Source organism: Lutra lutra, chromosome 14 (genome assembly GCF_902655055.1).
Source record: "Lutra lutra chromosome 14, mLutLut1.2, whole genome shotgun sequence".
Lineage (NCBI taxonomy): Eukaryota > Metazoa > Chordata > Mammalia > Carnivora > Mustelidae > Lutra > Lutra lutra.
In genome coordinates this window covers 81,429,369-81,673,161 of record NC_062291.1, presented here as the reverse complement: position 1 = coordinate 81,673,161, position 243,793 = coordinate 81,429,369, and the positions used below count along the sequence as shown (strand labels likewise).

Below are 243,793 nucleotides of genomic sequence, written 5' to 3'. Positions count from 1 at the left end.
CTTCTCCCTTCTGGGCCGCGGGAAAAGGGTCGTCATCCGCAGCAGGTCACAGGGCATCCTGGTGTGGCCTGCCCCCCCCCACAGGGCTCTGAGCGTGTCTGTTTAGGAAGGATCCCCCCCTTTCACAGTTATGGCAGCTGAGGCTTGTGGATGGTGACCCCCGTGCTAGGGCTGAATGGACCTCGGTCCTGAAGAACATTTCGTCTCCAGACGGAGGATACCAGTGTGCAGGCTTACCAAGAAAGTCACAGCCACCCGGCCACCCCCACGGAAGGACTGTAGGAGGAACTAGAAAGGAGAGGACTTGGGGTCAGACCTTGGTCTGAGTCTCAGCTCTGCCCTCACCAGCCTGTGGGCTGGTCCTCTGTCCACACCGCCAGTTCCTTCTCTGTAAAATGGGGAGAGTGTGGATGTCCCCTTCACTGAAGCTGGGGTGGCACATTTTCCTGCCAGACACAGCAGACGTCTGCCCCCCCCCACCCCGAGCTGTCCCTCGGACACCCTCCCCGTCCCCCTCCTGGGCAGCAGCCGGCCCATGGACCGAGAACAGCAGCGTCCTGCCTCCAGAGGGGACACTGCCCTGGCCACAAGCCCCAGCCAGGACAGCAGGCGAGGGCACCCCGTGAAAGAAGAAAACCAAGGACCTGCCAGACAAACTGGCCGGAACGTGGCAAGCCTGTCTCCTTGACGCTGCCCTCCAAGCCCTGGTGCGCTTCGCCCACCGCGGGCCCGCCGGTCCCCCAACAAGCTGTAATTAGCGGACTCGTCCAGGAGCAGACGATCTGCATACTTCCCAGCTAACAGGCCCCACGCCCCTCCTCCCTCGCCACCACGGACACCAGCCCCGCCAGTGGCCTCCCTTGATGAAAAGACTTGGCCACTGGTTCCTCTTAATCCTGATTTAATGGCGGCCAGCCGGCCTGGGGACAGCACAGCCCCCGCGGGCCTGAGGCTCCCGTGCCAGGGCGACTCAGAGCTCGGGGTCCAGCCTTTCATCTCCTGCCTCCACAGAGTGGAAACCCTGTTACGGACCCACGACTTCTTTCACGTGCGGTCGTTGCCCAAGACTCATCAGGGACTTCTGGATTGATTTGAGGAGGAACAGCCAGCAAGTGCTCTGTTCAGCTGATTCTGAAACCTGAAACCCGGCTCTGAGTGAATTCTGGAAGCCTGTGGCTCACCACCACCCTCCGCAGGGCGGCCTGTGAGAGCTGGCCAACATGCGCCCTGCTCTGCTTGTCCCCCATGGGGCCGCCTGCTGTCCCTTCTGGGCCTCTGTCCTCCTGGAGGGGATGGGGCGGCGCGGGTGTCTGGGGCCCTGGGCCTCTGCTGCTCGGGCTGAAGCGTGCGGCAGCACCAGGCCAGGGCCGGGCCCCCCGGGTGTCAAACTGAGTCAGAGACAGAGTTGGGTCAGGACAGTTTATTTAACCAGTAGCTGCCCCGGCAGATGCTGGGCAAGACACATTCACGTCTACCGAGTTAGGGCCCTGGACCACCCTCTGGGCCCACAGCCTTGACCCACGAGGTTATAGTTCTTGATTGTAGGATGGCGGTCTTCAGGGTCCCCGCGGAGCTGCCCAGCCTCGGGCTCCAAGGTGCCTTTTGGGGTAGGAGGGGGAAGGGGTGCCAAGGGGCCACTCGGACTCCGGGTAGGGGCAAGGAGGCCAGCTGGGGATGCTGGGCCATCCCAGGGAGGCTGCTTCAGCCCCAGGCTGCATGGAAGGTGCAGGAAGCCCCCGCCTTCTCCAGGCCCCTCCGTCAAATGCACAGAACGTGTGACAGAGGGCCAAGGAGTCAAGGTCCCTCAGGCCAGTCAGCTGGGACACTCATAGGACTGGGTGCGGCAAGAGAGCGTTCCCAGAGACAAGGGTTCTCCTTGTTTGGAGACGCCCAGACGGGTCTGTCCCACTGTCTGACTTCACCGGGTGGGGGTGTGGGGGCGGGCAGCAGGCCATCCCCGGAGGAACAGCTCCATGGGAGGTTGGGGGAAGCAAGCCTGGCCTGCACCCTGGGGCCCGGGCCCAGGGGAGGGGTGGCACCAGGGGGGCCGCCCGACGAGGCTCGTCACTTGTCCGTGTGCTGCAGAAGCAGGTCCACGGCCTCTGCCAGGTTGTCCACGTATCCATCAGCCTTCACGTCTGGATGCCGCTCATCACTGGGCCTAGAGAGCAGGACCGCAGGTTAGACTGTCTGTGACCCCTCCGGAGCCTCTTTCTCCCCGCGTCTAACACAGGCCTTCAGGAGGCCTCCAGGTCCTTCCGCACCCGGTTACCGGATGTCCCCCTCCTCCCACTCCCTGTCTCAGCCACCACCCATCAGGGTGCACACACCCCCCTCCTGTTCTCTCCACCGGGTCACCTCTCCGAACCCCTTCCATCCGAAGCCTGCTCAGAGTGGCCACTGGCCCTGCTCCATCCCTACCACCAGCAGAAATGTCCTACTTCTAACAGCAGGGCCCTGATCTTGACCCTGCTCTGAGTGCCTCCCCGTCCAAACCCCAGGGGTACACATGCCAACCAGTCCCTGTCCTCTGAGGTCACTCCCACACCACAGGGGGGGGTGCTCCTGGCAAAGCAGCTCTCTGGCTGGGTGGGATTTGGGGGGCTAGAACTGTCCAAAGCCCCAGATATGTCCTGAAATCTGCCTGGAGGATAGGCACAAGAGAAGTGAGACCACGCCATTGATGCAAATGCCTGTGGGCCCAGGTGGCACCCCAGGGACACCAATGTGGGGGCTCCTGGAGGAGAGGCTGTGGACTGAGTCCTGAGGTAGAGCAGGGGTCCCAGTGGGCATGTGGGTGGGGAACTGTAAGAGGGCTGGAGCCCTGGCCACAGGAGTGATGACCTGGGGTGGGCTCCTAGGGACATCCCAAAAGTCTCTTAACACTTGGGGGAGGGGCTGAGACCTCGTCCCTTGGGCTGCGTGCAGCCTGGCGCTGTGAGCTAAGACTCAGGTCCTGGTGACCTGAAGACCCTCCCGCACTGCTCATGAGCTGGAGTTCATGGGGTGGGGGTACCCCCGTGCAACCTCACACCACTGAGGACCTGCTACTCAGATCACCCCATGGTCTGACCCCAGCTCCCTGGGAAAGCAGGAAATCATGGCTTCCCAGCAGCCAGGCCACCACCTCGGAAGCCCCCACCCTGGTTTGGAAGGAAGTGGTTGACACTGGCTCTGATAACATCCTAAAAGCCAAGTTGTCCCTTTTGAAGGGTTTGTTTTTCACAAAGCTCTTTACCCTACAGTGGCTGTCCTTTCAGGGCAAGGGAACCACCTTTTGTTTTAAAGAGTCAGCCTGGTGGCCTGGAGGCCACCTCCCCAGGGGCGGCTGGGGCCCCAGGGCAGCCCTGGGAGTGGAGAGGGCAGTGCACACAACCCTGACAACTGAGGCCCCAAACCAGGAGCCCTGGAGACAACACAGGTGCTGAGTGCACGGGGACCCTCACCGCCACCACTGGGTCTGCAACTTGAGCAAGAACAACTCTCACGTCCGTGCAGGGTTCTACGGGATCGTTTCACTCTTGCCATCACAGACACAGCTGGCGATGGCGGGAACTTAAGATCCATCATCCCCAGCAGCGCTGAAACACAGACCTGTTGCTGTCGAAAGGTTGTATGTGGCGTGGCCTTTTAGTTCACCAAATTGTGTGCCGGCACCTACTTCGGACCCATCCATTTCACTCCCAGGTATGCACATGACAAAAATGCGTCGATTTGTTCACTAAACACGTGTACTAGAACATTCCACGCAGCTTTATGGTAAGAGCACAAAGGGGGAAACTGCACAAATGTCCATCAGCAGGGGCTGGAGAAACACGGTGGCGAGCGCACGCGGTAGAACGCGGCGATGTTCCTACTCCCAGGAAATGACCCTCTGCGCTGCTGCATGGGGGTCCCGCCAACCTTGCGACAGGCCACAGGAGCCAGGCTCAAGGAACCCCAGCTGGAGGACCCATTTACGCCAAGTTCAGGAGCGGGCACAACCAGTCCCTGTGGTGCAGGGGCCAGAAGACGGGTACTTCTCGGGGGAACGGGATCGGGGTGCTGGCAACGTTCTAGATCTTCACCTGGGTGGCAGTTACAGGGGTGGGGCACACAGGGGAAAACGCATCATGCCGTTTGTTTTTAGGTGCTCTCTATGCATCTACACATAGGGGCATGTGATGAAGTCACACATGATTGACAAGCACAAGGTATCTAAGTCCTGTCACCTTGGCCAGTCTCTGTGGCCCCCAGGCCAAGTCCTGCCTGCAGCCTGCTTTGTACAACCCTCAAGCTGCTGTAAAAAGAATATGCGACGTTTTTGGCCCGCAAAGCCTCGGCCAGCTACACCCCGCGCCTCTACCACACAGCCTTGCAGACCTCCGGTTCCGGCCCCCTGCCACCCACCGGCCTCTCCATTTTCACCCACCCGGGACGGCACTCATGCCTGCCGACTGCCCAGGGCTTCCGCAGACAGCCCTTCCTGCAGGACGCCCTTCCTCCCTGGAAAGCCTGCGCTCCCCACTCGGGCCCTCCTGGTGGGCAGGAGCCTCTGGTGGGCGCTGCTGGCCATGCCGGGCTCTGGAGTGTGCGGCTGCTCCTCCCCCGTACGGGCCGCCCCGCCCCCATCACTCCGCCCCGCCCCGGAGGGGGGTTCTCCTCAGGGCAGCTCTGACCGCAGGGCTCAGCAAGGTGGGCGCGCACGTGGCTGGGAGGGGCCCTCTAAGTCGGAGACGGAGACGGAGTACCCCAACAGGCAGTAAACCTAATCCAGGCGAACTGTCTGCCTCAGTGTCTCCACCTGTGCCTTGATGCTAAGCGTAGATCTCTACTCACCACGTGACCTGACACCTCGGTGCCTTGGTGTCCCTGACTCTCAACAAAGGTAGTAAGAGGACGCACGCGCAGGCTCTGGCGAGGAGCAGGTGCGGGGGCCAGTACCTTTCCCTCAATCGCTGAGAACCTGGATGCCGCAGGGGAGCGCGCTGTGTGCGGGGCTGGGCTGGCAGGGAGAGGGAGTGGCGGCCTGGCCTTGGGCCCTGCCTTGGGCACACATGCTGGTGGGGGGACAGACCTCAGTATATGGGGTCCAGGGAAGTCAAAGAGGGGGCCTGTGTGTGGAACCACGGGCACTGGAGTGGTAGGGTGGGCAGGCTGGGACCAGGACCCCAGGGGACGACCCGAAGGCCCGGAGTCCCGGCAGTCCCCGCACCTGAGAACACAGCTCCAGGTGCCCGCAGGGAGGGGCTGGTGGGAGGCCAGGCACCTGCCCAGGCGTCACTGCTCCCCCGCTGCCGGCCCCCTGGTCTCCCCTCTCGCTCAGCCTGTGCACGGCTATCCCTGGGGCCCGGGGGCTGCTCCAAAGCCCCACTGGCCAGCGAGGTGGGGGCGCCCCGCCCTTCGCCTAGGAGGGGGCTGTTGAGCCGGGGGGACAGCCAGGCGAGCTTCGGGTCGCGCCTGTGCAGGTGTGGAGCCCCCACCCCAGCCCCTGCTCCGGGGCCCACCCCCCGCTCCCACGGCATTCCCAGCTTTCACCCCAAACAGTGAAGTCAGCGTGATGGCTTAAAGGAACCAAACTTCTCAGAGCAAACCCCACCCGGCTCATTGTCCGAGTCCCCGGGTGGCTGGCCCGGGGCTCCCCTCCTCAGACCCCTGCCCCGGGCCCCTGGGCCAGGCACCGTTCAGTGCCATGAGCTCAGCCCCAGGAGGTAGCAAGAGATCTGCCCGTGAAGGAGGCCGCTCTGCACTGAACTGCTCGCCAGCCTCACTCGGCGCGCGGCACCTAGCGAACGGAGGACCCAGCCAATTATGTTTAATTACATATCATTTAAATTCAAGAATCCATTAAAAGAAAGGATTGCATTAGCAGCCGGCCAGTGTTTGCCAACACACAGAGGAAATCATGGATTTTTATGTCTTAATTACGGGATGCTGCCGTGAGCTGTGGCTCGGGAGCCGGGGTACCAGGAGGGGATGGTCCGGGGCCCAGCCCGAAGCCCCGAAGACCCGAAGCAGCCACTCTCGGTCCAACAGCAGACCAGCAGGCAGTGCCCCGGTCCATGCCGGCCAGTGACCCAAGCCCTGCAGGGCCCAGAGACACCGCACCACGGAGGCCAAATCATGAGACCCAGCAAGGATGTGCCCGTGGCAGTGGGAACAGAGCAGAGAGCGCGATGGAGAAAGGGACCGAGAGACCCCCTGGGCCTTGAGCAGGACGTGGAGGGACAGACGGGGCAAGAGCACAGCCAGGCAGGGACGGCAGGATGGGACTGTGGGAGAGACGGACAGAGGGACCCAGACAGATGCACACACACAAAGCAAGAGAGAGGAGGGAGAAGAAACGGAGTCAGAGACAGGCAGAGAGAGAGGGAGGAAAGAGCAAAACAAAGGTGTGGGGGGGAGGGTGGACAGCAACTCGGGAGAAGGCGACAGAGGGATGGAGGGAGAGGCCAGAGAGATGGGCAGACAGGGGCAGAGAAACAGTGAGCTGCACAAAGTTGGGGCAGGGTCAGGAAGGCAGACACACACCAGAGTCTCCCAGGCCAGAGTGGGCAGCCTCGGTGCCTTGCTCTAGGCCACATGTGTCCTGGTCACCCACTTGTTCCTCTGTGACTTTGGGAGGCCCCCATTCCCTGTACCCCATGGGGTCTCTACGGGGTCGCAGCACTGCCCCTCCCCAGGGTCCACTGGTCAGCCCAGCATGAGTGTCTCTTTACCTCACTGACCCTCAGCTTGCTCATCTGTACGGTGGGCACACGGCCGACTCTCAAGGCTGCTCTGAGAACAGAGCATGGTTATAACAGAACCACCTGCACCCACCCCCTCATCCTGCCCTCTGCCCTCCCGGCTCACAGAGAGAGCTCTAAGGGCATTTAGAGGGAGCTGTGGGGCCAGGGAAGCTTCCAGAAAAAGGGACATGAAGTCCGCATACCCCCCCATCACCCTCACCACCCTCCAGAGGTTGGCGTGAAAACACGGGTCCCTGTGGACGTCCCCCTAACTAGGCAGGAGCACGGGGCCTCCGATCCTGGACTGAAGATGGAGGTGGAGGCTGACGCGCCGGGGACTGCCCTGCAGAGGGCCAACGAATTCCTGTCTGCTCTCCTGGGCTCCGGGGGTGGCATTTGGGTGTCTCTGGCTGGGCTCAGATCCGGTGGGCGGGTCAGAGCAGCATCCCCAAACACCCATCTGCTCCCACCTCTGCGTGGGTCAATGCTGGTGGTGACCCCGCTGCCCCATGCCACTGGTTCGTGGGCAGAGGAGACAGTCCATCCCCACGGGATCTCCATCCCCGGGGCCAGCCGGCGTCCAGTGCCCGCTGCTCTTCAGGCCTTCCCCGCCCTCCCACACCTGTCTGCACCGTGTCCAGGGGCGCGCTTCAAACCTCCGACTGCAAACTCCTATTCACCCTTCAAGACCTCACTCACTCGTTCCCACCTCCAGCTCGACCCCACGGGGCCCACTGCTCTTTTCTGAGCACGTGGCACGTCCTCGCACCCGCCCCCCGCAACCCCCCAAGCCATTCTGGCAGGTGCTCTGCTGACCTGGGCTGCCCAGAGGGAGGAGCCCGGATTCCTGCTGGTGCCGGCCCCGCAGGCCGAGCCCAGAGCAGGTGCCCAGGAAGTATCCGCCATCGAGTGAATGGACAAAGGCCCCCACCCGGGCAGGGCGCCGCCTGTCATTAGCTAGTCCTCCCCCACGTGCCTTGTGAGCAGAGGGAAGAAGGGAAGACAGAGGCAGAGAACAAGGCCGATCTGTGCGCCGGCCAGCGTGGCCTCACAGTGACGGTCTTTGTACCAGCTGAGGAGAGATGGCGGCCAGACCCCCCACCTCCATGCCTGCCTGCTTCCCCGGGGCCGCCCGAGGGGCCAGCACCTCCTCCCTGGCTCCAGCGACCGTGGGGACGTGGGCAGCCTCCCCTCGGGGGGCTCTGGAGGGTCAGCGCCACCGTGGCAGGCCCGCCTCCCCACCCTGGTCGGCCTGGGGGCACGACAGAGGGTCCCCAGCCTGGAGGCCACTGCCCACATGAGGAGGGCCATATGTCCTTGTCCCCGATTGTTCTGGAAGAGCCAGGCGCTCGGGGCAGCCCAGCCAAGTGAATTCAGGGAACTGGGCACTCCCTCCAAGAGTGCCGCCAAGCAGGCTGTGCTGACAAAGTCAGAGGAAAGGACAGAGGGTGTCGGCTCACGGGGCCAGAGGTGACAAGCCTGGGCCAAGGGCAATCTTTCCATCTGAGCCCCAGGAGTCCAAGACCTGGGACCAGAGCTTGGCCTCCTGCAAACGCTTCCCACCGCCCACCTGCTGGCCCAGGATGGCGCCTGGCAGAACAGCAGCTGGCTGGGAACCTGGGGGGCCACAGGGTCCCCCTGACCTGGGCTGGCTGCTGGCAGGTGCCACAGGGTCAGTGACCTGGCAGTAGGGTGACCCAGAGGAAAGTCAGCCACAGATCTCAGATGGCTGCTTCTACCCCTCGGTCCCCCAGGCCAGCCCGGGATCTGGGCTCCAGAGGTGGGGTGGATGGGACTTAGGACCCCTCTGGGAAAACTCTGGGACTTGCGCTAAGAGAGAAAACTTCAGAAGCCCCTTTCCCCTCCCCCAGCCGGTGCCTTCATCCGGCTGAGCCCGACTTCACGAGGGGCTCTGACCTGGTCCTTGCTGACAAGGAGGTCACCACGGACACAAAAGCCAGGGTCGCGACAGTCGGGCTGCAGCCTTAGGTCTCTGTCCTCACCCAGCTTGTCCTGGGACAAGACGGCCTGAAGCCCCCGGGCCCTGCCCTGTCCAACCAGCTCACACGGACAGGGGTTTCCTAACTTCCTTGAAAATCACGTGGGGGAAACGCACTGAGAGAAAAACCCAGGCCTGAGAGAGGACTTGCCCCGGGCCCTTCTGAGGCCCACGGCAACCAGGCCAGGAAAGGAAATGGGGACACCACTCTGCTGGCTGGGACCTCTGTGGGGGGAGGTGGCCGCACCCCACGGCTGCCATCCCTGGTGGGCACCTGGGCCTCCCCTCGTCTGCTCGCCCGCAATGGGGAGGGCTGGGGGAGAGACAACAGGTAACCCTCCTTTGCGGTGCCCCCCGTGATGAGCACAGACGTGTGCCCGGGGGCGACGTGCAGGTCTGAGCCCCTTCACGCTGCCTTCCTCCCACCCACTGCCTGGTGCCCTGGGACCAGGCCCCGCAGGGAACTGACAGTGGAGCCAGGGGCCTGACACCAACGGGGGAGGGGGCAGGGGACCGCAGGTTGGCCGTCTCCCCCACCCCCACCTCTGCTTGTCAAGGTAGGGCTGGGTCCCATGCCCACCCACTGGGAGACATACCCTTCCTGCATAGGCACTGTAGACTGTGGTGGGCTGGGGGTGCCCCCCAGAGAGGAGGGAGGTCACACCAGGTCAGGCCCTGTGGTCTCCCGGGAGTCCAACTTCGTCCCGATACGGAAGCGAGCTGGGGCGAGGGCGGGCTAGGCTAACTCAACACCCCTCTTGTTCGGGTCGGGGGCAGCCCAGGGCCCAGAACTCCAGGCTGCGTGACCCAACCTGCAGCTGGGAAGGGCCAGGAGTCTCTCCACACTGAAGGAGGCACCTGCTGGGCCAATCTCAGGGGCTCTGAGCCCTGATGGGTAAACTGAGGCAGGGTAAGGCACTTGCCACAGACCAGAGCTCCCACAGACCAGTAGGCAGGCCCCGGAGTGCAAGCAAAGCTCACCCGACTGGGGGGATGGGTGAGCTACAGATGTCACTCCCCAAGGATGACGGCACAAACGTGCACCAGCCCCGCCTCTGTTGTAGGTGACTTTGAGGACAGTCTCCCATGTCCCCTGCACAAGGATGTGGGCACCATGACTCGGCGTTCTAGAGATGACAATGCGGATATATGAGGCGAAGACCAGCACCCAGTGCCACAAGCAGGAAAGGCAGAGCTGGGCCTCCCACCTCATGTGTCTGGCTTTCTGGAAAACCTGGGCTTATTTTCGAGATTCTTCCCTTACCACGCAGGACATATCCTGCCTCTGGGGGTTACTGATGTACCAGTCGACCTCCGGCCAGACTGAGAGGCGTCTGGGTCAGCTCCTGGTTAGCGGTGGGCCCTGGGAGACATCCGCCAGCTCCAGCAACCGCAGGGGGGACAGCACAGGGGGACAGAGGACTAGGAAACGAAAGAAAAGGTGTAACTCATGCTGTGCGCGGCCTCCCCCACGGCTGAGCACGCCCAGCAGAGCTGAGAAGGCGCTGGAACACCTTCTCCTCCGGGCCTTGTGGTCACCAGCGGGGGCCGGGGGGCGGGTCACCAGTGGGGGCCCGAGCCCAGCTGAGGGAGGGGAGGTCACTGTGGACCGTGGCACCCCGCCTCAGGGCCACTTGTCCACACGGAGGAACTGGGCCTCTTTACGGTCTGTTTAGGCTGGTGGCACCTTGCCGAGCAGAACCCACCCCCAGCACCAGCTGTTTCCTGGGCGGCTGTCACCACCCATCACCAGCAGGCATGGGGGTGGGGGTGAGAGGTGCCCTCACACAGACCAGAGAGGTCCCCAGAACCCCTGGGTGTGGCTGGAGCCCCCACACCAGCCTTTACTCGGTTTCCATCCACAGCGAGGCCAGAGTCACACGCCGGTGGCCTTCAGACATGTCAGGCTGGGCCCAGAGTGTTTGTCAGAAACAGAAGCTGGAAGTCTGGCTTCTTTCGAACATCGGGAGGAACCAGTAACAACGTCCTGGCATTCCACAGGCAGAAACGAGCTGATGCAGCCCCTGAATGGGGTGAGCAGCTTGGAGCCTATCATGCTCCCCACTCTCCAGTGTCCCCCGGCTCTCAGACCAGGCCTTGTTCACTCCACTGCATTTCCTGCCTGCCTCCATGGGTATCTGAATTTGCCGCCCTACCCTAGAGCATTGGCTATCTGGGACTCATTTCCCAAGGAAAAAGTAACCTCCTCCAGGAAGCCTTCCCTGAAGCCTCCTCCCTAGCCCTCACCTCAGGGGCCTGCTCTGTGCTCCACGGCCCCTGTGTTGACGCCACTGGAGCACCCATCCCTCTACTGCAAGTGCCTGGGTACCTGTCAGGTGCCCCTCCAGACTGTGGACTCCCTGAGGTCAGGGGCAATCCCATGGTGGTCTCATACTCCTGGGATAAGGCCTTGGTCCTGCCAGAGAAAGCAGGGGGCCTCCTCCCTGTTGACCATCCAGGGGCTGTGTGTCATGACCGAGGCATCTAGCTCCTTCCGGGTCTGAGCTGTCCTAGAGGTCTAGGCATGAGGGCCAGTCCATCTTGGAACTGAGGGATGAAGGGCAGAAAGTCAGGTGTCTAGGCCCTAGGGCCCGGGGAGCCCTGGCCTGGTCTCCCCTTCCTGGCCCTCCCTAGAGGAAGTCCCCGGCTCACCCCCCAGGCATCTGAGCTCCCCCCAGTCTGGGTGGCAGTGCTGGGCCACAGAGAATTTTCTTCTGGGAAACCACTCACCCCCAACACAGACAGTCAGAAGTACGAAAATGCCACCCCATTGCCCCTGTACAGGACAGGCTAACTCAGCCCCGAGAAGCAGGCTCTCTGTGCCACAGACAAAGCAGGCTCCTGCGCCTGAGGACAGTGTCCCAGGCTGAGCCACAGGTGCAGGTGCTGGCAGCAGAGGCACACGGAAGCCAAGGTCAGCACAGAAGCGGAGGGATGGGTCCAAGGGGCTCTCCCCTCCCCCCACCACCACTGAGACTGATCCACCCTCCCTAACATGGCTCGGGAGATGGCCCTGGCGCCTGCCAACCACCCCCACTTCTCCTCTCCTCTGTAACTCCATGGTTCCCCCAAACTGTCCATGCCTGCTTCCCTGCAAGGCCCAGCTCAAGGGACCCTCCCCTCCCCTTGGTCTCCAGGACCCATCCTGCCCCCTGAAGGGACACCTGTAAGGCCTCTGGGACACAGGCCCAAGGAATCCAGTTGGGACGTTCCAGAACGGAGGCCTGGCACTGTCGTGGTTAGAGTACCTGCAGGCGGGAGCTCTGTCACAGAGCAGCAAGGCACCCCCGGGGCACCCCCGCTGGGCACGAGCAGTAAACCATCCCACAACCCCACGCCTCCCCCAGGTCATCCAAACAGCAAAGCCGGTTTCTCTTGTCTTCCCATATTTTGCTCCCAGAGAACATGGGAGACTGGACCCTAGAGGCCCCTAATGACGACCGCATGGACTCAGGCGGGGACTGGGCAGGGGTGGGGCAGGAGGGCCGGGGCTGCCAGCCAGAGTGTGTGTGGCCCTCCCAGTCCCGGCCCACAGGCTGGCACTGGGCTGGCCATGACCCCCACGTGACCCTGGACAAACACCTCAGCACTCAGAGGTCCTCGTCTGCGGGGTAGGGGGGCTAAGGGGGTCCCCCCCGGGGGCTGCAGTGGAACGTGTGAGACATGCAGCTGGCACAGGGTGTGGCCGATGCGATGTGCGATCCGGGTGGATAAGAGCCCTCGAGGGCCCCCTCTGCCAGGGGTGAGGGGTGGGCAGGGTCCACAGCTGTTCCTGGGAAGCTCATCTTGGTCCCCACGTCTGGAGAGCAGGTGCCATCTTTGGAGAAGGTGGTAGGTCCTTTTAGGGCCAAATATCTCAGGGGCCTCGTGACAGAGCCCAACCAGGCTGCCGGGACTAGTGCGATGTTCCTGCTTGGCAGGGGTTGAGCATGACTGGTGGTGGCCGATGTCCCCTTGCATGTCCTGGGGACAGGTGGCAAGGGGACCCTCTGGACTCCTTTGGCGGGGGGAGGGGGGGCAGCCACAGCAGAGTTGCTGGCCCAGCCCTTGGGGGCCACTTCTCCAAGCCAACAGGATGCACTATTCATAACAGTGACGGCCACGGGGAGCCCTCTCCCTCCGGGGACCTGGCGAGAGGCCTTGCACACTTCAGTGGCCCAAGGTCCAGGTGCTACTGCCCCCTTCTTAGGGCGGGCAAAATGGAGGCTCGGAGAGAGTGAGTGGCCTGCCCGGGGTCAGCGGCCCAGTGCCTGAGCCTGTCTGCCTCCCCGGCGTGGCTGGAAGCTTCTGCCGCACGGTCTAGAGCTCCGGGGGGAACCAGGCGGGCTGCGCTAGCGAGCAGCAGGCAGGGCCCCACCTAGAAGGCTCGCTCCGGCTGGGGGACGGGCCCTCCGGGCGGGGCATCTGGCTTCCCGTAGAGGAACTCCCGACAGCTGTTCAGAGTTTTTGATAAAAACATGTTGAACACCTGGGGTGTGTTTAGTTTAGAACCAGCCGCCCAGCCCCTTGCAATGTGCTCTCCGACGGGGTCAAATCCCCCTAGAGGCCTACGTGCGCTCCCACCCGGGCCCTCGGGAGCACCGGGCAGGGCGCTCCCCCGGCCTCCCGCAGAAAGCCGCCGCCCTCCCTCTCTCTGCCGGAGGCCGGACCGCAGGAGGTCAGGGAGATCCCCTGCTAGCTCGGCGAGCCTGGGCTTGCACACCCGAGCTCTTGGTTCTCGTGAGGTGGCCCAGGAGAGCAGGAGGGCACAGGGCGGTGGTGCCTCCCCATCCTGGGGGCAGAAGGGGTCACGGAATCCCGCCCACTGAAGGCCTGGCGCCATTTCCACCACCACGTACAGACCCAGGTGGCCGGGCCGGGCACCTCACTATCGACGGAGGCTTTGCTGTGGGGGCGGGGGGGGGGGGCTGCCCTGTGGGCACTTCCTCAAGCTGGTCGGGGGGTTGGCACCGATATGCCCCCGGATACATGAAGACAGATGCTCAGGACGGTCTGGAAGTTGCCCAGTGCTCAAGTGGCAGAGCAAGGCTTGCCCCCAAACCCTGTCCCGGTCTGTTGGCCCGGGAGCAGAGTCTCCTAAGTCAGGGTGCCCCTCGCTGGTGCTGATTAGGGTCCAACGTGTGGGGAAGCCCACCTGACCTCAGAGATGCGGTTCCATGAACCCCACGGTCTTCCAGGGACACGTGTGGGACCTCCAGCCCACCAGCCTCCACGTACTCCGTACGTGTTCCTCTCACACAGGGTTAAAATTGGCACTTCATAAGCTGGGTCTACACTGGCCACGGCGCACGCGGAGCGGGGCTCAGCGTCACGAGCCAGTTCGAGCAGTCCACGCCACACACACCCCCAAATGGCCGGAGGGAAGGATGCCGAGGGGGGCAGGACGTGAGCAACAGGAACTCTCCCCCTGTGGCTGGCGGGAGGGGCCCGCAGCGCGCAGCCTCTGGAAAAAACCCGCTTGGCAGATATGTCCTAACTGGAAACCTGTGAATACCACGTGACCCGGCGAGCCCATCCTGGGCACCTGCCACAGGGCCATGAGACTCTGTTACCCGAGGGACGGAGACAGGGAGGTTCCACCAGCTCTGCGCACAATGACCCCAAACTGGGAACCAGCCAGTGTCTGTCCATCAGCAGCAGAACTAGGAAATCTGCGGTGGGCCAGTCGTACAACGAATCCCGCGACAGGCTCCTGCTACACAGAACGTGGATGAAACAGAGCCGGCTTTTCTTTAAGTGTCTCAGCTCAGAAAGGTTTCTCCTAGGACATCGGATGAAGTTGGAGAGATGGTTCAGAAACCGCAATGAAGAAAGGGGGAAATAACTGCACCACAGGCCTGTGACCTGGAGCCAAAAACTACAGCTTTGAGCTCCCCGGCAGCCAGAGCAGAGGGAAGCCCTGTAGGTTAGATGGGAGCAGGCGATGGTTCAGGAGGGACGCCCTTCTTTGCAGCACAGACCAGGAAGATCTTCTCCCGTCCCCAGATACTCAGAGGTCACCCTTCCAAATGAACAGACTCCTGTTACGCAGCTCTAAGGGCGAGAGGAAGGCTTGGGGCCCCGGGCTGGCCTAGCCCGCTCCCCTGACTTCTCAGCACCTGGCGGGTCCCTGAACTGGATTGTTCAGTCCAGGTTTTTCGAAACTAGCTCCCACTTGCTCCCGAGTTACCCCCCAGCTGTCCCTTATTCGGGGAAGTCCCTTCTGCCCTCTGGACTTTGGAGTCTCCGCTCGCAAGACTAGCTGAGCCTCCTGGCCCTCTCACCCTCTCCCCCATTTGTGGATGGGCGGCTGATCTCACGGGCCGACAGCGGACAGGTGGACGCTGACCTGGGGCAGGTGGGATGGGGGCGGCAGGCGTGGGGCAGCAGACAAGCCAGCAGAGGTCCCGGGAACCAAGCAGAGTTTCGAAGCCTGTGTTTGAGGAGACCCATGCTGGGATATTATTGTTCAGTTCCAGTCCTGCACAGAACAGGTCTCTGAAGATGTCCCCGGCTCGGGGGGGCGGTGCCAGTCACTCCTCTCCCTGGCAGCCTACTGTGTGCCCTCTCTCACCCAGCCTGGCCCAGGGCCTGCATGGAGGGAATGGGCTGAGTGGACCCACCTCCACTGCCCGGACCCCAGTGTGTTCAAGAAATCCCTCCAATGGCCACCCCGAGCGCGTCACACGGAGAGGACCGGCTCCGTCATAAAGAGGAAGCCGGCTGCGTTCGATGCGAGTGTAGATGAAACACTGCGGTGCTGGGCACCGAGCACCGGAACGCGCTCCGTCACGTGGTCCTGCGTTCACTGCCTGTCCCCGACTAACCACAGTCAGGAGCCGCGGCACTGCAGCGGGGTGGAGGCAGAAACTGCAGCCCGCTCCCTCACCACCGCTCCCCTCCTGTCTGGAGCTGGGAAAAGACACGCCGTGCCAGGCGGGGAGCAGGGCGCTGTGGGCCTGGCTCCCACCAGCCACCGAGCTCGGAGTGTGAGCTCGTCAGGTGCAGAGGGAGGGAATGATAGCCTCCCGGTCCTCACGAAGGTCGGCGGCGGGCCTCAGTGGCAGGGCCTGGCTGCAGGCCTGCACACGGGCTCTGGACTTGGGTGCCAGGGCCCACATCCCGCCCGAGCAGGTGACCTCCCCCGCTGTGAGGACTGAACATGACGGTGGACAGTGTGCACGAGGCACACGGGAGCGGCGGGCTCTGGGACAGCAGCGGTCGGGCTGACTGGGGGTACTTAGGGCGAGCACTCGGCGGGAGAGGGGCCCGAGGCAGCGGTGCTGACAGCCCTCACAGACAGGAAGCCAGAGAGCAGGAAAAGGACCAGAACATCCCGAGGGGGCATCAAGGAACACTCCGGAGGGGCTGTTCGTTCGTTTCAAACTGACACGCTGACTCATGAGGACTGTCCCCTGCGGGGTGGGGCTCACTGGCAGCGCCCCGGCCTCTGGGACAGCTCCCTATCCTGCACGGGATCCTGCCACAGCCCTGGAGCTCTTCCCTCCATCTGCACACACTGCGCCTGGGCGCGGACCGCTCTCCTTCGCCGCCCTCCTCCCCACGGATGCTAAGCTGACAGGGCTTCTGCTGGGCTCGTCTGCTGTAGACGTGTGGTCTCTAAAAGGAATTCTGTTCTTTAACCCCATTCCTGGACATCTTTCCTGAAGACTTAATTCTAAAGAGGCCTCATACAGACTCGGGCGTATGGACAAGTCTTCAATAAAAGTTTGCTGAATCGAGGGAAAAAAGCACTTTTAGAGACATCTGTGACAATGCTACTTACAACAGAAGAGGAGCCAACCGTGAGGGAGTACTGAAGCCTCGTCCGCTTTATCTGCTCCGTGAAACACGCCAGAGCCGTGAGCTACAGCAGGAGGAAGGGGGAGGCGAAGACCAGGGGTTTCTGCATGCCCGTGCCCACGGATGCAGGAGGGAGCTGGCTGGAAACCTGAGATATACAGCTGTCTGAGCATGGAAGCGTCAGAGACAGAACCTTTTGTTTTTCAGATTCGCCTGGAGTTGCAGTGACGCTATCTCAGCAGTACGTGCAGTAGTACAGACAGTTTCTCCATCCGTCTCGCCGCTGCTTCACCAGAGGTATTAACAAGGCCGGAAAGTCGAGATGATGCTCCAGCCGGGACAGGCACTAGGGGCACAGCGACCCCTCCTGGGCCCGGGGCTCTCCAGCCAGGGGGCAGCAGTCCAGACCAGCCCTGTCCCTGGGGCCAAGCACCTGGCTGGGCACGTCCAATGCCACCTGCTCTGCGCAGCATATCACTTCATTATGGAGCAGGGCCTGCCCAGGTGCGCTAAGGTAATCCTGGGGGAACCCCAAATGCCACCGGCGATCACCCCAGGCTGGTCCTCCCCTGGCCCCTCTGCCCGGCTGCCAGCCATCGGGTGGGTGTGCCTAGGTCCAAACCCAGCCCAGGATGGACAGCACCTCACTCATATCCCCCCGACTTCGTATCTCACCCCCCGCGAGAAGGACATGGGAACAAGGGGTTTGCTTCGGGTCACATGGCCAGCACATGGCAGGGCTGGGACTTGGATCCTGGTTCTGACTCCAGTACCAGCACCTTCTCTGAACCTGCTGGATATAACAACCAGAGGGAAAAGCAATGAGCCCCAAACCCCAAAGCTGGAGGCACTTTAGGGCACAACCCCTCCTTTCTCTGGGGAGGAAATCGAGGCCCAGGAAGGAACAGCTGCTGGCCTGAGACGGCCCAGCCAGACTGCACCCAAGATGAGGAGAAGGACCTTCTAGAGAGTGGAGCCTGGGTCTGGGTACGACGGGGGGACTGGAGCTGGGGTCGGGGCCTCTTCATCAGTTCCTCCCTACTGAGGGGGAAACCGAGGCACAGAAAAGGAGGGCCTGGAGTGACCCAGCAAGGAGGCCAGTGCTCCTCCCCCTATTTACTTAGCACCTTCCGCCCCGGCCAGGTTCCCCGAAAAGTTGACGAACGCCACCTCATTCATCATAGTCCAGACGGCACCTCGTAAATGGTCAAAGCCTCCCAGCGAGGGGCCATTCATTCCGGGCCCGGGGGACGCCAGCCGGCCGGGGCGGCGGGCCCCACAGTGGGCTGATTGTGTGTGCAGGGACCCCGTCCAAGCTGCCCTGGCTCCTGGCAGGCCGCGGTGCGCTGGACGATTCCTAGACGGAATCTTGTTTTCGCCAGCTCCGTCTCTAGGCAGGCAGACGAGCTGCTCCTCCCAAACATTTACTCAACACTTTTTCTTCAGACCCTAGTCCTGCCCCGTGATTTACGGGGAAGCCATAAACCAGCCCCAAACAAGCCTGCCCTGTGGCCTCCAGAAAGCTCTGGAAGCAGCTCCAGCAGGGTCCCATGGGCCATCTGGGCTGTGGGTGGGGATGCCCGCGACCTTCCGCTGCATTTACTCAGTGACCCTCGGGGGGACACTGTCCTCTCTGCAGATGGGGAAACTGAGGCCCAAAGGGAGGAAGTGGGATGCGGGCAGCCATGTAGGTCGGGATTCTGGGCCAGAATTTTCCCCAAGTTCTGGGAACTTGCCCCTAACAGCCTCGCCACCTCAGTTCTCCACTAGAGGCTTTCGGGGCTCGAGCCCGGTTCAGTGTATGGGAAGGGCCCGGGCATGCCAGGATTCCAGAACGGGCAGGGGTCCTGGGGTTGGTGACAGGTGGGAGGAGGGAACCATGACCGGCTTCCTCGGGGTGCTGTGTGGGCTGAAGATCCTGAGGGAAGCAGGGCCCTGCATGCCATCGGTGATGCCATTTCTTCCCGGGCACCAGACGCCAGGAACATGGTCCCTACCAGTCCCTCGGCCCAGGCGCACGCCAGGACCCTACCTTTCCGCACCGTACCAGCTTCACATCACTTAACACCAGGTAAGGCCCATCTGGTTCTCTCCTTGCCCTAGCCCCCAGATGCTTCCTGTTCACTTGTTTTCTATATAAACTTGAGAATTAACTTCTCCGGTGTGTGTGACGAGGTGGGGGAAGGAGAGAGCAGCGCAGGTGGCCAGGCCAGTGTCTTATATTGTCCCAAAACAAAAGTTCTTCGGCAGGTCACACCCGGTTTCCTCCTCACAGCCCTGGAGAGGGGACCAGGACATGCTCTCAGCTCCAGGTCAGGAGGCCTGAGAGCCACAGGAGATGAGGACACTGGTTCTCAAACCCACTGCCCAGTGGGATGACATGGGAGCTCAGAACAACCACCCAGTGTCAAAGCTGTGTGTGGGTGGGGCGCTAGAGCAGGACCCAGGGGGACACTCGTAGCCCTGCAGCAAGGCTCACATTATTAAAGATGAAAGTCTCTAGCCCCTCATCGATGCTCCCACCTTAAGAAACTAGAAAAAGGAGAGAGCAAGATAAACCCAAGGCAAACAGGGGGGAATTCATAAGAGAGCAGAGCAGAGAGCCCTGAACTGAAAACAGAAAAACAACAGAGAATATCATTGAAACAAACAGCCAGCTGGTTCTTGGGAAAGACCGACTAGAAAATACTGACGCCCGAACCCTCCTCTGAAGGTTTTTTTTCCACTTGGTTGGTCCTGGTGTGGCCTGGTGGCTGGGCGGTCTAATCTCCCCAGATGCTTCTAATGGGCAGCCTGGGTGGGAACTTCCCCTCGCTCCCAGTGCAGACCCCTCTCGGGCTGGCCTGCAGGGAGAGAGCCCACAGCAACAGATCCTGCCCCAGTGTTCATGTCTGCAACACCTGACTGTGTGGTCTGGCCAAGTCCTTTCCCCTGTCTGGGCCTCAGTTTCCACACCGGACTTTGTCCTAGAGCGGACACTGCCCACCTGTGCTGCTTTGAGCCCTGGCTTCCCGGAAGAGCCTGGGGGGTGGCAGGGGTGGGGGTCGGGCTGCTAGTGCAGGAGCCCTGCCTCTCCATCTCTTCCCCTAGGATGGCCTGGTCTCCTCCCTCTGGGGCGCAGGGTTTTGTCTTTTCTCCCTGTGAGCTCCCACCCCAAGTGGACACTCAGGACACACTAACATGCTAGGATGCTAAGAGGATGCCCCCTGATGTCAGGCATGGGGGCCGTCCCTCCCATCCTACCTCCTCTCTAATGAACAAGCCTGGACCCCCAAACAGCACCAAAGATAACACCCAGCTCAGCCTCCCCTCCGCTAAGCCCTGCCAACTCCGCTCCCTCCACAGCTGGAGGCTGCTCTGTGTTCCCCGTGCAGACAGCCGTGGAGACAGGATGCCTCAAGTTTCTGGCAGAAACTTCATGAAAGCATGGTGATGGGTGAGATCTTTTCTACCTGGGACAGGAATCCTGCTTACTTCAAAGAGGTGGACAACAGCGTGTGCTACAACCACACTCCCCTCCCTGATGTTATGGGGCACAGCCCATACTAGGAACCCCTTCTTCCCTCCATCTGCATCATATTATGATCTAGCCTTTGTTTTATGCATGAGGAAGTGGGCTCAGAAAGGGGGTCATAACCTCCCTTGGCCCCAGAGCTTGTAAGTGGCAGCACTGGGCTTCGGACCCCCTCTGTCTCCAGGTCCAACATCTCCCTCCCGTCCCTCATCTGTGTACCACTGGGTGCCTCTGCTGGGACGGGCTGACCATGCCACTCCAGGCAGACGGGATAGCCTCAGAACTGGGAGCCAGGAAAAGTTCTCTTGGCTCTGATGGAGCCTTTGGAGCTCAAGACCCCTGACAGTGTGCCCTTCATGCCCTCACACCAGGAAAGACAAGGAGAGGCCAAGTTCAGAGCTGGCACGGCGCTGCCCCTCCCACCTTGGGGAAGAGGTGGGCGAACACACACAGAGACGGGTTATTAATTAAGCCAGGCCTTTGAAACATCACAGCAGAGAGAGGAGTGCCAACAGGGATGTCCAGCTGCAGCAAACCCTGTGTGGAAGGTTCCAGCATCCCCCGTGGGCACCATCATTCTCTGGCAGCCCGTGGCACTTTTCTCTGCACAGACGTCAGCCGGTGCTCACTCCATACCCCAGCCTCAAAGTGCTGCTGTTCCACACTCTCCCACTGCCCTGCCGCGTGCATTTGGAAGCAGAGAGGGAGAATGTGACGTGAACCGAGGAGCTGCTCATGCCATCCTCTGCAGAGAACGACGATGAAAAACCTGTGCAGCCAATCAACTGCACGTCTATTTCTCTAAAGGGGCAGTGGGGGTGGAGAGAGCTTTCCTGAAAGGACTTGGCCTTGAAACATTAACCCAAACAACTGGATTTGGCAGTGGCCGGCTTCCGAGCCCCGCCAGCCGGAAGAACCCGGAGGCCAGGCACGCCGAGGCCGCGTCAGGAAGAATGAACTCATTCAAAGCCAAGCCCGGTGCTGGAGAGTCCGCACATCAAGGGGCTGCAGCCCCAGGGGTCCCGGGGTGGGGGCACCAAGAGCCCGACCTCAGCTCTGCAGCCGGGGCCGGGTCAGCCCACGGGGATGCATGGGCGTCGCCAGAGACGCGGGACGGCCAGCGGGTCTGTCGGGGGCGGACAGGGACGGTCTCGCTCGTGTTGTCAGCCCAGCATCCAAGTGCCCGCGCCTGGGAATCGCGGGGGGCCAGTCCCCGGCAGGCATCGACGTTGCTGGGGGGTGAGCCCTGCGCCATCGCGGCTTCCAGAGCGGGGTTCTCACATCAGCGGGCGCCCGGCTGCCCCCTGCTCGTCAGGCCCTGGACGGAGTGGTCGCGCTGAGCTGGCGGGCGCTGCCCGCGCCTTCTCTGGTTTGCAGTCCTGCCACAGCTGCGTGGGTTGTGAACCAGGCCAAGCCCGTGTCACCTTTTGAAAGTCAAATTTTTATCTTTGCTAATTGGCCTTCGACTTTGGGAGCAGCTTTGAAGCCAGAGTGCATCATATTATGAGTGCACAGCCCAACCCAGCAGCAGGAGCTTTTGTGAAGGAAACAGATAAAGAAGCAGGACCCGGGATGCCCGCCGGCCGCCCATGGGCCCCGGGACGTTCCTCTCTCAGCCCTGAGAGGCTTAGGCAGGAAAAGGCGCCCGCCACACACCACCCAGTCTCCGTTCTGCCCTCCAGGCTGCTTTGAGTAGCCCCTGGTAACCCCAACAGACACCCCTCCTGCACACAATGCCCCAGAGGCTGGTCATAAAGCCTGCAGCCCAGGGTCTACACACGCTCGGTGGAAGCCACGGCTCTTGTAGACTACGGGCCATTTTCTCCCAGATGGTTTAGAGGAGGGACATCATGTGAAAACTTCAGAGTCATCGTCAGCTGCACTGCTGTGGGGGCACCGTGACTTATGGACCCTCCACCATGGTTATGAATAACCCCATTTTGCCAGCAACACAGCTGGTCAAGAAAATGAGCATCTGGTTTTCCCGACCCTTGGCTCTTCCTTCCTCGGCTCCTAGAGCACAATGCAACATGTGGGCCAGCCCCTGTGCTCCCCGGTGCCCCCCGAGGGGACAAGGTAGGCACTGGGCATGTTCTGATCCTTCCCCCTCGGAGGGCAGACTTGCCCCTCGCAAGCTGTCACAGCAGGTCCCGAAGAGCCAAAACCCACAAATATGAATTTTTTTTGCAAACATTTGCAAAAAAAAATTTTTTTTAATTAAAAAGCATACTCTAGAGAGCAATGCTTCAGGTGGGGCAGACCCCACGTTCACCTTGGAGGTGAGGCCCAGGCTGACACGGCCATGCCCACAGCTCCGCACGGACTGAGAAGGCGTGGAGTCCCACACCTCAGCAAATGGCCATTCCATGGGTCGTATCCTCTCAGCCGTTTCCTCTCTGAACACAGAGCACCTGAGAGCCTGGTTTGCTGGGAAAGGGGCAGTAGGCAGCAAGACCTCCTCCTGTGGCTGTCAGGCCAGAGTGGTGGCATTGCCAGTGTGGCCTGGGGTCTGGGATGCCCCTGGTTACGGAGACCTGGAGCCAGCCCCGCCTGGCCGGCCCTCAGCCAGGGCTTCTGTGCCCTTGAGGTGCAGACGGTTGTGAGATCATGGCCAGCCCCCAATGTCCCAGCAAATGGTCCTTGGCTTTTCTTATTCTCAATTCAAGGTGTGTTCCAGCCACCCTGGAGAAGAAAGAGGTAGGGCAAAGGGCACGGGGCCCAGGGGAGGGACCGCAGTGACTGGGAGGAGGCAGGGCATAGCAGGGCTCAGGGGCCGGGACACGCCTGGTCACGTCACTGTCAAGGGCCCCCTGGCCTCAGAGTGGATGGGGGTGGATGGAGAAAGGAGTAAGCCAGATGGGGAGAGAAGCATTCACAGAATGGAGAGCAGACGGTGAAGTCACAGGAGTGGAGGTGAGAAGGAAGGTGACCTTGACCCAAATGACAGGACAGGGATGCTTGGTGAGCCCCTGCCCTGGCATACTGAGTTGGGGGCCAGCCTCATTTGTCCGTGGGGACCCCTCACCTGCACCCAGGGCTCCCCACCTGGCCAGGCTCCCACCACACTCTGGACCCACCTCCCCACCCGAGTCGCAAGTGGCCGGCACAAGGGGAGGGCTGTGGTGAGGGTGGTCTGGGAGCCCTTGCTTAGCCCTTGCTAAGCCTCCAAGGTGCTGGTGGGGGCACTCCCAGGCCCTCTGTGCCCAGAGCAAGGAAGGACCGCTGGAAAAGGCATGCGACACAGGGCTCAATTGCACGACCCTGAGATCACGACCTGAGCTGAAATCCAGTTGGAGACTTAAACGACTGCACCACCCGGCCCCCCGAACCCCCAAACCTGGAGATTTCTGACCTCCTTGGGCTGTTCTCCAGATACCTGGCTTCCCCTCAAGGGACCTGGATGTCCCCTCTAAGTGGATATGACGTGGGCAGTGCAGGGGTCAGAGGCTGGAGAGTGCTCCTGCCGGTGGCATGTCTGATGGGATTGGGACTTCTTTGCTCTTTGCACCTTCTTGTCCCTTCCCTACACCCCACCCGGAAACCGCTTCGCTTCTTGGTTCCCTGCGTAGATCAGACTCCCAAGCCTCTTCCCTCCCAGGGCTGGGCAGGACAACCACAGACAAGCACGGGGGACGAAACCAGCTGATGACGATGTTGCTGACAGAGACCAGTTTTGCCCCAGAAAAAGAGCTGTGGGACCACAGTTTCTTTCTTGGATCAAAAATGCAGTGGGGTGTACACGGCGGTGTGCGGGAGCCAGTGTGCGTGGACTGCGCATCTCCCCCAGCTCCACGCCCTGAGAGCTGGCTTTGGCGGCTCGAAACCAGCCATGCCGGGAGCATTCACGCCACGGAAAGTGACGAGCACTTCCATCAGGGCTTCCCCGGCCTCGCAAACAGCTAGCCGGTACAGTTACAGCACACCACTCGAACTTGATAATCCTCCAAGTTCCTCTTACGTAAAAACGATTCCCTAAGACAGTGATTTATGTGCTCACATATAAATAAGCCCATGTTCAGAGATGCATGCAGGGCAATTTCCAAGATAACGACAATAAAACCTAATTACTGTTGATCCAGTGACGGTCTGCTGAAATGAGCAAACCTTTAATTTATAAAATTTTTTGAGTCATTAAAATCAGTATTAGCAAGGTGGAGGTCCACAGGAGGGCTGTGGCTCTTTCCTGCCTACACTGTGACAACGGCACAGCCACATGCAAAAGAATAAAACTGGACCCTTACATCACACCATGGGCAAACATACACGCAAAACGACCCAAAGACCTGGCCAACAGACACATGAAAAAGTGCTCCACATCACTCGGCATCAGGGAAATACAAATCAAAACCACAGTAAGATACCACCTCACGCCAGCCAGAATGGCTAAAATGAACAAGTCAGGAAATGACAGGTGTTGGCGAGGATGCGGAGAAAGGGGGATCCTCCTACACTGTTGGTGGGAATGCAAGCTGATGCAGCCAGTCTGGAAACAGCATGGAGGTTCCTCAAAAAGTAAAACTAGAGCTACCCTACGACCCAACAATCGCACTACTGGGTATTTACCCTAAAGATATAAACGTAGTGATCCGAAGGGGCACATGCACCCCAATGTTTAGAGCAGCCATGTCCACAATAGCCAAACTGTGGAACAGGCCTAGAAGTCCACCAACAGATGAATGGATAAAGAAGACGTGGTACATATGCACCACGGAGCATTACTCAGCCACCGAAAAAATGACATCTTGCCATTTGCAATGAGGTGGACGGAACCAGAGTGTATTATGCTGAGTGAAATACGTCAATCAGGGAAAGACGATTATCATACGATCTCATTCATGCGTGGAATTTAAGACACAAAACAGAGGATTACAGGGGAAGAAAGGGAAAAATAAAAGGAGACAAAATCAGAGCGGAAGACAAACCATGAGATTCTTAACCACAGGAAACAAACTGAGGGTTGCTGGAGAGGGGTGGGGGAGAGGGAAGGGGGTGACTGGGTGATGGACATTGGGGAGGGTGTGTGTTGTAAGGAGCAGTGGGTATTATATGAAACTGATGAATCAGGACCTGTACCCCTGAAACAAATAATACATTATATGTTAATTTTTTAAAAAGAAAGAAACTTAAAAGCACCAAGGGCTTTTGGCACCAGAAAGACCTGAATTTGAAACTGAACTTTTCCACCTGTGATGTTCTGTGATCATGGTTAGTTAAGTCGATATGTCTAAACCTTGGTTTCCCATTTGTAAAAATGTACTGCCATGGAAATGACTTTTTAGGACCATGTTAAGCAACAAATAAAGTCATCTGTATATGCTTAACAGCCGCTGGAACAAAATATATGCTCAATAAAATACGCTTATCAGTTTAAAAAATGGCCCAAAGATCTGAATGGAAGAGCTAAAAACATCAAATTCTTAGAAAAAAACACAGAGGTAAGTCTTCACGGTCTCAGGTTTGTCAAAGGGAGGGGAACTGCAAACCAAAACCTTGACAATATCACTTCCCCACCCACTGAGACAGCTGGAATCAAGAAGTCTGATAAGTACAAGTGCAGGTGAAGATATGGAGAAATCAGGACATTTATACACTGCTGGTGGGAATGTAAAATGATGTGGCTGCTTTGGAAAATGGTCTGGCAGGTCCTCCAATGATTAAAATTAATTACCATATGACCCACCAATCCCACTCCGAGGTATATACCCAAGTGAAAGAAGCCACTTAAAAAAGACCACTTTTCACATTGTTCCACTCATACGAAATGTCCACAACAGGGAAACATACAGGGATGGAGAGTACGTTAGTGGTTGCTTTGGGCGGGGGAGATGGGGTGGGTAGCTACATGGGGAGGATGGTACACATCATTCTTTTAAAGGTGATGCAAACATTCTAAAATTGACCAACGGTGATGGTGATTGTACATACTAAAAACTCTGGAATTATATGTTTTACATGGGTAAACTACGTGATTCTAGATTCTATCTCAATAAAGCTGTTTACTTTAAAAAAAACACACATTAAAAGGGACTGATAAGAGCAAAGATGGAAAGCTGACACACAACACAGGTGGCATTCCAAGTCAGTGGGGGAAAGGGTGACGACTGAAGCGGGTGTTTGAAGAGCCACTGGTTACCATATAGACAATACAATCAGATCCCTACCTCACGCCATGCGTACCAGTCACATTCAAGTAGAGTCAGAACCTGAATGTGCCAAGCAAAACTTTTAAACTCCTGGAGGAGAATGCCGAAGAGTATCTTTCCAACGATGGGGAGGGGAAGATGTACTGGACAAGACACAAAATGCATATTTCAATTTAAACCTTTCATTCAGTTAGACACCATAAACTAAGTAAGAGTACAAACCACAGGGGCACCTGGGCGGCTCCGTTGGTAAAATGTCTACCTTCAGCCCGGGTTGTGATCTCGGGGTCCTGGGACCGAGCCCCGCACTGGGCTCCCTGCTCGGTGAGGAGTCTGCTTCTCTCTCTCTTTCTGCCCTCCCTCAGCCCACACTCATTCTCACTCTCTCTCTCAAATAAATAAATCTTTCAAAAAAATACAAGCCACAGATGGAGAGTAAATATTTACAACACAAATAACCAACAAAAGAGCAGGAGGAGACTGTATTCAGAATTTTAACAAACTACACTTGACTCTTGAACATGGGGGTTAGGACCCCCACCCCCAGCAGTCAGAAATCCATGCCTAACTTCCGACTCCCCCCAAATAGCCCACTGTTGGCTGGTAAACTTACCAGTAACATAAACCATTGATTAACACATTCTGTATGTGTCATACACATATATACTCTATCTGTGTGATAAAGTAAGCTAGAGAGTAGAAAATATGAGGAAAATCATCAGAGAAAATACATTTACAGTACCATACTATAAAAAAATTCATGCACATAAGTAGACCCACGCAGTTCAAACCTGTGCTGTTCAAGGGTCAACTGTACTTTTCTTTAAAGATTTATTGACTGATTTGAGAGTGGGGGTGGGGGAGAGGGAGAGAGAACCCTGGGCAGACTCCACGTGGAGGGAGGAGCCGAGGCGGGGCTCGATCTCACAACCCCGAGATCATGACTTGAGCCGAAACCAAGATTCAGATGCTTCATCGACTGCGCCACCCAGGCGCCCCGATCACCTGTAATTTTAAAAGTGACGAGTACTCCACAGTAAAGTGTACAAAGGACACGGGTAGATCATCCACAAAGGGAAACCTGAAGAGTCATTAAACATTTGAACGCGAGCTCAACCATGCCGAAAGCACAGGGTGTGCTGCTTATATTAAAGAGATATAAAAAAATAAATAAATAAAAAAAAATAAAGAGATATTATTACACATCCTCCAGATTTGGAAAAGCTTTTGAAAAACTTAACAGTACTGAGAGCTGGCAAGGAGTGGGAAAATCGGGTTCTCTTCCACTGCTGGAGGGGACAGAAACGGCACATGCCCTGTGGGGCGATCAGCAGTATCTGAGCACACAGTGACAACCCGTCCGCTCCGGGCCAGCCGCCCTGCTTCTGAGTCAGGGCGCGCTAACCTCCCCCGATAACAGGAGTCACTGAACTCTGCTGAAAGAAATCAAAGATTCCTGGCTCCAAAGTCAGACTTGCCAGGACAGGCCTAGGGAGACGTACGTTTACTCAGCTCTCCATGGTGATGCTTACTGCCCAGCGAGTGGGGGAAACCATCCCAAGGAAAACCTAGCACATTTGCACAGGAAGCCATGCCAACACCGTTCACTATAGCGTGATTTATAATCACGCAAAAATTGGAAACCATCTACACGTCCATCAGCGGGAGACTGGAGTGCAAACCGTAGGACAGCCGCACATGGAGACTCCGTAACGTAACTCTGGCCGCCTTCCTGGCCAAGCCTGAAAGGCTCCTTCCCAGAGGCTGGCGGAGCCTCTAAATAAAGAGGTTCTATGTGCGACTTTCCCCGTTGCTGCCATGCTGCATGAAGGCAGCTGCGGGAAACTGGAAGGCGTTCAGTGCTGTTACCAGTAGCTGTTTCCATCCAGGGGCGGCAGTGACTCACACTCGCCGGTCCCATGGCGGTGGCAGGGCTGCTCTGAGCAGGAGGTCCTTCTGCGAAAGGCAGGCCAAACCGTGGTGCCGTGAGATGCTTCTAGAAAGAGGGATTCTGGGGGTAGGCTCAGCCAGTCAGGACACGTGTGTACTCAGGATAAGCACTGGGCAGACCCAGCGACAGCCTCGGGAAGGCCTTTGGGAGGATGTGTTTCAGCACTCAGGGCCGTCCGCGAGTTAGGCGAAAGCAGCCAGATTTCCCCAAAGCCCTTTTCCATGGAATCTCCTTTCCTAGAAACCTCTCTGGGCCTCGAAGGGGCCCTCCAAGCAGCCTGGCATGGGTGTGGCCCAAGATAAATGATGCAAAAGGCTCTTTCTCCAACGGTCCAAATCCACAGTGTGCAAGCCAAGAGTGTGTGCCCACTGGAGGCTGGGCGCCGCAGAAGACTCAAGCAGTCTCTGGAAAGCGCAGCAGGGGCAAAAGACGAACGGTCTAACCCACGGAGTCCTGGTGGTATCAGCGTTCCCTCGGCCAGCTTCCGTGGCTGGGCCGGTATGGGGACGTTGGTGGCCATGACAGTATGGTCTCACCTCAGGGGGCTCCCAGCCTGGGGTGGGTGGAGGGAGACGGGGACACAGACAGGCACGAATCACCACGCAGAAATCAGAACAGCTACTCGCAGCATGAAAGGGGCTTTGAGGGAGGCCGAGCTGTCTGCGGAGGAGGGAGGAAGGAAGGAGGTGTGCGCAGGCACACGCACGTGTGGGGTGCGGAGGGCCCTGTCGCCAGGGAGGGAGCGACGCAGCCTCGCTCATGCTGTGGGAGGGGCGGGGGGGGAGGGCAGTGCCAGGCCAGGCCTTGAAGGCCACCTGGCCTTGTCTGAAGAGGGAGGAATGGGGGGGCAGACGCAGGCAAGCTTGCCCACCACCTGCCTCAGGGCCCTGCCTCCCTGGGGGCCCTGGAAGCTGGAGGCAGGCCCTCTGGACAGTGTCAAGAGTGACAGTTTATGAACCTAATTAACTTTTTTCTTTGGATCAATAAAATCGCAGGGTAGGCTCGTTCCAGGGCATGTCTTGCTTCAAAGAAGAGGTGACATGGGGAGTGAGGCTGCGTGGGTGGGCTGAGGATGGGCGTCCCTTGTGCCCAGGAGGCTGGCGTGGGTCCCAGGGACAGCCCAACTCCGGCTGGCTGGAGCCTGGGGAGCCACCCTAGTTCTGGTCCTCAGGGCCCAGAACCTGGCGGCCAGGACCCCCTTGTTCATCTCCTGGTCAAGCACAGATCTGGCGGGGGGGTGCACCTCCCGGGGCCTTATTCTTCCAGCTCTAAAGTGGAAGATAACGGCGCCTACTCCTACTAGTGATCACACGAGTTGGCATCAGGCCTGACTCAGTGGGCTCGGTGGGCACTGGTATGAAACTCCCCATCCTCAGAACGCAAGGAATGGTTCTTGCTCGGAATTCGTTAGCGGCGGCTGCATGGATGGGGCAACGCACCCGGCAGCTCCGGGACCATCAGCCAAGTCACCTTGACACCAGCCCGTGTTCAGCAGCCCATGTAGGCACCGGCCAGGGGGGTGGGAAGGAGGCAGAGGCTGGGGAAGGAGGGAGCGGGGATGGCGGGGTCTCCCCGGGCACATGGACACTGACCACGGGCACCCTGTGGAGGACCCCGCCCTGGAGCTCTCCCTGGTCCTCCTGCCATCCCTTGCTCAGGGATGTGTGTCCTGACGCAGAAGACCCCTGCACCCTGTGTTTCCGGCAGGCCTGGGGGATGGGCCATGGAGGGGAACCCTGGGGGCAGGATACGGAGGGGGTCTGGGCCAACCACCACAGCCCAAGCGTGCCCCCGAATTCCCTCGCTACCTCACACTTCATACTAGCACTCTATGTTCTTCTGGGTTCTTAATGGATTTTTTCTTTAAATGTATTTCTGGGAAAGCTGTATTTTTACTCCTGTCCTGCCAGGTTTTTTTTTTTCTTTTTTAAATAAGTGCGTACTCCATTAGGCAGTAAAATCTCCACATGAAGTCATCCTCGACAGCTAATAATCAAAACCCTGGGTGTTCAGAGAATAAAGCGATTAAGAAAACCAGGCCCGAGTGCTCCAGACCACAGAGCAGCAGCCGGTGTGGCTGAGACCCATGCTTGCCTTCGGCTCGTGTCCCCGTTGTATGAGCCGCTGATGGCCAATGTCACCACAGCACCCAACGGGTGCGAGCCTCTCAGTGGGCCAGCCGGCCACCCAGAGTCCTCGCCGGGCCACACCTTCCCCTGCCCCGGCTGTCCTGCTCAGCCACCTCTCCCGCTCACACACCCACCACGCCACACGGTGGAAGCCAGACTCACTTGTCCACACAAACAAGGCCTTCGGCAGCCAGGGTGCGGAGGGACAGGTCACGGCCCCTGCGCCCTGGGGCAGGTGACACAGAGGGGTCAGGGACGCATGGAGGAGGTGGACATAGGAGCTAGCCACCCCCCACCCCCCATTTTCATCATTTACCCACAGAGGTTGAAACCTTGACCTTGGAAGTCCGGCCTCCAGAACAGTGAGAAAATAAACGTCTGGTGGGTCGGCCCTGGTCGGTGGTGTTGTCTCGGGAGCATCCCCTGCCCCCCGGCCCCGCCGCTGCCGTTCCGCTTTCCGTCTGCACGACTGTGCCCCTCCTGGCTGGCTCACATCGAATACGATGGTGTCTCGTCCTTTTGCATCAGACTGTTTCGCCCGGCACAACGCCCTTCAGGGTCACCGTGTCATAGCCTGTGTCAGAACTTCGTGCTGAATGATCCGCCACCATAAGGACAGACCACACTGTGCCTATACCGTCACCCGCTGATGGACGCGTGGGTCGTCGCCGCCTCTCGGCGACTGGGAGGCAGCGAGCTGCGAACACACGTGTATGAGGACGGGGTCCAGGCCCTGCCTGCGCTTCCTTCCTCAGCACGGCGAGTCTGAAAGCTCCCCGTGAAGCACGGGGAAGGACACACGGGGCCGAGGTGCCCTTCTCAGCGCATCGTCAGGAGCACGTACGTGCCGTTAACCTTGATCGCCAGGCTAAGGTCCAACCCACCAGCTCCTCCACTGTAAACTTCCTAGTTTTCCCTTTGTGACCACTGAGTATCTGGCGTGTTAAGGTCATGCAAATACCCTGTTTCTGCTTACACTTCCAGAAAGTTCTGTTTGGAACCTGCCAGGCTGGGGATGTCTGATGATGGGCGAGGGCAGAGATCAGGAGGCCACCAGAGGCAGAGGTCGGGGAAGCTGGGTTTAAGGCCTGCAGGGTCACCTGGGGGGAGAATGGAAGAGGAGAGCCTCGGTGGGCCTAAGCCAAGCCCTGATGCCTGTGGCATCTGGAGACCAGCAACAGGAGGGGACAGGAGGGAGACCAAAGAAGCCCCGTGAGTGACGTCACACATCGAGGCTGTGAGAAGACACATGGCCTTGGCCGGTGAAACATGGAAACCTATTCCTAGTTCTTCAAGATAACAGACACGGTCCCCACCTCCGCACCCCTGCCCTCACCCTTGTCTCTCCTGCCTTCCCTGCTCTCCCTGCTCCTGTCTCCACACATCCTCCCTCTCATCCTCTGGGGTCCACCTCACATGCTGCACTCCTGGGGCCCTTCCAGGGGCTCAGTGGGACGAGACTGCTCCCCTCCCTTAGCCCAGACTCTTCAGGACTCTGGTTGTGCCCCTGGGACAGCACCGATGCTCGGGTCAGCCCCTGTGAACTTGGAGCTTCAGGAGCAGCTCCCTGCCTCTGACATTCCACAGTCCACATGTCCCCACCCCTCTGCACACAGGACACCCCATGGGTTTAAAGCTGAGCAACCCCCGTCAGTCCTTGGAGCCAGGCTCTCTGTGTGTGAAGTTCTGGGGACTCACACAGGTGTGAGGAAGAGCCCATTGACAGTCACCTGTGCTACGCCAGGCACAACCACAGACACAGCTCCCAAGGCACTGGGCACTGGGGTGGCCCAGACTGAGCCTGGCGGGCTCACGGACAGGTACACACAGTGGCCGCAGGTTAGCCGTGCTGTGCTGTGGGCCTCGGGCCCGTGGGCCTGGAGGCCTTGAGGGTGGCTTTTCATCTCCCAGGCCTCCAACATCAACTCACACCTGTCCCGTCTCAGGGACAAGCAGTCACGGTCTGGGAACGTGGCATCTTCTGCGTTCCAGGTGTGGTGAGCTGCCTTGCTCCATCCTGTCTCTGTGACTAACTGGTGCAAGCCTGGCAGCGGGGACCTTCTCACCTTGGGCCGCTGGGTACTCCCCCGGACCTGACACCTGGCTGGCTCCATCGGTTAGGCGGTTCAGGTCATGACCCTGGCGTCCTGGGATCCAGTCCTATACTAGGCTCCCTCTCCCCTTCCCCCTGCCCATGCTCTCTCTCTAGTTCGCTTTCTCTCAAATAAATAAAATCTAAAATAAATAAATAAATGTTCTCTCTGACCCAACAATTCCACTTTGGGGTGTTTATCTTAAAGAATCAGGGTGCCCAGGTGGCACAGTTAAGCACGTGTCTGACCTGTGGCACTGCATCGGGCCCCACCCTCAGCGTGGGGTCTCCTCGAGCGTCTCTCTCCCTCTCCCTCTGCCCCTCCCCACTCATGCATGCTCGCTCTCTAAAATAAATAAATAATCTTTGAAAAAAAATTAAAAATAAACCATCAAATGAGTATACAAAAAATATGTTTGTGGTAAAATGCACATAAGGTTCAGATACAAGATAAACCAGTATGTGCACCAGTGTCGGTTCTGAGCAGTGATGAGTGGACCCCGGAAACGTAAGGTGTGAACGTAAGGTGGGGGAAGGGCAGACAGGAGCTCTCTGCCGTCTTGGTAACTTTTCTGTAGCTATGAAACTATTCCAAAATAAAAAGTTTATTTTTAAAAATACACACACATATGTTTGCATAGGAATTTTCATTGCAACACTGTCTAAAATAGGGGGAAGTGAGAAACAGCGACGTCTACCAGCCTGGGAGTCGTTAAGCAGATGACAGTGCGACTGTCCCACATGTGCGCAGCTCCAGGACAGGGAGGTGGCCCCTTATAGTCGACACAGACACCAGGGCACACGGGGGGTGGCGGGAAGCAGGTCTACTGAACTTTACACTGAGGGTATGATTCCATTAAGTAAAAAAGTATGTGCTTCTCTACACGTAAAAGAGCCCAGGGGCGCCTGGGTGGCTCAGTCAGTTAAGCCTCTGCCTTCAGCTCTGGTCATGATCCCAGGGTCCTGGGATGGAGCCCTGCGTTGGGCTCCCTGCTCTGCAGGGAGTCTGCTTCTCCCTCTCCCCCTGCTTGTGTTCCCTCTCTCACTGTCTCTCTCTCAATCTGTCAAATAAATAAATAAAATCTTAAAAAAAAAAAAGAGCCCAGGAGGACGGACGTCAAACTGAAGAGAGAGGGTTGTCTCTCGGGAGTGTCATGATGAGGCGACTTCACTTCGCAGGGGCGCATTTCTGCGTTACCAGAACAGTGTTTGTTCCCATCCTTCGCTGCTTTGTGCCGGCGCCCACCAGCTCGCCATGGGATGAGCCCAGAGGCCGCCCACCTGGTCTCCCTGCTCTGCCCTCTCCCCGTCACCTGAGCCAACAAAGCGGCAGAGGGACCCCTTTAAATCCTGGAGTCAGACCACAGCTGAACTCTGCACAAAACCCCAACATGGGCCCCCTCTGTGAATAAAACTGACCCTTCTCCCGCCAGCTGCTGAGGCTTCTGTTCCTCTTTGCTGCCCCAGCCGCCCCGCTCCAGGCCCGTCCTTCCCCAGCAATCTGCACGGCCCCCGCCACCTACTCCAAGGCATTGTTCAAATCTCACGCGACCCCATGTGGTTCTGCCCGCACCCCGTTCACTGTCAGGAGCCCCTCTCGTCTCCCCGCCCACAATACGACCCGCTTCCTTAGCGTCCTGATCTCCCGTCCTCCTCCATGTGGTCCTCGAGCAGGACTGAGGCCGCTCACGTGCCCAGCGCGGCGGGTGCTGGCACCGAGTGGCCACCCCGTGAGCACAGGTTAAAGGAGCGAATGGCTCAACGTAAAAACACCGTAAAACCACTTGCACTTAAGAGTTCTTCGAGCTCACGGAGGAGCTGGCCTCCATCACCAGTGACAAGGTCAACATCTTGGCACGTTATTTGGCAAGTGTCTTGAATGGAAGTGAATAAATTTAGTCTTTTCCTTACATATTTTTGTAAAGATTTTATTTATTATTATTTGAGAGAAAAAGAGAGAGCATGCATGAGCGGGGAGGAGCCGAGGAGTGGGGAGAAGAGGAAGCATCTAAAGGAGACTCCATACTGAGCGAGGAGCCCAATGCGGGGTTCGATCCCACGACCCCAAGATCATGACCCGCGCCGAAACCAAGAGTCAACCACTCAACCGAATGAGCCACCCCAGCGCCCCTACATATATACATATTTTACATAAGTACCACACCCAGCATTGAGCCCAATGCGGGGCTCGAACTCATGACCATGAGATCAAGACCCGAACTGAGACCAGGAGTTGGCTACTTAACCAACTGAGCCGCGCAGGCGCTCCTTTTCTTACACATTTTTACCCAACCTTCACACATGGCTCCTTACTCCTTAAAAAGTTTAACATGAAGTCACCCTATGACCCAGAAATTCCACAACTAGTCACATACCAAGACAATTAAAAATACATGTCCACCAAAAATGTGTACACGAATGTTCACAGCAGCATTTGCACAAGATCCAAAAACGAAACAAGTGTCCGTCAGCGGACGGACAGCTAAGTCAGAGGTAGTCTCGACACAGGAGAGAACGTCGCTACGCCAATGAGGAGGGAGGCACTGACGCACGCTACAACACGGACGAACCCGAACACGGGGCGCTGAGTGAGAAGAGCCAGTCCCAACAAAGGCTGCACGACTTCACTGAGACGAAACATCTGCACCAGGCAAATCCGCAGAGACTGACGGAGACTGGAGGGGATCAGGGCCGGGCTTTGGGGGCCAGAGCAGAAACTGCCAGTGGGTATGGGGTTTCCTTGTAGGGTAACGGAAACGTTCTGGAATTAGACAGTGGCGGTAGTGGCACAACTTTGTGAATATTCTAAAAACTTAAACACCACTGAATTGCACACTTTAAAGGGAATTCCATAGTATGTAAATTATATTTCAATTAAAACATTTTTTAAACCTGGCGGCTCGTAGGGTGAAAGCTCTGACTTGGGACCGATCCCAGCTGGACTGTCCCCTTCATCCCCACGGGCCCAGGGCCAGCTCGCTGCCTGACTCACAATAGGTGCCTCATGACTGTTAGCTGCGGGCAGGGGCCTCCGATGGAACCCAGTGCTCAGGCTGTGTGCCAGGGCCAGGGAGTGGGCCATCCACACAGGGGGTAGACGGCCAGTCCACGGACAGTCGTGATGGCCAGAAGGACTATGAGGGGCTCCTGTGGGGAGCCATGGAGACAGAGGGACACTGTTCCTCCAGTCTGGAGCAGAACTGCGGGGGCAGAGGGTGCCTCCTGGAGGAAGTGACCGCCAACCTGACCTTTGAAGGGTAAGCGCAGATCAGCTCAGGGGAGAGCTGGGTCTGGAACAGACATCATGTGCAGTACTCCTAGGAGCCCCTAAAGAGATTTAAGCTGGGGGTAACTGGCCAGATTTGCCTGTTAGAAATAAATCACAGGGGCACCTGGGAGGCTGAGTTGGTTAAGCGACCAATTCTTGGTTTTGGGCTCAGGTCACGCTCTCAGGGGTCGAACCCCGCATGGTGCCCTGTGCTCAGTGGAAGTTGGGGGGCACCTACTGGCGGGAAATCCGAACAATAGTTACCTGGGGAGGAGAGGGGAGTGCTGACCAAGAAGGGGCGTGAGAGAACCTTCTGGAACATTATACAGATGGATCTGGGTGGTGGCTCATGGGGGTACACGTATGTACAAATTCATCAAGCTGTACATTTCAGAATCATGCACTTTACTGTTCATTATGAACATTTAAAAGAAATAACAGATAAAATCTACTGTCAACGGTTACTACCCAACAACACCGTGCGCCCTGGGTCTTTCCCTTCGTGGCATCCATCACATCTGAGATGATTGGAGGGAGGCCCCTGTCTCCCTTCTAGACCCTGGGCTCCCTGAAGGCCGCGATACCCCCCGCTGGGCTGCCAGGCACATCGAGCCACCCAGCAAATAGCTCTCAGCGAAGGAGTCACATGTGACAAACTGTTCTCAGGCTGCCGTGCCCTCCACACTCCTGTTGGCTCTTTCAGCCTTGCTTTCAGACGGAGCACGGCCAAGCCCAGCGCCGGCCGGACCCGGACAACTGCGGAGAAGCCCCTTGATGGCCGTCCCGCTGGGGCCACGGTGCTGCACGGCCAGTGACCGCACTGAAGGGGCCGAGAGGCCTCACACCCACATCCGCACATCCCCAGACGCCTGACCCAAAGCCGTCGAGAGAAAAGAAGTCCCAATCTTTGCAGGAGCTCAGGCCTCCCAGCTGCCCAGCCCCACAGTCTCACGTCCAGAGGAACCAAGAGCAGCTCCCTGCGGTAGGAGACAGAAGGCAGGACAGACACACTGCTAGTTGCAGGGGTGCTGACCAGAGCTGGAAGAAGAAGCCTCATCCAGGCTGTGTGTGTGGAGGAGGACTCAGAACCCCAAAACAGGCCTGAAGCCCCCCTCACCAGCGGGTCCTGTGCTGGCCCGCCAGGAAGCAGAGGGGACTCTGCTAAGCCCACGGCCTGGTGGTTGGGGGGTGCTGGCACTGGAGTAAAGCATGGTGGTTACCCGCACGGCTCCTTACAGATCAGCGGGTGCCAATCCACTGACCCCGGCTACCCGCTGTCACTTCATTTTCCTGTGCCTCAGCTTCCTGAGGTGAAAGGTCACTACCAGCAGGACGACTGTGTGAAGTTTAAATGAGACTGGTGTCCCCGCCCCCCATCCCCCACCATCATGGGCCTACGATGAAGAACAAGGTCGGTCACCAGACTCCCACTGCCAGGCACACACCCAGGAGAAACACATCTCACGTGTGCCACCCCGGCACATAGGAATGTTCCAGTATGCTCTTCCTAATGGCCCCGCGGGCCCCCATCAGCATCCCAGAGACGTGGCAGAAACAGCACAGCACGGAGCAAGGCAGGACCTGGCCCACAGGAAGCCTGCAGTCCACTGTGGGGACAGAGCCAAAAACACTCGGCCCCCACAGAGGCCGGGACAAAGGGCTGGAGCGTCCAGAGGATGGGGCTGCCAGGTCCACACCCTCGGGGACTCTAAGACCAGGGCAGAAGCCACAGCCCTGAGGTTCTGGAGTCCCAGGGAACTCCCCCTTCTCCCCTCCCCTGCACTCCTCTTTGTGGGATCCCCCCACCCCCAGTAGACAGGGAGCTCTGCAGGCCGGATAAGGGTGTGTGGCCTGGAGAGCTGGTGCCCACAGAAACGGGGTATTGGACCTAGGGAGGTAGCGCGCTGCTTCTGGACAAAGTGGGGCCCCCTGGGGAAATCCAATGGAAACGTTCGGCGGCCGGGATGAAGTCTCCAGGCACAGCTGTCCCGCCCTCAGACCCTTAGCCTCTGTTGTCTAGAGAACCGGCTTGGCCACCCACCCGCCTCTCAGCCTAACAGCCTCACGGAGACCTGGCCAAATTTCTGTTGGGATTTCACTCACTCTGCACAAAAGACCCCAAAAGCCAGAGGTGTGCCAGTAAATCAGCTCCCTGAGGGGCTGGGAGCAAACCCTGGGGTGTGCGCGTCTGCCGACCGCCAGGGTGTCACTACTTGAGCCAAGGCCAATTTTAAGCTGCGAACACGACACCGCGGACCAGAGTGGAGAAGAGATGTGTGAGCTGGCCCCAGCTCGCTCTGTGGACCTGAATTCCGGTTATGCATGTCCCCTGAGCCAGAAGGCCTTGTGTCAACGTTGGGAAACCCAGAGGAAAGTGGGCAGAAACCCTGCAGAGGGGGCCAGCACCCGTGGCCTCCCAGCTTCATAACCCCAGGGGTGAAGTACGCAGGACGCCCCTGGGGACCAGGACAACCCCTTCTGAGAGTGGGTCTCCCTGGGGACCCAGCGATGCTGAGTAGCCTCCTGGTGCCATGAGAGTGCCTGAGCCTGGGGAGGGGATGCGATGCCTCGTCCAGCCTCCAGGATCCGCAGCCCCCGGCTCCGGGAAGTAACTGGAGAAGGTGCCGCCTGCTGGCCCGGCCGGGCTGGGGAACCACTGCGCTCCAGCACCTGTCCCGGGGCCTCTCTACCGAGCGTGGCATGACAAACCCCAACAAACACGGCCCAGCAGTTGTGCCCAGCTCTGCAGGCCCTCCAGGGACGAGGCTGCCCGTGGGGAGCCCACCTCCCCGGACACCCCCCAGGACGGCCGGGGCGTGCACTCTTGGCTTCGGCGCCTTTGTTTTGTTGCCTTTTTGAAGGCATCAAGGCCGGTTTTCTCCCTCACACACAAGCACAGAAAGGCAGCCGTGATCGTCCAGCCCGGCTCAGGGCAGTGGGAACACGATGCACGGCTGGAGCGGGAAGCAGGCAGCCACGTGCCAGGCTCTGGGTGCCAGTGTCTTCAGCTGCCTCCCAGTGACCTCGAGCAAGGCCAAACGCCGCCCAGACCTCCCGCTGCACGCCGGGACGATGGCAGCCGTGCTCCTACCCCCACCTGATGGAACCAGATGGGCCAAGAACCGATCCCGGAAAACCAGCCTGCAACTCTTGGGCAGCGGTGGCCCCGCAGGAAGTGGTCTCACCTCGGCAGGCTTCTGAGCACGGGGTCCTCTCCTGGTGACCACACTGAAGGGCACAGGGTTCCACGGAGGCTCTGGGCTGGAGGCGATCATTTTAAAAATACTGCCCTTCCTAAAAATAGGTGCAAAATCCACAAACACAGCTCGCCGGGTCCTGTTCCCCACAAACCAAACCGTCACCCTACGTATAAACACACGTCAGCAGAGAGAGGCCAGCGAGATCTTGGGGATGGTGGCCTGCGCAACGAGCCGGCAGGCACCTGTGTTCTTCATCAACTTCCAGGAGAGGACGCGCGGGAGGCCAGTCCTGGCTCCTGCAAGGGCTAAAAAGCCAGCGAACCGACAAAACCGTCCTTCTCAGCCAAACAAGATTGCCAAGGGAGGGAAAACGCCGTCCTCACACGTGCCCCTCAGCGGGCCGCGGCTGCTATGGGAAGGGGGGTTCGCCCAGCGAAGGCCTCTAAGAATCTCGGGTGGGCGTCACTGCGGCCCGGTGTGCCCTCGGCAATATCGGGCCAGAGCGTGTGTTAGGATGCGTGGAGCTTCCCACACCACCGGGCGCTTCTCCCACACCAGCGGGCGATCCCCCATGCAACCCAGCCCTGAAGACGCCTCAGATCCTGCAGGTCAAGGGCTCTGTCTTCAGAGATGGCCCCTCCCCCCTTCCAACACCAATCAGTCCGGGCTGTCACTGTGCTTCCCATCTACCGGCCACAACTCAGCGTCCTCTCCTCGGCTCCAGCAGAGCTCAGAGAAACATCTCCTTATGCTTACCACTTTATTCTAAGAGTGTTATAAAGGATACAGGGGAAGGTCCAGGGCAGGGGGTGAAGGGCGGTCCTGCCCTCTCCAGCCCGTCCCTCTCCCGGCCCCTCCACGGCTGCACTGACTTGGAAGCTCCTGGAAGCCCATCCTTCCGGGTTTCGAGGGAGTTTTCACTATGCAGGCATGACTACTGGAATCCTTGGCCTTGGCCACGGTGGTCGATCTCCTTTTTCTCTCCCGCAGGAGGCTGGTGGGTGAGGCGCAAAGAACCAACATGGCTGGTTTGTTATGAATGGGACACATTTACTCTCTTACCACTTAGGGGACTCCAAAGGTTTTAGGAGCTCGCTGTCAGAAACGAAGATGAAGACCAAATCTGTATTTCTCACTATAAATGACGGTATCACAGAGCCCAACACGGGACACACGGGGGTGAGGCCATCACTGCTGAATGGAGACACAAGCTCCTGTGACAATCCTGCCTCGCTCCCGCCTCCTGGCTCATTGCCGGCCGGGAAACCAGGCTGAACAGGTGTGTGTGGCGCAGCTGAGGCCACTGCCCGCCATCTGGGCCTGGGATGCCCCTGTGTCCGAGAAGCGCAGGGCAAAGCCCCAGCAGCAAAGTAGTCAGAGCAAACGTCCCCCTCTGCTCCCTGCAACCCAGAGCCGCCCAGAGCCGCTGTCAGATGACTGTCTGACGGCTCAGCGCTGGCTGTGAGCTCCCTGGGAATGGCTAGCAGAAGAGCTTAACTTTGCTCATGTCGTTTCCGTTTCTAATACGTAACTTCTTCCACCGTAAAAATAAAATAAAGTAAAATAAAATAAAATAAAATAAAATAAAATAAAATAAAAAACAGGCATGCCCAGGTGGCTCCATCCGAAGGCATGACCTGCCTTCGGCTCAGGTCATGATCCCAGGGTCCCTGCCCCATGGGGAGTCTGCTTCTCCCTCTCCCCACTCCCCCTGCTTATGTTCCCTCTCCCCCGTCTCTCTCCCTGTCAAATAAATAAAAAAATAAAATCTTTAAAAAAACCTATACCCACAACACGTTTAGAACTTAGAGACAGAGAAAAAATATTACCCATAATTCCACAGCACAGTACGCTGCCCACCCTCTCCCCCCAGTCACACTGCAGCTGCCCCCTCCTCGTCTGTCTCCCACTGAGGAACCAGACGGACAGACAGACAAATGACAGGTTGATCCAGTCCTCCAACTCAGTCACTTGAGTGTCTGGGAGGGTGTCTTCCAGAGTCTTTCCCCACAAGCACGCTCATTCCAGAATTAGCCTCACTCTTGAACAGTCTGTCATCAGCCCCTGGCACTTCCGATGATATCACAGGCATTTTTCTGGGTTGCCACACAAAAAGGGATCCCCCTCCTTGTTCCATTGCTTTTTCAGTAAACTGTTTATTTTAAAGTCATCGTAGATTCACAGGCAGCTGTGAGGAATCTACCAAGCCCAGATTTACCCAGTTTCCCTCAATGCGAATATCTTGCAAAACAACAGAACATCAAGCCCCATATCCTGACATCCTTGTATTCAAAAGAAAGGTTTCAATCCTTAGTACTAGGACCCCTCATGTGCTCTTTGTACCCTCGTCCCCTCCCCCCCATACCCGCTCCCCAATCCCTGCCAACCAAGAGTCTGTTGTCCATCGCTGTAATTGTATCATTTTCAAACTGATTTTGTCATTTTGAAAATGTTATATACTTGGCGTCAGAGAGTACAAAACCTCTGGGGACAGGCGTAGGGAGATTTTATCTAGTGCATCAACGGCTTCCCTTCTCTGCCAAACAAGGTTCCAGGGAATGGACAGCAGTGAAACTCTTTACCCACCGAAGAACGTCTGAATCGCTTCTGGTTTCAGGCTCGGAGAAAAACTGGCATGAACATTCAGGTGCAGGTTTTCGTGTCACTTATGAGTTTCCACTCTTCTGTGAGCAGTGCCCGAGAGGCCACCGCTGGGTCCTATGATAGCCGAAGAAGCTGCCGAACTCCTTTCCGAGCAGCTGTACCGTTTCTCATCCCCACCAGCGACCCCAGAATTGTCTAGATTCTCAGCATCCTCATCAACCTGTGTTTTTGTGGCTGATATTTTGTTTTTATTTGAGCCCTTCTGATAAGCGTGTAGTGATACCTCATTGTGTGTGGTTTTAATTTGCATCTCCCTAATGACTAACGATGCTGAACATCTTCTTATGTGTTTCTGGTATCTGTGTATCACCTTTGGTGAAACATCTGTTCATTTTCTTCAGCCCGTTTTTTCCTCCTCGGCATAACCTCTGTTTCTATCTTTACGTTCACAGAGCGTTTCCTCTGTCCCCTCAATTGCGAGTTTTTTATTTTGGCTATCATATTTTTCAGTTGTACGATGGCCATTTGGTTCTTATTTGGATCTTCTGTTTCTTTGCTGACGTTCCACGTTATCATTTGTTTCCAGCATTCTTGTAACCGTGGCTTTAAAATCTCTGTGCTCACATCTGTGTCCTCTCAGGGCTGGAGTCTACTGGTTCTTTTCTCATTCAAGTTGAGATTTTCTCGGTTCTTGGCATGATAATGATTTTGCACCGAAACCCGGACATTTGGGATATTGTGGTTCGAGACTCTAGCTCTTATTTAAACCCTCCCTTTTAGTTGGCTTTTTTGGGACACATCTCTGGCAGATGAAGGGGTTTAGAGCTGCTGCCTTACTCCCAGGTAGGACAGAAGTCCAGGTTCCCCACTGTCCTCTGCTGACACTGAGTGGGGGAGGGGCTCTTTGTACTGCTGGTCAAGGGTGGGACTTCCACCCTGGCTGGGAGGAGCAGAAATGCCTCATAATTGCTCCCTGTATGGGAAGGAGGAGGGGACCAGGTGGCCTTATTATCACTGGGTGGGGGACCTCTGGGTGGTCTCCACTAGCAGCCCAGCTGAGGGGCTCCCATTACCGCCTGGCTCCTGGCTCTCTCCTTGGCCTCTCTGATACACAGCCTCATGAGGGTGGACGTTCTGGCCCCTGATTCAGCCCTGGCTGGACAGAGATGGACCACAGTTTGCAGTCGTATCTGGCTGGCATACAGGGTTACTGTCTACGAGTCTGGTGTCTTGCTGTTTCCTGGTCCGTAGACTAGAGAGAGTAGCCTTTCTGGGGCTTTTCTGTCTGTGCCCCCTGATGCTTCCACTGGCTGGCCTCTTCTGCTTCAAGTCTGGGATCTATGACACAAAAGGACAAACCAGGGAGTCACTGCTGGGTCCTTTCTCAGTCCCAAGGTCACCAGCCTGTGTGCCTTCTTCTCTCCACCTTCCAGAGTCTTCTGTTTGTTTTATGCCCAATATCCAGGGTGTTTAGTGGTACTCAGCTGGAGAAATCGGGAAGGGTCCTTCTGCTCCGTCTTACTGAAAGCAGAAGTCTCTCCAAACACTCTTCATGGTTGAGAGTTTCCCTCCTGCAACCAGAGAGGGTCTTGGGTGAAGAAGTAACCCGTGTCCGACAGAAGACCCCTCCAGCTTGCCACACAGTGTTCGCTCTGCAGAAGAAGCTGGAGAGCTCCTGAGGTTCCCGAGGAAGGCACTGGGCTCCAGCCCCCTCCACAGCCAGGCCAGGCCGTGCTCCATCCAGTGCTCCTTCCCGTCACGGCCCCTTCCTCATCTCCAGGCCCGACAGGGAGCGCGCGACCTTTGCTCTGTGAGCATCGACACCAAACACCTGCATGAAGGTCCGCTCTTCGTCTCGGCTAATTCTGCCTTTATTCTCTTGGGAGGAAAATGTGGAGCCGTGGGGTTCCTTGTGCCAGGCCAACGAAAGGGATATATTTAGATTTCCTCCTCCCACAGCTAAGCGTTGACAATCTGGTCTTTCCCCCGTAGCCCGTATCGAAAACGCAGATGAGTCTATTTCAAAAATGATAAGTACATCCTGTAAAACTGTACATAAAACAGAATCTCAATTGTCTTTGAAAAATACTAAAGGGGGAGGAAGGGGGGTGCTGGGAGAAAACACTCCAAAAATGCTAAAGCGAAGTTACTGGGGGCTTCTTCTGGCCGCTTCAGGATTGCTCACAATCCAAATCTTCCATATGAACAAATCACATTTATAAAATTAAAAATCAAAATCTGAAACCAGAATCAACTTTCTCCCCCCGAGAAAGAGCAAACCGGGGCTGCCTGAAGCGATCACAGGCTGCTTGTCTCCTCTGGACCTGAGTTCCCTCAACACTCCGAGCTGCGGTCAAGGCAGGACTGCGACGGCGCCGCACGTGCCACAGCCCAGACCCAGGGCTGGGAAGTGGAACTGCTTCTCCCCGGGAGCCGGGAGCTGCCACCGTGCCCCAGCCCCCAGGCCGTCCAGCGCCGGCGGCGCGTCGGGGGTCAGCACCCCTGTAGGGAGTCACTCCACAGATGCCACCAAGGACGGACCCCAGGGAATCTACTCCGGGGGCCCCGGCGTCAGGGGTGTGCACCCTGCACAGGAGCTCTCAGGCTCCACAGTACACAGCGCCACCAAAGCACCCAAAGGCAGTAAAACCCAGCACTTCCAAGAATCGGCCCCCGGCCCCGTACCACAGCCTCCCCAAGACTCGCCCGAGGAAGCTCCCCGGGACGAAGACAAAGGAACTGCTCACTGTCCAGGTGAGGCAGCTCCATGGCAAGGTGGCCACAGCCCAGGCAGGCTAGGGCCCGCACGGGCACCTTCCCTGGCTGCTACACCCGCGGCCCCGCCACCATACCCCTCTGCGGCCTTGGTGGGTGGCCTCCATTTCAGCATGCCACACGGGTTAGGGCCTCCCTGGAAGGCTCTGGGCCCCGAGGAAGCCAGATGGCCCCACAGGAAGTCGGGGACCAAAGCCGGGCAAGTGCAGGAAAGCGAACGCAGCTAAGAGCCAGCTGATCTGCCTCAAGGGCAGGTGCCCTCAGACCCACCCAGATTCCTCCAGCAGACGGTACGGGCAGAGAGCCCAAGGGCAAGGAAGACTCAGCACTTCCAGAATCCTGGACAGACTCAGCACAACTTCCAAGAGTCGAAACCCGTCTTCGGAAGACATCATCTCGCAGGAAGCCTCGCCCCCATACGTCCCCCGACAGCGTTCTCTCTTCGGTTGCGGGGGGGTGGAAACCTCGCTCTCTGTCCCTCTGCCATCTGGAAACATCCGTTAACTTCCTGTCACAGAGGTGGGGCCACATGGGGACCCTCACGCTCAGTGACAGCTGTGGAGAAACCACGGACGGATGGCCGTTTGGAAGACCAGGCCCAGGCCTGGCCATTGGCTGTGTCTTTATTTGAAACTCCTTTTACTTCCAGTGTTAAGGCCCCACAATTCCAACCGAAAAGGCCAAGAGAAAAATGAATGCCTTGACATTTTTTCCAAACATCCTCTCAAAGAGCGCTTGGCAAGGGAACCTGGTTTTGCTGAGAGCATGAGAATGTCTGTGGCCGCAGAGCCCTCCTCGGACGAGATCTATTTTTGTTTGGTGAGACAGCTGTGTTCTGCTAGGCTCAACACTTGGGACTATAAAGGAAAAACAAAACATGGAAACGGGGACAGAAAGCTATACCAAAATAAGAGTGGGTCTTGAGCTGTTCTGTTACAAGTCTGGTGGGTGGTGGGGGGCGGTGACAGCCTGGCAGGGCTGACCAGGACACGGGCTCAGGCTTTCTGCCTGATCTTTTCCTGCAAGACTTTCCAGGAGATTCTGTGTCTGAACCGAACACAAGTCAAGCACACCTACCCCTGGGTCTTGTTTGGGACTCCCCACAACCAAGAGGGAGACAAACAGAGCAGCTCAGGGCACAGCTTCCAGGGTCACACGACCAAGGGGCTGAGCCCCATCTGCCACCCACTGTGGGTCCTGCATGTGTGACTTATGCCTCCCTCTCTCTGTACCTCACCTGGAAAGCGGGATTACTATCAGGGGCTGTACCGAGTCGGGCAGGTACTTGCCCAGACGGGGTGTAGCACGAGCTACGCGCGAGTGTGCTGGGAGTGTGGGTTGATGGAAGCTCCGCAGGGACAAGGTGGGCCGTCAGCCATGACAGCACATCCACTAGGTAGGACATGGGAAGCCCTTCCAGCTCCTCCCTGACGCGGGGCTCAGGTTCCAGAAGCGTCACCATGACTTCTGCCCCCTGCAAAGGCCACCAAGTGCACTGCCAGGGAGCCACTGGGCCCGTCCCCTGGTGCATGTGTCCCAGCAGGTGCAGGAGAACACGAGGCTATGCAGCTGCTTCCCCCACACAGCTTTGTGCCTCCTGGACCATCACCCAGAGTCATCAGGGGGCCTCTCTGTGACCCTGAAGCACCAGGCAGACAGGACAGAAAGGACAGGGGAAGGAGGAGGACAGGCTCCACTCAATCATCCTTAGGATCAGGGCACAAGGGATGGACGGGGGGGGGGGGCGGCTTGCTTGCCTCTGTGATTCCCTCACCCACTCCTCCACATGCCCTAAGTTCCCCAGGCAGCCTGTGATCCGTGTGTCCTGGCAACATGCCCCAGACCAACTAGGGGGACCCCCAACCCTCTGATCCCTCCAGAGTCCACTCCTGGGCCCTCGCCCCCTGGGGCCAGCCTGGCCTAGCTTCACTGCAGAATAGGAAGGACACTTGGCCCCGTTGATGGCCATGTGGGGTGGTGGTGAGCCCACTGGCTGGGCAACGGCGAAGTCGTACAAGGTTCAAGCCCCACCCCAAGACCGGCACCCCAGGTCCTCCTCTAGGAAATGGACTTTCCAAACGGACAGTGACTTACTCTACGAGATCACTTATCTATGTATTCTCACTTCTCCAATTCCTGGAGATCTGAGCACGAAGCAAACACAAGGAGCTACGCACTGACTCACTTTCCCAACACAAAGGGGCTGGGGCGCGTGCATTCTGAAGGCACGCCCGTGGGCTTCTGAGGCAGAGCACACGCGGGCCCCACAAGCACCATGGCCCTGATCCGCCATGTCATCTGCTGAGCACCAGACCCTGATCCGCCAGCCATGGCTGGCGGGCCTCCTTCCTTTCTTCAGCAGCTCAAAACCAGGTCTGGAGCGCACACCAGGACCCCCTCGGCCCGGACACTGGGGATGGGAAAAGGAAGAAGCCCTGATCTGGAGGTCCAGCTCCTCCTGGGCCGCCACAGAAAGGGGTCTGTCAAGAGAGCTGTGACCAGGACACGGATGAGGCTAGGATCCTTACACACACCGGCCTCCAGCCTCACCTGCTACAAAGCAATCTGGTGACATCTTCTGATATCTTATTAGATTTCAGAACAAAACACAAGCATCTTCTCCAGGGAATAAACGAGCCACAGGCCCTGTGGCCTGTCTTTGGCAAAATACAGATTTCTCATTAAAAGAAAAGCCTTGGTTTTCAAAACATACAATAAAAACGGAAGAGCATATAAATATGCAATTTAGAGAAGGAAAGAGAGTCAGTGACCAAAGAAGATGAGAAAAGCCTTTAGTCTCATTAGTAATCAGAGGCACTACCGTTTTTTCCACTCACAGACATTTTTGAGAGGCTGATGACACTGTTCAGTGGTACGACCTGTCGTTAAGAATGTCAAGGCACAGAGCTCGTGGTCCACACGGATGGGGTGCCGCAGACATGGGGAAGAAGGACTCTGCAGAAGCACCAAAAGCCTGAGAAGTCTGCCCATCTTCTGACCCAGCAATTCCGTGTGTACCCAGAACGGGGGCTCAGGGATGCCCACAGTTTTTTTTTTTAATTTTTTATTTTTTTTAAAGATTTTATTTATTTGACAGACAGAGAGAGATCACAGTAGGCAGAGAGGCATGCAGAGAGAGAGAGGAGGAAGCATGCTCCCTGCTGAGCAGGGAGCCCGATGCGGGGCTCAATCCCAGGACCCTGGGATCATGACTTGAGCCGAAGGCAGAGGCTTAACCCACTGAGCCACCCAGGCACCCCAGACGCCCACAGTTTTATCGTCAACAAGAAAAATCATGAATTATCATATGAAAGTTTTGAGAGAAGAGGCTAACGGTCACAAAAGAAAGATGCTCCTGCCTTGAGGCAACCAGAAAATAGGATAATATATGAAATGACAGTATTCAGGCCCTGGATGACAGGCAGGGCAGGACTGTGGTCCCAGATGAGGGGGAGCAATGAGGCCAGCCTCCAAGCTGCCCCGTGCAGAAAAAGGGGTCCATCCATGCTCCTCAGGGCCCTGTACCACCCAACCCAGGCTGTGGGAAGGTCAGGTGACATGTCCACCGGTGTCCCCATCCTTGTAGGGCCCTCCAGAAGGAGGGGGTGCCTGGCTGACCCCCCCACACCGCCACCACCCAGCAGGCCCTGGGCAAGGTCTCCGGGATGCAGTTCTCATTCCTCCTGGAGAGGGCGCCCTCCCCCAGTGTTCTGTAGGCTCCTCCCTCTGGTCCAGCGGGGGACGCTCACCTTGTGGGAGTGAGCCCAGCGGGTGGGAGCAGGAGGGAGCCGGGTGGGGAATGCAGCCCAGCCCAGCCTGATCAGTCCCTTCTCCTCCACGCAGGCCAAGAATCTGCATGACCATCCCCCCTCTTCACCCCACTGGCTGGCCCAGGAGAGAGTGAGCGGGTAGGGGCTCCTCTTGGGAGGGAGAGAGCACAGTGGTGGTGAGAATGGCAGGGTTCAAATCCTGGCCCAGCCACTCCCTTGCTGGACAAATTCAAACCAATGACTCAACCTCTCTGAGTTTCGTCATCCGTGGAAGGTGACTAGAAGGCCAGCTGCATCGAGCTGCCGTCGGGATTCAGCGAATGAGTCTGCACAGTGCTTAGCCTGAGTCTCGCACACAGTAGGTCCTCAACAGAAGACACCTGTTACTATGATCTGTCGCTATCTCCCTAAGGTGTGTGCCACCCCTGACCAACCACCTGTTCCCACCGAGACAGACGTACTTGCAGGCCGCGCTCCTCCAATGGAGAACCTAGTCCTGTCCGGCAATTTCGGCCAGAGTTGCAAAGTCTCTGGGGTCCAGAGACAGAAAGGTGTGCAGAAATAAAGAAGGGAGAAGAGCCAGCACTGGACGTATACCAGACCAGAATCAGTGCGGTGGGGATAGTGGAGACCCCACCCCCCACCCCGCTCCTGTCCCCAGCTGAGTCTGTCTCATCTGGCCCCTCCCCCACATGCCCCTGCCTCCCTACGGCCCTGCACCCATCTGTCCCCATGTCCTCCAGAGCTCCCGTCAGCAACAGTGATGACAACAGCAAGAGAAGCATTAGCCGAGTGCCTGCTGTATATCGGCCTCTATGTCAAGTACTTCATGTACGTTATTTTAGCCATCGTAGCCCCGTTACATAAACTGGCCTTGAAGTGGTTAAAGAAATTCCACCTGCCCAAGTCAGACCAGCTGAAGTGGCAGTGGCAGGAGCCAAGGCCAGGTAGCTCAGGCCAGTAACAGCCCTGCCACCCTTCCTCCTAACACCAGCCTGAGGGCTCCCGGCTGCACTGGAACCCCACCTGAAGGAACCAGACGGTGCTGGCTAAAGGAGCACCCGGTTCCCAGAGTGCAGTGCTGCAAGGACAAAAGGAGGTCCCTGTCCCTCCCACAGTGCTGCTGCTTCCCTGGGCAGGAAAAGGACAGATTCCAGACAGATTAGCCCGCGGTAATTCCCCCCCGCCCCACCAATCCCGGGGTAACTGCTTGCTGAAGCTGCCGCTTACCTCCCACTCCGGATCTGGATTTTGGGGAGGGGGGTTCCTGGCAGACGGGCCTCTGTGCAGCTCACAAAGCTGATATTACCAGGAACTAGACAACATCCAGGAACAGGAGGAATCCTGGCACTAGCATGCAGAACTACTGGACTTTTCCTGAGGTTGGGGAGGGATGGAGAGAGGAGGGGGTATGATCTGGAACATTCTGTATTAGTCAGGGTTCCTTTTTCTGGACATACTGATTTAGAGACCATGCAAAAGCCACAGGCAGTGAAGGGAATCTAGATCTCCTGGCTGGCTCCCTTCAGCTTCAGCCCTGGACATGGCCTCTGAGTGCTGGCTAGGTTCCCCGGATCCTTGCATGCAGTCCCCCCACACCCACTAGGCCCAACTCCCCACCCTCGGGGAAAGAGCAGGGCAGTCCCACCACACCTCTACCCCCAGGGCAGTGAGAAGGGCGAGGGGTAGCCTGGCTGCAGGTGCAGGCGGTGGGGCAGGAGGAAAGACCGAAGGTAGGACCCCTCCACCCCCGCCCACCAGAAACTTCGGAGGCTGGTTTTTAGTTCCACACATGAATTTCTCATTCTCTTTCTCCAAGAGCTGCTCTGCCAGGCTGAGTCTAGGAGCCAGAGCCCAAGCTGAGCCCTGGGGACAGCCGAGTCAGAGGCTCTGCCTCCCTTGGGGCTGCCGTCATCAGCCAGGTGCCTACCGCAGAGCCCCGGGGTGGTAACGGCGGGCGCGGACCCCACCCCTGAGAAGCAGGGCTCGAGCACTCGGTTCGGAGGCCTGAGAGGCAGAAGCCAAGAGCTCTCGGAGGCCACAGAGCGCCGAGCCAGCCTCATTATCAGCTCGGAAGGCCAGCTTAAAGGATATCCCAGTAATTGCGAGGTTTTTTGTAAATGTTAATTACAGCTGCCTTAATTAGCTCGGAACCCATTGATCTATGGATTATATTAGGTTTATAAGTGTAATTACCTTCACAGGCATATGGATTACAATTATGCTCCAATTAAACCCCAAATGTATAGCATATAAATCAGCAAGGGGGTCCTCCTAATTCTTCAGGGTCGGGCTGTTAAAATGCTGGGGCTGGTCCTTCACAGGCTCAGGGGCATTTGGGGGTTTGGAGGGAGGGGGAGAGGGGTTGGTCTGCATGATCCCTGGCATTTTCCACAGGATGGTGGCCACGCGTCCAGTAGGTCTGGGCCTGATTTAGAAATGGCTGCCTTGGCGGTGAGCAGGGACGGCAGGGCCCCAGCCTGCAAAGCGGTGTCTCCAGGATTAAGAACTGTGCCCAGTTTGGCCACTGGAGCACCAGCCACCCCACCACCCCACCCCCAGGCCCCTTTCTTCCCTCAAGGAGATCAGGACACTCATCAGCCTGTTAATATGACGCTCTGCCCCTCCAGGAAGAGACGGTTTTCTCTCCTTATCTCTGCAGGGGGCTGATGAATATTATTAACCTGCTTTCCAGGGTGGGGAGTGAGGAGGCCACAGGGCCAGAGGGGCACAGAGGGCAGGGGCCCCTCTTCTGACAGGGTGAGAGTGCCAGGAACTCCCACCCAGCAGCCTGGAAAATGGGGTGACAAGGGGGACCGCAAGGAAAGGCTCCATAGGACAGCCCAGCAGAGCAGGGGGAGAGGACAGGAAGTGCCTGCCAGTGGTGGAGGGGATGGGAAGGGTCCTGGGCCTCAGGACGCTGGACCTGCTTGCAGGGTCCCTCCTACAACCTACAAGACCTCAGAGCAGGCCGCCAGGGGTGCAGCATCCTTTGGCCCAGCACGGGGCTCGGCAGGGGCCAGAGTTGGGAGCCCCCTCCCACCCCCCCCAAGTCTGGGCCAAGCCACACTGCTCCCTGAGGAGGCCTGCCAGGGTCTTCACTGGGCCCCTCCCATGCCTGTCACAACCCGCTTCCACATCCGTGGCCTTTCTTCCCGTGGAGGCCAGGCCAGCCCGGCAGGAACCACCAGCATCAGAAGACGACAGCCCTTCTGTCCCCTAGCAAAGGCAGCTCCTCTGGCCCAGGGCTCCAGGCCCCCTCTACCCACTTTGGCTTTTGTGGTTCTGAATCTCCTTCTCAGGACCATATCCCATGAGCTGGCCCTCCCCGCCCCGAGATGAGGGAAGGACGCGCAGCAGCCCCTGGAACGTGCAGTGTGAGAGAATGGCCCGAGGGGAAGCAGTGAGGGGACTAAGGGTGGGGGGTGGCAGGGCGGGGGGCGCAGGGGCCCACACCTCTGGGGATGGGCCAGCTGGTCATCGGTCAGCCTGCCTTCCCCTCCCCTTGGTCTCCGAGGCGCGTGGGTGATGAACGGCGGCTGGGCTGTCTCCTCAGGAACTCTGAGGGACAGACGGGCACGGATGCAGGCATGAGGATGGTGAAAACCAGCATCAGGGGAGGTGACGGCTCCTGTGGTCCCATTTTACAGATGGGTTATATAGAAATGGAGGCACAGCGAGGTCACACAGAGAACCCAAGACTGCAAGTTACTCAGTGGCAGACCGGGGGTCTTCACGCAGACTGCTGGGCTCTGGAGCTGGGCTCTAGGACCCCACCGGGTCCACGTCCCTCCATAGGGCACAGGGCCGGTCCCTCACTGCTGAGGATGGACATGACCCCAGGGCACAGAGGTGGTGGCAGAGCAGGGAGCAAGCGGTTCAGCTCTCTCCGATCTGTGCGTGCAGGCTGGGCCCCTCCTTGCCGCCCCGGCTTCCCGCTCCCCCAGCTGGGCCTCCAGAGCCCCTTTCCCAGAGTCTCAGCCTGGAGAGGGGAAGCATGTCTGTCTCCTGCCCGGTCAGTGAACGTGAGGAAAAGCTGTGTGTGCGTGTGCGTGTGCGCACGCGCACACACGCACACACACACAACCCTGCACACGTGCTCACACGCAAGAAGGGCCCAGTGCACATGGACACATTGGGGCTGGGTCCTTACGTGGTGGGATGGCCTCCATGTGCGGCAGCCAAACCACCCCTGTCAGTGAACCACACGACGTTCTCCCTCCACCGCACACAATTCTGGAAGTCTTGTGGGCAGACAAAAGCAAAACTGTTGGAACACGGGTTCTGCAGGGAGAGTGAGGACGGGTCCTCTCTCCCGACAGCACACAAAGGGTGGGAGACATCGGGCAGGTCTCAACAAACAAGACCAGGGTCATCCCAAGCCCCCACCCCACAGCGGCCTGAGGCAGAGCCCACAAGGCACAGGTCGGGAAAGAGGGTAGAGAGACAACGGGATCGATGGCAGACCAGACTCCCGCAGCCGGAAATGAGCTCCCCGGCAGGAGACGTGTTCAAGCCTTGCTGGCAGGCACCAAGAGGAGAGGAGTCCATCCAACCCCCACACCCGTGACCAGCTAGGAGACAGGCCATCTGCCTTGCACACCAAAGTCAGGATGTCTGTGCCACCCATACCCTCACGGCCAGCAACTACTAAGCCAGACGCTTCACAGTCACAACCTGATTTGATTTAATCCTCATAACAGCCAACAAAGAGGCATTACCATTCCCAACCACAGACAAGAAAAGGAAGGCTCCGAGAGTCTGTCACTTGCCCCAAAGTGCCCCATCAGGCAGTGACTGAGCCAGGATTCAAACCCGAGTGTCTGATTCCAGACTCCAGGTCCCCTGATGCAGACAGAGGCCGGCACAGCCTGGCAGACTCTTCCAGACTATTCCATGAAGGAAAGGAGGCCCACTCCTGCTACTCACAGCACCAGGCACCAAAGGAAGCCCATATCCTGTGCTCCAATTAAGGGCAAAGAGAACCAAGTGGTTTCTTCTAGAAGTTTCTTAAGTTTTACACATAAGACAGAAGCTTAAAAAAAAAGAAAAGAAAAGAAAGCTGGTTTTCAGAAGGAAGGCTCAGAAACAGTTCCTTCTTCCCCCTTTGTTTCTGAATTTAGCAGAAAAGATTCACTCATCAGAGGACACTTTCATCTCCACAATGCATTGCTGGAAATTGTTTTGTGGGAAAAAGTTAGTTAGACTAGATTTTTATGAGACTCAGTTCCCATTCAGGCCTAAACAGGTTAACCGCCACTGCTACTTACAAGTTAAAAGAGGCCATGCATTTAAAAACGCATATATTTATTCTGAACTGTCCCCCTTCTCTTATCTTTCCAGGTCAGGGCGGCTGGGCCTGGGGGGAGGTGCAGGCAGAAGAGCCAACCCTGCTGTCCCGGGACCAGGGTCTGGCTGAGAGGCTCTGGGGACAAGCTGTGTGGCTGATCTCAGCCCTGGTCTGTCACTTGGAGCTCAAGGTTTGAAGGCCTGGCCATCTGCCTGGGAAGCTCCACCTGGATGTCTAACAGGTCTCCCCACGGCCCCCAGCCCCGCTCCCCCCCACAGCCCTCTGCCAGCTGCTCCCGCCCCAGCCCCGAGGTCTCCTTGACTCTGTCCCCTGGCCTCTCTAGCCTGCCAGTCTCTGGCTCTGGACTGAAGTGCCTTCACACAAAATGACAGAGGCCCGCATTGGCTTCAGTCAGTGCTAGACACGTCTGGCTAATACTGGTTCTAACAAAATGCCATAAAGTGTTGGGAGTGGGGGTAATAAAGAAGAAGAACTCATTCTCTCACAGCTCTGGAGGCCAGAAGTCTGAAATCAAGGTGCTGGCAGGGTTGCACTCCCTTCAGAGCTCCTGGGGAGGGCCCTCCTCGTCCCCTCCAGCTCCTGGTGGCCCCAGGCGCTCCTCGGCTGCGGGCCACACCACTCCACTTCTGCCTCTGACTCCGTGGGGACGTCCCGCCCGTGTCTTTTTGTCCCTTCCCTCTTCTTGGATTGCACGAAGGGCCCATCTGACTCCAGCAGGGCCTTGACTTAACTAATTAAATTGCAAAGACTTTCCAAATAAGGTCCCGTTCTCAGTGCGGTAAGTACCCTCACCGCCGCGGGCAGGCCGGCTGCCCCTGAACGGCTTCTTCGACGGTCAGCCCCGCGCTTCTCGAAGCCAGAAGCCCTCCCCTTGGAGATGCTGCATCACCAAGCATGGGGCCGGCTCAGGGGGCCTCAAGGGCCAAGGGGGCTTTTCACGCACTTAGCACAGCGCGGGACCCAGGGAGACCCGGAGTGGAACCCCCCCCAAGAGATGGTGGGAGAGACGCTTACCCTTCTGCACGCTCAAACCTCACCCAGTGGACACAAGCTGCACACTTACCAGAACCTCTCTTTTCTCCACGAAGACTTACATTAATTAATGGAAATCAAAAAACCATTACAAGAATCTAAAGTCCAAACCTGAAGTGAGAAACAGTTTTAAAACGTGAAAATAGGGCGCCTGGGTGGCTCAGTGGGTTAAGCCTCTGCCTTCAACTCAGGTCATGATCTGGGATCATGATCAAGGGTCCTGGGATCAAGCCCCGCATCGGGCTCTCTGCTCAGCAGGGAGCCTGCTTCCCCCTCTCTCTCTGCCTGCCTCTCTGCCTGTTTGTGATCTCTCTCAGTCAAATAAATAAATAAATAAATAATATTTTTTTAAAAACATGAAAATAAGCTTAAGAGAGCACATCTTTTCACTTGTAATGGAAAAAAGACAGGGACTAGCCCAAATAACCTCTAGCAGGGGCCTGGGGGTGTGACCTAGAGCCCCCACACCAGGGGCGGGTGCACAGCTCATGAAAAGCCCCAGCTAGTGCTCCTGTCGCCGACATGGCAGGTATCCAGGTGTGAAAAGAGAAAAGCAAGGTGCAAAGAGACACAGTATGACTCCATCCTGTAGAAGATAAACAAGATGAGCCCCCGTGTGTGTGGGGAAGGGGTACACACAAGAGCGGAGAGAGGCTGAGCAGGTTGTTAACACAGATTATTTTGGAATGGGGCGGGCAGAAGAGAGGAGGGGGAAGAGGTGTAGAAAATCTTAAAGATCATAATAAAATGAACAATACGTGTGGTATAATGTTAACTGCAAACACAGAACATAAAACTCTACATTATCTACAAACGGTAAGAACCAGACACCAATATGCCTACAGACAAGGAAGGAGAACGGGATGTGACAAGGACAGGGATGTCTGGGGAATGTGAGACCAGAGAGCAAGGGGACACGGAAGACCTGTACTTGCCACAGGACACAAGAAACCGCAGGGTGTTCAAGGTAGGGAGTGGGATGATGGCGTGCACACTCTAGGTCCTTCTGCCTCCCAGGGAAGATGGACGGGAGGTGGGCCGGCAGGTAGGATGGGGAGAGGGTGCCCACGGTGGTGTGAGTGAGCTCAGGCCACGGGGCGGGGGGTGGGCAGTGATGACTGAGGGACCGAGGAGGGTGGCCGAAGGACACGGTCTAGGTGGACGGTGGGGACCATGTGCTCAGGGACAGGCACTTCTCGTGTAAGGAGCCCGGGGTGGAAAGGTCAGGGAGGGTGAGTCCTGGGCTGGTCGCAGGAATCTGCGGAAAGCCTTGGGGTCTGAAAGAGGCGTGTGAACTCCCTCGGGGCCCCAAATGGGCGAGGGTCCTGAATGCTGCAGACTGCCACACCCACTCTCCCAGCACAGGGACCGCAAGGCCTTCAGAACGTGTGGCCACCCATTAGCTCTGGGACCCCAGGCAGGGCCCTGCCCTGCTCAGAGCCACAGTCTCCTTAACTTTCAAATGAGGGCCGTTTCTAATGATCAGATGACACGTGGGGCTTGCCTATGTGCCCAGTCCCCACCTCTCAAGGGCTCAGGAAATGGAGCTGGGACCATCCCGTGGCCACCAGCACCACCCACCCATCCTGCTGCTCCCGCCGCCACATGACCAGACAAGAAACTCGCCCACCCAGCACCCTGTCCCTTGTCCATAAAATGGGGATGAAGGCATCACTGGATTCTGAGTTTTAAGGGAAGGGATTCAAGGAGAAGCGAGTAGAAAGCACCTCCTGCAGACGCGCCCCTTCCCTGCCAGCCACCATCACTGCATTCTCATCCACATCGCCACTGTCCTCTTCAGGGTCAACGGCACAGCAAAGGCCCACAGCTGCGGAGGAACATGCTTCCAGAGGGAGTGAGGACGAACTGGCAGAGCCTGGCTCAGGAGAGCCATCCAGACACCGGAGCAATGAGCTTGGCCTTGCTTGGAAGGCAGCACAGAGCCCGGGGGTGGTTCAGGGCTGGGGGGATGGCACAGTAGGTCTCAGCGTCTGGACTGCAGGCCTGGCTGCTGCTGGGAGGATGGGGCAGGGGCATTATGGAGGCAGAAAGGCTAGCTTTCTGGCTACAACACCCAGTTCTGCTGGAGGCAGCAATGGGCCCACTCTCAGAGGACATGGCTGGCTGAGCCAGCTGTGACAGTCCCACTGCTTCTTGCCAGGTACCTCCTTCCGGAGAAGCCCAGCAGTCAGGCATGGTCACATGACCCAATCCCAAACACATAACTGGAAGTCTCTTGGGGGCACCTCTGGGAGAGCTTTTGTATCTACTCGCAAGGGACTCTCATGGGAGGAGAACTCACCAGCACCGCCCTGAAGGTGACCATGATACCCAGTACCATGGCAGCCATCTTATGACCATGAGGTGACAGTGCGTTCACATCAAAGGCCATTTCATTTTTTTTTTTTAAAGATTTATTTATTTATTTATTTAATATTTTTTTAAAAGATTTTATTTATTTATTTGACAGAGATCACAAGTAGGCAGAGAGGCAGGCAGAGAGAGGAGAAAGCAGGCTCCCTGCGGAGCAGAGAGCCCAATGTGGGACTCGATCTCACGACCCTGGGATCGTGACCCGAGCCCAAGGCAGAGGCTTCAACCCACTGAGCCACCCAGGCGCCCCTATTTATTTATTTGATAGACAGAGATCTCAAGTAGGCAGAGAGGCAGGCAGAGAGAGAGGAAGGGAAGCAGGCTCCCTGCCAAGCAGAGAGCCCGACGCGGGGCTCGATCCCAGGACCCTGGGATCTGACCTGAGCCGAAGGCAGAAGCTTTAACCCACTGATCCACCCAGGCGCCCCTCAAAGGCCATTTCTAAATTGAGATAAAATTCACATAACATGGGTGGCCCAGATGGTTAAGTGTCTGCCTTTGGCTCAGGTCATGATTCAGGGTCCTAGGATCAAGTCCCACATTGGGCTCCCTGCTCCTTGGGGAGCCTGCTTCTCCCTCTGCCTCTCCCTCTCTCTCTCTCTTTCACGAATAAAAAAATAAAATCTTAAAAAAAAAATTCACATAACATCAAATCCACCATTTTAAAGTGTACACACTTCAGTAGCTTTTGGGACATTCACCGCGTTACGTATCCATCACCATCTACTTCCAGAACATTTCATCACCCTAAAGGAAGCCTTGTACCCATGAAGCAGTCACTCACTAATCCTGGCTCCCCTGCAGCCCCTGGCAACCACGAATCTACCTTCTATCTCCACAGATTTGCCTATTCTGGACATTTCTATAAACGGAACCACACAACATGTGGCTTTTTTGCATCTGGCTTCCTTCACTCGCACCACGTCTGCAAAGATCATCCGTGGCACGGCCTGCCCACAGGACCTTGTTCTCTTTTATGGGTGAACAACATTCTGTTGTGTGGGGAGGCCACACCAGCCACATTTTGTCTTCCCTGCATCAGCTGACGGACATCTGGGTTGTTTCCACTTTGGGGATATCATGAATAACGCTGCTCCAAGTACTGGTGTCCATGTTTTTGTTTGAACATATGTTTTCAATTCTTTTGAACCTAATTTTGTATTCATTAAACCCAACGTTGTATTTCTTTTTTTCTTCAAATGCCCCCCCTTATCCAAGCTCCTTAAACTTCAGGCCTTAAAAAACTTGGATTTATGCTGATACGAAGGCTGGTGGACCAGAAAGACAAAGATCGCACCTAAGAGCGCTGCCACCAGTGAGTCTGAGGATGGCTAGCTGCGTTCTTAGGTAAATAACTACCCTGAGGGTTAAGGCCACTGCTGGTGGAGTGTCCTGTCAGCCATGGCCAAAGGCATGCCGACGGGAACAGGGGGTTACAACAGGGATCCAGGCCAGCGGTGGTGAGGAGGGGACGGTGTGGCTGGCTTGAAACCTCCAGGCGGGAGAGCCTAAGACTTGGCAGCCACAGGACAGGACAGAAGAGGAATTTAGGATGGCTCCGGACTTCTCCCGGCAACTTCTCGGGCACAAGTATAACAAAATAACTCACTGTCTTATTATTTAGCTAATAATTTGAGCAAATATTTGGCAGGTACATCCCAGTGCCTGGCAGGGGCCTAGCAGAGAACAGACCTTTGATAAATGTGAGTGGCCAGCTGCCAGGAACGGCGCGACGCGCGCAGCCCTCGGCCCGGCTCCAGGCACAGCAGGCATGGAGCGACCCTGTCCCTTAGCGGCCACCCAAGGTCAGGAGAGTGTGGCTCCCTTCCACCCCACACTGCTCTGAGAGACACCCCCTGCAGACACAGTGCCCCTCACAGGGCCCTATACACCTTGGACCTTCCCACCAGCCCACCAAATGGAAGGAGGACAGCAACCCAGCAACACCCCCAAGCATACCCCCCAAAACAGACGCCACTACCAATGCCAGGATGACACCACACGGTCCAGCTGCCCACCCAGCAGATGCCCCCCTTAAAAGGCTGACCATGAGAAGAAGAGTACGTGTGCTACGATTCCCTTTATAGGAAGTTCCCAAACAGGCAAACTAATCTCTGCTGTTAGAGGTCATCAGGGTCATGGTTATCTCAGGGGGCAAAGTGACTGAAAGAGACCCAAGGGGGTCTGGGTCAGGGAGTCTGGCCTCGTTCTGCTTACACAGGTGTGTACACTTAATAAAAGTGTGTTAAGTTTGTGTACCTAAGTTCTGTTCACTATTCTGTAGGTTACATGTCGATATCAGTTTTTAAAAAAACAGAAAAAGAATCCTGACCACCATAATGGAACGCTGGCCTAGAAGCTAACAGTAGCCACGGGTGTGTGGAGACCATTCACCTCCCCCATTAACCATCTTGAGAAAAAGGCCCTGAGCCCAGAAAGACTCCCCGTTCCCAGACTCCGAAGTCTCGGCCTTCCTGGGGCATCTCTGCCTTCGTTCCACTGGTAGGACTGCTCCTGACTGGGGTACGCAGTCCCAGGTGTGGGTGATGTGGCCTCAGGTGGTCCTGAGGGTGCACCCGGGGCTGGGAGACAGGCAGTGCCCTCCCCAGGTCAGTTATGAACTCAGGTCCCCATGGGGTAGGCACGAGTCAGGCAGACAGCTGGAGCCCAGTGGGGAAACGCAGGTGGGCTGTGCCCATAGAAAGACCCATGAAAGTGTGGGGAGGCCAGGTGGGGGTAGGGAGGGCCAAGCAAGGAGGCTGTCAGGAAAGTAGCATGCGTGGAGCCTGATGTGGGGCTCGATCTCACGACCCTGAGATTATGACCTGAACCAAAATCACAAGTCAGATGCTTAACCAGCTGAGCCATCCAGGCACCCCTCATTGCTCCCATTTTAAAGATAAGGAAACTGAGGCCTGAAGGGACTGGGGCAGGATGGGAATGCAGACAGCAGCTTTGATGCTCTGCTGCCTCCCCTCCACCATCCCCAACCTGCACCCTGCAGAGCTCGGGAAAGGGGGCGGCATTTGGGTTTCAAGACAGTCAGTGAGCCACAGGGACCACCTGGGGGCCCTCTGGTATGCCTCGGGGCATGCCACATTTCCTCAAATCATCCAGCTCCCCTGGAAAAGAGGCCGTGAATAAGCATTCTATATTAGAAGCCTGTGTGCCCAAGCTGCGGCAACCCTATTCTCCAATTCCGCGAGGCCAGGCTAAGAATAACTCAATTCCTATAATATTTTGAGAAATCAAGTGCCTTAAAATGTCATGGGAGGTAGCACAAACTTCTTAGGAAGTGCTTCCTTCCTTCGCCACGCCTCTGTTACAAGAACTGAGAGGCAGTGAGCGCGCCCTGGGGAGCACATCCAGACCGCGGGGTCCAGGAAGCTTTCCGACGGCTGTGAGAGCCAGGCACGTTGGAAGCCACGCTGAGGCTTACTCTTCTGTAAGATGGTGGGGAGGCGCATGGGGCGTAGGAAAGGACTTAGAGAATTCCCAAGGGTTCTCCTAGAGGTGTAAGTCTCCCAACAAATGGCACACTGATCCCCAGATCTGCACCGTCACCGGTCTCTTCCAGATCTGCATCGCAAACCATTTGTGGGCAGCCACGTGGCTCAAGGCAGACCTGCGTGGCCCTCAGCCTCCGGGGAGGGGGGTGATGGAGGCCTGTCTGCTGTTTCCTCTTGGGCCGGAAGGGCAGCCTGGTCTCCTGAAGCTGTTGGACATGTGTGTACCAGAGCCCTGCAACCCCGCGCCTCTTTCTCTCACACAGAATGTCCCGGTGCAGTAAGAAGACGGGGCAAATGGGAGACCACGCTCTGGGAAGGGCAAAGGCAGTGCGGGGTCCATGGAGGTGAGGCCTGTGGACCGTAGGAAAAGCAACAGCCAACGGCACAGTGGGCCCAGACTTCCGCATGGGGGCGGGGGTGTCACCCAGGAAGGGGGAATTGGAATGGGGGCGCCCACAAGAGGATTCACCAGAGCAGAGGTCCAGGACCCTACCAGGTCTTAAGAGGGTGTTTTCGTCACGTGGGCCACAGCCGCGCATCTGAGCCCTGCCCGCATCCCTGCCCCCGCTCCGTTGTGGCACACGTTTGGGGTATAAACCCACATACACGTGTACCTGGGCAATTACGACGCAACCTACATGACTCACAGTGGGCTGATCTCTCCAAGTCTCCCCCCAAAGCAGCAGGCACAGAAATGGCAGCCACACAAGCAGGAAACAGGGAGCCCGGCTCCTAGGGCCGGCTCTCATGCCAGCCATTTGGCTCTCTGGCCTCTGTGTCCCTCATCTGTGAAGTGGGGACAGTGTCCTGGGTGAGGTAGGGACCAGCTGTGGCCTACAATGGGCATAGCCTGCAGGCTGTATCCCGATGAGCTCCAGGAGCTCCGGGCTCACGGCCTCGGGCGTGGGGCTGGGAGGGAGACAGAAGGGGCTCCAGGAGGCCCCATCTTCCCACCTTGCTTGCAGGCACAGCCTGCTCCAGACGGCTGTGCCTCTGGCCCCCTCTCTGCGACCCCAATTCGGGCCTCCCATCTGGGTCCCCACTTGTGGCAACAACATGGACCCCTGCCACGCAGACTGAGCTCTGACACCCCCAATGTGTTCCTAGGCCCCCACAATATTCCCCGGCTCCGAGTTCCCAGGACCTCTCTCAGCAGCAGGGGACCAGAGAGGGTAGGTGGGGAAACCGAGTCTGGGCACGCTCAGCCTGGACTGCAAATAGAGGATCTGGAGTCAGACACACCGGGTTCGACTCCCAGGCTGTTACTGTCCCAGATGCTCCAGTTTCTATTTAAAAACTGTGTTTACCCTACAAGCTGGTCGCACAAAGGAGGAAAAGTGCCACAGCTAGCACCTGGTAAATGCTGGATTATTCCAGAAAGACGGCTATTCTTGTCATTGCCTGAGAGATCAGGAAGCCCAAGCCACCCCCTGGCAGCCCTCAGCAGAGCCAGGAGGCTGCTGGCTGCTCACGGCCCAGCCCACCCATCTCCCAGCAGCTGAAGGATACCAACCGTTTCCAGCACGGCCCATCAAGAGCCGCTGTCCAAACCAACCCTTGCTGGACCAGACCCAGCCCTCCCCGGCTCGGAGCTGCAATGCAAGATTCGATCTTAAATATCTCAGATTCCCGACGATCTTCTGCCAAATGGGGGCCTGTCCTGCTCCCTGACTGCCTTCAGAGGGTCCCTCCCAGAGTAGCCCTGAAACCCTGAGCCTCCCCAGACCTTGGCTCGCAGAACCCTCCAGAGACTTCTGCTTTGGCCCCTGGAGTCCCGGGTTCCCTTGGCTTCCCCACACATTCCACCCACTGCCCCTAGATCTGGGAGCAGGGGTGGGGGTGTTCTCAGGTCTGCGGAGAGGATCTGGGACACTAGGAGGCCCTGGTGAGCTTCCTTCCTGGCAAGTGAAGAGGCAGAGCAGAAGTCTATTCTAAACTACTCTGCAAGGGGGACACCTGGGTGGCTCAGTCACCTGACTTCAGCTCAGGTCATTATCTCAGGGTCCTGGGATCAAGCCCTATGTTGGGCTCCCTCTGCCCCTCCTCCTGCTCATTGCTCGTTCTCCCTCTCCCTCCCCCCGTCTCGTTCTAAAATGCATAAATAAAATCTAAAAAAAAAAAAAAGATGTTATATGATGCGGTGCCTGGGGGGGGCCAGTTGGTTAAGCAGCCAACTCTTGATTTCAGGTTACGATGTCACAGTCGTGGAATTGAGCCTAAAGTCCAGTCCACGGTGGGTTTGGAGCCTGCTTAAGATTCTCTCTCTCCTCCTCCCTCTGCCCCCCCCCAATAAAAATAAAATATCCTTAAGCTGTTTTATATGAAGACACTGGTGCTTCCCCTTTACTGGCAGGTTCTAAACCAGTTAACCTCTTCTCCTTCCCTGCTGTCCTTGTTCTGGTTTGCCAGAACAAAACCAGGAATGTCTTCCACACGCGACCCGGATCCCGCCGGCCCCCAGACACAGTATCCATGAGACCCATGAAGCCTCCGGGCGGAATGCTGGAGAGGGAGACCAAGGGGCCCCTTGGGAGGCATAGCGGGGCAGGGACAGCAGGGGGACACGGAGGGACAGCGGGGTCCATTCGGCTCTGAGCTGGGGTTGCACACATGGGCAGGGATGGGAAGGGCACACAGGGGGCCCTGGGGCCAGGGCCCTGCCAACCCCCCCAGTCAGCTCCTGGCCTGTCTCAGTCTCCACACCTGTAAAAGGGCAAGTGGGGTGGAGACAGGATCTGAAGATCCAGGCTCCTTGGAGCTTTTAAATGCTTCAAAGCAGCAGAACCTGCTGGGACACTGGGCGGCTAGGACACTAGGAATTCACAAGGAACCCGATACAAACAGGAGCTGCTCCAGCTGAATTAGGGGTCAGGTCGGGAAGCCACCTGGATCCCGCTAATTTCCGGGGACCAGAGCAGAACTGGGACTTGGGGCCCCCTCGCCTGAGGACGCTGAGCCCACACTCTCTGCCCTGCGGCTTGGAGCTCCTCTGGCCGCTGTGACTCGATCCTCCCAGCACCAGGCCCGCCTAGCAGGACTTCACAGCACAGGTCCCTGGTGGCCGACTCGATTTAAAAGTCCACCGGACTAATTTAAAGCGGTGCAGAAACAAACAGAGAGACAGTAGTCACAGGTAACACTGCTCATGCCAGACCACGGGTTCAAAGGCCAGCTCTGAGCAGCTGTGTGAACCCAGGCGAGTCACTCAACCTCCCGAAATAATGAGTTAACCGTCCCATACAGTTGCTTTGAGGGTAGATTATCCCGTTAGTGATCATGTCTGGCTCAGGAGGTCCCCATCTGTGTTTTCCCAACAACCTTAGGAAGAAGACATGACTCACCACCTGTGGGGAGGAAGCTAATGCCCAGAGAGGTTAAGTAACATGCCCAAGGGCGAACAGCTGAGCTGCGTCACACCCCGAGAGCAGGTTCCAGAACCTGTGCGCTTACCCACCAGGCTCCAAAGACCAGGGCACATGAGAAAACACTCAGATTCCGTGGAAGTCTTTACTTGGAAGTATAGGCCTCACTGCGACATGTACAGCCTGATCAATGAGCTCTTCCCAGCCCTGGGTCAGCCCGAGCCAGAAGCCATGAGCGATCTCTGGTCAGGCACCAGGAAGGGAGGAGACAGGGCTCACGGCAGGCTCACCTGTACCCCAAGCATCCTGCAAGGGCAGCCGTGTCATCTGTAAAATGCAGACGGAGAACAGAGAGGCAAACGAGCCCACGTAGGGTCACACGCCTGCCCTGGGCCGCAAAGCCCCGGGCCTTCCCCAGCTCCCCTGTGCCCAGGCCAGGGCTGGTCAGGCTGAGAGACATCCATGCAGGCCTCCTGCCACCCTGTTGCCGCTTCTGACAGGCCACCGCTGCCCCCTCCCTGCCATCAGCTCTCTTTACAATCCCACATTTCAACGACCAGAGAAAACGCTACAGAGCCGTGGTGAGAAGACCCAGGCCAGCCCGACGCCTGCCTCCAGGTGCTGAACTCCCCAGCACGGGGTGGATGGGAGGGCAAGACAGCAACATGAATCCCCCAGCAGTGGCCATCCAGGTAGTCCCATGAGGGGCATCTGCTCCTGAGACAAGGGTGGACCCTGCCTCGGGCCTTCTCCTGCCGCCCACCACGTTTCAGTCATGCTTTGGGGCCTTTAAAGGAATCCTGCCGCAGCAAAGGGCTCTGCTCTAGCCAGTCCGCCGTCTCCAAGCTACACACCCCAGGCCCGCTTGGGTCCTCAGCCCCAATCCCTGAACTCTGTCATTCAGAGCCTGCAGCGTGTCCAGCCCTGTGCCCTCTCGGGGTAGGACATGGAGCAAACACAGTCCCTGCTGGCCAGGGTCTCCCCTGTGCTGCCGTCCTCACCCTGGACACCTCATCCCCCTGCCTTCTGCGTCGGACACACATTCCGTGCCCAGCACCAGACTGGGGACTCTTCTCCCTACATGCCACTGCACACACAGGAGCTGCTCGCAAAGCCGAGCTGCCTTCCAGATGCACTCTGGGTGGCAGGAGCAGGCGGCCGAGCAACAGTGGGGTCCACCTCCTGGCAGGGGGGTCAGGGAGGCAGGGAGCGCCACCTGCTCCTCCCTGCACAGTAAGCTGGGATACAGCCGACTGCATCCTCTTTAAAGAAAAGCCGACTTTTCCCATCAAGCATCCTTCCTTCGGGGTGAGGCTAGCCCCATGGTGGGCCACACCAAGCCCTGCCTGCCTGTCACAGGGCTGTGAGCAGCCAGAGAGATCATCATGGCCGTACCTGGACTCTTCTCTCCCCCCACCCCAAGGCCATAAACTTCTGAGCAAGGCCAACCCCGCCCCCACATGAAGGGAAGGCCAGGAGCCAGCCTGTGAGAACATTCTGGTTACGGTCTCCGGGGCAAATTTTCAAAGTGGTACCGTGACTCATCCCAGTGCACGACCCCCGTGATCCTACCCAGAACGGGGGGTTTGGCTGAGCCTGACCTCCGGGATGCCCCTGGGCCTCTGCTGGGTCGGGCCCGCAGCCTCGGGTCCTGCTGGGCTGTGCAGACGAGGAGACGAGGCATTCCACTGACCTCTCTCTGCAGCTGTGTGTTTACTGAGCCCTTCCCATACAGGAGGTGCTCAGGACACAAAGGAATGCTTCCCCGTCCCAATCCCCACTTTACGGATGAGAAAACTGAGGCTCAGGGCTCTTCCAGCTGGAAAGCGGCTGGGCCAGATGTGGGCCTGGGGCTCCTCTCCGGGGAACACGGGCTGCGTCCCTGCAGCACCACCCCAGGTGAGGGCCCGGGAGCAGCATCAAAGGGTCCCTCCTCCCACACGAGCACTCGCACAACACGGCCAGGCTCTCATCCAGGTGCAGGGACGGCTGGGACACGTGTGCTAGCAGCTTCCTAGGAGCTGCCTTCCTAGCCTGGGGTGGGGACCCTGGAGGAGTCAGCTCCTTCCCCCGAAAACAGCACTTTCTCTGCGTACCGTGGGGCTGGAAGGGGCCACAAACATGAAAGTGGCTGGGAAGCCGGAGGGCCTCTCTCCCACTCAGTTTAACAAACTCAGAGCGCCCCCCACGTGCTGGGCAATGTGGGGAGAGCAAAACTGGCAAAGACCCATCTGTTCTCTCAAGAAGCAGGGTGGGAGAGAGCAGGGAGGCAGACGAGGCGGCCAGAGTCTGGGGTCTTCCCTCCTTTCTTGTGGGCAGGGAGCCCATGGCACCCAGGCCTGGGAGGGGGGCCGGGGCTCCCCGTCAGGAGGCTCTGGGGCGGCGGGTAGGACGGCATTCAGCGGCCTGGCAAGGTCAGGCTGGCTACATGCAAGGGGGCCAAGCAAACACACCAGTGGAGGGAGAATAATGTAAACCAGGTTTCTCCCCATAAGAGAAGGAAGGTACAAATCTGCAAAGGCATCAGCCGGGCTGAAGCCCAGGGTGTCGGCCTGGAGTCCAAGGTGGCGGGGAGAACATGCTGTCTTTGAGAGACACGGATGCAGAGGTTCCAGCGGACGGACGTGTGAACGCACGGGGACATGCATGCATATGTGTCCAACCTCCATCCACGGAGAGGGTCAGAGAGCAGTGACACTCAGAGGCATGGGAAGAGCGTCGAGTGCACTGGGGTTCAATTCTACCTACCACTATCCACTAAAAGGAACGAGGGCTCCTCAAGAAATGGCCAGCTCCAGGGTTGAGGCAAAGACAGAACATTGTTTTGTGCCAGAAAACTAAGGAAGGGTTCTGAGAATGACGGGATGGGCCAAAAAGCCACACCGCCAGCTGGAAAGATGGCCACTGGCCACATCGGGGATGCTGTGAGCCTCGAAATAAATTCTGATGATAACAGATTATAACCTATCAAACAAAATAGAATTCCATACGTCCACACTGGTTGAAGTAAGTGAGTGGTGAGAAAAAAATCTTCTTTACCGTAGAATGCCAACAACAAATGTAAGAACGAAAAGATGGAAAGGCATCAGCAAGCATCATAGAAGCAGCGACAGATATTGGAGCAGAGAAGCGGAGTGAGGAGAGGGATTTCACAGCCTCCATGTAGCCCCCACAAAGGGTCATAAGTCACAAAGGGAAGAAAGCTCAGAAGTTTGCACAACTTTAAGACACTCACCATCGTAATCGACGTTGCCACCACCAACACCGGAGCAAACAGACACCCCGCGCCTCCTGACAGGACGCCCTGAGGAGCACTTCTGTGACAGTCCGGCCCACAGTGCGTGACCCAGGTCACATCATGAGGAAAGGTCAAGTAAAGTGCATGTCCTGGGCTCCTCAAGAGGGGAGCCGAGGGGAGGCTGGCGAAGCGGCCCAGACCGACGAGGCGGTCTCGAGAGAGGCCCATGGAGCTGCCTGTCCTGGACCGACGCTCCTAGCTGCGAAGGACATCAGGGACCAACGGGGGAAGCCTGGCCAGGTCTGGCCCTGGGGGACAGGTACATGCAATTGTTTTCTATTCTGGAAATCTCAGGAATGGCTTGGAAAATAAGAAGCTGGGGGAAGCCAAGAGAGTACCAGGTAGTTCTCCTGGAGGTGAGGTGTGTTTGGGCCCTGGCGTGGGCTCTGTCATGGGCTTCTGTTGGCCACAGGTTACCCCTGCCCATGAGACCGTCCCGCTGCTCCTCCGAGCTCCCCACAGGAAGCGGGGACGTGCCCTCAGGGCCCTTCCATGTGAAGGACTCTGGGAATTCCTTCATTAGGGAAGGCCTCCAAGTCAGCAGGACTTGGGCGAGGAAGGGGCGGCAGCAGAGGCGGAAGGCATGGCGTGAATGAAGGCCTGGAGATGGGACGGGGCACCGCGGGCTGGAGGGCCCGGAGGGCCGCCTCCTCAAGAGGGCACCCGGCCTCTTGTGCTCGTAGGTGAGGCTGGGAGGCCCCCCCAAGCTCAGAGCACTCGCGGGTCTCAGGCTCCTCTCCCCTGAGAAGGTGCCAGATGGCAAAGGGGAAAAGGCCTGGCGAGCTGATGTGAGGCTTTAATTTCCGGGGCCCCAGCCGCCAGGAGGCTCTTGCCACAGCAGCAGCAGAGAAACCCTAAGACCCAGCACCTCCATGTTTTCCAGGCCTTGGTGACCCTGCCTGTGGGGGCAGCAGAGGATGGCGAGGGCCTGGAGGGAGGGCAGGACCCCCAGGCCTGCTGCCCCAGTCCCAGCACAGACACACAGCTGCTTCGAGGAAGAGTGGGCACGCAAGCGGGTGTGGCCGGCATGTGGGCTGGGCGGGCGTGAGTGTGAGTGTGTTTGGGAGGGAGCCTGGGTGTGGATATGTGTGTGCGTGTGTGGCCTGGATATGTACACGTGAGGGTGTGGGACCTGGGCGTGAGTCTGGTGTGAGTGTGGGACCAGGGCGTGAGTGTGTGGGACAGGGATGTCACGCGTGAGCTGGTGTGCACCCGGCCCCTCCCCGGACCCGGCAGCAGGGCGCCCTCTAGCGGCCACAGCAGAGGCGGTGCGGGGAGGAAGGGAAAATGAAAGCGGACCCTGCCAGATCTGGGCGGAGGCAACACGCCCAAGGCAGCCGCAGGGTGTGAGAACAGGAAGGAAGAGCCCAAGGGTGAACCTGGAGAACACAGCGAAGGCCAGGCTGTACCTTCCCCTGGGGTCCCGCCTAGGGGAGCAGTGAGTTGTCTTAGTGACCATGACTGTCTTAGATGATGGCCGTGTTGGCTTGGCCCTTCAGCTAGGAGAGTCCCAAGATGGTCTTCTGACGGCCCCTCTCCAGCTAGGGCTGGCTCAGGGCTCTCTGCCAGTGACACACCTAACCTCCCACCCTGTTCTGGGGTCTACAGTCTGCAATGCCAGAGAAGACAGCCCTGAGCACCCCCTCAGTGCTGGGGAGGCTGGGATGCCCCCCTTGAGTGCCTGCCACTCTTCCACAGATCAAAATGTGTGTGTGTAAGCTGGTGTGTAGGGTGTGTGTATAAGCTGATATGTGTGTGTGAGCCGTTGTATAGGGTGTGTGTATAAGCTGGTGTGTAGGGTATGTGTGTGTAAGCCGGTGTGTAGGGGGTATGCATGTGTATAAGTTGGTGTGTAGGGTGTGTGTGTGTGTAAGCCAGTGTGTAGGGGGTATGCCTGTGTGTGAGCTGGTATGTAGGGATATGTGTGTGTGCGTGTGTAAGCTGGTGTGTAGGGTGAAATGAGGCCACCCCCTGCTGGCCCCCAGGAGGGAATGCCACAGGGAGGTCGCAGACAGCTGCGCACGTGTGGTGGCCAGAGAAGGCACTGCTTTCACCGCCAAAGGGATGGGAGCCCCTTGCCCTGATCCCTTCTAGATGAAACACCTCAGGGGGAGCAGAACGCACCTTGGCTGTGTCGCGTTGTAAGGGGAGGCAGGAGGAGCCGGGGGAGCTGTCACCGGGCCAGCCCCAGTCTGAGCGGTGGGAAACTTCCCTACGAAGAGACCTCCGGGCGGTGATTTACTCTTGTGGGCGAGGAGGGGTCCTCCATGGGCACGGGGGTCAGGGCAGAGCTGCCCGCAGGCTTGAGGACATTGGGGTACTTGGGTTGGTTTCTGTTTGTGAACTAATGAAGCTATACTTTTATTTTTTTATATTTTTTTGAAAGAGAGAGAGAGCGAGCGAGCACAAGCAAGTGCGAGCAGGAGACGGGGACCAGGGGCAGATGGAGAGAGGGAAGCAGGCTCCAGGCTCAATGCGGAGCCCGACACAGGCCTCCGTCTCACGACCCTGAGATCAGGACCGGAGCCAAAATCAAGAGTTGGACACTTAACCGACTGAGCCGCCCAGAAACCCCTGAAGTTGTACTTTCAGGAGGTTTTCTTTTTTTGGAATCTTCCAAATTCACACACCTGTGGGCGGGGGGCACAAGTGTACTTAAAAAAAAAATAACTCGTCTGGAGTCTCATCATAAAATACTGAGAAGACACTTAACTAAATCCTCTGTGACAATCAGATGTCCTTCCTTCCAGTCTCTCGCTACTCGGCTGTCTACACACCTGTGTGTAGCTCTGCCTGTGGTTTTCCCGGCCAGGCTCCAGCCCTGGCAGTAACAGCCCAGGACCTGGAGCAGGAGGTCACAGGCCGGGTGGAACCGGAGGCCTGAAGGACAGGGCCTCGGCTTCCGCCTCCGCAAGCAGGGACTGTGGCACTAACTGTGTCTGTCAGTGGGGACACAGGACCAGCCCCTGGGCTCGTCCACGGACCAGAAGCACAGAGAAGACTCCCCATCGGCAGCCTCAGGAAGGATTCGAGGCTTCGTGTCACTCCGGCCTCTGGCTGCTGCTGCCCCTTCTTCAGCCTGCCCAGAAGGAGGGCTGCCAGCCTCTGCAGGTCATCTCTAGTGACAAGGACACCCCCTCTCCAGGCAGCTCATTCTATGTTGCGACGGCTCTGGCAAACCTTTGTGGGCAACTCCCTCTGAGCTTAAATGAGGTGCTTTCCAGCACATTCTAGAGCAGGGAGAAAGCCAGTGGTGGTATAAGCTGAAAGCCATTGTGGTCTCTTTCTGCCCCTTGAAAAGGGCAGCATGGGGACCTATCAGCACGTAAAGATAGGGGAGTCCTGGGGCAGGCTCCCCAGTGGGCATATCTCAGAAAGAAACCCACATGGCTGACCAGCCAGGGAGAGCTCAGAGGCTGGAGGTACCACTGGGCCCCTTGCTCTACTGCTCACAAAACTCCTAATTCAATGGCCCACTTTTCCCACAAAGGCCAGAGGAGGCGTCAGCTTCAGGCAGCGATAGATCCAGATGCTCTAATCAGGTCACCACAATCTCTCTCTCCCCATCTCCAGACTCCACTTTGACCCTCGATCAGGGTTCTCTCTGGGGTGCCAGAGATGGCCACTGGAACTTCCTGGCTTACGCTTCACCGGCCATTTTCCTAGAGGTTCTGGAAAATCCTGGGCTAACTCACCAGCCCGACTGAGATCACAACCCCAGCAACTGTGGCCAGGAGCTCTGCATGCTTCAGACTGGCCAAGCCTGAGTCCCATGCCCAGGCCTGTGCCTGCCAGGGTGCTGGGGGTAGACGAGGGTGACCCCAAAGAAACACAAGGATCACACCCAGCACAGGCGGAAACAAAAGGTGCCCACCACCCCACCCTATTTATGTACTACGGCCCTTCAGAATGCCCCCAACCATGGTACATCGAAGTTTTATCACCCTTAAGAGGAATTCTGGCCCCCCTTGGGAGCAACATCACCCCTACCGGGCATGCATGGGCTGAAGTGAGGGGCCAGTGTCCCCTCACCAACAGCCAATCAAAGAGCAAGTAAACCCAGCAGGTGTGGAGGAAGGCCAACCCAGGCAGAGCCGGAGGGCAAGGCCAAGAGGGGTGTGTCCCGCCCACCACCCGGCCCCACCTCTCCCACCCTGGCAGCCACTGACCTCACCACCCACGCCCACCTGTGCCTCTCCCATGCCTTCTCACCCGAGGCCCCTGTGGGTCCCTCCCCAGTTCCCAGGGGCACCCAGCATCCGGGTGGACTGGAATGCTGGGAGCTGACATTGCCCAAGGCCCCTAAGCCTGGAAACTAGGAAGACCACAGGCCTCCCCTTCAAACAGCCCAGTGGGGAAGAGTCTGGAAGCAAGAGGAGCCCTGCCCACGGCAGGCAGAGCCGAAGTGGTCCCACACGGCCACTGTGGGAGTCCGGCATCACCTGCTGGATCACATGCACTCCCCACGACACTGCAATTCCAACGCAAACCTCTACCCTACGAGGACCACGCCCACGTGCCCAGAACACGATCAGACGTTCCTGGCAGCACTTCAAAGAACGGCCACACCAGGACCCACCCAAGTGTCCCCACCAGGGAAGGGGAGGAATGGGGCGTGTTCATAGCACGGATGCAGGACCACCAGGTTGAACCACTTATGCTCCGTGAAACATGTGGTAACTCCAGACAAAGCTCAGCTCAGGAAGACCCGACTGCATCCTGGAGGGAAGCTGACCCACACGGGAGAGCCAGAGAACACCACGAAGGGGTTCCCATGCAGGGTGCCATGGAGGCCTCCGTGGCTTCCCAGCCCCATGGGGCGCAGAGCACATGGTAGCTGTCCTCTGGGGCCTGTGTGTCATGAGTGCCATCTGCAGGGGAAAGGGGGAGGTGCAGCCCCCCCCACTCCTTACAGAAATGCAGGGAGCAATGGGACCCAAGGTGGCCAGCAAGAACTTTCTAGCAGCTGCACTGACAAAAATAAGAATAAGCAGGTGAAATTAACATAAGATGTCAGCCTCTGCGCATGTAATCAGTAGACAACACGACAAATGAGCTTTTCCACATTTTTTGTCTCCCGTTCAGTCTTTAGATCTGTATTCCGTACTTCGAGCACATCTGACTGAGACCAGCCACAGTTCAAGGCAGCCTGTGGCCCCCGAACTCAGCAGCACAGCTCTAGAGTGGCCAGTGACAGAGAGGTCCCCACCCACTCTCCCGCGCACAGAACCCGGCCCCCTCTTAGCCAGTTGGCTCACTGGCCCTTACCTGAACCGGAGCCCCTTTCACTCTGTGCTGCACGCCGACAAAGGCAGATTCACATCCTTACGACAAACAACAAGACAGGAAACTGCACCGCCTTCCGGAAAAGACAGACTAAGCCCCAGCCTCTGCGCTCAAGGCCAGGGGAGGCTCTGCCCCGAGGGGAGACGGTATCCCAGACACCATCAGCGTCACCCACCCCTGCTGAAGGCCCGTCGGGTGTCAGGCACCAAACGGTACCTAAGTACAGCATCTCCTGAGGTGTTTAAAATAAGTTAGTGTGGCCATGGAAAGATGCCACCGAACACCATCCAAGGAAGTAGCAAGTTGTACAGTAATATAATGCTGTTTTCATAAAAAAAATCTTTATATAATATATATATATAAAAGCATGCACATGTATACACACACGCACGCACACACACACTCATGTGTGTGTACCAAACGTTTATCTGCACACAGTGAGCAGCCTAGAAAGGTCTGGCCAACTGTTGATGAGGCTGATGTCCCTGGAAGACGGCACTGGGGGGACTCTGAAAAGCGCCAGCCCCGGCGATGGGAGGCAGGACAGAAGCAGCACCATGCAGCGGGGGCGGCACCGTCAACAGAGCGTCCGCCAGACGGTGGCCAGCCCCCCAGCTCAGCGACAGGCCTGGGCTCTGCACCTTTAGGGATCGGTGGAATTAGGGCCCTTGGAGCTCCAGGCTGCTCTCCTGAAATGCTTCCGAGGTTGGTGGGTGGGGTCTCCCTTACTTCCTTAGGCCAGACATAGCCAAGGGGACCCAGAAAACCCTCCCTTTGAGGGCCAATATTTCAGCTGTGCCAGGAGCTTGAAGAGAGCTGCTAGTGCCCTGGAAGGGTCCAGGCCGTGGCCAGAAGGGACTTTCTGGCCGCAGATCCACCCGCATCAAGCCTTCCTCATTCACCTTGTGTCCACCCCAAACCCACAAGTCTCCTGGGTCTCACACACGAGAGAGGGGCTTCACAATGAATAGGACCTTCTAATCCATTTCCCTGACCCTGGTTTGCTTTTGTTTTTATTTTTTGTTTTTGTCTTTTTAAGATTTATTTAATTTTAAAGAGAGAACGAATGTGACTGGGGGGAGGGGCAGAAGGGGAGAATCTCCAGCAGGCGCCCCACTAAGAAGGGAACCCAACACAGGGCTCAGTCTCATGACCCGAGATCATGATCTTAGCTAAAACCAAGAGTCGGACACCCAACCGACTGAGCCACCCAGATGTCCCACTTCTCTGACCCCATTAAGCAGATCACTCAGGACAGATGCCACCCTCCTCTCCTCTCCCACCCCTACTGAATCCAAGTACCCCTTGGTACTTGAGTAACCATATTTTAGCCAAGTCTCTCCAGCATCTACAAAATTATACTGAACAGCCACAATCAAACCCATCTGGAAAACACAAGCCAATGCTCTGATGTCTAAGACATCCTCCACAAGCCAAACCCTGAAACCGCAAGGCACCTGCCCATGCCCACAAGCACCTGACCTGCGAAGTGTCACTGGGGACCCGCCCAAGACTAGGCTGCACTTCTGACCCAGGAGATTAACACAAGCTCCTCTGGAGACCAAGGTTTGGTTCCAAGGGGTCCCTGACCAAGGAAGGATCTGCTCTCTTGAGGTTCTCTGTCTCCCACAAACAGACAAGGCAGAGCCCCAGAAGGAGGGTGACCAGGACGGGCACCAGCTGGAAGCTCCAGGGGCAGGGAAGGCTCTGACCACCTGGCCCAAAGGAGCACGGCCCAAATTCAGCCCGACCTGCTGTGGCCGGGGACAGCTTGGAGCCCTTGCTCTTTCTCTCCATGCTCCACCCTATTCGAACCCCAGTTTTCAGTCTTGGACCTACTTGACCACTCCTGCGACGAAAAGATCAGCGAGGCCCGGCCTTAGGGCACACTTACACAGAGGTCAGCGGATGTCCATATGCCATTCTTTTTGGAAAGAACAACCCCCTTTATTTGGGGGAAGAAAACAAAACAAAAACACGGGACACCCCAGGAATCCGCGGAGGAAGGCAGGCAGATGAACCTGACCACGAGCGGGGCACTCACCTGAACTTTCCCGTCCGCACCTGCAGGGCCCTCATTCCGCACCGCTGGGCACCGCCAACATCTCCCACGATATCGTCTCCAATCATGATGGCCTGCCGGGCAGACAAATGAGCTCAGCAGTGATGTCAGGACAGTTTATTCTGTGCTCCTTCATCTTTTCTGACATAAGCAACCGCTTGATTTGATGCTTAAAACCACCACCATACAAATTAAACAAGGCAGTGTTGTCATGGTATTGATCGAAAGTCGACCCACCTTGAATATATCTCCCACTGCACCCCTCCACTCCCCGCCCAAGAGCCAAGGGGCTCTAACAGCGCATATGTAGGCAACATGAAATCAACCCACAGGAGTCGAAATGACACAGTGTCACAGGGATGTGTGGGGACGCCGACCCCATCTTGCCTCTCCTCCAACACAGGCTCCATTTTACCTGCAGCCAAATGCTCTACCCAGGAGCCAACCACTAGTTCTGTGAAAACTGACTAAATTTCTGGCAAACCGTCGTAGCTCACAGTTTAGGAGGTCTTGCTTTCAATAATGCACGTATTACTACAAAAGCCAAACTAATGTGCAAACACACACACACACACACACACAGGAAATGCTTGCAGCCTGGCTGTCATTTCCAAAAGCATCTTGTGGGGTATACTCTCCCACCTGAAACAGCTAGGAAACCAAAGAGACTAGAAGAAACAAGTTTTCGAGTAGCTGGACATCAAGCAGTGAAGGACAGTGATTTGGGACACTGGAAACATGAGGGGAACCCATGAGTGCCTCCGGTTTCCAGACTGTGGGTACAGGGAGGGAACACACAGAGGCTGGTGACCTCCTGGAATTGAGGGACAAAGCTAGGCGCTGGGAGACTGAGGCAGCTGAAGTTCCCAGGATGGAGTGTCAGAGAGGAGGGGGCTACCTGGAGAGAGAGGAAGGGCGCAGATCTGCAGAGCGTCCCTCTGAATGAGGCAGCATTCATAGACCGCTGATCAGCACACGTGAGTGAGGAAACCACCCGAGGCCAGGGAAAGAATCACTCTGAAAAATGAAAGAAAACACCACCCAGACCTCAAATGGGGGTGAGAATAGTGCCTGTTTCCACCAGCCAGACTGGAAAGTCTCATAACGCACAGAGGCACTGAGTCGCGTTCTCAGAAGCACCTTGCCTCAGAGTGGGGAGTAATTAGCCTTAGACCAAACCCTGTTCTGGGACTGCCTCCCAAATCTTAAAGCAAGCTCTGGAAGGATCCAACTGTTTCCAAGCTGTTTAACCACATCCCAGAACAAAATAACCAGCACCCAAAAAAGGTAAAATTCACAACGTCTGGCAACTAATTTAAAAAAGTGATCAGACATGCAAAGAAGACAAATATCACACATAATGAGCAGAAAAAAAATCAGCCTCAACTGACCCAGAACTCAAACAGATGTGGGAATTACCAGACAAGGACATTTTATTAGTCACTGCAACTATCTTTCATGCGCTCCAAAAGTTAAGTAGGGATAAGGTAGATAAAACAAAAGATCCCAGCTAAAGTTCTTGAACAGGCAACTAGACCGGATTTTTTTCAGATGGAGAAGACTGCTTTGATTTTTAATTACTAGTCAGTGCAACTTACTGATATTTATAACTGATGGCAAGTGAGTGGTACTAAATAATGCTTACATTTTATTTACATTTTTAGCACTTGAGATATATTATGTCTGGAATGGAAAACCCACTGGATTAAATTAATACTGAATTATATAATGCAGAAGAAAACATTAATGAACTTGAAGATACAGTAATAGAAACCAACCAAAATGAAACCAAGAGAAACAATAATTTAACAAAAATGAACAGAACGGGGCACCTAAGTGGTTCAGTTGGGGTAAGCATCTGCTTTCGGCTTGGGTGATGATCCTGGGATCCAGGATGGAGCCCCGCATCGGGCTCCCTGTTCAGTAGGGGAGCCTGTTTGTCTCTTTCCCTCTGTCCCTCCCTGTCCCTGGTCATGCGCTTTCTCTCTCTCTCTCTCAAATAAATAAATACAATCTTTTTGAAAAGTGAACAGAGCCTCATCAAACTATGATGTGACTTCAAAGGACCTGATACACGTGCAACTGGAATTCCTGAAGGTGAGATGAGAGGAGGTGACAGAAACAACATCGGACTTCCTCCTAATGGCTGAAAAACTTCCAAACACAAGAAAACTCATAAAGCCACAAATGCAAGATCCTAATCAACATGAAACACAAGAAACATGAAGAAAATTACATTAAGGCACAACATAATCAAATTGCTCAAAGTCAGTAATAAGGCAAAAATCTTAAGACTGCTGGTGCAAAATAAAAAGTGGGGGACTACCTAGGTGGCCCAGTTGTTAAGCATCTGGCTCAGGTCATGATCCAGAGTCCTGGGATCAATCCCAGGACTGGGCTCCCTGCTCAGCGGCAAGCCTGCTTTTCCCTCTCCCACTCCCCCTGCTTGTGTTCCCTCTCTCACTGTCTTTCTCTGTCAAAAAAATAATAAAATCCTTACAAAAAAAAAAAAAAAGCATGTCACATGTTTTTTTTTTTAAAGATAAGACATGCAATTTCCCACTGAAAACAATGCAGGTGAGTAGCCAGTGGGGAAATGCCAACACAGAATTCTATACCCAACGAAAGTATCTTTCAAAAACAAAGGTGAAATAAAGGTCTTTTCAGATGTCTTAAGCTAAAAGAAATTATCACCAATAGATCCACACAAAAGACATGTAAAAGGAAGTCGCTTAGGCAAAAGGAAAGGGTACTAACTGGAAATACGGATCTGCCCAGAGGAACAGGGAGAGGGTGACCTATGACGCATGGCGACCCATCTTCCCGCTTAGCCCCCTTCTTCTTCTGGCCAACTCCTAACAGGCTTTCAAGACCACCACCTTTGAAGCTGCCGGGGCTCCAAGGCCCTCCCCAAAGCCCTCCGATTACCCCCAGCAGTGCACGTCCCCTACTGCTGTACTGATTATCTCTCTTTCTGCAGCAGGTGAGCTCCCACAGGCAGGGGCATGTGCTGATGCTGGCACTCAGCTGACAAGCTCATTGAGGGAACCAGTATTCGGGAAGAAGGCATGGCTATCCGCGTCTGGGGACAGGTAGGAGGCAAAGCTGAGTGGACTCTTCACTGGTCACCAAGGTAGAGTCTACTTCGGGGCTGCCTGAGCTTTACTCATCCGTGGGCGTACTTATGCCCGCATTGATATGTATTATTGATATTCTTGTTCAAATCGATTCATACTTTCTTAATAAGAGAATGTGTTTCTAAAGAAAAAACAGCAGCTCCCCTCACTCAGCTACCACAGAACTCTGATTAAAAGCTTCAAAATATTTTAGGAGAAGATGTGGAAATAAAGTCCAATGCCTCAGACATCAAACACGTTCCTAGACCCGTTCTCAAGTTCAGTCAGGAATTTACGTGGTTGGAGGCCCAAGAGGCCTGAGAAAGCAGACTCCTGTGAAAAGGCAGTGTCCTGATGGGGCTGGGACAGAAGCTTCAAAACCAACAGTTACTCCACAAGTCTTCTCTCTGGAATCCAGATGCCAGGTATGGCGAACCAATGAAGGAACCCACAAGCCAATGTCAAGGAATATAAAAGTGATGACTGTGAAGCTTTCATGCTGGGGGAATTCCACCAATGGCAGGTGGGGGGGACAGGAGTCCACATGGAGCCTGTCTTCCATCTTAGAGTAGGGGTACAGGGTAGTAGAAAACAAGGCAGGCCCTATGTGATGAGCAGAATGGACAGACTGAGTTTGGGATTCAGACGGGGACAGAGCAACCAGGCTTACATCCCAGCTTTGTTATTTGATAGCTCTGTGGTCTTGGGCAAGTCTCCACTTCTATCTGTAAAATGGGTACAAACGGTGTGGCATTTAAATGAAATCATGCAAGTTAAGCATCAAGGACAGTGCCTAGATTTGTTTACTGTACATCTTTAAAAGGAAAAAAAAATGAAGAAATGTTTTGTTGGGGAAATTCCTAATCTAGCCCTGTTGGAGACACTCCAGTCTCTATGATGGCACTCTTGCCTCCAGCATCCCAGCTTTTTTGTATCAAGCCCTTTTGGGGACAGGCAGTAAGGACACAGGGAGTCAAAGAGACACCACTGCTGCCCTCATGAAGCCTCCAGTGGAACACAAAGGACAGAGCTTCATGAGTTAATTTCAAAAATACATAGCCAAGACCTCTGCAAAAGTACAGGAGGTTGTGAAGGGGTAGTGGTCAGGGAAGGCTTCCTGGAGGAGGTGATATTTTGAGCTTTGATCTGAGCAAAAGAGGCCAACTAGGTTAGGAGGTAGAGGAAGGGGTGCAGGCATTCCCAGCAGGGAACACCACGTGTGTACTAACAGCCCATCTGCCACCATTCACCAAGGCAAGCCACACAATGAATTCCACAAAGTACAGGTTAATAAGCTTAGAGCAATTATCCTTGAAAACATCTGAACAGGCATTCAAATAACAGGAGAAATCCTGAGGAGATTGTGGAGAAGGACAGAGACTGAGCTGGTGCCACTCTGGAGGCCAGAGAGGTCGTGCTGGGCAGAATGAGGCTCTTCTGACAACCGCCCCAAGCTGTCTCGCAGCTACTGAGCCTGTCGCTTAATCACACTCAAGCAGAGGCCGAAGGGGCCTCCACCAGTGAAGCCACAGACAGATGCCGGCCCCAGGAGGAAGCTCGGACACGGACACAGTGAACTGTGCCAACTGTGAGCGGCTCCGGCTCCCGTCCTGCCCCCGGCAAGATGCATGAAGAACTTGAAAAAAACTGCATTTCTTCCAGTTGAATATTCTAAACTTTATACGCTTCACAAATGCCCTCTGATCCTGTCTCGAATCCCACGCTTCCCAAAGTCAGTTCTGCATATGGGCGATACACTATCTGATTTTCGGTAAATCAAGGACATGCATTTTATCATAAATAGTTGGTGTTTATTTTTAGAGGAAACTATTTATGGGAAGTAAGTGATTCTGGTTTTCCATTTATAGGACTGACCAAAGTTCCTTTCAAAATTCATTTATCTAGGGGCACCCGGGTGGCTCGGTTGGTTAAGTGTCCCGCTCTCGGTTTCAACTCAGGTCATGATCTCAGGGTCCTGGGATCAAGCCCCGCATCTCAGGGAGCTCTGCCTGAAGATTCTCTCCCTCTGCCCCTCCCCTGACTCTGTGCTCTCTCTCCCAAATAAATAAATAAATCTTTAAAAATAAATAAATTTTAAAAATACATTTATTTAGGGGCACCTGTGTGGCTCAGTTGGTTAACGTTCAACTCCTGATTTTGCTCAGATCTTGATCTCAGGGTCATAAGTTCAAGCCCCGTGTTGGGCTCCACACCGGGCATGGAGCCTAATTTAAAAAAAATTTTTTTTTAATTATTTAAGTTTTTAAAAATAAATTGACTTAAAGAAAAATGAAGTAAATAAAAGTGCCGGTGGCAAGGATCCGGATATGGTCAAAATGTTTTTTTCTAGAATGACTGATGCTGGGGAGAACACTGCCAAATCCAGATGGGTTTAATTTTTGTGTCTGTCAAGCTCCCATGCAGCTCTGGGGAAATCATCAATCACCAAAGAAGAAAGAGCCAGGGGCAACGCCTGCATCCTGACCCGCGAGGTGGGGGTAGGGGGACGGCAACAGAAGCCGATGTACACACGGGGGATCCTGCAAGCCAGGGCCACCCAGGCCCCCACACGCCTCAGCTGGGAGGAGGGGGCTCGAGCAGGGGGAGGGCTTGGCCCAGGCCCCCGAACCAGCCATGAGCCCCAGCAGGAGATTCTGCTTTGGCCTCTCAAGGAGTTGTCCTGAGACCCGTAAGTCGGCCTGGGAACAGACACAACACTCCAGCTTAGGCTTCCCTCCGCTGCTAGCCGAGGCTCCAGGGGCCACCTTGCTAGAAGTTCCCTGGGAATGACAAGGTCTTCCAATTACTGCACGTCAACCCTCACACCTTCCACGCTCGTGGGGAAAACACAGTTTTATGCTCACGTACTCCCAAGGCGGCAGAAATTCTTCCCCCTCAGAACAGAGCCCCGCGGGCCTTCGGGGGGGCAAGCACATTGGTTGCTGTGGCCCCCAAAGATGGAAGCAGAGATCCGGGCCCTCGGAGGAAGACGTCGGGAGCAGCAGCAGCAGGCCTCGTGCCCGATGAGCCGCCGCCCGACCCCGGAGCCGCGTGTGAGGCTGGGGGGGCGCAGGGGTGCGGGGACGCGGGCTGTGCAGCTGCCCGGAGCAGTGATGCCTGTCCGGGCCAGCTTGTGGGCTCCGCATACCAAAATGCGCCGGGGCCCCCGGGGATTTCACAGATTTACTATCAGTGAAGGGCAATAATCACGCCAGGAGGAGCAATTATTGCCAAATCATTTAGGATTTAAAAAATCATTGGCAAGAAGATAGAGGTCAAGAGGTGCGCTGTCGGGGGAAATAAAAACCCCTACCTGTCAGGCCGGGGACGCACCTCCTTGCTGACTGCAGGACGGCAGAGGGAGACGCGAGCACGGACTCGCGCGGAGCACGGACTCGCGCGGAGCACGGAGATCCCGGGGGCTGGCGGCCGCACCGCCGTCCTGCAGGCAGGCTTTCCGGCTCGAGCCCTAACGCGGATTCACACACCTTTCCGAGACCCTGCCCGCCACCCGGGTGCTGTTCTCACCGGGAATGAAGTCTGGGAGCGCAACCTTTCAGTGCCAAGGAGCCTTCCCGGGCAAGCCCACGTGGCATACACCTCCGGGGCATCCCGGGCATCTGCCCAGGAGCACTCTCCCTCCTGCGGGGCGGCAGCGCAGCCCAAGGGGCACACACACGCACAGGGAGACGCCTCGGGGGGACATCCAGCACTCGAGGAGCCTCGGGTCTTCCGCCTGCACCCAGACCCCCTCGAGACCTGCAGACGGCTCGCTGCTAAGTCATTCCCCGGCCGGACCCCCAGTCTGACACACTCGTGAGGCAGGACACCAACACGGCACAACACAACCGCCACTGTTCTACAGGAAGGAAGAAGCTGGGTGTGGTGAGGACGTGGGGGGTTACGGCTGGTAAGGAAGGTAAACTGAGCCCACCTTTCTGAAGCAGAAATAAGCCCTGTGCCTCACGGCCCAACAACTACCCCGCTAGGTGGGATTTCTCCACAAATCAGATATGTGCAAAAGGACATGCGTTCAAGGGTGTTCACAGGGTTAGGCACAAGAGGGAAACTGGGAGTCAAGCCCAACGTCCGACCACAGGGGGTGGGTAAAGAACATGAGGGTACAGGCCACCTGGGTGGCTCAGTCAGTTAAGCATCTGCCTCCGGCCCAGGTAAGGATCCCAGGGTCCTGGGATGGAGTCCCACAGCAGGCTCCTCCCTGGGCGAGGAGACCACTTCTTCCTCTGCCTGCCACTCTCCTGCTTGTACTCGCTCTCACTCTCTCACTGACAAATAAATAAAATCTTAAAAAAACAACAACATATACAGGAGGCACCCGATCGAGCCTTGCACAGGGCTCCCTGCTCAGCATGGAGTCTGCTTCTCCCTCTCCCTCTGCCTGCTGCTCCCCCTGCTTGTGCTCTCTCTCTCCCTCTCTCTCAAATAAATAAAATCTTTTAAAAAAACATGTACAGAGAAACTAAGAAATTGGAAAGGTTAAGCATGATTTGCGTTATTCTAGTTTAGTGGGATGACGAACAGTTTTTTCCCTTGTACTTTCTGTATGTTTTTCTATCTCCTTTACTGAGTATCAGTTACTTCATATGATAAAATTCTTGTGCTCTGAGGAGAAGAAAATCTATTTTAAAAAAGGCTCCTGGGGCGCCTGGGTGGCTCCGTGGGTTAAAGCCTCTGCCTTCAGCTCAGGTCATGATCCCAGGGTCCTGAGATCGAGTTCCACATTGGGCTCTCTGCTCGGCGGGGAGCCTGCTTCCTCCTCTCTCTCTGTCTGCCTCTCTGCCTACTTGCGATGTCTGTCAAATAAATAAATAAAATCTTTAAAAAAAAAAAAAGGCTCTTGGTGGCAGGGCCAGGGGGTGGGGGGCGACTTAGGAAAAACTAAGGTTTTAAAGGTTTTACAACACTTTGTGACTGAGATATATGCCAAGCTCAACCCAGAGCCCGAACTTCCCGAAACTCCAGATGCTCTCAAACCCGAGGCTGTGGGTCTAGGTCTGTCGCTGTCTGGAGGCAGAGCTTCACGTTCAAATTGGGGCCGCAGGTGCAGACGAGCCTCTCCTCCTGGCCCCCTCTCTCCTGGTGCTCCACTCACACTGTCCCAGCCAGGGGCCCCTGAACTGACAGCCGAGAATGTGCACGCAGCTGAGGGGGAGGCAGGGCCGAGCAGGTAGAGGGGACTGGGGACGGGCCCACCGTGTAAATCCATGAGGGGGAAGAGGCCATGAGAGAAATGAGTGGCCCCCAGTGGCCCCACATGGACAGTCACTCCCCAGCCACAGGACTCACCACTAGAGTAATAGCCTATCCCCACAGCCACGTCGCTAGAATGCATGATCTGAGAACCAGCAAGCAGAAGGACAGCGTCCATGTTTTATGCCCAGCCCTCTCGGGATAAACCTACAAACCTCACCCTCATATTCGACAGGCTGCCCTGAGGGCATTTACCCTCCCCACTTAGATCCTGTCTAACTTCACCGTCTAGTATGTAATTCTGCCAACGATATTTAGTCATTTCCAAAATAGCAAGTGATACTGTACTACTACATACACCTTTTCAAAGTTCATTCACCAAGCCTAAAAATCCTGCAATGTGCCCGGCCCCCTCCTTGAGAACCAGGGTACAGCAAAGGCCTGGAGGGGACACGTGCCTCATCAGCAGAATATCTAGGGCTCAGTACTAGGGTTTCTGTGACTCCTCCCTAATGCTGTGATTCTCAACTGGGGACAATCTGGCCCCTGGGGGTACGTTTGGCAACATCTGGAGACATCTGTGGTTTCACACTGGGGGCAGGATTGCACAGGACAGCCACCCACCACCACAAAGAATGATCTGGCCCCAAAATGTCAGAGTGCAGAGGTGGGGAACTGCTGCTCTGACCTTAAAATGGAAATGCGAGGACCTCAGACAAGGACTGGAGTAAGGACTTGGTGAAGTAGTAGGGACGTGACGGTACCCGGGTGTGCCCAGCACGCACGGGGCTCCAGGCAGTCGAGATCCTTCCTCTCTGAGCCTCAGGCTCCCCGCCTGTGAAATGGGCACCCCCAGCCCTCAGCTTCTTGGCCCCTGTGCTAACTAAGCCCTCTGGTTTCAACAGTTCCAATTTCCACGAAACCTGCGTAATTTGCAACAGACGCAATTTCTGTATTTACAGAAAATGGCCAAAACCCTCACATCATTTGGACTTCGGTAGGAAGCTACAAAACCTTAAGCCTTAAGCCATGAGAAATTAGGTATTTCTAGAAGTAACCTTTAAGGTATGTTATCCTTTGCCTTATTACTGACTCCTGGAAAGGGCCTGGTTTCCTCTAAGAGGTTTGAATTTCCAATCTATTAGAGTAATACCAGCGATCTGTTCTTTCTAGGCCACTGAGGAAAGGTTAGAATGAAAATTGGATTTGGGTAGTTATGTCCATTCCGAAGGCTGGCGGAGGGCACATCAGTGGAAGCGGGCCGGGGCCTGGAAGGAGCAGTTATCAAGGGAAATGACTGGTGATAACTTTATTGATTAAAGCAGCTTGAAAAATTTAAGATTTGCCACAGCCTGGCACTGCGGCAGCAAGATCGCTCCTCACAGGCATTTTTCATTAAAAATAAAGAAGCAGGAACAGAGAATTTATTACCTTGTATGTAAGACACAGTTCATCTGAAATGGCCTTATTCTGAAATACTGCCTTAAAATGTCTACACATTCTGAGGCTCAAAACAACATAAACGAACATTTTAGAAAAACAGGGAGGGAGAGTGTTAACAACAGGCAGTTGCCACTCATCTGTCTGTTGAGGGAGAGACAGAAACGGCCCGTGAGGGCAGAAGGGAGAATGATAATGTGAGAGGGAAATAAGATTCAGCTCTGCCGCCTGAGCTGGGGGCCGCTGGAGCAAATCAGCCCTCAGCCATCCCGGCCTCCGACGCACACAACCATCGCAGGGACCTCAACCTATCCAAGAGATTCCTGGGGAATCCCCAAGCCGAAGCCCACCCCAGACCCCCCAGACCCCCCAGACCCAGCACCCGCCAGATGAGATGCCCAGATTAACCTGCCCCCCCATGCAGGCCTCCGCTGCTCTCCGAGGTGTGCGGAGGGCAGTTCTCAGTCAGAATGTAAAAGGTGCCCTCTGCGAAAATAATTGAAAAATGCCAAAAAGCAAAAAGGAGAGGGGGGGAACCATGCCAGGTTGAACTACACAATATAACCAAAGAAACTCTCAGAATGTAGAATTCTAAACACTGGGGTTGGTTTGTTTTTTTTTTTTTTTTTAAGATTTTATTTATTCATTTGAGAGAGAGAGCACAGAGAGACTCCCCACCAAGCAGGGAACCCAATATGGGGCTTGATCTCAGGACCCTGAGACCACGACGTGAGCCAAAGGCAGATGCTTTAACCAACCTAGCCCCCTGGCACCCCCTAAACACTGGTTTTTAAAACTCACGTTACATTAGCCTTTCTTAAGATAATTTGTTACAGAGTAAAAGAATTTATTCTCTCTTAAATTTATCCTATGAGAATATAAATATGGACAGGGACACCTGGGTGGCTCAGTTTGTTGAGCGTCCAACTCTTGGTTTCGGCTCAGGTCGTGATCTCGGTGTCGTTGGATGGAGCCCCAAACTGGGTTCCATGGTCAGCGCAGAGTCTGCTTGAGATTCCCTCTCTCCCTCTCCCTCTGTGCCACCCCAGCTCATGGGAGCTTGCTCTCTCTCTCTCTAAAATAAATAAATAAATAAATACATAAAACCTGTTAAAAACAAATAAATATATATACACAACTGTTTATATTTAAGAAATGAAAAGGTAAGCCATAATATTTATAAAAAGGGCTCCAATGAGATGAGTAGAAAGAGAAAGAAAAGGACAGAAGCTCTACTTCCTTGACTATATCTCGTTTTATGGATTTGATTTTGGAGCCAAGTAAATATTTTACATAACTATAAAAAATGTAAATGTTGAAAACCAGTTCCCTAAAAATGATAAGTGAATTCAAAGAGGGTCATGTTGGTGGCATACCATCCGGAGAGGAACTATGCCTGTGGCTCTAAAATCCAGCATTTTGGCCGTAAATTTTTAGAAGGAGGTGCTCAGTACAAAAAAAGAACTGCCAAAAAAAGAAATCGTAAGGGTCAGGACAGTGACATTGTGATGGCTATCCGGTCCACTGGGATACCAACCACAACAGTGGCCCAGTCTCGGGGCACTGCTAGCCCTGTGGTAGCACCAGACTCTTCTTGTTTGGTTTCTTTCCCATAGTTTCTGGAACTCAAGATTCTTGTGTGCACAATGGATGAAAACAAATGACTGGTTCTGTTGGTATCCTTGAGAGCCAAGCTTTCTGATGTGGAAAAAGGAAATAGAGATAGAAGACTGATGAGGTCAAGTAGAAACCCACTGGCCTGACACATCAGAGATTTCAGTATGAACTCCAGATGTAGTTCATGTTTAAAGATAGATACTTTTCGGGGCACCTGGGTGGCTCAGTGGGTTAAGCCTCTGCTTTCAGCTCAGGTCATGATCTCAGGGTCCTGGGATTGAGCCCCCTGTCGGGCTCTCGGCTCAGCAGGGAGCCTGCTTCCCCCCTCTCTCTGCCTGCCTCTCTGCCTACTTGTGATCTCTGTCTGTCAAATAAATAAATAAAATCTTTAAAAAAAAAAAGATAAATATTTTTCTGAGCCTGGTTGACTAAAAAGGCTCAGAAAAGGGGTGCCTGCGTGGTTCAGTTGGTTAAGCATCTGCCTTCAGCTCAAGTCATGATCCCAGGGTCCTGGCATCAACCCCAGCATCAGCCTCCCTGCCTGGCAGAGTGTGCTTTTCCCTCTCCCTCTGCCCCTCTCCACACTCATGCTTCCCCCATCAAATAAATAAATCTTAAATTTTTTTAAAAAGGCTTAGAAACGTAGAAATGATGATCAACCCAATAGCAACAAGAACCCTTCATGTTCCCAGTATGGTTTCTAAATACCATTTTCCACTAAAGGTAAGCCTGGCTCCTTGGAAGAAAGGTGAATCCTGGGCCTGAGGCAGGAAATATACATGGCAGTTGTGGAACATCCTGTCATAACAGGGAGTAAAGAACCTCAAAGACTCCTGAGGTCAGGTCAGAAGGACTTAGAGGCCAACTTGAAGGGGGTTCCACTGGTCAAAGATGAAATACTTTTGATATGAATAAGATCATGACTGCAATGGATCGAAACACACCAATCTCTCTTAAATCTATCTATTCATAGTGATAAATGTATAGTTTCAAATCTCCTTCGTCACCTTGGGAGGATGCTAGAGAATCAACTCATTATTGTGAAAACTAATGAACAATGAAAAAGAAATAGGCCTTTATCTGGAGTTCCCTATGTGAACTGTACCTCAGGGTAACAAACAGTTGGTGAGAAGCTTTCCGATATAGAAGTAACCCAGAGGGGAAAACAAAGAAGGAATGAAAGAATTAATACAGCTCCATTCTATGGTCCAGGATGAATTAAAGGAGTTGGCACCAATCACGAATAGCAGCTAATAACACAGAAAGGGACAAGTGGACATTCTCCACCTGCTGACGGAGGACACACCACCACCTGTAAGCAGTCATCCAAAAACTGAACCAGACTCTGAGCAAACTTGTAGATCTTACTGCCAATATTCAGAGAACAAAGGGCGGAAGAGCAAGTGAGAATATACCAGAGGTGCAACCAAGAAAATCTAGACCATGCAATAAACCACCCAGTTTCCTCTTCACCACGTGGCAAGGAAAAACAAAAGGGCGATTGGGGGCTGGGGAGTAGAGGGAACCAGGAGCTTAAAGAACACCTGAGATTCTCATTGACCAATTACAATGCAAGAGTTTCATCTGGATCTGATTCAAACAAATTGTAAGCAACATAGAACAATTTTAAGACCATCAAGAAGGGATGCCTGGGGGGCGCCTGGGGGGCGCCTGGGGGGCGCCTGGGGGGCGCCTGGGTGGCTCAGTGGGTTAAAGCCTCTGCCTTCAGCTCAGGTCATGATCCCAGGGTCCTAGGATCGAGCCCCACGTCGGGCTCTCTGCTCAGCAGGGAGCCTGCTTCCTCCTCTCTCTGACTGTCTCTCTGCCTGCTTGTAATCTCTGTCTGTCAAATAAATAAATAAAATCTAAAAAAAAAAAAAAAAAAAAAAGAAGGGATGCCTGGGAGGCTCAGGTCATGATCCCAGGGTCCTGGGATCGAGTCCCACATCAGGTTCCCTGCTCAGCATGAAGCCTGCTTCTCCCACTCCAGCCTCCCCTCCTTGTGTTCCCTCTCCCTTTGTCTCTATGTCAAATAAATAAATAAAATCTTAAAAAAAAAAAAAAACATCAAGGAAATGTGAACAATGACTGGATATTTGATGATATTACGGAATTATTGTTGGTATTAGACATGGAGATGGCATTACCTATGGCATTACCTATGGCTTTAAAAAGAATTCTTATCTTCTGGGGACACAGAAATATTTACAGATGAAGGAACAGGATTTCTGGGATATGATTCAAAATAATTTAGGGGAGAAGAATGGGTGGAGTACAGATTAAACAAGTGGCTATTAATCTTGAAGATTACTTAATGGCTAAATATGGGACAATCTGAGCAACAAAATTAATAACAATAGGAATGGACTGTAACTTGGGCAATAAAATAAATATCCTTTGGTCCAAGTTGGAACAAACAAGTCAATGGGAAAAAAGAAGAAAACTCTTTCTTACAGTAAAATTGAACTAATAAATATAGAAGGAATGATAGAAATACAGATTCACCATTTGGCAAACACCCCGGAATAACTGCTTCAGGTAAGAATTATCAGTGGAGGGGTGCCTAGGTGGCTCAGTGCGTTAAAGCCTCTGCCTTCGGCTCAGGTCATGATCCCAGAGACCTGGGATCGAGCCCCACATCGGGCTCTCTGCTCAGTGGGGAGCCTGCTTCCCCCTCTATCTGCCTGCCTCTGCCTACTTGTGATCTGTCTGTCGAATAAATGAATGAAATCTTAAGAAAAAATAAAAAGAATTATCAGTGGATGCAAACATTAAGAAAGGAAAAGAGTGATGGGAAAGAGGATATTTATACAGTCAACATGCTTTCCCATAAGACCGCTTACTAGTTACATGGGACAGGGAGTAATCCTGCAGCGTGGAGAACCCTGGCACAGGTCACCTCTGACACTGATCAAAGGGACCCTTAGCAACAACAGGGTGACATGCCCTCACATGCGTCCTGCTGGAATGCACCGAGAGGGCACAGCACTGTTTCTGGGACATTCCTGCCAAAAATGCATAACCTAAAATTAAATTAAGTCACAAGGAGACATGAGGAAGAAAACCAAATTGAGGCAAAGTCTACAAAAGAGCCAGCTAGAACTCTTCAAAAATGTCACCGTCCTTAGAGACAAAAAAGATTGAGGTTCTGGCCCAGAAGGAAGGACCCTGGGGGAAGGCAACTGCTACAAGCCATGTGTCCCAAACAGAGACGCTGGTGGCTGGCTGATGACATCTGATTTTATCACTGTTCTACGACTGTTGTGTAAGACGTTAGCATTTGAAGAAGCTGGCAAAGGGCATGTGGAAAATTCTTTGCGCTAATTTTGCAACTTTTGTAAGTATGAAATTACTTCAAAATGAACAGTTAAAAGTAAGTTTTTTCTAAATGGTTGTTAGTTGATCACTAGTGAAGCTTGGTCATGGGTACCTAGGAGTTCCTTATACTACTCTCTCTCCTTGCATAGGGACTACAAATGTTCCATGATAAAAAGTTAAAAACTGAGAAGTTTCAGAGACAAAACAACCATGTGCAAGGTACGGATCCTGTTTGGACTCGAGTCAAACAAATCGACACGAAAGAACATTTCTGAGACAGCCAGGGAACTTTAAATCTCATTACCAGTTAATACTAGGCAATCACTGTTGATTTTGTAGGTAGATTTTTTTCCCATCGTGACAACAAAAACACAAAATTCACCAACGTCAGCATTTAAAGCGTACAAATCGGTGGCATTAAGTACATTCACCATGTTGTAGGACTGTCACCCCGTCCAGCTCCAGACATTTTTATCACCCCAAAGGGAGACTGTCCCCATCAGCAGCCAGTCCCCACTCCCCCACCCCCAGCCCCCATAACCACTCACGAGTTTTAGATCTCTGATTTGCCTGTTTGGGACATCTCACAGAAATGCCACGTTAACATGTAAAATGTGGCCTTTTGGGCCTGGCTTCCTTCATTTACCATAGTGTTTTCCAGGTTCCACACTGCACCACTGATCAGCATTTCGTTCTTTTTACGGCTGAACTATCCCATTGTGTGAACAGCCCCCATTTCGTTGCTCTGTGCACGTGCCCCTGAACGTTCGCATTGTTTCTGCCTTTTGGCTACCGTGAGCACGCTGCTCTGAACACTCACGGGTAAGGTTTGGTTTGAACACCTGTTTTCCATTGTTCTGGATGCCATCGTCAGCGTGGAATTGCCGGGTCATATGGTGCTTCTGTTTACCTCATCCAGAAGCGGTTCTCAATAGCAGCCGCTCCATTTCACATCCTGGCCGGTCTCCCCACAGGAGGGTTCCAGCGTCTCCACATCCTCGCCAGCGCTGGCCATCTTCTATTGTTTTTGTTTTTAAAATTATTATGGATAGGGATGCCTGGGTGGCTCAGTCAATTAACCATCTGCCTTCAGCTCAGGTCATGATCCAGGGTCCTGGGATTGAGCCCCACGTCAGGCTCCCTGCTCAAGGGGGAGTCTGCTTCTCCCTCTGCCCCACCCCCTGCTCATGCATTCTCTTTCTCTGTCAAATAAATAAATAAATCATCTTTTTAAAAAAATTATTATGGATGACCTTCCAGGTGGTGTGAGGTGGGCGCTCACTGTAGTTTTTTTTTTTTTTTTTAATTTTATTTATTTATTTGACAGAGATCACAAGCAGGCAGAGCAGCAGGTAGGGAGAAAGAGGGCAAAGCAGGCTCCCTGCTGAGCAGAGAGCCTGATGCGGGACTCAATCCCAGGACCCTGGGATCATGACCTGAGCCGTAGGCAGAAGCTTAACCCCATTTGACTTGCATTTATTTCCCTAATGACTGACGACACTGAGCATGTTTACATGTTTGCTGGCCATTGTTAGATGTTTCAACACATTGGAGTTATGTCAAAAATAACCATCTTTTTTGGAAAGCCGTACTATAACGTGAAAGGATACAATAACAACAAACCTGGGGTTTGAAATGCAACAGCAAGGGGGGGCCTGGGTGGCTTAGTTGTTAAGCGTCTGCCCTTGGCTCAGGTCATGATCCTGGGGTCCTGGGATTGAGGCCTGCATAGGGCTCCCTGCTAGGGAGGAAGCCTGAGTCTCTCTCTCACTCTCCCTGCTTCTGTTCCCTCTCTCACTATGTCTCTCTCTGTCAAATAAACAAATAAAATCTTAAAAAAAAAAAAAAAAAGCAAAAAAAAGAAAGAAAGAAAAAGTTCTTAAAAAAAGAAGAAAGGAAAAAGAAGAGAATGTGGCAAAATGTTTTAATTGTTCAATCTGAGCTATGGCTATATGGGGAGAATCACTCTGAAACATGCCACAATAAAAAAAGAAATTCTGCCCTAGGAAACAAAGTCTTAAAAAGCCAGGGTCATTGTGCCCGTGGTCTTCATTCAAAACACAAGCCTCTTTTCTTCTACCAGGCTCACAAGACATTTCCTGGGTTCTTCCTAAGAACCCCAGACACCCTGTGCCCTCTGGCATTCACAGATGTCAATAAGGCTGGGGGCAGCGGTTCTAGATATCCGGGGCAGTGGGCCAGCCTTCTCCATGCATCATGAGAGACCAGTGCTCTAGATTGGAACATGTGGGAAATTCGGGTCCATCAAGAAGGGAACACCACAGTGATCCTGGGGACACCTGCCTACCACAGGATGCTGACACTGTCCCCACTGTCATGTCCAAAACAGACATCGGGGCAGCCTCGGCTGGCTGCAGACATGTGCCCGTTGTCTTTTCAATGATCTTCTTAGAAAACCACCTGCTGCTGGGGACCAGCTCCACACCACCTGGGAAATGGGGGCACTGTGGACACCAAAATCGTAACTGGTTTTTTTTAAGATATATGTTGGGAAGGCCATCTGTCTCAAACACAGTCATCATGTAAGGGTGGCAAAATACATATTCTTTGAATCTTGTTACATACTGTCTTTTCAATGAACTGTTTTGTTTTTCTTTTTAAATGGAAAAGCGTTCTCTTATTTTATCATTACTAACGTAAGCATTTGATGTCAAAGAGACGAAGGTAATTCTACAAACCCAGAACATTTGCAAGGACATACAATTTCCATTTTATCATGGTTTTCTGCCACACTAGCTCAGATGTACTTGTCCACAAGCACCCCGCATAGCCCCATCAGAATTATTTCAGTCAGCCTCAACATGTGACTCTCCCCAATACTCCTGAGTCTAGAATAAACATAGAAAATTGTAATTATTAACTTCTCACTGGATGGGATAAGAAATAAAGTCATCAGGTGATGGGACAGTCATCAGGTAGGACTGTTAATTTCCAACGAGAAACTTGGTTGAAATGTTTCTTCTGATAACAGTAGTTACAAATTAGAATTTTCGAAAACAAGGGCAGAACAAAAGTACAGTGAAAGAAACTTCCGCAGCTTAGACCTCCCACAGCCCTAAATCTCTGTGAGCAGCAAGGCAGATCAATGTTCCTGCAAATTAAGTGAGTTTCCAGGATTTCCATGTAGTGAGGGTTTCGGAGATATACACTCAAGACATAGCATTAATCTACATACTATCTCATCTCTGGTTGTCTTTTTCTTTTTTCTTTTTTTTTCTTTTATTTAATTATTTGACAGGGAGAGAGAGGGAGGGAGCACAAGCAGAGGGAGCAGCAGGCAGAGGGAGAGGCAGACTCCCCACTGAGCAGGGAGCCCAACGCAGGACTCGATCCCAGGACCCTGGGATCATGACGGAGCCGAAGGCAGACGCTTAACCAACTGAGCTACCCAGGCATCCCAGCACCTCTGGTTGTCTTAATTATGCCTGCACAGTTAGACGGCCATCCAAGTCCAAAAGCGGAGGAGGAACATACACACAGGTATGGTCAAGGGTAGGGACAGACTGGAAAAGCCCAGGCTGACTGGGCTGGGCTGGTGCAGCCTCACGTGAGCTTTTCTTCCATGGAGGGGGAACCGAACAGTCCGGCTAAAGAGACGACGGAATAAGTCAACGTAGGATGAGGCAGAAACATTCTCCTTCCTCACGTCTTACCTGCCACTCTGACTCTTTAAAAGGTAAGTGGTATTAAGAAAAATCAGTTGTGGGGCGACTGGGTGGCTCAGTCAGTTAAGCGTCTGCCTTCGCCTTGGCTCATGATCCTGGGGTCCTGGGATCGAGCCCCGCTCAGCTGGGAGTCTGCTTCTCCGTCTCCCTCTGCCCTTCCCCCCTGCTCACACTGCACACTCTCTCACACTGTCTCCCTCTCTCAAATAAATAAGATCCTTAAAAAAAAGAAAACTCAGTTGTGGGTGTTGTCGTCTTCCATTTCTTCTTGCTTCTGATGTCGCTATGTCATTCTAGCCGCCTGTGGTACCATATGAGGAATCCCATCACAGGCTCTTCCAGAATCTTCATTCATCAGTTCATTGGTCAGTGCTTCACATCGGAGCGGCTTCTCGGAGCTGCAGGCACAGCTGGACTCAAGCAGCTCCCAGTGGAAGAGGGGCAGGTCCCCTGAACTCTTGCTCTTGTCTGCTGACCACTGTCCCCCGGGGCCTGCACGTACTCAGCGAGTACCCCGTGGCACTGAGGCGAGCACGGTCTGGCAGCCCATGCGACCCTCAGCCAGGCCCCCACGCCTTCCACCGATCCCCTGGCTGGCCGCCCCTCACCTCCTCTGTGAACTACTGTGAACACACTAGTAGGGCACGTCAATTCTTATCCTTCCAGAGAAGCAGCAGAAGTCACTTAGAAACGGCCACAGGCCTTTGTTTCTGACTCTTAACGCTGAAACGAATTTCCGCCTGAAAGCATTCAGTGGGCCTCCTCTGCAGGCTTTCTCCCCCTTCCCAGTAAAACCAGCTCTTGTGGGTCGCCAGGTCCCCACCGGGCTGCCCAGCCAGCCTCCACAGGTGCCTAAGCCCCCCGGCCCGTGCTCCGGGCCGCCCCGATCGAGCTGCTTCCACACGTGGGCTCCCGCGGGAGACCTCCCTACCTCGTGGGCTTCCACCCCCATCTCCTTCAGGGCCGACTGGAAATACTCAGGAGAAGGTTTCCCCACCACTTCAGCCTCGATTCCACAGGCGTACTGGGAAAAGAGAAAAGGACACAGCACGGGTTGAGGACAAAGCCACAGGTGAGCCCTCCTCCGAAGGCCTCCCTCTGGGGAATCAAGGAAAGAGCGCCCCAAAGGTGCACCCGCGGGCCAGGGGCCTCCCAAGAGGCAGGACACTTGCGCTGAGAGACATACAGCCCCCACCTGGCCCCCTGCGATCTGCTCAAAAACCTGAGCACAGCAGGAGGTGGGCCACCCTCCCTCACCTCTCATTTGGTTGGTGCTCTCATTTGCATAATTGCTTCTCCCCTGTCCCCCAACTCAGTCACAGGCCCCCCACGGGAATAGGTCCAGGGCTCCACCAGCCAGTCTGCCCAACGCTCCCACCCAAGTGCAGGGTGCCAAGGGCCAACGTAGCAGCGAGGGTGGCAGGTGAGCTGACCTGGGGCGGCTGAGCAGGCACGGGTCGGGGGGGTCACCAGGGGCCCCATCTGAACCCAGCCCTGAAAAGGAGGAGGGAGTCGGGAGGGAGTCCCATTAGGACACGTCATGCTCAAGGTGTTGCAGATGACCAGTGTCAGGAAGGAGGCAGGTGGCAGGCGGACGCCGAGGGTCTGAGAAGACAGCGGCAGCGAGCAGGCCGGCCATCGGCCTGGTGCGGGGCCTGGGGAGTGGGGAGGAGCAGGAGGGACAGGACAGCAGAGTGACCACCCCGGCGGCTGAGGGGCCGCACTCTGGAGCGCAGTGGGCGCTCCGCTTGAAGCCCCGAACAGGAGGGTGGCAGCTCTGGCAACAGAAGAGGCGATTCAGACACGGAGTTCACCCCTCTCTCCCGAAAGACCAGAAGCGTCCCAGACAGCCCCGAGATCTGAAGGCGGCTCAGACAAACTCAGGCCAGGTACCTCGAGCGCCTTCATGTAGGCACCAACGTCCAGCATCAGGCCCGAGGTCTCCTTGTAGTAGCGTCTACAAGAGAGGAGGAGGGGACACGGTGAGCGGAGCCCGGGAGCTGTGCCAGGAGAAACCGCCCCATCCCGGTTCTGCCAGCTCGAGAGAGCAGAACCATGGGTGAGGGTCAGTCCCGGCGCCACGCTGGGAACGACCGACGGAGGTCGGCACGACACAACCCAGCAGCGGGTCACCATGCCCGGGCGGGGGGGACAGTGGGCCAGCAGCTCTCACTCCCAGTGGCCCCCTGCTGCCAGCCCTCGGGGGACCCCAGGGGCAGATGGTTCCAGTCACTAACAGAGAAAGACAAGGGGCCTGCGTTGCGATCTGGGGACGGGCAGAAGGTACACAGAGCACATGGCAGACTCCTAATTGCTAATGATTAACCCCTAACTGCTGCTCGAAGAAGAAAACCCCATTAGTTCCATGGCGCCCCGCAGCGTCTCCTATTAACCGGAGGTCCAGGTGCCAAATGCTTTCACGAGAAGACGACAATATCTTCCTGTCTCACCGGAGACCGACACGGATGGCTCACGGGAGCCTGCCTTTCCGAGGACAGCTTCGTGACTCCTGTGAGCTCTGGGCTGGCCCTGGCCTCCACCGTCTGGCCCTCTTAGGGCCACACCCAGACCCCTTGGGACACATGGAGGATGGATCCCAGTTCCAGAGCAAAGCCATTCGACTAGAAAGAGAGCAAAGGTAGTTTAATCTATACCACTCAAAAGACAGGGTTAACAGGAGCCCGGGACTGTTAAAATGTTTTGAGACCTGTCACAGCAGATGCCTCTCTTTCCCACGCTCTACGGACTGGAGAAACGTCGAACAACACATACACAGAGACCCGAAGAGAAGAGTGAGGCACACTGACTCCAGGGCTCCAATCCAAGTTCTACGTCCTTTTAACTGTGAGACTTTGGGTTGCTGAAGCCCTCTAGGCTCAGTTTCCTAATCTGTAAAATGGGCAGCAGGGACCCTAGTACCCACCTCATGAATTATTGTGAAGCTCAAACAAAACAATGTGTGCAAAGTTCTTGACATGACGTCTCGCATGCAGGCACTGCTCAAAAAATATCCGAGAAAATGATTATTCTGGTTACCTGGACCGGGCTACAGGCAGGGAGCTATGAGTGGGGCCAGAAAGGATGAACACATGTCTTTCCCCTCTGCAGGGATTGCAACCTGTCCTGTGCCTACTGAAATGTAGAACTGAGCTTCCCAGGAGCTGCCGCAGGGCTGGCTCCTTTCCTCCAGCTCTGCGCCCCCGGAGTCCTGCCCGTTCCTCTGGACCCCACCTGAGGCCTTGAAGGCTGCGGGAGCCTAACTGCCCACCACATGCTCCCCCAGCACTCAGTGTTCTCAGGCTCCACGAAGGGTGGCCTGCAAGGCTTTAGCCAAACCCTTGGCTTTGGGGGGGCTGGTGCCTAGCCAATCATTCCTGTCAGGTACACTGGGAGTCTGGAGCCCATGAGATGAAGCTGGGGATGGGGACGGGGGTGGTTCCTGGTATGGCAGGACCAGTCGGTCTCCAAGTGAACCCCAGGTTTCTTGGTCAGGGGTCACCCCACAAGGGCTAGGTGGGACACTGTACCCCTTCAGGAAGACGCCTGGTAGCCAAGAGGAACAGCTCCTGCTTACAGCACTGGGGCCTAAAAATCCTACCCCATTTAAAGGGTGACCCCAAAACCCAGGGTTAGAGGTCCTTAATTGCCTTTGTCTTAAACTGAGAATCCAGACATGTATTCTGCCTGATAGAGCCTCACTGAAGTGTTTCCTTCTATTTCCCCATTCCTACAATAAACCACCTTCCCTAGCTAGGTCCCAAGTTTTAAAGGAACGGCAAAGTCAAGTCAGGTTTGGCCTACAGGAAGAGGGAGACACTGCGTGCTGGGCCCTGCACTCAGGGACCCCAGAGTTGGGGTCCGTAATTCAGTCCCCCAGATCCACGGCCCTCTGTGGGACTCAGAGAACAGACCAGACCCAGGCTGTCCCCCAGGGACTCCCAGTCTGGTGGAGAAGCAGCCCAGTCCACAGACAAATATAAAAGGGACGGGCACGGGCAACGACCAGGAGAAGCCCGGACTCTGCGTGCTCTGCTTGAGGAGGGCTGAACATGCTGGGCACAGGGAGACAGCATCCCAGTGACACATCAGAGCTGGGAGCAGAAGCTAAAGTGAAGGGAACAGAATTGTCCAGCCACAGGGACCATCTCGGAATCAAGCAGCAGCACTCTGCTGAGGACCCCGAGGGCCGGATGACCCTCCAGGCCCGGTTTCAGCTTTGTCCCCTCACCCTCTGTATGCGGACTGCTGTGGGAAGGGAAGAGAGGGGCAGTGGGAGCCCAGAAGGGGCAGGAGGGGGACCAGGGAGGGCCTCCCTGAGGAAGGGACACGGCAAAGTGAGCCAGGGACAAAGGACAGAGGTGAGGAGAGAATGCGGCCAGCACAAGACCCCGAAGCCAAAGGACGAATTAAAAATGACACCATCTTATTGCAACAGGCACAGGTCTGTTTGGAGCAGAGGATTCTCTGGGCCTCCGGCCAGGGCCTTGGGCTGGCAGGAGGAGGCAGGAGCTGGGTGCACCTCCCTTTGGAAAAACCTCCCAAGGACATGTTCACGGCACCACTTCTGCCCAGCCACACTCCCCAGAGTCTTTCTTCCCAAGTGACAGGAACCCACACTTTCTGAAGTTTAAATTTAGTCCTGATAGAAGGAAAAACCTGAGCATATAGCTTAAAATGCACAATCAGAACCTTGCCTTTGTTGCCCTCATGTTTAGAGCCTAAAGAAAAAACTGACTTCCATAAATCAAAATTAGAAACCTTACAATTTCTTTTTTAACTGAATCTGGGCTTTGGTTTTCCAGTGTCCAGGATTTTTCTTTATTCCTTACTCATTCAGGAAAACCAAAAGCTACCTCGGAGGCCATCTGTTAGCTGAAAACATTTTTAGAGACACAGGAAATACAAGTATCTAAGTTAATTTTTTCTAAATATAAAGGCCCAGGTTATTCCTGAAACCGAAGAGATCTGATACACCATCTTTTGTTCCTGGCATCAAGAAAGCAGCAGCAGAAGCTGAGTGCTCCGGCCACAAAGAAGAACCTGGGGGTGCTGGAGAGACGGGAAAGAGCTTGCCAGAAGTGGTCGGATAGATTTTATGCTTTACTCTTCTGCCCTTCCGATTATTCAGCACGGCCTCCCTTCAAAATGACCACTTGACCTTTCCCACAAGAGCCATTAACCTTCCATAGTCTGTCGCGTAAACAGCTTAATTTTCTGACGGCAGCATGACAGAAGAAATTACAAAGGCAATTCCCACTCCGGCTCCAAACAGATGCCACATGTAAATCACTCCATTTCCAGGAGGAGGACATTCTGCCCCAGTGCCCCCGCCATCCTGCCTCCTCGGGGGGCCCCGCGTGGCCCCGTGCCCCAGAGGACGGCCCCTCGCCGTCCATGACCCCCACTCGGACAGGACAGCAGCTCTTCATAGGTCCTTGGGCTGTCCCGAGAAGCTGCTGACCTGGGCCCCAAAGCTCTCAGTTCCTGTCCCTTGCTTCTGAGCGCCCAACCCACAGCCCAAGTCAGGAGCCCCATTCGTGAGAGGCACCTCCGATCGCGTATTTGTAAAACCAACCCTTGCCTACTCTTGAATTTACTACAAAATGACGAAGCTAAAAAGCAAATGATTCCTTTTCTTTTTCTTTTTCAACAACATATCCACTTTGACTACTCCCCACAATCTGGAGTAATAACATTTAACAATTAGGGACAATTTTAAAGAAAAAGTGTTAACGTAAATGAATCATGACAGAGCTTCATTATGCTGTTCTCTAGTGAGGGGCTGGTGATCTCAGAGACGCCTGAAGGATCAAGCCAGAAGCATGAGGGAGTCGAGCAGGCCAAGTTCCATGGCTTGCAGCACTCTAATCCACAGATGCTTGTGAGGTCGGAAAAGGACTAGAATGGTGAACTTATGTGTCAGCCTGACTGGGCCAAGGGGCCAGATATTTGGTCAAACATTATTCTGGATGTTTCTGTGAAGGTCTTCCTTGGGTGAGATTAACACTGAAATCAGTGGTCTCCGAGTAAATAGACTGCCCTCCATTCTGTGGTGGGCCTCATCCAATCAGGGGAAGGTGGGAACAGAACAGTATTACCTCCCTGAGCAAGAAGGAATCTGCTGGTAGAGAGCCTTCAGACCCGGACACAGCTCTTCATTGGGCACCTGGCCCCTCTTGGTTCTGCTTCTGTGACAAATCCTGACTACTACAGGACATATTTTATTTGCATGATAAACACACTAGAATATTTTAAGTTTCTTAAAGAAATATATCCTCTCAGGGCGCCTGGGTGGCTCAGTGGGTTAAGCCTCTGTCTTTGGCTCAGATCATGATCTCAGGGTCCTGGGATCGAGCCCTGCATCGGGCTCTCTGCTCAGCAGGGAGCCTGCTTCCCCCTCTCTCTCTGCCTGCCTCTCTGGCTACTTGTGATCTTGTCAAATAAATAAATAAAATCTTTAAAAAATATATATATATATCCTCTCTTTCCTGAAATCTCTTTTGTTTGCCTATTTTGACAGAGACAAAGCCATTAAGAAATACCATGAGAAAAACAACCAAAATAGTGCACTTAAGTGACAGCGGACTCTGAGCTTGGTGAAGGGGACGGCGGGAGTGGTGGGGCCTACGGTCAGCTGGAATCAATGGAGGCGGTGGCCTCAGCTAAGCTTCTGCGTGTGGTGGAATGTGGGGCCCTGAATTATCAGATCTTCTGGTTTTTTAAGTATCCAGAAATCTGGGTATTTTATATAAAAATCTCCCAATTCTTTTTTTAAAGATTTTATTTATTTATTTGACAGAGAGAGATCACAAGTAGGCGGAGAGGCAGGCAGAGAGAGAGGGGGAAGCAGGCTCCCTGCTGAGCAGAGAGCCCGATGCAGGGCTCGATCCCAGGACCCTGAGACCATGACCTGAGCCAAAGGCAGAGGCTTAACCCACTGAACCACCCAGGTGCCCAAAAATCTCCCAATTTTTAAACACGCTGCCCCCAAATTTAAGGTCTTGTGAGGGCCAAACATCTGCTCTTGAACGTAGCCCCGAGGGGACAGTTTTTATGGGCCGGGGACCCTGGCTCACTTCACCTCCTTAGGCCTCGATAAGCCATTTCCAAAATGGCAATGCTGCTGCCTACAGCTCACAGGGTTGCGGCGGGAATGAAACAAAATGGAATACATAATGGTGCGTGGCCAAACCAAAGGACCCTCCTTTGACTCCTCCGATAGCCGGCCCCATTTGATGGGCGCAGGGCAGGAGTTCCCGACCAGCAGAAGCACCCAAGCTGGAAAAGCCATCCCCAGGGACGGCCCCCAAATCCCCGCCAGGCATGAAAAGCTGGGGCAGGGCTCCAGAGGGTCCCTGCAAATGTAAGAGCCCATCATTTTAAAGCCTAGTTTCTGCCTCCTGCTGACAGACTAAGTCTGCGCAGCTTTCTGGAAAGCAGCCCGGCAACATGCACGGAGAGCCTCGGATCCACCTATCATGGCTTTACTTTCACAGAAAATCAGAAACAACCTAACATCCGTCAGCGGGCATTGGTTTAAGAAAACTACAGGATAGGGGCGCCTGGGTGGCTCAGTGGGTTAAGCCACTGCCTTCGGCTCGGGTCATGGTCTCGGAGTCCTGGGATCGAGCCCCGCATCGGGCTCTCTGCTCAGCAGGGAGCCTGCTTCCTCCTCTCTCTCTGCCTGCCTCTCTGCCTACTTCTGATCTCTCTCTGTGTCAAATAAATAAAATCTTTAAAAAAAAAAAAAAAAAAGAAAACTACAGGATAAGGGATGCCTGGGGGACTTAGTCGGTGAAGCATGTGCCTTTGGCTCGGGTCATGATCCCAGGGTCCTGGGATCGAGCCCCACATCAGGCTCCCTGCTCAGCTGGGAGCCTGCTTCTCCCTCTGCCTGCAGCTCCCCCTGCTTATGCTCTCTGTCAAGTAAATAAACAAAATCTTTTTTAAAAATTAAAAAATAGGGGCGCCTGGGTGGCTCAGTGGGTTAAAGCCTCTGCCTTCGGCTCAGGTCATGATCCCAGGGTCCTGGGATCGAGCCCCGCATCAGGTTCTCTGCTCAGCGGGGAGCCTGCTTCCTCCACTCTCTCTGCCTATATCTCTACCTACTTGTGATCTCTATCTGTGAAATGAATAAATAAAAAAATCTTTAAAAAAAAATTAAAAAATAAAAAATAAATTTAAATAAACTACAGGATATCCTGTAAAAATGATTACAGGAAAACTGCCACACAGACATTTCTTTATCGAGTGGATAGTTGTTCACAAAGTACTGTCTGTTGAACAACAAAAACCCAGGTAACAAAACTAGGTCAGGTTTGATCCTGATGCTCCAAGTACATCCCTTTGTAATGATTTCTTTGCTCCAGGAACCACGTGGAAGGAAACACACCAACGTGTTGACAGCTATTTTCCTATGCAGTGGAATGGAAATCTCTGTTTTCTTCTTTTTGCTCATCTGTACTCTCTAATTTTCCTCCCATGAACATGCACTGTCTTGGTGCTAAAAGATGTTGAGAAAAGTAACCAGCATGGTTGGTTTGGGTTTTTTTAAAGGAAGAGACAATGAGGACTGTGCTAAAGGCTCAGACAAAAATGCCAGTGACAAATTCAGGACTTTACAGACTGCTCTGTGGCCAGAGATGCGGAGCCCAGCCCAGAGCTTTCCTCCAGGCCCCCGAGCCTTCCCTTTACTACTCAGGTGCCCCCTAGAGACAGTCCTTCAGTGCCTGGTGCTGTATCCTGTGCAAACACCCCTAACCTTGGGACAGTGAGCACCTGTGCTCTGAGGCCTCAACAGAGCCTCCATCTGCAGCAATCCTCCCCGGCCCCAGCCTCTTCCAGCCCAGGGCCCACTCGGAAGCCTGACCAGCCAGCTCCCCCGAAGCCAGAGAGTTCTCATTTCCTCACAAATTATTAAAAGAAAGGAAGCACGAAGGGGAAAAAGCAGGGAGGGAGTAGGAAGGCAGCCTATGCCCACCCCACACCCACTTTTCTGCACCGCGTACTGATTCTGCAAGGCCAGAGACCCACAGAGTGTTGTCCAAAGCAGCCGGAAACCCTCTTCCTGAAGCTGACTTACCCTTTTCCCAGAGAGATGAGCACAGGACTTTCCAGCTCCATGAGCACCCGGAAAGCCTTATTCATGTTTTGGTAAGAAAAGCTTTCTCCAGCATCTGCAATGACCACGCAGTTGGGGTTGGAGGTGTCAATCTGATCAAATTCTGAGCGGACTCCTGGAAAGAGAAAGAGGGATAAAGCCCTGCGGAGACATGGCTCACGTCTCATCTCCTACCAGGGACACCCTCTGTCTGCCACGTGGGTCCGGCCCCTTTCTCAGACGCACTTCCTGATCCTCCCAGCTGTACGGGAGGCAGACATGGAAGGGGTCTTACTCCCACTTTACAGATGAAGGAATTCCACTCCCCACAGTTGGGGTTTGTCAGGAGAAAGATGGACCCACCCCAGGGGCCCCCAGCCCAACACCGCCATTACCCCAGGGGCTCCTGTCCAATCCCACAGGCAGGGAACCCATAGTTCTGCAAGTGAGAAGCGACATTTGCCAGGAAGACACAGATTCCTGAATGCAGGGTGAAATGGGGCTGCTAGAAACCTTTGCAGGGTCTGTACTGCTGGACCCACACTGTAAAGACCATTAAACATTCCAGCCCAACCCCTTGGGAGACAGGAGAGCCTCGAGTGACACACATGCTGGAAGGAGTAGCCACTGATCTCCCAGCACCCCTCCACTCACCAAGCCCCTTAGCGAAGCCTCTTCCTCCTTTCCTTCTCTGCCCTCCCCTATTTTATCTTTTTTTTTTTTAAGATTTTATTTATTTATTTGTCAGAGAGAGAGAACAAGCAGGAGGAGTGGCAGAGAGAGAGGGACAAGCAGACTCCCTACTGAACAAGGAGCCCGATGCGGGACTCGATCCCAAGACCCTGGATCATGACCTGAACCAGAGGAAGACTTTTTTTGTTTTTTTTTTTAAGATTTTACTTATTTATTTGACAGAGAGATAGACAGCACAGGCAGGCAGAGGGAGAGGGAGAAGTAGGCTCCCCGCTGAGCAGGGAGCCCGAGGCAGAGCTCAATCCCAGGACCCCGGGATCATAACCTGAACTAGGGGCAGACGTTTAACCAACTGAACCACCCAGGCGTCCCCTGAAGGCAGATATTTAACTGACTGAGCCACCCAGGAACCCCTGTCCTCCCCAATTTTAAATTAAAATCCAAGAACATTGCAAGGATAAACTAAGTTGTCAGCCTTATGCCCTCCATTGCTTAGGACGAGGCATACTCTCACCTATCTTGGTCTTAGATGTTGCCCTCGCTGAATTAAAAAATGGAAGTAGCTGCATGATACCACTTCCTACTTGGCAGAACAGCGAGAATTAAAAAGACAGGCACCGCCAAGCGCTGGTGGGAAGCAGAGCGGCTACAGCCGGCTGGCCAGAACGTGAAATGATACAGCCCCCTGGGGAGAGGCTAGCGGTTTCCGATAAAACTCAACAGCCACCTACCCTCTGACCCAGCAATTCAGTCCTAGGTATTTATCCAAAAGAACTCCATAGAAACATTCATAGCAGATCGCCTCCCTAACAGCCTAAAGTCGGAAACAGCCAGGTGTCCGTCAACAGGGGACTGGACAAAGCCTGGTATGTTCACTTAATGGAACAGCACTCCGCAGAAAGAAGAAAAAATCTACTGATAACCGGCAACCGTACAGATATGCCCCAACAACAGTATGTTGGGGCTGCTCGGACCCGGCAGATTCCAAAGAAAGGCGGTCCTCAGGGCACCTGGGTGGTCCAGGCGGCTAAGAATCTGCATTTGGCTCAGATCATGATCTCAGAGTCCTGGGACTGAGCCCCAGGCTGGGCTCTGCACTCAGTGGGGAGTCTGATTCTCCCTCTCCTTCTGCCCCTCCTCATGCACCCTCTCTCTCTCAAATAAATACAATCTTTAAAAAGAGAGAGAGAGAGTTTTTGTATGCCTGAGGCCCTGGGAGGCCAGAGACTGAAGAGCCAAGGTCAGTCCACAGGCACTGCGTGCCTCTCCGACCAATCCCTACTCAAAACCCTAGACACCAGGCTCCAGTGGGCTCCCCTGGGTGATGACATTGCATGTACCGTCACACATCTCGGCTGGGAGAATTAAGTCATCTCAGGGAGACTGCCCAGGTGAGGACCACTGAAAGGTCATGCCCCATTCTCCTAGAGTTCACCCCCGCTTCTCCTCCCTTTGCTGAGTTCAATCTGTGTTCCTTCACTGCAGCAAACCCTACTGAATCCCGCAGCTCTTCTGGGCCCTGCAGGTCCTTCCAGCAAATCGTCAAGCCTGAGGGTGGCCCGCAGGGCCGCGGCACAACTAGAAGCTGCATGATTCTATTTATACAAAAATCTAAATGCGGCAAACTTCTCATGATGAAACAAATGAAAATGCCTCCGAGGAGGTTGGGGATGGGGACTGACGGGGGCAGCGCGTGCCAGTAAAGCTCTGTATTGGGATCACGACAGGGCTAGGGACACACAGATGGATGCATCTGACAGAACTCAGCAAAAGCACACCTGAGATTCCTGCATTTCATTGTACATAAATTTTGTATCAAAAGAAAAAATTATAAACAGACACTGAACTCCAGTTAAGTGCTGAAGCGTTTTGGGGACATGTTCCAGTGTTTGCTATTTACCTTGAAATGCGTCAAAAAGATAAGAAAAGCGGGAGCCTGGGTGGCGTAGTTGGTTAAGTATCCGACTCTTGGTCTCAGGGTCCTGGGATCGAGCCCCGCATCAAGATCCACGCTCAGTGCAGCGTCTGCTTAGGGTCCCTCTCCCTCTCCCCGCTCCTGCCCCCACCAGCACGCAAGCACTCTCTCTATCTCTCTCTCGAATAAATGAATCTTAAGAAGAAAAAAAAAGTAAGATGAAAAGATGGACAGAGGAATAGGTAGGCACAATAAGGAAGAAAACAGAGTAAAACATCACTAGTACAGCCAAGGTGACCACATCCAAATTATTCTGAGCAGAATTCCTGTAGCTTGGCTGTATGTTTGAAAATGTCATAATAAAATGTTGGGGGTGGAATTCATCAACAGTAAAATTGGAAAAAGATTCCGAGTCTGGAGACAGGCATATTAATGGAAAAGAGATGCAGGGGTGCGGCTGAGGAGGGCCCCCGGCTTCCCCTCCCGCCTGCACAAGCTCCCATAGCGATCAATGCCCCCTCCGGGCAAACACTGAATCTCCTTCCCCTTCCCAGCGTACTTCAAACCCACTCCTCCCTCTGCCTCAGGGGTGGGGATTTTCTTTCTTAAGTTCTTCTCCTTCCTTGAGGACCTGTTCTGAAGACACTGGCAGAGATCCCAGATCACAGAGGAAGATTTTGAGAAAGAGGCTTTCGCAAGGCTGGGCGTACTGCCCTCAATTGGCACCAGAGCTCTGGACTGGACACTTGGGCCTTTCAGGGAGCACTCTCAAGCTCGGAGGGGGGGGCATTATATGCTTGCTTCTGCCGTGGTTTGTAAATAAAAATACCCAGCGCAGGGGAAGAAGGAGGGCTCAGTGCAACGACAGGGAAGTGTCCTGAATTCGAAGCTCTGCTTATGTGTCTTCTTTTTGAATATTCAGAAGGCACCCAATAATACCGCTCCTTCCACTTCCCAGAAAAACTCCCCAAGGAGGGTCAAAATGTCTCTTTCGTTGCATTCAGAAGAAGATCAGGATATAAACCTTGTGCCATTTGCCAGAAAGTAGGGCTGGTTTTCACAAATAGAGATCAAGTTCAGGGTTGGGGGAGGGTGGCGGGGGAGGTAGGGGGAGTGGGGGTGGGGTGTGACAGACAGAAACCTACAGACTTCAGTCTAGCCCCTCAGCCTCCTTCCCTGCCCATCTCCTGCCCCGCAAGCCCTAGAAACTAGGATTTTGCCGCTGTGGCGATTCCCTGCCCCTCTGGTCCATTCTAGATCAAAGAAATCAGGCTCAGAGGTTTCCTCCTTGGAAACTGTTCCATCTGGAACCTGCCTCTAAAGACCCTCCGGTACTCAGTCAGGGGTGGAAGGGGACTGGTCCCCAGCAGGGAGCCCACGAGGTTTCCACCCCACAGGCCCATGAGCACCAGTGGCAGGAGCCAAGCGTTCGTGTCCTCCCCAGTGGTTTGGCCCAGGTGAGAAGGACGCCCTCCCTCGGCCCCCACCTGGAAAGGAGGCACCGTCACCCCCACCAAGCCCAGGGCCCGGCAGGCCTACCATCGTGGATAAGCAGGTGTGGCCGAAGGCCTCGCTCCTTCAGGATCAGAGAGGCAGCTGGGGCGGGGGCAGTCACCTCGCCCTCGGAGATGTCGAAGCCGTGGCGCCGAAGCAGCCCCACCAGGTCTCCCCGGGACTTCTGCGAGTCGTTGGTGCAGAACCTCACCTTCAGCTGTGACCGCTTCAGTCTGGAAGTGGGAACACGACAGACAGAGGGTGCCATCAGCACTTGGAGCACTGGGCCTCCGGGGAGGAAGTTGGAAAGTCACTTCCCAAGGGCAATCAGGACCGCCAGCGTGGGCCAGACCACTGTGGCTCCCTGAGGCCAGCTTCGGCTGACCCCGGGGTCTGGACGGGAGCTACTGAGCTGGAGCTGACCCTTTCCAGGGAACCCCGACCCTGCCCACAACCCTCCTTTCCATCTGCACTGAGCCTGTTGCTGGGGACATGTCCCCACTCCCTCGGCCTGGGACACCCCCACCTGGGACATATCTCTGTCCCCACTCTCTCTGCCTGAGATACCCCCCCACCTCTTCATCTGACAACCTTCACCTGGGACACATTTCCTTCGCTCCTTCTACCTGTGACACACACCCATGCTCTGCCTGGGACACATCTCTGTTCCTTCTCCTGGGACACATCTCCACTCCTGCCTGGGACATGGCACCTCTCTACATGTGCCAATTCTCCCACCACCCAAGACGCACCGGACATCTCCCCTCCATCACTCCATCCCACTCGGCCTGGCTAGGGATGTCCCGTGAACGTCCGCGGCAGTTTCTCTGGACCGTTCCACTGTGATCAGCACTTCCACTGTGCACGTGGGCTACGTGTGCCTAATTACCTCCGCATCCATATTTCCCCTAAAGAACAAAGGCTGAGACACCAAGTTCGTGTGTGTCTTCTCATTGCTGTCACTGAAATAAAGTTTGCCAGACGGTCATCAGGTATATGAACGATCCCGGGATGGACAGATAGGACCCAGGGAGCCCCTGCAAGCCCAGGGTTAACCTAACAAGACCCTGAGATTCTGTGGCAGGCCAGCCGCGCCCACATTTCTTCTCTCCTGAGCTCCCAGGACCCCGGCTGCAGCCTGGCTGCACTTGGCCCGGTTCTCGGAATGCAAACCCACAAGCAGATGCCGAAAGAGGTCCCAAATGCAATAATATCCAACCCTCCCACAACACTTACCGAGCATCTACTAAGTGCCTGGCTGGGGGCCAGCGCACAGAACTGTAACCTTGACCACAGGCAGGCTTCGGCTGGAGCCACAGGGAGGTGCTTTGAAGGACTGGAACAGGATGAAGAGGCAGATGGGGGCCAGGAGGCAAAGAAACAGCCTCCAACAGAGGGAAGAGTGGACTCAGGCTGCACAGGAAAAGGGCTGGCACAGCTGAGATCCATCCTGATGGCAGATGTCCCCATGGGCCCGGAACACACAGCCCTCCCTAGACAAGTCAGGGCAGGACGGCAGTCCTACTCAACATCTGCACAGAGTTGCAGCGTGGCGTCGCGGAACAGACGCCAGGCTACTAGTCAGGAGATCTGGGAAACCCTAGGAAAACTAACCGAGGGCACTAACTGTCACCTCGCACTGTTTGCAAACAGGTCTCTGACACAGCCATGCCAGCGGTCTCCAAACGTGCAGAAGACATCTTTACTTTCCGGCCATCCTTTCGACTTTTACATTTTTATAATATAAATAATATATCTGATCCAGTGTTAAGTGCATAATTTATCATTTAGTATTTATCAATAAATACCCTGTATAAGAGATACGTGTTCCAATTTTGTGCTCTTGTGCAGAGGCAACACACAGAGTAGACCCCGTTACTCAGAACTATGGACTTGAAATCAACCTCTGTTTGGCCACATAAGGGAGAGCCCTGGTAAAAATGCAACTCTGTCTCAACCCTGGCAGCGACATGCTTTCTATCCTGCTTTATGAGTGAGAACACTGAGTCTCGGAAGGTCAGGAACTTTCTATTCCTCTTCCTGGATCTGAGACACTAGAGACATGGGCTAAGTTCTACTTGACCCCAACACGGATCCTGGAACCGATAGGGAGTCAGAAACAGGAAGCACACACCGTGGCCACCCTACAAAGCCAAAGGTAGGAAAGGTCTCCTCCCAGGATGGGGTCTCAGAAAAGGCTTCTCAGAAGAGCCAGGTCCAACTTGAATCTTGCAGAACTGATTAGGCGGCCAGGGTAGGGGGTGCAGAGCAGAGGGAGAAACAGGTGCAGTGTAGGCCCTGGTTGGGTTCAGAATCTTTGAGCAGCCTTGGGTATATGGAAGCTGGGCCAGAAAATGAGGCTGAAGAGGAGGGTCACTGAGCGGGTAGGGGTGCCTCAGGCAATCTGTTCCATCCCGGGGTGGAGGGAGCTCCAAATTCAATGCTCCTTAGTGATAACAGAACTGGGAAAAGGTGGCAGATCTGTCCAATGTCCCCCTCTCCACCCTGTGTCACACTGTCCTTATCCTAGCTCTGGCTGTATTTTTCTTTCTTTGTAACGTTAACCAATATCTCCAAGTGTCTGACTTATATCTTTGTTTATTGTTCCTCTCCCAGACCTATGTGCTCCATGAGGTCAGCAGTGACATTTGGTCCATTCTCGGCATCCCTGCTTCACACCGGGCTGGTACATGGCAGGCTCCCATTTGCTGAATGACCGAGTGACAGAAAATCCAAATGACAGCCGGTGAGAGGGACCCTTCCTTAGAACCACACCGACCACACCTACTGCCACCCCCAAGGGTGCCCCTGTAGCCCTCTTCCAAGCCCCGTTGGACACAGGCAGGTGCTCCTTCACTGTGATGACCCTCCAAGCCCTGGAGCTGACAAGTGCCACCTGAAAAGAAGTCTGTAGACTGACCAACAACAGAGTGAACACACACCTTGAGGCTAACCATGTCTTAATCAACAGCCCAGGTGGTTCAGTCCTTTCTTAATATTTGTCTTTCCTAATCAGAGAGTTATGAATGATCAATTACGCTTAGTGGTTAATTGCCCTTCATAAAGACAGCTTTTGTATTTTTAAATTAGGCAGTTAATATATTGTAACTAATAGCATCACCTTGTGCATCACAGACAGATCTTCATTGATTGGCACCGGGAATGTGTGATTCGCACCCAAATTAATGGAGCAGTTGAGCGAAGAAGTGCAGGGGTGTCCGGGGACTAATTATTGCTAATGAATTACGATGTGACCTTCTCAGAACAGTGAACAATCAGCGTGACAGTGAGATGACAGTGCCTCACATCTGCTATTCAGAACGCGACTTCAGATGCCGATGACAAATGTGTAAATAACACAACTTGCTTCGGGACACTTCAGCCACGGGTCTCCTTTGAAATAACCACCGAAGTTCATAAGACATGTGCTTTAAAATCAAAGTACTCGTTTTAGGATCAAATCAGCCCTTGAAAAACATCTAGTGCAAAACGTGTGGGGAGTCCCCTCCCTGTGGTGTTCATCCATGCCCCCCCCACTGACGGCACCCCCTTTCTGACCATTTGGGACGAGTCCCAGGTCCCCTCTGTTTCTCGTAGTCACTGAAAATGATAAAAGCATGGTTTATTAGCGGAGTAAAGCATGACTACAACATTACATTAAGTCCTGCCTCGGGACTCAGTGTCTGTGACCTGATTTGGTCCAGAACCACATGCTTTCTTCCCTACACATGTCCCCGGGCCAGTGCCCGGCGCACAGTCAGCACTGAGCACGAGCTGCCTGAGCAATGAGCCCAGACACCAGCACCACTGTCCTCATTCTAGAGATGCCAAAACGGAGGGTCTGAGGGGCAGAGACCGATAAAGTCGCACAGCTGGTAAGCAGCAGAGCCCGCAGGCTGTAAACCGGCCCCGGGGGTGGGGGGGGGGCAGCTACGCGTGTGCAGACCTACATGTTTCCAGTAAGGGGAGTACTGTGCCCCCGGCAAGACCCAGGTCCAGGTGTGTGCGGGGCACACGTGAGTGTGTACAGGGGAGAGAGAGTGCGAGGTGAGTGGTCAGCACTGAAGGGAAGGCCCTGAACGGCCACTGCTGTGGACCGAGCTGCATTACATATATATATATATACACACACACACACACACACACACACACACACACACACATCCTTAGAAGACCACCAGCAGGGGCCCCTGGGTGGTTCAGTCAATTAAGCATCTGCCTCTGGCTCAGATCACGATCTCAGGGTCCTAGGATCAAGTCCATCCGGCTCCCTGCTCATCGGGAAGCCTGCTTCTCTCCTCTTTTCCCGAGAATGCCTGGAACACGTGTCCTCCCACAGGGCCCTGGCATCCCAGGGTGGGGTGCAGACCAGATCGTCCCTCTGAGACCCTGGCCACCACTTCGGCCTGCTGCCCCCTTCCCAGGAGTCCCACGAGAGTGGGATTTGCCCCCACGTCCTGTGGCCACGCCGGATCTTTGAACTGACCTTTACCTCATCCCGGCAGGACAGGACAAACCCGCCTGGTGCAATTACTGTGCGTCACACGAACTGGTCCCCTGCAAATCACCTCGGACCTCACACAGCTGCTGGCTGTCGGCATCTGCCAGGGGCGCTCACCCGAAAATAATGGAAACCCTCTCATTATGGCTCCGTAGCAGGTAGAGCGCTAAGGCGATTACTGGACATCCTGACCGACCTTGGCACAGCTCCACAGCCTGCTGCCCTCTCTGGCTCGCCAGAGGGGCTGGGAGGGGAGGCCATCAGGGGGCAAGAAGGCTGCCCCAGACAAGGCCCACCCAACTGGGCCCATCCTCCCTCCTCACTCCATTCCCCACCCCACCCTACTCCCCCACCAGCTCTTGGGAAGCTGTCACCTTTGTATGTCCTACAGAGGGCTCAAGTCACCCAGAGTCTGCTGTACCCTCCTCTACAGCCCAATCTTTGTCATCTTTCAAGGACTGGTTCATGTTTTCCCTCCTCCAGGAAGCCCCCCAGAGCCCCCATCCCTGGTCTGCTCAGGCAGAGCCCATCTTCAGCTCTGCTTTCACAGCCCTTGGAAGGTAGCAATGCCTTTCGTGGGAATTCCCTAACTAATCTGAATTCCAGATCTGATGGGCCCACGCATCATAAAGGAACAACATTGCCCTTGCCTCCAGAGAACCTCAGGAATAAACCCCATGGTCAAAGCTAATCCTGCCCGTAGGCAATATCGCCTCCCTACTGCATCTAATTCTTCAGTGCAAGGTTTCTAGAGAATTCCAGAGGAGAAAGCGTAAGGGAGCCAGATGCGTCCAGACAGGTGAACAAGAGGCTGAGCCTACGCACACGGTGCTGGACTGAGTCACTCCTTCATGCAGGCTATGGACCCAACGGAACAGCCATGCCCGAAGACACTCCACTGCCAGGCAGCAGGCCAGGGGGCCCAGTGGGGACAAGGAGGCACTTCGAAGTCTGATGACTGTGGACAGGGTACCAGCTCTGCCACCTAACAGCTGTGGGACCTTTAGCAAGCTCTCCCTTCTCTCTGTGCCTCAGTCTCCTCATCTGTAAAATGGGGATGATCACAGCACCTGTCCTGTCCCATACTGTGAGGCTTCAGGGAGACCCGCAACGTGCCTGGATGGGCCTGGCACACTGTGAGGGTTCACTCCATGCCAGTCGAGAACATCCACCAGGACACAGGAGAAACACACGGGAGGAAAGGGGAAGTAAGGGGTAAGGAGAGGGAGTCCCCCCATTCCTGTCTCAGCCTGCTCTGCCCCTGGTGCCACAACTCAAGATGTTCCCCGGCGGAGCAGGGGTCCTATGACTACTATAAGGGGAAAAGCAGCAGATAAATGAAAGGACATTCATGACACCTGGGGGGGCTGTCGTGAACTGGAACGCGGGTGGCAGCGCCTGCCAAGGCCCTCGGTGAGCATCAGTGTCAGCCGCCCTAATGGCACCCAGACGCAACCCGGACGTGACCCTCAGCCGGGCTGCGTGGGCTATGCCAGCCGCCGTCTCTCCTGGAAAGCTGCAGAGCTTGAAAACAACTCTGAGAGAGGATGTAGCAGATGTTAAATTGATAGAACAGATAATACACTTGACCTTAGCCAAAAGGCCGAGAAGTAATTAAGAAGTGAATCCTGCAAAGTACTTATTTGCTCTAAGAACCCCATTTTTTAAAAAATAGAGGGTCAAACAGGAGCCCGTGAGCGGAGCAGGAACAGTCCTGCAGTGATTCCCGCATTTCCTGCACCGTCACTGGCGCGTACCAACAGGCACCCTGTTGACTCAGGGAAGGACCCAGCCCAGGTCCCCGAGGCCCGGTGACAGGCATCAGCTGGGGTCAGGGAGCCGCCCTGCGGCTGGAGCAGCAGCAGAAGGCATTTTGCCCCCATGAGAACAGGGTCTGGCTCCCCAGCTGGGGTCCTGCACTTGCAACTTCGAATGCCAAGCATCTAAAGGTCAGACTCCTGGGGTCCAGGAGTCCTGACCATGATATGGGGTAATCCCAGTGCCTGGTCTTCTGCTCTCTCTGGGACTCGGCATGCCATGAGCCGTCCCACATGCTGGTGTCACCATCAGACCAGGAACACCAAGGGGCACCAGTAACAGCTTCTGCCAGTAGCTTGAGCTGGGCCCGCCGCAACCTCCCCCTTCCCTCCACTAATCAGCAGAGCTTTCTGCTGGGCTGACAGCCAGCCACTCCCCCACCTCAGGGTCCCTCCCCATTCTCCTCTGACATTCTGTGGGCAGCAATGCACATCACTGTGTCGTCAGAGCCCAGGCAAGAAACAGAGTCCAAAGTATGGACAGAAAGAAGAGAAGGAACAAGGGACAAGGTGAGACGCACATGGACGGGGCCTGGCTGGGCCTCTCAATCAGGCCAGCTGGCCAGGGACCTCAGGGAATAGGGACGAGGGCAGGTAGACATTGGGCAGGCTCCAAAGCCAGGGCCCTTAAGAAATACGAGGTACCTCCTCCCGGTGCCTGTGACTGCCTCACCATCCAGCATATTCTCTCTCACCTGCCTGAGCCTCAGAGCTCAGAGCAAAGGGGAATGCTGAGTCCACAGACATCAGTGTGCTATTTATTAATAAACACAACTTAAAATCAAGTGCAGGGAATCTAGAAACCAGAGGAAAGGTTCAACAGGATTCCACCAATGGCTAATTTCACAGCGGGAGACTGGGGTGCAGAGGGATGCAAGGTACCCGAGGGCGTGTGCTGAGGCGCTGTGGGTTCTCCGGACCACTCTCCAACCCTGAAGAGCCAGTCACCAGCCATCACAGGCCGGTCTGGGCCAGGAGCAGCAGGGGACAGAGGCCAGGCACACCCAGGGCGAGGTGACAGGAGCGGGCCAGGGCAGCCCGACCCCGAAAGCGACATGCCTACTGTGCCTCCACCACCTCTGGCTGTGTGGCTGAGGCTTCTGACCTGACTCTCCCATCTCAGTTTGCAAATCTGTAAAACGGGACACTAGCAGCAGGGCAGGGCTGTTGCAAATGTGATACTTACAAACCATATCAGAAGCACCTAGCATGCTGCAAAGACTCAGAAAATGCCAGTGTAGACTGACAGTACCAACCACAAAATGTATGTGTCTGGCAAGCCTGGGCTGGGGACATCTGGGCCTTGGAGGCAGGCAGTCTGACAGGAAGCCACATGCCTCATGAACTGGGGCCAAGAGGTGGGGAGCCCAGAGAGCACCACTAAGAAAAGAGGGCAACATTCAATCCAGTGAAGGGAGACTGGGGCAAACATCCTGGGGCACCCGGGACAAAGGGACCCCCAACAATAGCCATGACAGGTCCCAGGGACTGGCTGCCAGGGCCTCCCCCAGCCGCCCAGGGCACCACCCACAGGCTCACAGTGACTTCTCAAGACAATCTGGGAGACGGTCTCTGTCCGCATTTATAGATGAGGACCTAGGGTTCAGAGGGGCTGGGTGCCTCACCCAGGACCAGAGCACAGAAGAGAACCCTCTATTACGAACCGGCCCTCATGAAAACGTATACAAATGTGAGAAATACAACCTGGGCACAGCTGAGTGATTCTGGGTGGAATCAGCACCAAGTTCAACAACAGAAAGACTTTTTGTATTTGCAAAAGAACCACCCCTTCCCCACCATCTGACCGTTCAAGTCACAAAATGCTCCTTTAGCTCCTAGAGGTAGCACAAGTAAAATGGTGGTTTAAGAGAAAATATCCTACTTAATTTACCCCCCAGTGATGCACACGGGAAACTGAAACCTGCCCAAGATTCCATCACAATCACAGGACGGAGTTGGGACTCAAAACTTAGGCCCTCACCTACAAAAGCCGACACCTGCGTTCTTTTAGGTTCTTTTAGGGAGTGGCACCTGCTCTGGGGAGCACTCCGGCCCCCACTCTCCCTCTCAGTGAGGCATCCTCAAGCCAGGCTCTCTGAGTCTCTGGTTCCTTCTCTACACATCCTGTCGGCCCCATGGTCACGGGAAATTGCCCTTCACACCTCTACAGGCAGGGCTGAGGCTGGGTTTGCCAATATGGCTTCTCCGTACATCCTTGGGGTGCTAGGGGCAACACGGGGCGGGGGACGGGGTTCACGCCTCCTTTTGTAGGCCTCCTGAGTAACCCAAGCCACAATGCCCTCTAATCTCAGGGCTTCCGACCAGAGGCAGCCTGAAACATGTCTCAGTTTCCCTCCGTGTGGGTCAGGTGCACGACTCTACTGCTCTCCCTCCGATCTGTGCAGATTGTCGGGCCTCCTTTATCTTTCTGGACAAAAATGGTATTTCATACACATTATTCTAGAACATGTTTTACTGACCACATACAACATTTATGTGACATAACTAATGTCACATCAAACAGTGGCAGAATCATGGTCTGGGTGAACTGCAATCTATTTTCCTCCTCTTGTCCTGCTAGACGTGCCCCTTGTTTCCCAGCCACTCCCACAGAGGCATGAACAGAGGAACTGTGGTGCTGTCGGGGCGCCTGGCTGGCTAGTTGGTTAAGTGTCTGACTTGGGCTCAGGTCATGGTCCCAGGGTCGTGGGATCGAGACCCACACAGGTGTGCTGCTCAGTGGGGAACTTACTTCTCCCTCTCCTTCTCCCCTCTGCTCCTCCCCTGCTCCTCCCCCTGCTTGTCCTCTCTCTCACACATAAATAAATAAAATCTTTAAAAAATAAACTGGGGCACCTGGGTGGCGCCTGAGTCAATTGAGCCTCCGCCTTCAGCTCAGGTCAAGATCCCAGGGTTGTGGGATGGAGCCCTGCTCAGCGGGGAGCCTGCTTCCCTCCTCCCTGCCGCTCCTTCCTTTGCTTGCTCTAGCTCTCCTGCTTGCTTTCTGTGTCAAATAAAATAAATAGGGCGCCTGGGTGCTCATCGGGTTAAGCCTCTGCCTTTGGCTCAGGTCGTGATCCCAGGGTCCTGGGATCGAGCCCAGCATCGGGCTCTCTGCTCAGCAGGGAGCCTGCTTCTTCCTCTCTCTCTGCCTGCCTCTCTGCCTACTTGTGATCTCTCTCTGTCAAATGAATCATAAAATCTTTAAAAAATAATAATAATAAATAAATAAATAAAATCCTTGAAATAAATAAAATAAAATAAACTGTTGGGCTGTCCACTGGCCCTGATTGAATACTGTTATTCATCAAAATACTTTGATCATTTTCACTGACTGGCTTCATCATCAATAATAGATCTGAAGAGAGAAAATATAACATTTGTCAACACTGTTCTCTTATTATTTATTTTTTTTAATGGCGGGGGGAAGCTTCCTACCGCGGATTTCTTTGGGAAATAATGCTCTGAGTATGGAAGATTGGAAAGTTCTGGCTTGGGATCTGCAGGGACCTCAGCTCCCAGTGACCTGCGAGCACCAGGGCGAGGAGGCAGGGGTGTGGGGCAGGGGGTGAGGAGGATGCCATGTCAGGAAAGGGAGGCACTGGGCCTTCCAGTCCTCTGTGATTTGGGGGGAATGGAGAGGAAGGGGTGTGGTTGTTCCCATCCCGTCAGCCGGGGGAATTCGTGGGCCAGGCCTGGTGACAGAAGGGTCTGGACTCTACTCCCGCACCTTCATGCCCTAGTCAGGACTGTTTACAAGGAGGAGCCCCCCACCCCCCGAAATGGCAGCAAGTCCGCGGCAGGGTGATCTTGTCAAACACACTTTGTCCCAGGTCAGGGCTGAGTGAGGCAAGCTCCTGCTGGCCTTGACAAGCTCCAACAAGCAGCCTCCTCCCTCCAATATCCCCAAAGGGCCTCCTCTGGCAGGTGATGGGACGAGGCCCCCCGCAGGTAAGGCCCCACCCCAGCTGTCCCTCAGTCCCTAGCATCTCTTAGTATCGCCACTCCTAGGCCCAGATGCTCAGCCCTGGCGGCCCAGCATTGAGGAGGGGAGGGACGAAGGGGTTGGTCCTGAGGTCTGCAGGCTGGCGACTTCGGACAAGGTGCCCCTGGCCCCGTCTGTCGCCTCAAAAACCTGCTGGGAGGGGCCTTGGTGTCAACAGGGTCCCAGGGCTTCCGGGACACCCTGGGGCTTGAGAAGCCCCACCTGGAAGGATGGGCTGTGGGTCTGGCGGCCCTGGGTGGGAATTGCTTTATGAAGCGGCCCTGGGCTCAGGCCTGCTCCCTTCCGCCGGCCACAAAAGGGCTGGGCCGAGCAGCTGTGCTTTAGTGGCCGGAGACAGGATGCAGTAAATGCCCACCTGCCTTTCACATGCAGATGCCTCCGGGGCTCCCCTTTGTGCCGGCCAGCCCCCGGCCGGCCCCTGCAGCCCCCGCTGGGCCCGGCCCTCCTCTGAATGGCTCCCCCCGGAGAGCCCAAATGCCCAAGAATGGGCTCCAATAAAGGGCCCGTTGGGGGCACCCGGGCTGGTTACAGATGTCCCGTTACCACGCCCGCCCACAAATCGAAGTGCAGTGAGAGAGCTCAGCAGCACTGTCGCCCAGCAGCTCCAGGAAGGAGCCGGCGTGGCCTCCGAGGCCTGGGCCTTTGGTTCCATTTGGGGACACTCCAGCGCAACCGCAACGGACCCGCGAGGCTACGCTCCCCCACCCCAGCTCCCCAGCTTCCTGCCGGCTGGGTCTCCCCCCATCAGATATGGGCCTTCCCAAGCGCCCTTTACACTGATTCTCCCCAACTGCCCTCTGCCTCCTTCCCACCGAGGGTCCTGACAGTTCAGAAGTGCTCGGTAAACGCTTGCCGGTGGGAGTGAATGAAACAGCAAATGCCTTTACCAAGAGGCAGCATAGTGCTGAGAGGGACACGGAGGCCTTGGAGTCTCAGGAACCCAGGAGGGGTTAACATGGCCCAGCTACCTTTTCCACATCGGCCAGTTGCTGAATCTCTGGGCCTCCGTCCCTTTGAAAAGGGGCCCAAAATCCCTACTTGGGGGTGGGCTGGGAAAGCAGCTATGCAGTCAAGCACCCAGCTGGGACCCGACAGGCCCCCCTCAATCGCTGGTGACTGTGGTCCACATGGTTCTGGAAAGGAGGGTTTAACCTCCGCATGTGCTCCATGTCCCCAAAACGGTGGGACCCTTTTAGAAAACCTGGGGACAAACTTGTCACTGCAAAAAGTCTAGGAAGAAGAGTAGTCAGTCGCCCCCTCTTGGGTTCCTCAAATGATGTGCTTGCTGGCAGGGAGCCTGTGGTGCTGGGGGGGCTGCTGTGGGGTGACCGGTCCCCCAGAACCTCATCTCCTCCCCATCATGCTTGTCCCTCTGCAGCTTGCTCTCACCCCAGGGACTTTCCATTGAGCTCCTCGGACATCAAAGTGAGCCTCTCAAAGTGAGCCTCGCATATCAAGGAGGCCACCCAGTGCAGGTTGTAAAGAAAACCCCTCTCCATGGCTACAAAACACTATAGAAAGCAGCCAAACACACAGGGCACAGCGTCCTTCACCTTGGCAAGCAGGCCTGTTGTGTAAAAGGTTCCTGGGAGAGTCCACGTTTGGCTCAGGCGCTACAAAACAGGGACATGCGGCATGTGTGAAACATTCCCATGGAAAACTCCAAAAGCAGGGGGAACCTTCCAGCACCACCCTCACTACCACGGAGTGTCTGGGCCCTGGGCTTTGTGCCTGCCCACAGTCACCCACAAGGAAGGCTTGGGTGTGATCAGTGGGCCCCTGGAGGCCGACCAGAAGAGCCCAAGAGGGAAGGATGTCCAGAGACCCAGAGCGCACCGGGGTGTGGGTGGGCCCAGGCTCGGTGGGCGCTTGGCCACAAAGAGGCTCATCAGTGAAAACCCTACCCAGGAGTCTTTGCAACTGGCAGCAACGGGATGAGGTGGGAAGGCAGTGGACAAAGAGCCACCAAGTTCACTTGAGAAGGCCCTAGCAGATCAGGAGGAGGCATGGGGACTTGGTCTTATGGCCTGGGAGCCCCTGAGGTTTCAGAAGGACGAGGTCATTAGCAGTCCAGGCCCCTGGGCAACACGATGATAAAATCTCTCAGGATAAGGAGTGCTACGTCCCCTCACCGAAAACAATCCTGCGTGCTCTGGGGAAGGCAATCCCCCTCTGAGTCACAAAATTGGTTCTGATGTATTTTAAGATTGACGTCACACAGCTGTTCGACTTCTAGGGTACAGCTGCTACCAGAGACATCCCAGCTACTTAAATCAGCCTGAGTTAAAGTAAATCAGAACAGGGGCGCCTGGGTGGCTCAGTGGGTTAAGCCGCTGCCTTCGGCTCAGGTCATGATCCCAGGTCCTGGGTTCGAGCCCCACATCGGGCTTTCTGCTCAGCAGGGAGCCTGCTTCCTCCTGCCTCTCTGCCTACTTGTGATTTCTCTCTGTCAAATAAATAAATAAAATCTTTAAAAAAAAAAAAAAAAAAGTAAATCAGAACAAAACCGGGGCACCTGGGTGGCTCAGTGGGTTAAGGCCTCTGCCTTCAGCTCAGGTCATGATCTCAGGGTCCTGGGATCGAGCCCCGTATCAGGCTCTCTGCTCAGCGGGGAGCCTGCTTCCCCTCTCTCTCTGCCTGCCTCTCTGCCTCCTTGTGATCTCTCTCTCTGTCAAATAAATATTAAAAAAAAAAAAATCAGAACAAAACCCTCCTGGGAATGGGTGGGAAGGCGCCAGTGCACAACCCACGGAGGTGAACAGGCCGGGACCCCTCCCTACTGCCACACCCTGCGACTGGCACACGCATTTGCTGGACACGGACAGGTCTGTGTTGGCGGGGGCTGCGTTACTCAGGACGGGCTGCTGGAAGCCGCTGACCTTTCTCAACAACCGCTCCTCCCACAAAGGATTCCAAGTATGGCTCGGGCACAGCGGCTGGCAGTCAGGCAGACTTGGGTCCCCATGGTCCTTGGGCCATCCCAGCTGCGACCCTGGCAAGCCCCAAGCGGCAGTGGCTTCCCGTGGTAAAGGGGAGGCACAGCGCCCTCCACCCCAGACTGTCTGGGGGACCACACAAGACAGTGAGAGGCAAACACGGATACCGAGCACAGAATAGGCAGCCGAGAGCAGCCTCACCTGCCCGGAAATACAGGGAATATTGTCAATCATGTTGTTAACAGTGTTGTTTGGTGACTGCTGGCGGCTCCATTCATACTGTGCTGAGCACCGAGTAATGTACAGAACTGCTGAACCAACAGGCTGTCCCTCTGAAACTAATATAAGATTGTAAGGGCGCCTGCATGGCTCAGCGGTTAAAGCCTCTGACTTCGGCTCAGGTCATGATCTCAGGGTCCTGGGATCGAGTCCCGCATCGGGCTCTCTGCTCAGCAGGGAGCCTGCCTCCTCCTCCTCTCTCTCTCTGCCTGCCTCTCTGCCTACTTGTGATCTGTCAAATAAATTAAAAAAAAAATCTTTAATATAAGATTGTATGTTAATTCTATCTCAATAAAAAATTCCAGAACTTAAAGAAATAAATGTATGTATGTATGCATATGGTGCTGTCACGGGTCTATCCTGCACCTAGCACTGGGCCAAGAACTTGACATACATACATCATGAACTATCAGAGCACCTGCCCTGCACCCCCTTCCTTACCCTGTCCGTCCTTTCAGGTGCTCTAGTCCGACACTGGGAGCCGTCCTTTACTTCCTCTTCTCCCGGCCCCCACAATACTCCCTCATCAGCGGCCCTCTCGGTCCTACTTCCAAAGCATCTCTTTCATTCACTCCCTTCCCACCACCTCCCTGGCCCTTACCCCACCAACTCCTTCTGGACTATACAATGGTCTCCTAACTGCTTCCTCTGCTTTCTCTCCTGCGAGAGCATCTGGACATTCCCCATTTTGCAACTAGAGAGATCTTGAAATACCTGTAAATTGGGGGTGGGTACCTTTTTTCCGGCTTTACTGACATATCATTGACAGAGTACTTGCCATTCAAAATCTCAAATGGGAGATATATTCACACGGCTCAAAAAAACATTAAAAAAAGTTAATACACAAAGCCGTACAGTGAAGAAGCAACCACCCAACGTTCCCCAGTTGTCCGTCCCCAGCTCTTCAAACAGCGAACTCTTCCCCCAGCTTCCTTAAGCAAACATAGCAGCAGGAACACTGGCCTGTATTTCTGCCTTTTCCACCCAAAAGACAGCAACCACACAGCGGTTCTGGCTTTGCTGTCTTCCTTGACAATGCGTCTATGTGACAGGCACACTCGTTCCCTTCGTGCTGCGTGGTACTCCCTTGCATAGATGGATGGACCATGATACTCCCCTATCAGTGGATATCTGAGTTCTTTCCAGTGTTTTCCTATTTCAAAACTTATTTTCATGAATGACCTTGCACTGAGGTCCTTTCTCATGCATAAGGCAAGGCAATTTCCAGAAGTGGGACTGGTGAGAGAGAAAGCCGAACGGATCTTCCACAAGCAACGTAGGACAGGGTCTGTTTCCACAAACGCTCACCCAGAGAATGTATGCTCAAAGTTGTGCTTTTTTTTTTTTTTTTAAGATTTTATTTATTTATTTGACAGAGACACAGCGAGAGAGGGAGCACGAGCAGGGGTAGTGGGAGAGGGAGAAGCAGGCTTCCTGCTGAGCAGGGAGTCTGATGCAGGACTTGACCCCAGGATCCTGGGATCATGATCTGAGCAGAAGGCAGATGCTTAATGACTGAGCCACCCAGGCACCCCTCAAAGTTGTGCATTTTTGCCAGTTTTCTCATATTGATGAAAAAGGTACCTGGCACAGTTTCGATTTGCATTTCTCTTATCTAAGTAAGGCTGAACATCTTTCCTGTGCTTAGGGTCATTTGCTTTTCTTCCTTGTGACTAACTGTTTATATCTTTTGTGCATTTTTTATTAGGCTGTCGATTTTTTTTTTCTGTTGATTTCTAGATTGTGGGGCATAATTATAAAGGTCCTCTACTCCAAGATTTCAAAGGAAATCTCTGTGTTTGGCACTTATACAGCTTCACCTTTTACATTTCAAGTTATTTAAAACATACATCAGATCACACCACGCTCCTGCCTGAAATCTTCAGTGACTCCCCACTGCACTCAGGATAAAATCCAGGCACCTCTCCGCGGCAGGTTCCTGCTCTAGCCATGCTCCCTCTCTTTGGTTCCCTGAACATGAATGTGCCAAGCTCTCTTCTGCTGCTAGGCCTTTGCAGCTGCTGTTCCCTCTAGCTGGAATGCACTTCCTCCGCCCCTAGTCCAGACGGCCCTTCATACCCTCTGGTTGGGTCCAATGCCCTCTCTGTCCAACCTCCCCTCTGTCCCTTTTTCAGCCAATCTTACATTTACTTGTCTGCATCCAAGTTTACTGTCCATTTCCCTCCAGACATGAGCCCCATGAGACTTGTCTGCCTCAGTCATGGCCCTGAAACTGTGGCCTCGTGCTTCCCCACACTAGGTACACGTAACCCCAAAACACAGCCAGTGCCCTCTGCTGCACTCCCATAATGTTCTTGGCTTCATAAGATGCTAATGCATATATGTACTGATATGATCTATATGTACTGATATGATCTAATCCTAGCTGGCAATAAAAATGAATGAACTGGGGCGCCTGGGTGGCTCAGTGGGTTAAAGCCCCTGACTTCGGCTCAGGTCATGATCTCAGGGTCCTGGGATCGAGCCCCGCATCGGGCTCTCTGCTCGGCGGGAAGCCCGCTTCCTCCTCTCTCTCTGCCTGCCTCTCTGCCTACTTGTGATCTCTGTCTGTCAAATATATAAATAAAATCTTAAAAAAAAATTAAAAAATAAAAAAAAATAAAAAATAAATGAACTAACAAAAAAAAAGATGCCAATGCATAATGTTCTTGCTTATGACAGAGTTCATCTGAAGCCTTAGGGTAAATAGGAACTAAGGCAAAGGGTAGAACTTAAACCTGGACTTTAGGAAATGAGGCTCCCGGGGCCCTCAGGAGTCTCCTAGGACAGGGCTGCCCTTCACATGTTCTCCTTGCGGCCATGTCCCCCTTTTCTGAGTTCCTGGTCTCTCAAACACCTCCAACTTTGCTACACAGGACAGTTTGGCTCCTGTACAGACCAGTGGAGTGGGCTCCCTGAGAAGGACCAAGAGGCTCACTTAATTGCCAGCTACAGGTAGGTAAACTGAATCCTAGTGAGATCAGGCCATTAACCCAGGGTCCTCCCACCAGTGAGTCGAGGAAGCCAAGTCCTGGGCAATTAGCCCTTCCTGGCTGCCCATCAAAATCATGGCAGCACTGGCCTGTCGTGCCAATGGCAATTACAAAGCGGAGAGTCCAATGGTGCCAACCGTGGTCCCTGCGTGGTCTTCTGTGCACGAGATTTGGTGGGCAAGATGCCCTCCTCCTCCCCTCCCCCCCCAACAAATGATGCCAGCACATACTTCAAAGTTTTCTGGTAACTACATTAGCAAAAGTAAAAAACAGGTGGAATCTAATATATCTTATTTAACCTAATCAAATTATTATCATTTCAACATGTTATCCCCACAAAGCAAGGTCTTTCCGTTTTTGTCACTAAGTCTTGGAAATCCGTGTGGACGGTGCCCTTACAGCGCATTGCAATTCTGCCCAGCCCTATCCCAAGCGCTCAGCCGCCGCAGGAAGTCAGGGGCTGCCGGGTCAGGCAAGGAAGTTGGGGGTTGGGGCGACGGGGTCCAGCCAGGGTCGCGGGGGAGACCCAGAGCGAGGGGCGGAGCCAGAGCTGCAGCCCCGCCCCCGGCAGCGGCCAGAAAACGCAGGTGGGACCCGGCTGAGCGCTGAGTCTCGCGCCCACCGCGGCCGGGGGGACGCACTCACCTCGCTACCGCCTCCACGGAGCCAGGGATCGGCACGCCGCCGTCCTCACTGCCATCGTACAGCACGCCCGAGATGTCGAGCAGCACCCCGCGCACGCCCTCCAGCCGCTCGCCCCACGAGGCCATCGCGCTCTGCCGTGCACCTCAGTCTCCGTGCACCTCCCCTCCGGCGGGGAACTGCGGCCGGGCTCGCCGCGCAGGGGCGCCTGGGAAGTGTAGTCCCGGGCTGTGCAGTCCGGCGGGGCGGGGCCAGCGCAGCGGGCCGGGTGCAAACCCGGCTCCTAGGGTCGCAAACCGGGATTCCCGGGTGCCGCCTCTCCGTTCCCGGGTCACACGCCCCCGAAATGGCAGCCATCTCCCCAGGAGAGCTCAGTGGACAAGAGGCAGGAAAAACAAAACATTAAGCCCCTGGGAAGTAGTCAGTCTCCCTAAAAACCAAAACAAGGCAAATCAAGATAAGGAGGCACCTGTAGAGGTAGGAACCCTTAAAGAGATCAGTACTTCATTGGTGTCCTCATCTTTTTGCTGAGTGTGACGGCCCTAAAAGCAATGGAGATAGTTGGACCAATTGGCCTGATAATCCCGCGCCTGGGAAGTGATGCTAGGGAAGTGATTCCAAAGACGGTGAGGGCAGTGTAAGGTATCACGCCAGAAAAAGCCGGAAGAAAAGTCACTGTACAAACAAGTATAACATGGCTGCAGAAAGAAATATTATGCCACCAAAAATGAAAACTAGGTAACAACATGGAAACTGCTTGTGTTACAACATATGAGAAAGCAGAGCACAAAACTAGTAAATTTTACATTACCAGGCGGTAATGTAGACCACAGTCCTGCAAGATTAAGGATGGTAGGAATAGGGCTGGAAAGAAAATGGAAACATTGCAGTGTGTTAGGCCAGTGACATTTTGGATGAATTGTTACAATCCATTTAATGTTACCTCATTTTTGCAATAAATAGAAGTTGATAGGAAAAGGGAAGTTTCCTTGCCTGCCCTTCTGGCCTTTCCAAGTGTTGAAACTTGAGGGGTGCCCGGGTGGCTCAGTCAGTTAGGCATCTGCATTTGGCTCAGGTCATGACCCTGGGGTTCTGGGATGGAGCCCTTCCTGGGGCTTCCTGCTCAGCGGGGGCCTGCTTGTGTCTCTCCCTCTGCCCCTCCCCACGCACACTTGTGCTCCTGCTCACTAGCTCTCTCTCTCTCAAATAATAAATAAATAAGAATCTTTAAATTAAAAAAAGACAGACATTTGAAAAAAATCAGATTCCTCCAGGCCTGACTTAGCTTTAAGGCATCAAAACAAGACCATTTTAGGGGCGCCTGGGTGGCTCAGTGAGTTAAAGCCTCTGCCTTCCGCTTGGTTTGTGATCCCAGGGTTCTGGGATTGCGCCCCACATCGGGCTCTCTGCTCAGCAGGGAGCCTGCTTCCCCCTCTGTCTCTGCCTGCCTCTCTGCCTACTTGTCTGTCAAATAAATAAATAAAATCTTAAAAAAAAAAAAGGTCATTTTAGGGGCACCTGAGTGCTTCAGTCGTTAAGCGTCTCCCTTCAGCTCAGGTCATGATCCCAGGGTTCTGGGATCGAGCCCCACATCAGACTTTCTGCTTGGTGGGAATCCTGCTTCTCCCTCTCCCTCTCCCACTCCCCCTACTTGTGTTTCTTCTCTTGCTGTATCTCTGTCAAATAAATAAAATCTTTTTTTTTTAATGGCCATTTTAGGTTCTTCAGCCACAAACAGGATATAGAATTCATCAGAATCTTAGAATTTTAACTCAGTTCAATAAATTATGCATATTGCTAAGTTTACTGGGGAACTATGTACTCTTGATTTTATAGGAGGGATGTAAAATGTAGTTCCTGCCCTTTGGGAATTTACAATCTGACTGAGGGAGAAAAGAATATTAGACCTAAAAAAAAAATTAGCCATGGTCTTAGCTGCAAAAAATAGAAACCGCACCAACTAAAGGGTTATGTTTACCCCAGGCAGTAAGAAGCTTACAGATGTCCACGGGAACTGGAGAACCAAGCTCAAGTACCATGCAGCTCTGAGAAATGCCCAATAGCATTGTTTCACTGGGGTACTTGGCTTCCAAGTCACCAGGGACCTGACAGTAGAGGCCCCCCAAAACCAAGTCCACCCACCACTGTGCTCCTGAAGGATTCTCTCCACCTGTGGCTACCACTTACCTTGCTTTCACCATGTCTAGCTTGGTGGAACCTAGTCCAACCTGCCAGGGACTCTGGGAAATGCAGTTTTTAGCCGTCCAGATTCTGTGGTACAGGAGCCGAGTGAGTCAACCTGGATAATCTGCCATGAACTCCGTGCTCTGTACACACGTATTGAACTGTCCGCACTGTGGGCTCAGGGATCCAGGAATGCAAAAAGTCTAGGGTGTGATCTTTGCCTTTGAGTCAAGACTGCAGAAAACAAGATGTACACTTTGAAGATTGCTGACCGAATGTGTGCCAAGTGCCAATGAGTGACATAGACATAGCCAAGAGGATGGGCTCTGTTAGCCACAGAGGGCAGCAATGGTTTCTGAGCTGAGGGACAGCCTGAAATGGACCTTGAAGAATGACTGGCCTGCAGCTTCCCGCCAGGGAGGAGAAGCAAGGGCATTTCTGTCAGGGGTGGGGAGCCTACCCATAGTTTTCCCTCTTCTATTGGCCATGTATGACCTTGGGCAAATCACTTTCTATATCTAAGATTATGGTAGACAAAACAATGCTCCTAGAAGGTGTCCACATCCTTTTCTCTGGAGCCCGTGAATGTACTACCTTACCTGGTACAAGTAACTTTGCAACTGGAATTAAGCTGAGGATCTTGACATGGGCGGTTATCCTAGATGATCCAAATAGTCTCAGTGTAATCACGAGAGTCCTTAGGGGGAAAGAGGGAGACAGGAAAGTCAGGGTCAGAGAAGGGGACATGACAACAGAAGCGGAGCTGAGAGAGAAAAAAGGAGGGAGGAAGAGAAAGAGATAGGAAGGGAGAGAGGAAGAGAGAGAGATTAAAAAATGCTGCACAGCTGGCCTTGAATTTGAAGGGGTCTGTGAGCCAAGAAATGCAGGCAGCCTTTAGAAGCTGGAAAAGGAAAAGAAATGGATTCTCCTCTGAAGCCTCCAGAAGGAATTCAGCCCCCGACCCCTTGATTTTAGGGTTTCTTGCCTCTAGAACTGTAAGATAATAAAGTTGTGTTGCTTTAAACTACTACATTTGTGGCAATTTGTTACAGTAGCAATAGGAAGTGAATCCAGGGACTCAGGTTCCTAATCTGAAGAATGACATTGGTCCAAGGTGAAACATGGTATTGTGAGCCACTAATGGACTTGGACTTAGCCCAAAAGTCTGTGACCTTTGCTTGGATATAACAGGTGAAAGATTTACATAAATTAGAGTTGCATTTGGCTGCATGAATCAGAAACCCAACTATAGTTGCTCAATAAAACTGAGATAATTTTCTCGTGTATCAGGAGGTCAAGAGGGAGGCAGGCCTGGACAGGTACCATAGCTTCCAGAGATATCAGGAAATAAACTCCTTCCATCTCCAGCTCTTCCATCACTAACATGAGGCTTTCACACTCATGATCTCCAGGTGCCTACTGCATCCCTAAAACATTGTGTCTGCATCTCGGGCAAGAAGAAGGGGAAGGAAAAGGACAAAGGACGCGTGGCAGCTGAGTCTTGCCCTTGCACCAGGAAAACAGAAGCTTCCCCCAAATCTTGATCCAATAGATTCTTGTTTATATCTTTTGGGCCAGAGCTAGTTCAGTTAACACTCTCGTGTGCGGAGCTTTGGGCCTATTATATTTCCGATTATAAGTCTATAAATCATGTCTGAATTTCCACTCCAATGTGAATCCATTCAATCTTCTATTGGTATATAGACGTCGTATAATCCTTCTAGATTTGCTTGTATTAGCTAAGACTCTTTCATCACTGGTAACAGAAGCCCAATCTCACCCGGCTTAACTTTCCAGGGAATGTTTTGGCTCCCGTAACCGATAGTTCAGCAATTGATGACTTCAGGCATGACTGGTTCCAAGGCTTAAATGGTGGTGTTCCAGACTCTCTGACTCTCCATTTCTTGGCTCCGCCCACCTGTGGGTTGACTTCCTTCTCTCTCTGTGTGGTTGGGTTTTCTCCAGGCAGCTGGGAGAGAGAGCTGTGTCAGGCCAACAGAGTCCCAGGTAAACCACATGGGGAGGAACCTATTCCACGACTTGGTCTGACAGTTCCAGAAAGAACTCTGGCCCTCTTGTATCAGAGCCCCCAAATTCCTCATGTCTGTGTTCAGAGGGAAATGGTACTCTGATGATCCAGCCTGACCCAGGTGCCCTACCACGGCTGGTATTCACTGTCTTACCACACATGGAATTTGGGAGGGCCTCCCAGGAAAAAGCAGGGCACTATTACAAGAGCACTAAGGTCTAAAAGTTTGTGTCCTCAAAAATATTCTTATGCTGAAAATGGGTGGCTCAGTTGGTTAAGCAACTGCCTTCAGCTCAGGTCGTGATCCTGGAGTTGTGGGATCGAGTTCCGCATTGGACTCCCTGCTCAGCAGTGAGTCTGTTTCTCCCTCTGACCTCTCCCCTCTCATTCTCTCTCTCTCTCATTCTCTATCTCATTAGAAACAAAAACAAAAACAAAAACAAAAACAAAACAACCCAGGGAGCTTGCTCATCCTTCCACTCCGTGACAGCATTGCAGGAAATTGGGCAGTCTGCAACCTGGAAGAAGTTGAACCACACCCGACTGCACTGGTACCCTGATCTTGAGCTCCCAGCCTTCAGAATTGGGAGCATTGGGTTTCTGTTGTGGAGAAGCCACCCAGTCTGCTACATTTTGTTTAAGTAGTCCAAGTGGATAAGAAAAAGAAGGAAGAGACACTGTGTAGGCAAAATTACAGTCCCCCACAAGAGCGCTCTATTCGTATCAAAGTTTGTGTGCCCTGGAAAGTGAAACCAGACCAAGTGAGGTCTGGGTGGGCCAAGGGGTCTTCTGTATTACTGAGGTCGGCCATAGTAGAAAAGAAAGTAAGGAGCCATCAGTCCAAAAGTGCCTTTCAAACTTCCATGCGCATTAAAAAAAGAGGCTTACTCAAACCAAGTTTTGGTTCAGGAGGTCTAGGATGGGCTTGAGAACCTGCTTTTCCTACAGGCTCCCAAGCAATGCTGCTGGTCTCCAGATCGAGATCACCATTTCTCAAACTTTACAATACGGCACACTCACATGAGGTACTTCGTATGGAAGAGATTACTGCCAAAGGTGTGGGCAGGAGAGAGGGAAAGCAGCAAAGAACTTGTACTTATCAGTGGGAGCTTTACCCCCCCAGGCCAGAGGCGTTCTCCCTACAGCTGCATGAGACCTGCGGCCAGGGGACCTGTGGCCTTTGCTGGGGGAGTGCAGTCACTGTTCGCCCCAAGCTGGGTGAGAGAGACGAAGTAATCTCCTTCCTCCCATCCCTTCTACCAGGACTGTTTTCTTCTGTGAAGGGCGTGGTTGCCCAGCGTACATGGCCTGCTTAAAAGCATCAAAGTTGTTCCACAAATGCATGGGATTTCCCCTAAGGAAGCAAGATCCATTATGAACCCATATGCATATCTCAACACTTCTGAATCATATTGTTATTTTCAGCTGAGCCCGTACCAGCTCTTACAGCATGGGGTTTCCAATCCCTCTTACTCAGGGTTTATGCTATTGGGCCATCATTTATTCCTTTGGAAACGTCAATTGGCCAAATGCCAGGGTGTTAATGGGCACAGAGACAAATGTTACGTGGGCCCCCAATCTTCTTCTTTTTTTTTTTTTAAGACTTATTTATTTATTTCAGAGAGTGAGAGTGGGGGCAGGGGCAGAGGGAGAGAGAGAATTTCAAGCAGACTCTCTGTTAAGTGCAGAGCCCGACACAGGGCTCGACCCCATGACCCTGAGATCATGACCCGAGCCTAATTCAAGAGTCAGACACTCAACCGACTGAGCCACCCAGGCACCCCAGTGTGGGTTCCAACCTTAGGAAAGACCAAGGACCAGACAGTCTGTACCCCATACAGTATGACAAAGGCTGTGCCAGTCGGCATCTGGCCCCTGGCTAACTGAATTCCAAAAGGGGAGGGGACATGACAAGCATTGGGAAGGCTGTAAGATGATTTATAGAATTAAAAAAAAAAAATGTGGTTGGGGAACCTGGGTGGCTCAGTGGGTTAAAGCCTCCGCCTTCGGCTCAGGTCATGATCCCAGGGTCCTGGGATCGAGCCCTGCATCAGGCTCTCTGCTCAGTGGGGAGCCTGCTTCCCCTCCTCTCTCTCTGCCTGCCTCTCTGCCTACTAGTGAGCTCTCTCTGTCAAATACATAAATAAAATCTTTTAAAAAAATGTTGGATAGCCAGACCTCCGAAAGCACTAGAACCAGCAGCTCCGGAGTGCAAATTAGCAGAGGACTTCTTTCAGGCACTACTGCTGAGATCAAGCAGCCCCAGCTCAGTGTTGCAGGGGAGAGCGCCGGACCGGTCCTGCAGGATCCCACTTCCACCCCAGGGCCAGGGCAAGGTGGGGCCCTGCGTGGCAGTCCCATACAGGAAAGGAGGTGAGATGGGGTCACCTGAAGACAGAAAAGGGGTGAGGGTGCTGATCAGGCAAAAGCAATCGATGCTTACCACGGCTGGCCGGAAGGCGGGGCACCCTGTGGGAAGAAGAGCCCGGGTCAGCCTGGGCAGGGCTGGGAGCACGTGAACACAGGAGACCTGAACCTGAAAGCAGGCTCCCCGGCAGGTGCGGGATGGAGAGAACATTGCCAGAGCAACACACACATTCTACAGGTCTTAGGACTCGCCAGCCTTCATAACGGCATGAACCACTTCCTGATTTTAAAAATCTCCATATCTCAATGTATCTCTCTCTCTGTGTCTCTATATCCATTCAGCCTACTGGTGCTGGCTCCCTGGAGAACCCTAATAACCGCAGCTCGCATCAAAATGAGGCGGAAGGGTCGCAGGGATGCCCAGAAGCTCACTGGGAACCCAGAAGCAGCCGCCCAGCTGGTCTCTGGAAGAACGGATCTCGGGCAGCCACTGGTGCTCGCCCATCTGCCTGTGCCTGTCATAGCTTCCCCGCTTTGCTCTGCACATCTGTTGTGTTCTGCTCCCCAACTCTTGCCGAGTCTTTATTTCCTCATTACTTCTGTGCCCATGTGGCCCCACAACAGTCACCCCATTTCTATATTTCTTGCCCAGTGAGCTCAAGCACCCACCACGGGCAGGAAATAGGGTGGGTCTTGGCCAGACTCCTGTGGATCAGAATCCTGTGGTCCGACTCGTCCAGCTCACCTGTCTGGGCTGACTGCTTTGGGGAGCCCAGGAGTGGGTCCGCTCAAGGATTGGGGGTTCTCCCCTCCCCCACTAGCCTGCCCATGCCTACTCACCAGGCCCCAAGGGCAGGGCAGAGTCTCTGAGAAGGCAGTGTGCCTAGGCAGGAGACCCACACACATCTAGCAAGGAACAGCTCGATGCAGGGACCAGGGCTGCCCAGGTAGTGGGGTTGGATGGTAAAGAACCTTACATTCGGATTTAAGGCATTTTGTCTTCCCCCTGTGGATGGATCACAGTAGCTATGGAAATGCCGTGAGCAGTGATTCAGGTGCGGTCGCCTGCCATGAGCACAGCGAAGGCAGCAGACATGTGACCCACAGACATGTTTTGTTTTTAAGGACTTAGTAATTTGAGAGGGAGAGAGAGGGCAGAGGCAGAGGGAGAGAGAGAATCCTCAGGCAGTCTCCCCACTGAGCATGAAGCCTAACGTGGGCTCGATCCCAGGATCCTGAGATCACAACCTGAGCCGAAACCAAGAGTCAGATGAATGCTTGACTGACTGAGCCACCCAGGCGCCCCTAAAGACATGTTTCTGATGGATTTTTTTCTTTCCTTCAACATTTGGAATTGGTTGCCAGGATTTAAAACTTTGGACTTACCACATCCGAATCCAGCTTCCCGGCTACTTTTGGGCAGTGTGCAGACCCGGCCACTCTGATCAGCATTCCTACAAGGTCAGCCCCCAGCATGTGGAGCCCCAGCACACTCTTGTCCTTGAACACCAGCATTCTGGCTGATGGTGCTCCTTGGGCCAGGCCTGGCCCTCTGGGGGCTAGAGTTTGCACACCCACGAGGTGAAGAGCCTGGAGGTGGCAAGGCTGGAGGCAGGGAGACCAGGGAAAAGACGCTGAAGGCATGAAATTTAGACACAGGTCGGGGAACAGAGGGCTTTGATACCTGCCTTGCAGAAAAATGGATCATACTTACCTGCATTCAAGGAAGCAGGTGCACCGTATGTTTGCAAAGTCCCACCTTGCTTCCTCGTCTTTCTGCTTGATGTGTCTCCCTTGGGAAGGGTGTTAACGCGGCATTCCATGCTCACAGTCCGCAATAGCCCAGACTGCGCTCTTGTCCCTCCCTGCTCCTGCTGGCCCTGTCCCTCACCAGTTCTCTCCCCATATGTCCTCAGCTTGTCACTTGGCGTTTTCCCTTTCATTCTCCTTCTTCCAATTACATGTCTCTACTTTCCTAGATGCCCGGAGCAATTTGGTTCATGGGCAATTCCCCTGTCTTGGGTTCCTCCCGGGAATATCTTAAAATATTAGAAAACACTGAACATCAGAGCGGCTGGAGCTGGATCCCCAAACGGGCACCATGGTACTCCCTCCACCCCCAAGGCAGTGCTGGGCTCAGTTATTTTCCAGCAGGTCCTCTTACGCATCCCAGCTCTCTGTGTAACTTTGAAGGAAAGTCATTCGATAAATGTCTATAATTAGATTTCACCCTGGGGCCAGAATGTGATTCCCTGGGTCGGAACTCCCCAAAGCAGGTTCTGAAATCTCACTGCTCGGGTTCAGATCTTTGCTTCATCACTTCCTAGCTCTGGGGTCGTGGGCAATTTGGGGACAGTCACAGTGCCTGCTCCGTGGGGTTGTGGGGGAGGATTGAATGAAATAACCCAAAATGAGCAAAAAGCTTGGCCAAGCACCTGGCCCAGAGCAAGTTCCTCAAAAAGAACAGCTGTTACGTATATTAATTGTCATTATCAGAAGCAATTAACATGTATTCCACTAATCAATATAATCACTGCTTTACCCCCTTCTTTGATCCTTCTCCACATTTCTGAGACAAAGAAGTTAACTTAAAATTTTTTGATTTTTTTTTTAACCTGTTGATTTCCAAGAATAAATACTGATTTCTTAAAGCAAAATGTGTTGAGTACCCACTTCTCTTATGGCTGCAGTGGGGTTTGGTGGGAAGGCTACCTTCTGAGCATTCACAAATCAAAGCCTCCGAGAGGTGTGTTTTTTAAAGGAATACTTGCTGGGCTTGGCAGCCTAGTTCAAAGCCCTGGTGGGAAACTAGGGTTAGCCTTTAATTGTAAATGAACTCTCTGAGGGCAACCAGGGGTGTAGAGTCAAATAAACATTAACACCTGATTCTGCTAGGATCACTAGCTCCCTTTTACAAACCAGCGCCTTCCCCCTTCCCATTTTGCAGACCCATTTTTAAGTTGAAATACATCTTGGGGAAAGCTGGCTGAGGCTGCCCACACGACTATCCCTGCAGTTGACTTCTCTCCCTTTGTCACCAAGCTGTACCTTATGAAGCTGTCTCTTTGGCATCCCTGTCCTACTCAGGGGGCTGGCCCTGACTGCAGGGTTTTACCTAGAGAATTTGCTTATTTTATTTCAGGAACATAAGATTTTATCTAAGGTGCTTTGACACGGCTCATAATATTGGTCTCCCTGTGCATAAACAGCACATTCTTTCCGTATTCACACTGTTCATGTCTCGGGCAGCAGCTCTTCAAGGCTGTGCTGGAATTATAGGCCACTTTGTTTGTGGAATAGCTTGGGAAGCTTGGCACCATCGATTTGCATCAGTGCCTCCGGAATAGCCTTTGCCTTCTCCTTAAAGATACTATCTAAACTGTGAAATTCATTAAATAGCCCCAGAAATGGATCAGGTTATTTAACACAACATCCCTAATGGCACAATATCTCAGCTGTCTGCACCGATAGCGAACATTGTCTTGGATAGTGTTATCAGCCCAGGACACCCGCTATGAATATTGATCCCGAGCTTGTTACAGCCATCGCTTGCCATCAGGACAGGTCAGGGTTGGAACCCACCTAGCATCAAAGCAATTTAAAGACAGCGCTCGGGCAGAATTTTAATGCCCACGTTGAAAAAACAAATCAACTCCAGGCACAGAGGGAAGGTGGCTTGCTGGATATGGATGTATTTATTATATAGGAACACCTCGGGTATAAATACATGTGAGAGGATGTTAGTGAGTGAACACAGGCCAAACTGTACCTATGGGAGGTCTCCTAGCTCCTGGTTATTTACAAAGCAGGTGGCCAGAAAGAGGATTCCCTAAGCCCCCTTCCCACCCTACCTCCCCTCACCAAATAGAGTAATTTTTGTCTAGTTGTTGGGTGGGGGACTTCTAAGTGGGGTGAATCAGAGGAAGCATTTTCCATCCCTTCAGTGTTGATGGGAGACACTCTGATGTTTCTTCTGCGTCATCTATTTCCAGAAGCCACACACAGTAACCTGGGTTGCACTGAGCATGCGTATCAGAAATGGTGTGTGTGGGGGGGTGGGAATAATGGGCAAGAACAATTAAAAAGAACTAAAGGAAGTTCTTAAAGGTTGAGTCTTAAAAAACGTGTCCTTTCTGTACTCTTGGTTTTGTCCCCGATTTGTTGCTTCTCCCTTTGCTGCTCCTTTTCTATGTCTAACACCTGTAGACCTCAAAGGAAAGGTAATTCCTATCTTTTAAACAAAAATTTTTCGAGGCAATTTATGAAGTGAAATGAAAATGACCCAGATTGGGGCTGCTCTTGGCCGCCCTCCTTGTCCCTCTGGTTTGGGTACAGGGTGCCTCTGGAAGGCTAGCCCAACTTCCCAGGAAAATGGCTGCAAGGTTGCTAACAACAGATAAGACCCATGGTGGGAGGTCACAAATATCCCTTCTGGAGCTGCCTTAGGGAGATCTATTTCTACCTGGAAGACCTATATGTGGAAGAAATAGGAATGTGTGTGGGGACAAAAAGTAAAAGGGACCTGGGCTCAATATGGGGAGGGAAGGAAAAAGAAAAGGAAACTTAAAAAAAAAAAAAAAGGAGATCTGGGTAAGAAAAAGTCCTCAAAACAGAAAGCAAATTACCCTAGGCGTATGTTCTGGAAGGTTCTGTGATTTGCAATCCAAGTTCCTGGGTGCCTCTGTGTAGTTCCAGAGCCACCTTTTTTTTGGTTTTCACAGGGTGTGCATTCCCTCTGGGGAGGTGGGCCAGGGGGCTCCGGCCGGGCACTTCCCTTCCTGCTTTCCTGTAAAAGCACAATCCATCATAGCTTTAGACCGGAGCGGGTGTGCATTTCGGCAGGGCTTTAAAGTCCGCAGGGAATACAGGGGCCGCCCCCAGGAGGGGCCACAGGTTTGAATGAGAAAAGCTACAAGGAACAGGCGCTGAGGGTCTTCCCTTCAATAACAGATGGGATTAACAGCGCCCCACCCACCCCCGCACTTTAATGAGCGACTTTCTCCTCCTCTTCCTACTGCTACCTTCTTGGACAATATTAATTGCCAAGTCATTGTTTGGAAGCCCCATGGGGCCGGGAAGAAAGGAACAGCGGAGTTAGAAGTGGTTCTGGGCAGAGGGGTCTGAGAAGCCTCAGAATTTGCTTACTGCTCACAGACTGCTCCCCAAGCGACAAAAGGAACAGGGAATGTTAAGATGGGTCTGGCTGGTGGAAGCTTCCCCCAAGGACTGATGTTCATCATTCCAGGGGACCTGGCGGGGCAGATGGGAGCCCGATCAATTATCTCTGTTCCCTGACCTTAAATTCAAACCAGACAAGCATCTTTTAACCTTTTTTTTCTTCTTGGGGCTAGAAGTAGATTGGGGGGGGGGGTGGTAAAAAGTCCAACCTGGGACCTAGAGACCCCGTCGGTTGCACATGATTGAAACCTTGGCTGTGAGGAAGGACCGAAGGGCACAGGGCTGTGCTTGGGGCTCCTCGAGCGCAGCAGCCACCCTCACCGGGCTCATCTCACCTGGCTCTGAACCCGCAACCCACAAAGGCTCCCAAAGCGGCGGGACACCCTAGCGGGGGGTCGAACATCTCCCCCCAAACCCTGCTATTCTCGGGCAGAAGGGAAGCCTCGGACTCAGGGGCAGAATTTCCCTCGTCCATTTCTGACATGGCAGGATATCCTGGAAAGGGTAGTGGTCCGGGACAAGAAGACCTCTCGGTGTCAATCCAGCCGCTGTCACCAGTCAACAGTAACCTTGGGCAATGCTCTTCTCATCTTGGAATCTCAATTTCCTTGTCTTTAAATGGGGATGATAGTCTTGCCAGGCCACTCCTTCCACACAGGGATGCTCCGAGAACCAAGTGAGATCGCGCAAGCCAAGGGGCTTTGTCAACTGTAAATCGTGAGAACACTAGAGCTTTTAAGTCTGAGGTGACGAGGTCTGAGACCATCACTGTGATTCCCTGGCGGGGCAGGAGATGTGCACAGCGTTGCCTTCAAGTAATCATTGTTGGCCTCAATGATATCCCCAATTCAAAGTCACCAGAGAAAAGTCACAAACGCAAGCCCAAGTCAGTGTGTATATGGGGGGGAGGGGATCCCCAGGATGGAATGGTCCCGCGATCCCTCGCTAGCGCACATCGGGAGTCCCTGGGGGAGAGGCGCGCTGAGCCGGCGGCGATGTACCGGCGGGCGGGTGCGCGCACCGGGCTCACGCAGGCGCCCCGGGGGCCGAGGCGAGCTGCCCCAGCGCGGTGCGGGCAGTCTGGGGGCCGCTGCGAGCGCGCCCTGCACGTGGCGGGGGTCTGGCCGGCACAAGTGCCAATCCCCGCGCAGCGCCCCCGCGGCTCTCTCCCAGCCCCGCCTCCGAGTGCCCCTCCCCAGATCCACTTGGCCGCCCGGACCCTCCTACTGGCTGGAGAGCTGCGGCCCAGCCACAGCCGAAGGCAAGCTAGAGCGCTGCCATCCCGGACCCCGCGCCGCGGGGCCCGCGGGCGGCGGGCATGCTGGCATGGCAGGACGGCGGGGCCAAGGCGGCTCCCTCCCACCACAAGATCTCCTTCTCTGTCCTGGACATCCTGGATCCGCAGAAATTCACCCGCGCTACGCTCCCGGCCGAGCGCCCTGCTTCCCGGGAAGCCAAGAAAAGTTTGGCAGAGGCCGAAGCGGGGAAGGACGCCGGCCTAGGGGACTCAGCTCGGCAGCGGGAGACCCCTGGTAAGGATGCGTAGCGGCCCTGGGTCCCGGAAAGCCCCAACCCAGATGATGCGATAGGGAGGTTGGGAGGTGGATGGACAACCAGGGACCGAGTGAGTGGCCGTTAGGAGAGCCTTCACCAAAGGGAGAAAACTCACAGGACGAGGTGCAAAGTGTTGTCTTTTCTCTGTGTTGGAACTAAACTGAGGCAGAAAAGAGGCCCCCAGCATCCTCGGTCAAGGATTTGCCTCCCAAAGCCCGTCCCTGCTCACCGGCCAAGCTACTAAGCATCACAGCTCTGTTTTGCTCGCCCTGGAAGCTAAACGGCTATCCAGACTCATTCATTTCTCGGGCATATAATGCACCCACCACGTGCCAGGGCCTAGACCAGAGATAAAAGTCATGGAAAACTTCGGAACCCGCGAGGTAGACAACATGATGAATATTGCCCCTATTTTATGGATGAGGAAGGTGAGGCTAACTCATGTGTCCCTGTCTGGAAGGGAGTGCGAGGTCAGGTTTAGGCACCTAGGGCCCACTTCCAACCATCTAGACACCTGCTGAGATTCCGCTGGCCCACGCGCTCTGCCCTCTCTCCCCAGACCCAATCACTGACTGGGGCGGGAGCAGGGGTGAGGCTGGGTGATGGGAGGCCTTTGGTCCTTTCTCCTCGAAAGGTTTTCACTTACTCCTAAGTCTGGCGGGCACCGAGGCAGCGTCTGGGAGAGTTTGTGTCTGGAAGGACGGACAAAAGACAGCAGGATCCTTGCCGGGTGGAGCGTGGGCACGAGGTTCCCTGGAGGGACGCAGAGTCAGGGGCGCAAATCCGAGAGAAGCGGGATGCGGCACAGCCCCTCACTTCTCCTTCCCAAATTTGGCAGTGATTGTCTGGGGGCTCGGGGCGCCTCTGGCGGCTGTGCTTGGGCCCAGGTAGTCCGCCTGGTAATTGTTCGGATCGCCCCTCGGAGGGGCCGCCCTCCCTTCCCCCCACAGCGATGATCGATATTCTATTACGGGCGCCTGCATATCTCCTGCCCGCAGCTTGCAGGTACCGACTTCAAACCCCCTTTCCCTGTCTGATCCTAATACTGTTCGATTAAAACTTACCTTTAATAGATGACATCTATCGATCCAGTCCCGCACAAATCTGAAACTCTATTAACACGGCAGGAGAGAGAAGATGGGAAAGAGGGAATTTCACTTTAAAGGGGGGGAGGGAGGGGGCTTAATAACTTCTTTTTTAATTGCTAAGAGTTCCAGACCAAAATAGGCTTCTAGGAACTGGGGATACAGAGCCTTAAACGCACTTGACATCTCGATGTCTCAATGTACGGTGATCCTACCCGCCCAATACTGTCCAATATGGTCATTGTATTTTCTTAATGCGGGTTGTCATTCATTCATTCAAAATTCATTTTTTGGACGTCAACTAGATAGCAAATGAGTAAAGGGCAAGAGGACACCGCACCCCTAATCCCCAACTCCTGGGAAGAGCTTGCGAGGATGTGTGATCGTGGGATGATGTGGGGGAGCGAGATGCCAGAGAGGGGCAGAGCTAGGGACTCTGGGGCAGAGGAGGAGGGGGTCTGGCGACCCGGAGGGGCTGGGTCGTTCCGGGCTTCTGGTCACCCTCCCCTTCTCCACTAGACGCTGCGGATCGCGGCGCGGGCACTGCGTCCCCCTTGGAGGGCTCGGAGGCCGAGGAGGCGGAGGAGGAGGAGGACGAAGCCGAGGACGCGGGCCAGCGGCGGCCGCAGGAGCGGGCAGCGCGCTTGCAGGCGGACCCGGCGCTCTGCCCCGAGTCCCGGGCGGCGGCGTTGGCGGCGGGGGAGCGGGGCACTCGTGGGCTCGCGGGATCCCCGGGCTCGCCCGGCTCCCCGCGGCCCCGGCGCCGGCGCTCCGAGCCCCGCTGTGCCAAACCGAGGCGCGCGCGCACCGCCTTCACCTATGAGCAGCTGGTGGCTTTGGAGAACAAGTTCCGGGCCACGCGCTACCTGTCCGTGTGCGAGCGCCTGAACCTCGCGCTGTCTCTCAGCCTCACTGAGACGCAGGTCAAAATCTGGTTCCAGAATCGCAGGACCAAGTGGAAGAAGCAGAACCCCGGCGCCGACGGTGCGGCACAGACCGGGAGCGGCGCGCCCCAAACCGGGGCGCCCGGGACGGCAGCTGGAGCGGGCGGCGGCGGCGCGGGGGGCAGCCCGGGACCCCCCGGCCCCGGCGCACTGCCCTTCCAGACTTTCCCCTCCTACGCGGCGGCCAACGTCCTCTTTCCGGCCGCCACCTCCTTCCCTCCAACGGCCGCAGCCGCTGGGGGCCCCTTTGCGTCCTTCCTCGGTCCCTCCTACCTGACCCCTTTCTACGCTCCGCATCTATGAACCCGGAGCTTCTCGGGGGACCCCTTGGTCGGGATTCACGGATGATTGGCGTGGCGGTGCGGTTCCCCCTGCCACCCAAGGCGCCGACGCGCGGGGACCGCCCCCTCGTGGTGAGCGGCTGTCCGCGCGCCCCTTGCATTCCAGCTGTCGGGAGGCGCCACCAGAGGGCAGGGAGAGGTTGCCTGCCCGCTCCAGCCGCGCCCCTGCCCGCCGCGAAGATACCCTGAACCCACGCGGTCTACAGGGGGGCCAAGGTTCTGCGGTCTGTAAAAGTGTCCGGGGACGAAGGCTGTGCGCAGCCTTCCCGATTCTGGAACTGGCTCTTCACTTTCGGTCAGGCTCAGTTCCGTTCCGGGGCTCCCCCGAGAGTCTGGGTGTCCCGAGCAGGGCTAGCTCGGCTGCAGGGATGGGGATGCTAGGGAGCCAAAACTTCCTGCCCGCGGGTCGCTCACACTTAGGATGGAGTCTTCGAACCTCTCAGCTCGCTCAGAGGGTAAGCGGCTTCCCCCTTTCAGAGCCCATCATTTCCCTTTTCGTACTTGATTATTGGCCCAAACCCAGCGATTCCTCCCGAATACTGAACAAGCGGGGTCCGCAAGCACACACGGCCGCTGGAAATGGACTATTTTTAAATGCACAAAACTGCACATTTTTAGATCTTCATTTAAGATTGGGACTTGAGCACAATTCGTGTTCCAAACAGACTCTCCACAGGCTGTTCCTGAGAGAATAGGTATCCTACTTTTCGGAGAAGACCAGAAGTTTCTGCCAGGAAATGCAACGGCTTTGTGGCTAGACTCACCTGCTGACGCAGGCGCGGTTCGGCTGACGCAGGTGTGGTTCGGCGGTCCGGCAGATTTTGGGACCAGCTTTAACCAATAGGCAATGGCCTCACATGCTTAGAAATGGTAGTGAAGGGACCAGTGGTTCAACTAAAATCTTGACGTTTATGCCTGAGGCCTCCTGTTCTGATTTGCAGTATTCTATACTCCCATTGTTCTGTCCTGGCATTTCCTAGGCTCCCAAAGAGAGAACAGAGCTGGGAGAGGACAGCTCCCCCAGGACACATGACAGTCATAAGTCCGGACTGTTTTTTAAAGGCACAAACTCAACATTTTTAGAGCTTCATCTAGAGCCATTCTTGTTCCAGAGAGACTCCAGGATGGTACAACATGCAAAAGGTCGTCAAGGGTGTGAAGGAAGTAGTTGCTGGGCTAGAGGAGGGCTCTGGAAGCAAAAACATTCCCGTAATAGATTTAACCGTGGGAATTTAGTGTATGGCCCCTAGTACCAACTACTACTTTGATTATGTCCCTGGAAAAATTAATTATTCTGTAAAATTTTCATGCCAGATTTGTTTGGGATACTGCCTTTAGTTCTCTATGTGGTATGTTTGGAATTTGTATCTCAGAAACCCCCAGGTTCCCAACCAGGTCATGTCTATTTCATTCTTACCTTTGTTACTTGAGGTCAGCTGATATCTACACAGATACCATGCCGCTTGCTATTTTTTTGAAAGCCTATACCATTAACAATTAAATTTAATGCTCAAAATTTGCTTCTGATGAAGCAAACCCAGTTTGGTGTCATGAACACATGATACAATAATTTTGAGATATCTAGTTCTATTATTATCAGGAATGATAGAAAATATCCCCCCTTCTGCCAAATTAAATGAAAACTTCATACTCACCGGATACTCACAAGATTTGAGAATGGGTATCCTTGAACTGCGTATGATGTGCTCATTACTCGTTTCCTTCTATGTTAAAGAAGAATGTCCCCGAACAACACATTTTAACTTTCTAAAAGACAGTTGATGCCAGATGAGATTAAAAATGCAGTTACTGTAGTAGAGAATGTTTTATTCACGTTACCTGCTGAGAAACACTCCCTTAATAACTGTTCGTTGGTTTTCGAAAAGCAACATCCCGTGTGTCATGAACAGGCAGTTCAAGTGCTCAGAGTCAAGATCTGTAACAAGAAGCTGAATTCCTGCAAGGTGTGGGGAACGTTTCATCTCTCAGGTACCAGTATCACAGAAGACTCCAGCGGAAGGCTTATCTGTCTGTGGGCTAGCATGGAATGCTGTCATTCCTGACCTTTCTGGTTTCTACACATTGTAGCAGAGTAATGCTCCGAGGGTGTGACTTTGAACTTCTGCTGCTTTGAAAGACCCAGTGGCTTTCGGGCCAAACCCTTAGACTCAATCGATTGATGTGTTTGTCTAATAAATCCTTTTTGTAATGATTTCTCATTTAACTATTTCTTGTTCTCTGTTAGCAGTTTTTAACTAATTTTATAATTGTCCGAGTTTGTATAGACCCGTCTCCCTTCCCCCATCAGCTAGTCTCCCCAAATAGAGGGTATTTCTACCCTGACACGACTTTCTCATGCCACGCTAGACAGTTTTCCAAACCCACGTTGGATATACACATAGTGGCTGTGCTAGCAGGCTGTATATACAAACACACGGGGCCATTTTCATAGCAAAAGTGAAGTACCTTACAGAATTTTGTTAGTGGCTACAAATTAGATCAACACCTAAGTACCAGATTTTTAGGACATTAACTTCCTAGACTTATGTTACAAATTCTTAATACCCCGTAAAGAGCCTAGTAAATAACTTTTTAGGTTTAGGCTGTCCATTGGTCGTAGATTTCCGATGTTGAAAATGACCATGGCAGGGACGCCTGGGTGGCTCGGTAGGTTAAAGCGTCTGCCCTTGGCTCAGGTCATGATCCCAGGATCATGGGATTGATGCCCTCATTAGACTCCCTGCTCAGTGGGGAGTCTGCTTCTCCCTCTGCCCCTCCTCCCCACTCCTACTCCAGTTCTTTCTCTCAAAAATAAATAAAATCTAAAAAAAAGGGTGCCTGGGTGGCTCAGTGGGTTAAGCCTCTGCCTTCGGCTCAGGTCATGATCTCAGGGTCCTGGGATCAAGTCCCGCATCGGGCTCTCTGCTCAGCAGGGAGCCTGCTTCCTCCTCTCTCTCTGCCTGCCTTTCTGCCTACTTGTGATCTCTCTCTGTCAAATAAATAAATAAAATCTTTTTTAAAAATCTAAAAAAAAAAAAAAGACCACTGTAGATCCCACTTGGAACCATGTAGCCGAGGAGCCACATGTGTTCATGTGTTTAAGGGAGTGAGTGGAGAGACTACCATACATTGAGAAATCCCCTTCCATTTTATGGGCACAGATCAATATAGTGTATTTGTCTTTTTAGAAATAACCGATAGACTTACTTAGCTAGCTTTAAACATTATGAGCAGGCTGAAAGACATTCTTCAATAAACACTAATAAGTACACTTTTAAAAATGTAATTCCGCCTTAAAATCAGTTGAATGGAAGCATCTAAGAGTTAACAAAGTGGGATGACCCAGACTCAGGCAAAGAGAAACAGGAAGTGCCCCCTCCTGCCTCCAGCTGGGATCTGGAGGCAAATTCCAGAGGAGCCCAGTTGTGGAGACAAAGGGAGAGAAAGTCTTGGAAGAAGGGCTGCTCTTCTGGGTCAGCCAGGCTTGCCACACCTAACCCTCCCTGGTTCTCTTGGCCTGCGGGTTTTCCTAACTTTCTTTTTTAAAGTTGTTTTTTTTTTTTTTTTTTTTTTTTTTTAAATTTGACCGACAGAGATCACAAGTAGGCAGAGAGGCAGGCAGAGAGAGAGGAGGAAGCAGGCTCCCTGCTGAGCAGAGAGCCCGATGTGGGGCTCGATTCCAGGACCCCAGAATCATGACCCAAGCCAAAGGCAGAGGCTTTAACCCACTGAGCCACCCAGGTGCCCCTGGCCTGAGGGTTTTCAAGGACTACAGGTTCCAAGTCACTTCCACCCCTCTGTCCACACGTGAATTTGCAAGTTCCCAATGTCTTTGGGCCACAGTTCCCTCACCACAGAGCCTAGCTCAGATGACTACAGAGCATCTCTGCAGAAAACACAGAGCTTGAGGCCTTGCACAATGAAGGTATTGTTATTGCTCTTGAAGCTAGAAAGGACCACTTCTTTTGGTAACTGTATCTTCCTGCTTTCATTGATAATATATCCAGCAGGGGGGCTCCTGGGTGCCCACAGAACTAGCTTTAGTAGACAGAGCCAAGTAGTTTTCCAGTGTGGTTGTAACAGTTTACATTCCCACCTGCAAGGACGAAGAGTTCCAGTGTTCTACATAGGAATGACCACCATTGTCATTCGATGATTCTGGGAGGTATGTGGTCATCCCACTCTGGTTTCAAATTTCATTTCCGGATGAGTAATGATGTTGACTATCTCTCCATATGCCTTTTGGCCATTGGAGATCTGTTTTGGTGAAGTGCCTAGTCAAATCTGCCCATTGGTGAAATAAACTTAGTCTTAGAGGGGAGGTAACTTTTGCAAGGTTGTCCGGGTTACTTAAGAAACAGGCTCAGTAAGGTTATGTGACTTACCCAAGGTCACACAGAGGGTAAGAGAACAACAGAGCCTAAAAGCTGGGCCTCATAACTCTAGGATGATTAAAAAAAGTTTTTTAACTGGGAATATGCACAGAGTCTCAAATTATCACCCCATAAATTACTTTATTAATTACAAATGGAAACAGGTTTCTCTACAATGGTAAAATCTGGAGGATATCACCTTGACCAAGTAATCACATTCACGTCACCAAAGTGAGACAAATTGGTATCAGATCCCTCCTAGTGTAATTAGGATGATTTAAATTGTACATCAGGCCACCAATGATAGGAAATATTTGGGGGGGGGGGGACCTGCATGGCTCAGTCGGTTAGGTGTCTGCCTTCAGCTCCGGTCATGATTCCAGGGTCCTGGGATCAAGGCTCAACATTGGGCTCCCTGCTCACCAAGGAGACTGCTTCTCTTTCTCCCTCTGCCTGCCACTCCCTCTACTTGCTCTCTCTCTCTCTGTCAAATAAATGAATAAAATCTTTAAAAAAATAAAATAATTGTTAAGGTCTTTATTTATTTATTTATCATTATTATTTCTTTTAATTTTAATGATCTGACAGCTGTTTGGGCATTTTGTAGTTAAAGGTAAGCGTCAGGATTAGAAAGAAAGGGTATCCATTGCTTCTCCTTCCTCTGTCCCCTGCCTTTTTCCTTCCTGCCACAGACATGTATGGAGCGCCCATTCTGTGCCAACTGTTTTGGATGGTGGGAATTCATTGATTTATCGCGTTCCCAGGCACAGGGTAGAATACAGCCTGTGTCTTCCTAACTTTTCTGCATCCATGCTGGTCTGTGGAGCCAAAAAGAGGACGACCCTTTATTTCCTCTCTACCACTTACTAGATCTGCAATCTGACATGAGTTTCCCCAAGCTTCCTGAGCCTGAGAGGCACATAATATAGCTCCCAGTAAATGGTAAAGTTCTTCCTGCCAGTGGAGAAATTGGCTTATGCAGGTAACAACTGAGCCAGCCAGGCACCCTGGGGAGGGATTACATTAAAAAAAAAAAAAAAAACAACAAACAAACAGAAACCAAAAAACGCTCTTCCAGGCAGCTGCTGATGACACAGTGCTCATCCTTTGCGAGATTTAACCTGGCCGAGAACACCAAGGGCGGGGGAGGACAGTAGACAGTCCACACAAAAGAGCTGAGTGGATGATTTTATAAAATTACTTATTTCACAGAATTGATTCCCTTCTTGTGAGCCATTTTCTTTCCTGTATAGTTAATATATTTACCAAATGTTCTCTTTGCTTCTTCTAAATAACCGGCAGATCCTAAGGCAGAAGGGGCCAGGTCTGGGGAAGGTCTAGATGGCACTTTCAGAGTACATACTCATGAGGTCCAAAATTACCACAAATGTGCAGGAAGGTTTAAGAATAATCTTAAAAAAAAAAAAAAAGAAGAATCATTAAATGGTTAGTTTACCCCATTTCTGAAAATTCTCTTCTTTCACAAATGCATTTTTTTCCCGGAGGGGTTCTAGTTTTGCACAGGGGGTTCTTTCTGGTACATCACCATTGTGGCTGGCTAAGTCACTCTAAATTCTAGAGATTCAGAATACTCAGTTCCTATGACTATCTCTGCAGGAAGAAAGAAACAGATCAACTCCTCTTGGAGCCTAAAATCCCCACATACCTCTAAGCAAGATTCTGATGGAATCTTTTATTTTTCTTTTTAAGATTTTATTTGACAGAGAGAGATGCAGCGAAAGAGGGAACACAAGCAGAGGGAGTGGGAGAGGGAGAAGCAGGATTCTCACTGAGGAGGGATCCCGATGCAGGGCTCCATCCCAGGACCCCCGGGATCATGGCCTGAGCTGAAGGCAGGTGCCCCTCATTTTCCTTCTTTCCTTTTCTTTTCTTTTCTTTTTCTTCCTTCCTTCCTCTCTTTCTCTCTTTCTTTCTTTTTTAAAGATTTTATTTATTTGAAAGAGAGACAGAGAGAGCATGAGTGGGGAATGTGGAGGCAGAGGGAGAAGCAGACTCCCACTCAGCAGGGAGCCCAGATCAGGGCTCCTCCCCAGGACTCCCCGCTCATAATCGGAGCCAAAGGCAGCTTCTTACTAGACTGAGCCTCCCAGGCGTCCCAGTTCTTTCCGATGTGTGACTAGTGTTGAAATTGCTGGCTCATGTGGTCATTCTGTGTTTAAGCTGTTGAGGAATCCCAGATTATTTTGCACAGCTGCTAGACCATCGTTCATTTCCCACCAGCAATGTATGAGGGTTCTGATTTCTCCTCATCCTGACCAACCCTTTTTATTATTGTTTTAAAATTAAAACCAATCTAGTGGGTGTAAAGTGCATCTCGTTGTGATTTTCATTTGTATTTCCCTAATCATGCAATGATACTGAACATCTTTTCATGTGCATGTTGGTCATTCCTATATCTTTGGAGAAATATGCATTCAAACCTTCTGCTCACTTCTTAATTGGGCTCTTTGTCTTTTTTGTTGAATTTTAATAATTCTTTATATATTCAAAAGACACATCCCCCTACCCACTTTGTTTTTGTACATTAAAATAAGCATATAGGGAGGCCTTGGTGGCTCAGTGGGTTAAAGACTCTGCCTTCGGCTCAGGTCATGATCCCAAGATCCTGGGATCAAGCCCCTCATCGGACTCTCTGCTCAGCAGGGAGCCTGCTTCCCCTTTTATCTCTGCCTGCCTCTCTGCCTACTTGTGACCTCTGTCTGTCAAATAAATAAATAAAATCTTTAAAAAATAAAATAAAATAAAATAAGCATATAGTCCAAAGACTCCCTCTTCCCGTCCTTTGCACAAATACTTATTGGGCACCAGCTGTGTGCCAGGTGCTACTCTAGCATCTGGAAGGCAACAGAAAGATCCTGGCAGGGCACTGGAGAGGGGAGGCCCAGGGGAGTGAAAGTCACAGACAGCTGTGTACTCGGTGCAGCAGAGTGTAGAAAATCCCACGGCCTTCTTGTCAGCTGTTTTTGTATGAAGGAACACTGATGTCATTTGGAATTTGGGCTGGAAATAAATAAGCCACTCATGCCGCCTTTGCCAGGCTTGTTTTCTACAGATCTGGTTTATGTTTTACGAAGGTCTCACCAGGCATTTATCCCTCCCAGGGTGTGGCAGAACATCATCAACACAGAAGGTGATGGCATTAGCAGGATATCAAAGAGTCGGAGTTACTCGTTTTTTCCGAGATGAGTCATAATTGCTTTTTCCCCTTACAGACTTGCTAGCTCCATCATGGTTTTCCAAAATCATTTTTAAAAGATTTTATTTATGTATTTGAGAGAGAGAAACAAGAGAGAGAGCAGGATGGGGGAAGGGCAGAGGGAGAGGGACAAGCAGACTCCCCGCTGGGCAGGGAGCCTGATGACAAGGGGCTGGATGGCAGGACACCTGAGATCACTGATTATCCTACTGAGCCACGGCACCCCCCAAAATAATTTTAAGTAGAACTACTTCCAATGGCCTAGAGAAATGTATTTCTTCCTGGCAGCAAGGTTTATGGAGTATAAACCCATGTAATTGGATCTGCCAGCTGATTTCTAAGTTTTCTTGCAACTCCGGAAGGCAAAAATACTATATTTGAATGACAACTTCATAGGGTGTTTTGTCCGATCTTTCTCTTTGGATGCTTAACTACTTAGCAACCATAGCGCTCCAGCTATGGAGGCAACTGGGCCCTTGAAGCACAGACTTACTTTCAAAGCTGCATCAGATCCCACATAATCCTTCTTTGCTTGCTGTGGGTCAGGCACTGTGTCCCTGGGAGTACGATGGTGAGAAGACAGACTGGATCCCTCCCCTCCAGTCCTGCCACAGAGCCGTGAGTGGTCTTCCAGCTTTTCTGATCTCTGATCTTTCGAATACAACATAATGAATCTGCATCCCCACTACATGTATTTGCTCAAATTGTGCATGTATACCACAGCGTTAGGAGATTTACATGCAAAATACAAATATACATTGGAAAGGACAAGATTATAAAATATAAATGTGAATTTCTAACATTTTCTTCCTGTACATCCCTACTTCATCTTAGGCTCCCTTCCTACTTTTTTAAGATTGGTGTCCTGGGGGTGCCTGGGTGGTTCTGTCAGTTGAGCATCCGACTCCCAATTTCAGCTCAGGTCATGACTTTGGGTCATGAGATCAATGCCTGCATCAGGCTCTGGGCTCGGCATGGAGTCCGCTTTCCCTCTCCCTCCTCCCGGCTTGTGCTTGCTCTCTCTGAAATGAATGAATAGATGAATGAATAAATAAATAAATAAAATATTTTTAAAAATAAAATAAAGATTGGTGTCCTGGCAGAGAAGGATGATGCCTAAGACCTTCCTCTTCTCTGAGTGGGCGGCTAGCTCCTTCTGCAGGGGACCTGTCACCATAGGACTTAGCCCCTACTACATTTTATGTTCTGTCATTGTCTTCTTCTTTCATCTGGGAGAGCCTGCCTGTTTCTTTCTCTGTCTTTCTCTCTGTCCCTGCCCATTCACCCACATATGTTGGGGATCATTTAACCTCTCACACTGGAATATGCTGGCACTCACTCAATTGCTATTAAAGGACTGAAATATCTTTGCACTTATTGGTTTGTCTAATTTTGTTGTGTTCTTTGGTGTGTGGGGATGGTTTCTCCATACACTTTTCAGAAGTTGGGTAACAAATCTGAGTCAACATCACATTAAAAAAGAGGTTGTTCATGACTTTTTCCTTGCAATGGAAGTAATTTTTTTCTCTCCAGTCATCATAGGTGGATAAGGTCAATAAAACCAACTCTTTTTAGAAAAATGCAGGTGGATTTTGCAGTGGGAAATTGCTCTAAGAAACTGCTTTCAGTTTCTGTACTCCCCGCTGCAGACCAGCACCAGGGCAGCGACCACACAGGGAGAAGCCTGCTTTATTCTCTCTCCTCTGAGACCAGGGTTTAGAGTCTTAGCCTTCAAATGGAAATGCGGGTCCGTCCTTTGACCCGGCAATCCCACTTCTAGGACTTTATCCTACAGAAACACCTTCATGCAATTTCAGAGAGGAGGTTATCCCTTGTGACACTGTTTGCGATAACAAAAGATTGGAAATAATCCAAGTGTCTAGCAATGGGGCTATGAATGCAGCTCTACACAAAAGAATGAGGGCCATCTCTCCGTGTCGACCTGGAGGGAACGCCAGGCCATATTAAGTGGCAAGGTACAAAGAGTACATGTAACCTGCTTTCTCAGGTGTTAGAAAGTGGACAAAATAATGGCATGCATTTCTATTTGCTTCTATTGTACGAAGTATCCCTAGGAGGATTAACAAGAAACTAGTACAAAGAGTTGTCCAAGGTGGGGGAAACCGACTGCAGCGCTTTGGGGCAGAGGAGGAAGACTTCGTGGGATGTACTTTTCATTCGTAAATGAGGCAAAGGCATTAACTATTTACAAAACAAAAAAGTTGTTTGGGGGAGAAAGTGTCAGAGAGAAAAGTAGTTCTACAGACTTATTAAAAAAAAAAACAACCCAACTAGGTATTTCACACAATTGGAAGGTTTCCAAAGTTCCTTCAAATATCACATTTGGAAATTAACAAGAAAACTGGGACTGTCTTTCAATGATCTGCCCAGTGGTGCACCGGGCTCCCTCCCTGGGTTTATCATAAGCTTCCTTTAGAAAATTAAACACATGGGAAAGTGTGAGCAGAACTTGTTTATGGTCCAGAAGAAGGCCAATCCCGCCCGACTGTGCTTCCCAAACTCCAAGGAGCCGATGAGAAAACTCTAGGGTCGTCATGGGTAGGGCCAGAGTGGGAACAGTGTCTGTGGCATCCAGGCAGCCTTCACTGACTGTTAAAGAAGTTGCCTTTTCTAAGAAAGATTTACTCCAGCAGGTCCCACTTGTGCTGTTCCCTGTTTAACTTCTCTAGCTTTCAAAGTACAATACACGAGTTACTTAGGTTTCAGCAGGAGCCAGTAGCCGATGGGAGAGTCAAGGCTAGAGGGTGATCCCTAGGACTTACAAAAGAGCCTTTACTCTAAATAAAAATAATAATGTTTGTAAATAAAAGTAATAAAGCGGCCACGGGTTGAACTGCTGGGTGGCTTCGATGAAGCTGGGTGTTTTAGAGCGTCCCATCTGTCTGTGAGCCTCAGGACAACCCCTTTTATGAGGTGGGTAAATGAGCTGTGGGGTCTCAGGCTCCCCAGCAAAGGAGCAGAGTCAGGGTGCACTTCTGGAGTGTCCGGCTTCCAGTAAAAGTTATTCAAGTTTTGGCACTCAGAGTTGGCCTTCATGGAATCAATAAAAAAAATCATTGCAAAATACACTGAGTTTCTTAGTGCCTTCATAGATAAGGATGTAAATATTTAACTATTACTTGAGGTTTCTCTTATTTTTTAAATTAATGAGCAAGGCAAATGGCTGCAAACTCCCGACTTAAATTTTTGTGGGGTGCCTGGGTGGCTCAGTCGATTAAGCATCTGCCTTCGGCTTAGGTCATGATCAAAGAATTCCAGGATGGGGCTCCCTGCTCAGGTGGGGAAGTCTGCTTCTCCCTCTCCTGCTGACCCTCCCCCTTCTGGTGCTATCTCTTTCTCTTAGGTAAATAAAATCTTTTTTTTTTTTTTGATAAATAACATCTTTTGAAAAATGTTTATAAAAATCTTTGCTTTAACTTTTTTGTGCTCAGTTGAAATTCCTTTTTTTTTTTTTTTAAGATGTATGTATGTATTTATTTATTTCAGAGAGCAGGGAGGGGCAGAGGGAGAGGGGGAGAGATCTCAAGCAGACTCCCTGCTGAGCAGAGAGTGTGACAGGGGGTTGGATCTCAGGACCCTGAAATTACCACCCTGAGATCATGACCAGAACCAAAATCAAGTGTCAGACACTTGATCAACTAAGCTACCCAGGTGCCCCTGAAATTCCTTCTTCTGATGGTCTCAAGCAAGGAATTTGTTGGGTAGAATACCTGATTCCTTTGCTCTTCCATTACTTATTTCTTATAACACTGGGTAATACCACCCTTTACCTTGGAGTCTTGGATTTCTCTTTAAAAGTATTAGATTAGGGCACCTGGGTGGCTCAGTGGGTTAAAGCCTCTGCCTTCGGCTCGGGTCATGATCCCAGGGTCCTGGGATTTTCAGCGGGGAGCCTGTTTCCTCCTCTCTCTGCCTGCTTCTCTGCCTACTTGTGATCTCTGTCAAATGAATAAATAAAAAAATTTTAAAAAGTATTAGATTAGGTTTCTAAAGCTCCTCAGCTCTAAAATCTACCATGTACTTACATCTCTAATGTACATGTCCAAAATAACCATATTTATTAAGTTTCCTTATAGAGAATTAGCTGACTTTTCAGCTTCAGGAGCTGAGTCTCTCTTTAAACACTTGCTGTCGAGCTGATGGAAACAGGCTTCACCTCTGGATGGATGAGTTGAACTGGCCTTGTTGACCTCCATCATCTTTCTGGTATTTCCCATTCTCTCTCTACTTAGCCTTCCAGGCACACAGGTGTCCTCCAACTGTTGTGACCAGCGCCCAAGGCCCTCTCAGTCTCCCATTCTGGACCCAGTTGTGTCTCCATGAGATATGGAGATCTCATGACCCATGCTAAGGACTGGTCCACCTCTTTCTCTCCAGCCCTCAAGTTTACAAACTTACCACACCCAGTGATATTCCTTCAGCACTTAGATAAGTGACAAGGTGTTAATGGACAATAATGGTTCCAAGTGACCTCTTTTCTTCAACCCCAGCTTCTAGGGCTTAACTCTAGTAACAGCTTACCAGCGTTAAGAGTGGGGAGGACTGGGGCGCCTGGGTGGCTCAGTGGGTTAATTAAGCCTCTGCCTTCGGCTCAGGTCATGATCTCAGGGTCCTGGGATCGAGCCCCGCATCAGGTTCTCTGCTCAGCAGGGATCCTGCTTCCCCCCCTCTTTCTCTCTGTCTGCCTCTCTACCTGCTTGTGATCTCTGCCTGTCAAATAAATAAAATCTTTAAAAAAAAAAAAAAGAGTGGGGAGGGCTTTGGGCAGCCTGGGCTTTTAGAATCCCAGGATTATACTCCCACAACAGCCACTGGCTCTGCCCCCAGGAATGCAGTGTAGAACAATCATTCCTACTAAGCACCACGAAGATGCATTCTGGGAAGTTGTAAAAATCCTGCAAAACAGGCTCAACCTTCAGGAACTTTGGAGTCTCGGTGGGACGATAAGATATAGAGCTAGAGGTATATGGTGGTGAAACAAGGACAGCAGGTGGGTGGCCCTGTGGTCTTCGTCACCAGGGAATGTGTCACGTGAAGGACAGGAGCTGCAGCTAGGATTCTTTTCTTTTCTTAGTACGTATTTATTTATTTTAGAGAGCGAATGTGTGCATGCAAGCAGGGGCAGGGGCAGAGGGAGAGAGAGAGAATCTCAAGCAGACTCCCCACTGAGTGTGCAGCCATATGCAGGTCTTGATCCCACAACCCCAAGGTCATAACCTGAGTGGAAACCAAGAGTCAGATGCCCAACTGGCTGGGCCACCCTGGTGCCCCAAGAAGCTAGATGTCTTTTTTTTTTTTTTTTTAAAGATCTTATTTATTTGAGAGAGAGAGAGTGAGAGAGAGCATGAGAGGGGAGAAGGTCAGAGGGAGAAGCAGACTCCCCACGGAGCTGGAAGCCCGATGCGGGACTCGATCCTGGGACTCTGGGAGCATGACCTGAGCTGAAGACAGTCACATAATCAACTGAGCCACCCAGGCGCCCTGCAGCTAGGTTTCTTAAGTGGAGTTCAGTGGCTGGGGAGGGAAACTAAATACTTCTGGCAGGTGTACTGATCAGATTCTATCAGAATCAGTACTTCAACTGCAAAATTTCTGCATCTCTGCCTATTGTCCCCAGTTTAGAATTAAGTTCAGGACTTCTCCCTGCTGTTCCTCTGCAGTTCCCCTTACTACTTCGCTTACCTCGCTCCTGCCAGATCCCTTCTGGTCTTAAAGAAGTTTACTCTCCTCCAGATGCAAAGGTCTGCCCTGGCTCAGGGCAGTAGCAGCAGAAGAGACAAGTCATGTACGTTGTCGAGGTTTTTTGCGTGAAGATATCTTTTTAGGGTGAATGGAACCTGGGGGAAGGAAAATTTCTCCTGCTGGGTAAAAATCACCAAATACTTATTTCCTGAGTCTCTTCATGAGGCTTTCTCTTTGGCTGTCAGCTTGGATTTTTCCTTTTTAATCAACCCAAGGTCAAGGTCAAGTATATGTAAGCTGTACTAATAACAAGTCATAACAAGTTGGACAATGAAGGGAACAGTGAAGAGTCAGGGGCCTGTAGAATCCATAAATTGTTTTTCTGGTCACTGAATGATTGAGAGTTGCCTATAAGAGAAAATAAAGACGTTTTCCTCTTTTTGTATAATTTTAGCTTTTTTAGATGGTCAAGGTTATTAATTTCAGTTCACTCCTGTTGAAAGAGCACTTCCTGAACTTCTCTTTTCTCACTAAAGTGACCCATGTGCTCTTGCCTGATTCGAAATTCAATGCAGAACCAAAAATGTAGGCACACAAAGGACTTTGTTGAGTGAACTAATGAAATTAATTTAGGTGTTGGGTATCTGCTGTAAGATCAGGCTTTTTTTTAAAAATAAAGATTTTATTTATTTATTTGAGAGAGAGAGAGAGAGAGAGAGAGCATGAGTAGGGGAGAGAGGCAGAGGGAGAGGGAGAAGCAGGCTCTCAGCTGAACAGGGAGACCCACATGGGGCTCGATCCCAGGACCCCAGCATCATGGCATGAGCCAAAGGCATGCACCTAACACTACTGAGTCACTGACGTGTCCCTACTGGGTCAGTCTTTATATCTCCCAGATTTATGGCTCCTAAATAGTTAATTACTTGAATCTGTGAATAGCTGTAGAAGCTCAAAAATCTTTGGAAAGTATGTTCTATTTAAACATTTCTAGATTGTACAAGTAAAAAACTTACAAATAGAACAGCTCTTTCTTGGTTGAAAATAAGCCGCTTTCCGGTCCAGGGCTCCAAGGTCACATTATGCTGCAAAATTACCTGGTAGTAGAGAAACCATAAAATATTATCATGTTCTTTGTACCTATTGCATTTTTCTGATAAGAGAGAAGAGATAAAACCCAGACATTCTCAGGAGTTTCTTACATATGGAAACTTTTTGGTTAAGGAGCATCTTGTCTGTGAGACCAAAGGCAATGCAACATACTTTGATGTTACGCTCAGATCTTGGGTGTCATGTGCCCCTTCCTGAACTCAGAAACACCTGCCCCTACTTGCCAAGGCCTAGGAGAGGATTCCTGGGCTCTGTAAGAGATCCAAAAGCGGGTTTGGCATGGTATACCTGCCTAGGTTTGTAGAACAGGAGCTTAGAGAAACAATTCCTCTCTGACCTGCTGGGTAGAATGACCTAACTTCCAAGAAATCGCACTGTGTTCAGGGTTGTGGAGAGACATCAAAGAAGTAAAAGGCAAAGTCCTGCTCTCACCTGCTCTCAGGGAGCTCCAGAGAGCGTGTGGCCGTAACAGCTGGAATAAGTGGCCTTGTTCTGGGGTGGGGGAGCCAAGGAGGACTGAATCCCTTTTGGTTTCTTGCTCTGGACATCTGCAGTCATGGGCTCTGCTGTTTACAGCTCTGCCTCTGGGGCCCACTCAGTTTTCGACCCTTGACCTTGCAGCTTTGACTTTACTGTCTACTCAGCTAAGACTAATCTTATTTGCTTATGTGTGTTGAATGTCTTGCATTTGTCTCTCTATCCCACCTACTCTCCAGCCTTTCCCACCGAGTCTGTGTTCCTGGAGAGTAAGCTGCAGAGACTTCCTTAAAGGGACTCCCTAGGTCTCTGTCTTCCTAATGTGTTCAGCCTATGGACCACTCTGGTAGGAGGTGGGAGGTCGGGATGCTTATCACCTCGGCACCGGCCCAGTGGGGTCACTGATGACCACAGCTCAGGAAGGTAGCCTCTCCTTTCTTCCTCTCTTTGGGTTTTGGGAACCAGTCTAGGGTTGACAGTGGTGCACTGACTCCAGGTTACTTCTCCATCCTTGTGGTTCACCAGTCAATGTTTAAATAATTCCTTTAATAAATGTACCTTAGATTTTCAATTTGGAGCGTGCCATTTGTTTCCCCCTGGGATCTTGACTGGTCACAATGCTTTCTTTTCCTCTCTTTCTCTCTTAGATTCATTTTATTTATTTATTTATTTATTTATTTATTTATTTATTTTTAAGATTTTATTTATTTATATGACAGACAGAGTACAAATAGACAGAGGCAGGCAGAGAGAGAGGGGGTAAGCAGGCTCCCTGACAAGCAGAGAGCCCGATGCGGGCCTTGATCCCAGGACCCTGAGATCATGACCTGAGCCGAAGGCAGCGGCTTAACCCACTGAGCCACCCAGGCACCCCATTTATTTATTTTAGAGGGAGAGAGCGCTCCGGGAGGGGGGAGGAGGGGCAGAGGGAGACTATTTCAAGCGGACTCCCTGCTGAGCGCCCAGGCTCTATCTCACCACCTAGAGATCATGACCTCAGCCGAAATCAAGAGTCGGTGCCTTACCCGACTGCACCACCCAGGCGTCCCTGACCACGATGGTCTAAGGAAACGTGGTGCAGTCCTTTTTCCCAGCATCTGTCTTGGACTGTGCACTGAGAAGGGAAGTGGCACACGGGGGTGGGCTGCCTCTCACCAGTGGGGTAACCCTGGGCAAGTGGCCTTCCCTCTCTGTCTGGTTTCCATTATGTAACAAAAACGGTGGAGGCAAAATGACGTCCAGGTCCCTTCCTATTCTCATACGAGATTGTCCTGGACTGTCCATTTTGAGTTCCGCGTTTTAATTATGGCTTGTGGCGGGCGCCACAGACAGATTACACGGGGTGTGTCGCGGTCATTTAAGGGTCTACCCGCAACCACGAGGAGGTCGGCAGCGCTTTCCAGCTGCCGTGATGACTTCTAGGGGTGGGTACAGAAGGGTAGCAGAGTTCGAGGGGTCCCGCAGCTGTGTTTGGGATGTATCTGGGTGGGCGTCCCACAGAAGGCCCTGCGTGGCAAGGGACTGGGAGAACCGCCGGGAGCGCAGGGCTGGAGGTCGAGCGGGTCATCCAGACCCTCGCGGCTGGGACCCTGGAAACATCACGAGCCCGAGGCCCAACAGACATTCCATCCCTTCGGGCCTCCTCTTGCCCCCCAGCGAGCGGCCGGCCGAAAGGCACCGACGAGGCCAGCGCTGGAGCGCAGGGACCCGGCGGCGGCCCACAGCAGCCCCGCCCAGGAGATGCGAGAGAGGCTGGAAGCGGCGGTGGAAGGTTAGGTCCGCGCCGAGCGGCAGCGGGGCGGGCGGGGCGGAGGGCGGGCCCACGGCGATTGGTGTCCAGGCCTCCGCCGCCAGCCAATGGATGGCGAGGGCGCCCCGGGGGCGGGGCGGAAGCCGAGTCTTAGGCTCTGTGACGCGCCGCCGTCGCGCTGCTGTGCTGTGCACGACGCGTGTCCCGGGCGGGTGTCGGAGGCCCAGTCAGGTATCCGCGCTAGCGGAGGGGCCGCGGCTGGAGCCGGGACCGGGGTGTCCTGGCCGGGGGCCGGCGGGGCGGCCGACGCGGGCGGCTGCAGTCCCGGGTCGGGGGTCCGGGGGTGGGGGAACGGGCTGAGGGTGCGCGCTGGGCCTCGACCGGGGGGCAGGCTCCGCCTCTGCGGCCGTTTTACGTGGCGGGCGGCGGGCACCGCGGGGCCAGGGGCAGCGGGCGGGCGCGCAGCCTCGGCGGGCGGGGACGCGGCGCATCCCGGCCGGGAGTGGCGGGCGGGCGAAGGAGGCAGGAGGCTGAGAGACGCTGAGGATGTGGCACCTCCGCCTGCCAGGGCAGGCGGAGCCGGGCTGGCCCTCGGCCCTCGGCCCTCCCGGCCCGCAGCCCCCCAGCGCCTTGGCTGCGCGCCTTCGGGTTTGGGAGAAGGTGTTGGGCGCCGGCGCGTGGGGAGGAGGCTCCGCCGGCTGCATTCTGGGTGTGGGGGAACTGCTCAGTTAACGGGTGGCTTTCGTAATGGGGCGGAGGGCCGCGGTGGAGAGAGGCCCTTGAAAAGGGTTCGGATCCTTCCGGGTAGCGTCTGGGCCCTGCTCCCAACCTGCTCATCTCTCCCACGCCCCCAACATCTTTCCCTCCAGTCTGTCCAAATAAAAAATTACAGAAGTAGAGCCTTATCTATAGTAACGTGCAGACTAATTGGATGGTGTCAAGGGATTGGGGCCAACAGGGTTTTCAGCGTGGAGACTTCATCCTTAGGGGCCTTTGCGAGCATCAGTAAGTTCTGGTTGAAATCAGTGGGGCACTCGTTCTCAGGAACCTGTGGTCTCCACCTTTTGTAACTCTTACTTCTTGGTTTCTGTTTTACCTCTTAGGTAAATAAAGGGAGATGATAAATTCAGGGAGGAAAGCAGGCGTGAGTTTGAAATGAATTGGGTTTAATAAATTACTAATCTGTAATTTTCGCAATTCTAAATCTCTTCTTTGGGTTTGTAAGTTTCTGTAGGTAAACTGGTTCTCTCAGTTGGAACCTGGAAGTGTTATTTATGTAAACCAATTTCTTTATCTTACCTATTTGAAATAAACAATAGACTTTCATTAGAATATCTTGGTTTCATCTTCAGAGAATCTAGTTCCGGATTATGAAAAAGATGCAAGTATGAAAGTAGAGTTCCTCTTTTTTAAAGATTTTATTTATTTGAGAGGGAGAGAGAGGAGAGATAGTGAGAGACTACCAGGGGCCGGGGTGGGGGGGTGGTTGTGGTGGTGGAAGGGAGAAGCAGGCTCCCTGCTGAGCAAGGAGTCAGGGGCCAGGCCTCCTGGGATCATGGGCCTGAGCCCAATGCAGATCCTTAACGACTGAGCCACCCAGGTGCCCCTTGTTTTTGTTTTTGTTTTTTTTAAATGAAGCACTTTAAAAATGTAAATTCCAGTAATTAAAATAGTGTTATATTAATTCCAGGTGTACAATGTGGTGATTCAACAGTTGCATATATTAGCACTCAAGAGAAAAATCTTTTTTTTTAAAAGAAGATTTTATTTATTTGAGGAAGTTGTGGGGGGAGAGGGTCAGAGTGAGAAGCAGACTCCCTGCTGAGCAGAGAGCCTGATGCTGGGCTCCATCCAGGGACCTTGGGATCATGACCTGAGCTGAAGGCAGATGGCCAAACGAGTGAGCCTACCAAATGCCCGATAAATGTACTTAAAAAAAAAAAAAAGATTTTATTTATGACAGAGGGAGAGAGAGGGAACATGTGCATGAGCACTGGGGTGGGGTGGGGGGAGGGGGAGGGGGAGGGGAGGTGAGACTCTGCGGAGCAGGGAGCCCAAGGTGGGATGAGGTGAGGTTCTATCCTAGGACCCTGAGATCATGACCCCACTGAAGGCAGCTACTTAACCAACTGGGCCACCAGGTACCCCTGAATCTCATATATTTTAAAATAGAGAAATTGGGGTATCTGCATGGTTCGGTCAGTTAGGCAGGTCTTGACCTGTAGGTGGTTGAGTTCAAGCCCCCGTTGAGCTCTGCGCTGGGCGTGGAGCCCACTTCAAAAAAAACCAAAAAGTAAAATAGGAATGGACCAAATTTTGGAGGTGTGTGGAGGGTGTTTTCTGGCAGAGCCAGTCCTTTTTCAATGGTAATGGTTAAGATGTTTGTGCCAATGACGCACTTGAGTTGAATTTTAGCCAGATTAAGTACAAAAAAACCCCAAACCAACAAATTTTTTCTTGGCAGAACTTAAAAAAACAACAACTGTATTTGTGAATGGTTACCTCAAGAAAAGTAAATATTTGACCAATATAGGAAAGCCAAATTACAAGTGGAATATTTTAAGTGGCTTTTAAAAAACTTTTTTTAAAAGGGCGCCTGGGTGGCTCAGTTGGTTAAGCAACTGCCTTCGGCTCAGGTCATGATCCCGGAGTCCCAGGATCAAGTCCCACATCAGGCCCTCTGCTCATCGGGGAGCCGGCTTCTCCCTCTGCCCCTCGCCCCTTTCATGCTCTCTCTCTCTCTCAAAAAGAATCTTAAAAAAAAAAAAAAGATTTTATTTATTTGACAGAGAGAGAGAGAGAGATCACAAGGAGGCAGAGAAGTAGGAAGAGGGAGAGGGAAGCAGGCTCCCTGCTGAGCAGGGAGCCCAAAGTGGGACTTGATCCCAGGACCCTGAGATCATGACCTGAGCCAGAGCCAGATGCCCAACCAACTGAACTACCCAGGTGCCCCAGAAGGTTCTTTAATAGAAATATTTGTACAGATTCTGGTTACATCATCACATACCTACTGCGGGACTTTTCCCAGTTGAATATCCAGAGTTCATCTTTAAAAGCCCTAAGAATGGGGCACTTGGGTGGCTCAGTGGGTTAAAGCCTCTGCCTTGGGCTCAGGTCATGATCCCAGGGTCCTGGGATCGAGCCCTGCATCGGGCTCTCTGCACAGCAGGGAGCCTGCTTCCCTCTCTCTCTGCCTGCTTCTCTGCCTACTTGTGATCTCTCTCTGTCAAATAAATAAATAAAATCTTTAAAAAAAAATAAAAGCCTTAAGAATGAGTATTGGTAATGTTTGAATGTTATTGTTTTATCAGTAAGTTATTTTTTCAATAAGACTGAACTTCACAGATAAATGGATATTTTATCTCATTTCTATTGCAAATTAGCTGAGCAAATAACTTCTTGTATAAGATGAAAACTATTGGGGCGCCTGGGTGGCTCTGATTTCGGCTCAGGTCATGATCCCAGTGTCCTGGGATTGAGCCCCGCATCGGGCTCTCTGCTCAGCGGGTAGCCTGCTTCCTCCTCTCTCTGCCTGCCTCTCTGCCTACTTATGATCTCTGTCAAATAAATAAAATCTTAAAAAAAAGAAGATGAAGACTGGCGAAGTTAGATAATTTCAAAAATTCCTTTCACTTGCAATACTGTATCGACCTGTTAATCAACTTAAAACATGCTAGTTAGGGGCGCCTGGGTGGCTCAGTGGGTTGGTCTCTGTCTTCGGCTCATGTCATGATCTCAGGGTCCTGGGATGGAGCCCCACATCGGGCTCTCTGCTCAGCAGGGAGCCTGCTTCCCCCCTGCCTACTTGTGATTTCTCTCTCTGTCAAATAAATACATAAGATCTTAAACAAAAAACAAAAAAAACAAACCATGCTAGTTAGGGGGTACCTGGCTGGCTCAGTTGGTAGAGCATGTGATGCTTGATTTTGGGGTTTGAGTTTAAGCCCCACATTTGGAGTTGAGCTTAAAAAAATGCTAAATAAGAGGGTATTTAGTTGTTTTTTTTTTTTTTAATACGTCAGTTCATTTTATAGTGCGTCTCTGCATGCTTCTAGTCACAGAGCTGCAGACCTTAATAGCAAAGTCATTACGGAGAGTAGTTTTTATTTTAGAATTGGACCCTGTCTCATACAAATAAACTTCTAGACCTACTTGCTGTAATCCAGGTTGCACTTCCTAGGGGAAATGACCTCTGCCTTTCTTTTAACCACAGACTGTTTTCTCAGAGCTTCTCAAACACTTCTTTTCCCCTTAGTTTTGTTTTGTATGTTGCCTAAGCTTTTTCTCTATCGAGTGTGACAACCTAGCAGACATTCAGCTTCACTTGTAACGACTTTTTCTGATTATAAATGTGGGAAGCACAGAATAGTAGAAAGATAATAACAGTGAGCATTTTTGTGCCTTTTCAGGTAGTTTTTTCATTATGTGACTTCTTTATTTATAATCTTGAACATATCGTATATGTTTTTTTTCACTTAACCACATCCTAAAACACCTCTCCGTGTTGTTGTACTACTATGATTTTAAATGACAACACGCTATTATGTGTGCGATTTTGTTGATCCATTCTCCCGTTGATGAACAGTTGATGAACATCTTTTACGCATGAATGTTTCTCTGCATTCCTGAGTATTTATGATAGGATTTTAGGAGTGAGGTTACTGGTCTAAGAGTACAAACCCTTCAGAGGCTGTGATAATGGCTATAGTTATTTTCTTTTTTTAAATATTTTTATTTATTTGAGAGAGAGAGAGAGAGCACAAGCAGGGGGCACGGCAGAGGCAGGGACTCAGTGTGGGACTCCATCTCAGGACCCTCGGATCGTGACCTGAGCTGAAGGCAGACACTTAACTGACTGAGCCACCCAGGCACCCCTATAGTTCTTTTCAAAAGGGGTTTTAGTTCAGAGTACCACGATAGAATGCTATGTTTTATTGCTAATTTGATCAAGGCAGAAATTGTGTTAATTTTTTAGTTGGTCAAATAGAACATTAATTCTTACTGTGTTCAGAGCATAAAAGGCCAAGAAATAAAGTTAAAATCCATGTTTTAGACTTCACAGTAGTATTTTAGGGAAATTCTGTATCATTTTGTATAGCTAGACCTTGCATTTTACTAGCCACTGCCCCGTGTCTGCTAGTTCCTATATAAGGTTCCTCTCCCAGATAAAACCTGGTGAGAGCTAGGGACTTTCTCCTTAGGAGAAAAAACTTATGCGAACGATTCTGCATTTTATTTCAGGAGTTATTGGACCCTCTGAACACCATTCCTGGAACTCAGATTAAAAATCTGTGTTCTCATCTGAACCGTGGGAAGAAGGGATAGTCGGTGAGTCTGGGCAAACGGAGTGCTGGATTCTGTTTAGTAACTGTGAATTCCTGAACATACTGGATTTACCACATCGTGCCAAGCTGAAAGGGAAGCAAGCCAAGCTCCAAGTATTAAGTTTTTGCTCATTCAGCAGCTCACATTGAGTGCTAGGAGGTTGTGTGATTTGGCTTGTCATTCATAGAACTCTGTCTAAACATGACTTAAGTAGTCTTTTTAAAAAATAGGTATAGACAAAAAATAAGAAAAAATATAGACATAGTTAAGTGTGCTTAGTGTGTGGCAACTTTAAAAAAATTATTTATTAATTTGAGAGAGAGAGAGAGAGAGAGAGAGAGCGCGCGTGCATGTGTGTCCCTACCTCCCTTTGAGTGAGGGGGTAGGAGCAGAGGGGGAGGGAGAGGAACAAGCCTACTTGTGCTGAGCGAGGAGCCCCGCCCCTAAGATCATGACCTGTTTGGAAACCAAGAGTCCAAAGCTTAACCAACTGAGCCACCCAGGGGCCCCTGGCAACTTTTAAGATTTTATTTTTTTAGGGGCGCCTGGGTGGCTCAGGGGATTAAAGCCTCTGCCTTCGGCTCAGGTCATGATCCCAGGGTCCTGGGATCGGGTCCCACGTCGGGCTCTCTGCTCAGCGGGGAGCCTGCTCCCTCCTCTCTCTCTGCCTGCCTCTCTGCCTACTTGTGTTCTCTGTCAAATGAATAAATAAAAATCTTAAAAAAAAAAAAAAAAGATTTTATTTTTTTATTAGGCGGAGAGAGAGAAAGAGTGCACTAGCAGCGGGGAGGGGGATCAGAGGGAGGAGGAGAAGCAGGCTCCCCACTGTGCAGGGAGCCCAGTGTGGGGCTGATTCAACCTCCTTCCCTGATTTGATCTGCATGCTGGGGGTTCTGCCCATCTGAACGGATCCTGCCCCATAGTAGTCCCTTTATAACAGCTGCTCAGTCCACAGGATCAGGTACCACCTCTCTAGCTCCTCTGCTGTGCAACCTTGCCTGAGTCCCCAGAGAGAGTTCCTTGCCCTTGATGTACTCTCAGCACCGATGACTTAAAAAAAAATTATGTGTGCTTAATAAAGAACTCTCAAGGGGCGCCTGGGTGGCTCAGTGGGTTAAAGCCTCTGCCTCTGGCCCAGGTCATGATCTCAGGGTCCTGGGATCGAGCCCCACATCGGGCTGTCTGCTCAGCAGGCAGCTTGCTTCCTCCTCTCTGCCTGCTTGTGATCTCTGTCACAAAAAAGAAAAAAAACCTCTCGAGTGGTGCAGAAGAATGTGACAGTCAAAGCCTCTGACCTCCCATCCATAGTTTTTCTCGGTTTTCTTACCTATTATCCTGGCCTCCTTACTTCTAGTACTTTGTGCACATCCTGCTGTAGTCCTTGTCAGGTTTGAGTCTAAACACGTCCACGCTTATTTCCCTTAAGCTTCCCATCACAAGGACTGGGTCTTTGTTCTCCCTCATTTTCTTGATTCTTTGGCGGACTTCGTTAAATGCTCAATACGTGATGGGCTGACATACACTGACTCTGGGAAGACTCTTACTTTTACTGCCTTCTCTCCTTTTTGAACAGGTGGGTGCTTTTCCTACTTGAAGGGCACGATGTTTTCCAGACTAGCTCATCTGCAGACCATCGCTGTGCTTCGTCGTGGAGTTCATTCCTCAGTGGCTTCTGCTACATCTGTTGCGACTAAAAAGACAATCCAAGGTCCTCCATCTTCTGATTACATCTTTGAGCGAGAGTCTAAGTATGGGGCACACAACTACCACCCTTTACCTGTAGCCCTGGAGAGAGGAAAAGGTACATTTTGAATTAATCCAATGCCCCTTCTCCCTTTTGCTTGAAACCTTTTATAAAAATTGCTTTTAAATTTTTTCAGTGTACATTTGCCAGATGCATTTCTACGTGGCACATATGGTTAATTCAACATTTAATGAGTGTCTAGTGCTTGCTGTCCTAGGTACTTGTGGGGAATACAAAGGTGAACTCATTCAGTCTTTGTCATGATGGACACTGCCAGGAGGGAATGTAAGATCCTTAAGGAAAGTTGGCTGGTGAGGTAGTGACTGCCAGCCTTCTTCACTGCAAAGATACTGTTTTGCCCTTTCGAATATCTTGTGGGGACATGATTTGAGATTCTGCAAACTTTACTCACACTTTTAGAATCCATTAATTATTCTCTGCCTGAAAATGATTACTGATATTTGCCAAGTGGTGATTTAATGCACGTTTTGAAATAACAGCCTTAACCTAATAAAACTAAAGTTTATTACTTAGCTTTGGGCCAGAAGATGATGTATGCGAGTATTAAACATCTTTATCATTTGCCGTATTTATTTAGGACTAGCACTGTGATCTAGATTTTGAACAACTGAAAATCTAGACTTCTATAATACAAATTTGGGAGCTGTTTGTAAAAATATTGTACCGGGACACCTGAGTGGCTCAGTGGGTTAAGCCTCTGCCTTCGGCTCAGGTCACGATCCTAGGGCCCTGGGATGGAGCCCCGCATCAGGCTTTCTGCTCAGCAGGGAGCCTGCTTCCCCCTCTCTCTCTGCCTGCCTCTCTGCCTACTCTCGATCTCTCTGTGTCAAATAAATAAAATATTAAAAAAAATATTAATTGTACTAGCAGAGTGGCTGGGGTCAAGTCCTGGTTCTGTATGTGCCAGCTTGGGCTGATTCTAAATCCAAGCACCTCTTTCCATATCTGTACTGTAGGATGGTCACAGTTTTTTAGGTTTTTTTTTTTTTTTTTTTCAATAGGTTTTCTTTGATGAGATAAGGCTCAGTAGCACCTAAGACATTATGTTAAATACATGGTAAAAGTTAGCTGGTAAGCTGCCCAATATATTTTAATATCTATAGTCAACTTAAAAAATTTTTTTAAAGCATACATAACTTAAAATTTACCATTTTAATCATTCAATTCAGCACCATTAAGTATATATACAGTACCGTAGAGCTATCCCCTCTAGCTAGTCCTGGGACTTTATTACCCGCAAAGGACCCCTTACACCCATTAAGCAGTCACTCTGCAGTCTCCCGTCTCCCTAGAACCTGGCGGCTGCTGACCTGCATTCTGTCTTTGTGGATTTGCCTGTCCTGGATGGTGGAATGGCTGCAGCATGTGGGCTTTTGTGTCTGGCTTCTCTGACTTAGTGTAACGTTTTCAAGGCCGGCTGTGTTGGGGCGTGTGGTCGTAGTCCGTTGCTGCTTATGGTTGAATAATCCTTCCTCGCGCGGATAGACCGCGTGTCGTTGATCCATTCGTCAGTTGATGGACATTTGGGTTGTTCCCAACTCCTGACTGTTGTGAGTAGTGCTGCTCTGAGCGTTTGTGTACGGAGTTTTGTGTGAACACCTGTCCTCCACTCTTGGGGTATGTACCTGGCTATGGACGGTAACTTTCGCTGTGACTTGCTGAGGAGGTGTGGGCCGCTTGCGACAGCTGCTGTGCCTTTTCCAGTATGCATGAGTTGCGGTTTCTCCTTGTCCTGCTGGCACTTGTTCTCTTTCTTTCTTTCTTTCAACCATCCTTATGAATGTGGAAGCTATCCCTGAGGTTTGGATGTGCATTTCTGTAGTGATCGAGATACTGAAGCATCTTTTCATGTGCTTTTGGGCCATTTGTATATCTTTGGAGAAATGTCCAATCATGTTCTTCGCCCATTTTTGAATTGTGTGGTTTTTTGGTTTTTTTTTTAGGATTTTATTTGTTAGAGCAAGAGAGAGAGGGGGGACAGGAATGGGGGAGCAAGGGGGGCCAGAACGAGAGGGAGAAGCAGACTCCCCACTGAGCAGGGAGCCCCATGCTAGGCTCGATCCTGCGACTCCAGGATCATGACCTGAGCCGAAGGCAGCCACTTAACTGAACCCATGAACTGGGTTGTTAGTTGTTGAGTTGTAAGTGTTCTGGATACTAGACCCTTAGCAGATGGGTGTGTGATTTGGAAGTACATTTTCTCTTTCTCCTCTGTTGATAGTTACAGTCAACTAATCACGATTTTTCTGTTATGTATAACTTCTGGTTTTAAATTCCAAACCCCAATTTTCTAGGAGTGAGGGTGTCACTCCAGAGTTTATAAAACTTTTCATGTTATGGTGTTCTTGTTAAATATGTAATTTCAAGCTGGGCAGATAAAATATAATTCCTTATAAATCAGATTATTTTTAACCAGCCTGACTATGCTTGAGCTAAAACATGATTAGCCACAATTCTGTATTATAAAGTAAAGGTTCATGTGTGGGTATTCAGAAGGCTTGCCAACGGTCTTAATCTTTGAACTTTACATAACTCAGTGATTTTCTAAAATGACACTCTTTATATATTTAGGTATTTACGTATGGGATGTAGAAGGCAGAAAATACTTTGACTTCCTGAGTGCTTACAGTGCTGTCAACCAAGGGCATTGCCATCCAAAGATTGTGAATGCTTTGAAAAGTCAAGCAGACAAACTGACCTTAACATCCAGGGCTTTCTATAATAACGTGCTTGGTGAATACGAAGAGTATATTACTAAACTTTTCAACTACCACAAAGTTCTTCCTATGAATACAGGTAAAATATTTCTTTTTTACATTAAACAGCCAAGAAAACAATTGTATTACTTTTTGATAATTTAAAATACATTTTTTTTAAACCGAAAAATTTTCTTTCTTGATAGGGGTGGAGGCTGGAGAGACGGCTTGCAAACTTGCTCGTAGGTGGGGATATACTATTAAGGGTATTCCAAAGTACAAAGCAAAGATTATTTTTGCAGGTATGTGAAATTCAGCATTAACCTTTGTGATGTCAGCATATGATGTCATTACTGTTTCATTATCACTGGAGTATTTCCAGTGTTTGCTTCATCTGTGATACATTATTTGCTAAATGTTATATAAAAATTGAGAGATTTTCTGGGGCTCTTTCTGCAGATTTCTACATAAATGGGATTTTTCCCTGTTAAGTGACCCCCTATTCCTCACTCCCTAAAGTGAGTGACTATATGATTTATTTATCATCTGTTTATCAGAATTTTTTCATAGCAGGTTTCTCATTAATTAGATGGTAATTAATTAGATGGTAGAGCATTTTTGATAGGTTGTTGATTTTATGTTGTGTTAGAGTAGGGCCATGTCCTAGGTGTGGTATGGAATTTGAATCTTAGTATTTGATGTATCATGTCCTCAAAAGCTGTTGGAAGAGGAGGGCTGCAGTTGCCCTGGATAGATGGCTGGGAATGGTTGAGAGGAAGGACGTGGATACTGATTCAGGAGACGAAGAGTTACTTCAGATGATGGAATCATTTGCTTAAGATTTTCTCTCCTTTTGCCCTTCCCCCTGCCTTGCTAGTATTTCCTCTTCCTCTTTCCCACCCTACCCCTTATTGGCATTTTATTTATTTAAATTTTACTTTTAGTTTTTGATGTACCAAAATGTGTGTGTAATTAATGTGGACAACTTGCTGAGCTCAGAGATAGGTGTTCACCCACGAAACCACTGTCCCAGTCTATGCCGCTACCCTTTACACCACCTCCAGAAGTTTCCTTTTGCCCTCTTACTTGTTACAACTAGTACTTTTTACTCATTTTTTTAATTAAAGTATAATCACCATACAGTGTCCTGTTAGTTGCGGGTGTACAATGTAGTGATGGAGCAGTTCTGTGCGTTCCTCAGTGCACCTCGTGCTAAGTGTGCCCTTGATGCCCTCGATTTCACCCCACGTCCTCTCTGGTAACCACCGGTCTCTTCTCTGTGTGATATAATCTGACTCTTGGAATCTTTATAATGGTGTTCAATTGAAAGGTTCTGACTTTTTTGTAAAGTTCTGATTTTCGTTTAAAAAAAAAAAGTGCGGGGGGCACCTGGCTAGCTCAGTTGGTTAAGCCTCTGCCTTCGGCTTGGGTCATGGTCCCAGGGTCCTGGGATCGAAGCCCTCAGCGAGGAGTCTGCTTCTCCCTCTGCCTCTGCCCCTCCCCCTTCTCATACACACTCTCCCTCTCAAATAAATAAAACTTTTATTTTTATTGTTTTATTTGCTTATTTTTAAAATTTATTTGACAGACAGAGATCACAAGTAGGCAGAGAGGAGGCAGAGAGAGAGAGGGGGATGCAGGCTCCCTGAGCAGAGAGCCTGATGCAGGGCTTGATTCCAGGACCCCGAGATCATGACCTGAGCTGAAGGCAGACGCTTAAGGACTGAGCCACCCAGGCGCCCCAGCATAACTGTTTCTTGCAAACAACAGTGGCATTTCTGGTGATTGTCATTCTTACAGACTGTATTAGTCTCTTAAATATTAGCAAAAGGTACAAAGGTGTTTTCTCCTGAGTACTGAAGCAGTTGGTGAGTCAGTGGGGTAGAGACCGTAAGGCTGTTCCCAACTGAAATTCCCTTACACCTGCAGAGTAAACCACAGAGGAGACTGGTGGGGCTGCGTGGAGGAGAGCACCTGGTCTGATTGGTGCATTTGCTTTTCTTTTTTCTCTTTTTCTTCTCTTCTCTTCTCTTCTCTTCTCTTCTCTTCTCTTCTCTTTCTTTCTTTGGAGGGAGTGTACTCGAGAGGCAGTGGGAAGGGCAGAGGGAGAGAGAAAATCTTAAGCAGGCTTCATGCCCAATTAAGAGCCCATCGTGGGGCTCATTCCTATAGCCCCAAGATCATAACCTGAGCCCAAATCACAAAATCACTTAACTGAGCCACCCAGGCGCCCCTGGTGCCTTTTCTCTCGAACAAGCCTGGTCATATCAGTGTGCTGTGACTGGTGGACGAGGAGAGTGGGGATCAGTCATACGAGAGAGATCCTTTGCAAGAGTGATGTTTAGGGATGCTTTATGCCAAAATACAGTAATTCAGTACTGGGTTAACGGAGTTGGTGCTGGTAGAGGTGGCAGAAAGCTATTAAGAAAAAAAAGTGGGGGAGCCCCCAAACCTCTTTGTTGTTATTCTACATTGTTTCTTCCCTTGCTTGAATGTAACCCATTTGAAATTACCTTATGCATTTGCTTTACTCTGATTCAGGTTATGGTGTTTCTTCTCTCTGGCATTTAAGCAAGCTCCATGATGACCCCTCTTATCCCCAACACCGAGAACAATGCCTGACCTACGTAGTAGGGCCTTAAACTTATTAATGAAATAAATTAATGGGTAAAAAGATGTTCCTGAACAAAGAACAAGATCAGTCATTTATTTTTATTTTTATTTTTTTTTTTAAAGATTTTATTTATTTGACAGAGAGAGATCACAAGTAGACAGAGAGGCAGGCAGAGAGAGAGAGAGGGAAGCAGGCACCCTGCTGAGCAGAGAGCCCGATGCGGGACTCGATCCCAGGACCCTGAGATCATGACCTGAGCCGAAGGCAGCAGCTTAGGCGAATGCCTAACGACTGAGCCACCCAGGCGCCCCAAGATCAGTCATTTAGCGCATTATCATACCAAGGAAGGCAAAATTGAGTGTTTAGATTGCCTGAGGGTGTTTCAGAAGATGAATTTTAAGTTCATTCTTTAGTATTGGGTGTTTGAAAGGAAAATACTGATTCTCCACAAAGGATATTCTTTTTCTCCTATTACTATTATAAATGCACTGTGTCTAGAAACACATGTGCTGAATGCCTCAGTTGTTAGGGTTTGAGATTACTGAAAGAAAAGACAAGTGTTGGGGCGCCTGAGTAGCTCAGTCGTTAGGCATTCGCCTTCGGCTCAGGTCATGATCCCAGCCTCCTAGGATCGAGCCTTGCATCGGGCTCCCTGCTCGTTGGGAAGCCTGCTTCTCCCTCTCCCACTCCCCCTGCTTGTGTTCCCTCTCTGCTATCTCTCTCTGTCAAATAAATAAATGAAATCTTAAAAAAAAAAAAAAAAAAAGACAACTGTTTATCCTCTGGGGCTGTGTATTACAGTCGGAGGTTCAGTAGAGGAGTGCCTAAAGTAGCAATGGCAAGGCCAGGCCTTGGTGGTTGTGTGAGCCATGATGTTTAATATCAGGGTTTTTTTCCTCTTTTCTTCTTTCCCTAATATCTGGTTTTATTTTAACAAGTGAAAGCTCACTGGAAGCTCTATAAGGCAGACCCGCATTTTTATTTTATTTTTTATTTTTTTATTTTATTATTATTATTATTATTATTATTTTTTTTAAAGATTTTATTTATTTATTTGACAGACAGAGATCACCAGCAGGCAGAGAAGCAGGCAGAGAGAGAGGAAGGGAAGCAGGCTCCCCGCTGAGCAGAGAGCCCAACTCGGGGCTTGATCCCAGGATCCTGAGATCATGACCTGAGCTGAAGGCAGAGGCTGTAACCCACTGAGCCACCCAGGCGCCCCTATTTTTTATTTTTTAAAAAGATTTTACTCCTATATTTGACAGGGAGAGATCACAAGTAGGCAGAGGGGGAAGCAGGCTCACCGCTGAGCAGAGAGCCTGATGTGAGGCTCGATCCCAGGACCCTGAGATCATGACCTGAGCTGAAGGCAGAGGCTTAACCCACTGAGCCACCCAGGTGCCCCGCAAACTCGAATTTTTAAAAAAATCAAACTTATTAAGGTAGTTTTTGGGGACAGTGCTTATTAAATCTGGGTTTGTTTGAAATAATCTTTGTTTATTTTTCCTTTTCAGCTGGAAACTTCTGGGGGAGAACTTTGTCTGCTATCTCCAGTTCCACAGACCCAAGCAGTTATGATGGTTTTGGGCCATTTATGCCAGGTTTTGAAATCATTCCATACAATGATCTGCCTGCTCTTGAGGTATCACACTTAGCGTCACAGTGCTTTAGCTCAGAGTAAATGTAAATGAAATTTATTGAATGTATGGATTGAAAATAGATGTGGGACTGTAATGAATGTCTGCCTAATGTAAGTTGGGCCAAGATTTCAGACTGGTCTCTGGAATGGCCAGTTAGTTTCCAGCACGGGGAGGTCAGGTACTATGGTCTAATCCTGAGAACAAGCTACTTTCCCTCCATGTCCTGCATGAGTGATTTGGATAGTGTATGTTTAATTACTTTATTAGATAAAATTACTCAGTTTTCAGCTAACCTTTTAAAATTATGAGTGGAGGACTTCTAAAATAAAAAGAGTCACTGAAAATGTCTTTAAAAAACTATGTTTTTGGGGTGCTTGGATGGCTCAGTTGGTTAGGCATCTGCCTTCCGCTCAGGTCATGATCCTGGGGTCCTGGGATAGAACATCCTGCTCTCTGCTCAGTGGGGAGCCTGCTTCTCCCTCTCCCTCTGCCTGCCGCTCTGCCTACTTGTGAGCGCACGCTCTCTCTCTCTCTCTCTGTCAAATAAATAAAATCTTAAAAAAAGAAAAAGAAAGAGGCGCCTGGGTGGCTCAGTTGGTTAAGCGGCTGCCTTCAGTTCAGGTCATGATCCCAGGGTCCTGAGATCAAACCCCGCATCGGGCTCCCTGCTTGATGGAGAGACTGCTTCTCCTTCTCCCTCTGCCTGCCTCTCTGCCTACTTGTGCTCTCTCTCTATGTCTCTCTCAAATAAATAAATAAAATCTTAAAAAAAAAAAAAAAGAAAAAGAAAATATAGGATAGAGGAGATTAAAGCTCAAGTATTTGGAGCTTTTGGTAACTGAGCGTAAGAAATGTTATATTGTGTGTGTGTGTGTGTGTGTGTTTAAGATTTATTCATCTATTCTAAGAGAGAGAGAAGAGGGAGCATGCATGTTGGTAGGGAAGGGGGAGAGGGAAAGAGAGTCCCAAGCAGACTCTGCCTGGAGTGCAGAGCCTGATTGTGGTCTCAGTCCCAAGACCCCAGCTATGACCTAAGCCAAAATTAAGAGTCGGATGCCCAACCGCCCGTGCCACCCAGATATGTTATACTTTGACATCAGATATAAGTTAGTACGGAAACTTAATTTGCATACTTAACGTAAAAATATATGCAGTGTGTGATTTCAGATTTAACCCATTTTTAGCCTATTTAACCAAATAGGTTTAAACGAAAGTTACTAAAACGTATTTGTATTTTTTTGTAGCGTGCTCTTCAGGATCCAAACGTTGCGGCGTTCATGGTAGAACCAATTCAGGGTGAGGCGGGCGTTGTCGTTCCGGATTCCGGCTACCTGATGGGCGTGCGAGAGCTCTGCACCCAGCACCAGGTCACCCACCTTCCACCTGCCTACCTTGCTTAGGGCTGGGCTGCTAAGGTGGAAGCAGCGATGACATCACCTTTCCACTAGGGGAGACTTCATTCTGAGAGCTTCAGAACTTTCTAGTACAGTCTATCAGTGGCCTGCACAGAAGTGCTCTTTTTGCTAGCTCTGGAAAGTGGCCAAGCCCGGGCCCAGGCAGAGCTGCAGACTTCCCGGGCCCAAAGGTTGTTCCTTCCTCCCCTCTCCAGCATCCTGTGGTGGGAGCTTCCTCAGGCCCCTGGTTGTATCCTTTTGCTCCCTTCCTCTTCCCACCAAGCTAGTACATACTTAAGAAGAAGTAACTGTTTAATAAATGTCTGGAATAAGCAAGTGAGTTAATGTCTGTTAATGTCTTCCCAGAGAGTAGTTTTTTTTTTTAAGATTTTATTTATTTATTTATTTGGCAGACAGAGATCACAAGTAGGCAGAGAGAGAGAGGGGGAAGCAGGCTCCCCGCCAAGCAGAGAGCCCAATGCGGGGCTCGATCCCAGAACTCTGGGATCATGACCTGAGCCGAAGGCAGAGGCTTAACCCACTGAGCCACCCAGGCGCCCCCCAGAAGAGTAGTTCTATCCAAACCTTGCCGAATAGGGCAGAATGGGCCTCGGGGAGGGAGTGGACTGATACAGGAGGTAATTGTGGGTCTGCAGATTTTCATAGGATGCTGCTGAAATTATGTTGGTAATTAAAAGATTCTCACAAATCTGAGGGAATGTCAGAATGACAGATTTGTGTGGGGAAGAGTTCACTGTTTGCCCTGTGGAAACAGAATCAGTACTGAATGTATTCTGTTGTTTCCCAACAGGTTCTGTTTATTGCCGATGAGATACAGACGGGATTGGCCAGAACTGGCAGGTGGCTGGCTGTGGATTATGAAGGTGTCAGACCTGATGTGGTTCTTCTGGGAAAGGCCCTTTCTGGTGGCCTGTACCCTGTGAGTTGAAGGTTCAGCCTCTCTCTAGTCACTGCTCCTGTGAAGTCTGTCCTTCACAGGGCCCTGGAAAAAAGTGCACTGCAAGACACCTGGAATGTGTAATAGAAACATTTTAGGGTTCCAGGGGGTCGATACGCTTAGTTAACTTGAACGGGAGAACTGGGTGTACCTTGGAATTTGCTGTGGGGTCTGTTTTGGATGGAAACTGTGCTTTTTCCCATTGTTCGGAGACCTAGCATGACCTGTTGTCTTCAGCCATGACTGATTCATGCAGAGGTTGGGAAAAAGTAGTGTTGTAGCTTCTTCCTTGGGTTTACTCTTCAGACCAGTCGCTGGTACTGGATGGCCTATAAAGGCTCTGAGTGTAGCACGCGACATGGTTTTCTAGGCAATTCAACCAGGCGTTTCAGTTTGCAAGTGAAAGGAATTCTAAATTCTGTCACTGCAGAAAGTGCTTTCCTCTTGGTTCTGAAATGTTCTCGTTTGGAGCCATCGAAGTGTGCCTGATGAGCTCACACCGGGCCCGGGTCCCTGGTTAACTTCAGTGAAAGATGTGTAGCCCTTGTTTGTGGAAGCTTCATGTCACATTTTTTTTTTAAGGATTTTATTCATTTATTTGACAGAGGGACACAGCAGGAGAGGGAACACAAACAGGGCGAATGGGAGAGGGGGAAGCCGGCTTCCTGCCGAGTGGGGAGCCCGATGTGGGGCTCGATCCCAGGGTTCTGGGATCATGACCCGAGCCGAAGGTAGATGCTTAATGACTGAGTCACCCAGGCACCCTTCATGGCACATTTAATACCACCTTCATAAGTACTTGTGTTCCCGGCTTGCTGAGTGGGAACGGTTAGTCTGGGAAGTGACTCGGTCGGTCCTGAATTTTCTGTCTTGCAGGTGTCGGCAGTGTTGTGCGACGACGAAGTGATGCTCACCATTAAGCCGGGGGAGCACGGCTCCACGTATGGAGGAAACCCGCTGGGCTGCCGAGTGGCCATTGCAGCCCTGGAGGTAACGGCTGCTTCAGACCTTTTGTCTGGTGTCCGTTTGTCTGGGTAGTGTCGACGTGACTTTTAAGTTTGAGCCCGTGGACGTAATGAGAAATGTAACAAGATTGCCAGGAGTCACAGAACACCAGTCCAGAGGAGGGACTTCAGGGCCGTGGCATTCTCAAAAAGTGATTCAACCTTGGTCTAGCGGATGGGAATCTCGGGGGTCTTCCGAGTTGCAGTCACTTGGGGCTTTCGTCCTGGAGGCCTTGGGTGGCTCTCGGAGCTTTCATTCTGTGACCAGACCTGGCCCATGGGGCTGATTTTTTTTTTTTTTAAAGATTTTTAAATTTTATTTTGAGAGAAAGCGAGAGAGAACGCACAGAGGCAGCGAGAGAAGGAGACTCCTGCTCAGCAGGGAGGCCAACACGGGGCTGCATCCCAGGGCCCTGGGATCATGACCTGAGCTGAAGGCAGCCGCTTAACTGACTGAGTCACCCAGGCGCCCCCCTCTTTTTTTTTAAAGTGTAGATTTGAACACTTTTACATTTATTTCTTAGGAACCTACCATAAGGCACAAAATTATGTGATGTCCAAGGAAGGGCTTTTTAGAGGGAGAAAAGTAAAGGAAACTATTGTAGTTTAGAAATTAAAGTATATTCAGGGGCGCCTGGGTGGCTCAGTGGGTTAAAGCCTCTGCCTTCGGTTCAGGTCATGATCCCGGCGTCCTGGGATCGAGCCCTGCATTGGGCTCTCTGCTCGGCGGGGAGCCTGCTTCCCTTCCTCTCTCTCTGCCTGCCTCTCTGCCTACTGTGATCTCTGTCTGTCAAATAAATAAATAAAATCTTAAAAAAAAAATTAAAGTATATTCAGTCCATTACTTTATTCAACTAATAAGATATCACTTGCATTAAACAAATTTTAACTCTTATTTTGCTGTGAAATCAGGTTGATGATGGATTTGTGACTAAAGCAAGGCTCTGTTTGAGCTATGTATGTTTAATTAGAAACTAAACTGGTTGGGCCACCTGGGTGGCTCAGTTAAGCATCTGATTCTTGGTCTCAGCTCAGGTCTTGATCTCCAGGTTGTGAGTTCAAGCCCCATGCTGGGCTCCACACCGGGTGCGGAGCGTACTTAAAACAAGAAAAATGAAACTGGTATACAGGCTTTGGAAAGCAGGAATAAAAGTTTAGGGGCACGTGGGTGGCTCAGTCATTAAGCATCTGCCTTTGGCTCTGGTCATGATCCCTGGGTCCTGGGATCGAGACCCACATTGGGCTCTTCTGCTCTGTGGGAACCCTGCCTCTCCCTCTCCCACTCTGCCTCTTTCTCTCTCACGTGCTCTTTCTCTCTCTGTCAAATAAGTGAATAAAATCTTAAAAAAAAAAAAAAGGTCAGTGACTCTGGTCTTTATCTGGTTGTGTTGTTCTTTTGCTTATCGTCCACATTCCCTTCCAAAGTATAACCTGAAACAGGACAGTCTTAGCATTTGTGTAATTTTTCTTTCAACACAGGTTTTAGAAGAAGAAAACCTTGCCGAAAATGCAGAAAAAATGGGTAATATCCTGAGGAATGAGCTCATGAAGCTGCCGTCTGACATTGTCACTGCCGTCAGGGGGAAAGGATTACTAAATGCTATCGTTATTCGAGAAACCAAAGGTACGGACACAAACATTTTACTCCAGATGTTATTTTTATGTTTTATCTGGTTATTGGGTTCCCCTTTCTGAAATTGTTGACCAGGTCTGTTGGCCAGAGTCTTGTCTGACTTCTGTTAATGGTCTTTGGAAATGGAGCCCTTTCCTCCAGGCAGGATGTACGTACTCCGTGACGTCACTTGTTACTCTGCCTTGAGTTAGTGACACAGCCCTCGGAGGTGGCCCGTTACCTGCTGGTACAGCCCACACATGGCAGTTTCTTGGGAAGCTTCCTCTTCGCTGTCTTCCCCGTCTCCCTCCTGGACTTTGCACGTCGGTAAAGGTGGCAGGAGCAGCAGTCACAGTGACAAGTGCGGGTGATGGTGGTGATCAGAGACCCCCCCCCCCCCCACCGCGCTTCTGGAGTGTGGGCTGTCTCAGTGCTTCATCGGGACTAGCCCTCAGGGGCTCCCTGCCAGATTTTCCTGTGGTAACCCTTTCTTTTAAAGCAGCGATTCTGACTTTGGCAACACTTTAGAATCACCTGAGGAATTTTCATTTTTATTTTATTTTATCAAAGATTTATTTTAGAGGGCGCCTGCGTGGCTCAGTGAGTTAAAGCCTCTGCCTTCAGCTCAGGTCATGATCCCCGGGTCCTGGGATCAAGCCCCGCATCCGGCTTTCTGCTCAGCGGGGAGCCTGCTTTCCCGCACTTATCTCTGCCTGCCTCTCTGCCTACTTGTGATCTCTGTCTGTTAAATAATAAATAAAATCTTAAAAAAAAAAATAGATTTATTTTAGAGAGAGCACGTGCAGCAAGTGGAGGGGGTGAGGGAGGGAGAGGCTCTCAAGCAGACTGTACAGGGCTCAACCCACGACCCTGACACCATGACCTGAGCCAAAAACTTAACACATTGAGCCACCCCGGTGCCCCCTGAGGAACTTTTATTTTTTGTTTATTTTTAAATTTTTTTATTTCCCCCCCTGAGGAACTTTTAAAAACTTCATCCAAACCTAGCCCCCCCCAGAGAGTCTGATTTAATGGGTCAGGGGGCGGCGCAGGCATCGGCCGTACCCTTTCGGTGACTCGGGCACACAGCCAGGGTTGGGAATCCTCCTCTGAAGTGAGCAGAGTCCACAAGCTCAGGAAGCAAATCCGTTTGAGGAGTGTGTACTGTTTGCGGGGTTTGAGTAGTGCTCATTCCCTGCCAGCTAACTTCTCTGTGTCCTGCCCAACGTCTTTCTGTGCTGGTTCCTCATAGTTAATATGACAGCCTGGTCTTTCTCATTTTTGGAAGGAACAGATCTGTGTGTCTGATCGTACCATCAAACCTAGTTATGCACTTGCCAAAAAATGACCTCATTTTTAAGAATAAGGACAGAGCGAGCGTGCAGCTCCAGGCGTCTGTCTTTAGTAGGCCCTGGCAGTTTTCCTCCGCCGGGTGGCTCTTGCCCGTCTGGACCACGAGGGCTGCCCCAAACCCCTGTCTTTGATCAGCGCACGTGTTTGGCCATTTTTCTTTAGATTATGATGCTTGGAAGGTGTGTCTGCGGCTTCGCGATAATGGACTTCTGGCCAAGCCGACCCATGGCGACATCATCCGGTTTGCCCCTCCACTTGTGATCAAGGAGGATGAGATTCAGGAGTCGGTGGAAATCATTAACAAGACCATCTTGTCCTTCTGAGGGGAGCGACTGTTCTCAGTGGTGCCCGTGCAGCTGGAGACGGCGGTCCCCGTGCCTCACATGGGCATGCGCCACGCCCCAGCGTCTTCGAGGACTTTTTAAAATATGTCTTTTTTTTCAGTTCATGCATAATAGAATGGCATTTATAAACACACAGTTTGCTGTGTAACATGACTGTAAGAGAATGGAATGGCCTCTCTGATGAAGTTTCTGTGTGCGTGTGTTCTTTCTGGAAGTGAAATGTACCTACTGTATATAGAGAGCCTTTTAATCAAGCCCTTCAGTATAACTTATATGTTTTTATAATTACCACACTGATGTAGATGTTTCGTATTTGAAAAAGTGATAGGGGGTCGTACGTGGAAGACTTGCTTAACCTTGTAAAGTTAAATTATAATCATTGAATTTTAGGAAGGATTAATGGTTAAGTTTACATAAAACACTAGGATTTAAGGAAACTTCATACTGGCCAACACCAGAGTGTAGCCCATGAATGTCATTTTTAATTAGAAATTAGTGTTTAACATTCTCAAATTATGTTTTAAGTGATATAATTTGTAAGAAGAGTTTATTTTTCATTTTTCTTTAAATTTAAAGTAAAGCCTCTATTTAAAGTGTCTGTTATGGCAGTGTCACTGAATACCTAACATATTTAAGCTCTTTGAGAATGTTCTTTATTGTGTGTGTTTTTCTAAGAGCCTTTCAGTGTCTTTGATGATATTTAGAAAAATAGAAATTATAAAAAGAAAGTCTCTTATACTCCCTTCTCCCCTTTGACAATAATTGCTTTTTTCCTGTGCTTATACTGGTATTACTGGTATTTACCATTTTTATTGAAGTATCCTTATTATGCATGGTATTGTGCAACTTTTTTTTCCTTTTTTTATCTGAACATAGTATTTTGGAGGCTTTTCTGTGTCAGTAATTTCAAGTTTATCTCAGTCCGTAGGGACTATCGTGGGTGTGGTATTTCATGTTGTGGGACACTTGGGTTTCTAGTTTTTCCTTCTTTAAACAAAGCTTGTGTCTGCTTAATGTTTATACAGTCTGTGTTTGTGGAGGTCTCTAGAGGTGGATTGCTGTGTCCAAGGGAATGAACTTTTACTTATTTTTATCTATTTTTTTATTTTATTTTTACTTTTAAAGATTTTACTTATTTGACAGAGAGAGAGAAAGAGCACAAGCAGGGGGAGTGGCAGGGAGAGGGAGAAGCAGACTCCCCACCGAGTAGGGAGCTTAACACGGGACTCGATCCCAGGACCCCGGGATCATCCTGAGCTGAAGGCAGACTCTTCACCGACTAAGCCATCCAGGCGCCCCTATTTTTGTTTATTTCTTATTTCTAAGTAATCTCCACAGCCAACAAGGGACTCGAACCTATAACCCTGAGATCGAGAGTCCCAGGCTCTGCCGACGGAGCAGCAGGTGTCCTGGGAATCTTTTTTTTCCCCCAAAGACTTTATTTGACAGAGAGTGACACAGCAAGAGGGAACACAAGCAGGGGGAGAGGCAGGCAGAGGGAGAGGCAGATTCCCTGCTGAGCAGGGGGCCGGATGCCGGGCTTGATCCCAGGACCCTGGGATCATGATCTGAGCTGAAGGCAGACACTTAACGACTGAGCCACCCATGTGCCCCTCAAGAATGAACTTTAAAATGCCGGAGTGCTTGTGGCTCCCTGCCCCCGCCAGGTTTCCAAAGTTACCACGTAGCAGCATGGGGTTCATGACTGAATGTGGGCGGTTACAGGGGGCATCTGCGCTTACCCATGGCAGTGCTTACTGGTCTGGGTGCGGGTTTCTTTCTTCCTTTTTTTTTTTTTTTTTTAAGATTTTATTTATTTGACAGAGAACACAAGTAGGCAGAGAGGCAGGCAGAGAGAGAGAGAGGAAGGGAAGCAGGCTCCCTGCTGAGCAGGGAGCCTGATGCGGGGCTCGATCCCAGGACCCTGAGATCATGACCTGAGCCAAAGGCAGAGGCTTTAACCCGCTGAGCCACCCAGGCGCCCCTGGGTGGGGGTTTCTGACTGAAGTGTTGGCAGGGGCTCGACAGGTCTGTATGACACATGGTGCACTGGAGCGTGACCTTCCTCCCGAGACCTTCAGGGGCTGCCAGTTCTGCATCCCCAGTTTGCACTCCAGGACGGGGTACCGTCTCTCCGCCTTCCCTACAAACCCCCGGAGGCCCCTGATTGGACCTCCAGGTGGCCTTGAGGCTTCAGGGTAGCATCACTGGGGCTATGGGAGGCTGTGGGGTGGGACCCAAGTGCCGGTAAGTTTCAAGCTCCCCAAGAGGATCCTGTTTGCAGTCGGGGTTTCAGAATCCTGGCTCAGGGCTCTTACTAGAACGCAGATCCAGATTCAGTGTGAGCCACGCTGAGATGCTGCATTTCCAGTGAGTGCCCGGGGGGCCCCAGTTCCCGCAGATGCGGATGCGGATGCTGATGCTGACTTCAGGCCTATGACCATCAGGCCCCAGCCAGGTCGATGGGCATTCAGCAATTCTCACCCATCCGAGAAGCCCTGAAGCCTGGGTGAGTTTAACAGATCCACAAGATTCTTGGCTAAATCCTTTGTGGGCCTAGTTTGAGAAAGGACCCTGTAGGAAAGCACAGGGTGCTGTGGGGGAACAGTTAGAACCCTGCATGTGAGAAGGTGGGATGTTAGGGAGTCCCTAATTCCTTTGGCATCCCTGGAAGAACGGTAGGAAGCAGAGATGTGGGATGAGGCCAGATAGATTAGAAAAGCATGCCGGGGGCATGTTGCAGACGTGTTCACCCAGTGCATGCTTACTGGTTTGCTAGCCATGCCTGCGGGGACCATAGTTGGGGCGGGGGGGGGGGGGGATGTGCAGAGAAGGAAAGACCCAGGCGCTTGCTTCACTTTACGGTTTGTGGAGTGAGTGGGGAGCTTGGTGATGGGGAGCCCAGGTAGTGGGGAGGCAGGAAGGAGGTAGAGGCTTTGGAATGTGGGGGCTCTAGACTTGTCTTTAGAGCCTCAATTTCCCCCTCAGAGGAAGTGGGATAATTAATACTCACCTTTCTGGAGAGGTCTGAGCGTTAAACGCAAAGGAATGGGTAAAGTCCCTGCACAGCGCCTGGCAGAGGCCTACTGGAATCTGAGTTGCTAACCTAAAAGGAGCAGATTCGGTCTAGGGACTGTGATCCCACTCAGGGGTCCCCACCACTCTCAACGGGAGGAAGAGGGAACCTCCAAACGAGGGTGCTAGCCAGAGGGGGAGAGCAGGGGCAGAGTTGACAGAGCTGGTGCGCCCTGAAGGGGAGGAGTGGCCTAAAGCAGAAGCCACGGAGAGTGTGGGATGCCTGGGTACAGGCCCTGGGTTGAATCGCCCAAAGAAAGATAACGCAGGTGTTCACACGCCATGTGTTGATTGGCTGAGCTGCCCTAACGAACTACCGCGGATGTCTTAAATGGCAGAAATTTATTCCACAATTCTGGAGTCTGGAAGCCTGACGACAAGGTGTCTGCAGAGCTGGTTTCTTCTGGGGCATCTCTCACATGGTCTTTCCTCTGTGTGTGTGTTCTTAAAAGGACACTGGGTTGCACTGGGTCAGGGCCCACTATAATGACCTCATTCCAACTTCATTATCACTTGGAAGACATGATCACCAAATAGAGTCACATTCTGAAATCCTGGGGATTAGGACTTCAACCTGTTAATCTGGGGGAGGGGCACAATTCAGCCCATAAGACACCCTAACGGTGATTTGTTCTTTGCATTTTGACTTCCTAGGACACCTGATCTAAATTTGTCATTGCACACACAAGAGAACAGGTTGGGCTAAGACATCTGATTTAGCTCAGCTAGCACGTGAGGCAAGATTATGGTGCATTTGAAGGGCGCCTGGGAGGCTCAGTCATTTGGGCATCTGCTTTCAGATCAGGTCATGATCCTGGGGTCCTGGCATTGATCCCTGTGTCGGGTTTCCTGCTCAGTGGGGAATCGGCTTCTCTCTCTCTCCCCTTTTGCTCCTCCTCACTGCTTGTTCTCTCTCTCTCAAATAAGATAAAATCTTAAAAAAAAAATGTTCAAAAAGATTACAGTGGATCTGAGGCACTAGGAATTTAAAGCCCCCAGCCTCTTCCCTACAGGAGGGGAGCACACCATCTGGGGGCCACTTGTAGGTTTAGATCTGTGCTTAATGCTTGACGAAGGGTCGCTTGACATGCTGGAAGAAATTAATACCAACATCAGGCTTCACATCAACGGCATCAGAATCTCTGGGCAGAGGCCTGGGTGACTATACTGAACACTCCCCTGGGGGATGCTAATGTGCAGCCTTTGCAAAATGGGTGTTGAAGGTGAACGTGTGCGTGGATGAGTGTGAATGTCAGTGTCGTTCACCCAACTCACTGTGCCAGGCACTGGGCTTGCCCTGGGGGTCCACTGGTGAAAGAGAAGGACTTCATGTGGTTTTTTAGTTGGTACATTTATTTTTCTTATTTTGAAGATTTTACTTGAGAGAGAGAGGGAGAGAGAAAGAACTAGAGGGGTGTGGGAGGGGCGGAGAGAGAGGGACAAGCAGACTCCCCGCTTAGCAGGGAGCCCAACACAGGACTTAATCCCAGGACCCTGAGATCATGACCTGAGCCAAAGGCAGACATTTAACTGACTGAGCCACCCAGGCGCCCCCAGGCAGTACACTTATTTGAAAAGTACTTAGTACCACTTGGCTAGCCCCAGAGGAGAGGCAGTGGTTCAAAGAAATCACCTTTATTAACCAGTATGTGTCAAGCACTATTCCAAATGTGTTGTTTTACCACAGATACAATCATTCCCATTTCACAGATGAGAAGATGAAGTCTTAGGGCAAAGAAACTTGCCTTAAGTTATTAAAATAATTTAATATTAAGTTATTATTATAAAATAATAATAAGGTGGTGGAGGCCTGGAGCCCTGAGTGGCCTGGGCGAGGCTTCTGTGGGGAGGCAGGGGGTAGTCCCAGGTGCTTCAGGGACTAGCGGTTTGGGGACAGACAATGCCTCCATTTGTCTAAAGAGTGGCCCCAAATGTGTGTAAAAGCATTTTTCAATTTGTTCCTAACTTGGGCAATGGATTCTTAAAAATACCAGCAGGAGCCATTCAAATGAGTAATACATTAAAAAAGCAGCTTAGTCCACTTAGGAAAAACTTGAAAATATATTTCAGGACTTACTCTACTGTTTTGTGCATAGAGAATGTTTCAGAGGAGCCTTTATTTTGATTAACATGCAAATGAGATTTTTCTCCCCCTATGCACTAGTCTAGTCCAGCAAATCGTTAATGAAATATCTGCGCTAATATGGCTTTTATAATTTGCATCACAAAACCCAAGTGCAGAGCAGATGGTGGCTAAAGATAAGTGGGGGGGTAGAGTGGAACCCGGCTCAAAGCAGCTTGATCAGGACAGCGGCTCTGGCCTCTGTGTGAATGGGCCGTTGGGGACCCGGGGTGGGGGTGGGGGGGGGTCTTCTGATCTTGGTGGCCTGTGGGGTGAATCTTCCTCTTGGGGAATGGAAGGTCAAAGATGCTGGTAGGATTCACCAGCCCCTAATCTCTTCTACCTTCCCTTTTATCACAAAACATTTTAACTTAGTGACGCCTGAGTGCCAAGCCACGTTATTAAGAATGACCTGGGAGTCATCACTCCTGGGGGTGATTTCAAAACAAGTATGCAAACAGCACACCGGGCTGCAGGCCTTCCCCCGGAGGACCTGGTTGCGCGAACCTGGCTGAGGAATTCTAGAGCCGCGGGAGGTCTACTGCCAATCGTTTCACAACTGTGGGACGAGGGACGGGATGGCAGGTGGACCGTCAGGACTTCAGCCTGGCTCTTCCCTCCATGGCCTACGGCGAGTCACCGCCTGTCTGTCCTTCGGGAAACGAGGGTTTGAATTCAGCCAGTATTTCTTCAAGTGTGGTTCTGGCTGAGTCGGTCTCTGGAGGTGACGCCCGGGGCGGGGGGTGGGTGTGTGCTTGGATCAGTCGGAACTCGCCCCCCCCCCCCCCCCACCCCCGGCTCTCAGCACGCCTTCCTCGCCCGCTTGGGAGCCGGGGAGCCCGCCGGAGGTTCCAGATAGGGACCTGCCAGAAAGCGGCTCCCGCGGGTAGCGAGGTTCCCATTCCCCGCCTCGGGTCGTTAGAGCCTCTTGTGACAGTTGTCCCTCCAAGTCAGCTCCTTGGACAGGGGAGGTGCCATTAGCGCGGAGGAGGGGCTTCGAGCTGTGGGCGCAGGACAGGGCTCATCCCCAGGATGCAGCACCGCTCGGCAAAACCGGGTCTGGGCCAAGCCTCATGCGGGCTCGCGGCCCGGGGCCTCTCGGGGCGGCAGGGGGCGCTGTCTGCAAAGTTTTGCTCCCCGGACCCGACCTCGGGGTTCCGCGCCCCGCGCGAGCGCTGGGGGCCTGGGGACTCCGCCGGCCCGGGGTGGAGGGTGGGTGAGTGACCGGGGTGGCCCGGGGGTCGTCGGCGCTCCCAGGGTCCCTGCGCGGCAGAGCCGGGGCGGTGCGGGAGGTCCGGGGGCGGCGGCGGCCGCGCGCGGAATGCGGTGTGCTTTCGGGATCCTTGTTTTATTCCAGTGAAATATGCTCCTTGTAGGGAGTTGGAAAACGTAGAAAGCAAGCTCCCGCGGCTGCTCCCCGCAGAGGCGAGCGCGTTGCCGTGGGGACCCCGGGCGCCTACGCGTGGCTCTAGGGCTCGACCTTCTGGCTTGTCGGGGCTCTGCGAATCGCTTCCACCCTCCCAGAGCCCAGACGCCGCCCGCTGCACCCCTCTGCACCCCTTTTCTTTACTGCGCAGAGGTGCGGGGTCCCGAGCAGCCTGGGCTCCCGCGGGCTTCCGCGCGGGGTCGGTGACCGACTTGGCAAGGGAGGGCCGGCTGTGCGTCCACCGGGCAGGGGGCAGGGGGCGCTCTGACCCCACGGGAAGGGCCTCTTTCCAGGGCCTGCTGTGACCAGAGGGATTTGCAGCTTGAGGTCCCGCAGGAACGGTGCAAGGGTGGAGGGGTGCGATGGAGAGTACAGTGGCGGGTGGAGGGATGGTTCTCTGGCTTCTCTGCGCCTCAGTTTTTGTCCCAGTGGTTGGGGGCTGAGTTGTACAGTGAGTGGCGGGATGTGGGACCTGATGTTGGCCTGGCTGTGGCCATAGGTCATGGAGATCGTGACGGTCCTGTGCCAGTGAGGTCTGGCAGGCCCTGGGTGTGTCGGTGCCAAGGGCAAGGCCAGTGCCTGGGGCCCAGACCTGGGCTTGCCGCTGTGCTCCTGGACAGGAGGGAGAGGAGTGGGGAGCTGAGAGGAGTGATATCCCTCCTCCTCCAGGGAGGAGCCAGGTGCTGGGGGCCTGGTGGGGGTGTGTGTGGGCAAGCTTGCTCGAGGCTAGTTACCAGCTCCATGGGCTTGGACCAGTTTTCTCCTTTAGAAAACCCAAGCAAGGTGCTGGCTTGGGGACAGTGTGTTGCATTCTTGGTCCTGCCTCTCTCCCTCTCTGCCCCAACCTCTCCTCTGGGAATTCTCAAGCTCTGGAGGGCACTGGGATGGCCTGAGACTTGATAAACATGCAGGTGTCCTGGGCCCAGCTCCACAGGTGGGTTCTGTAGGTCTGGATGGCCCCAGGAATCCTGCTTCAAACAACCCTCCTGGGGTTGAGGACCCCAGGGGCCCCAGCTCTGGGCAGGGGGGTGCTAAGTTCATGGGGTGTAGGGGAGGTACTCATTCCAAACCCATTAACCTACAAGGCCTTGTCAGGAGTAAGGGATTTTAGTCCTTTGGGTTTGAAACTTTGGGCAGGACCTGACTTAGGAGGGCTCAGTGCTCCCTAGGCTTGGGTGGCCTGGGGGTCCTAATTCTAGGTTCACCTGCCCAGTGGCTGTCCCTGTCCCCATGGGTCTCAACCTGATGAGTGAGTAATAATCCTATCCTTCCTTCCTCATGGGGGCCAGTCATGCTCCAGGCTCACTGACCGCTCAAGCAGCCCTGCAAACTTGGTAGTTCCCAGACCCTGTCCCAGGGAGGTCGGGCAGCTCTTGGGGTCTTTAGACATGAGGCGTTGAGACTTGAGCCCTATGGAGTCTGGTTCCCACACAGCCCGGATACGCATCGGAGTTAATGGAAACTCCAGACCCCATGCTCATGACAACAGTGACCCCGTGTTCTCCAACGCAAAAGTGGCTGGGGCTGTTTTGGTAAGCAGGGCCCAGGGTGGGGCGGGGTCCAGCCCGGCCTAGAGGCCAGGGGTGGGGGACATGGCTTCATCCCATGACTTCTGTGTCCCTCACCTGTTTCCACTGCGTGGGGCTGAGCCCCAGCCCCCAGGCAGAGTTGTGACCCCATGCCACCCCACCTGGAGTGTGGCCCTCTCTGGACAGCTTCTGCTAGGTTGCCTGTGGATATAGCCAGGGCTCTGTCCTGCGGTGAGGAGGAGTCTGCCCCCCCCCCATTTGGAGGAATGTCTGTCTCAGTGGAGCCTTCTTTAGGCTGCTCTACCTCGAGGTGGGGGAGCTCTGTATCCTTGGGTGTGGAGCACGTTGGGCTGCGGGAGCGGTGCCTGCCTCCCTTTGCCAGAACTCGGTCTCCCCTCCTGCCTGGCCTTGACTGTTTGTGCTCCTCACCCCCAGAGTATGTTTGTTTGGGTTGACACACCCCCTGCACACAGCCAGCCACAGGCACCTCTGTGGCAGCCAGACCCAGCCCTGCCTGGGGCCGGCCACTTCTCCGGAGGAAAACGCAGCCCCACAGGAGCGCCAGCATGGTCCTGATCGTGGCTTTGAAGGTGGGAGCCAGGAGGCCAAGGCAAAAACTGCACGGCGGGTAAACAGCTGAGGACCCAGTTTGGCCTGCTTGGGATGAAGGCTGGCTACAAAGAGACTGTGAGGGATGCCCTCGAGCAGAAGGGACCCATTCAGTTCTCCCAGAACGGGATTTGCCTACTAATTAGGTGCGGGGGACCTTAGCAGTGGGTGGGCTGCAGGAAAGGGTGGGAGGGGTAGGGGAGCGGGGGGCCCTACTGCCGAAGAGCCGGCTAGGGCTTCCTCTGACTGGCTAGGACCCAAAGCCCAAACCCAGCTCGGCAGACCAGCTGCTCCCGAGCCGTGCAGGGAGCTTGTTAAAAATGGCAATGCCCGGCTCCTTCCTGGGGACCTTGGTCAGTTAAGCATCAGACTCTTGATTTCAGCTCAGGTCATGGTCTTGGGGTTGTGGGATCGAGTCCTGTGTCTGGCTCCATGCTTGCAGGAAGTCTGCTTGAGATTCTCTCCCCTTCTCCGCCTGCTCCCCCCCACGTCACGCGCGCGCGCTCTCAATAAAGAGAGAAAGAAAGAAATACACACCTTTTTAAAAAAATGGCAATGCTGTCTCAATCCTCCCCAGCAGGATGGCAAAACCCAGCCCTAGGTGGCAGGCTTAATATTCACCAGATGCCTGCCTGGTGCTCTGGGAGGTCCAGGCCTTGCACACGGCTGTCCTCAGCATCCTGGGTGACAGGGGCGAAGATGGAGACCCCGCTAGCCCTGGGGTGGCTGGGCGGGGCTTGGGACAGGGGGCAGCTCCCAAGCAGTGCGTTCCTCTGCTCAGTGCACTGTGCACGTAGCTCTCATTCTCCTTGTGTGGTTATGAGAACCCCATGAAACAGCAGGTACTTTCATTCCATCTCATAGCAGGATGTTGTCCCCATTGCATAGGTGAGAACGTGGAGGCTCCACGAGGTTCACCAAATTGTCCAAGGTCAAATTTGTCCAAGGTCACACCATGCAGGGGCTGGGACTTTCTCCATGAGTCTGCCTTCTGGAGGGTGGATGGGGCCTGGGCATCTGATGGAAAATTCCACAGCGACTGGACTGTGCTGCCCTGGGGGACCCACGGTCCCCATAAACTCTTGCTCCCATGGCCTCACAGAACACAGGGCAAACGTCAGGGCCACGCAGGGCTCTAGGTGGGGGAAGTGAGGGAGATTCCCATAGATGTGCTGATCGATAGCATGAAGACAGGCCCCAGGGGGGCCCTGGCACTTCCGATTTTGTGCAGGGATGCAGGCCAATGACCAGGAGTGGCAGCTGAGAGTCATTTCTAGACCCTTCTGGAGATGCGATTGCTTTTACAACAGCACTATCTTGTTTGTTTAGAAATGGTCTAATGAATCTTGGTGACCATCTGGTGGGCTCATTCAGGGTCACCGACTTTGTGTCTACCCTCTATGCCTGGCATGGAGGCCGGCACCCAGCAGACACTGTGGAAGATAGTTTGGAGTACAGTAAGTGGGTCCCAGGGCCAGTACCAGGGGGAGCAGCTAGCTGCCGGCTGCTGGAGTGACTGCTGGGGTGAGCAGGGCAGGACAGGCCCACCAGAACCAGAGAGAGAGTGAGTGGGCTCTCAGACCCCACAGGGCTGAGGGGTCCGGTGCCAGGAGGGGTCCTGGGCAACTCCCTGCAGTACACTTGGGTCTGCATACAGCGTCCTGGTGACAGGTGCCTGGCAGTGGTGGGCAGACCCCTGCACAGAGGCCACACACATGGTGAATTCCCGTGTGAATTATTCCATGACCCACGTGAGGGGAGAGCTCATTCCCATTATTCTCTCTCAAGGACGCAGAATAATGTGCTTGGGAAGGTAAAAAATGGGAAAGGTTTGCTTAGCTAGCAGATGGTTCCCAAAGCAATTCGCGATTTGGATTGAAAAGTGGGTTGCTGTTTCTCAAGCCGTCCCTTAAAGCCTGGTGGGTTTTTTCCTTCCCGCTCGAGGTGGGAGAGGGATCGCGGCTGGGGCTCTGCGAGGCTGGGTGGAGCCGAGGAAGGTCCCCTGGGTGCCTGAGTCTCTGGAGAATCTGACAAATGCCTCAGTTCTGCCTCTGCTCTGGGTTTGAAGGAAGTGTCAGTGGGCAGATGGAGTCAAAGATGAGAGAGTCTGGAAATAAACCTATGACTTGCTCGACTCTAAGGTCTTACCCTTGAAACTAGAGAGTTTGAACTTCAGAGCTAGAAGACCCTACAGAGCCCTAGGCAGGAAGAGACTTCATCAACGATATGCAGGAAGTTGGTAACAGGAGCTGACCTTGAACCCAGGTCATGGGACTTCCAACCCAGTGGTCTCTCTGGAGTCGGAAATCAGAGTGAAGGAGCCTGGTTTGTGTCTGCTTTCTTTCAGACCCAAAACCTCATGTACTAATGACGTATCCACTCAACATGAGGAAGTAGATAATTTGGAAAAATTATCAAGTGACATGTTTCTTGCATTTGGGTGTCATGGAGCAAAGTCAGCCTTGTTACATAAATTAAATAGTATTTGTGGCTGACAGCTGCTTTATGAGGTCCGCAGGGTGGGCTCCTGTGTCTCGGGCAGACCTATGTGGTCCGAGGAGGGCGGGATTTTACTACGTCTGTTTTATCGATGAGAAAGCTGAGATTTGGACCAGCAAAGTGACTGACCCCAAACACACAGAATGTCAGAGGTGAAGCTGGGACAGCATCCCCCCCCAACTTTGTCCCTTTGCGATCCAGTGGTCCTCACTCTCTGGAGTCCTCTAGCTGGGGGGAATCCCTCCCATGCAGCTTTATAGCAGACTTTACAGGTGTTTCGGTTGAGAGCCCTACGATCAAAAATGCGATGATCAAATCCAGAAAGTTTGGTCAGTGATGCGATGAAGAGAAGTGTCCACTCTCTGAGTACTGAATGACTTCATCTTGTACAACCTTTGACAGATTTGTTTTCCTGGGACTAAGTCTCACCACGTGTTCTTTATGGTCACGTGCCAGCTGCTGGGAGTGTGGAATCCCTCCATAATCCAGCCAACCTTCCTGAGCACCTGCCACGGACACGGGGGTGCCGAGCTGGGTGTCTACAGAGAGCGCCCCCAGAGGCCAGGAAGCTGCCTTTAGCTGTTCATTGTCTGTCTGTCCTGCTCAGAGGCCTGGGTCAGGGGCACAAAGCAGAATAGGCTTCTGGTTCTCTGAGGCATCCTGAGCAAGCGATGGGTTTGGGGTTTGTGTGGGTGGGATGTGTGCTGCTCCTGCAGGTTTTTTTTTTTTTTTTAAATTTAAAGATTGTATCTATCTATTGATCGATCGATCAATCACATGAGCAGGGGGACGGGCAGAGGAGAGGGAAAAGCAGACTTGGAGCTGAGTTCCAAGCCGGATGTGGGGCTCAATCCCACGACCCTGAGATCACGACCTGAGCCGAAACCAAGAATCGGATGCTCAACTGACTGTGCCCCCAGGTGCCCCCATGTGACTGCAGTTTTGTCCTCAGGGGGTGCCCCTTGGGTGCCCGTCCTGGCTCGGACATCACTGGCCCTGTGGTCACCTGACTTTCCCACTCCAAGTGTCCCCAGGTCTCTCCGGGATGCATCCCATGAATATGGCACGTCAATTACAGAGGACCCTCGACAGGACAGGCTTTGATTTCCTCCCTCAGCTCCGACGGTGGCTTATTGATGTTGCTGCCTTTCCAATAGTGCTTGGGAAGCAAGGCCTGTCCTTCACGGCGGAGGGGCCTCTTGTTTCTGGTGATTTGTTGTGCTGACAGCATTGGGGTTCACGAGGAACTGCGTATTTATTCCAGGGCTGGTATTTGCTCCCCTAAATGCACACGTGAAGGAAGACGGACAGTCAGAGTCTGGGAGGCTTGCTGAGGAGGTGGGAGAGGCTGGTTTCTGATTTCCTCAGTGTGCCTGCCCCTCCCCAACTGGGTATCTTGAATCAATTTATGGAAAACTGCCAAGGAATCTTGAGATGGATTAATTTCAGAGATTGGCCAGCAGTTTCAACTTCAGCCAGGGTTTGTAGGGTGATTAGAGAACAGAGCCAGAGGCCAGAGGGGGAGAGCCAAGAGAAACCGAACAGTGCAAAGACCAAAACAGTGAACCTCAGGCAAGTTAGGGAAGGTGCATGGACATGTGGGGTGTGAGCGCGGGGTGTGAGCACGGGGAAGCTGGGCTTTGTAACAGGTGCATGGAAGAGGTGGCATTTATTTTATTTTAAAAAAGATTTTATTTATTTGAGAGAGAGAGAGCACGTGCATGAGCAGGTGGGGAGAGGGGCAGAGGCAGAGGGAGAAGCAGACCCCCCAATGAGCAGGGAGCCCGATGCTGGACTCGATCCCAGGACCCTGGGATCATGACCTGAGCTGAAGGCAGCTGCTTAGCTGACTGAGCTACCCAGGCGATTTATTTATTTATTTATTTTTAAAATAATAAAAAAAATATTTTATTTATTTATTTGACAGAGAGAGATCACAAGTAGGCAAAGAGGCGGGCAGAGAGAGGAGGAAACAGGCTCCCTGCCAAGCAGAGAGCCCGATGGGGGGGCTCGATCCCAGGACCCTGGGATCATGACCCAAGCCAAAGGCAGAGGCCTTAACCCCCAGAGTCACCCAGGCACCCCCATCCAGGCGCATTTAAATGGTGCCTCGCAGACTAGCAGGAGTGTAGTTGCCAAAGGAAAGGGGGAGTCAGGCCCAGAGGCCCGGTGGTGGGATGTGGTGCTGTTTCCTGGCCGCAGACTGGGCAGAGCTGATGCAGGGAGGGCCAGCCACGCCACTGCCCAGGCCACCTGTCTGAAGGGCCATCAGCATCACAGAAACGAGGCCTAACTGGCATCATGTGCACTTGGGTTTGGGCGGGGGAGAGAGAAGGAGCAGCTTCTCAGGCTGGGGTACGAGTCACCTGCAGTGAGATCCGCATCTCACGCAGTGTGGACGGGGGCACTGGTCCCTTTCCTGCCTCAGCAAGTACACGGGTATCAAGCATGTCAGCTGGAACGTACCAGCGTATCAGCCTTCTCGGGGACCTGCTGCTTCTCCAGCTTTTACAGTCGGCCACTTGCGCTGAGCTAAGGGACACCTGAGTTCGGGCCCTGAAACTACGGGCCTAGAGATCCTGACGCATGTCCTCCTGTTGGCTCCGCATCCACGCCGCGAGCGGCTTGAGTGCGGCTCTCTGAGGAGCCCATCTGGAGTTGAGTGGCTTTCGAGAAGCTGGACCAGACCCCAGCAGCCTTGGCTGGTTATCCTGTTCCTGGGACAAGCCGTCTCTCTGCAAACTTTCTCCCCAGCCTTCATGCCTTCGAAACAGCCTGCCCTGGGCTAGATCCCCCCCACCCTGGGAAAGGCCCTGGCTGTACCCCCAGCACCTGTGGTGTTTGCCGCTCTCCCTCACCCCTGCTCAGCCCACCTGCATTAGGATGCTGGGCCCAGCTCCCTACCCTGAGATCTCTGCTGACCATCGGCAAACTGTCAGGTCAGAAATGGACAACTACTGGCAGGTTCATGCTCCAGATACGCCCTCAGGGTCTGAAAGGCCAAGACGTGGCCTCGGTGCTTGGCTACTGCGTGTTTCAGCGGTGCCTGGCAGGCAGAATCGCGAGGGCCTCCGGCCTGGCCCGAGCTCTCCCTGGTTGGGCCTTTGAGCGTTAAGTACGTTGATCTGCTCCAAGTGGCTTGAGGGTGAGGGGAAGCCTGACTGTATTATAAATCTACTTTTTTAATTTTAAAAGTAATATATGCTCATTGAAAAATATAGTATAGAAAAAACATACAGGAGAGCAGAAAAATCATCCATTATCCCATCTCTGAGGGAACTCCTAGTGATAGGCTAGCATCTCGCCTTCTGGGCTTTCTGTCTCTATGCTTGCAGAACGAGTCCTTCCAGAACCCGACCACCACAGGTAACACGCTGTCCGACAAGGTGGGGGTTTGCTGTCTGTGTTTACTTGAAGAGTCCCACCCATGGTCCTGCAGGCACCTCGTCTGGGGCCACGAGGGTGCATCTTGACGTCTGAGTTTCTTTGAGGGGAGACAGAAAAGGAACCAGGGGCCTTTTGGAAGGAGGCTGTGTACCAAGTCCCCATTCCCAGCTTTCCCAGGTTGCAAGAAAGGGAGATCTGCTGGTTGTGGTGACCCAGTGTGGTCCCGGTCTCGTTGCAGGATTGGGGTCAGCTGGTGATGCCTCTGGTTGATCTTGTCCACCAGGGCAAAGCTGCAGTGTCTGGTGGCCCAAGTTACTACCGAGGGTAGTGGGCATGTATGTGTGTGGCGGGGTTGGGGGGGTGCATTCCCTAGAGCTCCCTTCCCTGTGTAGTTCCAGGTTGGCTGGAGCCATGAGCCATTTGGCCTGAGTTTTGTTTTGTTTTGTTTGAAAGATTTATTTATTTTAGAGAGAGAGAGAGAGCATAAGCAGGGGGAGGGGCAGAGGGGGTAGAGGCATGGGGGAGGGGCAAAGGGGAAGAGGCAAAGCAGGAAGAGGCAGAAACAGTCCCAAGCAGACTCTGGGCTGGATGTGGAGCTGGCTGTGGGGCTCGATCTTATTGAAACCGGCAGTCGGTTGCTTAACTGGCTGAGCCACAGGCGCCCCTGCTTGAGATTTGGAAGAAGTCTGGTGGCAGCCACGTTTCCTCTCCTTAGACGGGTGAGGGGCAGCTCGTACCCGCAGCTGGCACACATCGTCCTGCAGGCCAGGGCTTACCTGCCCGCAAGGCCTCAGCCGCCCCTTCATCCTCTGCTGCTCCTGGCCACTGGGCTCTGGGACGAAGGGCGCCAGAACCAGGCCATTCCCTCCATGCACGTGAAGTCTAGGCCATCCTCGTGGGCTCTGTTCCTCCAGGCTTCCCTCCTCCCGGCGCAGCCACCTTCCCCTTCTCCGCAGGCGCCTTCCACCGTGTCACCAGCTGGAGCAGGGCCAGCCTCCCAGGGGTGGTTTAACCAGCCCCACAGCTGGGTGACACCAAGCCCCTGGAATCACACACATGTATTTGTGATATAATCAGTGTGTTGTATATATTACTAGAAATAATTATTGCACCTACTTCACATGTGTGGAAATCGGAAAACTACCAGGCCACAGTCTGCGGCCCCAGATGCTGGCTCAGCACCGGACTGACCAGGAGGGACCCATGGTCCACTGAAGACCTTCTTCTCCACGGGCTGGGGGTCTCCAGCCCCTTTAGGAAAGAAGCAGGGTAAGGGAAGGTGCGCCCCACATGCCATCTTTGTACCTCGCTCCCTCTCTCCATTTCCTCCAAGCTTTCAGTGCCCAGAGCAAGAGCTAAGCCTTCTGCCAATCGCCTCGGACACTCGGCTGATTCAGGAGAAGGCGGGGGGAGGGTGCTGGGGTGGAAAAGGAGGAGAAAAGATCTCAGAAAGGAAAAGGCCCCAGGAGGAAGGTCCTGAAGACCCCCATGTGGTCTTCACCCCCAAAGAGGGCACAGCCTCGGGGTGCTGCTTTGTACAACAGCTGGCCCTCTAAAATGAGCCCAGCAGTCTGGCAGTGAACCCCTTCCCCTGCCCAGACAGAGGGGCACCAGCCCAGACAGAGGGGCAGAGCCATAGACTCCCAAGTCTGTTCTGTAGGATTTTTCATGCCAAAGAGAAAACTCAGGCAGAACTTCTGTGAATAACCCTTGCAGGAACCTGGAGGGTTGGGAAAGATAGTGCTCCCATCCCCCAGGAATGGGTGCCCAGAGGTTACAGTCAGAGTACACATCAGCTTTTTGAAGTGGAATCATAAAAAAGAATTCCTTCAAACCTACATTCACAAGTCTGTAGTATCACATGGACATTGGTGCAGAGGGAGAAGGGGAATCCCAGTCCCTGAACCATAGTGGGGCTTTGCCATCCGATGACAGGCACTCTGGAAAGGGTTTGGTGGGCTCAGGGGCTGGAGACTTAGAATGCATCTTAGCTCTGCTCACCTTCTTGCAGAAGTCACCTGACAGCTGTTGAAAGATAAACTGAGTCATATTCAACATTTTAAGGGTTTGAGCAAAAATCAATTAGAATCGGGCAGCATCCACTCTAGCAAAATAAGAGACTTGCAGGCAGAAGGGAGTGGGAATAAGGATGTTAAAAGGCAAAACAGAGGGCTGATTATTGCAAAGTTACTTTCTTTTAGGGGATGGCAGGGGTCTATCAGGCAGATGACCTAACTAGTGCTGAGTAGGGGATTCTTGATTGTTTTTTTTTCTTTTTTTAGAAGATTTTATTTGTTTATTTATTTGACCGAGAGAGAGAGAGAGAGAGAGAGAGAGCTCAAGCAGGGGGAACAGCCGAGGGAGGGAGATGCAGACTCTCCGCTGAACAGGGAGCCTGATGTGGGGCTCAATTCCAGGACCCTGCGATCATGACGTGAGCTGAAGGTAGACGCTTAATTGACTAAACCACCCAGGCACCCCCTGATTGACTGGTTTAAGATTCCATTTCTGGGAGAGCTGAAACTAATTAAGTCTGGGTTTGGTGACCTGGGGCTTAGCATAAGTGACTCCATTTGGTCTATTGTTTTAGTTTTTAAACACAGCCCTTCCAGAACAAGTCCTTCTGTCCAAAACCCACAACAATGATTGGGGGAAATGATGGCATTTCCTCCCAATCCCTTAAATTTCTTTTAGGCTTGCATACTGTAATTTGGGAAAAATTATATAATGTGATGTCTTTATTAATAGTGCTTTGGGGAGGAAGCAAGAGATGAGGTGAGGGGACTAGAACAAGCTGACATTGGCTCTAGAAACCCTAGCGGAGGGGCTTTGAGGCATCTAGAAGGAAAAGGGACCTTTTGTCATCCTGGCCTAGCCCCAGGAAGGGACCCAACAGTGCCATTGAAAGGAAGAGTAAACTAGTGCCCAGGCTGCTATTCTGTTGACCAAAGGGGCTATTTGCATCTCAAAGACCCCGGACTAGTAGATGCTCCTTTCATGGGGCTCTTGTTCCATGTAAGAACTTCCTTCATGGTATGTGCAACTGTGCTTTAGAATGGGTCCTCAGTGCAGAGAAAGGGGAGCCCTCCTACACTGCTGGTGGGAGTGCCAACTTGTGTGGCCACTCTGGAAGACAGTATGGAGCCTCCTCAAAAAGTTAAAAATAGAACTACCCTACGACCCAGCAATCACACTCCTAGGTATTTACCCCAAAGATATAAATGTAGTGACCCGAAGGGGCACCTGTAACCCAGTGTTCATAGCAGCCATGTCCACAATAGCCAAACTATGGAAAGACCCCAGATGTCTATTAACAGATAAATGGATAAAGAATATGTGGCATACACACACACACACACACACACACACACACACACACCAGAATATTACTCAGGCATAAAAAACGAAATCTTGTCATTTGCAATGACACGGATGGAACTAGAGAGTATTGGGCTGGATGAAATAAGTCACTCAGAGAAAGATGATTATCATATGACCTCAGTCATATGTGGAATTTAAGAAATAAAACAGAGGATCATAGGGGAAGAGAGGAAAAAATTAAACAAGACAAAATTAGAGAGAGAGATAAACCATAAGAGACTCATAACTATAGGAAACAAACTGAGGGTTGCTGGAGGGGAGGGGGGAGGTGGAGATGGGATAACGGGATGGGCATTAAGGAGGGCACATGATGTAATGAGCATGGGTGTTATATACAACTGATAAATCACTGAACTCTACCTCTGAAACTTATAATACACTCTATGTTAATTAATTGAATTTAAGCAAGATAAAAAAAATAGAATGGGTCCTCAATGCAATAGCCTTGATTATCTTAAGGTGTGATCTGGATGACAGCAGACCTAAAATAATTTAGGATGTGGTTCTAGTGGGATATTTCATGTTATTATACAGGTAGTATCCAGGCACCAGCAGGGGGAATTATTTTCAGGCTGGACTTTCGGCAGGAAATAATCCCTCCCTCCCAAGAGAGTTTCATGGTGGGAGAGCAGCACTGGATTTAGAGTCAGATAACTTTAGAACCCATCCTGCCTCTATCTTTTCTAGCTGTGTTGCCTTTGGCAAGTTGAGAACCTCCTTTGAACCTCAGTTTCCTCTTTTCTAAAACTGGGCAATAACCTTTTACAATTTTATTTTATTATTTTATTATTTATCTTTAAAAAATATTTTATTTATTTATTTGAGAGAGAGAGAGAGTGATCAGGAGCAGGGGGAAGGGTAGAAGGAGAAGCAGACCTCCACTGAGCAGGGAGCCCAAAGCAGAACTCAATCCCAGGACCCTGGGTTCATAACCTTGAAACGAAGGCAGATGCTTAACTGACTGGGTCATCCAGGCATCTTATTTTATTATATTTAAAGATTTATCTATTTATTTGAGAGAGAGAGGATGAGAGCATGAGCAGGAGGGGCAGAAGGAGAGGGGGAGAGAGAATCTTAAGCAGACTCCATGGTGAGTATGGAGCCTGACTCAGGGTTTGATCTCAGGACTCTGAGATCACAACCTGAGCTGAAATCAAGAGTCAGACACTTAACTGACAGCGCCCTCCAAGTACCCCTAATACTGGGCAGTAATCTTATCCATGCAGTAGACTTGTTATGAATAAGAAAAGGTGTGCAGAATGCTTACTCTAGCACCCAGCCCACAGCATGAAATTAGTGGAAGAATTTTGAACAATGAGGATTGGTTAAGAGTGCAATGGGGTGTTGAAAAAAGGTGCAGATGCTGCTTCAAAGCTGCTCATCTCAGTGGCCCTCAAGACCTCCAGTAATGTCCACCATCCACTCATTTTTCTAGAAACCCATCCAGGAAAGTAGCCCAAGATGCAGTCAAAATTCTATATACAGATATGCTTTTTTTTTTTTAAAGATTTTACTTATTTATTTGACAGAGAGAGACACAGCTAGAGAGGGAACACAAGTAGGGGGAGTGGGAGAGGGAGAAGGAGGCTTCCCACTGAGCAGGGAGCCCAAGGCAGGGCTTGATCCTACCCTAGGACCATGGCCTGAACCAAAGGCAGATGCTTAACAACTGAGCCACCCAGGCACCCCACAAATATGGTTTTATATCATAACATAAAGTAGAAAATGGGCAATAATCTTAGTGTCAGACAATTGGACGGTTAACAAAAATGATGGGAAACCTTCATTTTGAAAGGTTAGACATTAAAAGTGTCTTTCTTTCTTTCAATATTTTATTTATTTATTTGACAGAGAGTGAGAGTGCACAAGCAGGGGGAAAAGCAGGGGGAGAAGCAGCCTCCCTGTAGAGCAGGGTATCTGATGTGGGCCTTGATCTCAGAACCCTGGGATCACTACCTGAACCAAGGGTGGACGCCCAATCAACTGAGCCACCCAGGCCCCGAAAAGTCAGGCTTTCTAAGAATATTAATGATGTGGGAAAATGTGAAAATTACTAAATGTGAACCTGGTTTAGAATGGAGTTGGGAAGCCAACAGAAGAAGCTCTCAGGCTCTACCCCCCTTGTCAATTGCACATCCAACAGGCAGAGAGGGACCTTTTCTCTCCCAGCAGGAGGAAGAGTGACTTTCCTTCTTCCCTGGCAACAGCCCAGCCAATGAGACATGGTCACAGATCAGCCAATGAAAAGTCACCATACTTCAAACTCCCAGTTTATTCCAATGGACATTTTGTTTATAACAGCCCTCCCAACATCTTCCTTTCCTCTATAAAAGAGCGTTCCTCTCCTTTGTTCTCCGGACTTGCCTGTGGTTTTGCAGTAGCTTGCTTGTCCTGGTTTGTAATTCTCTGCTGTTCCTGAATAAAACCGTTTTCGCTGGTACAATAACTGGAAGTTCTGCTTCTTAAGGTTAATAAAGCCCACAGCAAAATGTTAGGAGGGATGCAAAATTATGTGTAGCCAGGGCCGCAGAATAAGCCTACGCTTCATCTAACACGGAGCTTGGGGGGGCAGGGCAGGCTGAAGTACATCCTGGTGGCAGGTGGTCATGGACCATGATCAGAGATTGCCCTTGGGGTAATGGAGAGAGCAACAGAGGACCTGGGACCTGGGTCAGCCAGGAATCCAACCACATTGTCGAGTGTCCTGGGAGAGAAAACCTGGCAGACTCTGTCCTGGGCTCCATGGTCAATACTTTCTCTGTGTTTTCTCATGTAATCCTCACAGACTCTCTGTTGAGTGAAAAGGCCCAGTTCAGACCAGCTTAAGCTAAAAAGGAATGATTGGCTCCTGGAACTAAGAGGTTCAGTAGCGTAATTAGCGTCAAGCCCAGCTGGAAGCAGGGGCTGGCAGGTGTCAGCATGCCCCATCTCCTTGGCTGTCATTTAGGGGCTGAACACCAGTTCTGCTGTCTCCCTCTTCACCACCCCAAAGGCCACTTTCTGCATTATGGCCAACATGGCTGCCTGTGGCCCTTACAGCAATCCCAGCAAAAACAGTTGGTCCTTTCTTTTTTTGAGAGAGAGAAAGAGAGCGTGTGCGCCTGTGATTGGTGGTGGTAAGAAAGGCAGAGGGAGAGGGAGAGAGAGAATCTTGAGCTGGCTCCATGCCCAGCACAGAGATCCACATGGGGCTTGATCTCAAGAACCCCTGAAATCATGACCTGGGCCGAAATCTAGACTCTGATGCTTTTTTTTTTTTTTTAAGATTTTATTTTCTTTATTTGACTCAGAGAGAGAGGCAGTGAGAGAGGGAACGGAACACAAGCAGCAGGCAGAGGGAGGGAGAAGCAGATTCCTTGCTGAGCAGGGAGCCCAATGTGGAGCTCGATCCCAGGACTCTGGGATCACGACCTGAGCCGAAGGCAGCAGCTTAACAACTGAGCCACCCAGGCGCCCAAGAGTCTGATGCTTAACTGGCTGAGCTAACCAGGCACCCTCAGCTGGTTCTTTTAAATTATTTATTTATTTGAGAGAGAGAGAGAGAGAGAGAGAGAGAGAGCGCGAGCACACGAGCAGGGAGAGCAGAGGGAGAAGCAAACTTCCCTCTGAGCAGGGAGCCTGACGTGGGGCTCAATCCCAGGACCCTGGGACCATGACCTGAGCTGAAGGCAGCTGCTTAACTGAGCCATCAAGGTGCCCCCCCTTCTTAAAGATCTTATGTATTTATTTGAGAGGGAGAGAGAGTGCGAGCACAAATAGAGGAGGGGCAGAGGGAGACGCCGACCCCCTGCTGAGCCCACTGACCTGCTCGCTCCTAGGACCTGGGGATCATGACTCCAGCTGAAGGCAGATGCTTAACTGATTGAACCACCCAGGTGTCCCTGAATTAGTCAGAAAAATCCTGGGAAATCTTTTTTTTTTTTTTAAGATTTTATTTATTTATCTGACAGACAGAGATCACAGGCAGGCAGAGAGACAGGCAGAGAGAGGAAGGGAAGCAGGCTCCCTGCTGAGCAGAGAGCCCGATGCGATGCGGGGCTTGATCCCAGGACCCTGGGATCATGACCTGAGCCGAAGGCAGAGGCTTTAACCCACTGAGCCACCCAGGCGCCCCAATCCTGGGAAATCTTAATGAGTCTGGAGACCCATGGCCATCCTCAATAAGTCATGAATGAATTTACCCCAGGAAAGACAGATTCCATCTCCCGGAGATGGAGTAGGGCTGCCAGGCAGACAGTAAATCCTGAATGTCTCCTGCCAAGCTTCAGTATTATCTTCATTTTACAGATAAAGCCAAGGTTCAGAGAGCCCAAGTAGCTTACTCTAGAACACGTTTCCCTAAGTCACCGAGGAACCAGGATCCTAATCCAGGCTGGCTGTTACCAGAGCTCATACTCAGATCACTCTTTCATATGCTTCTGTTAGCCTGGTTGGGGTTCAGTAACAAAATATCGTAGGCTGGAGGGGCTCAGTCAAAAGAAATTAATTTTCTCACAGTTCTGGAGGCTGGAAAGTCCCAGAACAAGCCCTGTCACAGGCGGTTTCCAGGGAGTACCCCCTTCCTGACTTGCAGATAATGCTTTCTGCCTGTGTCCTCACATGGAAGGGAGAGGGATGCCTGTCCCCTCTTCTTCCAAAGCCACCGGTCCTACCGGATTAGGCGGCATCGTTATGACCTCATCTAACCTTAAGTTCCTCATAAAGGCCCCATCTCCAAACATAGTCACGTTGGGGGTTAGGGCCTCAACATCTGAAATTTTTGGCAGGAGGTGGGGCCCAGTTCAGTCCCTAGCCCCGCTCATTGGAAAGAGGAGTGAGCCAGCAGCTCAGGCTTGAATGCAGGAGGTCCCAGAGAGCTCAGGCCCTGGCCCACTCCCAGGCCCTCCCACCAGAATCCGAGAGCCAGAGCGGCTGCAGGCAAATGCTGGGAGAGCTGTGTGCGCTGGACTGTGTGTCCATCAGGGAGCAGAGATGCAAGCAGCTGAAGCTAATTTTGCTCATTTAAGCAAACCGGAAATGCATTAAATGCTAGGGAGGAGCTCGCAGGATGGCCAGAGGACTAGTCAGGAGGCTGTGTGGCCGGGCGCAGGGTTCAGAATCACTCTGCAGAGCTGCCCTTGGAAGACACCCGGGAGAGCGGGAACGGACACCTCCACGTGTGCTAATGACCCTGATGGTGAATGAGCTGGCCGTTGCTGCTTGAACCCAATCCTGGAAGCCTCTAGAGCTGGCGTGTGGGTATCTCTGTTGCTCCCAAACCCCCAACGTGGTGTCCAGACTGTGTCCTTGGCTTCCATGCGCACCTAATTGCCAGAACTCTTATTTTTTTCTTTTTAAGATTTATTTATTCATTTGGACAGAGGCAGAGAAGCAGACTCCCTGCTGATGTGGGGCCTGATGCAGGCTTGAGGTAGCAGGACCCTGAAGATAGGACCTCTGAGCTGAATCAAGAGTCGGATGCTTAACCGACTGAGCCACCCTGGTGCCCTTGGCAGAACATCAATGTCAGTTCCCCTGGCTGCAAGGGAGGCTGGAAGGCAGGGGCTTCTGGCATTTTCAGCCTCTGTAATGGGATGGGGCCTCTGCCTTACTCCAAGCTTCATGAAATAGGGAAAGGGCATGCAAGGATGCTGGGTGGCCAAAAAGTGAAATTGATCAAAGAAGTAGAACCACCAGGAGGTTGTGTGTGTGTGTGTGTGTGTGTGTACGTGTGTGTATATATATATCTATATGTATCTCCAACTCTGGGTCTCTTGCTCCCTTGTTGCCTTAATCCCCCCATGGTGAGAATTCCTGGGAAGGGTGTGACGGAGCTCTTGGGGCTCTGTTCACCAAGCCCGTCTGTACGCAGAGCAGGGTGGAGGAGGGCAGACCCCATGGCTGAGCACCAGTGCCCTCGCTGGTCCAGGAACATCCACCGGACTCTGTTCTCTGTGCGGTCAGTGTGGGCAGCATCTCCTTACCTCTGCCTCCCCCTCCCTACTGTAAGTTTTCATTAGGTTTCTTAATAAAATATGGCCACATCCCCCTGCCCATAAAGTTGACTTGTTACATTTATAGGTCTTGGAAAACTGCCCAAACCTCAAATCCTCAAACCCTTGACCCCACCAAAGCCCTGCTTGGCCAGCAGGGCTCCTTTTCCAGAGCTGCTCTTTCCGCCTGGATCGGATGGGACGCAGCTTCTGCGGGCAGACGCACGTACCTGGTGATGGGCGGCAGCCTCTACCCAAACGGGTTCAAGCTTGTCAGAAATCAACTTAAAACCACTCTCAAAGAAGGAAATGTGTTTTATTTAGGGGAACCGGAAAAGTCTGTTGCTATTTAAAGTTATTCTATAGTTTGCACCCCCCTACCCGCTTTTTTAAACCTGTCACAAGACGCAGAATGGGATGATCTAAGGCCTGTTTTTCCAACCGGGAGCAGAACTCAGAACGATTGTGCTCTGACCGAAAGAGACACTTTTTTTTTTTTTTTAAAGATTTTATTTGTTCATTTGACAGAGAGAGAGATCACAAGTAGGCAGAGAGGCAGGCAGAGGGAGAGGGGAAAGCAGGCTCTCCACTCAGCAGGGAGCCCGATGTGGGGCTGGATCCCAGGACCCTGAGATCATGACCTGAGCCCGAGGCAGAGGCTTAACCCACTGAGCCACCCAGGCGCCCCAAAAGAGGCACTTCTGTAAGGGTCTCAGGGCATGGCATCCTAGCTGGAAGGGGTCCCACGCGAGAGGGGTAGGAGAGCTAGTGTAAGAGCTTCCTTTTGCTGCCGTAACAAAACATCACAAAAGGGATGTCTTCGCACAACACGATTCATTGTTTTACAGTACTGCAAGCCAGAAGTCCAGAATCAGTGTCACAGGGCTAAGGTCAAGGTGCGGGCAGTGCTGTTTCCTGCAGGGTGCTGCAGGGAAGAAGCCCGTTCTCTGCCTGTTCCAGCTCCTCAAGGTCACTGGCTTTCCCCAGACTATGGCCAACTTCTTCTCTTGGGAAAACCCAGCACAGACCTCTGCTTCTGTCATCACTTCTCTGACTCCGGCCTGCTGTCTCCCTCTTCCCAGGGCCTTGGCGATTTCACCAGACCCACTAGATACTCCAGGAGAGATGCCCATCTTTACATCCTTATGAAGCATGTCTGTAAAGTCCCTGTTACCATGTAAGTGGCACAGTCACACTTCTGGGGACTAGGATTGGACAACTTTGGGGTCCTTATTTGGCCTCCCACCCCCAGCGAAGCCCTTGTGTGGCCTGGGTTTTCAATCCTGCCCACTGCTGTGGGCCCCCTGGCATGGGGTTCCCTGGCATGGGGATGCCCAGCAGTGAGCTCGCTGGCCTGGGGTTGGGATGGAAGTGTCAGGGCTGAGAGCAGAATGGGAGTTTCGCTGCTCTGTTTCTGCTCACTCACGCAAACGTGCCCTGTCAGCAGCCATTCTGCATGGTGGCTCAGCCTGTGGACGCTGGCTGCCATGGCGCCTGCCCTCTAGACCCACTCCACCACCGGTTTGACATCACACAGCCAGCAAGATCCTCGGCCTTCCTGCATCTCGCTCTTCTGGGGAAAAGCATAGTTCTTCTCTCCAGGGGTATTTGTGAGGATAAACTAGAATTGTGTAAGAACAATGGTAAGTGTTGGCTATGTGGTAGCTATTACCGTTACTGCTAACAGTAGGGTAGCACTCCCAAGTTCAGAGGGCCCATGGCTGTGTACTGTGGCTCCAGGATGCCTTGGTTCCTGTCTGCTGTGTTCAGGCTCCTACACATGCTCTCTTTTCCTATTTGTTCCTCTCTCTTAGATAAACCTACTTGTCATTCTAGGCCTCACTCGAATATCGCCACCTCCAGGAAGCCCTCTTTGACTGTGCCAGCTGGAGCTCACCTCTCCTTCCCCATGTTGGCACCTTCCTTGTTTCTCGGGTGTGGTGAACACGGACGTGGGAGTGGAAGGAGCCTGGCGTTACCCGTTCAGATCCGTGGTGGAGTCCTGGGGCATTGCCTACCAGTATGTGTCCTTGGGCTGTTGGGAACCTGATTGCTTTCCTGTGACATGGGGTTGAGGATGATGCCAAGCTTGCTTCCCAAGGGGACATAAGGCTTGAAGGAGATGATTCCTGTGAAGCCTCCCCTCCAGGGGCTTGCACGTGGGAAGTTCTCAGTGGCCGGTTTCCACACTATGTGAATTGCAGAGTTCTCCCTGTTTCGTGAGACAGAGGAGCCCAGCACCCACTGTCTCTGCTTTGGGCTGGATTCATGTCAGCCTAAGGGCTTAGCTCGCCCGCACCGGACCGTAGCCAAGGCCGTCTTTGATGAGCGAGGGTAGGACAACAACTTAGTGACAATGAAACACATGAACCAACTAAAACAACAGGGTGGTCTGTGGAAGCAGACGCTATTTCCAGGGTCCTTGGCACTGTTGGGGTGGGGAGCAGCTCAGAGGCCCTGTCCTGATGGCTTTTGTGTCCCATGGGGCTCCGTTTAAATGCTGCTGGTGGTGGCGGCCTTCCCAGGCCCCAGGAATCCGGTTCCGATGCTGCGGGCCTCAGCCCCTGGTCTGCGGAGGTGAAGGCTCCCCGAAGGCCTCAGCCCGGTGGCTGCACCTAACAAGGTTGGAGAGGCCCTGAGGCCTGCACGGGGGTGAATGCCCCTCAGTTCTCCTTGCCTCCGTGCCTTCATCACGGGGTCCTGGTGCTGACCCGCCTCTTTGCCCCCATTGTCTGGGCACCTGGCTGCAGAAGCGGAGCGCTGTTCCGAAGTTGTCCCAGGTCCATAAATGCCTTGTAAAAATTGTTGGGGAACAAGACGACTTTATGTTGGTGGTGACTCCAGCCCGGCCATTAAGTCTGTCCCGACGCAGGGTGGGGGACCGCCGTGGCCCTCCTCATCAGCTTTGGGTAATCCCCTAATTAGGGCCCCTGCGCTCCTGGCCCTGTGCTGTGTCCCCTCGGACCCGGCCCTGCTGGGCTCTGCTCTGCGTCCTGGCAGAGCTCTCGGGCTCCTGGCGCTCAGAGCCAGAGGACTCTGATTTATGCTGTTTGAGACCTTCTACTCCCTTTCCTGTGCATTTTCTCCTCCTGTTTCTTAATTTCAGGCCTTGGAAGTACTGTTCTCCTACTGGGCTCTGCACTCATCTCTGTCTCCTTTTCTTAGACCTTATTCCCAGGGGCAAGCTCCAGCTTATAATTGCAGGAGGAGGCGCTTTGACCGTGACCCGGGCTGGGTGGGAGGGGAGTGTCCATGGGGGCTGCATACGGGGCCTGGGACTGGGGTACCCAGAGTCCCTCTCCTCTTAGGGTTGGACCCAGACGTGGAGGGGAGGGGGTTGGTGTGGAGGAAGAGGTCTAGACTCTACTCCCAGGGTGTGGGGTCCAGAGCTAGCCCTCTACTTTCTGGCTCTGTGACCCTGGCCGTGTGCTTCCCTCTCTGAGCTGACTTCCTTATCTGGAATGATGAGAAGATGACAGACATCTCTGTGCTGCTTGGCTCACAGGGTTCTAAGGGCCAGAAGTGATGAGGGGTACGGGCAGGTCTGGACTCACAGCATCTGACCTGTGCAGGTGCGCGGGGCCCCACACTCAGAGGACTTTGTACTTGGTTCCATGCTCTCCTGTTGTCACTTTGAAATTCTTCATCGTTTGGAACAAGGGCTGGCATTTTCATTTCGCACCGGGCCCTGCAAATGACGCAACTGCTCCTGGCTAAGAGAATGTTTTATGGACTGCAGGGTGCACTCCAGACAGAAGACCAGGGTAGCCTAAGTGAGAGCAAGTGGTCAGACACCAGGTCTGTGCATAATGTCCTAGTGTGTATGAGGGATGTGGACAGCACAGTGCCCTGGGGCTCATTGTTAGAGCTTTGGCTCTGCTCAGAGAAACAGGAAGGCACTGGAAGGTTTGAACAGAGGGGTGACGTTATCTGACCTAAAGTATAGAAAGATCAACTTAGCAGCTGTTTTGAGAAGAGACTCCAAGGGCCGAGGCAGGGAGAACAGCCAGCGGGCTGATGAGTAACTGTTACTCGCTCACCCAGCTGCAGGAGTGCGGGAGGGAAGGGGCAGGTTTTGGGAATGTTCTCCCGGCAGGGCCGATGGGACTTTTGATGCACCAGATGTCATCCCGGGCTCCGGTGTGAAGCCTGGGAGAATGGAGGTGTCGTCCGCTGGGCTGGGAAAGGCCGTGGGTGCCAGGTCTGCGGGGAGGGTGAGAGTTGGCTTTCAGCAGGTTGGGTGTGAGATGTCCTGATAGAAAAATTTCCAAGGAGATGTGCTGACAGTTCCTCCCCTCCATCCCTCCACCCCATGCCCCTTGACCATTATCTCCCCCTGCCTTCCCATCCTTGAACTAGGGCTGGTCTTACAACCTGCTTAGATCAGGGGAGCATGTGGAAATTACGCCAGGTCGGTTCCTGGCCTCGCCTTGACAAGACCTGGTAGCTTCTGCTTTTGCTTTCTGGGAACTTGGCTACCAAGCAGGAAGGAAGCTGAGGGAGCCAACTAGAGAAGCCCGGGGATGGCAGTGAGTGCCTCCCAGACACGGGAGAAAAGCTTTCTTCCATGCTCCTGTGCTAGCCAAGCTCTGTGAGGAATGCAGCCCTGGGGTGGCCCCAGCGCACAACCCGTGAAGCCCAAGAACCATCCAGATGAGTCCAGTCCAAAGTCCTGACTAGCAGAATCATGAGAAATAATCCGTCGTTCTCTTGGGTCACTAAGTTCTGGGGTGTTTGTTACGCAGCAAAGATGATGGACACAGATCTCTGTCCTACATCCAAGCAGAGATCTGTCGTGTGGGGAGGCACGAACCTGACGTCTGGGAGAGAGAGCTCATCTGGGAAGGTTGACTTGGGAATGTCGGACATGGGTGACATTAAAGTCCTGAGACTGGATGAGATGAATGAGGCCGAATGTGGGGAGAAAAGAGGATGAGGGACTGAGCCCCAGGGAGGGGAGGTGGGGCTGGCAAGGGGGTAGTGGGGTGGGGTGGGGGCTAGGCCTTTGTCCCTCTCTGCTGACGACATGCCTTCTAACACCTCTCCCCTAGCTGCTGTCTCACAGGAACACAAACCCCTTCAGCAGAGAATGCCGAGCGTCCTGCGGGGGCCACCCACATTCTCCTCTTCTCTGAGTCGGGGTCCTCACAAGCCCCACTCAGCCTCACCCCATCTCAGCCTGGGGCTTGCTGAGAGTTCCGCGTCTGGAGACCGGGGCAGAATGCTTCATCCTCTGGGACCACTGGGCCTCCCTGCACCCCAAAGACAGAAGGAGCTGCCAGACCCCCAAAACAGGTAGGCACCATTTGCCGTCATCTAAACACATCCACCTGCAGCAGGCTGATGGCACAGAGCCAGCAGGGGGAGGGAGTCGGAGCCCAGAGCTTTGGGCTAGTGTGCATGGAAGTGGATGCTGAGCCAAAGGTCCACAGTCGTGGGAGAGTGGTCTGGGCCAAGGGAACAGTCTATGCGAGGCCCTGAGGCCAACCGGGAACAAGGAGGCTCAGAGAGCAGTAGGGTTTGGGGGGATTAGGTGGGACAGGGGCCTCATCCGCCCTGGGGGGTCCTCGTGGTGGTTCCCAAATGCTCCAGATGACAACCCTTTTGAGAAAATATCACACCGTGCTTGGTGTTCCTGTGGGTAATTAAAGGCAGGGACCAGGTTAAAGTAGACAAGTGCTTAAAGGGGTGTTTTATTTGCCTAAAGATTTCGAGAGGAGCTCAGCTCTCCAGATTTGGATGAAGCAGGTTTATACCACCCCAGACATGAGCATGGAAACCCCTATGGTCAAAGGGCTTTGTCTCCTTTTGCTCAGTTGGTGTGTCTGGGAGACTGATTTGTTTATACTTAACTGTGGTCACTGGTCCTTCCCTCCCTCCCTCCCTCTGTCTCTCCCTCTCTCTTTCCTTCCCTCCTCTTCCATCCATCCTGTCCTTCTTCTGCAGATTCCATGGGTGAGTGCTCAGTCCTGGGGCTGTGGGTGAGGCATACCAGCCCTGTCCTAAGACCACCCCTGCTCAGAGAGTCACCCTCAAAAAGCAACAGTGGAGAGGGCAAACAAATGCTACCCCCATAGGGCCCCCCACAACCCCGTGGTGCTTCTGCTCATCTGAGCTGCGTCTCCAGCCCAGCAGCGGAGGGCTGGGTCGGCAGAGGCATCATGGGGGCACGTAGATGCTCTTGGGTGAAACGGGCCTGGGGTCTGGCCATGATTGGTGACGAAAGCTGGGCTCTGCAGAGGCTGGCCTGCGGGGCTGGCCTGAGGCTGGCGGAGGGAAGCAGAATGGGAGCCCTGGGCTAGGAAGGCCCTGCAGGTGAATCCTGGCTTCCCCGTGGCCTGGGTTCTGTGCCAGATTGGGCTCTGGCACTGTCTTCCACCCTGGGAAATCCTGAAACTGACACCCCCCACCCCCTAGGTCCTGGCTCACTTCACCCGGCTGCACTTAGGTAGTATTTCCTTTATCATCCCCCGCCCCAATCTCATCCCTCTCCTCACTCCTGTTTCCCTCCTCCCAGTAGCACCCACTTTAGTGCAGTTAATTCGCTAGAGTTTAATCCTTCTGATTCGTCATCAATACATGGTCCATTCATGTAAATATAAGTGACCCTTTGAAAAGGATCGTGTGCCGTGCTGTGTGTGTTTTAGAATCTACGTAGAGAGTACTGGTCCTTAAGCTTCATTTTCTGTCTTAACTTTTTTCCACCAGACTGTTAAGTTTTTGAGATGGGTCCTTGTTCTAGGTCAACGTGGTTCAGGATATCTGAAGGCTGCATGGAATTTTCGTTGTGTGAGTGTATGTATAATTTTGACTGAAGGTGTGTGTCCCCACAAAACTCAGAAGTTGCACTTAACCTCCCTCCCCCACCCCAGGGACGTGTTAGGAGGCGGGGCCCTTCAGGAGGTCACTAGGTCAGGTGGGTGGAGGTCACAGACAGGATTGGTACTCCTACAGAAGAAGCCCCAGAGAGCCCCCTGGCTTCTCCTGCCCGGTGAGGACCCAGTGAGAAGGTGGCCATCCACCAACCCGGAAGCAGCCCTCTTGGGATGCTGAATCTGCAGGGACCTTGATCTTGGACTTCCAGCTTGCAGAACCATGAGAAATAAGTATCTGTTGTTTAAGAGTCTTCCAGTCTATGGTGTTTGGTGATAATGGCCCTGATGGACAGAGACAACTTAACACCCCCATCCCTCGCCCATTCCTGAATGATGGGCCCTGACACTCTTTGTAACTCAAATCACTCTGTGCCTTTGATGAAGTTTTAGAATATAAGTGAGGTTCAGTGGGGTGAGGTCTGGAGCCGATGACCAAGAAAGAACTCTTGAGACATCTTTGGTGCAAAATGATGGTTTATTAAAGCACAGGGACAGGACCCATGGGCAGAAAGAGCTGCTGGCCCAGGGTTGTGAGGAGTGGTCCGTTATATACTTGCAAGATAGGAGGGAGTCAGGGATAGCGTAGGACTCTAAGGAATTTTGGAAGCAAGGTTTCCAGGACCTTGAGGGGCTAGCTGTTGTTGGGAAAAGGTCATTTATTACCATCGAATAAAACCTTAGTCATGAGACCCTTCATATGGTGGGCCATATGCTTGGGGATGATTGCCAACACGTATCTTGGAGGGTTTAGAGATAAAGGAAGTTTCCAAAGGAATTTTTATATGTTAAAGTCGACTTACAGGATCCTGGTTGGGGGTCGGGGTTGGTCAGGCTAGGGTTGCCTTTTGGCCTTAGCAAAGTGTTAAGGAGGAGCCAGTTGAGTCCCCAAAGGAATGTCACTCTGCCTGTTTCAAGGACTTGTTGGTAGGCTCTAGATAGTAAGGAAATTTAATAGCTTTTCTTCTGCCTGTTTCTCACATCACCTTGCCGCCTTCCCTGGGCTTCTGATGACTGGGCAAGCACATCTGGGGGACAGATCTGCAGGGGACACACCCTGGTGTCTGGAGGTAGAGCACACTCACAGGGGTCCTTCTGCCAGGCTGCGGGCTGCGACACTTTCCCAGCCAGCGGGGTGCCTGTTTGCAGAGCTCACAGCTGTCTGACCTTCTATGCCCTTTGAAATGGATGCCTGGGGGGCCGCTACTAGGTCAGGTTCCTTGTCTGGAGATGGGAGAGGGTAAAGCTCTCCTTTTATGGTTACACATCAGGCCTGGCTGCTGATCTCTGTTCACACCTCTGCTCCTTTGTGGGAGGGGCTGACTCTCTTTTAAGGTGGTACTTGTGTAATTTGCATGATAATTCCTCATCTGTTTTAGACATTGATGGAAAAACTTGGCTCTATCTGTCACTCATCTGTTCACCGGTGGGGGTGGGGGGGTGCCGGTGGGGGGTGTGGAGGATGGGTGGTTAGTTTGGGGTGTTCTTGATCCAATAGAAATCTTCAACTTTGATGAAGTTCAATCTGTCATTTATCGTCTCATACTTTGTCTTTTAGCATCTTGTTCAAGAAACTTCCTTTGAGACCATAAAGCTTTCTCTCTTTTCTTCTATAGCTTTATACTTTAACTCACATATTCTAATCCTTGAACTATGTATGTGTGTGATTATAGTATATTACACTATCACATGATGTTATATAAACATATGTAATGGTTTTCATTTTTATATTCTTGTCTCTGTGGACAGATCTTTTTTTTTTTTTTTTAAGATTTTATTTATTTATTTGACAGAGATTACAAGTAGGCAGAGAGGCAGGCAGAGAGAGGGGAGGAAGCAGGCTCTCTGCTCAGCAGGGAGCCTGCTGAGCAGAGAGCCCAGGACTCTGAGATCACAACCTGAGCCGAAGGCAGAGGCTTTAACCCACTGAGCCACCCAGGCGCCCCCCCACTTTTTTTTAAGTGAGTTCTATATGCCCAACGTGGGGCTCGAAATCACGACCCTGGGATCAAGAATCACTTGCTCGGGGCGCCGAGGATCATGACCTGAGCCGAAGGCAGACGCTTAGCCATCTGAGCCACCCCAGCCTCCTGATAGTTGCATCTAAAGAGCTTTAGTGTTTTTTGTTTTCTTCCTTTATAACCTATACTCTATTTCCAAAGGAAGAAAATATTCAAGGCAAATACTTTTCTTTATACCTCCTTTTGTCTCCTTGCTTTCCTGATGCTAATCTGTTGGAATCGGAGGGCAGTTCTTCATCTTTCTTGGGTTGTTTGGCTCCCCGCTGTGAGAAGCCGAATGTTCCACCTGTTAATCGTCCCATGGAAGCTGTTGGATTATTTGCTTGCTTAATTTGGTGTAAGGATTCAAGGACCTGCCTTTCATTTTGAGCTTGATTCTTCCAACTGCTCTTCCATGCGGGAAAGTCTGAATTCCATAAGCACTTAATATGCATTCAACATTCAAAAATATTGTGAATATATGTTGAAATTATGAGACATGCTGTAATACTCAGACTAATGATTGTCAAATGGGCAAATCATTTTTAGGTGGTAAATGAGGTCATTGAGTCAGGGTGTGGATGAAATGTTGGGCCCCATTTGGAGTATATTCTGTACATAGTAGGAGCCTGCATCTGCTTCACATAGCAAGCTAATATCCCTGGCCTAATTTCTTAAATAATTCATTTTTCCTCCCTAACTTCTGATGCCACTGCCATCATTGTGGTATGATTTTGGAATTTTTATTCTGTTTCTTTGATCATCTGATCTATTCCCTTGCCAAAACCACTTCTTTGATCTTTTAGTCATTCACGCATCTTTATTTTTCACACAAATTTTCATGTCAATTTGTAAAGTTCCTGAAAATGTATTGCAGTGACTTTGATTGGATTGTTTTAAATTTACAGACGACTTTGGGGGAAGATTGACCTTGGCAATGTTAAGCTCTGCCAGTCGTGAATAGGGCACACCTCCCTATTTTCTCACACATTCTTTTGTGCCTTTACTAAATACAAAATTTCCTCCATAGAGATCTTGCGCATTCTCTGATAGGTTAATTCCTAGATGCGTTATATTTTTGGCCACATTTTTTCAATGAATTTTTGTTGGAACAGAGCAACACTGTTGCTTTTGGTGTGTTGACTGTGTATCTGGCAAACATGGTGAGTGCTCCTGGTAGTTCTAACAGTCTATTGGTTCTCTTGGGTTTTTACTTTCTTTTATGGCTAAGGATCTATTCAACTTTTCTATTTCCTCTTGAGCCAATTTTGGTACTTCATTTTTTTTTTCCCTAGAAATGTATCCACTCAATGCCTTTTTAAGTATTAGCTTATATATGTGATAATATCCCTCAAATGTTTAATTTATAGTTGTTTGTTATATCTGAGTTGTTTCCTGCTTCCATCCTATGTTTTATATATTTGTGTTTTCATTATATATATTTGTGTGTTCATTATTTCTGTTTTGGTCTCCATTTTGTTGAATTCCGTTCTATCTACTTACTTAGGTCTTTTTTATGCTTGAGTGCTGCTGATTAGTTTTTCTCTTTCTAGCCCTTTGAGCTAAACTCATTTGTTTTCTAATTAATATGTTAATGGCATTGAATTGTCCTCTAGGAACAGCTTTTACATGTAGTATATTCGTTATTATTTGGCTTTCTTGGGGGTACTTTTGACTATTCAGCATTCTAAATGATTTCCCTTATTCCTGTTACCTCTAATTTTTAAAGTGATGTTTTTTTAAACTCTCAGACTTTAAAAAAAGTTATCTTTGACTTGAAAACAAACTGTGGGAGGTATACCCTGATGTGGGAAACAAAAGGAAAAGAACGTATTAAATTTCCTTAGTAATTATGGCCCATTGACAAGTCCTTGAAACAGGCAGAGAGACATTCCTCTAGGAACCCAGCTACCTTGATGTTAATACTTTACTAAGAGCAAAAGATAATCTTAACCTGACCCCCAGGATCCTGTGAGTCTACTTTAACATATAAAAATTCTTTGGAAACTTCCTTTATTGCTATCTCCCAAGATATATGTTGGCAATCATCCTCTAAGCATATAGACCCACTGATATACATCTGAAGGGTCTCATGACTAAGGTTTTATTAGATGGCAATAAATGACCTTTTCCCAACAACAGTAGCCCTCTCAAAGTCCTGAGAACTTTGCTTCCAAAATTCTTCAGAGACTTATGCTGTCCCTAGTCCTCTCCCAACTTGAAAGTATATAATGGGCCACTCCTCAGGACCACAGCGCAGCTCTTTCTGCCCACGGGTCCTGTCCTTCTGCTTTAATAAAACCACTTGTTGGGACCAAAGACATCTCAAGAATTCTTTCTTGGCTGTCAGCTTGGGGCTCCAACAATTTCTACATCATAACCAACCCAGAGGTAAGCATGGCCAGGGAGATGGCTGAAGGCAGAGTGGTGACAGCATCTCAGGAGTCCCTGAATCCTGACAGTAAAGTCACCTCCCCCATTAATCCAGGACATGGAGGGCTTCTGTACTCACAGAAGGAAAATATCAGAGTCTGGGGTTGGGGAGAGGCTGCAGATCACTGAGTCTGTATATGCCTGGACCATCCGTGGGGGCCCAGGGAAGTCCCCTGGGTCCAGGTCAGTGTCAGGCTGGTGGAGCCTGCAGGGAGAGGGCTGAGGAAGGACGCTCTGCAGGTGTGTCCCGGGACCCATGCAGGTCAGGCGGCTGGAGCGCCACACATCTCCAGAGTGAAACTCATTCGAGGGGCCAGATGTGTGGTTTTCTTTTTTTAAGGTTTAATTAATTAATTAATTAATTCAGAGAACGAATCAGGGAGGGCAGGGGGAGAGAGAATCTCAAGCAGACTCTGTACCGAGCAGGGAGCCTGACACAGGGCTCCATCTCACAACCCTGAGAGCATGACGTGAGCTGAAATCAAGACTCCGACGCTCAACCGACTGAGCCACCACAGGCACCCTGGACATGTGTATTAATAACCACCACAACAGCAGCGACGAATCCCTTAATGAGGCCAGTTTTGTGCCCCAGTGCTAAGCGTTTTCTAGGTATCACCATGTGTCATCTTCATGACCGTCCACATCGTAGGTGCTGTTATCCTTAGGGGCAGAGGCTGAGGACCAGAGAGGTTACGAAAGTTGCCCAAGATGATCGGCTAGTAAGGAGTAGGGCCGGGATCAAGCCCAGAGGCTGGTTGGCCCTGGGTCCTCACAGCCACCATGCTGTCCTGCTTCTTGCAAAGGGGCTGAGTGAAGCCTCAACACTTTTGGCAGGGTAGGGCCTCCCTCTGCTGCTTCTATGATGAGTCCAGGTCCCGGCTGTCCCTTTCTGGTCCCTGAAGCAGAGGCTGATACTTTGGTTCCTAGCTGGCTGGAGTGGTTTCCCCCTGAGGAAGCTGGTTGTTGTCTACGTGTTTGGCCTTGAAAGAAGTGGGAATGATGCTTCTGATTCTTGACACATCACACGTGGTTCGGGAATCCACCTTGTGTCAGAAGGCCTAACTCAGACTGGCTTCAGCAAAACATGGGATTTTATTGGTGCTCAACGGTGTCAGGAATGGTTTGATCCAGGGCTCAAATGATAAAACCAGGGCCTAGCTTCTTCTCGCTATCTTTTTCTTGGCTCTGCTTCCTTGGTATTGACATATTTGCAGGCAGATTTTCTCTTCATGGGCACAGAACGACTGTCTGGGCTTACATTCATCCTTATTTGTGTCCAGTGGGAAAAGTCCAGTCTCTTCTGAGTTGCCTTTTTTTTTTTTTTTAAAGATTTTATTTATCTGAGAGGGAGAGAGAGAGAGAAAGAGCGAGAGAGAGATAGAGAGAGCGAGCGAGCACAGGCATGATCAGTGGGGAGGGGCAGAGGAAGAGGGAGAAGCACTCCCCAGTGACCAGGGAGCCTGATGTGGGACCCTGGGATCAGGACCTAAGCTGAAGCCACACGTTTAAGGCTTAACAAGTTGCTTTCTTATGAAGAAGCCGTTTCACAGATTGTGAATGGCCTAGGTCCTCAGTCCCGAACCAATGACTGAATCCAGGGAAAATGGAACTTGCTGACTGGCTTGTGAAAATAAGCCCCACCCCCGGACGATCAGGAAGGCATCCCGGTGGCGGCACAGGTCTAACTCATGACTAATTAACATTAATGTTGGTGCTAAGAATGGGCACTGGCAGTGCTTTCCTTTATGTGCGCATTTCCCAGCATAGGAGTTTTAATTTGGAGTTGGTAACCTTTGTCTGTTTGGTGTGCTTATAGCCCTTGTTTTTGTTTCTTTGTTCTTTAAGCTGCAAAAGCGTTTTGAGCCAGGATTTGGGTGGGAGTCCAACACAAAGCAGATGTGATCAAGATAGATGAGATAGAAATTAGTGTTTGTTCTCTTGCATTTCCTTCCATCCCCTGCTCTAAGACATCTCAGGCAGCTGTGTTCGCTTGCCTCAGGCCACTTGTTGCCCGAAGACCATGCCTGTCCCTGGCCTTTTGTTGGGGTCCCTGAGGGACTGTGGGGGGCTCTCCCAGAGGGACCCCAGGCATAAGGGGCACAGCAGCAGTGGGAGGAGGGGCTGGGAAGGAGAGTCCTCTAGGCCCTGTGCTGCTGCATGTCCTCTGTTTGCCCTCTCTGCCCCTCCCACCTGCTCTGAGCCCCTGGAAGGCGACCCTTGGGGATGGCCTCAGGGTTCTCCTGGCCCCTCCCTTCCAGTTGGTTTGGCCCATGAGAGGGAGGCACTGGCCTGAGATATGGGAGGAAGGAGATGGAGGTGAGTGGTTATTCCCCGGATCTCTCCCTCTGGGGCCTCTGAGGGTCTTAGCTTCTGTTCCGCAGCCCCCTTCACAATCTCTGTGGCAGGTTCTGGAAAGCTTGCCCTTCCGTTAACCCTCGGGTAGGCTTGAGTCTTCTACCAGTTTTTCTACACTCAGCCCACGTCTTTGTAAATGGCCTCTTTATGAGCCTTACCCAAATCACCCAATTTGATGGGCCACAGTCTCCTATCAGGCCCCTGACTGATTCAGGGATGGCACAGTGGTCCCAACAGCAGTGGACACCTAGGCCCCATGCCTGTAGTGTTCTGAGAGGTGGCCAGGCCTTGGGCAGTGACCAACTTGTACCTCTGGTCACCAGCTGCCTGGCTTTGGCAAAGACGCCCCCCATCACCCCACTCAGCATGGGGACAGGTAAGCTTCTTGCCCCTGAGGGAACCATGGTAGACTCAGAACTCATAGTGGGTGCAGCGGGTCCTGGCAGCGGGTTCCCACCTGTTCTGTTCTGAGTAACCTCAGGAGGCATTTGTAGGACCCTTAGGAGATCAAGATAGGGTTGTCAGAGAAAATGAAGAACCCCCAATTAAATATGAATTTCAGATAAGCCATGAATATTTTAGTATAAGTATATCTCAAGTATTTCATGGGATATACTTAAACTAAAAAAATATTTGTTATTTATCCGGGCATCTGATATTTTTATTTGCTAAATCTAGCAACCCTGGTCAGAGAGGGAGCCCTGATAATGACAGTGAATTTGCCATTAGTCCAGAGGAATGGGAGCACAGGGCCAGATTTAATTTGCTTTTGAAAAATATGAAATGTCATTTCTTGGCGCCTCTATCAGTCGAGTAAAGCCCATGCTGAACCAGCATGCGCCGCCTGAAGGAAGCAAGATGTGGGAATGAGGCGTTGTCTGTATAGAACTCATCCCCTTCCCTCCCAAGGGTCCTTGGGGAATCTCAGGAGTGACCCCCAGGAGCGCCGAGAAAAGCACTGGCAAGTCACACCTTTCACACCAGGAAATCAAGCTGTCAATTACTTCATGATATTTTGTCCTGTTGTTACTAGGACATTTTTTCTCCCTGATTTCTGAAGTAACACAGGCTCATTGCTGAAAACTGGCAAATATGGAGAAAGATAAAGAAGAAACGACCAACTGTTCCTTAACCACCGTTCAGAGAGAGCTGATGGCTTTCGCACCCAGCCTTACATTATATTTCTGTATATTTTTATACATATAGGTTATATTTTGAAGATAAAACTTGCATCCTACTCTACACACTATTTTATCGTTTGCTTTTTCACTTAGCAATAGGAAGGGAATACTTTCCCATTATCCCAATCATTAAGTTTATGGCTAGATCATATTCCATCTTATTAATGGGCCACAATAGGTCAATTACTTTAATTACCTCTGTCAAACAGAAGGTTTTAGTAGAATCAGTCAATTCACTCATTCATCCCATGTGCACTCATTAGACACCTACAGCATGTCAGTGGGAGGACCTGAGGTTCCCGGGGCTGACCGCTGGCCTCCGTCCACCCGGGCCCCGGGGAGGTGCACCAGGTGCCCCAAGATGCACACGGAGCTTGTTTATCAGTGGCGTCTTCTAAACCGTGGAGACTGTTTCAGCAAAGCCTTGGCCTTTTGAACTCCGCTGTAAACAGTCGTGGGCAGTAATGAGAGAGATGAGCTTTATTCTTCCTCCATGTGATCTTAGAAAACCATAAAAACTTCACCGTAAAAAAATTAATAAAAAGCAACATGATGATTCATCTACCACCAGAGTTTACACTTCCGATTTTTATCCCACAGCTGCCTCCCCTGAGAAAATAAAATATGCTTCTAATTAGCTGAGCGTTTAAAAAGGAAGCGGAGCGCTGGGCTCTTTGAAGGCTGTTGGGTGTGGGGAATGGGCTGGGCTGTCCATGTTCCCAGGCCACTCTGGCGCCCGTGGGCCTGTCTCAGGGAGGGGCCAGAGGGACACAACAGGGTCCTGCCCACTGAGCACCTGCTCATCACCCTCATGGGCCTCATGCGGCCATGCTGCCTTCCTAAAATGGATGAAGTGCCCCACTCCCAAGGAACACGCTATTTCTTCTAGCTCTGATCCCTTTGCCTGGAAGCATCGTGGTCCAGGGCCTGGGATCTGGGGCCTATCTGAGCCTCAGTACCTGCATCTGAGAAATGGGTATAATTAAAGCTACCCGGAAGGACCCCAGTGAGAATGAGATGACATGTTGGTGCCCTGAGAGATCCTAATTCCTTCCCCCCACCCCAATCTGTCTCACCTATGAGAATTTCTTCTGAGCCTGTGTCCCCTGTCTTGGTTGGACCTCCCTGGGCCCCAACCTTCCTGCCTCACCTTCCAGAAAAGACCAGGACTGGGGGATTGTGTATTTGGGAGTGGAGACCTGAGCCAGGGAGGGAGCTTCCCTGAGGGGTGAGGGGGCTGAGGCCCACCCGTAACTGGTGGAGCAAAGCTCCCAGGGACCTCCAGTTCCCACAGCACTCTGGGCTCACAGTGCTCGTCAGGAAGCGTGCTCCGTGGCCCTAGGCCCTCTCACAGCCAGGCGGCAGGTGGGGAGGGCCAGGGGTCTGGGGATTCCCTTGACTGGCTCAGGGCTGGCTCCAGTCATGGTTGGTGTAGCCGTGCAGCTGAGGGAGGGCCTGGAGCAGCAGCAGGGGACCCCAGGTGGGAGGAGACCATGGCATCCAAGGCCTGCTCTCCCCCTGTGTCCCTCAGCAGTGGCTTACATTCCTTCCACGGTCTTTAGCTCCTCTTTGATGATTTGCCCGTTTCAGCAGAGCTCAGGAGCATAGGGAAAAGGATCTCATTTTCCTTCCTGGGGCTGGCGGCAGTGGATGGGAGCTGGGTGGGCTGGCAGTGGGCCTGTTTGCTCCAGGCTGCAGGGCACCTGGGAGGGGGGAGGCACCCTAGGGCACAGCTGGGGATGCAGTGGAGGGTGAGGCCCTGCTGCTCTGGGGCTACCCCCGATGCCCAGTCCCTGCTGGGCGAGGCCTGCCAGCCTCCTCTGTTCCCCCTGCCCAGCCCTGCTCTGGCCTCAGCTGGCCTCTGCGGTAGGCACATGGTTTGAAGCCCAGAGGAACCATCCCAGTGTTGGTGGGTGTTGGGAAGGCCTTTCTCCTGCACCCCTAAACCCATGTGTGTGGTTGGAGGGTGCTGGCGTAGTCAGGGGAGGAGTTGTAAAAAAGTCAGACAAGCTCAAACTTATGAAGTCTGCATTGAAAATACGAACTTGGAGGGGAAGGCAGGCTCTGAGATGCCAGGCTGGGGGCATCCGTCTCAGGTGGAGGATGGCGTGCGATCCTGACAGATGGGTGTGGGGACAGAGCCACACATCCAAGCAGCTGCTGGTGGTGTGTGTGTGTGTGTGTGTGTGGACGTGGCCACTGAGAAACCAACTTCATTCGAAGACATAGTCTTTGAATTTTGTCTTCAGCTCAGTTTAGGCAGCAAAGAGGATGGTGTTCAAGGAGGCCCGTCTGGAATGGGATGGTCCCAGCAGGGACCGGGCGTGTTCTGGGAGGTTTCCCTGCTCGCCCGCCCAGCCCTGGGACACTTGATGTGAGTGTGTGTGCTTGCTTTATGGAAGTCTTGTTTCTAGAATTTAAAATGTGGTTTGATTTAGAAGAAAACTTGATGACTTTTTCAGAACACATCTAGGGGGCTAAAGGAGCTCTGTCTATCTGTCTATCTGTCCAACCATCTATCTATCCATCTATTTATCTATTAACTGTCTACCTCTCTGCCCATCCCTCTGACTACTTAGGTATCTAGAAACATCTCTATAAAAAATACGTGGATACAGATTTGTACCAGAATCTTAGTGTATAAAGAAAGTGAGGGCAGTGGCCCGAATAATCTTATTTACGTTTTTCTGTTTCTTCAGGCATCAGTCGGTTCTTGAAAGGGTTTGCAGGATATAGACGTAGAAGATGTGGTCCTGTCCGGGCGCTGGGAGGCAGTTCTGGGGGTGCCGGAGAGGACGTCTGAGGAGAGATGTGAGCTTGGAGGTCGTTTCCATCTGTTCCAAGAGGTTGGGAGGCACCAGCAGGTCCCCGCCTGGACGCACACCTGGAGTGTCGGGCCTTGTCACGATGGGGAGCGGCCGTGAGCAGTCCCGGGGTTTATCCGGTCCGTGGCCTGGGCACGGGTGTGTGTGTGCGTGTTTGGACCAGCGTGTGTCCGTTTGGGCACTTACTGCTGTGTAATGACAGGTCACAGTGAGGACCGAGTGAAGGTTCTGAGGCCACCTCGGGTCAGAGAGCAGGCGGCCCGGCGAGGTCAGGCTCCTCGGCAGTGGGGGCTCTCGGGCCTTCTTCCTTGGCTGTGAAGCCTCAGGATTGGGCGAGGCACTGCCTCCCTTGCTGGCCAGCTTGTGGGGATTGAGGCCAAGGAGTCAGATGAACAAATCTCTGTGGGGGTTGGAAATGGGGGTCTGAGGCCCCTGGTTCAGGTGTCCCATAGGAGGCCTGGAAACACTGCACTAACTGGGGCCAGAGCGCACCTGCCGGCCGCCGGGCCTGTGGGGTCCGAGGCCCAGAGCGGAGGCCAGAGATGGCGGCATTCCTGAAGCCCAGACGATGAAGGGAGTCTGCCCGGGGAGGGGACAGACTCAGAAGAGGGTTAGGGGTGGACCACGAGGGAACCCTGACATTTAAGGGGCAGGGATGGGAGGCGGCAGAAGAGACTGGGAGGGCACAGCTGGCGGGGAAAGAGATGAGGGGTGTGCCAAGGCCTGGAAACCTAGCGGGAGCAATTTCTAGAACTCAGAGTGGTGGGTGTCTTCAAACTGTGAATTAGAGTTGGTTTTTTCTTCGCATATATATGGAAAAAACATATATATTTATTTGACAGACACGCAGAGAGCATAAGCAGGGGGAGTGGCAGGCAGAAGGAGAGGGAGAAACAGGCTACCCACTGTGCAAGGAGCCTGACCCGAGGTTTGAACCCAGGACCCAGAGACCATGACCTGAGCTGAAGGCAGACGCTTCACAGGTGCCCCTGAAGTTGTTCTGATCACTTTACAGAGGTGTTTGGGACCAACCAGCATGTTCTTCATTTCTGGGGCTTTGCAGCAGCCCAGACCCTTGTTTCTGCACAGCCTGGAGAGGCGTGAGAAGCTTCCCTGCAGAGGTCTTCTGTCCCGTTCTGCATGGCTCCGAGCAGGCCAGCAGTGCCCGAGGAGTCAGGGGGAGTCGGATGGACAGGGCGACAGAGAGGCGTTACTCTGGCTCACATGTGTCACCTGTAGGGAGCCAGGCTTTCTAGGAATTTTTTGATGGGACCCTTGAGGCCAGAAGGAGGGAAGGTAGGAGCGTGGCTGTCCTCAGGGCCCAGAGGGAGGCAAAGCTGGGGGGTGGGGACCTGACCCACCTGTGATGACGGAGTGGGAGGAGCAGGGGGGCTGCTGTCAGGGTGCGGCCACCTCTGGCCACAGCTGCTGATGCATGCTTAGCTCTGTCCTGGCCACAGGCAGACAAGAACATGGGGCCCGCTGTGCATGATGTCTGGCTTCTTTGTGCTTGGGGGGTGGCTTCCCCGAAGACCGATGTTCTCATTACGCAGGACCTCCTCCCTGCCCTGGTGCTTGGGAGCTTTGACATTGACGGGCTTTCTACTAAGCTCTGGTTATATGGGGCTGCCGGTGGCCCCTGGCGCTGCCTGAGCCAGTCCCAAGGCTGTGATCAGGCATGTGTGGGAGACACAGGGAAACCCAGCCTGGCTGTCAGGGTGGACCGAGGCTGGGCCATGTCCTGAGGACAGGGGAGAGCTGATGGCTGTTTCTGGGGTCGCTCCAGTAAGCCCCAGCCTGACTGGCCCCTAGCTCGTCTCTGGTTCTCTGGCGTGCACTGATAATGAACCTGTGTCCCAGGAAGAGACAGGCAGCACTGCATGCCCGGGAGGGACTGAGGGGACACGAATGTCCTTGGGGCCCCTGGAAGAGGCCAGGTTTTGCCTTTCTCTGTCAATGATGGGAACTCCTAGCAACAATTTCCTAGCACATATTGCCAAGACCGGGAAGAACTTCCCCTTACAGAGTAGTTCTGTAGCTATTTTCAGACTGATCTGCATTTATCATCCCCATTTTACAGATGAGGAAACTGAGGCTGAGAGGGGTAAAGGAACTTAGCCTGGGTCACAGGGCCAGGAAGAGTCTGAGCTGGAGCGTGAACCCAAGAGTCTGGGAGCTGCTTGCGGCCCAGGAGAGGCCCATCCACCGTGGGCCAGACGGCTGACACTCACCCCAGTGAGTGTTCAATGTCCAGTGTTGTTCTCAGTCGATGCCTGGATCCCAGGAGCAAACTTCAGGAGTAACTGAACTCTGTCCTCAGACTCCAGAGCTTGGACTCGGCTCTGGGAGGCCCAGGTGGGCTTCAGGGTGGAGATAAGTGACCCGCCAGGCCATTCCGGGGCCAAGTGTCCCTGTGTGGGGATCGGACCTGGGACCACTCGGGGAACTGGATTGTGGGGTTCAAATCTTTGCTCCGCCATTTCTAGTTGCATGACCTTGGGCAAATCTCTACACTGCAGTGCCTCAGTTTCCTCATCTTTAGCTCCCTCACAGGGTTGCAGAGACAAAGAAATACCTTCTCTGTGAAGGGCTGAACTGGAGCCCAGAGCAGGCGCGCACTCCGCCCAGCAGTCCTCCCGCCTGGAGCCTGGGCACCCTGGTTGGGCGGCTGGAGCGGCTGTGGTCCTGCCTCGGCCAGGTGCGCCCCCTCTAGCCCCTGGCCCAGCGTGTTTTTGGTGGGTGGGGGAGTCTTTCCTGAGAACTTTCCCTGCTACTTCTTTCCCAGCACACCCTTTTTGTTCCCTTGAGAGCACTTCTCACAGCTGGGAACGATGCTGTGGGTCATGCTGGTTTTGTCTCTCTGGAAGCTCCGGGGGTGGGGACCCGGCTGGTGTCTTTCACAGCAGAGCCCTCGGTTGCTCGACAAAATGAACCTCTACAGAGCGAGTGAGTCTGGAAAGTCTGGGGAGGCCTTGCCCTGGACCCCGGAGCGATGCTGCTATTAGAACTGTCCTTATGTCCCGGGAAAGTCCGGGGTCTGGCCTCACTGGCCTGCCAGCAGCCGTGGGGTCACATTTTCCTTCTGCTCCTGATAGCATGCGTTTCCCCCTCCCTGGACTCGCCTTCCTCCAAGTGTCCTAGGAGTTGCTGGGCTCTGGATGCAGGACTGAGAGGGTCCAGGTTTAGTCTATTTTCTGAGCAGATGGATGCCCTGTGAGACCCCACTCTTATAGACCCAAGGCCATGCTTGGGGCCATCGCTCTGTTCTGCTTCATTCCAGGAGGAGATGCTGCTGGGACCTCTGTGTCACAGGCATTTGGAGCTGCCTTGTCTGGGACCACCAATCTGGCAGCTCTGGTCCTTTGGGGCCCGAGTATCAGGTAAGGAGGGTTCTTGAGTCTAACCCTGGATATTGGTCCGTGGATGCTGATGGTAGGAGTTCTTGGGGCAGGGACTGGGGAAGCTATGCCTGCACTACTGGCTCTCGGGAGGTTTGAATTATACTTGGACATGACCAGGAGGTACAACTCTGAGCATGTGGTCTCTTTTAGATTCTAAGGATTAATTAAGTAGTCATGATAGCCCCCCTTGCACGGTCCTGGGGCCAGTGGTCATGGGAGGACTCTACATTGATCCAATGTATGCCTTTGGGAAGTCACAGGATTTTGCTGAACCCTAGTTTTCTCACCTGGAAAATGCGGCTAAAATAGTACCTTCTGTATAGGGCTGTTGGAGGGATAAATGAAATACTTCACCAAAGACCTCAAAAGAGTGTCTAGTTCCTGGAAAGTTCCATTTTTTTTTGCATTTTATCTTTTTTTGTCCCCCAGTTTTTTTTTTTTTTTAGATATAATTGTGCTAAGTTCCCCTCCCTTTTTAAAAAGTAGGTTCCATGCCCATCGTGGAGCCCAGCGTGGAGCTTGAACTCACAACCCTGAGATCAAGACACGAGCTGAGATCAAGAGTCGGATGCTTAACCGACTGAGCCACCCAGGCGTTCCTGTTGCAAGTTCTTAATACCTGTCATTCAGCCTGGAAAACAGCCCTACGGGTGCTGCCATCCCTAGTTCAGACGAGGGAGCAGGTTCGGAGATGATGCGGAGGCTCCAGTAGCTGGCTACATCTTTTGTGGGTTCCAGATGAACAGTGATGGAGCAAGTGACCCAAAGTGAGGCAGCAGGTTGCTGGGAAGTAGCCAAGGGGACCAACGAGTTTCTAAACTGGGGGTCAGGATGAGGCCATAATCAAGATTAGGAACCTACCACACACTCACCGTGCAGAGCCCGTTGCTCTACTCATAGAAACTGCTGGGTAAATGTTGGCATCAGGCTGTGTGTGTCTTATCGGGCTGCCTTGACCACATGATTGTGTGGCAACAAGGTCGCTCTCAGTGACTCAGGTGGCCTGGCCCAGCCAGACACTGGGGAGCAAGGTGAAGGTGTCCAAGCAGGCCCTATAGGTGTCTGAACCTTCCGTGTTTCTCCCCTCAGAGAGTTTAAAGATAATTCTCTTGTTCCTCCTCCAAGCTGAGCTTCCTGTTGGGGCACCATTTTGGATTCTATCTGTTGGCTGTCGTGGCCTGGGTCTTGCAGCCCTGGGCCACCTACTTTCACTGGGGGGCTCTCCCTTCATGAAATGAGCCTGTTCTGATATTGCAGGTGAGTGGTGTGTGGGATAAGAGTCCTGGAGGGGGGAGGCTGGGAGATCAGAACAGAGGACCCCCAAGTGGTGCTCGGCCTGAGGCTGCCTCCTGATGGGTCATTGGAGAGGTGTCCGAGAAGGGGCCCTCTCCTGTGGCCAGGGCCATGGCTCAGGGTGCAGGGGTCCATTGCCTCTTTGGTTGTCTTGTTTGAGAGGCAATGATCCCTGGGAGCAGAGGTCTGTGATTACAGAGACATCTGTTTGGAGGAAGGCAGAGGACAGGAGGGGCTGCGGGTCGCCATGCTTCTGGATCTCGCTGTGCTTACTTATCTGTTGATGAGGAATTTCTTTTTGAGTTGACGCTCAGGAAGATCTAGAAATAGAACCATAATAATTTCTGGCATTGTTTAAGGTTGAACCCCAAAGGGAGTCCTGTGAACCTTTCATGCTGACAAGCCCGCAGGGGATCTATAGCCTGGAATGAAAGCATGTGCCCACCTCGAGGGTCTAGAGAAGTCTATCTCTGAAGCAGCCGGGATTCTGGGGGCATAGCTGGATGTGGATGGCTTTCCTGAAAATATTTGCTCAGTAGCCATTCCCTACACACAGAAAACTCAAGAGACACCAGTGTTGACTCTGTGATATGATCACGGGGCATGGGGTAATGTCATGGTGCTGGGGTGTGGGGACACTGTAACCTGTGAGATGTGACTTCCCTGAGTCAGACCTGCAGGGGCTGGCAGGCCTGTGGGTTTGACCTGGAAGGAAATCCTTCCTGCGGGCCAGCCCCGCTCTTTGTCTTATTCCCCTCTGCTTGACCACCTGGCCAGGTATAGCTCATCTTGGTGGGTCCCTGGCATTCCTTGTCTTCTGGGTCTTGGTGGGGGGCAGAGGGGTGGTGGAGGGCAGTGCCTGGTCCTCCTTGAGCTTCACAGGAGGAGCTCCTGATTCTCTCAGGTGGCCCTCTGGGAGGCAGAGCAGTCTCTGCTGACATCAGACACTTCTCATGGCATCGCCTGGGGTGTTGTGCTTGCAAACTCCCTGAGCCTGTGCTCTCTGATGTTCTAGAGACCCCGTCCCTATGGGCAATTGGGGCTGGGTTGGGGTATGCAGCGGAAGCAGGAGGGTGCAAGGTGGCAGGGGGATTCCGTGTAGCCCCTTAGTGCTGACTCCAGTGCCCTGGGTGAGGGGTCTCCAGCGCTCCTGCAGGCAGGGTCCCTGCTCTGGCTCCTGACTTTTTAGTCCTGGCTTTGCAGCTGGAGAGCGTTTTGGCTGCTTCAATGTCTCTGGTCCAGGGTGAGTTCCCTGCCTTCCTTGGGCCACACCCTGGGCCTCTGATTACCCTGAGGTACGCCAAAGAGGCTGCCTCAGTTTCCCCCTCCACCTCCTGGGCTTTGGAGTTGTGCCCTTGGGAGGTGAAATGAGACAGAGCTTGGTGTGGTGAAAGGCATTTTTCCTCCCCCACAAGTTCACGCTAACGCACTTAATCACGAGCTATCATCTGGGGTCAGCTCCAAGCCACAGAAACCCGGGTTAGGAGAGCTGTGGGTGTCCCAGCCACTGCTGAGTGTGGCCTCTGGGGACACCTGCCACACAGAGCTTGGGGTACTCTTACTCGATCCCAGCTCCACGCATACACGGAATGACTAGCAAGTCATAGTGAGCTACTCTAATTCCAGCATTTGGGGAAGGAGGTGGGTGAGCCCTCCTGGGTCGCCACATTTCCGATCTGTGTTGCACTGTGCAGAGTGGGTTACTCTCACTGTATCAGATCCTCACGGCCCCGCTGCGAGGGGCTCTGTTATCCTTGTCCTGACTTCACAGATGACGACCTGGAGGGTCAGAGAGCACACTGACTGTGTGTCAGTGCTGAGGCGTCCTGGCATGTGCTCCCTGCCACCTTTCCTGGCTGCACACTTGGGGGAGGCTGTCACTCAGGTCGAGGTGGTTGGAGATGGGGACAGCCCCTCCCCTGGACTTGGCTGTGCCTGGAGCCTTCCAGAGTCTCGGAGCCCACCGGGGCTGCAGTGGGGGGCTCTCCTTCTTGCTGCTCTGGACATACCGTGGTCCGTGTGCCACCATGGCCTCAGCAGGGGGCTGGACCATCAGTGCTGGAGATGGAGGCAGGGTCAGTCTGGAATGACCTCGGACCACCCCCAGCATGGTTACTGTGGGACTTGCCCAGACCCCTTCTGGAGGGTTTTTAGCCACCTGGTGGCCCTGTCAACCACAGGGCAGCACCCAAGTGTCACCGCCCTGGGCTGGCTGCTGTGGCCCGCACAGTGGGAGGCTCAGGAGAACAGCTGCAGCCCACAGCGTGCTTCTCTCTGGAAGCCCATCAGCCTCTTGGAGGCGTTTGCATGAGCGTGTCTGCGGAAACACTCATGTTTTGAAAGTAGATGATTTGACGTGGAAAGCGTACTTGGTCATGTCATTGGAAAATGGCAGGTCACGGCACAAAAACCTGTCTGGAAACTCTGTAAGGATAGGGCGAGGTGTAAACATGGCTCTCTAGACCCAGCTTCAAGCCTGAGCTCCCGCAAAAATCCCCCGGCCTGTGGTCATGGAGGAACCAAGATTCATGATGGGAAATGGGAAACGACATTTGTAGACTCCGTGTTTGGTGTGGTCCCCATGACCCGGGACTGGGACGGCTTCAGAGGCCGTGGGTAAAGCTCCCGAGGGTCTAGACTCTAGACCTGGGGTCAGATCTCAGTCTGGCCACCCGATAAGTCCCCTCCTGTCTTGGTGCCTCAGTTTCCTGATCTGAAGAATGGGGTGGAAATTGTGCGAGGTTGCACATGAAGTGTGGACACAGGGTCAGCCCTGAGCACCTCCCAATGGTGTGGTCACTGTCATTGTTTACACCAGGCAGGAGATCGCTGCCACCTGGCAGTCAGAGGTGACGTGTGTGGTGAGGGGACCCTGGGGCCCATCCTCCCACTGGGAGGCTGTCCCCCACCTGTGTACAACGGTGCCTACAACATACATGGCACCGGATGCGGGGCTGGAGGCTCCCGGAGGCGGGAAGGGGCTGTGGGACTCGTCTCATTGCCCTGCAGCAGCCCGCCCGGTGCCCAGAGGAAGTGCTTGAGAGTTGTTTGCGGGAGAAATGAACCCGCGCAGTGACAAATGCCCAGCACACCTGTGTGCCACCTCCAGGCCTGCCAAGCACTAGGATTTTGCATGAGAGGCGAAGAGGAGGGTAGAGCAGAGAGACGAGGCTCATGGCACCATTGCAGAATAAGGGCGGGCAGAGTAGATGGGACGAGGGAGGTGTGCCAGGAGGAGAGTTCTTCCTGACACTGGAGCTGGATGGGTCCCCCTCCCCATCTGTGAGGACCCCAGGTTTCCCCCTGCTCTTCCACTCACGGGGGGGTGGCGAGCCCAGTGGGACCGAGAGATGGATGTGAGCCAGGGGTGAGGAATAAGCGGGATGCTTAGGGAGAAGTCAGGAGAAGGACAGGACCATGGTCGGGAGGAGGAAGAGAGGGAAGCCCTTCGGCTCACTCAATGTGGGTTCACTTCGTCCGATGGGATATTCTGGGGGAGAATGAAAGGATCATTTGGCCTCAGTCTCTGCATTGCTGTGTGTGCTGGACAGTGTCCGAGGAAGTCTCTTGTGAGTAGGAACCTTCCCTCCACACATCCGGGGGCATGGTGAAGGGAACCAGCTCTCACTCCCCAGAGTGTGCTGGGGGAGTTCTTGGTGCCCGACTGTGAGCCTGGCTGAGGAAGGCATGGGAAGCTGGAGGTGAGTGGGACCTCGTCCCTGTCCCCAAGGAGCTGGAATATCCAGCACTGGGTCAGAGCCTTACGTGATGTGTCTTCAGGGTGATTAGTTTTATGGAATGGACCTGGGGGCTGGCAGAGTTCCCTCACTCAAGTCCCCAGGAAGTACCTAAACCAGGGCAGGAAGCTGGTATGGCCTCGGGCGCATCTTATTAATTAATACGTTTAATTAACCCAAGGCAACATTTGCCAATGCTGATCGAACGCTGGGAGCACAAAGTGAAGTGAGCTGGCAAATTCTCAGCCCCACGAGACTCTCCCAATGTGCTGTGGGTGACCCAAATGGGTAGAGTCTGTACCCTTGGGTTTTCCAACAGACGAGGTGCACCTGTCCACCCTTCCTCACAGGCTCGCTGATCTGCGGAGAAAATGCCACCTAACTCCGCACCCCCCCTTCAGAGGTGTCACCGTGCCCTTCTCAGACGGGTTCATACTCCTCTGCTCTGACCTTCCATGCCTGCAGGCAGGGCCTGGAGACCCGGCCAGTGCGGACCTGCTTGAACGTTTCCAGCCTAAATCCTGGTCAGGAGCTGTCCTGCCTTCCTGAGCCTGGGGAGTCACTGCGAGTGAGGGACAAGTTCCCCCTTGGCACGGCTCTGCCTGTGTGTCTCCTGGCCGCTCAGCCTGGCTGTGTGTGTAAGGACGGAGGAAAACGGTGCCCAAGGCAACCCCTGAATGTTGGCTACTGTTGCTTCTCAAACTGGATTATTTTCAATAGTCTTCTAGCAGACTGCATTTTGTAGTTTTGGAATCTACGAATTCCATCTGGGCAGAGTCAGAGAGCCCCCCAAGGGCCACGGGGATCTACAGAGATGGCCTTGTGGGCAGGCCTGGGCCACTGGCTTTGGGCTGGAGCGTGCGGGCAAGTGATGGGCCGGGTCCGTGAATGGCAGTGAGCCCCACACGGACAGAGGAGAGATGGGTGGTAAAAGGTGCATGGTGTGGAGGGTAACAGGCCCACGAGGTCCGTCCAGCTGCTAGAGTTGGGAAGGGCGGCACCCAGCTGCCCACCGCCCCACACCAGCCCCGTGACGGGCCCTGCGTCCTGGGAGCCTCAGCTGCCCGCAGAGGTTGGGTGCTGGCTGCGAGTTCTGTTTGGGATTCCAGCCAGTATGAGAATGCCTCCAGACCTGGGAATCAGCGCAAAGAGTGAGGCTGACAGTTAAGAGTTTTCATGGCAAGTACCGAAAACCTCAGCTCAAACCGGTTTCAGTAAAATGAACGAGCCCAGAAGAAACAAGTGAGCGAGGCCTGCAGTGACTTACGTAACTGGAGTGTCCGCGGACTCGTTGATCCGACCTCATCAGGACGTGATTTTTCCCTCTCGCCATTTCTTCCCCACGCTCTCCCTTGAGAAATAAGGTGGCCGCCAGCAGTGTGTATCCTCCCAGGTTCAAGTACAGCGGAGGGGAGAGAAGGCCTCAGTGTGGCAGTTCCTCAATAACTGAGCACAGAGGGTGAGGACCCGCTGGTCCGCAGCCACGTGTGGGTCTAAGAGAACCGAGAGCACGTGCCCACATGAAGACTTGCCCCCAGATGTTCACAGCAGCGTTCGTCCCAAGAGCTGAACATAGGAACAACCCTACACTCCTTGGCTGATGATGGGTAAATACCAAGTGGTCTGTTCATACAGTGGGATATGATTTGGCAACAAAGAGGAACACAATATCTTTACCCACAGGGATCCCATGGTAAGGGGCGGGGAAGGAAGTGTAAGCAAAGAACATTTTCCAGGAAACAGTGGGCATCTGTCTTATCTGGAAGGTTCACTCTCCCCCTGATTGGCAGAAATCTAGGGCCCTGGACAGGACAGGAAGTCTGAAGGCAAACGGTACGCTAGGTGGGAAATCTGCAGAGTATAGAATGGGGATGTGGTTAAAATAGGGCCAAACCAAAAATCCAAAAAAGAAGATGGCAGCCCAGTGGGCTGTCTCTGATCTCTTGAGCTGAGTAGAGGAAAACCTGGTGCCAAGAGTAGGAAATGACCTGGGCAGAAAGGTCCAGCTCAGGGGGCAGATCAGCTGAGAGGAGCCCCAAGTCATGTGATACTACTGGCTAGGTGAGGGTGAGGGGATGCTGATAGAGGAGATTTTGCCTCCTTCCATAGAAGACAAGGAATAGAGAGATGATGCCCCTGTGGGAAGTGCTTGAATGAGTCAATGGAGTCCAGACCAGCTGGTGGGAAGCCAGCTGCGGGCAGCCCAGTGAGTGTGAAGGTGGTCAGCCATCCCCTCCACCATGGGGAGTAGCAGGACAGGCACTCGATCAACTCCTATTGTAGGAGGGCCTGGCCCGAACAAGGGCCAGCCATGGGTAGGGCCAGCTGGTTGTGGAGGGCTTGAGTTCCAAGAAGGCTGTTGGGTATTGGCCTCCAGGTCCAGAAGCTCAGGAGTGAGGCTGACGTGGGCCCCCCACAGCCAGGGCACCTAGGGCAGGAGAGAGCTTGTCCAGGCCTCATGGGTTGCCCACTTCTGGTTTGGGTCATCATAGGTCCCTGGGAAGAACTGTCAAGTCCAACATTCATTCATTCATTCATTCATTCATTTATTCACTCAATTATTTTTGCCTTTTCCTTCAGGCAGCAGATGTTCATGAGACGCTGTGTCAGGGATCCTGAAAAGCTGACAAAGGGCTCTAAGGAGCTCACAGCCTGCAGAAGGATACAGCCAGACCAACAATGGGATCTTCTCTCCCAGAGTGGTAGGGGCAGCATGGGGGTGGGGAGTGCTGGGAGCTGAGGGAGCGGGAGGAGGGACATCTGTGTGAGTCTAGTGTGGTCATAGAGGGCTGCCTGGAGGAAGCAGGCTGAGACCTGAAAGGGCAATGGGAATGAATGGTGTGAATTGGGTGGGGAAGGGTGTCTGAGGTAGAGGGAACAGCGAAGGCCAGCCCTGGAGGCAAGGATCTCCGGGAACACTGAGGAGCCCAGCATATTGCTCTCTGCTCTGAGGTCCTGGACCTCCTCCCCATCCCAGGTGATGGAATTTGGATCCTTCCCCAAAGCATGGTCATGGCTGCTGATCCCTCTCCTGGTGCTGATGGCCTTGGGCCTGGAGGTGGGCCTGTCATTATGGAAGGAAGGGGGTAGTTCTGCTGTGGGGCCTGGGGCATCAGGCCCCAGGGGCATCAGGGGCAGGGAACTGAGGGGACAATGACTCTGGGACTAAGCCCCAAGTATGTCCCGGAGGCCACTGAGGCCACAGTGCCTGCAGCCCCTGGACAGGGCCCGGTCCTGGAAAATACATGGCACATCTAGAAGAAGGAAGGCAGTGGAATCAGGGTTTGCTGGGGTTTACATTTGAGAACCCAAGGATGACAAACGTCCTGCCTCTTTCCAGGATGGTGTGGGGGGTGAGGGAGAGGCCACGCACAGGGGTTCGAGGGGCGGCTGGGGTGGGGGCCTCCTGCAGGGGGCCCCCGGGTGCAGATGAGGAACAACGAGGTTGCTTTTCCTCCTGACCCTGGGCGACTGAACTCACCTCCATTCTGCTGAGCACCTCGGCAGAGAGGAAGGACGGCCATACATCAGACATCACAAGCCGCAGGCTCGGAAGCTGGTGTGCGGGCCTGGGGTGCCCGGGTGGCCTGGCCTCCTGCCCACGGTTCCTGCGGCCTCGCAGCCTCGCTGGCTGAGGATCAAACGACACAGACGCGGCTCGGCCAGCAGAGCTGTGGGCAGGTGCCTTCTCCATGTCCCTGGCCCCCAAACATGAAAGCAAGCCCCGGAGTGTCAGAAACTCACCACAGATCAATATTTCTCCGCGATAAGTTGCCTCATGCCAGTGAGGTAAGAACGTTCCAAGGCACCCAGGCCTTTCTCCAAGCAGGAAGGGGTGGTTTTTACATTTCGTCCGCCTCCGCATTTCTCCGAAGCTTAAGGACTGTGCTCAGTAGAGGGGAGGAGGCGTGAATATCTCCTGGATCATCACAGTTTAGGGAGCAGCCAGCAGGGACCGCGGGAGCTGGAGGACACCTCTGAGCCTGTCCCCTGTCCCGTGGGGTCTGACGCTGGCTCAACTCTGCCCGCTCTTCTCCCTGTCAGCCCCGGGAGGCACGTGCTGCTTCCTGGGGAATCTGCCGCCAGGCGCGTGGCTGGCCTTGCCCCGAAGCTCTGATTTGCTTTCTTCTGACGTGGTGCTTCTGAGCACCCCTTGGTGGGCTTGCGGGCTGCAGCAGCCCTCAGGTGAGGTGTTGAAGAGGAGACGGGGGAGGGCTGCACCTGCAGGGGGGGCCCTGGGAGGCAGTGAGCACACCCGGAGGGGGCTCAGGACCGATCCATCCCGGACAGGATCCACAGCAGAAGGCAGGGACTCCCTCCCAGGCAGAGACGTCAGCAGACCTTGGCTTGGGCTCTGAAGTATTTTTCTTGAGGATTGTCAAGGGAAGCTCTTTGTAAATGGTGTGGACTGAGTGGGCGGCATCTGGCAGATACCGTAGGGCTTTCTGGGCAAGAGTTCAGTGGAGGGAGGTTATGGGGTCTGAGAGGGGCCCTCGGCTCCCCGATCTGCATCAGACCCGGGCCAGGAGGTCAGAGGATGTCCCAGGGATGCCCCGGTGGGGGGCGGTGGGGGGGTGGCTGCCGTCTCGGTGCGCGCGAATCGGGTCCTGTCATGTATCAACAGCGTCAGCAGCCCAGGCGGCTGGAGACTGGGTTTTCCTGTTGTAGGATTGTGGAAGGTAAACAGTGACAGTGAGGCCTGCCCTTGAGCACCTGTTATGTGCCAGGCCCTCTGCTCACCTCATCTCACGGGATCGCCCCATCCTAGAGGTGGGCTCCCTCTTAGTTCATGGAGGGGTCTTGTGAGGCCGGGAAAGTTCATGAACTTTCCAGAATTTTCCTGGTCCAGAAACCAGGACTGGACCGGGTCTGCCTGGCTTCATGTCAGGGCCGTTCCCATGGACAGCTCAGCACTTGGGTGTGGCTGTGCCCAGCTCAGTGCTTCACGCACAATGGGTGCTTGGGAAACACTGGCATGAGCCTTTCCTCCTTCCTTCCCTGAAGCCTGTCTTTCCTTTCCCACCTAGTACCCTTGCCTTTACTGAGGCCTTGTCTATGCCCCCCTCTGCAGGCTTCTGCCCCCCAGGCTGTGGCCATAGAACGTGAGGGGAAGTGACACCCGTCCTAGCTGCTGTGGTCGAAAATGGGTGTGCAAGGAGGGGGAAGAGGGAGTTGTTCAGTGGACGAAGGTCAGTTGTGCAAGATGAGAAAGTTCTCGAGATTCGTTACACAACAATGTGCATGTAATTAATTCTGCTGTTCTGTACACTTGAATGTGGTTACCATGGTAAATTTTATGTTGTGTATTTTTTTTTTTTTACCGTAATAAAAACAAACCCTGAAAACCGGACGTGCCATCTCTGTAGAGAGGGCTCCAAGGACTGCGGGGAGGGGGGACCATAGGCCGGAGGGAGCCCAGGGCCTTGAGTGAGACTGTAGGAGGCTGCCCGGCCAGGAACATCGACCACGGATGTGACATGAGTGACGTGAGGCCTCAGGGGTCACTGTGTCAGCCCATTGAGGTTCCTGCTTCGTCTGTGATGGTAGCTAGCATCACCTCAACAGATCAAGGGGGCTTCAGAGATGAAGACCAAAGGCCCCCCTTCCTCTGGGGTTCACAAGGGTCAGAGGGGACAGCAAACATGAGAGACTGACCCAGAGTGGATGAGTACCTTCAGGGCCCTGGGAAAAATGTGGGGGAGCCAGAGACGGTCTCATCGGGACCAGGGAAAGATTCATGGAGGATATAGCCGGGAAGAGGACATTTCAGAGTTGCTAAGGGAGAAGGGGGGGCCTCTTGGGGAGGGAGCCCCACTAGGAAAGCATGAGAGATGAAGTCCAGGCAAAGTGTCTGAGGCCCTGGAGGAGTGGTGGAGCCGGATCCGACAGGACCCCTAAGAGTGGGAGCTTGATTTTGCAGGCAGTGGGAGCCATGGAAAGTTCGTGAGGGAGAGCATGCCAGATACACTGTGCTTCAGGCAAGCCTCTCCAGTTGACATGTAGAGACCGTCTGGGGCAGGAGAGTTTAGATGTGGGAGACTGGACGGATAGTTGGGGATAGTGGGGAGAAGCCCAAGTGGGTGGAATGCCAGGACTGGGAGACAGAAGAGGGGCAGTGGGGGGAGGGGAGCAGTGTGGATGGCATCTCTCCCCTCTTCCAGGCTGTGTGCTGGCAGTGGAGGTGGCCCTTCTCATGAAGATGTGGAACCCAGGGAAGGAGCAATGGATGTTGGAGGACACCGTGCCAGAGTTTGTTGGTCCCAAGGTAGATAGATGAACATCCCTTCCCATGATGGGACGCCCAGTCCAGAGAATCGGACTCTGCCCTTCTCTTTGGTAAGGCCCCGAGCCTATCCCTGCCAGCGTGGGGGATGCTAGAGCCGCCCATGCCTCCTTGTGGCAGCCCCACCCCCCTCCGCCTCCTGTCCCACAGGTGCCCAGTGGAAGCTTCCTAGAGCTGCTGATGGTTGGGGCGGGAGCGACTGTAGAGTCTTGAACTCTGCCACAAGGTAAAGGAAATGATGCTGCAAACGTGCCCTCAGAGAACATCCACGCTGTGTGTGTTCCCTTTAAAAAATCCACAGAATTGGCTTTGCTTTTCTGCATTTACAAGAAATCTACCTTGCAAATAAGTTTCAAAAATAACCTCTCTCACAGATCTGCACTGTGCTCACCATCTGTGGGGCCGGGCGCGGGTATGTGCGTGCATGGCCTATGGGTCCGAGCCCGGGACCGGCTTAGGACACGGTGGGAGGGAGGAGGCACCACTTGGAGGGTCTCCTGGTCAGCTGGGAGAGATGGCGCTGTCTTGGGAACAGCCAGGGAAGACAGTGCCAGGGAAGACAGCCAGGGAAGTGCCAGGGAAGACAGCCACCTTCAGGGGACGGAGGAGACAGCAAGTGCGCCCGGGATTCCAGGAGAACCTTAGGGTTCCCCCAGGCAGAGTGAGCCCTCAGAGGCAGACACTCACCCTGCTGGGGTTCTGACATGGTCCCCTGAGCCTCTCACCCGGACCTTCTTGACTTCTTTTCTCATTCCCATGGCCTTGGCTATAGAGGTAGGAAGTAGAGCCTGTCTGTCCCTCGCAGGGAGTGGAAGGGCCTCGAGTGGCTGCAGTGTGGGAAGGAAAGATGCTGAGTCCCCGGATGCTGAGCAAGACACTCAGGCCGCTTAAATGGTCTCAGACAGAGCCTGGCTTCTTCCCCAGACCCAGTCCTTCCCCTGTGCCCTCTGACCAGGGTAACAGTACCCACCCCAGCCCACCCCACTGTGCCTCCTGGAACCTGATGTTGCCACAGCTTCTCGGCCATCCCCATGTCCACATCCCATGAGGAGGCCGATGCCAACCTGGAAAGGTCCTGCGTTCCCCTCCGTCCTCCCCCCAGCATCTCCCCACTGGGCCATGGACATCGCTGAACTGGTCAGCACTGTCAGTCTCCGCCTCCTCCATGCTGTCCCCGAGGGATGGTCCTGAGACCCTCTGCAGGCCTGGCCATCTCACTGACTCTTAATGTCCACGAGCTGACCTTTGGGGGCAGGGAGTCTGGGTCCTCCTGTTCCCACCGGATACACAAAACTTTGCACCTTTGTGGTCCCCCAGGCCCACGTGCAACTCCGTGTATTTTCTCAGGTGGCTTTTTCTGCTGGAAGCGCCCTCACCTGTCTCCCATCAACAAACCTTGGGACAGTGGGGCTTGTGGTCCTAGAGGAGACAGCGTGTTTGCAGGTGAGGGACATGCACGGCGTGCTACGCGGTAAGGGGACCGGTGGGTGTGTATGTGGGACGCACGTGCTTTTGCGATGGCAGCCGACTGCAGGTGGCAGCCCTTGGCACGTGCCCCGGGTCTAACACCGCCAGCTGGGCCAGGCCCTGGCTCTGCCCTGCAGCAGGACACCTTGTCATACCAGCCAGCACTGCCCAGCATGAGCCTTTGAGAAATGCATTTGTAAGCACAGAAGCGTGGACCAGCCGGGCTACCCAGGTGCAGAACCCACGCGACAGCAGTTTGCACAGGCTGACCCTCGGACCAGCACGGCGCCAGTCATCTCTTGGTAAGCAGCTGGGCCAGCCTGCTGCAGAGTGACTGGGGCTTCAGGGAGGAGGTGTCAGTGAAGGCTGTGGCCGGGGCTCTGTCTTTGCCGGCCCCTGTCACTCCGCAGGCACAGAGAAGACCTCAGCCAGCCTCCTTGCTGCTCTCCTGGCTGGGCTGCTCCGTGCCTGGTCCCTAGCCTCCTCCGTCCTCACCGCAGCTCAGAGATGTGGATGCTCCCACCCCAGGAAAGATCGGGACATGGAGGATGAGCAAAGGGTCTCATAGGGGCTTATGGGTGGGACTAAACTGGGACATCTGACTCTCAAACTTTGTCCCCTTCTGCTATACTTCCTGTCCCTGGGGAGCCAGAGACAGATGCCTGTCTCTCCTCATGCCCAGCTGCTACTCTCAGAGGCCCTTATGTCACGTGGGAAGCCAACATGTGCTCGAGGCTAACTCTGTGCCAGAACGGGGCAGACTACAGAAAAGGCCGTGGATTCTTCCCCTCTCCCACTTGTACCTTCTTGTCCTGTCCCCTTGGAAGCTCTCTTATTCCTTCTCCAGGCGCGGCCTTATGACTTGCTTTGGCTGATTTTAACGAATGTGTCTTCGGTGGAGGTTTGAGACGCTCGGACAGTGGGACAGTGGGACAGTGGGACAGTGGGACAGTGGGACAGAGCCTTTTTTGTTGCTCTTGGAACTCTGCTCCACTGTGAAGAAACATGGGCCAGCCTTCCGGGTAAAGGGAGACCCATCACCCAGGTACATCGTTGCTCTGTTGACAGCCTGCCGATGGCCAGACACGTGAGTGGGACATCCTAGTTCATGCAGCCACAGCTGGTCCACCGGCCGACCACAGACACAGGAGAGGGCCCAGGTGAGATCAGCAGAATCAGCTCAAACATGGGAATGGCTCAACCGACCCACAGAATCGTGCACCAGATAAATATGTGCTGTGTTAACCACTAAGTTTCAGGATGGTTTGTTAGGCAGCAAAAGCTAACTGATATAGCACATTATTTTTTTGGCTAGTATTGCTGCATAACAAACTTAACTTAAACCCCTGCTTAATTGTTAAAACAATAACTTTTTAAAAAGATATTTATTTGAGAGAGAGAGAGAGAGATCAATAGCAAGGGGAAGGCAAAGGGAGAAGCAGTCTCCCCACTGAGCAGGAAGCCCAACTCGCAACTCGATCCCTGGACCCTGGGATCATGACCTGAGCTGAACACAGATGCTTAACTGACAGAGCCACCCACGTGTCCCAAGACAATCATTTTATCATGCTCGTGGATACGAGTCAGAGATTTGAAGAGGGCATGGTGAGAATGACGTCTCTTGGCTCCGTGCTGTATGGAGCCCCAACTGGGATGACTCAAGGGCTAATGACCTGAGGTACTGATGGTTGGTGATGGTTGGAGGTGTCTTGGCTCACTTCGGGTAGATCTCCATCTGAGCTGTCTGTGGGAACAGCTTCGTGCGGCTTCTCCATGTGGCCTGAGTTTCTGAACAGCCTGGTGGCTTCCAGGTACTGGGACTTTAATGGAGGCCCAGAGCTCCAAAGGTGAGTCTACCAGCTAAGAAGGGGGGAGGCTCACTGCCATTTATGACCTTGTCTTGAAAGTCACACAGCATCACTTCGGCTGCCTTCTGCTGGACACAGGCCAGCCATCGGTTCTGGAGTTAGGCTCCACCTTGGTAGGAGAGCGGCAAGATTCTAGATGGGCATTTGGGGTGGGAAATACATTGCGGTCACTTGTGAAAAATACAGTCTGCCACCCGTTATCTCACCCAATTCTTGTAATAGCTCAGTGAGATTGGCACCACTGTTATCTCCACTTTTCAGATGAGAAGTGGAGCTTCAGATGGTGGGTAGGGTGCTCAGGGCACACCTCCAAGGAGGGTTGGAGCCAACTCTAACCTTCGCCTTCACACTTCCTGGGCTGCCTATTGGCCCTTTGGATCTGGTGTTTCAGTGCCTCTTTTCCCTCCATATTTTGTCTCCACCTTAGTGGGACACCTGCTAATAAGCAGCTGCACTCCTTGTATCTCTCTCCACCCTGTTGGGATTCCCTGCTGGTTCCCAATCCCGTGCCCAGAGGCCAGAGGTGTGGTTGTGGGGGGAGCAAGCGAGGGACTCCAACGCACACCGTTGACTGATCACCACCCTCCCTCCTTCTGCAAAACAGATAACAGTTTGAAGGTCCCTAGGAATTTAAATTTAAATTTGAATTTAAATCCTAAGAGGATGGAAATAGGGGTTATGTCTCTGGACTTCAGAAGATTGACTTTTTGTGTTACAAAAATGACAACGGAGGAGTATTTGCAGTCCTATTTCCTACCTAGACCCTCCTACCAACCCAGGCAAAACCCCAGCTTGTCCCACTGACATTCCCCTCCCTTCTTGGGAAGATGGGAGGACACCTATGAATAGCAGTGTCCTATGAGGTTTTTTTTTTTTTACATTTATCGATGTATAAAATACATTTATGACACAGGTTGATGGACAAAATGTCCATTAACAGAAGAATAGAACAGGGTTGTTAGGTAAGATACAGGGTTTTCTACTAAATTTGAACCCCTGCAAAGCAACAAGCTCGGTCTCTATAAGCACGTCTCACACTTATAAAAGGGCACCTATTTTAAGTGTACGGTTTGATGGATTTTCACACAGGAACTTGTCTGTGCAACCAGCACCCAGATCAGGAAACAGAACATTCCAGGCTTCCAAAATGTCCCTGGTGTTCCCATCCAGGAACAACCCACCCCGCCTCAACTATCCTAGATCCTGAGCTCTATGTACAGCATCGCTGAGTTTGGGCTGGTTTTGAGTATAAATGGAACCACTCGGCTTGTGTTCCCTTGAGTCTGTCTTCTTTCGTGCATCAGCGCGTCTGAGAGAACCATCATGTTATGTATGGCAGTAGTTCATTTTGGATAATAATTACTGTGTGAGACATGCTTGTCCTGAAAAATTATCTGTTGTTTATCTGAAATTCAAGTTGAACTGGTTGTCCTGTATTTTATCTGGCAACCCTATTCCAGTCTTCTGTTCATGGACATTTTGTCATTTTCTGTTTGGGGCGCTTGTGAACAAAGCTGCTGTGAATATTCTAATATGTGTTTTTTGGTGAACATATGGACTCATTGCCTTTGGGCATTTACCTAGAAGTGGAATTTCTGGGTCATAAGGAATGCATATGTTCAGTTTAGTATATCCCGCCAAAAGCTGTTCCAAATGGTACCATTTTACACTCTAACCAGCAGTGTGTGAAAGTTCCCGTTGCTCTGTGTCCTCACCAATACTTGGCATTTTCTGCTATTTCTTTACAGTCATCCTAGTGGGTGTGTTCTGTTCTAATTTCATCATGGTTTTAGTTTGTATAGCCCTGCAGATCATGGAACAGGGCACTTTCTTGCACGCCTAGTGCCCATTTGGACCTCCTCTATGAATCGCCTGTTCTAGCGTGTTGCCCTGTTCTATTGGGATGCCTGGCTTTTTCTTATTGCTCTGTAAGTGTTTCTTAAGTAGTTGGCATACAAGTTATTTTTCAGACATGTGTCAACTATCTTCTCCTAGGGAGTTTTGGGGAACAGCTGAGAGAGGATTTCTGGCTAATAGTGGGTTGTGTGGTTAACTTGGAAGAATCGAGTGGGAAGAGGGGTTTACAAGTCTTGCCATGGATTGTGGTTCTTCTCCAGTGGTCTTGGGAGGGCACTATTGAAGACCAGATTGTGTTTCTTTGAATGCCTCACTCACTTTGAGACTGGGCAACGTGGGGCCCTGAGTAATATTCAGGTCTTGACATGAGGGCACAGATAGATTTCCATTGTATTGAGTTTAAAGTGTGTCTTGGGAAATTTAACCAGGAACTTTAGAAGCACTTCTAAGAAATTCATGTATGTCCCAACAAAAATTCGGGTGCCTCTTTCCATACCCTGAGGTGGAGAGTCATCCCTAAGAGAATGGAGATCCTTATTTTTCAGAGAGGGAGGAACTCCCCTCCAGAACACATGCTTGATAAGAATAGAATGTGTAGGTTCGAACACTAGTGGCATCTAAAAGGTACACTTAACTCATAAATCAAGGCTGCACAGCAGATATTTATGGCAACTCTTTCTGGAGGAAATATTAAAATTTGTACGAATTGTAAATGCTGTAACACAAAATGCTATAGTCACTGGTCGTAATTGATGACTTCCTCTTGAATGTATTGAATAAATTAATTTCATCACCATACAGATGACATTAATATGCTTTTATAATTAATTTAGTTCTGAGAGCTGTTGTGGGTGCCAAGATTATACTGGAGGGAGAAAATGGCCCAAGGAAAAAGGTGACACATGAAGAATAATTTTGAAATCAAATAAGGAATAACACTCTAATAAGAAACAGCAGGCTCAGCGGGGCCCTGTCATAAATGAGAACACACTGGGGAATTATTGGGAGTTGGATATTGAGGTCAGCACCGCACGGTGTTCCCAGTGTTGCTGTATTTTCATTGGGATTTCTCCCGCCCTGAGTCAGTGGCTTAAGAATGGCTTATGTGGAAAGCCCCCTTCTTTGGTGGGTATCATGGATTAATCTCGAGACTGGAGGCTTCTGCCCACAAACTGGGCTTAGGAGCAGGATTCTGAGGGCCTCCAGAAAGGGGCATCAAACGGTCAAGGATGCCGATTTTTTTTTTACAACCAAACAACCAAAAAATAACATATCTGAGCCCTTTTTGCCAGGTGTTGTGCTGAATTCTTTATACTAAGTGTGTGAGCAGGATTGTTTCTTTCCTCTTCTAAAGAATAACTTTTGACTTATTACAAAATAATGCACATTTATTTGAGATATTCCTTAGAAAGCACAGTTCAATAAATTCAGTCATGTTTTTACTCCTGGAGGGTTCCATTCCTGGTTCTCTGTCTGGGGGGCTTTGGAAGCTGCAGCCTCTAGCCTAGTGGGCAATTTTTCCGGAAGTTTCCCTTTTCCTTAAAAGGACCCCCCAAAATGTGGGGGAAGTGGTTTGCTCGGAGAGACTCTTTTATGCTTCTCCCCTTACATAAGTGTTTGAGTAAAGTATAAGACTTAGAAATGGCCTGACTTACAAAGTCATATTTCAGGAAAAATTCTCTAAAGCGTGGTGAGTTCAGATGCAATTGTGGGAAAGAGAAATGATCTTTCTCTAACTCCAAGCGGCATGAGTTTAGGCCTCTGCATGCACACAGCAAATGCTTAGGAGCTGATGTTGAACCGCTGGAAAGATTAATTGGAAAAAGGGATCCCCAAATGCAGTTTCCTCTGATTTACATCTCATCAATGCTGTCAACCCTGACAGAGCACCGGCCGCATGCCAGGCCCTGGGAAGATGCTGGCGGGGATCGTGTGTGTGTGTGTGTGTGTGTGTGTTTGTGTGTTTGAGTGTGTGTGTGTGTGTGTGTGTGTGTGTGGTGATGTTTGCATGTGTGTTGTCGATGTGTGTGTAGGACCCTGAGGGCAAGTGTGTATGACTTGTGTATTGTGTGTGTCTGTGAATACATGTGTGCTTACATGTGTGTGAACACGTGTGCATTGCCTGAGATTGTGACTGTATATGAGTACGTGTGTACATGTATGCGTTGTGTCAATGTGACCACTTGGTCGTGTGTGTGTGTGTGTGGTGGAGATATGTGGTATGTGTGTCTATGTGTGTGTATATGGTGTGATGTGTGTGTATGTGTGTTGTATTGTGTGTTATGGTGTGTCTATATGTGTGTGGTATGTATTTGTGTGTGCGTGCATGTATATGCTTGTGTGTATCTGTGTGTGCATACATATGTGGTATATGTGTGTGTGGTGTGTATTTGTGCGTGCATGCACGTGCGTACATACATGCATGTGGCAGGAGAGGAGGACATGCAGGGTGACTGGGATGCTGTGTCCTGCCCCCCAGCTGGTGGCCTTGTCAGGGAGGGAATACCAGACCTGCACACAGCATCCTCTCCCTCTGCTGTCCAACCCCCCTTGCCCTCTCTCCCTCCTCTCCTTCCCCCCCCTCCCTCCCCTTCCACCCCCCTTTCTTTCCCTTTCTCCCTTCCTCCCCCTCCCTCCCCTCCTTCCCCTCTCTTCTCTCTCTTCCCTCCTCCTCCTCTACTGCCTTTGGCTCCTGCCACCCTGCACTGCTGGGCTTCCTGGCCAGCTCCTGCTCTCCACCAGCAGTGTTTTGCTCTGCTGGCCCTCCGTCCAGAACACTCTCCTCTCGCAGTTGCAGGCCTGCCTGTCAGGCAGTGGGTGAGAGCCACAGGCCCGAAGCAGGCACAGGCTCCATGCTTTCTACCTCCTGTCACTTCGCAGTGGCTTTGAAATGCTCGCAGCTGGTAGGCAGACGAGTTGCTGGGAGTGTGGGGTGTCGTGTGGACGCGATGAAGGGGAAGCGTGTCGTATGCGGTGTCTGAAATGACAGAGAGGTACGCTTTCTACAGCTGGCAAGTATAAACTCCAGGTACATCAGGTGGTGGAGGAAAAAGGAATCTGGGGAACAGATGAAAGCCATCTGCTGAGTTGGGGCCAGAGTATGGAAGCTGAGTGGGGACACACCACTATGAGGTGGGGCCCCCCACCCGGGGGGGGCAGTGTGTTCAGTGGGTGACCTTGGTTCGACTCCTGGTCATGGCTTCATGCTGCAGAGGGGAGAAAGCCTCAAGTTTGCCACCTTGAGATGAATCAGCCCGCTGGACAACTTCTGTCTTGGAATTTGGTGAGGAGACACCTGGCTGGCTGCTCCTCTTCTGAGGAACCCAGCAAGCTGTGTGGACAAACCTGCTGCTTGTGGGGGCCTTGATATTTTGGTCATCCTGGGCAGTCTGACACACAGTCTAGTGTGTTTTCTGGTTGGTCTCAGAAGGAAAAACTGCCTTTCCGAAGCCAGGTATCTCTACTCTCAGTCTAGGTCCCTCCCTCCTGTTTTGGAGCAAATCGGTTGTGGAGGGCAGCCTCCAAGATGGCGGCCTTCTGGTATCCGTGCTTCATGTAGTCCCCTCCTTTGCTGGACTTATTGATTCTCTTTCAGCAGGAAAGATGAGCTGTGACAGCTGAGATTAAATTATAAGGGACAGTAGCTTCTGCCTTGGTGTTTGGGATCTCTTTTCCTTCTCTCTCTCTCTCTCTCCCCCTAATTTTGAATCACAGGCTGCGATGTTGTAAGGACACTCAGAAGGAGAGACCTAGTTGCAGGCTGAAGTGCATCTTCCCTAAACTCATATGTTGAAGTTCTAGTCCCCAAGACCTCAGAATGTCACTATAATTGGAGATGGAGTTTTTTAAAGGGGTAATTAAATTAAAACAAAGACCATTAGGGTGGGCCCCAAGCCAATATGACTGATGTCCTTATAACAAGAAGAGATTATGACACGGACATACACAAAGGCATGACCCTGTGAAGACATGGGGCAAAGCGGCCGTTCACAAGTCAAGTGGAAAGCTCAAGGAGAAAAATCCTGCCGACATCTTGATCTCAGACTTCCAGTAAGGAAATAAATGTCTGTTGTTCAAGTCCTCAATCTGTGCTACTTGTTATGGCAGCCCGAGCTGACTAATAGGGGCCTGTGACCCTGTCAGAGAGCCTGGAGGCACAATTCCTGAAGCTGCTGACAGCCACGGGAGAGGGTTTAGAAGTGGATTTCTCAGCCCCCGTGGGCACTTAGGTTAAACTGTAGCCCTTTACTGCTGCCTCATGGGAGACCCCGACCCAGAGGCTATGCCACATCTGGATTCTTGAGCTACATGGTATCTCGTCTACACTGGTCAATAATAACTGTTGGTTGTTTGAAGCTGTTCAGTTTGGGGATAATTTATTACATAGCAACAGAGACTAACATGCCTCCCCATCCTTCCTGCTACAGTGACCAGATATTTCTTTTTTCTTTTTCTTTTTTAAAGATTTTATTTTTAAGCAATCTTAACACCCAAGATGGGGCTCCAACTCACAGCCCCGAGATCAAAAGTCAGATGCTCTGCTGACTGAGCCAGCCTGGCGCCCCTAGAGGGACCATAGATTTTGTTGACACACCAAGTCACTTTTTTTTTAAAATTTTTTAATTTTTTCAGCATAACAGTATTCATTATTTTTGCACCACACCCAGTGCTCCATGCAATCCGTGCCCTCTACAATACCCACCACCTGGTGCCCCCAACCTCCCACCCCCCACCCCTTCAAAATTCTCAGATCGTTTTTCAGAGTCCATAGTCTCTCATGGTTCACCTCTCCTTCCAATTTCCCTCAACTCCCTTCTCCTCTCCATCTCCCCTTGTCCTCCATGCTATTTGTTATGCTCCACAAATAAGTGAAACCATATGATAATTGACTCTCTCTGCTTGACTTATTTCACTCAGCATAATCTCTTCCAGTCCCGTCCATGTTGCTACAAAACTTGGGTATTCCTTGGGTATTCATCCTTTCTTTTTTCTTTTTCTTTTTTTTTTTTACAGCTTTATAAACATATATTTTTATCCCCAGGGGTACAGGTCTGCAAATCGCCAGGTTTACACACTTCACAGCACTCACCATAGCACATACCCTCCCCAATATCCATAACCCCACCCCCCTCTCCCAACCCCCTCCCCCCATCAACCCTCAGTTTGTTTTGTGAGATTAAGAGTCACTTATGGTTTGTCTCCCTCCCAATCCCATCTTGTTTCATTTACTCTTCTCCTACCCCCTCAACCCCCCATGCCGCATCTCCTTTCCCTCATATCAGGGAGATCATATGATAGTTGTCTTTCTCCGATTGACTTATTTCGCTAAGCATGATACCCTCTAGTTCCATCCACGTCGTCGCAAATGGCAAGATTTCATTTCTTTTGATGGCTGCATAGTATTCCATTGTGTATATATACCACATCTTCTTTATCCATTCGTCTGTAGATGGACATCTAGGTTCTTTCCATAGTTTGGCTATTGTAGACATTGCTGCTATAAACATTCGGGTGCACGTGCCCCTTCGGATCACTACGTTTGTATCTTTAGGGTAAATACCCAGCAGTGCAATTGCAGGGTCATAGGGTAGTTCTATTTTCAACATTTTGAGGAACCTCCATGCTGTTTTCCAGAGTGGTTGCACCAGCTTGCATTCCCACCAACAGTGTAGGAGGGTTCCCCTTTCTCCGCATCCTCGCCAGCATTTGTCATTTCCTGACTTGTTCATTTTAGCCATTCTGACTGGTGTGAGGTGCTATCTCATGGTGGTTTTGATTTGTATTTCCCTGATGCCGAGTGATATGGAGCACTTTTTCATGTGTCTGTTGGCCATCTGGATGTCTTCTTTGCAGAAATGTCTGTTCATGTCCTCTGCCCATTTCTTGATTGGATTATTTGTTCTTTGGGTGTTGAGTTTGCTAAGTTCTTTATAGATTTTGGCACTAGCCCTTTATCTGATATGTCATTTGCAAATATCTTCTCCCATTCTGTCAGTTGTCTTTTGGTTTTGTTAACTGTTTCCTTTGCTGTGCAAAATAAAAGCTTTTGATCTTGATAAAATCCCAATAGTTCATTTTTGCCCTTGCTTCCCTTGCCTTTGGTGATGTTCCTAGGAAGATGTTGCTGCGGCTGAGGTCGAAGAGGTTGCTGCCTGTGTTCTCCTCGAGGATTTTGATGGATTCCTTTCTCACATTGAGATCCTTCATCCATTTTGAGTCTATTTTCGTGTGTGGTGTCAGGAAATGATCCAATTTCATTTTTCTGCATGT

General features: G+C 52.6%; 3 protein-coding genes, 3 long non-coding RNA genes and 1 pseudogene across 8 annotated transcripts; 3 read left to right on the top strand and 4 right to left on the bottom strand.

The window, feature by feature from the left end:
- Window positions 1-1,407: 1,407 nt before the first annotated feature.
- Window positions 1,408-123,137, bottom strand: LHPP (phospholysine phosphohistidine inorganic pyrophosphate phosphatase). 2 transcript variants are annotated; one of them, XM_047702968.1, is made up of 8 exons: window positions 122,938-123,137; window positions 105,806-105,993; window positions 101,641-101,794; window positions 94,452-94,515; window positions 93,490-93,582; window positions 74,153-74,244; window positions 9,974-10,131; window positions 1,408-2,161 (listed from the first exon to the last, which is right to left on the bottom strand). In XM_047702968.1, the coding sequence occupies exons 1-7, from the start codon at window positions 123,060-123,062 to the stop codon at window positions 10,002-10,004; spliced, it is 846 nt and encodes a 281-aa protein (XP_047558924.1). In that variant the 5' UTR covers window positions 123,063-123,137; the 3' UTR covers window positions 1,408-2,161; window positions 9,974-10,001. The 2 variants fall into 2 exon arrangements, with proteins under 2 accessions (XP_047558924.1, XP_047558925.1); XM_047702969.1 differs by lacking the exon at window positions 9,974-10,131 and having other exon boundaries at window positions 122,938-123,132.
- On the top strand, window positions 93,527-108,714 carry LOC125084959 (uncharacterized). The gene is made up of 3 exons (XR_007122746.1): window positions 93,527-93,630; window positions 97,495-97,639; window positions 108,377-108,714. It is a non-coding gene; the product is annotated as an uncharacterized LOC125084959 (long non-coding RNA).
- LOC125085395 (uncharacterized) lies at window positions 111,773-111,876 on the bottom strand (annotated as a pseudogene).
- Window positions 123,138-135,849: 12,712 nt separating the features above from the next.
- NKX1-2 (NK1 homeobox 2) lies at window positions 135,850-140,840 on the top strand. The gene is made up of 2 exons (XM_047702567.1): window positions 135,850-136,224; window positions 137,851-140,840. Exons 1-2 carry the CDS (start codon window positions 136,011-136,013, stop codon window positions 138,576-138,578), a joined length of 942 nt encoding a protein of 313 aa, XP_047558523.1. The 5' UTR covers window positions 135,850-136,010; the 3' UTR covers window positions 138,579-140,840.
- Window positions 140,841-148,885: 8,045 nt separating this feature from the next.
- On the bottom strand, window positions 148,886-171,944 carry LOC125084921 (uncharacterized). Its single transcript, XR_007122738.1, has 3 exons — window positions 171,824-171,944; window positions 159,920-159,924; window positions 148,886-148,896 (listed from the first exon to the last, which is right to left on the bottom strand). It is a non-coding gene; the product is annotated as an uncharacterized LOC125084921 (long non-coding RNA).
- LOC125084919 (uncharacterized) lies at window positions 152,035-155,357 on the bottom strand. The gene is made up of 3 exons (XR_007122737.1): window positions 154,649-155,357; window positions 152,923-153,003; window positions 152,035-152,064 (listed from the first exon to the last, which is right to left on the bottom strand). It is a non-coding gene; the product is annotated as an uncharacterized LOC125084919 (long non-coding RNA).
- On the top strand, window positions 155,375-176,784 carry OAT (ornithine aminotransferase). 2 transcript variants are annotated; one of them, XM_047702897.1, is made up of 11 exons: window positions 155,375-155,474; window positions 160,485-160,571; window positions 162,142-162,369; window positions 164,905-165,129; window positions 165,236-165,331; window positions 169,158-169,285; window positions 170,528-170,650; window positions 171,489-171,617; window positions 172,512-172,625; window positions 174,119-174,263; window positions 175,767-176,784. In XM_047702897.1, the coding sequence occupies exons 3-11, from the start codon at window positions 162,171-162,173 to the stop codon at window positions 175,925-175,927; spliced, it is 1,320 nt and encodes a 439-aa protein (XP_047558853.1). In that variant the 5' UTR covers window positions 155,375-155,474; window positions 160,485-160,571; window positions 162,142-162,170; the 3' UTR covers window positions 175,928-176,784. The 2 variants fall into 2 exon arrangements, with proteins under 2 accessions (XP_047558853.1, XP_047558854.1); XM_047702898.1 differs by having other exon boundaries at window positions 155,449-155,467; window positions 160,482-160,571.
- Window positions 176,785-243,793: the final 67,009 nt, after the last annotated feature.

What these genes read in the sequence shown, in the direction of transcription:
- LHPP (XM_047702968.1), bottom strand. Translation starts at nt 123,062, where the DNA reads ATGGCCTCGTGGGGCGAGCGGCTGGAGGGCGTGCGCGGGGTGCTGCTC. An exon ending in CCTACATGAAGGCGCTCGAG is followed by an intron (nt 93,583 to 94,451) that starts GTACCTGGCCTG and finishes CTCTTTTCCCAG; the next exon opens with TACGCCTGTGGAATCGAGGC. An exon ending in GTGCGGACGGGAAAGTTCAG is followed by an intron (nt 10,132 to 74,152) that starts GTGAGTGCCCCG and finishes TTCGTTTCCTAG; the next exon opens with TCCTCTGTCCCCCTGTGCTG.
- NKX1-2 (XM_047702567.1), top strand. Translation starts at nt 136,011, where the DNA reads ATGCTGGCATGGCAGGACGGCGGGGCCAAGGCGGCTCCCTCCCACCAC. An exon ending in TCGGCAGCGGGAGACCCCTG is followed by an intron (nt 136,225 to 137,850) that starts GTAAGGATGCGT and finishes CTTCTCCACTAG; the next exon opens with ACGCTGCGGATCGCGGCGCG.
- OAT (XM_047702897.1), top strand. Translation starts at nt 162,171, where the DNA reads ATGTTTTCCAGACTAGCTCATCTGCAGACCATCGCTGTGCTTCGTCGT. An exon ending in ATGATCTGCCTGCTCTTGAG is followed by an intron (nt 169,286 to 170,527) that starts GTATCACACTTA and finishes ATTTTTTTGTAG; the next exon opens with CGTGCTCTTCAGGATCCAAA. An exon ending in AGCTCTGCACCCAGCACCAG is followed by an intron (nt 170,651 to 171,488) that starts GTCACCCACCTT and finishes GTTTCCCAACAG; the next exon opens with GTTCTGTTTATTGCCGATGA.